Source organism: Falco rusticolus, chromosome 3 (assembly GCF_015220075.1).
Source record: "Falco rusticolus isolate bFalRus1 chromosome 3, bFalRus1.pri, whole genome shotgun sequence".
NCBI lineage: Eukaryota > Metazoa > Chordata > Aves > Falconiformes > Falconidae > Falco > Falco rusticolus.
Window position 1 is genome coordinate 41,061,332 of NC_051189.1, and position 288,358 is coordinate 41,349,689.

The window sequence follows — 288,358 nt, forward strand, 5'->3', positions numbered from 1 at the left end:
TCAGTTCAGCCCACAGAGTGAAGAGGACTGAGTTTCATCTAAGTTCACAGTAACAAAATTCTGGGTGAACTAAGAATAAATGAACATTTTTATTACAAAGTTCCCATTGACTATTGAAGAATCCAACAGTCAAATGCTTCTTCATGGCCATAAATTTGTTTGTAAAAGGCTATTGCATAGCTTCCAAAAGCCACAAAAAGTTGTTGGGAAGACTTGTTTTCCATCTTTTTTGCCAATCATCCATAGTCTGCAAGATTCTTAAAATTAAATTCAACTTCAAATACTCCTTGCTCAAAGATGTGTCCCTGAATTGCATGTGCACTGCAGAACTAAAGCCGTGCACCTGAAGACAAACCCCCTGTGTTGCTTAGGCAAAGGCAATTTCACCAGCTGATGTATGTCAGCAAATTGGGAGCTATTGTGAGCGCTTGAGCATGATGATGATGATGTGATTTCATATTTATCTTATAATTGTGCTCAGAAATCCACTTAGCTGAATTTAATGTTTTTCATATTTCCACTGAGGTTTGTACATGGGAGGTAGGGGTTGCAAAGCCTTGTGCACAAGCATGAGATTTAATCTAGGACATCACGTGTATATAGATGGAGCTTGGGTCCTGAATCAGGAGACCTGGCATGCACATCCTAAGTTCCCAGAATATGCAACGATGCTTCACTGAATAAAGACAAAACTTGTTGCATGCTTAATTGTAAATACTTTGCTGTAGTGGGACCTTACCCATCAACCTGTTCCAGTTGTCCAATTCAGGAAGTTCTCTGAAACATTGTGTTACCTGCTGCACAACATGTTTTACTCCTGTCTTTGCAATTCTCAGTAACTTTGTGTTCTTATCCGCACATCCATGGTGAGATTCAGCGCCAGATCACAGGCACTTACATTTAGGTACCTAGATGTAGGTAACAACATGGGAACTAGCTGTTAGAACTTTGTTACACTCAGTGGAAATGTAACATGCAGCTGACAGACTGCTCACTGCTGTGAGCTCTTCAAGTAGCCCGTAAACAGCAGCCTGCACAGAGTCACAGAATCATTTAGGTTGAAAAAGACCTTTGAGATCAAGTCCAACTGTTAACCCAGGACTGCCAAGTCCACCACTAAACCATGTTGCTAAGCACCACATCTACATATTTTTTTAAATAACCCCAGGGATGGTGATTCCACCACCTCCCTGGGCAGCCTGTTCCAGTGCTTGACCACCCTTTCAGTGAAGAAATTTTCCCTAATACCCAACCTAAACCTCATCTGGCATAACTTGAAGCCATTTCTTCTTGTCCTGTTGCTTGTAATCTGGGAGAAGAGACCTACCCCCACTTGCCTACCACTGCCTTTCCGGTAGTGTAGAAAGCAATAAAGTCCCCCCTGAGCCTCCTTTTCTCCAGGCTAAACACCCCCAGTTCCCCCAGCCGCCCCTCATAAGCCTTGTGCTCCAGCCCCTCCACCAGCTTCGCTGCCCGTCTCTGGACACGCTCCAGCCCCTCAATGTCCCTCCTGCAGTGAGGGGCCCAAACCTGAACACGGCATTCGAGGGGCGGCCTCACCAGTGCCCAGTGCAGGGGGACGGTCACTGCCCTGGTCCTGCTGGCCACACGGTTTCTGACACAAGCCAGGGGGCTGTTGGCCTTCCTGGCCACCTGGGCACACTGCTGGCTCACGTTCAGCCGGCTGCCGACCAGCACCCCCAGGTCCTTTTCCTCTGGGCAGCTTCCCAGCCGCTCTGCCCCAGCCTGTAGCGCTGCGTGGGGTTGGTGTGACCCAAGTGCAGGACCCGGCACTGAGCCTGGTTGAACCTCACACACTCGGCCTCGGCCCATCGGTCCAGCCTGTCCAGATCCCTCTGCAGAGCCTCCTGCCCTCAAGCAGATCAATTCTCCCACCCAGCCTGGTGTTGTCTGCAAACTGACTGAAGGTGCACTTGAACCCCTCGTCCTGATCATTGATAAAGAAATCGAACAGACCTGGCCCCAGTACTGAGCCCTGGGAACACCACTTGTGACCAGCCACCAGCTGGATGTAACTCCAGTCACCACCACTCTTCAGCCAGTTTTTAACCCAGTGTACAGTACACCCATCCAAGCCATGAGCAGCCAGCTTCTCCAGAAGAATGTTGTGGGAGATAGTGTCAAAAGCTTTACTAAAATCCAGGTAGACAACATCCACAGCCTTTCCCCCATCCACTAGGCAGGTCATCTTGCCCCAGAAGGAGATCAGGTCAGTCAGTCAGGACCTGCCTTTCATAAACCCATGCTGGCTGGGCCTGATCCCCTGGTTGTCCTGCATATGTTGCGTGATGGCACTCAGGATGATCTGCTCCATAACCTTCCCTGGCACCAAGGTCAGGCTAACAGGCCCGTAGTTTCCCAAATCCTCCTTCCTGCACTTGCTGTAGATAGGCATCACACTGGCTAACCTCCAGTCAAGTGGGACCTCCACAGTTTGCCAGGACTGCTGATAAATGATGGAAAGTGGCTTGGCAAGCTCCTCCACCAGCTCCCTCAGTTCCTTTGGGTGAATCCCATCCAGCCCCACAGACCTGTGTGTGTCTAAGTGGTGTAGCAGGTCACTAACCATTTCCTCCTAGACCATGGGGACTTCATTCTGCTTCTCGTCCCTGTCTTCCAGCTCAGGGGACTGAGAACCAAAAGGAAGGCTGAGACAAAGAAGGCTTTAAGTACTTCAGCCTTTTCCTCAGCCTTTGTGGCAATGTTCCTCACCGCATCCAATAAAAGATGCAGATTACCCTTGGCCCCAGGAGGAGGAGGAGAAGCTCCAGACTCTATTGAGTTTGCCTAATGGAGGAATCTAATGCCCTTTGGTGTCCTGCCTGATCTCCTGCTGAAGTTTGGAAAAGCATGCGTCTCCTCTGTAATTTGTGCCATATCTGCCTCTTTGTGCAGTGCTCCCAGGTGTCCTTCATGGCACTTGACATCTATAATTGGCAAATGAGTCAAGCATTTTATCATCAGTGACTACAGCAGGAACTACTACACTTAGATTATGTAGATACCTACATTTAGACACCAAAAATGTCTTACAGGATGGAAAGTATCAACATGTTTTAAGGTATTTTCATGTTATCTATGCAAAATCTATTTCAAAATATTTATATTCTTTAATACTAGAAGCAACAACAGAGTCTTGCCTGAGTTTTAACACAGCTGATTAAAAATCTGTGCTTCCTTACCACTGACTGAATTGGCAGCAGAGCACCAACCGTATGGTCTTCTTTTAGGGAAGAGTAAGGGCTCTGTATAGCTAAGAGGTATCTGAAATTCTTGTCTGCAGTGCTTTGAAGCTCTCCCTATAAATTCTTGATTGAAACTCTTGACTGCAGAGATTTTATTTTGCAGGCAAGACAGGAAAAATGACTGTAGAAAATCTTAAAAAAAAAGAAAAAGATTAAGAGCTTACTAATGCACTTGCTGTATCCAATGGAATACTTTATTTCATCATGATGCCTCTTTGATGATCTGACACAACCTCTGCTTGTGTAATGTAGTTTTGTTCTGAAAGCTAGATTCAAGTTAGCTTGTTTAGTTGAACAAGATGAGGAGAATACAGAGCTGTGCTGTGAGTCTGATAGGAACGACTCATCCTTCTGTGGTCAGCACATTCTGTCTTGTGATGCAGAGACCATGCACTATAGGACCTGGACATCCTCCTGCACACCTACTAGGTGACCTCTAGCATAGCAATGGGACAGACCTTTTTGGAAGACTGGATGAGGAAGGGGACAGGGATGGATAGGAGGAATGGAGAATGTAAGTGAGCAAGGCTGACACTAATAATTGTACTTTTTTATAATTTCATTTAGGATTTCTGATTATTTTCTTTAGGATTTCTGATCTATATTAGGAAAATATATAAGGTATGCAAATTTTGTTTTTTCTTCCCTACTAACTAAAAACCTAAGGACTTTAAAATCTCATATATGAAAAATGTATCAACCAAGAACCAACACTGAAGGGTATGGATATAGACATAACATGTTTAGATAATAAGTAATCAAACAAATCAAATAATAATAAAAAAAGGTAATCAAAAGTCTTAAGTCCTCTAGTTTTGTATAAAATCATGATGACACTAAGCAAAACTGTTGAGCTACTTTGTTGTACAGATGTTCTAAGTATTTTCACATTACAGTAACTAGCTTTTCACTATATTTATATAAAGAGCAAAAGATATCTAGAGGACTACCACCAACTTCCCTCTGTATTTGTTGAATATGGAGCCTAGTCCATCAACGCAAGGTGGATGGCCACATATTAGACAACTATAGTTAAGTGAGTTGGATCCCATTCATTGCTTTAAAAATCCCTTGGACTGATAAGGGAGAAATTAACAGACTTTCCACAACATGAAACTATCATTTATCAGCTATAAAATGGCAGTTTTCCTCTATGTACTTACATTTGCTGCATCTTCTACAGTTGCAAAAAGAGTAACTAGCAAATGAGAAAAATACCTGAGACTAATGTCCTGTGAATGATGTGAGCTTCAGCTGATTGACAGTCTACTAACAGATATGTTTCAAAAGAAAGAAAGAAAGAAAGAAAGAAAGAAAGAAAGAAAGAAAGAAAGAAGAAGGCAGACAAATTTAAGTAATGACCTGGTTCAACACTTGATTATATTCTATATTCTGCTTAAAAGTGGGCTATAAAGGTGTCCATTTAATAAGAGAACAGAATTCCTCGCTAGGCGGTATCTGCTCCAATCTTATCTAAATCAGTGAAGCTACATCACTGTAACCTCATTTTGGTGACAAAAGACAGTTTATGCCAGTAATATTGCAAAGATGATTATACTGAAACTGGCAACTTAACATGAACAGTGCTGAAGGCCTTAATATGGAAATCTTCTGTCTTTCAGCATCCACAGTTTTAATTTTGCATTTTGAGGTTTTAATATTCATTAAACTATTCCTTGCCTTATTCTGAGTCATTCTTCAATCTCCTTCCAGCATTCTGTTTCTGATTAATAATTATTAAGTAGTAACAGCAATCATGGGAAAATTACTATTTTGCCCTGGTAAATTTAGCAGTTCTAATAACTGTTAATATTTCCACAGTTTCATGTGAACTACAGAACACAAGCTGAAGCAATACTAACCTTTTAAAATTCCTAAAGAATATTGTGTTTCTTTTGCATTTTCATTATGACTGTGAGCTACTATGTTTTCTCAATAGTTTATTTTAATAAAGCTGATATTTCCTTATGTGTGGTGAACAATAAAGCTGATCTTTCTACTGCAGACACAACCTATGCTGTAGAAATAATTAAAGCTGTAATTGTCCAATATGCCAAAAAGAAGGGTAAACTGGATAATCCAAACATCTGCTTTTGTTCACAAATACAATGTAGAGATCCATAAACCCATCCAGGGTAAATGCAGACCACTTAGTATTTAAATTCGAGTTAACTACCTACAAAAAAGGATGTCTATTTTTTTATTAGAATGGTTGGGTTTCAAGGTTTTTAACAATGAGGCTCAGTACATATTTCAGGTGAAACCATGGAAACAGCAGGAGCCATTTTACTCAAAATAGAAATACCACAAATGACCTTGACATTTAAAAGCTGATGCTGCACATTTTCATTTAGATTGTGAACAATGGGCATATTATCACGTGCTCTGCTTCAAAATTGTTCTTGGTCTTCCAAGAAGGAGTATTTGAAAGCTGGGGACCTCTCTCATCTTCCCTTTTTATGGCTGAAAAGTAGGAAAGTAGGAAACATGCAAGAAGACATGACAAATTGTAAATGATGGCAGAGGAGCTTGAGAGAGTGGCAGTCAGAGGAATTCATTTGCACCTGAAGACTAGTTTGAATTCTGTCTGAAGACCCAACATGCAAAACTTCTTCCCTCAGGTATCTGAGTGTGAATGGCTTTTTGCTGTCTACATGAAGAGAGATAACTTTTCTGCCTTATATATTTGAACTACACTAAACATTTCAAAATACTGCTGAATTTAAGGATTTCATCTTTTCATGGACTGCTGGACAACATGATTTCTTAGTCTACAACCCCTGCATAAAAACCTAACTTCTACCATCTTTAAACAGTTTAAATTTCAAAGGTAATTTTGGCTTTTTGCTGTCAAGCTATCCTTCTGGGAGCCATACCTCTCTTCCTGTTCAAATCATATATGTGTTGCTGAAAACTGCTGACCCAAGGCTGGCAGGGGGGCAGGGGCATCAAACTTCTCAGCACAGGGTCGCTTTTAACAGGGCCCTACTGAAAAACACATCTCCCAAGGAGGGCTGTCTGCCACTGCTTGTCCCTCTCCATAGGACCTGCTGCCAGGGACAGGCACCTCGAGGGGTGGTTAGCACATACGCTTTGGCATCGGCACCCTGCGCCCTGGCCCTCGCCAGTGGGGAAGAGTGAGGCAGTGCCATGTTTGAGGGGGACTGATGGTTTGAGACCGTTGGGCTAAGTTCTTTGCTGGCACTAACTTCTTCAGAGGCACTAACTAGAAGTCATATTTGAGAAGACAGGACTGGCACTCCCAGTTCTCCAGCCTGTTCTCCTTTGAGAAGACTGGGCCATATATTTTTTTCTCCAGGTATTCAGGATCCCACAGATAGAGAGTCGAAGATGCTCCTAAGTAGGTTTCAGATGCATGTTGGTTCTTTATTTCTCGGAAGACAATAAATGGGTTGAAGATGGCAATAACCTCAAGAATAAGTGCCTGGCAATGGAAATTTTACCATTGACTTTTGTGGGGCCAAAGTTTTACTCTTTGACTTTGGACAGCATATCATCTCTTGAGTGTAGTTAACACTTAAAAAACCCAAGCCCTTGCTGCACTCAGCACTGCCCCCATCTATTAATTCACAGAACACAAACCAATGCATGTCAGTGGGAATTTCTGCTTATACGATGAGCAGTAAAAAGAGCTACACGAGGCACCGTATAAGGAGACAGCTGAAATGTCTACTGCAGCTGGGATCACCTTCTCCAGTGGTTCTACTGCAGTTTGGATGACCTTATCCACTGTTTTTATACAGCTCCATTGAATTCAGACCTTTCTTTCAGTCTTCAGTTCAACTCTTTCCCTTTATTTATTACTAGTATGAGTATAGTCTCTGTGCATGTGCCTGTGTGCACGCATGTGTGCACATAAGTAATAATAGTTTTTACTGCTCTTCTTCACTTTGTTGAGTAATATTTGTACTTCTAAACAAGATTTTTAATACTTAGAGAAGCCCACTAACAGTGCCCTTGAAGCTTTACTTACATTGTCTTGGCCTTATGCTGGGAGCAACTCTTCCTTTAGGTGATGGATAGGAAGCCCATTTTCTGACATTCCAGATCCAGCAATGTCATGGCATGAAAGACAAAATAATAGCTGCAGGGGCAACAATGACAGACTAAAAAACATCAGAGTGAAAATCTGATTTAGAAGCATCATTCTAGGCAGGATTTCCTTTTAACGCTTTTTAGGATTAATTTTACATCACTATTTTATATGTAAAAATAATTTATTTCCATTCACCACAGGTAATGTTGCATAATGAAGGTTAATGCACTGCAGCATTTCTTGTACAAACACAAGCTCTGTCCCTGTGGACCAGAAGGGTTTCTGAGGAGTAGTAAAGGCAGTAAGATGGGGCAAATAAAGGGGCAGTGTTTGCCCCTGCTGAAAACAGGAGCAGAAGTCCCAGCGATGTCCTACGTGACTTAAAGCCTACCGTGAGATCCTTGAGGTCACACTCTGCAGTGTGTCCTTGAGCACTGCACAACACCCAGGTCTTAACAGTCCCTACAAATGTCTAATAATAATGTAACAATTAATACAAAGAATTTTTTTAAATAAGAAAATAGAAGATTATCATCTGGGTGAAAGGAGGGCTATAGTGTCTGGCTTTGGCTGAGTGGACCAGTGCTCTGGGGCACACTTGAGTCAACAGCCTTTACTGCTCAATCCCTAACTTTTTTGCAAGTTGTTTTATTGGTCACAAATATAACAGACAAAATGAAATTTACTTAGTGTGCAGGCCAGGACCATGCTGCTAGCTGGGGTGAATGGAGGAAGGGAGCGGATAAAGCCTCCTCCCTCCACAGTGGAGTGGAAACTGCATTTGCAGAGGAAGGAACTGCAGTGCCTCAGCCCCTCTTGCAATTCCACTTTTGGCAATACTGCTCTCTATTCTAGCCAGTGTTTCTGATTAAAATGTCCCATCTTCCTGCTATGATTTAACCTGCTAACTAAAGGTAAAATGAGAATAGGCCTTCCCCCCAAATGTCACAACAATAAGTATCTTACAATTATCTGTGACCCTAAGCTGAAGAGCTGCACAGACAGGTGACTTAGCTTAGCTGATACAGAATATTATCATTTAAAGAAGCTCTTCAATAGTCACCTTCCTCTTCTTAACAGCAATGAGGCAGCTGGATCACATCTGGAGGCAGCAGTAGAGCATGCAACAAGAGACGGAGGGCAGCAAATTCATTGGAGAAAAAAAGGGGGGTAGCTTGCTTTTTCACCTTTGAGAAGGTATCCTCTCAGTCCAACATATCTCCACCTATCTCTGGTGACACTCAGGAAACACTAGAGGCTCCAAACCCACTGTGTGCAGGACCCATCAGGTCAATGGTCATTGCATCTCTCTCCTGCCTCTCACTTCAGCTCCAGTGCAGCAGGTTTCCCCAGCCCCTGCCCAAATGATGAATACTGGATTAGTCAGTGTTCATCCTCTGTGATCTCAGTCCTATGGGTAGAACAAACCCAATGGCATTTTCCCGAACCCAGGAGAATTGCTTTGTCCTATAACTCAGATGAGAATTTGGGCCACAGAGATTAGAGCTCAGGGCAATATCAGGGTAGTTTTCAGCACAGAATGGGAGGCTGAAATAGCTTAAATTTATCATTGGATTTCATACATAAGGCTCCATGCCTGCCATGCCTGAAAGCTTTCTTGGGTCAGCAGCTGCAGAGGCTACTGCTTGCTGAAATAAGCCTTTGGAGTGCCCACAGTAAAAAACATGTTTTCAAGGATAAAAGGTTAATAATGTTTCAGCATATGGTTCCTCTTAGAGCATTTCCTTTGGTTCTTTTTTCAGCCTTATAATAATAAATACATAACTTCAGGATAATTTTTTCCTGCATTCCTCTACAAGACCTGCCAGTTTTATTTGAATAGGTACCCTAAGGCTGTAAAATGTGCCTTTCTGGGCAAAATATTCTTCCTAAAACCCAACAAAACCCAACAAAAATCTCATATCTGGCCTAAATCTGCTTTAAACATTGGTGCGTGTTTACCAGCTGCTCTCCTGCCTACTTTTTTGTATCTCTGCTTTTTACACTGTATTGCTTCAGCCCAGATAATTGTAAATAGCTCACTACATTCCTTTCTGGTTTTCATATTCTAGGTAGAGAATTTGGTTTAAGTGCCGGAGATGTACAGTAGCCCCAAGGCTTTGAAATGGCTTTACCACTCCAGAGGTACAAAGTAGAAGTCTTACGGACTTATCTCAGAGCATAATTCACCTCATCTCAGCAATTTTCTCCCTTTTCAGATCTACTGAAACAGGAGTAAGCTAACCTGTACTGGCAATTGAAGAACGTTTTTAATATTCTCAGATTTATTGAACTGATTATATTAAACCACATTTTAGATGGCAATGTGTTTCACGAGAGTCTATTCTCATCACTCCTTCTTGTGTTATTCTTGTTTTGTGCTACCTTTCTCTATATTCATCAATGTTCATTTACTCTACTGATACTCACTAGTTAAACTTGCTTATGATTTTATTTAAAGGATCTGAATGACATGCACTTTCCCTGGACAAATGCTCTTTCCCTTTGTGTGAAGGCACATGGGTTGATTCTAGGTGGCACATTGCTGACCCCCATCTGAGATGACTGGCTGGGATGCCACTTTGGAGCACCAATTCAGACACTGGCATGGTCCAGAAAGATGCATTTAATGTGTCTACCTCTAGACACAGAGCAGATTTACTTAGAAGCTGGCTATGTAATTGGTTTTTTTCTTGCTCTCTGTTTAATGGTGCATTGTATATTTTGTGGGGTTTTGGTGTTTTGTACTAAACCCCCTACACTTTGCCATTAGTGAAATTTGTGATCGGGTCACACTGTGGCCCACAGTAGACTGAAAGTCTATCACATTATGGTAACTGGGATTGGGGGATGATGACCCAGGAGTTCCCAGACATTTTTATATTCCTGTGTACTGACTTTCGGAGAGGATATTTTTACTTGGTGGCATTCTTCCATGTTTCTTCTATTGTGGCGCTGGTATTTTGTGATTTGGCCAGTGTGTTTCCCCTGAGAGAAACTACTGATCAGGTGGGGGAAAAAAAAATGAGCAAATGTTCTATTTTAATACGGAATTTTGAATTTGGATATAGGCAAAGAATTTAAACCGATTCAAACTGTTATGTCAAAGTATTTTGAGTTTGTCACAACATTTAAAACTAGCACATTTAAAGGCATATAAGTGTAGAGGGGAGAATAATGTTTAAGGATGGTTAAGGTCATACTGCATATATTAATCAAATATAAATGCATTAGCTTATACATGAATACAGAACTCTTGCCAAAAGGCTGCTGAAAGGTGACATTGAAACAAAGCAGCAGATGCTGAGAAACGAGGTCTGTGAATGAGAGAGACGGAAATTTGGTTTAGTCTTTGTTCATAGCTTTGATCCTGGGTTCAAACGATGCTTCCCCAGTTTCAGAAGAATACTTGTATCATTTTAAAAGCAGGAAGTAGTAGAGGAACTGGGACTTTCAGGGAAAAAATGTGAACAGAAAGAATGAAATGGCACAGAAAGGCACAACACAAATCCTGTCCTCCTCTCCCATGTAGACTGTGTGAGTATACCATGTCTCCTTAATGCCCGATACCACTGTGGCAGTAGGAAAAAAACAGGCTTAAAACCAGAGTTATAGATCTTAGGAAACAATTATAGGCACTAAATGTGCCTTTGCATTCAAGGCATATACCGTATCTCATTTTATTGCTGCTAGGCTACCACAGTCCTCTATACATTTCTAACAAAGTATCCTGCTGTTTTAATAATCTGGTACATCTTACCTGTAAATAACTTGGGGAAAAAGGCATCTTTGATGATTAGCTGGTGGATGATCTGCTTTTAGATATTCCTTGCTCCAGGCTAGAGTGCAGTGCTTCCAGCACTGTGCTGCAGGATGAGCTGTGGCTTAGAGCTGCCCAGAGTCTTGGCACACTGCGGTGCTCGAGTGAGGGGCTCTAGTCCAGCTCCAGAGTGGTGACAAGGGCCTGCTCCTCAGCACAGGGATGGAGGAAGCCCTCACGGCTCTCCTCTTGACTTGAAAGACTGCCCATACGGAGGTCCTGTGCTGACTCTGAAAGCTTCCTGTATCCTCCCCCTTCCCTCCACCCCACTAGACAAATTCTTAGCACAGTCTGACATGTTGCAGGATTGGGAATTAGAGCCCCTACTCCTCGTATGTCACTTAACATTTATCAATATGACCTCCAGAGGTTAATGGTATGTAGCAGAAGAAAACATGCTTTAGTTTCTCCTTGTTTCTTCCATGCTTTCTCTTCTAGTTTTTTAAAACTTTTATTTTATTCTTTATACTCCTTATGTATAAAAAACCCTGGGACTTTTTACACCTAAATTTATTTTTTGAAATGAAGAGTTTTTCTGTGTGTACTTACACAGAAGACAGACATAAATAACCGAGAGTCAGTCCCATTTTTAAGATGCTGAACTAGCTTTTTCAGACAAACACACTTAAACACTGGGCTTTTGCTTGAGAAGGAAAGTCTAATTTTGAACACACTGTTAAGATTATCCCAAGTAGATTCACTATAACTTACCTCCTGAGACTTGGCATCTTCTAGAATAAAAGAGTAAGCCCTACAGAACCATCACTATGCCTAATATAGGTGTCAGGGGCTTTACCCTGCTACTAGGCACTCAAATTGTAGCCTATGTTTCTAGGCAGGGTGCCAGATTCAGCCCTGCAATGGACAAAGCATGTCAGAGCCTTCCCTGTGCTACCCTTTGCAGGTAGCCTTACCACCTGCTGCTTCTGACTGGCCCCCCTGGACTGATGCGAGCCCAGCTCACTCCGCTCCGTGCCCGATGATCACCGGACAGCCAACTGAACCTGTCGCTCCCACTGCCCTGGCCCCGCTGCAGATTGTGGGGCTGCTCCCTGGATGGGAGGGCATGGCACAGCGCAGACTATAATGTGGAAGAATGACCTCAGTGTGAAAAGGTAGCCCTTTCTTCTCTGACATCATTAATGCTGATAGCTGTTGCCCCTAAGTTCAACCATTGTTTCCGAGTCTATCTTTCTCTTTTCCTCCTTTCCCCTGTTGCTTTGCACCTCCCTGGCATTCATGGTTTATTTCATTCATGAAACTGTAACTAGCTCTTCTCTGGAGACCGACCAACATTAAGGTGGATTTATCTGAACAGTATCTGATTGTGGTTAACCTCATTTCTTGTACTAAATGAGCTCTTTAGTTTAGGATCTGCTGTTATAAGTGCTCTCTCTGACTCCCAAATAAAAAATAATGAGCTGCTCTCTCCCAGCAGTGAGTTGCCCCCGGGAGTTCATTAGGATGCTAACTTGGTGAGGGTCCCTGAGGAGTGAAGTTACTTGTCCTTTCGCTTTATGTTTCCCAGTGCTCACGCTCTGGGAAGACCTAAAGCCCATTAGCCTCCTAATGCACATCCTGTTTTGCTTACTGCTTTATTAATATGGGGCTGGGAATGAAGAGCAGATGTTGCCCAAAAATGGCAGCAGTGTGAGGGAAAAGGGGAAGGAGGACAAGTGTGTTGATTTATTGCATTTGTGGCATAGCATCAAGTGGAAAACCTGGCTGGAAATGTGGAACACTGAAGGAAAAGCAGAGCCATCAACTCACACCACACTTCAGCCAAGTTCTCTCTCCTCGTGGCCTGGAATAGACCAGGCTGAGGCACCTTGTTGGGTGTCAGCAGTAACCTGGACTAGTGAGGACATGTAAAGCCCCAAATCCATCACAACTGAAGTCTGACCTTAAAAAGATGGCACCTTTGTAGCTCTGTTACCTTCCTTTCTGAAACTGAAACAGCTCACAAGACCAAGCCAACATGAGTTAAGGTACTGTTCTTCCCCTCTGCTGATGGTTACCATCTCTCTGCCAGGAGGTTATGGCTCTCAAAGAATAGCAGCCAAGAGTGCTATGCAAGCACTCACCACCACAGAGTGGGCAGTCCAGGTGGGAAGGAGTTTGTCAGCTGGGAACTTGGGAACTGGTAAGATGAAGAGCCTGTCTTTCACTAAAACAAATAAATCAAAAGTAGAATGACAGCCCATGTCCTTAATCTAGCTAAATGGGAACTATGTTCTTTTGCAGTTGCAGCCATAAACAGACTGTTCTGCAACACCGATTGCTTTGTGCTTGAGGAATACCATATAAATTTACTACTGTAAAATTTAAAATAAGGAAGTTTGCATAATAAGTCTTACACGTTTATGTTTTATTGTGAACTTGGGTACCATTGTGACACCTTCTGTAATCAACTTGTGAAGAGAGTGATATTGATTTCCCATTCATCACTTAGCACTGGATTCTCATACCCACTGCAGACTAGAAATACTCTCTTTGCTCAGCTAACCTCTTATTTAAGTATTCAGAGCCAAAAGCAGGGAAGTCAGGCATTTTGGCAGCTGTAGTCAGCTGAAGTAACTTCCTAAAACAAACATCTTCACCGAGCCCTACAGCCAATTTTGTCTCTTGATAGGTTTGCCACTGTGAGAAGAGCTGGAATTGTACCCGTTTGCAGGCTGTACTGTTTGCAACTGCTGCGAAGGCTGGGAATGCTGTACCCTTATATATCCCCATGGGATTGAAGATTGGAGAATGCTTTTGTGATATTTACTGTTATTCTGCCATCTCATGAAAATTACTGTTGGGTTTATACAATAATGGCTAGGAATCCTGGTCACAGAACAAGATCCTAAAGCTGATGTATAAACCACAGAATCATAGAATCATTTAGGTTGGAAAAGACCTTTAAGATCATTGAGTCCAACCATTAACACTGTCAAGTCCACCACTAAACCATGTCCCTAAGCGCTACATCTACGCGTCTTTTAAATACCTCCAGGGATACAGCATGAATGAACCTGTACGAATGGTGGCCCTTCAGAGCTGGGCATGGAGTTCTGTGCCACTCAGGGGCAGACTCTTGGGACATCTCTCAGCTGCAAAAGAAATTGCCCTAGCAGTTAAAGACTCCGGTGGAATGATGGACCCCATTAACCCTTCCCCATCTTTGGTTCCAGTCTGAGTGTCCTTTAGTACTGCTGCTAATGACCCCGACCTTGGCCAGCATGGTGAGCTCACACTAGGTGTTGTGACCAGGAGGGACCTCTTGTGTGCCTTGTCTCCTTCCTTTCAGGCTCTGGATACTCTGGTACTTGGCCACCTGGGCACACTGCTGGCTCACGTTCAGCCAGCTGCCGACCAGCACCCCCAGGCCCTTTTCCTCTGGGCAGCTTCCCAGCCGCTCTGCCCCAGCCTGTAGCGCTGCGTGGGGTTGGTGTGACCCAAGTGCAGGACACGGCACTGGGGTGCCATACACATGACATGGTGTGTAAGGCTTACAAAATGCAGTTATTGGTTCACATACTAGTTCAACTGCAATGCAGTTACTGAAGTTTAATGGGTTACTGCCTGCCAACTGAATTACACATATTATCTCAGGGATGGCTCAGTGAAATGACCGAGATGAATTAAGAGCTTGCCCTTTCTGAAATGGGCTATCCTCTCTTCCTCTTCCCCCATGGACTGTCGCAGCACTCTCCAGACTTTCAAACTGCAACAAGGTCTTTTACCATCTCACACCAGCATACTCTTCACTCCAGTCCCTCTACTGCCTTCTCCTCACCTCATCCAGGGTGTGTGATCTCCTCCTGCTTCTTCCTCAGCTGCTCCCTCTTCATTGGCTTTCAACCACTTAACAGAACCAGCCACACCTGCCCCTTATCTACATGGACCAACCCGCAGCCCCTGAAGCCAGCCCGCAGCTGTATATTATCAATGATAATTAGCCCAGCTTCATTCTTCTACAATGGACCTCCCCTCTACCTTCCTCCCCGCCCCCCCCTTCTACAATGGACCTCCCCTCTCCCTTCTTCCCCCCCCCCCCCCCCCCCCCAATCTTGTGCTCCCATCTTTGAAGAAGTGATCCAACTCATAAACCCAGAAGAAAAAGTTTCTTTCCCTTGGATTGGTTTCCTGCTATCTCAGGGAGCAGAATGAGCTTACTGAGGGTTGAGCTTGAGTGCCAGAGCCAGCATGAAGGAAGCTGTGGCCATGAGGGGCTGACAGTGGAAGAGAAACAAGAAGAGAGAAGCTGCAGTAAAAAAAAGCTGTGGGATGATGAAATAGAAGAAGCCGTGTTAGGGACCCTATATAGAAAGAATCACTGATACGAGTTTTTTCAAGAATCCTTGAAAACCTATCTGAATCGAAGAGAATACTAAAGCTACAGGCCTAGACCAACCACTGAACTTGGGGGTACCTTACTGACAGGAGAAATGTGGTGAAAGCCTAGGAAAAAAAAAAGTATTCTTTTGGCTGTGTTGAATTTGAGCTGTTTGAGTGCTAAGCGAGTATAAAAAAGTATCAAGCATAAGCTTGGCAAAAATTCAAAATGGTGTCATATGAAACCACCTTATTGATCAAGATTATAAATAAGCAAACAAATGTGGTGAGCCAGTCTATCCTGCCAGAGAAGCACAGGCTATCCAGAAATGTATATTAGAATATTAATACTTTGTTGTATTCCTTAGTGTTATTTTATGGTAAAACTTGAGGCAAAAAAAGGAATACCTCATCAGTTCACCCTCTATCAAGCCACAACAAATTTAATAATTTGCAGGACTTCCTAGGTTGATCTTAGTACTAGAGCTGTAAAAACTGAGATTGAGAGGAAAACTAAGCAATGCAATCCAAGACACTACATAAACTGAGGGAAGGTATTAAGAGGAAACTCTATGAGATGTAAACTCCAAACTGCTTTTCCAGGTTTTGTGCATGTTTCCTACTTTTGGAGATGATTTACATTGGAGACAAGACCCTGGACAAAAGGAAGCATCAGGTGGCTGTTTTCTGTTTTCCTAAAATCCAATAAAATACCAATAGCCCCTTTGTTCTTCTCGCTTCTCAGCAGACGCTGTGATCGCGGTCTCGCTTCCGAGTATTTCCCTACCCTTTATTTTTTAACACAGCGCGATGCAACAACACGGAGTTCCCCAAACGCCGCCCGGGGCCGACATCCGAGCCCGCACCTCGCGGGGCGCCCCGCCGGCTCTGGGCCACGGCCGCGAAGCTGCGGCACCGGGCAGCCCCGCACCGCCTGCCCCGCCGCCGGGCTCGCCCTCCCGCAGGGGCTCCGCGCGCTGTTGCGCGGGGCGGTATCTCGGCTGACGGCGGGCCGCCGCTCTGCCGCCGCTCCAGGTCGCGGGGCCCCGGGTCCCTGCTCAGCGGCGAGGGCAGGTCGGGGGGGACGCGAGCGCCCGGCCCGGCCCGGCCCGCAGGCGGCAGCGGGCGCGCCTGCGCTCCGCCGCGCCGCCCGGGGAGGCGGAGGCGGCCGAGGGGGCCCTGGGGCTCGGTGACAGGCGGGGCGGGAGCGCCGGGCCCGGCTGGCTCCCCGGCTCGGCCGCCCCCCCGCGCCCGCCCGCACGGTGAGTAGCCCCGTCTTTCTTCTCCGCGGCGGCCGGGAGGAGGGAGCGCGGTGCGCCCCGCCGGCTCCCCCACCCCGCCCGCTGCCCACCCCCGCGGGTGGGGGAGAGCCGCCGCTGGGGTGCGGCTGCCCGGGCTGCCGCTACCCCGCCACCGCCCGCCCCGCCGCGCACCGAGAAGGCGGAGGGGAGACAAAAGCGGACAAAGGAGGCGAAACGCTGGTCTCGCTGCCGGGGTAGGCAGGGCCGGGCGTCACTCGTCGCTCGGCCGTCCCGCGTCTCCGCGGGCGCGGGGGGCACCCGGGCGAGCTGGGGCGGCCAGGGCGGCCCCGCGGTGCCGGCTCCCGGTGTGCCCGCCGCCTGGCATCGGCTTTTGTTACTCGCTCCTCCGCCCGCCGCGGCTCCCCGGGCCGGCGAGTTGTAGCGGGGTGTTTATTTCAGCGTGTTTATTTTTAGGCTGGAAAATAAAAGGCTCGGCACGGCGACCTTTGGCTGCCGCATCCGGCGCCAAATAGTAGGGTCGCGCTCTGGCCGGGGCCACGGACGCGCGTGTCCGCTCCTGCACTTGGGTAAATCCACGTGCTGTCCCCAAGGACGCGGTCCCCGGGGCGCTGCCGCGGCCCCCCCGCCGCGGGGCCGGCGAGCGCTGCCCGGACCTCAGGGCAGACGCCGGGGTCGGGCGGGCAGAAGCCGGGGCGGCGGGGAGGGGGGCGCTGGGGCCGGCGCCGCCGGGAGGGGGGCGCTGGGGCCGGCGCCGCTGACCTCCCGTGCTTGCTCTCTGCCCCCGCAGATCGGCAGCAACCCCCCGGAGCTCTGTCACCGGCGTCGGCGGCGCGGAGAGAGGAGGATGCGGGCGGCGGAGCGGCGGCGGCGGCGGGCGGCGCTCCCCCGCGGCGGGCGGGCTGGCCGCGGGGCCCCGGCGGGCGGCTGCTGAGCGCGGCGCCGCGGGCATGCGGCGGCGGGGAGCGGGAGCCGCCGGCAACGGGGGCGGCCCGGCGGGCGGGCGGCCCCTTGAGCGAGACAGAGGGAGGATGGAGTCACAAAGGACTTGGGCTGACACGTGCGGCGGGGCGGCCGGCGGCCGCGGCTAGGGCCACCCCCCTCCCCTCCCTCCTCCCCTCCCCGCTATGCTGCGCTCCCGCCGGGCCCCTCAGCGCGCTCGACGCACGGCGGCGATGGAGCCGGCCGGGCTCCTCTGAGGCCGCGGCCGGACCCAGCATGGCCTCTGCGCGGACCCCGGCGCCGCGGCGCCCCGGGGCGGAGCGGCCGGCGGCGGCGGGGGGCCGGGCGGAGGCGCCGCGCTGCCGCAGCCTGCCCGCGCTCGGCGGGGCGGCGCCGCGGGGCCGCGGGGCCGCGCTCGGCTCCCCCCTGGCGGCCGGGGGGGGCGGCGGCGGCGGCGCCCCGCCGAGCCCCGCTGCGGGACCGGCTCCCGGGGCCGCGCGGGGCGGAGGCGCCGCCGCCGGGGCTGCCCAGCCTGGTGAGGCCGCCGCCGGCGCCGGCGGGAGCTTCCCCTGGGGGCCGGAGCGCGGGCAGCCCGCGGCGCCCGGCCGGGGGGTGTCCCCGGTCCCGCCGCCGCCGCTGCTGGCGGGCCCCCCGGGCAGAGCGTGCCTGCGGGCCGTGCTGGCGGACTCGCGCTTCTTCCTGGTGTGCATGTGCTTCCTGACCTTCATCCAGTCCCTCATGGTCTCCGGCTACCTGAGCAGCGTCATCACCACCATCGAGCGGAGATACAGCCTCAAGAGCTCGGAGTCGGGGCTGCTGGTCAGCTGCTTCGACATCGGGAGCCTGGTGGTGGTGGTCTTCATCAGCTACTTCGGGGGGCGCGGACGGAGGCCGCTCTGGCTGGCTGTAGGGGGGTTTTTCATCGCCCTGGGGGCCGCACTCTTCTCCTTACCTCATTTCATCTCTCCGCCGTACCAGATCCAGGAATTGAACTCCTCCGTCAGTAACGAGGGCTTGTGCGTGACTGGCAATGGCACCGCCAAAGAGCAGTGGGACTCGCCGGCCTGTGTCAAGGACTCCGTCGGGAACGACCACTCTCTCTATGTAGCTTTATTCATTTGTGCCCAAATTCTTATTGGCATGGGCTCGACACCCATCTATACCTTGGGACCAACGTACTTAGATGACAATGTCAAGAAGGAAAACGCCTCGCTTTACCTAGGTAAGGCATCTGAGTACTGGGGTGCTTTGAAGGCTGAACCCCAGATCTCTCTGAGGGACCAGTTACAGGCACTTCTGCCCTGTTCCTTCTGAACGTCACCTGTGCTAAGCTTCCCTTCCAAAGTGAACTTTTGAAGTAAAATTGCCATGCTTTTCTATTTTAAAAGCTTTTGCGGAGTGGTGAAGAGCAGTGATGGGGGAGGTGGATGCAGGGTGGGTGAGAGCGGCCGTATTCACACCCTCCTGCACGGGGAATGGGACAGCAGGGAAGCCTGGCTTCTCTGACACCTTTCAGCACTTGGCATTAGCTGGTGACTTTTTCAGAAAGCAATGTTTGAGTTCCCCTTGCCCCTTCAGGCTTCTTTTTGCTAATACACAGGCAATGCATTTCTAAATTTTGGTCAACATGCCTTTAGCCTAGAGTCTCTGTCTATAATGATACTGCTTTATAAGCACTTTGAGAGATTTTGGCGTGCTTTGTTTTACTTTTCCAGCGTTCATTAATCTTTAACTAGCAATGAATTTTGGGTGGCATTGATAAATCATCCGGCAACTCAGAAGGAGTTAAAAAACCGTTGATAAAACAGTGAGTAAAACCTTCAGGGTTAAGAGCTCCGTTATGGGACCTCAAGGGACACAACAAAACAGGAGTCCGATCTGGCACCTGGCTTTTGGCAGGTACAGACAGGTCTTCCTGATGGTCATTATGGGAGAAAGGGAATGCTCAGGTAACTGGGTGCTAAACTTTTTTGAACGTGATATCGAACATCGTACATTCTTGATAGTTTGTGTAATGCGTAAGAAGACTGACTGTTCTCTGACTTTGTGTTAATATCTTACATGATTCTGTGAGAAATGAACCTTGCGTACTCCTTCAAATTCTTTTCAAATAAGGAGAGGCACTTACGGGTCCAAGAGAGTGCCAAGGGGTTTTGGATGCTCGGCATTACCATTTTCAGTTCAATTTATTTCGGTTTTATGATAACCATGGAGGTAATCATTCCATGTAAAATCGATGTGCGTGAAAGGAATACACTCAGGGTGTGGGTGTAATTACTTTATTAAGCAAAAGTAGTGAGCCGGATCAGTATTTTTATTTCTTTTCCCCTGTTCTTCAGCAATTTGACTGTTCCCTGAACTGTTTTAAAGCCAGGCACAGTCTGTGTGCAGTGTTTTTAGAAAGCCTGAGACGCTGCTGGTTTTTGGAAGGAGGGAGAGGTATTATCTGTGGTTTTTCTATTGTTTTCACAGTGTTGCTAATCTTCCTGATGAAATATTTGGCAAAGTTTTCCCTCTTTTCCTCCCCTCTGAGAAAGGCTAACTGGTATGGAAATTTAGATTAACCTGGAATCGGCTTTATGGGCAGTATGAAAAAGCAAAGCATCTTGTTACTGAGGTTAGTAATTGTAGTTTGGTGCAGCAGACAGCAGGCTGAAACTTTTGCAGACAGATGATTTCATACACATCTCAACAACACAGAAAGCAAGGAGATGGAAAGGCTGCAGGTGAGGAATGAAAGGTAAAAGAGATGAACAGTGCAAGAGGAGGAGGAAGCCTTCACCAAGGAGTCAGCAGCTGGAAATCCTTACTGTGCAGGAGAAACGATGCCTACCCCTGAAGCACTTCTAGTACAGGAAATTGTAATAAAGTGGCTTGGGTAACTTACATTGCGGCAAAGATCAGACTTAAAGTTAACAAAGGTAAAGGACACCAGCAGCTGTTGGAGGATTGTATGTGACCCTTCAGCACCTGCTGGGCACTGAAGGCAGCTTTGATCTATACTGGGAGTACCCTCGTAGAGCTGAAGTTCATATGTAGTGATTCAAAAGAGTAAAGAGGAGGTACTCAGCTACAGCGTACATGAAAAATTCATGCCTGCGATCTGATTGTGTCCACAGGGAGAAGAATTAAAATAAACACAAATCATGTTTAACAGCGAGTAAAATGTGCCGTCACCTCCTTCCAGTCCTTAAGCTACTCAGGGCTAGAAACAATGTTGTTTCCCATTGAAAATCTTGGTATTATCTTTTTTAAGTAGTGTAGAATTCTGAGGAAACTTTTAACTTGTTCAGGTTTGAATATTTACCTCTCTTTAGACTTAGGCCAATGACTCTTTGAGAGGCAGGAGTTAAATCTGAGTTCCATGGGGAAAAAAGGAAAAGAGAATTGTTTGGCATGTTGATGTGAGCCAACATGTTTTTCTGGAGCTTCTCAGTGGTTTGGAATGTTTCATGTCGTCGAGGAGAGGGATTTGTGGGTGATGCAGCCCAGCCAGGCGCAGGGATGGGATAGAGGTGGCCAGGGCATGGCTTTGTAGGCCAGCCACCACATATCTTGTGTTACACAATGCCTGTTTCTCAAGGCAGTCTGATTTTATTACTGGGGCAAGCCATGCAAATGATGTCAAGATGTAAAATGTGTGTATGCATGTAGGCATGAGCTAACAAAAAGTGTTGGAGTGGGCCATGGGAGTTGAAGTTTTGAAAAGAGAAGAAAGCCCGGTGAAACAGGCCTGTAACACAGATAAATATTTCTGAGCGAGGACAGTTAATTTAAAAAGAAAGTAGTCTCTAACATGAAGTGGAACATCACTAATGTGTTTATTCTTAGTCATGCTGGTATTGCATTGTATATTTTTTTTCTAAGAAAAGCAACATATATAAAGATGTGTTCAGATGAGAAACATTTGTTTACAAGCATGCACGTGATAGAAGTTCCTGCGAGCTGCAAAACTGCAGAGCTCTTCAACCCTGCAAGTGCGCCCACTAATAGTAGGTCAGTAAAGCCCCCCTGTGTATTACTAATCCTGATTCTGCAAAAACTCACCTTATGTGGCTGTGGAATCTATCTTATTTATTTTCCAAGTTAATCCAGCTCAGGGCTCGAGTGGCGATAGCATATCCTCTTAAGTGTAGGCATGCAAGCTCAGTGTGGACAGCTGTTTTAACATTCCTGGCTGGAAGTCCTACTCTCAAAAAACATATTTGATGCTTATACATAGTCTCTTGGCTGCCTACACTTAAGTCCATCTGTCAGGGTGGCACTATGCCAGGTTACAAGGTGATATGTCATTTTTAGTTGGACAAAGGTGCCAGGCAGGGATGTATATTTGGGCCGCCTGCATAGCAATGTGCGAGATCACTCTTCTGCGGGACATTTCTTCCTTGTGAAGGCGGTGCCACCTCCGGGTCCTCTGGCCCCATAAACGTGTCGGTACTTTGATGCCCTGATGCTAACGTTGAGAAAATGTATGACATCAGGCTTGGAAACAAGTTGTGATTATAACAGGTGCCTAGGAAATACAAGAACTGGCTCCCTTAATCACAGATAATCCAAAGTGGAAGTTACATACTTTCTGTAAAATCCGGGCAATCAGTGAGTTATCTTTGTCCCCCACTAAAGTCTTTCCCTTCTGTGCTCAGCTGTACTGTAGCGTGTCTGTCGTCAGCTACCTGATGTGTGCAGTTATGCTTTTAATTAACTAATTAATTTAATTGCAATTTAATTTGGAGTCAAATTGGACTTCACGAGTGTTGTTTGTGCTCGCCATGGTGTTTCTGCAACATGTGAAATTCTAGCACCGGAAACACAGTGTGTGTTTCCTAAACACTGATTTTTTTGTAGGCCACCAATAGTTTGTCTTGAATGTGAGTTTACCTTGTGCTTGTTCTATGGATTTTAAAAGCAGTTCCTTAAAATTAACTGTGGCACTTGGAAAGGGGAGTTTTATTAGTGGCATTACAGCACCTGAATAATTTTTCAATGTTTTGCTTCTTTTGCAAGTGGGTATTGTGATAATAAGGAATGTACTTTGAACTTTAACACATAGGAAGGCAATATTAGGTTTTACAGAAATACTGCATTAATGACAACATTTTAGCATTCAGGAGTGGCTTTCACCAGTACCCCAAAAATGACTGGTGGATTAATTAGTCATTGTGCTAAGAATGTTTTGTTTCAGCTCCAGAATGATATAGGCTGGTTAGGATATGAATCAGAAAAGCATCTAAGTCAGTTTAATTTCATGCAGACTCTCCATAGTTTTGGGAACAAACCGTAATTACAAAAGGCAAAGCTTTTGTGAGATAAGAGCTGGAAAATTGGATAAACCTGTGTTAATGGGGTTGGTGCAGATAATGGCTTGAGAGCCAGGGAAGTAAAATCCTTTCCTAACCTGGAAAAAGAATAAATATTTAGACTAGTTTCAAAAATGCTTTGGACTCTGGTTTTGTTTTCATGAGGATCATTTGTGGGTTGCTGTTTCTAGCATTAGGCAAACCATTTCACTGTGGCTACTGTACCACTGTGCCTGGAAATCACCTTTTTACCAGTGTTTTACAGCTGGATACTCTGTGTACCCCTCATGTCTTTTACAGACTTCCCCAAAGCCTGTATATATGTCAATCGTATTTATGGTATTTCTAGTTATATCTACACCTATATCCATGTCTCACCTGGAAGGAGAAGGCAGGAGAAGTAGCTTCATGTACTCCCATCAGAAACCAACCACCTCTGGGCACTGGGTCCTGGGGCAGAGTGCAGCTGCCAGGTGAGCTGGGCCTCTTTAACATGCTGTTGCCTGGATGTTGGCCTGGGAAGCACTGGATTTTTGTGCCACTTTGATTATTCGTTTTGATCTGGCCTCTGGAGGACAGGGGCTGGAGCCTGCCAAAGGTGTCAGGTCCTCTGTATGGATGCTGCAAGATCACTGAGGTTTTCCAAGGCAGGATCAACTTTCTAGCTGAACAGGAGGGACTGTCTAGAAGCAGTGAGACAGCTGACCAGCATTTTGTTTTATTCTCACCATTCAGCCTATGACCACTTGTGGTTTACATTGAATACGCTTTGTGCTACCCAATATCTGAAAAGGCTTTTTCAGGGTTGACTCAGCATTGATCCCTATAGTTTGTAAACCCTACAGACGGTACATTCAATTTTATAGCATGCCTGTGAGAAGGCAGGATTTTATGAATCAAAAACTGAAGCAAAAGGGCACGTTCACCAGTATTTTTTATTGCTTGCTGCATTTCCCTTGTCGAAAGAGCAGCGTGCTGAGCTTATTCGTCAAATACAGGATTTTAGTTTATTTATGTGAAATCCACATCTTGGTTTATCCATAGGCTAACACTAAGGCTTGGCCCATCAGCAGTCTTTTTTGTACAAACACATGCTTGCTTTGTATGCATACACAGCTGGGCAGGGCTGGCTGCAGGCTTGAGCTCGCTGTGCTCTTGGCTGGGCATAAGTAGCATCTCGGGATGCAGGTAAAGTGACTGCAGGTCTGTTTGTGCATATGGATTATACTGTTTCCCCGGAGAGAGAATTTAGCAGTCAGAGGGTTCAGTATTGTGCTTCTCTGGCATTTCTGTAACATCTTTTTTGTTAAAATGCTGATCAGGCAGCAGGCAGTTAGTAATAATTATTTAAAATAGCACTATGCAGTTTTACTGCTCTTTCCTATAGCTGTGGAAACAGAAAGATAAATTTTACTTCTCCACTTTAGTCTCCTGCTCCATAGGTGGACTGATCCTTTTTGTTTTTCATAGTATAATATCTTAGGCATTTAGAGACCGTGGGGTTCTGTGTCTGTGTAAGCAGTGTGTGCATACGATGAGTTCAATGGAAGGTGGGGGCAGCCTTTCCCCTGAAGTTTTCTGCCTGTGGGATTTAATGTCGTGAGTGATATACCTTCACTTGCCCTGCCACTGTCGCGTCCCTTAGTTATGCTTTTTGCGTCTCCCGTTGTGTCCTTGCCACGAGCTATATCATTGTTCACAAGCAGCTGTATTGACAAAGCACTGCTTGAAGTGACTGGCAAAATGTGCTTTGCCCTTCTTAGGAGCAAGAAGATGCTTATGCACATGATTGTCTCTTCTCTTTTATATGAAAGGAGAAAAGCTAGGTTGGATCCAGGGGTCTGAAACTCACTGAAGTCCCAGGCCCTGTTGTTTTCGTTGCTTAGCATTTGTCAAAATGCTTAGCATTTTGTTTCTGAGGCCAACAGTGCCCTTTTCACCTGCTCGAGCTTGGGAGTGGTGTTTTTTTGGAGAACAGCGCCTTTCTTCTCTGGTGAGCTCTGCTGCAGGGCTGGTTTGAGCAGACAAGTGTGAGAACCTGCCGTGGTCCCTGGAGAAGCTTGGAAACTTAGACATGAAAGTGGCCTTTAAGTAACAGCTTGTTTGTACCTTCTCCCAGGAACTGAAGGCTTGGGATCTAGTGTCTGATTACCCGGGGGCTGGAAACCTTAGCTGTCTGCTGGATACCCTGACTATTTTGTAAAGGGTCATCGTAACTACTCCTGTTGCAAGTGGATTAGAGATGCTTTGTGTTTCATGCATTTTTCCCTGAACTTTCATTCAGTGGCTGCCTCATCTGGGAGGAGTTAATTGCTGTGGAAGTGCTTATGCAGTCAAAAGAGAGGAGACCGGATTTCACTCTGCCATCACTCAGAGATACATAGGTTTCTGTCTTGGCTGTGCAGGGAACACGGGCAATTATATAAATGAGGCTCAACCTTCTGTTTCATCCTGAAGGCCAGCGACTAAAAATTATGATTTTAAAGTAGGTAAATGGATTTCATCCATGGGTTTTAAAAGAGCAGAAAAGTAACTCAATCATATTAGACTCTGTAGTCTCATGCTCTCTTTTTAATCCTATTTTAAGTCTTCTTCACCTCTGATAGCACGTTAAAAACCCTTGTTACTTGGGAAGCATGAACTCTGTTTTCTTCTTTTTTTCTCTCTTTTTTTTTTTTTTTTTTACATGTTTTTCCCATTTCTTTTGAAAACAGTTGAGAAGTTACCATGCAAAAATAGCACATACTTCAACTGGTCCCCTCTGGCAGTTGTTGCCTCTGTTGACTGTAGGTGTCAAAGTGTTAGCTCTCTCTCGTGCTGTTGATGGACAGTGTGGTGCCACATGGCTTCTGAGGGCAGGGCAAGCTGATTGCCTGCCTTCCTGTGAATTGCCACCAGAGCTGTCAAAATTTCAGCTCCAAGTCCAAGGGTGCCTCTGCACCCCCCCTCAGCAGCTATGGGGGATGCTGGCAAGTTGTCAGGGCTGCAGCCTGAAGGCACTGAAGTGGCACAGTCAGAAGAGGGAAATGTTTTTCCTGAGAACCTCTAGAAGTGAAGGTTCTGCACAAGGAGCAAACAGCTCTGTTGGCCTTCCGAGTCCTTGAGTCCATGCTTTTATTCAAGCACCTTGGTACTTTTGCCATGGCTCATTTGCACTGTTTGGGCACATAGGCTGGAGCTAGCAAAGTTATGGCAACAGACAACCCTGCAGTGTGTACGCAAGCTAATTTCACTTGAGCCAGCCAGATCTGTACCCCAACTCCTTCCAAGTGCCCAGAAAAAAATAGGACATTTCCTGTGATGGGAAAGAATATGTCAGCGTCCAGCAGCACAAAGTATGGGCTGTGTCCTGCTTTGCCTCTGAACAGTGGGGAGTTTGGGCATCTGTTGTGTTGTCACAAGGCCAGAAATTCAGACACACTGCATGGTGTTAATGGGAGAGCTAACAAACCTGGGTCTTTCCTCTTCCCTTCTCTTCTGGCACAGGGAATTTCTTATTACCTGAGAAATCGTGAAGTACGAACACAGAAACTCGAGTGCTATTTTATGCTGCCGTGAGACCCGATAGCTTAATCTGAAAGCGTTAATTCTCATGTAGGTAAACAGCTTACTTGACAGCAAAGACAAATTACACTGTGAAAAACATTGTACTCTGGTATGAATTACATTTTATGGTGAGTTTGGAGGAGATGCAGTTGGAAAAAACCATGTATATTTTTACTTGTAATTTGAACAAGCATATACAAAAATTATTCAAAGAAAATAAACATGAACTGGCTCATGTGAAGTATTTGCAAAGCAGTACTGCGTGTCCACTAATCATATCCTGTGCAGTTCCTCTTTGATTCTTTTCTCCATTTTCAATATAGGTTCCCTTTCGGCAGCTTGCTTTCATTTCATTAGCTTGCTGGGGTATTTTTTGAGTGCTCCCATTTTTTTCCTTGCATATATTCATGTTAACACTTCTTTTGCCTTGCACCATGCATAGCTTGACCTCAATCTGATGGTTATCCTCTGTGCCTTTTATCTTTGGTACTTACAGGATTGGAATGAAAGCCTCAAGAGTGCCTCAGCATTGATTTTCTTAAAATCCAGTGCTGCTCCAAAGCCAGCTACCAGCTCTTCAGTTGTTTGAATTTAGTAAGCTTTTGTAAATTAGCAACTACTTTCCATATTTGTCTGCCTGTACAGTTAGCTGCTTAGAAGTGATAAAAAGTAGATCTTGGATGGATTCTCCTGTGGTTGTATCCTTTCCTTTCTGGATTAATTGAGTTATCCTCTAGAGTCAGAGTTTCTCAAATAATCTGTGTATTAGCTGAGTGTATCTTCTGATATCTTCTGATTTGCTGTTTCATACTCAAGTTGTAGTTTACCCCCATTTGTCACAGCTTTGCTCACAGCGGTTGACTTCAGGCGTCATGTAGGCACTCAAAGGTGCCGGTGGTGTATTCCTGAAGCCAAGTGCTCTCAATCACACCTTGGTTCCTATTTCTTTTTTTCAGTCCCTGGTTAGATTAAAATCTGAGTTCCTGACCTGCCAGGAGTCATTTTAAGTAATATGTTTTTGTAGGGAAACCAAGGTAGATAGGGAAATAGTTGTGAGCATTTTGCTGTGGTAGCTCTTAATCTGTAATTACTCAAACAAAATGTGTCAAGCAAGCCTCATTTACTCCAAGAATATCTAAAGGAAATACTCTGTAAGATACTATCTGATGTTGCTGTGTGTTAAGTTTTCCTTGTACTTAAAGAGAAATTGCTGTATTCAGCTGAGATGTTGATTCAGTAGATTTTGCTATGTGTAAGACAGCTGAGAATGCTACCTTTAAAGGTCCCAAAGGGATCCGCTCATAGGCTTAGAGGTCCAAACCACATGAAATTCATGAGCAGAATACCCTGAGGATGCTGGTTAGGTGGGATTTTTCAGCTGAAGAAAAACGAGGAAAGGTGAAGGAGAAGGGGAGGTTTAGTGCCAGTGGCACAGGGCTGGCATTGCCTCTTTGGAGCCGTCCAGGGTGGTGGGGGGCAGAGGCAGAAGGGGCTCTGTGCCAGGGGACACCAGCTTGGGCCAGTTCCAGGTGGAGTCCATGGAAAGGGATGAAGATGCTGCTCTAAGTGTCTGTAGAGTCCAGGAAAGCCCCTGGCAAGGCTGGGGAGTTTTGGAGAGAACAGAGAAGCTTTGCTACTGCCCATGCTTTTCTTCCCCCCCGCTCACTGTTTCCTGCTTTTGCCCAATGCCTCTCCACGCCGTTCATCGTTCCCTGCCATTTCAATAGCTGGAGTTTAAAAAATGGTAACATAACACTTTGCCATTTCATGATTTTTAATCAGAATTTACGTTTCCATTTGTTACTTCATCCCACTGGGTGAAAAAGAGGTTTAACAGGGTGTAACCTTCTGGAGTGCAAATAGTTTCAGTAATACCCCTCCCGTTTAAAAAAGGTAAAAATTCGCAGGAGACCACTGCTTAATATTAGAGACCGTAATGACTATAAACTTGATGGAAAATTTATATCAACTTGACTTAATACAGCTGTCTAGTGACAGATGTAGTGAGGCTGTCCCTAGGGAAATTTTATAATTGTAGGGAAATGCAGAAGACATGAACTTTTGAGTTTGCAGCCTGGTAGTGCCGATGCACACAAGTTCAGGCATTTATCTGGTAAGTTATATAACTGGCCTGGAACAGGAATTTCAGAAAACTATGTTTGTTCTGCTAAAAGCATAACTGAGGGAAGGAAGTGGCATTTTGGGGCTGTCTGAAACAAGTAGGTGTTAGTTTGTTACCACACCTGCATTGTGTTATTGGAGGAATATTAGTCCTGTTACACAACAAATGTAAAAAGGCTCTGAACTCAGCACTATATCACTGTAATGTAATGCCATATTGTAAATAATTTTTTAAAAGCATAGCTGAGGACTGAATTGAAGCTTGAAGGAAGAGCTGTACTTTAAAGTTTCTAAGTAGCAATTGCACTCTTGATATGTGGAAACTGTATATTCATGGGCCTCAGTGACTGAATATTTTAATGGGACAGTGATTATAAAGGCAAAGATATAGCTGGTTGGTGTGAATTACTTTGGCTGCAGAAGCAAAGTAGGCAATACCATATGTTTATTCCTATGGCTTCTCCAGAAGCTCTGGGAGAAGGAAGATGAGCACTTCTGAATGAGTGCCCTCTGCATTTAGGAGTACCTCTGCGACTGAGCCTACGCGTAAGTACAGAAAAAGACCTTTCCTCATTAGCTTTTGCTCCTTGCCTTACTTGATCCTTGTTAGCAACTGATTTTTGCTTAGATGTGGACATTTCTTGTGCTTATTGATTTTATGGGTAACTGTACTCGCTTTGGACACTCAGAAGCAAGTAGGACACAGACAGCAAGTAGGGAGGCATTTTGCCTTGAAAGGCAAAACAGAAAGAGCGGGTAAGGCGACTGCACCTGTGCATTTGTGATAATTAAAAGAAAATCAGCCCTCTATGAGAAATGAGGTAAAACTGATTGACGAGTATTTGCCAGGCCAGCTAATGGGAAAGGAGTTGAAAAAAGCTTTTAAACCTGGTGACTCAGAAACCTTGGGTACATATATGCCTTCTCAGCCTACAATAAGGATAAGAGATTCAATTTATCAGAGAAAAATAGAGGAATATATGAACTAATGTAATTTTAGGAGTTTGTACACTGATGTTGTTAGAGCAGCTATTGCTCCTTCAGGTATGTAGTAGTATTTTAAGTATGTGGGTAAGTGAGCTATTTATGATCAGACAGTTCTATAATTAACTTCCTTTCATCCTTATTCCCCTCTTCATCCTACCCTGTATCCCCACACTCCAAATTTAGATCCCACAAAAAGAAGACCTTACCGTGGGTCTGATGCAGTGCAGTGCTTTCAAGAAAGCCCCATGTTTCAATTCTCAGAGTTGTACTCTGTATTTATACCTATGTTGAGTATTACAAAGGCTGAAGAAGGGGTCTGTCGTATGTGACGGTCTCAGGGTATGTAAGAAATGACATCTCATTGTTTGCCCAAGTTGGCGTACTGAAATCCTATACTAACTACTGGGTCAAGGCTGACCGCTTCCGTGTAGGAGAAGATATAACTGGTCCAGACAGTGAGAGGACTGCTGAATGGTCATGGTAAAGAAGCTTGATAGCCATGAGGTTTATATTAGCAGATAGGCATCCTACACTATGAGCCAGCTGCTTTTAGTTTGAATTGTGCCTGACAGTAAAAAATGGTGTAGTGTATTAGGAATGTCGTGAATTTCCCTTGTGTAGTTTAATAAGATGCTCAGATCAGTTATTTTGTGGTCTGAGCATTAAGATTTCTCCGAAACACAACTGCTGGGCTAAGCAACTCTTCTAATTTAATCCCAATTTGCATGGCCTGTCCAGAAATATTAGAAGAATAGTAGCATAGCGTTAGGAGAGACAGTAGCATAACCCTTGTGACTGTGTCAGAGAGTCCCTGGATGCTCTTGGGACTCCTGTCTGTTGTTTTTCTACTGAATCAGGATAAGGAGTGTGAAGAGTAGTGTAGTTATTTTGTATGCAGGTGAGTGAAAAATACAACATTCTGCCCTTAATTTAGGCTGTATTGCACTCCTGTTAAATTGAAAACAAAGGACTTCTTGACTTTTTTGCTTCCCCCCATCATTTTATTGAGTAACAAAATGGTCGACCTCAGGGAACTGACAGCTGGTGGTTTTCTGATGTGGGGGATTTGACTTGAAGAATATATGTGTGGGTGTGATGATATGAGGCAGCCTTTTCATACAACCCCTTGGTGATGTGCTGTATGCTCTTGTTATACATAGTGCCAAATAGACCGTAATCCTCTACGTGGGATTGTGAAGCAAGTAATAATAGAGGCACAAGTCAGTGCCATCAGTTCAGAGCTGTTTTTTTGATAAACATATTTGTCATTTGTATCTCCTAGATTCTTTAGTACTTCTTAATCTTTATATTAAGTCCTTCACTCCAGCTGCAAATGTTAATGTTTCACAATAGTAATGTCAGCTGCAGTCAAGACCTTTCTATTCATCTTTCTAATTGATGCACTTGCTTTAAAGAGGCCGCAGAGATTTTTAGTTGTATAATTCAACTCATATCCTAATATGAAAAATTCAGATGAACAAAAATTGTAAGATCACTTAGTCTGCATAAAATGTTTCAATTGTCTTATGAGGCACCCTGAAAAGATCTGAAGCAATCAGAGTTACTATCTGCAGGCTGTTCATCCCATTTAGAAAACATGAAGTTGGCTGCTGTGCAGCAGGGCAGGCATGATGAGCGTGCGCTGGAGGAGAGAAGCAATTAGCTCTACAGCAAGTGCAGTCAGAACTGAAAGGAAGGTCTGGAGGCGTTTAATTAATACTAATGCTTTTGTGTTTATGAGGACCAGAGTCATGGTAGGTTACTGCTGTCTTGGTCTTGTGGTTCTCAAGTCTGGCATCTAATGAACATTAGATTTAGAGAAGATTTCCAGAAAAGTTAATAAATCACAGCTAACTATGGGACATTCACATTTTCCCTGAAGATAATGGGGTACACTTGGTTTTGGATGGGAGCGGGATCCTATCTGTAAAGTTTTCATTTTTAAACAGATAACAAGTTCTCATGGGATTTTTGTACCAAATTTATTTAAGTAATCCGAAGTAATGAAAATGCATGTCGTTTGCTAAAACATTTTTCAAGTCACCAAACCAATTAGGAAAAAATAAAACAGAATTTCTTCTCCATTGTGAAAACAGTTTGGGCACAGGTATAATTTTTATTAATCTGAGTTTGATGACAAAAGTACTTTTGATAGAAGTTTATCCACCAGTGTATACTTATTTGCATAGCTTGAAATTTTGGCATGCATTTTTGCTCTTTAATTCTCAGTTCATACTATTCACTCCAACTGCCATTCATTCTTGGGTGCAAAATGCAAGTAATGTCCTATTTGGTTTGAAGACCACTCTGTGTAACTCTTCTTGCTCCTGTTTTCATCTAATACATTGTTCAAGACATATTTAGACAGCAGTAGGCTACAAAGGATTAATTTTTCCATTTTCTTCCACTGAGAATACCAGCTCCATGGCTTCAGGCTTAGCCGTTTTAACATTTTGTAAGTGTTTCCCCGACGGGTTTCAGCAGTGTTTGTTAATAAAAGGATGATCTCTGTGATGATTTACTCTTTGTGCAGGAGCACTAATATAATCCAGTTTGAGCTGTACTTGTAATCACGGACAATTTGGATAACTGCAAGGGGCCATACACAAACTTGTCAGCTTTAGAAATCGCCTGTGTTTAGGTAACCCTGTGTCACCTCTTCTGATGGTTATCTGTACAAACAGCTTTATTCTTCCATTTGGGGAGCACCATCACCACATTGCATTTAATATATTTTTGTATTGCACTGCTTGCATGTTACTACATATATTCAGATTTTGCAGGGATTGTGTGATTAAAGTATTCTTACTGCACTTTACTGTATGGTCCAAGAGTTACATGTCAAAGTAATTAGTCTGTAGTTTCTCCAAGGAGTAAATCAGAAGAGCTGGATTAGAATCACAACGTTTAATGATTTTTTTATGTCACAAGAAAAAAGCTGAACAGAAACATTTGGATTTTCCTATTTTGAATCGATTTTTAAGTATATAGCACTTCATTTCTTTAGTCATCTGGGACTCCCCAGCTGCATGTTGTTAATGCCGTGGTAATAGCTTACAGGTCTGGTAAATGAACATAAGGAGTTGAATTCTGCGTTATGGGCTTCTGAATACCCTTAATAGCACAGTTATGCTGTTAATATAATGCAAAAAAAATCAGTTAGCGAAACTTGAATTGGATCTGGAGGCCATTTTCCCTGAGGGCTGTTTTGTCAGCCAGTGTACCTGCTTTCGTGTCAGCGTGGCGTGCCGCCTGGGTGGGGGGCTTCTGCCACACCGCTCCCGGCCCTTCGCGGTGGCTGTGTGCTGCTGCCGCTTCCCTGGCGCTGGGATCAAGGATTTTGTGACTGCAGCGTGGGTCAGACCGCCTGCTGCTCTGACACAGGACTCCTCACCACCGCTGGCAGGGCCGTGTTCGTCCCCAGTCTGCTCTCTCCCGTAGCTTGCCCGCAGCTGCCGGCCCTGGTGGGAAGGCGGGAGGCAGCCGGGGAGCGGAGCGGGGGGCTTGCAGGACCACCCAGGGCAGCAGCCTGCAGACGCGCGGGTGAAACCGCACGTGGCGGCTGAGCCACAGGCTGCCGGGGGGCATTTCTCTGGTGGCCTGAAATGAGGCAGCTGCATCAAACACGAGTTTTTAGCAGCTCCTTGAAACTTCCACTCCTTTAGTCACAGACTTTCTTGAATGAGGGGTGTTTAGCTGAATAGCTCATGTCTTTTTAGTATTTTGGAAGAGATGATTTTTCTTTAATATATTTGGAATGATGACTTCCTCATTGCACATCTTTCAGTGGAATATTTTCTCTGCGGGTTTTTTCCCTCTATTTTTGCCAATGTTTAAAGCTCCTGCACTATAGGTAGAAGTACATTATCCATTGATATGCTTCTTATACACTTATAAATGCAATTTTTCAAGATAATGTTGTCACTAATAGTAACACATTACTCATTAATGTGGTGCTTGTGTAGAATAGCAACCAAATATAAAACCAATTTGGTTTTATGCAATATTGGGTATGGAAAAATAGATGATAAAATGCTAAATGAAAAAAAAAAGATAGGGATTCATCAGCCCCCATGAAAGACGTGCTTCCTTTCTTTTTGTACTTTTTCTTTTCATACTCCCATACTCCTTCTGCAGTAGGAGTTTCTCTCCCAGCATCTTGCATAGATGAGCAGATGTCTCCCCAGGATGCTGCCAAACTCACCTTCTTCTCCCTTACCTCAAACATTTCGTTTTTGTTTCTGAAAACCAGAAGAGATTAAATGCATGCTGAAGTGTCTGCACTGTAAACTGCTTTCAGATGCTGTGATGATGAATCTGATGTAAAAAAAAAAAAGCAAACACGTAGAGTAACCTTTGAGATTGTGCTGTCCTTTCACAGAGTAGCATATAGGGAGATGGATGTCAGAGCCTAATAAGGTATTTCTTTTGATTCCAAATTTATTATTGTCACAATGGAAGATAATAGAATTTTCATTTAAAAATTAATAAAATAGGAAGATAGAGAAAATACAGTAATGTATGACAGTTTTTAGAAATGGCAATAAGTGGAAGGAGGTGGGCCTGCAGAAGGTAAAAGTCCTGTAGCTGGTAAAGTTGGGTGAAGGCAGGACACCATCACACAGAAGTGCCAAAGGGAACCTCTGTAGAACCCCACCAGTGGGGAAAGGCTTGTTTTTCAGCCTGGCTTTTCTCTTTCCTCTCATAAACAAAGTTGATGGGTCTCTGCAGAGATCAGTATCTGCAGTGTCACAGGGCTAGCTGTAAGCATTTGTGTGAGTGCCTTTGGCTTGGTTATATTTTATTTGAAATGCAGGAGGGGGAACAGCTTCCATTCTTTAAAATTAAAACTTGATTGTCTGGCCTTCCTTTACATCTTTTCTAGCTACAGATATCTGAAGTTGTATGAGTGGAGTGATGAGAGCCTCAGCCTGAAGCACAGGAGAACCGTTCTATGGGTGATGGGCAGGAGGATCTCCAGGAAGGCTATGCAGTGGTGCCATACTGGTGGAGGACTTTGGAGAGAACATTAAGCAGATCAGTCAATAGTAATAACTACAATATTTTAGAATTGTTGCAAATGTTTGTTTCCTAGAACAAAATCTCTACAGAAATGAAAGCTTTCTGGTTTTTTTATTTTTTTTTTTAGTGGAATAAAGTATCAACAGTAAAGATGGTACATAAAATGTGTGACTCAGGTGAGCTTACTGAGTGACTAGGTGGTAAATAGTTGTTCCCCCAATCACAGTGCTCCTACCTTCTACCTAAGAGTCTTCAGGATATTCCTGAAACTGGGCAATAAGGGGAGAAAGAGGTTTTTTAATTTTGTTTCTTCCTGTGACAATTTGAAGACATTTCAATTACATCTGTGGATTTTTTTTTTCTTCTGTATCACATCAATGTAAAGGAGAACATAGTGTGATCTAAGCTTTTTACTTTTTGTTGTCTTTTTTAGGCCTATGCATAAAATTTATTTTTCAGTTCATCTCCTGAGCCAGTTCTTCTGTGGTTGAAACATTGCATATTTTCTGTGATGATATGAAAACTAAAAGTAAAAAAAAAAAAATAAGATGCTCTGTTAAAGAAAAGATTTTCTTTCTGAACACTTATCAAGGTACAGCTGAAATGAAGGGATGGATTCATAAAAGCAGCTAGGGACAGCAGCGTCTATCAGCTGAGGGCTAGATATCCTGAAGAGAAAAGCCTGGGGTGATACCTCTGAGTTGTTCCTCCTCTGGGAAAGGACATGCGTGCTGTTAAGAGTTTCTACACACTGTTTCACACGTGTGAAACTGAGAAGTAGTAACATTTTAGTTTGGTTATTCAGCTATATTTGCTAAGAACAACTGCCTGATTCTGCTGCCATATCTCTGCTGGTGGTGTCACTGCAGTGTTTTCATTTTTTCAGTTGGTAAGTTTTTCCCAACAGTTTTAGTGTTTGAAAAGCATAATGCTGTGTTACCATCATTTATCTGTTTTGAAAGAAACATTTGCCTGAGTTAGCAGATGGCAATTTAACTGTGCTTGATCCAGCAAGAGTCTTGGTTCTGTAAGTGTATCTCTAGCTCAGAAAATCTCTGCAAAGCACTTAGAAAGCAGTGAGCAAAGCAGTGGTAGCTGTGCTGTTTGGGAGCACAAATGGAGCAGCCGTAATGTGTTTGACAAGGCTTTACGCAGTTTTGGGGGGTTAGAATCAGCATCTAGACAAGGATGTGTCACTCCAGTATAATGTACGGTGACCTTGGGGATGCAATGGGTGAGCTACTTGGCTGAGGAGAGGAGGAAATTATGGGAAGGGATGGCTCAAAGCTGAATTTACTCTGCAATGTTTGATTCGTGTATTCTGTGTATGAGTGTTACTATGACATACTTTATAAAACAGCTGAAGAACAGCTGTATGAGGTTACAGTAGGTAAAGGTCTGTGTTTCTCAGAAGTTCTGCAAAGACCCTTTTTTAACATGTTGTTTTGTCTGACCACTCTGTGGCAAAAGTAGACTTGTAATCTTTGGATGTTTTTCAAAATGTATTATACATTTGCAATTTAGATTAGGAATAAGAATGTGTCAAATATAATTATCTGTGTAATAATATAAAAATATGGATCTAATTTATAGTAACATGTTATATTAACTTATAAATAATTTACATAACATTTTTAGTTCAAAGGAATGTGATAACCAGAGAGATTTTTGTTCTTAAGGCAAATGTTTTATTGCAGAAAGTGTTTTTATTTATGGAGTTTATTAGAAGCAAGTATGATTTAAACAATGATTGAAAAGGTAAGAGTTTTATTGCTAGGATTCTCACATTTGACTATTTTAACTTTCACATTACAACTTTAGTTTTACAACAGACAAAACTAAGGCTTACACTGCATCTTCAGTATATGTGTTTAATAAATATTTGTGAGTGCTGTATTAAAACTCAATCTATACTGTCATAGATTAATCTCAGGACAGTAGAGTTTGTTAAAATTACCAGTACAATGGATTACAATTGCAGTTAAATATAACAAGCAATACAGAAATGTATTGCATGCTTTATATTCATTCTTTGAAGGAGTACTAGATGTTTACATTTTTCGGTGATTAACGTTTTTACTCTTTGCCTATGAGCTGTGTGCTTCCACTCGCTCTGTTGGCAAGTCTTTCAGTATGAATCTGAAAATGTAGTTAAGGGTCCAGCAGTGTGTGAAGACTTCCCTCTTCTGTCACATGTTGTAAAAAACTCCCGTAAAGTGGAAAGATGTCAGATCAATTTTCATTAGATTCGGAAAAGCTCTGACAGCAGCAGAGACCACTGGTAACACTTGCAGTCATGGTTATTCCAAGCCACTCCAGTATCACTCTTTGAGGACCTCCCTGTCAATCTCTCTCTCTGTCTGTCAGAATAATTTAACAACTGAGGTTAAGATTTTCCAAGGAGCCTAAGGAGTCAAGGGATCTGTCTTTCAATGAATTTCAGTGGGACTTAGGGCTCAAGTTTAATTTTCTTTGCAAACATAAGCCTAAAGTTTCAACAAATAACTTGCTTGTGGTAAACTGATTGAAAGCTGTGATAGTTTGCAGATTGTGTACATAAGTGTAATCTTTCAACTGAATCTTCCTAATGTAAATAACCAAAACCATGTTCACTATGAGAAAGGATGCAAATGGACAAAGACACTAGAAAAAAAAAAAGTAACTGAATTTCTTGAGTAAGCAAAACCTAAAGAATGAAATGTATTTTATTTTCATGGGTACTTAATACCATATTTCCTAAGCCTGGCTGAACAATTTCTATGTGTTCAGACCTCAGTACCAGCTCCCATTTTTCTGGGGTTTTGTTGCTCTTCGGTGCTCTTGGAGTCAGCTTGGCAGAGAGGGATGCCCCAGGGTGGATCAGGAGAGCCTGGAGGTTCCCTGGCTGCTGCAGCCAGTACCAAAGCCTCTCATTCTGGGGCTATCCCTGGTAAATGCTCAACTGATACACCAGTGAAATATGTAAAGGGCGTGGGGCCAGCTCAGGTCCTTCCCTTACCCTGGGTAAGGACTTCGGAGATGTGTTGAGATAAGATGGCCAGGAAGGAAAGGTGAAGAGGTTTCTTGTCGCTTAGCATCCTTCTTTGCAAAGGGTGATGTCTGTTTCTGCAAGACCTAGTGTGTTAGAGACGAAAAGAGAATTTGTGGGATAATTTCATGCTTTATTGGCCAGAAAGGACTGTTACGCTTATTCACTCTGACATCTGTGTTGAATCAGATTTCATTACAGTGTTATCCCTGTGCAAAGCTCTATGTATATAAAACTGTTTAGCTTAAAATGAACCACTCACAGTTACAGAGAGATTGCCATATCCTTAGGAATACAATATAGTTAATTATCCTGTTAAAAAAGTTACTGCTATGAAAGTGCCTAAAGTTGGATGAAAGTCATTTGTACATAGCCTCTAGGCACCACATTTTTCTTGTCTGTCTGCTAAATGTGAGAGCATCTTTTACTATTGGAGAATAACAATATGCTTAATAATCTGATAATCTAAGTAGTTGAGAAACAAAGCTGTCCAGTCTAATTCTACTCACAGATGAGAGAAAGAAACAGAACAAACAGTCTTTATTTAAAAAAATTGCAGACTAAGTAAAAGGTTATTGGCCAATTTTCCCCAAAACATGTCAGCTGAATTAATTAGCCAGTTGGTGAAAGTAACTATAGGTGATTTTCAGTTTTTGTAGATCAGCCATATATGGTGTTTTGAAATATGTTGAAAGTATATTATCTCTGTAATGTAAATAATTTGCTCTTGGAAATGCTGACTCTTCAAGTTAGTAATACTTCTATATTTTATTAACGTATTAACATGTCTTAGAGTGACTGGGAATGAGCTACAAATGGAGCCCTAGATCACTGTGACAATTTATATCTTAAATAGGAAGACAAATGTAATTACGATATTACCCTTAAGGAGAACCTTTTGTAAGAGTAATCACTTTTTCAGTGCTAAAGTTGGTGCTTAAACTATGCCATTTGCTAGCACTGGTTCTGATGATTTTGGTCTAGCGATTTATGATTCAATTAAGTCTTGATTTTTGGGATATATTGGTTAAATCTTTTTTCATGTAGAAAAAATGATTTATTTTTGATAAGGTTGAAATACTTAACTTACAATGCATTATTTTGATCTTTATGTAGGAATACAAGTTAGCATGTAAAAAAATCTGTTATTTTTACTTTACATGTAGGCAAAACCAAATTAAACAAAACCAAACCATGTAAACCACATGACTTAATAATGTCAAACAAAAATATTTTCATAATTTTTGTGTGATTATTGAATTTGCAAGTCAGTATTTCACCTGTGAGGTGGATGTGCATTTCTTTGAGGACCCTAACTATAACTGTTAAGCAATCATACGTATTTATAGAATCAGTTTGTTGCTAACAAACTGTGTCTGTGGTGGTTTTCTGTCCAAAGCAAAAATATGAGTGAGTTTCCTTCCTTTTGGTTTCTTACAAAACTGTATTCCCCTCTTTTCTTCAGGTCCCTTGGAGATCTCAATTTCTTTTCCTCTAAATTTTCGTCTTTTCACATCAATTGATCTGTCAGGTTTAGCAGGGCCTTTCTAGGGATCAACAGCAGCAGCTCTGTCCTTCCGTGTCCTATTTCATGGGACTGTGTCAGGAGCACCAGGGTTGTATGGAAACAATTTGTTTCTCCATGGGGCACACATTAGCTCCTTAACCATGGAGAAGGAAGGAGGTGCTGGGCCATTTATTGCTGGTATTTCTCCAGAGGCTGGGATGTCTATTCAGGGTGTTAAATCCCAGGAACCCTTTAGTTCAGTGAATCCAAGTCAGGGCCTAGAGGCTTCCAGTGGTCCTGGTAGTTGGTGTGGCCACGAAGATGTACAGAAGTTTCTTCTGCTTTGCTGATACTAAGGCTATGTAATCCATGGTCAAGCATGTAATGGCCTGTGTTCCCTGCAAGACCTGTTATTTAGATAATATCGGTTTATGATGTGGCTATCTGGACCTTGCTATCAAAGATCTGGCTAAGTACCATTTCCTTTTAGGTGGCTTTACTTCTCCTGCTGTAATTCTATTAGAAGTTGTGATTAGAACCGTTAAGAACATTTTGCTGTTGCATCAAAACAAAAAGCTTTTTTCTTGTGGGCATTGGTGGACAAGACAAGGGAAGTGTGTCATTTTCATCATCTATCTGCTGTTGATAGGAGACTGTGCTTGAATGGTGAAGAAATTAATTTTGGTGCTGCAGCAAAGAACTCTGCTGTCTCCAAGCAGAACATGGAGTTGAATGAACTCTCATGTCTATCTTATGATCCCTCTATGGAGACACAGAAAAGGAGAGAGAAACCAAAGCTCATTTCCTCGCCCCCCCCCCCCCCCCCCCCAAACAAACATTTCAGCATAATTCCAATTTTGTGAATATGCCCAAACAATATTTGTTCCTGTGAGAATAAAGAGCAAATTTTGAAACTTTGGAGGTTTTCATAAAATGGTGATGTTGTCCTGTAGCCAAAATAAATAGCCTCTGCTATTTATAACTTACACATGGATAGAAATGTTTTTCAGATTCTTTGACCTGTAATAATATTTTCAGTGTGGTTTCAGATATGACTATATGGCTCTGCATTTCACTTTGCCAATTGTTATTTTTGTTAAGGCTATTGCAGCTTTCACCCTTTTTGAACATATTAAAATAACTTCCTTAGCAACACATTAAATGTTAATAAAACTAACAGGGTAATCAACAAACTACTGGAATAATGTACTTTTGCTTACAGGCAGATTTTCAGTCAGATATGAGTAATGAACTGTAATTCCTGTTGTTTTGGCTGAAAGATGAAAATGTAAGTGCAATTTACAAAGAAAACAAGAAGAAATGCTATTTGGTTTGCCCTTCTTTGCAACCTATTAGCGAGAGGTAGTCAAGGGAAAAATGATGACCAGCTTTTTCAATAATTAACCTGTGCCTCCTAGGCAGAAACCAATTTTTGAAAGGAAATTAATTCTGAGAGGATATGATTGAAATAATTTCCCCTTTACTTCTTTGTTCTGTTGACTTGCTGATGGGACAAAGGGAAAGTGAATATATATAGAAATTTGACTGTCAGCACCTTAACCTTCTCTTCCAGCTGAGATATTTAGTCTATCTCCATTTCTTCCTCACAGTTTCTCTCCTGGGCACATAGTGTCTGGTCTTGATTAATGATGAAGTATGCAAAAATGTGTGTCAAACCTGCCTCTGAAAATCATAGTCACGTGGACCATTACCTGGTTTGTGCACAGTAACCATCAAAGCCCAGATCCATAGATGTTAGGTGTCACAGCTTTATCCAAACTATCAAGCTGCAACAAGGTCTTTTACCATCTCACACCAGCATACTCTTCACTCCAGTCCCTCTGCTGCCTTCTCCTGGTCTCACCTCATCCAGGGTGTGTGTTCTCTCTCCTCTTGCTTCTTCCTTGGCTGCTCCCTCTTCATTGGCTCTCAACCTCTTAACAGAACCAGCCACACCTGCCCCTTATCTACATCGGCCAACCCGCAGCCCCTGAAGCCAGCCCACAGCTGTATATTATCAATGATAATTAGCCCAGCTTCATTTCTCTACAGTTAGGTATGTAATTTTGCTAAGAGATTGGTACTTATATCTGGTTGTTGCCATGGTGCATGTTGGCATCTTCTTAACATCTGGTCCTGTGCCTGATAAATCTCACCAGGCTGCTCCCTGCTTTTCCTCCGGGAGTGGGTGCATTCTCCCAACTTAAATAAATGAGAGGGCCTGAATGATGCGTTACTGTCTGCTTATATTGTTAGACTACCTGAACATGATATAAAACTAGGACAGATACAAATATTCTTCAGGCTAGGTTCTGCTGGTTTTGTAGCTATGGTCCTGGGCTTTCTCATTGCAATTTTAAATTCATGGGACTTAAAAATACTTTAGTCTTTTTCCTTCATTTGCTTATTCATGGTTTACCTGGTGAGGTCTGCTTGCAGGCCAAATTTCAGCTTTCACAGCTTAATACTTTTCAGCTATGGTAACCTAATAAAAGGGGAATGAGATGCAAATGAACAGCCCAGCCTCACTCTAGTTTAGTTAGAAGTAATACTAAAGAAATGGAAACTAGTTTTAAGAAGTTGAGATTAACTGAGTCTGTAAGCACATGCCTGGGGATAGTCGCTAATGAAAATTAAATGTGTATGCTTAGCCTCAACTGCCAAACCATTAAAAAAAACAAAGCCAAGCAATTAAAAGGGATAGATGAGTTATTCCCATTTGACGTGACTTAATGGAAAGAATGACTGTGAGTCAAGAGGCTGCTCCAGTATCTCTTGAAGACAGCCAACAGCTTCAATGTCCTGTTACTAAGAACATCACTGAGTAATAGGACAGAAGTGCCAAATCCTGCCTGCCTCTTGAGAGTAGCCCCGCTAACTTTTCCTGCTAATGCAAATGATAAATTCACTACTGTGGATTTAGCTTTCAGTGTCTGAATGAATGGGAAATAAGACAATCAAGTTATCTAACTAGCTATTTCTTGGATTTGGGCTGTTAAAGGTTTTTAGAATAATTTGGAGTAGTACTTTACTTAGTATTTAGGTTAGCAGTTATATAAAATAGATAATTTTCTGTATAGAAATGAACGTTACTTTTCTGACGTTTCATTGAAGGTAACTTTGGGATGCTGACAGACCAAGAACTCAGAGGGGACTGAGGAGTCACTCAGTAGGTATTTACATGAATGGTCAATGTCTCTGCCTAGTTCCTTAGTTTAAGGTATTCACAAAAGAAAACTTGTTTAAGAAACATGCTCTTTTGAAAAATCAGGGTTTGGGAACTCACAGCTTGTGATCTTCTTGGGACACGTTGTCTTATATTTATAATGCAACATACTAATAGAAACTTGAAAAACTTGAAGGTAAAATATGGAGGTCTGTTGAGAACTGATTTCCAGAAAATAACAGCCAAGAGCAAAGTTTTGCCTTCTAATGAATCTTTGGACATTCTCACTGTGTTCAGCACAAGTAGTGTGTGCATCTGTCTGAGAGCTAAATTTCAGTAGCAGCACATTTCCAAATCAAAATTCCCTACGTGTGGAAAAACACCTTGGAGGTTTAAGACATTTTGATTGCTCTCTTATTCATGCATTTAAGTAGTTGTTGACACTTCCATTTTTTTCAAAAAAACATCCCCATGGTTTAGGGGACCAGTGCCTCTTAGTCCATGGAAAGAATGTCAGAGCATCTTTGTTTTCAGTTTAGGCTCTGGTCATGCAAGTATAGGCAAGCTTATCTTCAGTCACGCAAACCATTCATATCAGTGGGGACTTTCCATATAGTCAGAGATAGCTGTATGTGCTTTTGGAATACCATCACCAGAAGATTCTTGCCTTAGAATTGGTTTAAGAAGTGATAAAGCTGATAAAGCCTGATTTGTTTAATAATCCGATCTAAGAATTTCGTCATGCACGGTGTCTAAATTCAGTTAACCACACTGATACAGAAACTGAATGCAGAGATTGCAGCTGTTTTCACTAAACTTTGTGTCTTTTTCATATTTACTCGCTAACCACAAGCCATGCTTGGTAATATTATCAGCAAATGTTTATTTATAGGTGAATCTAAAAAGAGGAAGGACAGATTTTGGAGGAAAAAAACAAGTAATACTTGTGTTTCCAAACATACCAGTTGTGTCTAAAGAATGGGACAGTCTCTAGTTGTTCCTTTTTGTTTCTGCTTCTACCATTCTCAGGTTTTAGGAATAAAGAAATAAAGACTCCATTTTAAGCACTGGAGTAGCTTTTCTTGCAGCAGTCTTTTCTTAAGCCGAATGTCTCTAAGGCTGAAATAACATAGTATAAGTGCAAGCCTTTCTTCTTTGATATTTTCAGTGTTTTCAGCATAGCCAATTTTATAGGCACAGCATAGCAAGTGACTTAGAGTAGCATTGCAGTGACAGTGTATATGAGAGGTACACTTTGGGATAGGCAGCCTGTTTTTGCTTGTTTTGTTTGGGTTTATTTTCCTGGGGTTTTTTTTGGTGATGTTAGAATTGGATCCTGTGGAAATGATCGTTAACGTTTTAGAATATGGCCACAAACGGAAAATACAAAGCATAAAGCAGCTTTGCTGTTTAAGCTGGGGAATGATATCTGTTTTGATGCAAATGATATGTAATATCATCTGTATTGGCAGATCATGTAATAAATCTGTAAGAGAAAAGTGAAAATGTAATGCTTTTCATCTCGCATTGAGAAGTCGCTGGACATACTTGTGTTTAATGTGACTTTCAGCATTTTTAAATGGAGTGGTAAGCTAGACCATTTTAGTTTGCATGGTAGGCATGTAAAATTATGCTTTAATTATGCTTCTCTAAAAATTTGTCTCTTAGATCTGTGGAATCTGCTTGTGAAAATATTGACAAATGTGTTCTATATAAAGATCAAGGGAGGCTACTGGAGTAGTTTTGCTGCTCTGTTTATTGTTTTGAGTCAAGCACTGGATCTGAGAGACTTTTTAAAGTCATGGTAACACTAATACATTTTGAAAGGAAGTGATTTAAAGATTTGAACTGTACATTATTATCTGAACTGCAATAATGCCTAAAGCATTGTTTTTTCCTGAGCAAATAACCACATTAAAGAAAAAACCCTAAAGCATGTATAGATAGGCTTGGTTGTGTGTGCATGAAGAAAAGAAGGAAGTGAACTGATTTCCTGACCTAAAAGCTTTTGAGAAGTCTGCTTGGCTTCTGCTTACAACTCCTCTCAGTTTTGTGTCCTCAGCCTCAACAGAATGGTTAAACCTTATTTTTTTGGGGGGTAGTTTCTCTGTGGGTGAATTTAGACAGTATGAGGTAAATACACCTTTATGAATGGGAGCAATGTTTCTTTGAAAGCTGCCTTATGCCTGTCCATTGCTACCCCATCACAGTGCTGGGGCATGAGAGGAACAGGGGAGAGCTGAGACATGTTCCCCACTGAAACCTCTGCCTGTCAGCTTTGTTCTGTGGGGAAATCAAAACCTGCTATATACCCTAGAGAAATACCCAGCTGCTTATTCTCCAGTGATAGCATAGCTCAGCTTCCCAAGGAAATGTTGTCATTAGGACTAGAGAGGATGCTAAGGTACCATAGTAGGGTTATATTTCTTTTGCTCGCAAAATCTCAGGTGGGAACCCTGTGGCTACATTTCCACCACCCACCACCCCCCCTGCCCCCGTAGTTCTCTAAACTTCCTCACACATAGAGACACAGTCAGGATCATATATGAAGTTCATCTTGCCATTTCTGTTAAAGCTCACTCCTCAGGTTGTAGGCAAGTAACCTATAAACACAGGACGTTTATTGCAAATTCACATGAATGTTTTCTTTTTTTGTTGTTTTCATTCTCCCTTGTGCTGTTCTTTCAGAATGAGTGTTGTTCAGCAGGTAGGACACTGAGTTATTGCTTTGGTGAAGTAAATTATTCTCCTGGACTTCCCACTCTAATCCATGACTGTGGGGGATTAATTTTATCTTTTGTAAATCTTTCCCAAACAATAACCTCATGTTAATGACAATAAAGTTTTTGGAGTAAAAATCTGAAACCTACAGACAGAAAACAATTATATTTCTATGTCACTAAAAAATGTCCTGCAAAATCTACTAAAATCACCATACTACTTTGACAGGAAAAAATATGCATATGTGCATATGTATATATGTATATATTTATATATACACAGATACACACACACACACCGCTCCAGAATGCATACGGTAGCTTTTGCAGGATTTTGCAAATTCTAAACTTCCATTGAAAATAGAATAAAGGTAAAATTCTGCTTGCCTGACACATGTATGAAATGAACAGTTGTACTATGGTGATGTGCTGCCAAGATCTGAACAATGGAGTCTTTCAGAAATGCTCCTCCTCAGCCAGTGATAGACTGTGTGTGGTGACATGTGTGTGCACACAGAGGAGATGAGAGGGACTGAGCAATACATGCCTTTGTTTTTACTTTTTAAACCAAAGTGGATTTTTCAGAACCCAGAAGCCAGACAGGCTGTTGTAGCCCACTAATGTTGTGTACTTTCTGTTCATCTAGGCACAATATGATGTTTGAGGCTTTAATTAGTGCTAGCATCACTAATATAAAAAGGCACAGTCGGAGGATTAATGTATGCATTTGAGGATGACATAGGGACATCCCACATGCAAAACATATTGCAGTTGTGATTTGATAGGATTAGAGGAGGAAAAGGACATTCAAAGTATTTTTATGACCTCTGTCTCTGTGTATTTTTATAGTGTGTGTAGATTAAAAAAAATTATTTGGCAATGAAGTTATTTCATGCATCTGACAGGGATTTTTGGACCCATAGAGGATTCAGTCATATTGTAGTCACAGAGACTTTGCTGCAGTAGGCTCTGTGTAAAACTTAGTTCTGTTGAAGAAGAATCTCCCATGAATGGAAGCAATAGACAATATTATCATTTTGTCAAATGTTGTCAAAATGGCAGCATTCATTGCAACCTGTCCCAGGATAAACTTTTCAGCGGAGAAGAATGACATTGGTTAATCTTACTTCACTTTGGTAAGTAAATTCCATGTGCAATTCAGTTACTGTTGCTTGGACTCCCTTTCTTTCTCCTATCCAACATCTTTGCCGTGATGGACATTTGTGGCTAAGCCTGGCTATCTATAGCCAGCTGCAGTTTCAGAACTGGACAGCCTTGCCAGTGTGATGTTGTGCCTGAGATAATGTGCCATACTGAGGACATACTCAGTGAGGCAGAGAAGCTCCTCAGGTACAAAACTTCAAAGGAATTAAAATAACCATGGCTGGATATCAGGGGGGCAAATGGGCACTTAACTAACTGCGTCCAAACCATTATATATTTACTTATGTACAGTCTATGTCAGAGGTAGGACTACAGTCTGAAAGACCGGGTTTGGGAGGGCTGGGAAAGGCTGTCCCTCATCACTGAAGAGAAGGTGCACCCAGAGGAAGAGGTCTGCTTGCTAATGCAGGCTCCTCCCCACAACACTGAGTTCTTCAAAGGAAAGGGAAACTAAAAAATTTGCAGTCTTTGGTCTCTGAAATTGTCTTGTTTAAATGTCATGTAGTTTTAGTAGACTAACCTTTGGTTTGAAGACTCAAGATCCTACATCACAGCAGCAGCAAGCTTTGACAATCTTCTGGGGAAAAACTTTTGCAAGGTGTGGTCTGAGTTGTTTGTGTTGAATGTCATGAGCAGTTCTCAGATGGCTCTAGTTCAGCTAGGAGTGGGTGACCTGTAGATGCTCTTTCCTAGAGAGACCCAGATTTCCAGAGAAGTGTACTCAGTGACTTGCCAGTGTTGAATATGCATGGCTAATGCAGTAAGCCTGAGTGGCAAAATGTTTCATTTCAGTGAAAACCAATCAGAAAAGAATCAGATGAATGTTGTAGCCCATATGTCTATATTAACAATATTTTCCTCATCTTATCTTCTGAAGATGGTTTATTGTTTGGGGTAGACCTGTAATTTGTAGAATGTACATGATCTCTATTTTATCATGGGAAAGGAGATATTACTGTTATTTTATAGTATGTTTTTTTATGACTTAAGAAATATTGAAGGCAACTTGAAAATCTAAGCACCAATCAAGGTTATGGCTAGGAGTTTAAAAGACAAATCCTGGATTTCCTAAAGTGCAATTTAAAAAAACATTTGGATTATCATGTGGCCTGCCTCTGCATCACAGTACTTCAGCATATCCCCTGACAAAAATGTTTGTTAGTTCTGTTGCTGAAACTTCTCAGCTGTTGCATCAGTGCAGCTCCCTAGATCAAGATCCTAGATCATGGCCCAAAGAGGGAAGACCAAAAAGAGCTAGCTGAAATGCCAAGCAGGGGGCTGAAAGGAAGGTGCTCCTGCATCATCTACATGTTTCAGAACCTTTATCATCCAGTCACCCAGAAGCTGGTAACCTTCTGACCTGAGCAGAAATAATTATGGAACAGTTTTCCATATAATTTTTTATTTGTAAAATGGGTTCAGTTTTGATGACCCCCTGGTTGAATCTGTTTCCAGTTTAGTTTCCTTTCCATATCATCCAGTCTTGGTGGCATGTTTGGGAATCAGGAACCTCTTGATTCCTGGACATTGGCATGCATAGTTGTCAGGGCTGTGACCAGAATTTCAAGGGTCCAGGACCCTGGAGCAACCTGCCAGGGTGACTCTTGGAGGTGGCTCTCTCTTCACTGCCACAGCCAGATTTTTTCAAGAACCTTATTTTGAAGTTTCAAAATCTTTTACTTGCCATGCTCTGTCTTCAGTCCTATTTGGAAGTCCAAATCGGTTTATTGCGCTTGGTGTCCGATTTGTGATAGTGGCCGTTCTAAGTGCTGAGGAGAATGCTGCAGAGCGTCTTAAAATGGCAATTGCAGAGCTTGTCTGCTTGCAGGTTTCCTCCAGCCCTGGACCAGGCATATAGGGGCTCTCTGTTTTCTGAAAAATCCAGGATGTTACGTGTTGTCTGCAGGTTATATTAAAAAAAAAATATTGAAGTCTGAAGAGCATACAGTAATTTTACAATATTTTTGAAAATGTCGACAGAATTCCCCCTCTAATGGAACACAGTACACACTGCTATTTTTATCTTTACTGTACATATTTCTGCTTACAAAGAAAACCCTTTGAACTTACCAGGTGTACAAAATACACTGTCTGGGTAGTGCTTCTAAGCCTAAGCAGTTGCTGCATTTTGCCTGTTTCAGTGGTGGAACTGAAGCTGAATGCATGCAGCGTAAGTATTTTTTCTGAATACTGAAATGAATGGATTAGGTCACTCTTTTACTCCCTTTGTGTTTCTGCTGTAAACTTTGTAGAGATCTGAGTTTGCTGTAGTTGTTTGAATCAATTTTCCAAGCAAATACTTGTAGAACAAACTTCATCATACTGGATGGAGGTTGGTTGTTGTGGTTCCCCCCCCCCCCCCCCCATCCTCAGAACATGGATTTTGCAAATAACAGTTACAGTGGGATTTATCTAACCACTTAGTGCTAAGGAGCAGAGTTACAATGTTTGATGGAGCATTTTAGTCATACAGAGAATTGTTTACAATCAGTCCAGAAAGGAACATGGCTGGAATAAATTTAAATAGTGAACACAGTTCTGGAAACCATTATGCAAAAAGACTTAGAGAAATCTAACTATTTGAAACTGCAGTTTCATAAAAACTGAAAGTGTGTTTAAGAAAAAGTAACTTAAGAGTGATAAATCTGTTTAATCAGTTTGTAGTCTGGAAGCAATTTTTCCACAAGCAGTTTACCTTTTTTGCTAGCTTCTGTGATTTTTTCCCTTGCAATATAGTTCTCAGGTAGCAGCCCCTTTTTACTCATGAGAATGTTCTTTTTCCTCTTTCTCTTAATTCGAAACATAAGATGAACATGTACAAGTTACTTTGGTTGAATTGGGCAGATTTAGTGATTTTTTTTTTTTGCTTATTTTGACTATGAGATATAGAATCATAGAATCACAGAATGGTCTTGGTTGGAAGGGTTGTCTAGTTCCAACCCCCCTGCCACGGGCAGGGACACCTTCCACCAGACCAGGTTGCTCAAAGCCCCATCCAGCCTGGCCTTGAACACCTCCAGGGATGGGGCATTCACAGCTTCTCTGGGTAACATGTTCCGGTGGCTCACCACACTCACAGTAATGAATTTCTTCTTAATATCTAATGTAAATCTTCCCTCTTTCAATTTAAAGCCATTAGCCCCAACACTTGTAAAATGTCCCTCTCCAGCTTTCTTATAAGCCCCCTTTAGGTACTGGAAGGCTGCTGTAATGTCTCCCTGGAGCCTTCATTTCTCCAGGCTGAAAACTCCAACTCTCTCAGCTTGGCTTCACAGGAGAGGTGCTCCAGCCCTCTGATTTTCTTCATGGCCCTCCTCTGGACTCTCTTTCAAAATAGAATTTAAATTTTAATATTAAAAGATCAAATGTTCTGAATAAGGCAGGAGTCTTGCAGGAAATATGGTATATGTGGTCTGCTGGTGTCAGTATGTACAACAGGGGCAAGTCCATGCAGTCTACACAGAAAAAAAACGTAATTCTGTCAATCTCTAAAATAGGAATATTATTTTCTTAACTTTGATTGTTTTTTCAAACTCTGTTTTAGTCTGATGGTAACTATGTTGGAATGTTGTTCTTTTTCTTTTGTTTCTTACACAGTTTTTATCCTTTGTTTTTTCTGTTTGCTTACCATTAACTGTTTTTTTTTCTATTTATGTATTAAACTTTGTTTTGATTGAAATGAAACATTACCAAATATGAAAAATACTGTCGAAGTCAAGTATGCTTTACATCCAAAATACCAAAGCAGTGTATGCTTTGGTCCATAATTTGACAGAAAATGTAGAGAAAGGCAGTAATTTTCTTATCAATATGTTACTTATGCAGAAGTTGCTGCCTTTGAAGGTTGCAAAAAGGGGCTCTGAAGGTTTTAGGTTACAAAACTCCCTGCTTTAAGAAGGGTCTTTTACTTTTGGGTTTTACATGTAAATAGCTAATGAAACATTTGTTTTATTGATGAATGACCCTGACCTTTTATTTCCTCAGCCATCATGTACGTAATGGGAGCACTCGGTCCTGCAGCTGGATACTTGCTAGGAGGACTTCTTATTGGTTTCTATGTTGATCCTAGGACAACCGTTTATATTGACCAGAGTGATCCCCGATTCATTGGAAACTGGTAAGGATCAAGCGTTTTTCAAAACTACGCTCTAAATTGCCAGTAGGGAGCTGAGACAGGTGGGGAAATCACACCCCTTGAGGGCTTCTTTAAGACTGTAGAAGGAGGCCCAGGAAGAGGAGGTTTCTGTTGATGACTGCACAGTAGCCTCTGTCAGAGAAGAAACAGAAGCGCACGGGCATATGGCATGGAAAACTCCCTACTTTGTGCTGCTGCAGGACTGTCTCCTCTGTCCACTGTGGGTGTGTTCAGCACAGGGATGGCAGGACAGGGTATTGGTATTGCAGGAGGCTATAAAGGATCACTGCTGCCCAGGGCCAAGCCCTTCTTCCTGGAAGGTGGATTAATCCCTTCTTTGGTTTTTCAGAGCAGGCAGCATCAAATGCTGAGCTCTACTGCCCAGATGAGAAACAGTAGACTTCATTTACCCTGGTCCAGGAGAAGGAGATAGGATGGGGTCAGAACGTGGCCTTTCCTGTCTTGTTTCTCAGGGTGATGTCTTGTGTTTAGGCAGCAGATGTTGTAAACAGTCACATTATTCTGTAGTAAATAGTAGGCTTCCAGCAGCACTGAAATGTAACAGCCAGAATTGCTAGCTGATGTCTTCGGGCAGCCTTTGAGATGTGGCCTCCGTGGAGATTTCTCTTTGAGGAAGCGGGTCTTGAGGAGGCTTTAACTGTTTTTCTCACATAATTCATAAATCTGCCAGAAAAAAATCAAATTAATTATCCCAGGAGGAGACCTCTACTCTGTCGGAGTAGCGTGCAGTGTCAGTTCTCATGCACTGGGTTAGTGTTTGTCACTGCACCATTGCAGTCAGACCCTACCTATTTCTGTTCATCCTGTGGTGATCTCTCCTGACAGTTTGATGTGAAAAATACTTTATTCGGAGCGTTCCTAAACCTTTGAAGATTTATTCCCACCTTATTTGTCTTACTTAGTCCAAAAGCATTGCTGCACAGGACTGTCTAGCTGAATTTTCAGCAAAAGAAAGGCAAACCTGAGTGCTCCATCAACATTTGACCCTGGGGTTAATGACTCTATGCTCTCATGTATATACTGACTTACCTCACAGGAAAGATTTGTCCTGTGAATGTGCTGCAATGTAAAAAAAGTGCTTTGACTATTCTTGAATAAAAAATTTGAAATCGAAGCAAAATATTATACGTTCTTTGTAAAACTCTTTATGTTTCATGTGTTTTTAAGGACATTTCAGAACTGGTAGTCAGCATCTGATCAGCACCTTTCAACAGAAATAGAGAACAGCCCATAAATACATTTGTTAATTGAAGTCAATGGGGTTATACAAATCTGAAGTAAGCTTTTGACTTTATAATGCAACCACTGATACGACTGCCTTATCATGTGGGCATACCTGTGTGAGATTTAACTTAAACAGCTCTGGTGGAGGTAAAATAACCAAAGCAGTGTGGACATACCAGTTTGCTGCTTCTCAGGCCGTTTACGCCAGGCTCTGCCACCACAGATGGCCACTAGTTGTTTAAAGCTAGCTTGGATATACGAGCAATGTTGTCATCGCCAAATGTGTAAGTTAAGATTGGGCAAAAAAATGCCTGTCCTTGCTCATGAATTACAAGTTTAACTACCCTTCCTCAAAAGAGAGGGTGGCAGGGATGAATGCCCAGTGACAGGGATAGATTCCCGGCATCTTGTGGGGACGGTGTAACCAGTGAGCTCCATGGCAAAAATGGTGAGAAGTCACCTATTATGACCATTTCTGTGGGCAGGCTTTGAGAACATCTACTGTGCCAGGCCTTGCAGGCAGTACAGGGAAAAGAGCCTAGTTTGTGCATTCAGAAGATTTTATGTCAAATTGCTAAATAGATTTTATATATCTTCAAGGGTTAATGTCACCTGAAATGAGTATCTTGGTGATTTCAACTTTGCACAGGGGTGCCAGCACAGGTGATGTAAAAATGACTATAAAGCAAGGGCAGGAAATCAGCTGTCATAGGATCTCAGCAGGCGAGTCATATTCTAGTCAGCATATTACTCTGTCATTTTTGGCTGTCTCCATTTCTTCTGTCTTAAATTTCTGAAGTATCCCCTGCTGTCAGATCTCTGGTAGTATGTTTCACAATCTGTGGTGGCCTGTCATAAAAGTTTGGTGCTGTTCATAGTATCTGCACCTCATTCTTTTTTCTCTTTCTGAAGCTTTGTGAATCCATTAAAATGAAGACTCCCATGGTGTGAAGACTGATCCTTTGTCCCTTGCTACTCACTGACTGCTCAGTTGCAGAGAACTCTGGAAGTATAGACTTTCATTCCACTGAAATCTATTTTCTGGGATCATGACATTTTCTCCTTGCAGGGAAGTGCTGCGTAGCCAAGTTTATTTTTATTTATGTAATTTAACAATTTGAAATGTAAGGGTAGTCTAGCACTTACTTCAGCTGACATGTTTTTTAAAAGTAGGGTACAGCTGAGATCAGTTAATGGGCAGTCATATCTGAGATTTCTCAGCCTTGTCTCTTTTGAAATGAATTAGTGTCTTTGATTCCCATCTTGCCTTTATTATAGCTGTAAGGTTTTTAATGCGATTTATCTCAGTGACCCTGTAAAAAAATTCCATTATTAAAGGAGGGAATGATTACAGACAAAATAGTGAGTACAACAACTGTGATACATGGTAATAAAAATGGCAGTAAAGATTACTTTTTACCTAAGCTGTTAGTTTCTAAGAATCATATTGCATATATGCTGGACAGGTAATTTGATTATCTCTTGTGAAACCTGATAAACAAAGTAAATGTTTTTTTCTGAGGGTTATTTCTGACCTGATTCTTCCTGGAGTTTCACAGAACTTGGGTTTGCGCTCCTGGGTTTTTCACACCTGGGTTTTTTGTAGGTACATTAGAGGCCAGCTGTCTGTGCCAGCCCATCAAATGTTTAAAACTGCTTTTTATTCAAACGTGGTAACTGTAGGGATATCTGTTAGAAATCATCCATCATGTTGTTGTCTCTAAGAACTGTTAACGTGCTATATAGCAATCTCATTAGTAGTGGAGTAGCCCTTGGCGGTCTGTCAGGTGCTTTGAATCAAATTTTCTTTTGCTGACATTTTACTGAGTGTTTGTCTAGTTCTGAATATGTTTAATGCTTGGATCTTCCTGTATAGTCTTTCATCGGCATTCCACACAAGAAGTTTAAAGGAATTCCTCCAGCACTGTCTGGTCCTTCCTTAGCTTTAATTGCTTTTATTTGAGGTTCTAGGGCTTGTGCAGCAGATGCCTTTGAGGTATTCTCCTGCATATTTTCTTTGACTTTAAAAGACAGAGAATCAAGGGCTTTTTAATTAATACAGATCCTGTTCTGACCTCTCTTTTCCCATTGTAGGTGTCCTTATTATTTTTGATACTTTATTTTGTCTGTTTTCCAATTCTTTGATATTTTTCCAGGAAGATGTGAAGTGTAGACAGTGCAGATAATTGCATCCAGTGCTGCATTTGTGACATCTCCAGCACTCGGTATGCTACCATGATGGTCCCTTTGGATTTGGATTTCATCTAGTGCTACATCTAGTGCTACATCACAAGCCTTGTCTCCTTTGCTGTTTTTCTGCTGAGTGGGTGGTTTCAGATTTCTGTGTATTATTGCCACAGATCATTTCTTTGATCAGTGCCTGTGCAGCTTCTGACTTTGAGACCCTGAAAGGGATGTTACTACATTTTTATAGTTTACTGATTTATTCCTTGTCTGATAGTGCTGACTAATCCTCCTAAAAGTATGCTTTCTAATCCATTTATGTTATCAGCTAAAATGAATGGAGGACTTTGTGTTTACATAATATCAAAACTAGTCAAAACTTTCAGTCACTTAGATTTGCCTCACAAAAGCTTCCCATACAATCTTTCTAACAAAAATGGTGTTACATGTGGCTGTTTGTTTGGTGTTTGCCCTTGCATAACCACTTACCACACAAACCATCACACATCCATATGGATTTGCCTTCATTTAAAAACACAGTTTGCAAAGTCTTTGAATTACAAATATGAGGCCAAATGGTTTTGTTTCTGGTGCAAGTAATCCTGTCTACTCAATGCTTTTAAATGTTTCAAGTTTGAGCGAATATATAATAAGTAGCTTCCTGTTATAGCTTCCTTTTTTAAGTGTAAAGGTTGTACGAAAAATGTAAAAATTGTTCTTGTATTGGATTTTGTCATGGTTTAACCCCAGGTGGTGGCTAAGCACTATGCAGCTGCTTGCTCACCCCTGAGACAGAATCAGAAGAGGAAAAGTGAGAAAACCTGTGGGTTGAGATAAAGACAGTTTAATCAAGCAAAAGCCAGATGTGCAAGCAAAGCAAAAGAAGGATTTCATTCACCACCTCCAACCGGCAGGCCGGTATTCAACCATCTCCTTGAAAGCTGGGCTCCATCACATGCCATGGCTACTTGGGAAGACAAACGCCATAACACGAAGCGTCCCCCCTTTTCCTTCTTCTTCCCCCAGCTCCATATGCTGAGCATGACACCACATGGTATGGGATACACCTTCGGTCAGTTGGGGACAGCTGTCCTGGCTGTGTCCCCTCCCAGCTTCTTGTGCCCCCCCAGCCTGCTCGCTGGTGGTGGGGGGTGAGGGGCAGAAAAGGCCTCGACGGTGTAAGCGCTGCTCAGCGACAGCTGAAACATCCCCGCGTGATCAACACTGCTTCCAGCACAAATCCAACACATAGCCCCGTAACAGCTACTGTGAAGAAAATTAACCCTATTCCAGCCAAAATCAGCACAGGTTTGCATGGCAAGGTTTTGGCAGTGGGGAGGCTACAGGGGTGGCTTCTCTCAGAAGCTGCTGGAAGCTTCCCCTATGTCTGATGGAGCCAGTGCCAGCCAGCTCCAAGACAAACCCGCCGCTGGCCCATCAGCAGTGGTGGTAGTGCCTCTGGGATAACTTATTTAAGTGGGGAAAGCTGCTGTGCAACAGCCACTGCAGCCAGAGAGGAGAGGGAGAACATGTGAGAGAAGTGACTCTGCAGGCACCCAGGTCAGTGCAGAAGGAGGCAGGAAGGGCTCCAGGGCCGGAGCAGAGGTTCCCCTGCAGCCCATGGTGAAGCCCATGGGGAGGCAGGCTGTCCTGCAGCACATGGAGGTCCATGGTGGAGCAGATCTCCACTTGCAGTCCGTGGAGGACCCCACACCACAGCAGGTGGATGCCCAGTGAAGGCTGTGACCCTGTGGGAAGCCCGTGCTGGAGCAGGGTCCTGGCAGGGCCTGTGGCCCCATGGAGAGAGGAGCCCAGGCTGGAGCAGGTCTGCTGGCCGGCCTTGTAACAGGACCCATGCTGGAGCAGTCTGTGCCTGAAGGACTACAACCCTGTGGAAGGGACCCACACTGGAGCAGTGTGTGAAGAACTGCAGCCCATGGGAAGGACTCATGTTGCATAAGTTTGTGGAGGACTGTCTCCTGTGGAAGGGACCCACGCTGGAGCAGGGGGGAGTGTGAGGAGCCTCCCCCTGAGGAGGGAGGAGCAGCAGAGACAGCGTGGGAGGGACTGACCGTAACCCCCATTCCCCGTCCCCCTGCGCTGCTGGTGGGGAGGAGGGGGAGAAATCGGGAGGGAAGTTGCGCCTGGGAAGAAGGGAGGGGTGGGGGGAAGGTGAGTTTAACATTTGGTTTTATTTTTCATTTTCTGATTTGATTGCTAACAAATTAAACTAATTTCCCCAAGTTCAGTCTGTTTTGCCCATGACAGTAATAGCTGAGGGATCTCCCTGTCCTTGTCTCGACCCAGGAGCCTTTTGTTGTATTTTCTGTCCCCTGTCCAGCCGAGGAGGGGAGCGACAGAGCGGCTTTGGGGGCACCTGGCATCCAGCCAGGGCCAACCCACCACAGTTCTGTAAATCATAATTTGAAAACAAAGAGCTTCAGTCTTTTGTTGCCATGGTTTGATATTGCAGTAGTGTGATTGACTTCACTGAAACTTCCAAACACTGGTGTAGATTAGTGTGGTGGTTGACCTTGGGTGGCTGCTGGGTGCCCACCAAGCTGCTCTCTCACTCCCCCTCCTCAGCAGGATGGGGAGAAAATATGATGAAAAGCTTGTTGGTCAAGATGAGGACAGGGAGAACACTCACTAATTACCATCATGGGTAAAACAGACTTGACTTAGGGCAATGAATTTAATTTATTGCCAAATAACAACAGAGTAGGGCAGTAAGTATTAAAACCAAAACTACAAACACTTTCTGCCCACCCCTCCCTTCTTCCAAGGCTCAATTTCACTCCCAACTCTTCTACCTTCTCCTTCTGAGTGGTGCAGGATGACGGGGAACGGGGGTTGCAGACAGTCCGTAACACTCTGCTTTTTCTTCCTCCTCACACTTTTCCTCTGCTTCAGCATGGGGTCCGTCCCATGTGAGACAGTCTTTCATTAACTGCTCGCTCCAGCACGGGTCCTTTCCACAGGGTGCAGTCCTTCAGGAACAGTCTGTGTGTGTCCCCCATGGGTCACAGGTCCTGCAGAAGAACTGCTGCTGTGTGGGCTCTTCTCCACAGGCTGCAGTTCCTGCGAGGACCCTGCTGCAGCATGGGTTCTCCCTGGGCTGCAGGTGGAGATCTCCTCCACTGTGGTCCTCCATGGGCTGCAGGGCAGCAACCTGCATTACCACGGCCTTACCCTGGCCCTGCAGGAGACTTTCTGCCCTGGTTCCTGGAGCAGCTCCTCCCTTTCCCTCTTCTGTCACTTTGGTGTCTGCAGGGCTGTTTTTCTCATGTTTTCTCACTCGCTTCACACAGCTGCTGTGCAGCGTTTTTTACCCTTTCTTAAATAAGTTACCACAGAGGTGTCACCAGCATTGCTGATGGGCTCAGCATTGGGCAGTGGTGGATCTGTTTTGGAGCTCGCTGGAGCTGGCTCTGTCTGACATGGGGGCAGCTCATGGTGTCTTCTCACAGAAGCACCCATGCAGCCCCCACCCCGCTACCAAAACCTTGCCACGTAAACACAGTACAAGTAGATTAGCATATAGTGAGAATTCTATTTTCAGTACCTGGGAAGAACTCTGTGGGTGAATTCTGAGGTTGTCCTTTGTGGAAGCATCTATGTGAGTTTATCCATATTTCCCCATAGTCTTTTGCAAGATGAACTTAAAAGGAGAACTTTATCTAGATACTCTATTATCAGCCTTCTGACTGCAGAGGTTAACTCTAGAGTACTTTTTAGTAAGGCCCCTTTGCCCATTTGTGTTGCTGTGGTAAAGTTCATTAAGCTTCTTGGCCTCAGGGAGGATAACTGTATGCCCGCAGCCTGATGGGCACTTTTCTGGCACCCAATACATCGCTCCTTCTCCGCATATATCCCAAGTCATTCTGTGTGGGCCAGGGGTCATTGCAGGGTTGTTTGTATCCCATTTTTATAAGACAGAGGGAGAGAAGAGGGAATTCTTTGTGAAGGGCTATTTCAGGTTGTGGTCACGGAACGGAGCTGCAGAATTTTAGGCGTAAACCCTGGTGTGAACTGCAACACATCAGTTGTTTACCAGCTGTTTGGCAGCTCTTCATTGGGAATGGAGAGAATTGGACAGTCAGGGCAGTGAGAGGTAGGTGCTGGAAAGCAGAACAGACTTAGCACTGATGTATACATCTGGACATTTTATTTTCTTATGCCATGGATAACTTTTTTCATGTTTTCCAGAGGAATACTGTATTATCTGAGAAAGACAAAGTAAAAGTACTTCTCAGCACTCAGTACTGAATAATTACCAAAAGTGAAAATTTGCAGGAACTCAGAGCTAATGCTATTTCATAATATGTGGTGGGTTCTGGATAAATACCTTTATCAGTAGGCATGCCAACAGAAACATTTTCTAATTAAGGATTTTAGTGCAGCAAAGGCTTTCCCCCACTCCAATCCTTTACTCTTAATGTCAGTGTTCCGTATTTTGCAAATATCTGTTTCCAGCCGGTACAGCCTTTAATAATCACTTTGGGTTTTTTATTTCATGTAATGCATTTTCTTCCATTTCTGTTCTTGTCTTCTGGCATTAGGTGGAGTGGATTTCTCCTTTGTGCCATTGCAATGCTCCTTGTGATATTTCCCATGTTTACCTTTCCGAAAAAGCTCCCTCCTCGACATAAAAAAAAGAAAAAGAAGATGAACTCTGATGATGTTTCAAGTGATGATGAAGTGATGAAAGAGAAAACAAATAGCAAAATACAAGCAGACAGTGCAGTTCCTGCCTCTATGGGATTTGGAAAGAATGTTAAAGGTGAAGTTTGTTTTTAATTTTTAAATGCTTTTAATTTTGTATACAGGGCGATCTAGGATTGTATGAGTGTAATTAAAGGCAGAGTTTTGACATCCTGTATTTTATATTATGTTTTGCTATGGAGATTTTAGTAGATGGTTGTCTTCTAAATTACAAAATTCAGTGATGAGTGTAAGACATCCATTTACTTAAATTATTGAGATGTTTAATGTGCACCTGTAAAAAACAGGTAGCCTATTTCCTGTAGTTATAGGACCTCTATTACCAGACATATTTGTGCACCTTACAGTTTGTAACTGTCACACTTGCTTTAAGCTGTCCTTCGTAGAATAAAGTGCTTTTCTAAAATGTAAATTAAACAAGTAAAAAGAATACTAGGATGTGAGTTCAATTACATTCATATATTTGGGTAAGGTAAATGAGAAAGGTTATTTGTTTCATACGCCTTCCTGGCTGTTTATGCTGCAAGCTATTTATTTTCAGAAGGTTAGGATGAATAAAACCTAAGCTAATTTTGAAACAAGAGGTCAAAAGATTGACATGTAATAGAGATTTTTATTTTATTCAAGAAGTAAACTATTAATGTGAAATCTAACAGTAAGTAGTAATCATTGGTAAAATTCCATGGGAAGGAGGGCAGTGTTGTTAAAGAAGCATATACATTGAAATTGACAACATAGGCTTAACAGTATTGTAATATTGAATGGCAATGGATGAGAATGAATGTGCCTTAATGCTGTTGTGTCGTTCATGGATTCCATGATACGAATGCTGGCTGTACTGTTTTGTGGTATCCTGATGAATGCAATGAGACTAGAAGAAACCATGAAATGTCATTGGTAACATCAGATGTGATATGTTTGTTGACATGAACATTAGAATTACTTTTTTATTGGCTATCAGTCCAGAATATAATGACTGGCAGATTTTTTAGTGACACATTTATGATCGCTCTTTATATTCAGTAGACAAGGCTTAATCAAAACCAGTGCACTGGTTTTAAACTAAAACCGATGTAATTTTAAGTCATGTTTGCCCATATACATATTGATTTGCTTTACTTTGTACTTACACCTCTAGTCTCAGGATACCTAAAGTTACTGTTAATTTTTATGGAAGTAAAGAAAAACCAGGAGACTGGAATTTGCTTGTGGTGGTTTTATTAGCTTACAAAACAGCATCTTAATCAAGACACAGAGCAAGCAAGGTAAACCTGCAGTATCAGATCTTTCAGAACTATGCTCTCTCTTTATTTGCAAAGTAACTAAAAAAGTGGTGAAGAAGCAAGAAAAGCATGTTGTCTGCTTCCTTCTTTGACGACTCTATTCCCTGTATTTGTGAGTCCTCATACATAATGTTTTCTCCTAAATCTATACAGCTAGCTGTGGGGTTTTTTGTCTTTCAAACCTACTGGCCTCTGATTAGCAGAAGTGGTTTGGGACGGCTTCTGTCAAATTTTTTTCACTAATTTACGAAGTGGGAAAGGGGAGTTCAGCCTTTGCTGGGCTCCTTTCTTACCACTGAAGGCAATGTCACAGCAGAGGGACTGCTTCATTCTGTAGGTGTGCCTGGAAAAGCTACAGGTATTCAGACAGACTCTGTGTCTGGATGAGTTTGCTAATGCTGGTTCTCTGTTTCTGTACATAATTTCACCTTCCAGGTCATGTTGTGTCACTATAGGCACAGCAGATACACGGAAAACAAGTATTCTGTTAGGAGAGTGTTTCTTAGTACTTTTTTTTCCACAGAAATGAAAACTTCTGTATATCTCCTTTTAGCATGTGTTTCTTTGATATGTATCTGCCTAAATGTGTACCAAACCTTCTACAAAATCCTATATTAATATATTATCAGAGCTACCGAAGTAGAGCTTTTCATATACAAAGCTTTTCATTTTCCATTTTCTTCAGAGTAGAAATTTTACCATGTGGAACAGGGAAAAGCAGCATTATATTCCACATATCAGAAAGATACCAAGTGAGTCAAGATAACACAGAGCAAAGTATTTTGCTATAAGCTGATAATAGCTTCCCCATTAGGTGTCATTTACCCTAGCAAAGAGGGCCTGCAGCTGGAATGCACTATCATTTAATTATTTTTCAAGTTAAGTGGGCTTTATGGAATGAGATCATGCCTCAAGCTTCTCAGTTGAGATAATTTTGCTTATAATGGGAAAGAAAAAAGGATTGCCTGTGTCTTAAGTCATTTAGCGTTGCTTGTTCTGAGAGGCAATGTACATTTTATACTTCCCACGGAATTTCAGGGCTTCATCATTTTATGGCATGATGGCCAGAAACTCCACTTAGGCAGTAGCCGGGAGACTGATGTTTTAGTAGGTCATGTCTTCTGTTCTGTACTAATAAATATCAGTGATGTTGTAGTCTGCCATGATAGAGGTCCCTGCCATTAAGTCTGTAAAATCCCTGCAGCTTTGCAAGGAAAGTCTCAGGAAAGAAACTGTTTTGATCTTTTGATACAATGTCATCTTACCTGGGAAGCCTAGCAAAATTATTCTTGTCCTGCTGTAACTTGTCCTAATTTCATGGAAGTTACTTCTCTAGATAAATGAAAAGGAATCAAAAAGGCATGACAGGGTGGGGGTCCGTTCTCCTGCAACGGCTGCCAGTATTGGCTGAAGAAATAAACCAAAACTGCCTCCATCTGCAAGTGGCCTCCAACTTCTTATTCTGGCCCACGGTAAAGCTGAGATCAGATAAAAATGCGGATACATCTTTGCTTTTTCTCATGTTTTGAGATGCAAGGGCTTGGAATTCAGTCTTTTCTTACTTTGCAAGCAAAAAATGTAAGAGGGAGAATGCTTCTGAGGCAGGTATCAAAAGATTAAAAAAACCCATTAAATAGGTCACAAGAGGAAGAAAATTGGATGTAGTTTATTGGGAGAAAAAGAGGTAGTGTAGATAACATGAGCTAGGGGAGATTTATAATGAAGAAGCCATGGTTCAATCCCATACACGCAGGTAAGTCATTAACCTGAGCAGACAAAACCACTGTTTTCATTTATTACATGGATACCCTTAGGGTTTTGTTCAATGGAAATTGTATCTGCAATCCCTTTTATTTACCACTACAATGAAACTTAAATGCAATTGAATAAAGGAGCAGTGTAAAGAAAGAAAATGCATATATTACCTAAAATGTGCAGATCTGAATGATGTTAATTAATTACAAGTATTTTGTGGTCTTTTTTTAAAAAAAAAGTTTTGAGTTCAGTCCCTATGTACAGCCCTTTGCTAAATGTGGAATATTCCTGTCTGCCTTTTCATGTCTACCAGCTGTTGTATGCCCTTCCCAGTCAGCCCCTGCTGGGGACCGAGACAGGATAATAACACTTGCTAGGGCATCAGCAAAGGTAAAAGAAACTCCTGAGGGGCTCGTGGCTGTAGGGTAAGCCAGCTGCAGTGCTTCCCCAAGGATGCGGACTGGCATTTCTGCAATACCCAAAGTTTAGTTGGCAGGGATTGGAAGAGGAAGAGGAGAAGACAGTGGGCTGTGTGGGTGGGAATTTGGTGAGCGCTGTAAATGTCAGAGAGTTCAGCAGACCATGGGCTGGAGATCCTGCTGTGCCACTGACCTTGACTGAGTCGCTCCCCCCTCGCCCTTTCTTAGGCCATCTTGAGGAGCTCAAAATAGAAAAGGTTGGCATGACCCCATGCAGCGATGAGCAGTGCTAGCTGGAGCCTCGAGGAGCAGCTCTAAACCACATTAACAAAAGTAATAATCAGATCAAAGTCGCTCTGAACCCTCCCTGCTCCTGATGGGGTATTAGGGGCTGTTCAGCAATCTGGCCGCCACCCAGGTACTTAAGGCATGACCTGAAAATGCTTGAGGAACAGAGTTGAATGAGGTTATTTAAATGGTATGTGAGTAGATAAGGCAATGAAATACATTGCAAATGATATTCTAGAATTTAGTGATAAGGTCCATGCAGGATATATTTGAAGTAGCTGTATGTGACTGAAAATGCTCATTTCCGTTCTGATAAACAAACCAGAAATTGTGTCTTGGATCTTGGCTCTGCTTTGTACTGTGTGAGAGCGGTAGCTGCCCCTGAGACCTGGGTGTGGAGACAGCTGCAGACTAGGGTAGTGCTGTCTAGGCTCACAGCACCGGCAGAAAGCAGATCCTTTAGCTAGTATCTCCATCACCCTTACAAGGGGCTTCACTGGTGGACTACAAGAGCACAGTGCTGTAGACTGGAATGGTTTATTCCCCTGGTTATATTATTTGCATCGCCTTGGATGAGATGCACATAAACAGGGAAAAAAGAAAATACATTGTGATGAAAAAGGAGGTGAAGTAAGAATTGAGTTTTTATTGCAATTCTCTTTACAGTGCTTTAAGAGTTTTTTTTACAGCAGTATTTATTGATACTTGCATTGCTTGCAGATTTTTCCCATGCTTTTCCCTTACCATGAATCAAGCAGTGGTCCAGCACACAAGTGAAAGAAAAATAATACTGACTGGAGCAAAAATACTGTCAAAGACCATGAAGGGAAGAAAATTGCCAGTAGAGTAGCAAACCAATCCAGCAAGGCAACTCTTAGTTGCCTATTAGGTTATTAAAAACAAACAAACCAACCAACCAACAAACAAACAAACAAACAAACAAAAAAAACAAAAAAAGAAAGATGAGGATGTTTAAGATTTGTACTACTACACAGAAGTGTAAACATGTTTGCAGCCATACTTAAAGATCATTTCAGTTTTAGGAATGTAATTGATAGAGGTTTTTGTGTTCAAATGACAAAATGAGGGAAACTGCAATTTCGTATAGGTTTGTTTCTGATGCATGCTTGCCAAAACAAGAGATGTCTTTTGAAGACCTTATAAAAATCAGAACCTGACAGGTTTAATAATGGCCTTGAAATCAAAGCCTAGTCCTGTGGTTAGTCACACAAAAATAATATGACATTGAAATGTTTTAAATGCATGATTGATTATGTAACACAAAGGATCCTTAAAGTTTTTTAGCATTCTTGCTTTTTGCTAGAATTAGTGTGGTTAAAAGATATGAGATACTTATAGTGCCTACTTATTATAGGTTTTTAAATTCAGAAGTGTAATACAGATTCTGTCACACAGGATTTGACTACAATCGTAGGAGGAAATCAGGGAAAACCTGTTTCTGAATATGTATTTTTATATTTTGTAAATTTCTTACTATATAGGAACTTTCCCTGTATGCCAAACCATTATTTTTTTAACATTGAGATAAACTTTGAATTATTTGAGCTGTATTTTAAACATGCAGCATATTTGCCAATAAATACCGATACTATTTTATCTTTGTACTTGCTACTGTAATGTAGTTTTTGAAGGTGTACATTTGCATTACAGTTTTCATATATTCATGTTGATATTATATTGTCTCATACTCGTGTTGTCTTGTTTCTTTCTGTTCTATTGCAAACAGTGCAGTATTTTAAAAAAAATCTTTAGGTGGTAAAAAACATTAAGATTTCAATATATGAGTGCTTCTTGATGTGATTTATTAATTACTTATTTCAACCAATTTTTTTATTTAACATTTGTTTCTTCATAGAGGCAGCAAGAGAGCATTTGATTACATTAAAATTATAAACTCTGTACTCATAATGAATTCAGTATAAATTCTAATGACTGGCATAAGCTAAGACTAGATCAAGTCAGACAACTTAGGTGCTAATTTGCAATTTGACAAGTTTTGACATGACAAGAGTCTAAATTTTGTTTGCTTTCATACAGATAACCTACTGGAGTCAATGGAGAAAATGAGGCAGATTTTTGACTTGACAACTTTTAACATCAATAAAAATCTCATTTAGGAGCTCCTACTCAACATATGCTATTTCTAATGGGTGCTCTTGTAATTGAATTCCATAGGCTTTGATTCAAGCAGCATTCAAGTTCTGTGTGAAGTGAAAAGCAACTGAAAAAACCCAAACCACAGTAGTTTAGATAAAATATTTGAATAGAAAATCTGATCTTGGTAGAAGCCCCAAGGAAAAAAAAAGTATTTAAACCTATGCTGTCTAATCTGAAAAAATTAAGTCTTGAATAGAGTTATCATCATCCTGAGGTGGTAATTTGACGTCATTACAGAACTGAATAAAAGTATTGAAGTTTTTCTTTTAAGTACAGTGCTGAATTTCATGGAGTTTTGATATTTGATTTGAGGATAATTGCAACATCTATGAATACTTTTTCAATTTAAGTTAATGATGTTATCTGATTTTTAATTGATTGTTTTATCCCTTCTGAGAGTATTAAATGAGTTGTATGTAAGGTATGTTGAAGTTCATTGGTATAATTGACATCATTTTTTCAGAATGCTTTGTCTGCATCTATGGTAAATACTTTTAAATCATGTAGAGAAATGTTTAATGAAAAATCTTTAGGCTCCCTTTTCAAATCATAGTATTATTATCCCAGCTTTCCAAGCGTGGTCCTTGAAGCAGTGAGTTACAGCGGGAGTATGTGATCTGTTTTCCTCCCATGGAGTGCAAAGTTCAGTACTGTCAGTTCAGCAGTGTAGTATGTGTTATCTCATAGAAAAATTCAAAAGAAGACATCAGAGTAATTCCAAAATTGCTACATTTTATTGCTGTTTTTCTTTCCTTCATAGTGTTGCTATGTAGACTCTCTGTCTTCAGATGGTTTTTTTAAAACAGACCTCAGTTGTGTTTGCGAAGAGTGGGACTGCAGCCCTGGGGCGATGCAGTGAGATAGGGTAGCAGCAGACACTGAAGACTGCAGTCCCCAGTATGCACTCTCCCTTCTGCTTAGCAAATGTAGCCAGCTGCGAGCAAGCCGTTATTGCCAGTCCATCTCAAAGAAAATCAATTTGTTTTGTTTCGGTTTGCTTTTGTTTCTCGCTCATTATTTATAACATCCGTTTGTCATTTTTGTCATTTTGTAGAGCTTCCAAGAGCAGCTGTCAGGATCTTAAGCAACATGACATTCCTTTTTGTGAGTTTGTCATACACAGCTGAGAGTGCCATTGTCACAGCTTTTATTACCTTCATTCCCAAGTTCATCGAGTCTCAGTTTGGCATCCCAGCTTCCAATGCCAGCATCTACACTGGTAAGGCATTGCCACATAGTATATAACCTTGCAAGAGTTGCTGTTCTTTGACTAATGAAATGAATCGATGTAGGAATGAACCAAACCCATGCTTGTTTGAGCAGCTGACTGGATCCATCTTTGTGCATTTGGTTAGATTTTCAGGCCATTTTTTTGTGTTTGCTATGTGTTTAGTGAAATGTAAACCCGTTATTATTGTTAAAGGGCTGGGTTTTTTTTTGCGTAAGCCCGGACAGACATTTTCTAATAAGTTAATGGTCTTCAAGGGGGGAAAAAAGCAACAAAAACAAGCTATAAAATTCATAGGCATTATTGCAATTTGCGTGCCTTAAAAGATCTTTTAAAGCTGTTCTTATTTGCTGTGAATTTTACTTCCTCTTTGATCTTTGAAAGATTCTAAACTTTTTTTCCCCCCCCTCAGTGGCAAGTTATTTATCTGTCCCATCCTCCAGGATGGTGGTTTTCTCCTTATTTATTAACACTGAATGCACAACAGTCTAGTCAGGAGAGCTCCCCAAATCCTTTCCCACCTGTCATTTCAGGTCTGAGCTGTCTCTGCAGGTGTGGCTCTTCGCTTGCTGCCACAGCGATGCCAACTCCTAACAGAGCTACAGACCACAGAATTTTAAGCTTTGTACTGCTCTGGGGGACAAAGAGATGGGAAACTCCCTAGGGGAAAGGGACAAAATGTTGTGCAGAACTGGGCTCATGTTATGCAGATCATCTCCCTTCTTTCCTTGCTGTGTCAAAGACACTTGTCTTTATAAGTGTCTTTAGGCCTCCTCCATAGTGCTTCCCATGTCGAATAGCTGCTAACTGCTAGGCAGGTTAGTTCTTTGCCCTCCCATACTTCCAGATATTGTGCCTGGAAGGAGTGATGGAGTGGAGAGTGAGTTGTGGGAACAAGGGTGAAGTATGGGGTGAAGCTGCCCAGGGGCATCAGTCAAGGAAAAGACAAAAAGTAGCAGAAGAAAGAGAAGGCACAAAGACCTCATGTGGGAATTATTCGTCACCTGCAGTGGCTGGAAGAAATGCAAGGAGTCTTTCTAGAGTTGAGACGGGAGACATCAGAGAAGCACCATGTGGTGACTTCTGTTGGAGAGCTTGCTGGGATGAGATTTTCTTCAGGGCATGAAATCTCTGTGTTCTCTGTATAAGGAGGAAATATTGATTGATGGGACCGTGATTCTATCTGAAGCGTAGGGTAGTTACACACGCATAGGAGTTTCACTGTAACGAGTCTTGATGGGATTGCTACTCTCTAACTTGCTTCGTTCTCAGGACAAACCAGAAACATTCTTGCCAGACAAAATGTCCAACAGCCAGTACATTAAAAGAGGAAAAAATCATGTGACTCTGTCCAGGGTGCGAAGCTACTGACAGCTGTTGTTCTCCCTGTTATAAATTACTTGATGAAGACTGTTACAATGAACCAGAAGAAGATGAAATAGCTCAGGCTGGATGTGCAACATGGACAAGTGAGCACTGCTTCCGCAACCCCAACTCCTAAATTTAGCATTAAAGTCAGAAGTTGTTATGAATTTTATGCATTCTTTTTGTAGGAAAAATGGGAAAGAGAAACTTAGGAGATTCTGTGTTTAATTGCTACTGGCTAACCTAGTGAAAGACATGTTCTGTTTACAAACTTCTGGTTAGCAAAAGGAGGACTTACATGTTGTTTATATTACTACATCTATACTTCATAAGTGCATTGTCAGCTGAGTACATGTGCTTGCTGAATCTCTTAATGTAACTGATGTGAAGTTTTTATTGGTCATTTTCTGTCTCAATTCATAAGCAGCAATTCTTTAATTAAGTGTCAATTTATTTCTGTTTTTAAACAAACCTGGCATTAATCATCAGCAAAAATGCCATGTGCCAAACTTCATGTCTTGAACTTGTACAGCTTGTGCTGCAGTCTTGTCTTGCTTGAAGTTTTGTTTTCCATGTGTAGAGCAGGTGGCATTTAGCCTCCTGGCTTTCTTAAGTCAAAAAGAAGAAAAAGAACTTTGACTTTAGGCTACAGGTAGATCTTAGACAAATCCAGATTAAAATTTCAGGTGCTTTGCTGGCAGATTTGCTTGTGACAAAGCGAGTTACAATTCAAATAATCTGTAATTGGAAGAACTGCACACTATGTATTATAAAGCACTATTCTGGTAACTTAGGCTAAAAGGCTTACAAATGCATTGGATCTACCTTTAGTTTTAGAAGAGATATCCCAGACAGAATTGGTTAGAAAATCTCCACGGTATTCCTCTTGGAAGTGTAGCCTATTTAGCAGATACTACAGTTTTCTGTTCCCAGACTATTAGTAGCTGTTAAGATCATCTTTTGCCACTGTGGAAAGCCTCAAGTGCCACAGCATCCTGACAACAGCAAAAAGGACAAAGCCTGAAAATTGTTCACTGAAAGCCGATATTGCCTTGGAGCACTATACCCAGGAGTGTATTTAGCACACACACAATCCCAGTAAGCCAAACTCGTTATAAAATGATGGAGAGTGGAGTGCAATAGCTTAGTATCAGATCTTAAGCTTTATTCCTCAAAATGCCTTTGAAAAAGAAGAATGTATGTTCTGATTAGGAATACATGCTTTGCCCTGGAAGCTTGTCTGGAGGTGCACTGTAGTAGCTGTGTGTCTTTGACAGTACATCACTTCTGATTTCATATCCCCTGCAGAAAGAGAGGGGCATAAGGATGAAGAGTTTGTACTTAGGGCAAAAGAACCTGTCAGGTTTCCTGACATGTAGAAGGGAATGAGTGCTTCTCTCTGTTGCCTTCACCACAAACAGTGAAATCTGCTCCTGCTCTTCCAGTTTCTCCCAGAGAGAGAATTTTTCCATCCCCAGTATGGAGGAATTGATCTTTATACTTCTGTGTAGGTTTTCCTCTACCTTTCCATCCTCCTGAATGAGAGCAAGCCTTGGCAGACAATTTGCTTATGTTCTTCTCATTTTTAATGTTCTGATTTTCACAGTGTGGCAAGGATGGATGAAAACAGCAGTGCAGTGTAACTCACTAATGGGAGAACCAAGTTGTTCAAATTTAATATTTATGTGGAATGCATCTTTCTTAGTAAAGACCTAATTTAAAGACCTTCTCACATGTCAATGAGAAGCAAAAGCCAGGGGAAGTGAAGAAGTGCAAGATGTTTGCTAACTTAACACCACCTCAGACCCCTACAAGTGAGGACAGCCCGGTGATGTGTTGCTGAACTGCTACCTTGTAACTGCAGCAGCAGAGCAACAGAAATTTTGTAGGGACATCTTTTGTGTCTTAAACTGACTCTTAATACTAATTCTAATATCTTAATTTCTTTAATCGTGTTTGGTCAGTTTACATTCCACATGGCTGTGCTGGGATAAATTGGATGAATCAGGGTGCTGATGTGGGACAGTGCTATTCAGCTTGAGTAAAGGATCCAGAAGGCAGAATTTGCAGCCAGGCTCATGCGTGCACTCCCAAGGTGGGCAGGCTTTTGGGGTCCTGCCTGAAGTTAACACTTGTGCTTCACTGGAATTAATCATGGGAGTAGCAATAGGAAGATGCATGTCCAAATCTGGATTTCTTCAAATTTTCAGTAGTTAAACTGGAGCAATACGTAGCCCTTCTTCCCATTCTAAAATAAATACAAAGCAATGTTTCTGTTTGTAAGTACAATAGTTCCGTTATAGTGTTTTGGCTGCTGGTAATATCATAAGGAGGCTTTTATTAGTTCTTTGACAACACTCCAAAGGTTTGAAAAGTCTGACTCAGTTTGCTAGCAGACAATGGAGATCTTAGTGCAGCATTTGCATTCATCTAATTAAGGGAATGAAACCAATATTTATGTTTTATACCATTTCTATAGGTCCTGTTCTAATGTTGCTCAAATTTCTTCCCGGCAGGTGTGATTATTGTCCCAAGTGCTGGTGTTGGTATTGTCCTAGGCGGCTACATTATAAAAAAACTGAAACTTGGTGCAAGAGAGTCTGCAAAGTTGGCTATGATCTGCAGTGGTGTATCTCTGCTGTGCTTTTCAACTCTCTTCATTGTGGGATGTGAAAGCATTAATCTAGGGGGAATAAATATACCTTACACAACTGGGTAAGTATCTTGGAATCATCTGTGGCAAACCTAACTTTTTCCAATAAGGCTGATAAAGAAATGTAAAAAAATGCTGATGGTTGATGTACTGAAGCAACCACATATTCAAATGAGAATTTGGTTAGCATAAACACACGCTGTTACTGTGTGGCCCTTCAGTTTTACCTCTAGTTTATATTGAAGCTTGTGTAATAACTCACCTTTTCAAGGGGTGGGGAAATGCATTAGAGTGGACTTTAGTGATTTTTACAGGAAAATAAGAATAGTATCCTCTGTAGATTGCTCAGAATTTGGTTGGTGTTCCAAAATGTTCTATTTTATGCTCATTAAATTTATGAAAATACTAAAGGGATTATAAAGATTATTTCTAAATAGGTTTATTTATTATGACCATAATAGTGTCTTAGGTGTGCAGCCTATTCGAGAGGAGTCACTTGGGCTTGTGCTGTTGACATCAGTGGTGGGCTCTGCCTCTGAACCCCTTACTACTTGTATGAATGCCCTCCAGCACTTGCTGGATCATCATCAAGACAGGAACTAGATCATAACCCTTAAAGACATATTAAGAATGAAGGAGGCTGTGATGAAAAAGAAGGTGTGGATGCAGGAAGGTGCTGGGAGTGAGTGTTTTAGGCTGTAACATTAAGAAATGCATGGAAGGGCATTTTGGAAAAATGAAGGATATTTGGAAGGAAGGCAGCGTGGTAAAATTCGTGAGACAGTGTTTCACTGGAAGGTAATTCCTCAGAAGCCTGATCATTAGCTTTTATTGTCTTTCTTATTTTGTGCATTAGCTTTTCCCCAAAATTGCCGCCTTCATGTAGCTTAAACACAAGAACAGAGTAAGCATTTGAAGAGCACAAACTAACCTGAAGCAATGGTTTTCCCTTTGCTTTTACATTTGAGACAAAATCTACCTTTTATTTACAGCAAGGTGGTGGATATCAGATCCATTTGAATGTCTTGCTTTTAAGGCTCTGGACTTTTAACATTTTGAAGTTTAGAACAGAGAGTTGAAGAAGCATGGAGCAGGAAAAGAGGTGATTAAAACTACAGTGGGGCAGTAAGCAAGCAAAGTGAAAAACAGGCAAAATGGGAAGCAAGAGAGGAAGAAATAGGCACTGTTTACACAGAGAATATTTTGCGTTGTGTGTAGCTGGGTGTTACTACATTGCTGTCAGACCCTAATCTCAGAGCAAGGAAAACCAGCAAGTGAAAGTCATGAGCTGATGGAAAGCTGTTTTACTCCTTTTTATTGTTAATACATAGCGTTAAAGCTGGTGCTGAGGGGCTGACTGTAGAGGGGAGCAGCATGGTGATATATCCTCATCTGAGCATAGTGGGCTGAAGGAGAGAATGGGGATGGGAAGGGTGTGGAATGCTTTGATTGTCCACCTTCTGTTGGTTTGTGACAGCCTGTGAACATAGATGAAGAAATGAAAATTATTAGGAATTAAAACATAAATTTCAGATAGCAATTCATTGAACTGTGTGTTCAGTTGTCAGAATGCCCCTGCTTGGCTAATGAGAAGGCTGTAGTTTTCTGTTTGTGAAAAAGTGCTATTTAATTTAAATCTATTTCTAAATTGAAGACAAGGCAAACTATTGCTATGTAACACATACCCTTCATACTGGAATTGTAAGAGTATCTAGTTTTTTTTCCAGTAAGTAATATTTGCAGACATTTGCAGTAAATACACAGCATGAATTGAAATAGGCATCTATTCACAGCTGTTCTGAAAATCTGCACTAGCATTACTTGTTTATCACCTTCATCTAATTGTTCTTATTGAGAAAACCAGTGAGAGATGGTAATAGCAAAATTCTTGAAGGTGTTCAGGTATATCAACTCTTTGAAATCAGTATAATCATCAGTATGCTTAGACTGTAATGTCATCAGAAACTGAGAATACCAGCATGTTATAAAGCATGATTCAGGAGTTTGCAGCCCCAACCCTGTAAGATTTTTTTAACATAGAGATCAAATCCAAAATTATTATCAAAATGATAATAAAGAGGCAGCACTACATATAAATTTATCTTGAATATCTGACATGATAAATAATCTCTTAATCCTCATGGTCAATCACTTGATAGCTTGAAATAATTTACTTGGTAAGCAACTCTTTAACTCAGACATCAAAGAATGTTATTGTTCCTGTAGCAAAAAAGCATGCTTTCATTTTGAGGTTTAATAAAACACATACTTCATTCTCTAGTTTTAATGCAGTGCAGCATATGGACATCAGAGCCATTTCAACAGGCTAGATCGGACAGGAGAAGCAGTACAGCTACTTGGTTCAGAGTACGTCTTGCACAATGCTCTACCTTAACATGCCTGTGCCAAGTCTGATGTTTGACCTACCTGTACTGGCAGCAGCCCAGAGATCTCAGCTGCATTGGGCAGTGTAGACACCCTGCAGGAGAATCTTCTCAGGACAAACATCTTCAGTTCTACTGTTCTTTACTTCTACATTTAAAAAGCAGTTTTTTCCTCTTCAATTAACTGAGCCTTAAACCAGTACAGAGAAGGATAAGCTGAGTTTTTGTTAACATAGAAGTATGTGTATACCAGTACTAAGCGAAGTAGGCAATGATATTTCACAATTCAGTATGTTTCATAACTCAGTATTTTTTTAGCTGTACCAGCTGCAAGGAAATGGATGGGACCTGAAGGCATGCACAGATTAGAATACATTTGTGAGGATTCTCTGCTGTTTTATGTTGGGCACAAGCAGTTTTGCTGTTGTTGTGTCAGCAGTTCTGTAATCAGGAAGGTCAAGGGCATCTCTGTATCACACATATCAGCATTTTAGAACCTGTTGTTCCATGACCCAGCCTTGTCTTTGAAGATGTATGTGATATTTGAACACAGTGTAAAGAGCCTTATGTCAGACCACACTATGGCATTGCATTATGGTATATGTGCACCATAACCAACATCCAAATGGGAAGTCCTGTGTCAGTGAATTGTCTCCTTGTGCAGACAGCTTTTGAGTATCTCCAAGGAGGGAAGCTCCACGGCCTCTCTGGGCAACCTGTGCCAATGCTCAGTCACCCTTGCAGTGAAAAAGTGTTTCCTGATGTTCAGAAGGAACCTCCTCTGTTTCAGTTTGTGCCCCTTGCCTCTGGTTCTGTCACTGGGCACAACTGGAAAGAGCCTGGCTCCATCCTCTTTGCACTTCCCTTCAGGTATTTGTATATATTACTAAGATCTACCTGAGCCTTCTCCAAGCTGGACAGTCCCAGCTCTGTCAGCCTTTCCTCAAAGGAGAGATGCTCCAGTCTGTTCAGCCCCTTACTGGCCCTTTGCTGGAGTCTGTGCAGTATGTCCATGTCTCTCTTTAACTGGGGAGCCCAGAAGTAGATGCTGCACTGCAGATGTGGCCTCACCAGTGCTGAATAAAGGGGAAATAGCAGAGATCAGCTGCTTCTGTTGTTTGCAGACCTGTCTCTTCCATGTTTTCTGTTATATTCATAGTGACAGATTCCTGGATTAATCAGTTCCATCTCTTGCATTTCTGGTATGTAATAAATCAAGACAGAACCTTTTTGGTCGTTTTCTGTTGGTTTTGGTGCAATTAAGGTTTAGTTAAAGCATGCAATTGACTTACTGAGGCACTTCACATAAAAAAAAAATAAATTCTGTTCTTCCTCCTGTACCACCAGTTTGGGTTTCTGTTATTCTTGTATCTTTTTCAGTCCAATCAGCCAGTTAGATCCCTTAACTTGAAATCAGTGACTAATTGGATCAGAACAATAATAACAAAGAAGGAATCCAGCTAACACAGTGAGAGGGACCCTTGTTTGACAGCTACACAAAAATTGCATCATAGCTGCAATTCCAGCTGCTTGCCAACAAGGAGACTGCAGATCTCTGCCATCCAGAATGTCCTTCAATTCCAAACCAAAAATACTGCTATCCAATTAAGATAATCCTTTTCATCATATAGCCTGATATTAAGATTATAGAAATTATGTGGAGAGAGGTTATCTCCCTTTTTATTTCTTTGGTCCTGTAGTTCACAACTGTGATCTAAATAAATATGAATAAAACCATGTGCAAGCCAATTCTTTGTTCAGACGTTACCAAAATACAGTCAGGCCCTGTTGTTGTTTTGTTTTTTTTAAAAACTGCATTTCATTTAGATTGTAGCCTCATGGGAATAGGGCCCACCTTTTTTTCCCCAATATGTGTGCACTGACTGCCAGCACAATGAGGTTTCAGTCCAAAGCTGGGTATCTGAAATAACAGGTCACAGCTCTAAAATCTCCAGGCAATAAATCTTGCCTTATACTTTCCCTTTTTTTACTTTCCCCCTCTACCGCAAGCCTCCTACGGAGTAGTACTTGGAGAGAAGAGCAGGATTTAGAAAAAAAGATGGTTAGGAGCTAGAGTCCATTTATAGTTAAGTCACATCTAATAAAGGTGTCCTCTTTATTAGATTACTAGCATCATGTCATGGAGACACAGAACAGTCTCCCCAAGAAGTGAACAAGTGCAGCTTGTCAGATGGGACTCTGTTTTTTTGCCCCAGCACTCATGCTTAGCAAACTTGTGGTTGAATCTTATTAATGGAAGGAGCAGTGTCATTGTTTGTGACTGAAAGAATAGTTCAGGAAACACTGTCGTTTGAGGCTGGTTTCTGTAGTGTGCTCTTGGATGATGGGTATCGTCGGCAGCTGAGTTGCAGCAGTGCTGCATGTGGACAGCATCTGCACCTGCTGAAACAAGCTGTGCAGCTGTTTCTCGGATATCCTGTGTGTCTGCAGCCATGGGGGCATTGAAACTGAGCTGCTTTCCCCACAGGCCAGCTCATGTGTAGGACTTAGCTTTGGTGCAGTTTCCATAGGAGCGTGTTCTTTCTGACCGATGCAGGTAAATCTACTGCATTGTGCAGTAATTCAGGGATCAGTGCTCTGTTTTCCTTTGTGGAGAGTAGGCAGCCTCCCAGTATCAGAAGGCAGGATTAGTAGAGTACTTTGGTTCAGCTTACTGATGGAAAAATACATACCTTCAAGCAAGAATGATCCCCTTCTGAGGGAAGTGTTCACAGAAATCTGTTGTAATATGTGCTATATGGTAGATCATTATGTGATGAAAATGGGGTTACACAGATATGCGTCAGTAGAGATTTCAGGTCCCCAGCATCTGAATTCCCTATCCTTTGTTAGTTTCCTGTCATTGAAAGAGGAGTGAACAATGAGTGAAGGTAATAAAGATGAAAACATGAATCTTACCAACTGCCTGATAATGAGCTTTGAAACAGTTAATAGATGATTTTGTGTATCACGTGTTCATGAAAGGATGAGAAAAACATCTCTTTGTGTACAAGGCATTTGCTGTAAAGAATAAAAAAAAAATCCCCCAAATAAACCTTACAGTGGTTTGCTGAGGTACAAAAGGTGATAAAAGCTGGAGAGACACAGCTTGCAGAAGTTATTAATTTAAGTATATTTACTTTGCATATGTGTAAACTTAAGTATTCTTCCGGGGCAAACAAAAAAATGCCACTGAGATTAAATTATCACAGTGGTCTCGGTTGAGTTTCCAGTTTCATGCTTCTCATTTCTTGCCTGCCTGATTTCATCCACCTTTATTTTTAAGCTGATTTCCTAACTTCTGTATGATGGCAATGCTCAGCAATGCAGCTGAGGCATGTTAGCTATGTAAGTGGAGCAAGGCGGCGGGGGGCTCTCCTGCCTGTGGAACAACATGACCCACCTGCTGCTGAGAAGGGTTTTAGGTGTTGGAGGGGTAAGAGGTTCAGAAGAATGTGTTTCACATGGTGGGAGAAGCTGAAGAGGGGAACCCAAGCTGTGCCTTTCCCAACAGCCTGGGTTGTCCCTGGACCTGTCCATGTGCAGGGTGATAGAGCCCTGCTGGCAGCTGGGACGTGGGCATGAGGGTCTCCCAGGCAGGTTGAGTCATCTCCCTCCTTAGCCCAGGTATTCAGGCATCTGGGACATCCAGCTCAGCAGGCTGCCTAGGAGTTTGTGGAACTCCAAAAATGCTGCCTGTTGGTGTGAAAAACTTCTGTCACTGTGCTGCTGAAATCAGTATTTTCCTGAGGAATGTTTTGGTGATTTGGTGTTTTCCAGCTGGAAGAGGTTCTGTTGGTAAGTTACTGGAAAAGTCTGTCTGTTGCTGTATGATGTATTGTGCATATTGCTTTCTGGAATCCAGTGTGATATAATAAGACAAGTTTCAGCTGATAGCTGAGAAGGTGACAGAACCAGTATCAGTACTGGATATTTAATTTCCTGCTCAAGCTGCAACTTGTTTCTAAAACTGTGCCTTGTTTGTTTATGGCACAAGAAAGAAAACACTCAGAAAGGCTTTGCTTAATATCCAACTAGACCATAAAAGTGTAAAGTGGCTCCAAGAGCTAAATTTGTGAACTTGATTTGTGTGATCAGTAGAAAGTCAATAAATATTTAAGAGGTACTTAGTAACATTTGATCAGCTGCAAAAGTGCCCAGCTGGAAAGACAAGCATAATCAGCAAAAGGAAATGGTGGTGTATAAATACTTTAAAAATGAGTCAAGTGGAAGCCACTAAGCAGCAGTCATACTGCTTAGGGTCACCGATGACAGGAGATGAGGTGACAGACGACACAGGTGAACAGTCACTGTGTGTAGAGTGGCTCCCCAGCTGAGTCTCTGATCTAGTCGGGTGTAGAAGATGGGAGCAGAAGAACATCCTTTGTGGTCCATGCGTAGCTGGGATGCAGCCTGATGCTAGTGTTACCTTCACAGTGGTCCTGCCCACACAATACGACGTGAAGACAAGGAAACAGCAGCACTCCTGGGGCTCTGCAGGCATAGCAGCTGTGAGCATGTGTACAGGATCTTGAGGGTGCAGCCGCAAAGCCAGTCAAGGTTCCTGTTCAGCTCCTGCCTGGCTGAGGAGGTGCAAAAAATTCCCTGGGTATCTATTGATCTGCTTACGCCAGAGAATTCTTGAGGTAGTTTTAAACAGCAGTGGCCCCTTTTGAGCAATTGAGAAATACCAAGAGCAGGGCAAACAAGGGCAGCACCGTTTATTCATATTATGCTGGGGGTGCCCAGTGCGGAGAGGTTGTGCATACCGACATAATTCCCAAGCAAGGTTTTTGCTTATGGTGTACGTGCAATATTCATGCCCCAACAGAGCTCAGTACTTAGCTCTGTCTGGTTTTGCAGATTCTGCAAGGGTCTAAGGGCATTTTCTCAGAAGGTTAGGTCTTCTGTGCTGGACTGCCCACAGGACCAAGGCAGAAATATGGATGGTGCCTGCAGCTCCACTTACCACTCAGGTGTGAGAGTCAAGGGCACAGTCTTGTCCTGGCGTGGGGTATTTTCATGTGTATATACTAGTCTAGGTAAAGGCCTTCAAACTTTGCTCCTGCAACCTCTTCTCTTTATCCTATTCAGCCTTGCAGGGATTGCTTCAGTATTCTTGGAGCTGGGTTTTCATATCTAATCAGTGGATCACTGGATAAACATGCAACAAAGGACACTTTTTGCTTCCATTTGCAAAAAAAACTGTCAGCTAGTTTGAAAGTATCGGGCAGGAAGAGCTGGGACAGCTTTGTGTCATGGAGCCAGGCAGATCCAGCCTCTTGGGAGAGAATCCAGAAGCGGTGCCCCTCTGCTGACTGAGGCCAGAGTGATTGAGCCATCAGCGGCAGCTCTTGCAGTTCGGGAAACACCGGTGAAAAGTGGCACATGGAGTATTGAAGTAATCTTTTAAACTAAGCTAATAACCCGCCAAAGGTTTCTGGTATCACGGCAATAAAAATCCACAAGAAAAGAATTATCCAAAACTGCCATTCTAAAGCACCACCTTTCTTCAGTGTTCAGCCACCAGGAGCTCTAGCTATCAAAAACTTGTGCATTGCAGTCCCTAATATTCGGGTCTGCACGGCCCTGTCTTCTGACCTAAATAAACTAGTTCTCTACTGTTGTGACCCCTGTCCAGAAGGTAGAGTGCATTGACAGAAAGACTTTGGGACATGTTTGGAACATATGAATTCTTCCCCAAACCCAGATTAAGCATATTTTGTACTCTTCAGTCTCAAAGATTAGAATAGCTACCTATTCTCAAGGACTACTGAAGTGAAATAAGCTGTTGTTTATGTTTTGGCCAGAGTTCTCCAAGTGACCAAGCATAGACTCTTGTGTGGTTTTAAGGAGCCAGATAGGTGCAGGTGTTTAAGCTGCTGTGTCTGAAAGATGGGAAGGAAGCATTTGAAATATGTCCAAATCCATGAGGGATGTAAGAGTAAGCAAGAGAGGAACTTCATAACCTGCTGAAAGGAGATTTCCCTTGGAAGAAATGGCTTCGATCCTGGTCTCTGCTCCAGGTTTTGCTTGTAGATATGGCAGTAAAGAGTGATTGGTGAGGAGGCGTGGACAGTATTGAGATCATGTTCAGCTTCAGCAGGAAGGGTGGAAAGAGACACCATTCTGGAGCTTGCTGATGAGAACACCATCAAGGAGATGTAGGCTTGTATGGCTTCAGGTTGAGGAGGACATGGAAGCCCAGTGTTCCCACCTTAGGCAACTTCAGAGTGGATGAAGAGGAGGTTCCTCCTCCACTTCAGAAGAGTTCTGTTCTAAATCCATGAAGTGTGGTTTGTTTGGAGAATGCTATCAGCACAGAGGGGCAGCTTTTTGCTCACTGAGCTGTCTCTAGCGGTATTTCTGTACAGTGTCAGGGCGCAGAGTGTGTCCCCCCGCACTTCTATGAGCATGGTCACCTGAGTTAGGGAGTTAGCTGGCTGAGTCCCAGGGTCAGCTCTGTCACTCCTGAGGGCTGCTGTGAAGAAAGCTGGAGGTGAGGGCCTGCCCCTCCTTTCCCTTGGACTTGCTGTATGATCACTGGACTGAGCTTGGCTGTGATTCTTGTCTCTAGACCCAATTCTGATCTGGTCTGCCATCACTCTCAGCTCCCATCTCCCTTCCCTGGCCAGAGTGCCAGTCAGAAAGCTGTTGGAGGGAGGTTCAGGGCACCTTCTGAATTTTTGAGATCTTCAGAAGTGCCACCAGTCTTGATTCCTTACAGAACCTGCCTTTCAGATTTTGAGACAGGGAAGGACTAAATCTTTGAGGCTTAGGTATTGCAAATTACAGCCCATAAATAAGTGGTTTGAAATTGACTATCATCTGAAAAACTTGTGCATTGCGATAGCGAATATGCAGTCCCTAATATTCAGGTACTTTGAGACACAAAATAACACTTGCAAAGCCTAGAGTGCAGCGATGACAAAGTAATATAAAAAAATGGGGGTTTTCCTAAGTACAGAAGAAGCTTCAGGTGAAAATGTTAATATCAGCTACTTTTCAGTTTTCAGTGGCTTGGAATTGCCTTATGCAGTGAAGAAGGAGCGTGGCTTCAGAATGCAGGAACTGTAATTTCTTTAGACAGAAAGGTATTTGGGAAGTAAGAGCTAGGGTCTCTAGCTTCAGCCAACCCTATTGCTTGGAAATAGATTGGTATGAATAAGGTCATTCAGGTAACTTTTCCATTGCCTTAATGTATTCATGTTGCTGGCAGTGGTTTCAAACCCAGATGAAATTCCAAATGAGATGCAGAAAATTGAACCCGCAGTAAACCACACCGCAGACTCTTGCTTTTCCACTTACTAAATTAATTTAGCAACCTGAAACAAGACAGAGAGCATGGCAAGTGTAGTAAAAATAGGTATAAACATAACATAGATAATTTAAAAGTTCATGCTTGTTACAATTTCGCTGCATAATGACAGCAGAAAATAACTTACATTTCCAGGTGTGTCTGCATATATATGCAAGCAGAACAGTTATTTTCTTTTTGGTACCTGAGCTAGCATGTTCAGTAATAGCATGGATAAAAAGTAATACTTTATGCCTATGCTTCAGGTACCTTCCAGCATAATGCCTTCAAGTAATATTAGATGTGATTAGATTAGTTAATATTGGATGTGGTTTATTTAATTGCAACTACAAGATTTCACTAGACCTTGCAAATATCTTCATGTGAGCCACAGGAACCCCTTAATTTTATTTTTTCAGGAACCTTCATGTGTTCAGAATTACAAGCAAAGTACTAGAAGTGGGAGCTGTCAAATAAAGCTACAAAGAACCAGGTTCAAAACAAACAACAGCTCTTGTAACAGGCCGCGGACTGTCAAAAAATCCTCTCTGTTGGATATTGTAGATGCTAAAAATTTACTGTCAGTGGGAGAAATGCAGGGGGAAAATGGGGTTTATTAACTAGAAAAACAACATCAGACTTAGAAAATATTTTGGGCTGAGGCTCATAAGAGGCTGGCAAGAATACTCTTCTGGGGGAAGTTTGCTGCCCTCTTCTTGCTGTTTCCTAGTTGTCTTCTTATGGCTACTGTTTGAGACAGCATACTGGTGAAGAGACAGGCGTGGGCTCAACAGCCATTTTCATGTGTCTGAATGTTTCACAGAAAATGTGACTGTGTTTCAATTAGTCTTTAGCCAGCCAAGGGAAAAAAAAGCAATGCTACAAACTCATCTGAGCAATCCCAGTGACTGAAAAGGCGAAAGTAGTATAGTAGCTCTTTATAAACTAGTCTGAGATTTTCAAGAAAATATGCCTATTGAAAGTAAATGCCTTTTCAAAACCAGTTATTTGTCAGAAAAATATGCTATGGTTATTAACTACTTCTCATTAATGAGAAGCTTCTAGATAACAGAGAGTGGACACCTTACAGCCTCTGATTATTTAGCTATGTACACTGGCTCCACTTATGCCAGTCTTTTTTAATCTGGGAACAAACTAGTATCCATTTTTCTTAAACTCTTCATTTTTAACCTCTCTTTGTTCCTCTATCATCAGAATTTGTATATACAGTTATGTAGGGTTTTTTACTATTCTTTTCTTTCAGTGAGGTTGCCTTTGTGCCTGCTAATGCTCGTACTCCTTTGTTTTGTACTCAAGCCCTTTGTACTCAACCCTACCAGGACTGTTAAAAGTACTTGTTACTTGGACTTTCCTTCAGCGCAGGGAGTAGCTGGGTGTCTCCTTCATGGTTTGTGCCCAAAACTGGCATTTTAAGTGACCTGAGAGTTGTTTTGGGCAGGGCTGAACGTGTTCGGTACAATAAGAGAGGAGCTGGTTATTTGGTGACTGTGTAACTTACTCAACTTGGAGTCAAAACTGTGCCAGTGACAGCCAGTGGTCAGTTGTAACCAGAGTGATTTCTTTCTGCTGGTAGCAAAAAGTACCATTTGCTCAGCGGGTGTATTTTTTCCCTGTCATCTTCTGATGAGAGTGTGTGACCTTAGAGATATGCAGCTGCGATTACTAAGGCCTTTGTAATTTCTGGATTGAGCTGAAATGGTACAACTGACGTGGAAAGCAGAGCCCAGTGGGATTATATGTTTATAAAACCTCAGTTCCAGCCGTGAATTGCACACTGGCACCTAGTGGTTTGTACTGGCTGCCCCTTGGCAGCTCAGGATATCAGATATTTGTTCTGTCTTAGGAGTCTGTCTTGCTTTGGGACTCCCAGCACCCAGGGCACTGTCATTTGGGGGGACCAAACTGCTTCTGAATAACCTGCTTTCTCCAGAGGGGCCCAGACATGTGCCACGCAGAGTGTGAGTTGGAGGAGACGGTGCATCAGGAGAGACCTGTAGCTGTCTCAGTGCAGTGCTTGATTCAGGCTTTGTTACATGAGCCACGAGCTAGATGGGTGCTGTGAGCTACTGCCCTGGTTGGGATCCCTTAACACGTTCATCCCATGGTGAAGGTGTGCACAGGCTGTCACGGTGCTTGCCAGTGAAGGGTTGATGCAGTTCCCAGCTGTGGCAGTTGAGATCGGTTTGACCACCTGTTTGGAGCGGCAGTGTGACAGTGAAGAGCCTGCTTTCTGGTGTGTGTGTCCGTCCTTCAGCTTTGAAGTTCCCTTTACTTTCCTTGTGAGCATACTGCCAAACCCTTCTGGGGAGGACCTAGAAAGTTGGGCTTTGGCAAGATCTTGGGGAATGGTTCAGGGAGCGAGCAGTGGTTCTTCTACAGGCAATTTAGTGAAAGCACAACACTCCTTCGGATCTAGAGAGGCTCCTGTAGATTTCACATATACATATAAATAATAAAAGCATTACATTTCTAACGTAGTTGTATGTAGGCAGAGATGCCTGTTAGTTCACATAATGCTTACATCTTGTCACTGAGCTTTTCTCTAGTAATCAACAGGTGCTGCAGCTTAGGACAGGCATATAAAATAGTGGTGTCTTAACTGTTAAAGGAAAAAAAAAACAAAATGGGAAAAAATGCAGCTATTACCTAGGCAAATAAGATACAAGTTTTAAACTTTGGTATTATTTTGTATTGTGTTTTTGGCTGATGGCAGGGGTGGCTTGGGTGTTCTTTTATATTGCTTAAATCAACGTACATAAGCTAGAGTTAATGCAGATTTTCTCTGATAATAAACTCTCAGTTCCAGAGTTAACGAGCGGGATGTTTTCTCCCTCTGAACAGCAGGATATCTATGCTTGCTCTACTAGCATGTTCTTTTTCTTTTCTTCAGTCCCACTCTTGCCATGGCCCACAGGAATCTGACTGGGAGCTGTAATGTTAACTGTGGATGTAAGATTCATGAGTACGAGCCTGTCTGTGGATCAGATGGAATAACATATTTTAATCCTTGCCTAGCTGGCTGCATCAATGGTGGAAACCATAGCACAGGGGTAAGTGCTTCACCCACCCACCCACATCCAACCTGCGAGTGCCCCCTGGGACTGATGCAGGTCGGAGACTGCTCTGTTTCTAGCACAAGTATGCCCCCTCTGATCTTCGGAGAAGTCGCTCTGCAGCTGACTCGTCCATGAGCGTTTCCGTGTTCTGCAAGGCTGGTAATGCCGCTGTTGCATGGTCCCTCCCCCCTTCCTTTCAGTTATGTACAAACCTGAGGCACAACTTCATTTGTACCAAGGTAATCCTCCAGCTGAGTGAGTGTGAAGTGCCACAGGGTAGGGAGGGCTGGTGGTTCCAGTACAGACTCTGAAGTCTCCGGTGTCAGTGGCCTGCATGTCTGCCGTTCCTGCAGGGCTCACAGAGGGGACCCTGAGTCAGAGTCATCTATTTCAGCTTGCTGCTAACATAGGCAGCCACGTCATACTGTCTTTCTGCAAGTTCAGCAGTGTTACTCTTAAAAGAAGCCTGGAGGGGGTTTTTTGGGCTCCCTCTCTGAATGGAAGGGAGAACTTAGCTCTTCAGGTAGTTGAAAGTGTTTTAAACTCCTGTTTAATTTTAGTTGTGGCCTGTTTAGAGCCACTGGTGTTTGTCTCAGCCTCACCATTTTGCATAAGTAGCAGCTGCGCTTGCACCAATGTATTGACAGGTCTTTTGTTTGCGTGGCTAGGTAAAGACTGCCCATGTATTCTGCTCTTGTGAAATAGTTTGGCCATTCTCACAGCCTTTCTCTAAACCTCTTCCAGGCTAAATGAAGTGATTGTTACTGAACTCAAGTAACCAAAACTTAAAGGATGTTAATAATCCACTTCCTTTCTTGGAAATATATTGCCTGTAACAGCGCAGTCTTCCAGTTATACTGGACTGGGGAAGAGCATTCTGCTGGTAAAATGACACCACGGAAATTTGGCAGTTTCCAGGACTGGGCACAAGCAAACAGATGAAAAGTAGAATCTGACCTAAATTTCAACAGAGCATTATGGTTGTGCTTGTTTCATACAAAACGCAAACTCTTAAGTTCTTCTGTTAAAGAACTATCCTTTAAAAAAGGATAATTAAGAAAGACAGGAAGTAACATAAGCATTCATTTTCTCAGAACTTGATTGTGCTTTCCTGAAAGCTTATTTGATGTATCAGTCTGCTGGTTTGCAGTCCTGAGCCAGCCTGTGAAGCAGGAAGGTGTTAGGTCCAGTGCTGTGCTTTCTCAAGTTGACTGGATAATGGTCTGAAAACGCAGGTCCATACGTAGATGCCACAGATTATTTCCTTTATAGTTTCTTCCTTTCTTTTTTTTTAAGGAGTATCTTGCTTGTTTTTAGTAGAAAATTGCTTTGGCCCAATTGGAAAAGCCAGTGATGAAAGTGTGTGGTTAACTTTCGGTGTCTATATAAATCTTAGTTGTGCTTTGCTGATTTGAGACATAGGTTTGATCTTTGCTACATTTCACCTGATATCAATTCAGCATATTAATTCATTACTAGGGAGGTACTTTGGGAGTATATGCTTTTCACTACAGATTTTGAAACATACTATCTCCTCTTATGATTTAAGAAAAGATCCTTCATAGCTTGAAGTTTTAAGTCTGTAGCTAGTGGTGAATAGAATAGGGCTGACGTTGGTAGGAAAATGTGTTACTTCATTAAATAATGCTTTATGTAGGGTTATTTAAAACAACAGATGTAAGCTTGTGCCACTGTATAACACGCAAAATATTGGTAATGTATAACATTTGGATTTAAGTTTATAACATACAGTGTTTTCAAAGTTAACCATTTAAAAATTGGAAGTAGGAGAAAGGATGCCAGTGTACATTTCATACCTGTTTTACATATATATTCCTATACTCTAGCACAGGGGTCCTCAAACTTTTTAACCCGGGGGCCGGCGCGCGGATGCAGTGGCAGGCAGTCATCTGCGGCTGCTTGGTTTCCTCCCCCAACCCCTGGTGGTGGGGGGGTGTGGGGGGGTCTGTAAATACCGGGGGCCGGATTGAGGACCCTGGGGGGCCGTATCTGGCCCGCGGGCCGTAGTTTGAGGACCCCTGCTCTAGCATTTCTGTTACATCTGTCTCATTTACTACGCAGACCTGGTTTCTCTGGTGATGAACCAAGACTGTGTAGTAAAGAGGACTATTTTTTGTAGGATACCTGTTTGACATTTGCATTTGGAAGCAATAAGGAGATTACAGTGAGGGGCTGCTGGAAGAGAGCAGATACTCATGGTATTAGAGAGCGGAGTGCTGCCTTGGGAAGCTGGATTGTCATTGCCTTCGTTCTCCAGTCGTGTTGGGCAAGTCACTTAAACAAAGCTTCTCCCAGATGGTCATTAATTTGGTATTCTTCATATTCTGGATGATGGACATAAGCAATAACCAGAAGTGCCATTTGTAGAAGCACTGGGTGCCTACTTCTGTATCTGAAGGCTCGAAAAGTTACATTTAGAATATATTAAGCTGTAGATAATGGAAAATACTGTGGAAAAAAAAGGATTCCAAATTATCCACCCACATTTCTGAAACTTTTGATCTGTTTCAGTTACTTAGATACAAAATTGAGATAACATCAGTGCCTCATCTCATAACTGGTTTAAAGATAAAATTTTCCTTTTAGAAAGAGTTAAGCTATAACGGTGAGTGTGATAGAAAAATCCATGTGAAATATGAGTCATTTTGTCTTTGTAGTGGAATATGTTTAGTGTGAGGAAAAAAATGCCTGGAGCCACATTTTGAAAATGGGAGGTAACATACTGGATAAATTGATGTATTAATAAGATGTTCGGTTAAATCCCATGGGAAAAAAATATGAGGCTACATCATAGCACGAACACATACAAACATACGTTAAAATTGACAAGCAACCATAATTTGGATATTTCCTGATGTCCAGGTGCTTAAATTTGCAACCTTAAGATGGTCTTCTAATGTAGCTTCCGTGCATGTGTGGTCCTAGGTTTTATGGATGCAAACACTGAGATGAAAAACTCCTTCCTGTAACATGACATGGGTCCTGACCTGTTTCTTCTTCAGCACTGGAGTATTTTGATCTGCTGCACACCCTTTTGCCATTAGATTAGTGGAAAACAATAGTAGAATAGGTGTGACAGGAGGCTATATCTGATCTAGCTCTTCCTCACCTTGCTCAAGTCACGGTCCCCTTTCCCTGTGAAATGCCACTTCTTTGTTAGTCTGTTCATCTTAATTTCAGCCTCTTTGTCAGTTCAGGAATCCCTCATGTCCTTCAGTCTCACTGTTTAAGTCTCTGCTTTTCTCTTATTCTTTGAATTTGCTCCTGTCCATATCCCGTCCTCACCCACACCTGCATCTAGCTGGAAGGTCCTGGGCTCCAAGCGTGAAGTGCAGCTTGTTGGTCTTTAGCCGAACCTGGGTAGACTTCGACTGAGATGGCAGAAGACGTGTCCTGAATATGAAAAGTCAACAGCCTGCTAAATTCCAGAATATGGCATTGTCGGTGCTACTTTAAGAGTGTTTCCTCACAGTTCTTTAAGTACAATAGAAACAAATCTTTTTCTTTTGAATTGTTTTGGCAGAATTTTCTGAAAATATTCCAAAACTTTTTTTAAACTCAGCCTAAATAAAGCAATGGAAAGGCAATCTTGTCTTGGAGAATCCTGGCCAGCTTTAAAAATGGTGTGGTAACTTGGCTTATACTTGGGGTAATCATGGAATCATAGAATGGTTTGGGTTGGAAGGGACCTTAAAGACCCTGTCGTTCCAACCCCCCTGCCATGGGCAGGGACACCTTCCACTAGACCAGATTGCTCAGAAGATTCCCAGCTGGGAAGTGCCATGGGACAGTTGTACCATGTCTCTGCACAATTTCTTTCTGGTGTGGGATTTTCATGTGGAAATTTCCTTTTTTCACTCTCCTCAGGTAAGAAATTACACAGAATGTGCCTGTGTCCAGAGTCGTCAGGTGATCACTCCGCCGACGGTGGGCCAGCGCAGTCAGCTCCGGCTGGTTATTGTCAAAACCTACCTGAATGAGAATGGCTATGCCGTTTCTGGGAAGTGTGATCGAACCTGCAACACGCTTATCCCCTTCCTGATATTTCTTTTCATTGTTACCCTTATAACAGCGTGTGCCCAGCCGTCAGCAATCATAGTGACACTCAGGTGAGAAGTCAGTTGTGGTTTTTCAGGTATTTTTGCTGTGCCTGCTATCACCGCTGCCTGCGTCAGAAAGGCTGGGGCAATGCAGCCAAACTCCTTCAAGCTTATGTATCCTTAAAATGTGAATAGAACAGGGCTGACATGGATAGTGTGGAACTTGCTTGTATTTAGAATATGTAACATGATAATCCACTTTAGGAAACACAAAGTGTCCAGCAAATTCCAGGTGCTACAAAGAGAGAACAAGTAAAAGCATCATGTAAGAAAATGATTATGCCTGAAAAAATTCTCAGCCTTCTTATTCAAATGAAAATGAAAAAAATGTTAGTATTTATTATTATCCTTTTCTCCTTCTTAAAGGTGTTAATTCCTGCCACATGCCTGTTATTGAATCTTCCCTTTTTTTCTTCACAAGAATTTTGAACTTGAACTGTAGTAGTGTTGTTGACACTGTGGTCATTTAAGGATAGAGAACACCACAGTCTTTGTAGGGAAAGGTACTGTCATTTATTTGCCCATTTAAAATGAAATCGTTCAGGTTTTTGGATTGGCTTTTCCCATCTCTGCCATCTGGTCTGATAAATATTCTCACTCTCTATAACATATTTATCCATTTAAAATACATCTTCTATAAGTGAGCTTCAGTCTGATTTTTAAAGAAAAGTGAGCTGATAAAATAGAATATGGTCTACTGCTAAACTAAGTTTGTATTTATATAATGTATGTTGCTGTTCTTAAAAGAGGAGGAGGAAGAATCAGAGGAAAATGAGATAATTACTAGGATTTCCAAAGCACACCTATGGGTATTGGTTCTACTGGTAACAGAAGGACAAAGAGAATGGTTTAACGATGTCAGTTTGGTTTGGAATCTGAAGCTGAATAGCTCTCAGAGTTCAAGAAGTAACTTTCTTTTGGACAAAGATGAGCTGGAAGCTAGAAAAATAGAATAGAATAGAATAGTTCACTTGGAAGGGACCTACAATGATTGTCTAGTCCAACTGCCTGACCACTTCAGGGCTGACCAAAAATGAAAGCCTGTTATTAAGGGCATTGTGCAAACACTGACAGATGTGTGGCACCAGCCAGCTCTCTAGGAAACCTGTTCCAGTGTTTGAGAAGCTCTTCAGAAGCACACCCAAAGTGATCTAGATGCAAATGGACATTCAGTCCCTGGGACCAGGTTAGAGCTGATCTGAAGTAAATCCCTCCAAAACCTGAAATGCTTGTGGTATAGATGTCAGGTTCTCAGCATGAGCTGTTTAGCTGTGTAAATCTGCTTCTCTTGAGTGGTGTTAATTGCTAACATAGACACACCTTTTGACCTGTTTTTGTCAGGTCAATCTCTCTTCAAATTGAGCTTTTTTAAACGAGTCCCAGGCCTTTTCTTTCTGTGAAGATTGTCCTCTTAACCAAGTGGGATTCTCTTCTGGTAGTGTTGGCTTTGTACCTTCACTCGGATGTTCTGAGACTACTATTGTTCTGCTGCTGCTCACAATTTTCCCCCTATAAAAATAATAATGACAAATCTTTGTAATAGGTCACAGAGCCTTAGAAAACACAAGACAGATCAGGAGTTGGCTTTGCTATCCTTAGGCTTGGCTGTGAGCAGAGCTCTGAAACCCTCTGGCAGGCATCTGTGTCTCATCTCCAGCAAGGACGAGCACACTCTTGCTGTCGTTTTTTTCAGCTCAGGTGGCTGAGGTTTACGCAGGAGCCTGCTGCTGACACGTGGAGGACTGTGCTGTGTCATGTGGTGGAATTTGTCTTCCAGTTTGCTTTTCAAAAAATCTACAAAATGAAGGCAAGGATCACTGTTAGTACTGTGAAGCCAAGCACTGGGGAGTGGGCACATCAGTATTCCAGTTGCTCATGCAGCCTTAGCTCCACTACTGTGTGCACGTCACCTTTATAATTCAGAAACTTCTGACCTTATTCATTCTGTCTCCAGGTTTTCCATGTGTTCAATAACAGTAATAAAAAAACCCCCAACATTGGCATTGCACTGCAATTACACAAAGGTAAACTACAGTCAATGATCATTAATATTGCAGTGAGCCCACAACAGTGAAGTGCGTAAGGGTCATCTCCAGCAGGATTTTGTCATGTTCAGTAAAAAAAAAGGATGGCCCACGCACATGAACAGTGACACCCGCTGTCCCAAACCACGTATTGTGCACAGTGCATCAGTCTGAGATGGGTGGCCCAAGCTGGTTCTTCGATGTCTTAATTTCTGAGTGAGTGCTTGACTTCAAAACCTTGATTTTACAGCCGCACCCCTTTGACTGCAGCCTTTTTGTGCATCTTAATCTTATATTTCAATGTCATTAGAAGCTGCCTATCTTAATTTCAGACCTTTTAGTTAAGATTTAAAGGATATTTTTTAAATCAGAAGAAAATTTGTGGTTTACTAAAATTGTATTTGGATTGTGGAATATCATTGCTTTGTATTTAGTCTTTTGAAAGCTTAAGCTTAACGTTTTCCTTTGAAACCAATGGAAGAAATCCTCTATTACCCGTATTGAAAAGGACTGGCATTTAAAGAGACTGTTAAGATGTTTCTACTGATATTTTTCCTAAAGTAGCTCCGAAGTGCTTATGTTATGCAGAGATCTGTTAAATTCAGAAGCTGAGTCCAGCTTTCAGCAACTTTTCTTTTTTTCTCCATAAATTCTGGTTTATCTGAAAAAGATTAAGAAAATAAAGCAAAACATTAGATGAAATAATAGGAAACTATCATGAGAAGCCATCATCATTTTGGCTGGATTCTCTAAATTTCCTTAATGAGTTTGGATCAAATTCTTCAGGCCTTACACAGGTAAAGAAAGGTTAAAAGGTGTGACTGAGATTTTGATTAAACAGGGACAGAAGGGGCTGGCTATGTTTTTTCCTAGCAATAAAAGTTAATGATACTAGAATCTAAATGGAAGAAATTTAGACAAAGATTTTTTGTAGCTCAGAAGAAAGCCAGGAGGTAGAGCCAGAGCGTACCACAATGATTGTCTGTTGTGACTGTTTCTTCAGAGGAGTTTTCTCTTTGCCTGCTAGGTCTGTGGAAGATGGGGAGCGGCCCTTTGCACTAGGAATGCAGTTTGTTTTATTACGAACTCTCGGTAAGTCTTACTGTTACTCAGCATTTCCATAAAGGCTCAGCATGTTCAGCTTAAATGTACCATGAAAGTACTACAATTCCATAAATCTGCAATTAATTGCCTGACTACTTGTATGAGGAACCTAAAACTAATATCTTCTGAAAACATTGTCTCTGAGAATGGATTTTTTTTTTGTTACTGACTTTCTATAACAACATTTTTGTCCCAGAAAGAGGTATTTGTACAGTTTCAAATTTAGTTTGAAAATTAATAGTTACTAAATATTATTTTATAAGGTTTTTTCTTTTTTAGAAAACAGATTTTTGTTGCTTTAAGCAGTAACAACAGCTTTTTGCATTTTTGAAATAGAAGCATTGTTACTTAATGTCTAATTTCAAATGTTTCAAAGCAAAAAGGGTACATGGTAAAAGTCTTTATTCCACAAAGCAGTTTCTTTCAAGCTCTTGAACTTCCAAAATCCTGCCTAAAAGAACACACCAGGTGTTCAGCTACTACGAAACATAGGAGTACAGCAAGCAAGGGCTATTCTAAGAGAGGAAGAGAAGCCACTATTGCTGCATCTGTAAATTTGCTTTGAGGAAGGATGTTTCTGACTTGTCTTAAAGGTATGATGTTACTGGAGAAAGCAGGAGCATTCAATGGGCTGGCTGCATTTTTAGCAGCCTTAGAAGTTAAACTCTGTTTCTGAGGAAGATCTATTCAAAAGAAAAGTTACAATTTTAGTGATCTCACTGCTTCCATCCATCTCCAGTAAGAGAAACATTGGAGCTTTTTCTCCGTAATCTAAACAGCAACCCTTGCCCTTTCCCAGCTCATGGGCAGTGAATGATCAGCAAGTAAGGCTCTGGAGATAATGTATTTTGTTTCTCTCCCATATTTTATTTCCTGAGAGCAACACTGAATTTTCTTTTGGGGGACGCATAGTTCTAGAAGAGCTGTCTGGGAATGGTAAATTGAAGTGATTACCTGTTGTAAGGTGCTGCTGCATTGTATTTGCTTGAATTCTTTCTCATTTGTGGTATGTTTTGTGTGGGGGATAAGTAGTGTTGGTGGGAAGATCGACTGACCAGTTTTCCATGTTTGACATTTCATGTGAGAACAGTGATATAGAAATCTCAAAAATTCTCAACCTACACTGTTTGGCTAAGGCATATAGTTTCTTTAGAAGTTTTCCACTATATGCTAACACATATTATTTCTGTTGCTATTTTTATTTCAGCTTACATTCCCACTCCAATTTATTTTGGAGCTGTTATTGACACCACGTGCATGCTTTGGCAACAGGATTGCGGCGTACAAGGATCTTGTTGGGAATACGATGTCACCTCGTTTCGTTTTGTCTACTTTGGGTTAGCAGCTGCTCTCAAGTTCGTGGGATTCTTCTTTATTTTCCTGGCCTGGTATTCCATTAAGTGTAAAGAAGAGCAACTGCAGAGACGGAGATGGAGGGCTTCGCCGGTGAACACTGTGAGTGAGATGGTTGGCCAAGCTGGACCCCAACAAAACTATGCACGGACTAGATCCTGCCCTACTTTCAGTTCCCGAGGAGACATCAGTGTGGCACAAGGAATGAACTGCATAGCACAGACATACCCTGGCCCTTTTTCAGAAGCAATAAATTCTTCAAATGAAAATGTGTTGGAAGAAGTCACTGCTGAGATATAGACCCCTGGCTTGGTAATGTAATATTTAGTTTTGTTGGTTGACCTAATTATGGCGCCTTGTAAAACACCTGTGCCTTCTATTTTTAATCTAAATGTAACATGTGATAAAACCAACAAAGCTTAATGCAAACAACCACAGTATGTTCCTGAGGGCTGGATACCTCAAACCAACCCAAATTCTTCTTTCTCCTCTCCCAACAATGAAGTTTTAAAAATTGTGTTTGTAATTATTTCAGATGTGTCCATTAAACGTCCATGCTCTGATCTAATATCAATGTAAGGGTGAGGTATTATGAACAGCAGAAGAGTGACAAAAACTCGTATCGTTGATGTCTAGATGTCACAAAAATGCTTAAATGTATTGTCAACTTCATATCTGCAAATCGTATTTTTAAGAGATGAGTAATTACTGTGAGTTCTGCTACAAAGCACAACCAAACTTGTTTAAACTATGCAACTTATTTGGATAATTGTTTGTGCAGCAAACAATTAAAATTTTAAAGGTTTAAAGTTTGCTTTTAAAGACATTACTTCAACTGAATTTGAAAGGGGCTATTTTCAGACTTAAGCATTAATTTAAAAAAAGAACATAAGGTTTAAAGTACTGTTAATAACATGTTAAGCCATACAAAAGTTATGCATCAGGTAACATTTGCAAATGTTGAGTTGTAATATCTTTATCCTGTCAAAATGTGCATTAATTTTCATTTGATGGGATATAGTCATTCCTCACAAAGTCTAGGAAAGTATAATGCTTGGAGTAAAAAACTTCAGTATTAATGTATAATAACATATAAGGTGTAGGAATCATACATACGTACCAGAGCAGATACGTTCATATTTCTGTAATGTTGTTTGGGTAGCTGTTACTAGCGCCAAATCTGTACTTTTCCTGAAGAAGAAAATGACCAGTTATAGCTTGATAGGAAGAGCTTGGCTGTCCTTCAGAAATGTGTGCCAGTCTACTTCAGCTTCAGTGAAAAAATCTCAAGGGAGAGCTAATGGCCTCCTTTTCTTTCTGAGTGGCCGCCTGGGACTTGGTGGGCCCATTGCAGCCAGCAGCGTGTGGGGCTGGGGCTGGGGCCATGCACTGCATGGTGCAGGAGTGAGCAGAGAGACCCTTCAAGTGGGCTGCAAGCAGCCCGCCCACCATGTGGCCTGCTACAAGGCTCTCCGCTCCACTCCTGGCACTGCTGGGATGCTGCGCTCCCTGCCGCTGAGGACAGCTGGGGAGGGCACGCTGGCTGCTCCCTCTCATTTCTGCTCCGCTTCTGCCCCTCCTGCGGCCCAGTGCTGGGCAGTATGGAGGGACATGCCTGGAGGTCCTGGTTGTATGAATTGTCTCACACGTGGCCACCTTTCCTTTTCTCAGCTTCTATGAAAGCTTCTATGAAGGCAAAGGGCAAGTTGTCTCTCCTTTGCCCTTCCAGGGAAAGAGCTAAGAATAGAAATTGCCTGCAAGCGTGGACCCACAGGACATGATGTGGCCTTTGCTTATTCCAAATTACCGTAGTGTGTTTTCTCCCCAGGAGATGCTGAGACTTTCTAATCAAATGTACTTGGCATTTCATTTCTTGCTCTGAAGGCTTTGTAGTGCCATGCTTATGATGTACTGATGTCTCAAAGGGCAGAGAATGATTTCAGGTGGACGCTAGGAAGTCAAAGCTGTATTTTTGCCCTGCAGGGAAAGTCTTAGAAGTTTAGGAAATTAAAAGCACTCTTAAAAGAGGACTCAGTGATAGTCAGGTTTGGATTTTGCCACGTAGAGAGCTTGCATGAAAATAAATAGGAAAGAGCAGAATGTCTACATATTTTTGAACAGAATTATTCCTGGTTTAGTTTTAATTTATAATTGTAAGTTGATCACACATATGGAACCAAGTCCTTGAAATTAAAGGCAGTACTCTCCTTAGCATCCATTGAGTTGCCCTGGGAAGAGTAGATTTCCCTCTCCTCCTTTGTCAGCTGCCTTTCTTTGTTTCCTGGCTCCTCTTGACCAGCACGTGGGACTACCCACGGGGCTGTTCCCTTGCTTGAAGTGGTGGCTGCTTGTTTCAGAATGTCTCAGTCCATTTTTGTGGCTTGTAACAATTCCTGCTGTCTGGCTGCAAACTCAGATGCTTCTAGTCCCAATTACAACATAGAGTAATATTGTTTTAATTACCTCCTGATATTCTGTACATATTAGTAGCTTTTTGGGGTCAAGCCTGAGAATATTTTTTTCTCTTATGCAGTCACCAGATACAACACGTCCTCAGTCAGCATCTGCCACGTAAGGTGTTAGCTTCTACACTTTTTATCCTGAGAAATGAATTTCCTTGGCTCAAAGGTATTTGGTATATTTTTTTTTTTTGCTATAGAAGATCAGAATAGATGGTAGAAAAGTTTCCTTTTGCTCCAGTCTCAAATGCCTCTTGCACCAGGGATTTCCTGCTATGGCAGAAATTAAGGCAAAGTAGCAGGACAAAATGTAATTGTAGCCTATCACCCATCCATTTTACTCACTAGCCCATTTAAATTGTCATGGGGTGAGAGGAAGAGTAACAATCTTTTCAAATACCTCAGAAACAGAGCATTTAGGGAATTGTAAAAGGCTGAAGATGAATCATCTATCCTGATCTATTCTATTTCATGCCTTGTGTGCTCCTGTTCCATGTGAGAAACAAGGGAGAACAGAGTAGGCTTGTAGGACTGTCAGGAGTTGACACTGATGGCAAAGAATGAGAGTGATAGAAGTGACACATCTGCAACTGCTGCTGCTTCTGAGCTGATTTCAAGGGAATTCAGAGCTTGTTAGAATGGAGACCACCCGGTTTTTAGGAAATCCTGACACTTCAGCTTCCAAAAATATTTGTTTTTTTGAAATCTTTGGGAAACTGGAATCTAGCAGGAAAGATGTTCACTTAGGAAATACTGAAAAAGCTTTGTTTACATACTTTCAATAGCCTTTTAATTTTCCTTTCAAATTTATATGCAAAGCAAAAAATAATTGATTACTTTTCAAACAATTTTGTTAGGATTTTCGGCTATAGATAATGTTGACAAGATGAATATATTTCTACAAAATCACTTAATTATATCAGCATCCTCTGAAAGAAAGAAAACCCAAACTCTGGCCAGTTTTTGATTGATTCCTAAAGGAGGTTTTATTGTGAGTAAGCTTTAACAGGCCAAACTAAGCCAATAAAGGTATGCAGGGGAAACACATCAACTTCCTGGAGAAGTCAATTTCAACACTGTCAACATTGAATGAAATATGGACTGAGACCTGCTGAACAAACACTGTTCTGAAGTTTTTATTGCTGAAGGAAGCAGACTTGCCAGAGAAATTGTGTGCATCCCTAGCAGTAGTCGTGATCGAACTCGCAAGAAGAAAAAAGGAACTTTTATCACCCAGTGAAGGTGGCCATACTGTCTTCCTGCTGTGAAATCCTCTGACCATAAAAGATAAAATTCCATTAACTAGTAATTTCTGTCACCTTCCCTCTCTACCCCAAAACACTAAAGTCCAGCGAGTACAAGAAAAGGTAAAGCAGGCATCCTGCTCGCCCACAGGCTACTATTGGTAGGAAACTCAAGTCATCTACCCGCAGCTGACAAGCCAGGGATAATACGGAGCATCAAAACCTGGCAATTAACTACAAGTCCACAAAGCGCCATCATGCCATTGCAAGGACAGACTAATTTCCTCTTACACCAGTTATTCCTGATTTAGAGTGAGGGTCATGAGGGGAGAAGTAGCTCAAACATACAGAATTGACTGAACAGGTCATTGTACCTGCTTAGCCTCCCACCCATCCTTGTTTCCTCAAAAAGGGGAACACTTCAGAAAGGGTGTAGCCATGGCCTTCGGTCCTTATGAGCGCAGCACCCTCAGGATGGTCTATAGATCTTTTGGGGGCTGGAATACATGGAGAGTGGGACTCTGTACCTCCACTTCTAGGCAAAAGCCCTGTGGTTTGGGTCCCCCTTCTTCCTCATGAGCATTCTGGATATAGTATGGTATAATTTGGAACTGGTGGCTTTTTATATACTTTCAGTACAGTGTGAACAGCTGCAAGAAACATGTTGAATATTATGGTGCCATTTATATTTAATTGGCATATATTTCATAATTTAATATTTCAGTTCTTTGACCAGCTGTTGTATCTTTAAAAGTGCATGCATTAACATGCAGTTCATCAGAACTTGCTGTTCTGTAAGTGAAGGAGAGACATACATCTACTCCTAGGTAATAGAAATCTAAGTCTGAAAGGCCCTAAATCAGTTACAAACACTTGACTGTTCTCAAAAAGATGTTTTCTGTTTTTTAAATATAGCTTATTAGTTCATAGCATTAACTATTCATTCATTATGGCTGTGATCCAGCAGAACACTTAAATATGTGGGTAAGTTTATATACTTAAATAATGCACTGAAAAATAATGCATGCATGTAAGTATTGGACTGAATCTCATCTGCATTCAAAAAGGAGTTCCTTTACCCAAAAAGTAATTTCCATGATGAGCTCTTTTCCCCATGGATTTGGTGATCACTGTAACCAGAATAGCACGAAGTAGCACTTGAGTACTCCCCTGTGGCATCCACATGTGGCTGCTTAATATATGTGACAATGGAGTACAGTGTTTATTTTCAAATAGAATCCAAAATCAAAATATTTTGTGGACATACTCAAAGATAAATTCTAGCTTTTCCTGCCATTCACTTATTTTATTAATTTCTGGCTGGGAAAAAAAAAAACCAAAACATTACATGGGGAGAGAGATTACATAAAGGCATCTTTCTGACCTTAAAGCCAATGAAATTGCTGAAGTAATGCTGTAGGTTCAGACTGTACCCTTTCACCGAATTTGGACCTAGAGGTTCAGGTGACAGATTTTCAGTATCGTGCACAAATGGAGCAGGGCACTGCCCGCTCTGTGTAACTCCAGACAGCATGACTGGGAGACAGGTCAGCACCTTCTGTACTGTTCTTGCGGGTTTTCCCCTCAAATGCCTGAATTATTGCTGCCTTACTACACTTTCTGCATGTGTAATACCACAGCTCTTTGTGCTGTTATATTGACATAAAACTGAATGATAGATAGGTCCAAAGTGTCTTACTGCTATTTTGGAGCCAGATTCTCAGCCTCATCGGTCTGATGATGAGGCTGAAGAACTGGGCCAGTACCTTGGGCTGGATGTTAACAAGCTGGCGCTTTAGCAAGCATGTGTGAACTAAGCGATATCAGGTGCTTGTTTAGCTTTTATAATCTGTTCACTGGTTACTACCACTGTTTTTGGAGGTCAAAGACAAAATATTTCCTAAACAAGTTTATCTTTTTCTGTTTTCTCAATAACGTGTCTTTTATACGGCATAGGAGATGCCATGCTTCATGCTGCAGTGTCTGGGTTCCCCCAGCTGAAGCCATCCAGCTGTGGTTGCTTTCCAGCGGCTTAAAACAACTGGTAGCAGAGATTTACCTGGACTGCAATCTGAATCAGCATTGCTTTGGGCAGAGTGTTTGCCCCTTGTAGGTTAAACTTGTATCAACACATTTCAGGTTCTTCACACATTGGACTTTTTATAGACATTTTTATCCTTTGGAGTGCTTAGAAGATGGAGAGTCGACATTGTGGAAAGGATTCTTTCTTTGGTATAGAATTAGGGTCTTCTGCTTGTCTTTTAATATCATGTTTTACAAATTAACAGTTCAAAAAGGTTACATGTAAACATTGTTGCAGAGCAGAGATACGGAGCCCTCAGTGTGGGGACTAGGTATGGCCAGGGTTCATATGATTTGTCTTCTTTACAGTGAATATCACGAATGCATGTTATTATGTGCCCGAAGGTTTGAAAGCCTACCTGATCCTCAGGAAGGAAATCTTCCCTATCCTTTCCACGGAATAGACTACATAAATTAAGGAGGACAGTTAACACTGTGCATATTCCATAGTCATATCCATTACATTAACTACAGTTAATAACTGTAGGTTTTAGCAACCTCCCTTCCAGTCTTTCAGATCAGCTGTTTTCTTTTGACAATACAGCCTTTTAAACACAGGCATAGCTCTGCAAGTTCCACGTAGCTCCAAACCTTTCTTGGTTTCAAGTGTTGTGAAATAGATGCTTTTTTATTCAGGTTCCATTCTACTCTTCTAATTATTACATTATCCGTTGTGTGCACTGTATTTTCTTGTTTTTTCTGTCTCAAACCAGTTGTCACAATGTTATCCTGTAACAATATATTGTTCATGGTATAGAATAGATGAAAAGCTGTGGAATTCATGAAGGGCTACAAAAAGCATCCAAAACTTTGGTCACCTCAAGGAAGAGTGAGACAGCTGGATAATCTTTGGACAAATGACTAAACAACACTGTGGTGCTAGTAGGTACTGAAGTATTTTATGATGTGTTCACTATGGCTTAAATGACATATTCAAGGCATGTCAATGATGCGACTGCACGTGTTTCTGTTCTTAAAGTCTGGACTGCTCCAGCAAAGACAGTGTTTATAATTCCTGGTGGGCCAATTCCTACCTAGCTCTTCTGTGGGAAAGTACGTTCAGGAGGCAGTATAGGATCTGGCCCAGCGCTAACAGCTAAGGTAAAAGCTATACAGACCACAGAAATCTCATGTGGGATGTATTCATCCTGCTGTAACGTGTTAGTTTATTTAGTGGCTTTGCTTAAGCAGAGGCTGAAAATAAATTCTATAGTAATGACAAGAAACACTGGGCTAAATTCTGGGACTCCGTAGCCAAGCAGCATTGGTAAAGCATTTGAAGTAAATTAAGGATTGAGATCTGAAATATTAATGTTCTTCCATGGAATACCAGGAAAAGAGGAGTAGAATAAGAGCAAATTCTACCTCTAGCAATGGAAAAAGGCCAAATCTGGTACACTTTAAAGTGAGCTACGGTTTAAAACAGAAGGGTTTGGTTTTAAAATCTTGAAGACAAAATTTTTCCCTTCCATTTTGAATTCTTAAAGGTAATTATTTTGTGTTACTGTGCCTGGGCTGCTCATGCAGTGGAGGCATCTATATCCTAAATAGCACTAAGAGGTACACCTCCAGCTTATAGGTCAGAAATGTTACCTCTGTAACAAACTCCGTATTTGAAACCGTGGAGGGAAATTTCAAAACAAAAAAAATAATATACTAAATCATTTGTAACTGAGTTTTGGTACAAAAAAACCCCCCAAATAATTTGGAGCTAATGAGATCCATGGTTGAGTGAAGGCCTTTCTCACAGAAGACCCATGTTTTTCCCCAGCTGAGCAAACAGGAGTTTTGCCCTTGGCTGCAGCGCATACCTCTACCAAATAATTTAGGCAGAACAGCAACAGTCCGGGTAGTATGTTAGGAGCATGGAGTGGGCACACTGCCTGTAATTGTTTAGTTTTTAAAAAACTCATTATTAAGCAAATGTGTAGAGTATTAAGGAAAGTTGTAGAGTATGTCTGACTGTATGAGTGTGTGGGTGCTGTGCTGTGGTAAAAAGAGACTAATTGGTTTATGCAGTTTGTTTTGCATACTTGAGGCTCCTGTGTGGGGTTTTTCAATTGATATTTATTTCTCAGCAGAGCTTAGAATAATTTTGAAGCTGTGTAACACATCATTTAATGAAATCTATTGTCAGCATCTGTTGTAAACATGTGTTTACAAAACAAACTCTTGAATACTTGATATTTGGAAATAAAAAATAGCATATTATGTGTGTTTTGTTTCTAACAAAAAAAGCAACACAAAAGTTACGTGGGTAGCTCTGCAGTCATTCTGGATCAGGTGGTGATGTATTTGGTCTTTTAATACAGGGTCAGACAAAACCAAATCTTTCCACCGAAGTCAGTGACCATGGAATCATGACTAAGTATTTATCGTGCAGAAATAAACTGTAAAATTCCACCTTTTCCTCTAGCGCTAAATTTGATCAACATTACTTATATGCTAAGAAATACAAATCTGTTTGAAATAGATGTTGACAGTGGGAAAAAATATATAGGGTACAAGTCTATGCGCATCTATGCTGCTTAGTAGAAGAGGGCCAGGGCATGAACCCAAGGACTGGACTCCTGATGTCCACACTGCTTAGTCCTTAGTTCACTCCTTGGCTCTGATTTGGACCACACCAACAAACTGCCTCTGTGTGGTTGTGGGGAAGGGCTATACCGCAGAGAGCTCCTGCATGTCAGAGGTGGCTGAACCAGGTTTGGTTCCCCCCGTTCCTGCAGCCATCCAGCACAGCAGGCTGCGTGTGTCAGGGACCCCCGTGTCCTCATGCAGCACCGCAGGGGCTGCAGCACACACCACGGTACCACACCACAAGAGCTCTAGTGGTTGCAACACAGGCCTTGTATTACCACAGATGTTTAAAAATGAAAACAAATGGAAATTGTATTTTGAGTCCACAGGAACATTAGCACAGAGCCAAGGGGAGACCCAGGGCTAAGTGTTGCATGACATGGATGGGGTCAGCCTGGTCAAGCAGTGTGGATGTGACCTTGTTCATATAATTTGGTTTTAGAGCAAGTCTTTTTGCTCTCTGGACTCACTTTAATTTAAAAGTATAGGTGTATCCATGGATGGAAATTCTGTCCTAAGGCAGCCTGGTTTTTCAAGATCAAAAGAACAGCAGGTTGAAGTTGAATGTATTAATGTATTTTTCTAGACAAGTTTCATTATTGAGCCTTTATACTCTAACTGTTTTGACCTGTAGTGCATGTTTCATGGCTGGATGAGCTGTGGCTTGTTTCTACAAAACTTCCTCGCTGCTTGATGTACTGTCAATACTATGAGCCCCCGCACCCCAGCAAGGACCAGACAAAACTTTGCTGCCATGGGGCAGCTGAATTTGCGCTGATTCAGGCCATGGCTTGCCTTTCTGAGGCATCTGAGTGCATTTGGTTCCAGACCACAGTCAGAAACTGTGGTGGTGTGCCCAGCACCTACCAGATTCAAGCCCCCAGCCAGCAGCGCAGCTTCAGCCCGGGATATGTGCAGCCAGGGAGGAGCTACGGTTTCACGGACGTGAGAAATCTGTGGGGTTCAAATCCTCTCTGACTTGCACGTTCAAAGTAAGACTTACCTGGTTTCATTTCCAGTACATATAACCACACAAAAAGGTGTCTTGCAGATCCCCTGAATGTCACCTGTGTTAAATCCAGGAATATGCTGCGGATGAAATTATCATCAGTAGATGTCTAGCATAACACGGGTATCATTGTTAATTGAAAACTGAATAAATGAGCTACTTTGACAAGGGTTGGAAGCGCAGCGGGGTGGTGCAGGGGTTGAGGAGAGGCTGCTGTGCAGCTCTGCACTGCTGACAGCTGCTGCCTGAGCGGGAGTGTAATTACCCCAGGCAGCTCTGAGGTGCCTCAGGCTGTGATAGTGTCCCTTCAGGTGGGACATAGGCTTTTGAAATGTCTCTGTGGCTTGTGCCCCACTTGCTGCAGTGAAAAATTGATTTTTCAGGATTGTTTTTGCTCAGACTGAAGAAGGAAGATTTATTACAGCATCACACCTAGCAGGCACCAGCCACCCAAGCGTGCTCAGGCCTCAAGGCTAGTCCTGAGCAGATTCTCCCTCGATACGGCTGTTGCAGCTCTTGGCTTCTCCGCCCTGTTTTACATGCAGATCCTCTCCCACTGCGCTTGTGTGACTTCCAATATAGATAGTTGCAGGCATCTAAAGGGGTTTTGGTGGGGAGAGTGGGGGTGGTCCACCTGCACTCTGAAAAAACCTTCACTCAACTGTCATACAAACCTAGGGGTGACTGAACTTAATGATGCTGTGATCCAAATGGGCTTTTTTTTATAGCTGTCTATGTGTACTAACACCTCAGGAACAACAGGATTCACCTACCCATAACAGCACTAAGTCATGTCTGACGTCCTGGAAGCAAAGCATTACCCATCTTTGCTTTGCTTGAGGGCTTTCGGTTGGTAGGAGGTCTCAGAAAGTGTCTCACACCATCCAAGGGTGTGAGGGCAGCACTGGCTGCCTTCTTTTAAATCCCAGAAGAAACATTTCACATAGCGTTGGCAGCTCCCAAGTTGTGCAAACCTTAAAGTTATTCTTGTCCAGCTCCAGGCCCTCTTCAGAAAGTAACAGACTATGTACTCCCTTCCAAAACAGACACACCTGCCACTGTTCTGCAGATCAGAAAAAGCCAAGAAGGTCCTCCTGGCAGCCCTCCCCTTGCCTGCTGTGAGGAGCGCTTGCCAATGAAGTCAGATTTAGGCATTTGTTTTCTTCCGGAGCCTACAACTGCCTAATGCCTGTAAGAGCTCCCCGACAGTCATGCCAGGTGCTTATGACTCAACTGCATCAGCTATAGGACAAGAAGTACTGCACAGAAAGAACTGGAAAATGTATTGGGGCAGCAACACACTGCTTAGGACACTTACTTGGGGATAGGACATATTTTGGTCTCTTTCATTTGGTCTGGTTTTATATTCGATGCATGTTTCTAGAGAGCAAGGGAAAGAACCCATTGGTCTCTACCTTTTGGCTACAGAATGAGTCTCTCTCATATTTTTTCCCTCCATGCTCCTCTATAAGACAGCTGTAAAAAAGGCTCCCACCTAGTTTAGAAGACAGGGCACTATGTAAGCTTCTGATAGAACAGTAGACTGGGCACTATCCTGGAAGAAGGAAGCCTGACCACTCTCAAGCTGAGGGAGATGTGATCTCTTCCATTTCCTGAGTGAGTATTTTTAAGCTCTCGCATAAGGAGGAAGGACAAGTGGGGTGAACGGGTGAACTACACTATTGCACCATTCCCTTCTCTAGCTTTACCCGAGCATTAAGAGAAAGTATCTTGCTTGGTTCTTTCAGAGAAGTGAACTTTCAAGGAATGGAGCATGTGGTTGGTGCTGGAAATTCCCTGCACAGAGATATGTGTGGTAGTTATATGGGACCTTGCTTCACTTGCCTGTGTCCTTAAAGTCCTCCCAGACTTGCTGGCTCAGCATGTTCCGCAGCCTGTTTTGAAATATGTCCTGTGTTTGCCAGTGTGCTTTCCAGGGGCAGGCATCTCTCTGGGGTCTGTCTAGCACGGCAAAGACTGTCTTTTGAACACTTAGGTTGATCTGCTTTCCTGATTCCCGCAAACATCACCTGTAACTTCATGTCTGCAGTAGCATCAATGTCCAAAGACTGTGTAGGAGAAAAAAGAGTTCAAGAAGCATAGCTCCCAAGGCTGATTTTAGCTATGAAGCTAATCTTATTCACAGGCCACCGAACAAACATAGAGCGCAAGTAAGAGAGAGTTTACCTTGAAACCAAATTCCCTTTTGTGATGACTCTTGTGCAAGGAGACGCTCCTCCTGACTAGAGAGCTGTGGTCCGCTCTTGAAAAGCCCTGTGCATCCAGCCTGCTGCAGGGAGGAGGTAAAGCAGCAAAGCAGGGGGTGACGCCGTGTAACATTGCTTTACTTCTGGGAACCACTGGTTGTGCAGCTCAGTGCATTGACTTCAAAGAAGAAAGGACTGGATGAATTGGGAATTAAAAAACAATAATCACAGCATGTCTTAAACAAAAAATATATATTATTCACATCTCCAGGAATAATTTATAACTAACAGAATGTAGTGTGTTATTTCATTACCCATTGCTTAAAATGTGGACGGATTCTTAAAACTGAAGCTGTTAACATATTTTTTAAATAAATCTTAATTAGGAGGAAAACTGGATCATCTGGACTTCTCTGAAGCAGGTAAAGTAAAACACTTTTTATTTCAAGAAATATTGCTTCTAGACTTTCCCGAAGCCAGAATTGTACTATAAAAGTATCACAGAAATATTATACAAGATTTAAAAACACAGTCTGCGTCCTAGTAACTTAAAACCTATGTACAAATAACATCATTCATGACCATAAATACGTTTTTCTATCAATCAGCCCATGACACATACATCAGATAAAGAGCTAGTAATTTTAACATATTTACAGAGTCCATCAAAAAGACTGCTTCTTAAAATTATTAAAATCCTACGAGAAGAATCTCTTTTAAAAAAAGTTTCAACTTAAAATACAATACAATGAATGTAAGTTTAACCTGCAGTGCTTGCAATAGCCAAAAAATACTCACTACACTAAATAACATGTAACAGATAGGAAACACACCCGTGAATTGGACACTATGGAATTACATCTATTTGAGGTAATTCTCTTTTGTTGGTGTTGTGCTAATTATTTAGAAATTGATAAAAAAGCAAGGGAAGATATTAAGTTCTGAGCAGTACAGGTTTTCAAAGTAATTTTTGTATCATACTTTATAAAATTTAATGTTTGGTAAATTTCAAGAAAAAATTTAGACTATAACAACAAAAATTATCTAAACTACTTTTTTTACCTCATGTGCCTTTTGTATCTAAAATAATGCAAATCTGCTATGTTTTTATCATTCCCTTTAATGCCTGTTCAGAACAAAAAGTCTCAAAATGGTAACAATGCTTTCAAGATATTGTTCAGGATAATAAAAATCAGATGCGGTGACAATAACACATAGGTATTGATGTAAACCTTTCTACCAGTATCAGGAAAAAAAAAAAAAGTCAAAAAACCTCATGGATTTTTAATACTGACAATATCAACATATAGGGAAACAATCCAATTTAAACAAATCCTTCTACAGTTAACAATCATTAGCCATACCTTTCTGAGAGTAAATTTAATTAAAATAACAAAAACATGCAATATTTTTGCTAAAATAATATTCAAAGAGTCTGTTTCCACAATCCATGCTGTTTATCTTTCCTGTCAATCTATTTATTGGTTTCACAATTACATGAGACAATGAGCAAACTAACAACTTGTAAGGTGTTAGATTCATAAACGGTATGGCATACAGATTTTAAAAGTGCATTTTACTTAAAAGCATGACATTATGAATTTCCAGTGGTTAAAATAATTTATGAAAAAGATACTATGCAGAAAGACTGGGTGGACTGAAACAGTCATTCATGGTGGGATCATTTGGAAACAGAAAGTAACTTGAACATCCTCTTCAAAGAAATATTTCTTAGCTTTTGGAGAATGTGTTATTGCATTTGAAAGTTGGAACACTGTTTCTTTTCATTTAAAACTGGAAATCTTGCTTCCCAGTGAGGAGAATTACTGTGTAACTATGTGTGTGTGAATAAAAAAAATAAAAGTACACAGACAAAAACTGAACTGGGCTCGATAGCTGCAAAATATATCTACAATAAACATGGAATGTCAGTTGTCATGATTACCTTTATTAGTTTGCTAATAAGAAAAAGGAGAACTTATTTAATGGTTTACAACTTGATCTAATTGAAGGAGAGTGGAGCTGAGGCACTGCCTTCTACATTTAGGATTTTGGAAGTTTCCCCTGCAAGACTCTGTTCTGTTCTTTTTGGGGAAGTTCGTGTTTTCTGGGTGCTGATAGATGAATCCCTAACGGATACGTTTACAGCCTGATGAACAAGAGGTTCATCGGACCTTATGGGAAGATATATTTGATCTTCAAATATATCTTCCACAGCATCACTGTCCTGATGAATGTCTTTTTGAGGAATGCTGATGGGTTGTAGCATGAAGCTATGCCGGGACTCCAACTCTATCAAACCATTTCCACTGAAATCCATATCAAAACGGTCAGATTCTTTATTCTCCATCCATTTTTCAGCTTGATGATTATTTCTCCAGTGTGCGTCATTCAGACTACTTTTCTCAGGAATATCGTTGTTTAATTCAAGTTTCCTCTCCTGATTTAAATTCACCGTGCTCAAAGTGAGGGCTGTAAAGTCCGTTGGCACAATAAGCTGTAGCTCTTCTGCAGGCAGGCCACTCGAATCTTCAGCAGATGTCATTTCCACCAAGGTAAACGGTGTGGATGATTCATCCCTGTCCCCATTGCTTCGAGCAGTGTTAGCCTTGTCTGTTTTGTTTTGCTGGTAGTAACTGTTCAGCAGTGCAAACATTCTATCTACATCCTTCAAGTAATTAGTCCAGTCAGCCAGACTAAGTCTATAGTTGTATCTGTATTCATATACACTCTCATCCACACTGTACAAGTCTTCCAGTCCTTGCCAGTTGATGTCGCCAGTGAAACTGGGCAGGTTAGCCCTCCCATCCATCCCATAACTGTCCTCTGTTGAAAGAAAGAATAAAGCCTAATGGTGAACACCAGCTTAAAAGTGCAAGCAAAGCTTGCGTGTGTGTTTCTACTTCAATTTGCTTGAAAGCACCACTATTCATAATGTATACAGCATAAAGTGTAAGACACTCCACATCTTCAGTCATCAGATTAATGCTCCTGGCCTCAGGTGTGTTCAGAGCTCCTGCTACACACACAGCAAGAAACCCCCTGTCTCCTGCTACATTCTTGGACTGAGTAAAAAAGAAAAAATCTGATCTAAAGGGCTTTGTGATGACATTCAGAGATAAGGCTTTCCTCTGATATTTCAAGGCTGGAAAGTTGTTTCAACGCACAAATAATACATTCACCTTCCCTGAATATGCAATAACTGCACAATGGTTAGGCACAAAAGACGGGAGTAACTCTGAAAGCCACTGGTGACCTGAACTTCAACAATGCCCACAGGAATTTGGTTCCTGGGTAGCCTGAGACATACGGTCTACAAACCAACCAGCCACATTTAATTTAATCGGTGATAGCCAAAGCTAGTTTCTTTACTTACTTTGTAAATGTACTTTTTAATTTACATGGAGCAATCAGGAGAAGTAAAAGCTGTAAAAACTTGATGTGAATTAATTTGTAGAACTGCAACACTCTGTAAAATAGTGCTAAAATATGCATACATATAGAATCTTCTAAAGGTTTTATTTTTTTTTTTTTAAAAAAAGCTTTTAAAGAAAATATCTAACAGCTTTATCAAATAGTAAATCTGAATAACAGGCATAGATCTGAACGTATAAGTAGCGATGGAGCTGCATTTTATATTGACCACAGCCAGAAAAAGCAAAGACATGAAGGAAACCCATTTCCAAAAGATTTTTAAGTCACTATAGCGACTGTAGTGACTCACATTATCAGCTGTAGTGTGAAGCCCATTTTATATTGACAACTAACGCTGAACACTAATATTTCATTTAATTCACTGCGCAGACTGTGGTCAGTCCAAAGATTTTATCAATAAAGTGGACTACAAGGAAAAACTAATCAGGTATTGCAAAAGCCTGTCAGGGATAAGTATAAAATTTGTCCTTATAAATGATGTAGGCAATATTTAGAAATTAATTCACTCAGATGACATGATTCTGTTTCTGAAAATTGTAGAGGCATGTAGGCTAGTAGCAATTACCTTGGAAGTTTGAGTGGCTATAGCCCAACAGCATGAACTGAGCACAAATATTTATCTGTATTGAGCCCTTTATCCTTACAGTGCGTTCTTGGCATCTCCATTAAGTTGTTTGCGTTTTAACTTGCCCTTTCTCATTTCTCGAGTGAAACAGAAGATACAGCTTGTATCTATCATAGCTTGTACTCTCTGCTCCTTTTCTAGCTTGGGATTTCACAGTGGAAAGAATTTCTCCAATATTTAGTCCATCATGTGGGAAGTCAAAAAAATGCCATTATGGTCAGAAAAAAACTCAAGATTTTCTTCTGATGAGGGACCTTATTCTGCTCTCACCAAAGGGAGAGCACTTTCCTTACTTGGAAACACCTGAATCTTTGCTCTTGATATTTTTTTGCTTATTACAACAGCTGTAAATACTTTAGAATGTAAAATTTAAATATCTTATTTTTTAAAGGAAGTTCTAGAAATACTTTTTTTATTGCAAACACTTGGCAAACTGCCTTTTACAGGAAGCAACACAAGCTTTTTGGATTTGGTAGGACAGCTATGACAGAGTGTCTTCTTTTTTTTCCTGAGGTAGACAAGAGAAATTAAATCATGGCATGGCCACATGAGAGCTATCTTCATAAGTCAAATTATGAATAATTTGTTTCCTGAAACAAAAAATAATTAAATACTGCAGAGGTTTCAAGAAAGAAGTCTTACTATTCCAGTGCTTAGAGGCATAAAGGGCTCTAGAAAACATCATAGGAAGGGATGTATTTTTGAGGAATTTAGTCACCAAACCCTCTAAGAGATGAACCACACTGCAAAAGCAACAATAATTAAAATTTGCTGCGTTACTGTTTGTATTGATAGTTTAATTTTTTTTTCTTTGCCAAATCAGAGTCTGTACAGGAAAACAAACTGCTGTAGCCGAAATTGGTTGGTATGTGACGGTGGAAACTGAAACAGGAGTGCCGCCATTTGACCAGTAACAGATTTGGGGGTGGACCAGGGCAGCAGGGGGCAAAGCAGGAGCCAGAAAGGTGCCTTTGGACCCACAGGAGCCTCTGCTGCCTGTCCCAGGTGGTGGGTCAAAGCATTGAGCTGAGCAAGCCAGGCTGGCATGGTGGGCAGCAGGGAAGTCTGGGGACCAGCACAGAGGAGCAGGGCTTCTCATCAGCTTCAGCAGCAGGGCAATGGGGCTGTGCTGCAGGGAAGTAATACCAGCAAGGAGTTTGCCATACTCCTAGAAAATGTCTCAAAGACTGAGTAAGAGCTGCATGGTCCTCCATGCTGTATCTATTTTTCCCCCTCTAAGTGTGGCACTGTTTCTGCAGTCTCAGAGTTTCACAGCTGGAAAGGCACTGGGAATTGCTCCACAATCTTCACATCAAGCAGAAGAAAATAACTTGTTTAAACACATGGGACAGAGATAACTTGTATTCATATATGTTAAACAAATAGGAAAGCAAAGTCTTAAGGTCCTAGAGCTGACTGTATGTTGGTTGACTGAGCAAGCGTGAAAAGCTTCCCACTGAAATTGAAGTATGCATGGGGGAAGGAGAGAAGAAAGAAAAAGTTTCCCCCTGTAAGAAATCTCATTACAAATAGGTGTGAAACAGGAAAGTGCACGAGTTGCAGTTGAGTAATAGCATGGCAGTGATATCCTCAATCAATATTTTGGAATTTCTCAGCTGTGTCATAGACCCAAAAGAGAGAAAAGTTGTTGCTAACTGCTCACAGCAAAACTTCTTTAGTTTGTTTTGGGTTTGGTTTTTCTTTTTTTTTGGTTTTTCGTGTGTGTGTGTTTTTTTTTTTTTTTAAATCATACCCTGGAGTCCCGTGATACCATCTGTGGCTGTGTTCTCTCAAAATTAATAAAAGATTTGGATATATCTCCACTGAGACTAAAGTAGGTACAATCAGTTTCTTGGTGGCTTTGAAAAACCTCAGACAAGCAGGAGAGGAGAGAGGAGTGTGCAATTCCCACATCTTGTTATCAACCATGTCTGCAGAGCCATGTTCTGTCCATCAAAGGACACAAGTGGTACCAGTTCTTCTGTGCTGAAGCTCTGTGTTTTAAGCAAACAGCAAACAGCACTATACTGGCTGTTTCCATACAGGCCAGTTGTCTCAGTATTGTACTTGCAGCACAGGTTGTGTTGTACTAATACAGGGCATTTTGAACTGAAAACAGATCTGAATAGAGAAACTATCTGAAGGAAGCCTAAGGGATAGTTCAGATGACTTAGAAACATAGGGTTTTTCCTTTCTTATTCTACTGGTTTCTCTGCAAGCATCAAGAAAAGGATCCTTTTAGAGATCATTTTAATGATTCCTGAAAAATGGGGTTTATTAATTTAACAAAATTCTTTGTTTTAGAAAAGAAAACAAATTTCCACCAAGGTGGGTTTGAACCATAATGTTGAACCCAGGCATCTGTGTATACTGAGAAACTGGGTGTCTGAAATGTAATGGTACAAAGCACTATCATTTGTATTATACTATACCTGCTATTTATCCCAGTAGCATAATGTTTATTGACTTGGTATGATCAGAAATTAAAATGTTTTTGTTACTAAAGAATGTAGCAAGATATAATTTAAAGATTAATCCTGTGTGTTGTACTATTTCATGCAATCCTACAATTCAAAAATGCCATTACTGTTAGACTATAGTTAAAATGAGGAATGCTTGCAAGGACATTTTCTAATGAAAGACTTAAAAGCACAACTACAGGGATTACTTTCTATTGTTGTAGTAGCCAGTTCCCACCAGGCTGTAATGAGCAATGAAAACAATTGGGATATAACAAAGCTTATAATTTTTCTAGATCACAAAACTACTTAAATGAGAAAATACAAAATTGGCTGCAAGAAAAAATTAGCTGCTTAAATTGGAGATCTATAGAACATTGAAAGACATTATCTTAACTGTTCCCTGGCTGCTGGGAGCTAATGACAAGCTTTTTTTCAGAGGACCCTATGAAAAAAGGTTTTATACAGACTTGCATAGTCCTTGGACCCAGTTTACTTCTTAGGTGAACAATGTATATCAGGGACTACTCCACCAAAGCACATGGAGATGAAAATGTATACAACGGATATGTTGTGAAAAGGTATCAAGTCTAAGTATGGCTTTTGACAGACTCATTTGTTTTTCACCCTGAGTACAAGTATTGCTCAATGAACAGCAAGTGCAGTACTGTTAAGATCTGAGGTTTTCCAGTCTCTTCAGGATTTTGCTTTATGCTTGACTGTTCCTCCACCAGGAGAAACTGGGCTCTGCATGATGAACATGTAGGTACAATAAGTAACTTGCAAACAAATAAATATACTTGCAGACAGCAGTCTTTCACATGTTCCAAGTGTTCAAGCATTAGGTATAAAAAATCTCACCTGGTGCCCTTCCTCAGTTCAGGTATTACAACTTTTTAAAGAAATTTTGTTTCATGCTATGTGATCTGTTCTGAGAGCTTTGGCCCTCCTAGCCCAAAGGAGTCTCATCTTTCTGCCACACTTATATTGAACTGTCTCCTGCTGGCTTCTGAGCACGTGGTGCTCATACTGAGCACTGCTTTTGCTTAAAGCAACATCTGCTAATATTTCCTGTAGACAGTGAGAAGATTTTACTTTGCTTCCTTAGGTTTGATTAGGCTTTTGGGATACATATACCTCAGAAAGCTTTTTAAGAACCTTTTGTTTATGTTTCAAGAGCAACTGTACAAACTTCCTAAATAAAACAATCAAAAAACCACAACCACCAACCCATCCAAAATCAAATCAATAACAGGAAAACAACCCCAAGGAGGTGGTTCTTCTTGTGTCATTTTTCCTACATAAACATCTAAGAAATACAGGCATGAAACACGAGTTGTATGAAGTCTTGCTATGACAATGAGCTACGTTAAATGCAGAATGGTAAATCTAAAAAACAATGGCCAAGTTCAGTGTAGAGTAGTTAGAAAATGCATGCAGCAAAAGCTATGCTGTGTGCAACATGGCAGGATACAGACATTAGTTGAAATGGACTGGAGTCATGCAATTATTTGGAAAGAAGCTGCTGAGGAGAACAAAAAAGTGTGGATACCTGTGTGGATCATAGCTTCCTCCATCTTTATTTCCTGATATAGGAAAATACAAGAGTAACTTTTGTTAGTGTTTAGAATTTGTAAAACCATTCACAATGTAGTTTTCCATGCACAGCATCTAATTCCTAAAAAGAAATGTACTGTGTTAAATAAAGACAGAGCTGCAGTCCAACAAAGATTTCCTGGAAGTTTTATATAAAGAACTGAAAAAGCACAGTTTTTAAAAAATAATAACCCCCCCCAAACAATTAGATATTGTCAAAAAGAGAAACATTTGTAGCTGAAGAAAGAGATACAAAGATGCAACACTGCAAATTATGTAGAATAGAATATTCCTGTGGAAAAAAAAAGTCACAACATTCAATCAACCAAAGTTAAGTGCAATGAATTCCAGAGTTATGCAGTATAAAAAGCAGCTATCTTTGTACTCAGAGACTTTTGTAAAGAAATATTGTTTTACTCAAAAATGGAGGAGACTACTGCTGATTAGAAGTTTGCAATGTTAAGTCTCATTTGTGGTGTAGAGCCTGAAGTTGTTCATATAAGCAGACAGCAGTTGGAGTAAGCACAGGATTTAATACCTCACTTGCTACTGGGAGGCAAAAAATAATGAAATAAACCCTGCAACAAAGAAAAGAGTTATGACTATGAAGATCTGCATATGCTTGTTATCAATTAGTTCAGATAATGTCATAAAATTTCTGCAGCATTTCTGTCAAATGTTGTTGTTTCCCATCAATATCTGTCTAGAATAACCTCTGCAAATGTGCAAAGAAGCTTCCTGGTCATGCAGTTGTGCAGGATGGTGTAAGTGGACCGTTCCAGAGTATTTAGAGCAGCACTTAGGAGAGTGACACTTCATGGATACAATTAGTACTTAAGCAGATGAAATAAAAAAAAACCAAAATGGAAATAAACACTTCTGTTTTTCTTGTACCTGTTTCAAGTCCCTTTGGCCTCGGATTGCACTGTTTATAACCTTGACAACTTCGCAGTTCCATTAGCTGTATGTGTAATTGATTCAAAATGCCTCTTTCCACTGTGTGTACTGTATTCGTCAGCTGAGAAAAAGAGGAATGGAGGGAAAAAATACTTGTTAACAGAAATAAAAAAACCCTAGAGGAGTCTGATGAACAACATTTTGTAACAGGGAAAGGGGTTTACCTGGTAGGGATCAGTGTTCATATCAAAATATTCCAAGAAGCCAGTTGCAAATTCACAAAAGAGAAAATTGTGGGTGTCATTAACTGTTCGTAAACACCAGTAAGTGTTGTTATTCGAGCTTGTGCAAGCACAGAAAGAGCCCACTGTAATTAAAGAAACAAGTTATTAGTTTTCAGTGAAAAAAAATATGCTTGTTTCTTCTACTAGTGAAACTTCATAGATATTCACGTACTTAAATTCTAGATCAATTTACAGAAAAATCTATTTGAAAAATATTAGATTCTCACCTACAGCAGAATAAATGTTGCTGAAGTACTTTTCACAATCTTATAGTTAATAAGAGCAGAATACAGTGAATCCTATAATTAATGAGACCTGATGAAGTTCAACAAGGCCAAGTGCAAGGTCCTGCATGTGGGTCGTTGGGTCAACCCCCAGTACCAATACAGGCTGGGTGGAGAATGGATTTAGAGCAGCCCTGAGGAGGACTTGGGGTGTTAGTGGACAAGAAGCTCAACATGGCCCAGCAATGTGCACTTGCAGCCCAGAAAGCCAACGGAATACTGGGCTGCATCAAAAGAAGTGTGGCTAGCAGGTTGAAGGAGGTAATTCTCCCCCTCTGCTCTGCTCTTGTGAGACCCCATCTGCAGTACTGCCTGCAGCTCTGGAGCCCACAACATAAAAAGAACATGGACCTGTTGGAAGAAGTGCAGAGGAGGGCTGGAACACCTCTCCTGTGGAGACAGGCTGAGAGAGTTGGGGTTGTTCAGGCTGGAGAAGAGAAGGCTCCAGGGAGACCTTATAGCAGCCTTCCAGTACCTACAGGGGGCTTATAAGAAAGTTGGGGACAGACCTGTAGTGATACGACAGAGGGTAATGGTTTCAAATCTGAAAGCGGGTAGATTTAGATTAGATTTTAGGAAGAAATTCATTACTGAGGGTGGTGAGACACTGGAACAGGTTGGCCAGAGAGGTTGTGGATCCCTGGAAGTGTTCAAGGCCAGGTTGGATGAGGCTTTGAGCAGCCTGGTTTAGTGAAGATTTCTCTGGCCATGGCAGGGGGGTTGGAATTAGGGGGTCTTTATGGTCCCTTCCAAACCAAATTATTCTATGATTCTCTGTTCTGTTCTAAGTTATATGCAGTTTATTGGGATTGAGCAGAATTCAGACAAAAAACCCCAACACAAATCCTGATCCTTAAGATTTGTACACAGGATACATTGGAATTGCTTATATGTGTAAGGATACTGTTTCTCCCAAAAGTAAGTAACTTTAATGTGGTAGAGCCTCATTTTAAGCAGCTCTCCCTTACTGGCCTGGGTTTTCCACTTCATTATTTTGAACTGCAATCCCTCATTTTGTTTATTTGATACACAAATAAGAGGAAAGTTGAATCATTTGGTCCAGCCTTTGTAAGGCAATTCCAAGCAGTATGACTGGATTACACCTTGTTTTCACTTTTGAACCTGGGGAAACCTAGAGCAGGATTCCACTCCAGACTGAAGACACCTGGATCCACATGGCGTAGTGATGGGAGCACCTGTAGAGCAGACCTGGGTATATTGTGTGTATAATCTTGTTCTGCCAGCAGCAAAGGCTGTAGGAAAGGTATCTATTTCTTAATTTTCAAACAAACTGTTAACGAAGTTTTACTGTAAAATAATGTCTCTTTAATTCCAATAATAAGATATTAATATTTCCTTAGAATTTTATTTAGATTTATTTAGTTTTGCTGTTAGAACTATGACCAGCTGTAAGACTACTGATGTTTTGAACAAACTTCATAAAAATAGTAATGGTATTATAACATATCAGATATTAAGTTATGGACTGCATTGAAGGGACATTTTTTTACCCCATGATTGTTACTGGAGCACGTAACTGTTACTCCACAGTTAAAAAGTAATAAGCCATTTTAATCATTGTCTTTAAAACAAACCCCATGCATATGTCTACATTAGGTACATCTTAAAATGTAAAAAGCATGTTAGCAGAAGTCCTAGTGCAATCCAAACATATCACTAGGAGACAACTTCTTTCTCCAAATGAAAAATTATTCTTAACAAATTTTCTGCTTGGGTCAAATTTGTTATAACAATCATAATTTGATCTTGAAGTTTTTGAAAGTAAAGTTTTCAATCACTTTTCTTCCTCTACCACCAAAGATGAGAAAGGTATTGTTTTGTTGATGCTAAGTGCCAAAAAATTTTGCAGTATGCCTCAACAGCATAGTTTATCTATATACCTTGAAGTTTAAAGAAACTTAAAATGTCTTCTAGCTCTAATATTTTGTTCATATACACCAGGTGAATGCTCCACCCTTGTGATTATTAAATTCTTTCAGAATATAAAAAAATGGGAATCATGGAAAGAATTCATAAGGGATAGTATCTGTATTTTTTTCATGATAAGGTGAATTATTTATGATGCACTTTGAAATCAAAATGATAAAAATAGAGTAGACCTTTTATGTGCTGAAGTTTGTCACAACATTAAAGGTCAAGTCCCAAAAAGGATTTGTGACAGTTGGAAGAATAAGGTTATTATTAATAATTGGAAACCCAATTAAAATTCCTATGAAATATTTGATCATCTTGATTTCCAAGAGATTACACAGATCTCAGTGGTTGGTTGTGAAAGTCTATGTTTTAGAGACCAACTCTCCTTTTTGTTTCTGCAGTATTTAGCATCAAGCATCTATTTAATTAATTAATAGCATCAAGTGCTAATTTCATATAAATAAGTAATGCAACAACTACAAGCATACTCAAGTGACATTCTTCATACTTCAGAATAAGGGCAGCAGCGGCATTACTAAGTGCCAGTTCTTAAAAAACCAAAATTCCTCATGAAGTGGAAACTGTAACACAGCAAAGGATAACCAAGATCATGTCCGCATGTGGACATAAGACTTACAGTTCCAGAACGGTGCTGTTTGCCAGTGGTTGTTATCGTGGGTAAAACACGTCAGCCCAGGAAGGCTACACTCGTCTCCTTTCTTCTGGCGCTTTTTCCCCTTCCTTTCTTTCTTCCTTCTTCGGTTCTCTTTGAACAGCTGCAGTTTGCCATCCACTTCCTGTGCTGCTTCTCTGTTCAGAGATAAAGTTGGGCACAGCTGACAGAAAACAGTCCCTGTTTGGTTAACAACCACACTAGCAGTTTTTACATCTTTCTGGCTTTTCTAAAGATGAGACGATGGGAATGTGCCCTTCTTCTAGCTTAGTTTCCACCCCACCTGTTATGACAAGGTGTTCTCTTCAGTTATCATGAGAAATTATGTACTGTTGTATTTAGGTTTAACTGGATCATTTTAACAATCATGAGGTCAATCAGAGTCTGAAATTATTATCCATAGACTTTCACAAGTCTGTCCAAAACTACTTAAGGATTTTTGTCAGAGCTTGTTATATGCAACCTTCTCTTTCCCTCATCTCCTCCTTTCCTCTCTCAGCAAAAAAACCCCGAAATTATATTTGTCCAGCCGTCAAAAGCCAGCTGAGGGAATAATAGGACAGTAACAATCTTACTTGAAGGGATGAAGATGGCTCTTGAGTTTCTCTTGGGCCTTTACCCCTTTCTCTTTGTTGTAATAGCTACAGGGAAAATTAATAGGAATTATCAAGTCATGAAACAATTTTCAACACAAAACCAAATCAGAAACATACCATCTTTGACATTTTCTTAGGGAACTATACAGAATGACTTATGATTTTCACTTCCTTTAAAGAAGTTATATTGTGTGAGTGATCCTATGCTAGATTATAGCAGAACTACAGCTGGATTCAAATGTGTTAGTAGAATACAAACGAATTTCATCCTGAAGTTTTAATGTTTTCTTCTTTTGATTCACAATAGCTTTTACTCTTAAATGGGATCTAACTAAAATGAGTACCTACATTGGTCATAAATATCAATAAAGCTTATGTTCTTTCTTTTCCATCTCAAAAAAGCTTGGAAAATGCTTAAACCTTAGGAATTGGTGTAGCCTTTGGTGTTGAATGTCATCTTTCTTACCTCTGTTTACTACAATCACATTCATCAGGTTTTCTTCTTTTTAGGTGTCCTCTAACTTCCCTCAAATTCTTAATTTTGTCTTGGAGAGCTTCGATCTGCAGACAGTATTTCCGATTCAGAATTACTTTTTGCAAATGTAGCAGTGCAAAGACTTCACTCAGATTTTAAAATGCCTCTTACCTCCTTATCAATGTAAGCCTTGTGGTCCTTCCAGGCTCTGGCGGATTGGTACAGCTCCCTCTCACAGTGAATAGTGTCATTTGGAAGAATAAAACATCTGTAGAATTGAGTTTAGCAAATAGGAACAAGAAGGTCAGTGGTTTCCTAGTTGCCTATCCATTTATTTTCTTTCTTCCAACATTCTTAATCAATTCTCTGTTATATTCTGTTAAGAAATAAGTAAACTCTATGATGTCTTAACTTGCTGACTTATAATACTAATAATTGCTCCGATCTGTTTCCTCTGCAAAATAATAATGAAAAAAAATATTAATCCATGACAGATGCTCTGTGTCTGCTAAGCAAAAATGCAATGGCAATGCCATCTTGGAGGTTCTTAATCCAATCAGAAATGAAATTGATACTGAAATAAAAATCTCTTCAGAATTTCAAGCCTCTTGTTAACCAAACATGTCATTGGTTATTTAACCACCAGCTGCTGAGTAATATATTCCTCTTGCCACATGAATGTGACCTATCTTCCAAGTATGCAAAATATTCAAGAACAGAACATATGGTCAATGGGCTGAAGATCAGTATAGTCAATAAAGATCAATAAAAATCAAAGCTAGAGCAAAGAGTTCCAACAAGTGGTTAAAAAAAAGCCAACAGAACATTCAAGTTAAAATGTGGTGCAATGACAAAAACATTCATACCAGTGTTTGAAAAAGCAACATGGAAGGCCAAGAAGGTGATAGAAAATCCAGCAGACTACAGGATGGGATTTCAAAGTCTCCATGCTGATAGATAGAAATTGTTTAATTATGGAAATATTCCAATTTTATAGACACAACCTTTCTTGGGTTCTCCTTTATCAGAACCCTTCTTTAAATTTTGAGAAGAATGGCAGAAAGGAACATGTAGATGCTTATCTCTTGCTATGTTACCCGTTCATGTTTTTTTCTTCACTCAAAGAATTCTGAAAGCAATACTGTTTTCAGTAAAAGTCAAAACATTTTATGGAGAAATAATAACTTTTCCAGAAAGCTATTTAAGGCTTTATTAATGTCATGGTTGGAAATCATCAATGTAAAAAAAAAAGGATAATTTTTACTTATTTGAAACTAACTTTCATGTTTTCCTCATTTATTTTTTTTTTTGTAAAAAAAAGAAGAAAAGAGAGACATGCTATTTATATTTTAAAAACAATAAAAAGGATAAACCAGAAGATTTTTGTTGCCTGCATCTGCCTGGCTTTTCAGATCAATCATATTAGCATTTTTAAACTAAAAAATATTTTAAGATTTTTGCTTTTTCATTCAGATTTAGTGTAGAGCTAAAACCTGAAATCTAAGCATCTTCCAGGATGGAAAAATGATTGCAGGTCTTTTTGCAGGTCTTTCCAGGGATAAACAGGTCTATACTGTCTTAGCTAATGTTAGTGGCTACAAACAACTAAAAATTAAGAAAGATGATGTAACCAATTTAATCTGTCCTCACGCAGAGTGTGATTTCAGTCATTTCAAATTTGGGCCTCTACGCTAAGCTGGTAGCCTAGACTTTATAAGAACAGCAGGAATGCCAACTTCACAGGGTGAATAATCCATCATAAAATGCATGTTTCGATATGGAGGATGAATCTCCCTCTGGAAATGCCTACTCCTACTCGAAAATAAACCCTAAACTAGATACCTCCCTTTAAAATACACACACTAAAGTTGAACTACTCCACCTACTAACAAATACAACTCAGGTTTATCTAAAATCTATCATAGTTTTACTTTCTTAAATACTGTTATTATGTGATCATAAAAAATGCAGAGACGGGGAGAATACAAATAGAAAACGAAGGAGATTTCCTTTTAAGGAAAAAACCACAGAAAAAGCAATCTTACTTGTGTGTCACTCTGACAGAGTTGGGTTGACCTATAGCATCAATGCCATCAGCGATCATTGCATCACCGTCAGCACCATCAGCTTCCTCTGCTTTTTCCTTGTTTTCAGCATTGTGACGCTTGGTGATACTTTTGGTCTTTAACACCTGTAGTTCTTCCTCTTCCAGATTTATGTCATATATTTCACCTTCAAACTCCACAGACAAGGACCGGGTTTGGCGAGTATGAACAAATCGAGGTTTATATTCTGAAGCAGAAGAAATTCTCCCTGTTGCGTATACATGTCTACATGACCCGTGCCATGAACGCAAAACATATTCCAAAGAGCAAGAATGCTGTTCAGTAAAAATGGCTTATTTTTTCTGTGGCTTTACAGAAACTTATTTAATGATTTTTTGATACGTTGGGACCCACACTTTCATGAGTAGCATGAACATTTGATTGCTTCAAGGTTTGCATTTCATGCCAGTCTGGCCTTATGCCATGGTTAGCATCTATATTTCCAAATAAAATCAGTATTTCAGAAATCAGATGTCTAAAAAGAGACACACAAAACAATCAGAGATAACAGGATTAGAAACCACTTCAGAAAATGAAACCATTCGGTACTGTGAAACAAGGTCACCACCTGTAAATTGGCATGTGATGCAAGTTGGAGTTATGCTTTAGAATAAATATGACTTTTTAAAAGGATAACATCTTTTAGCTTTTAAAGATAGGAATTAAAAGGGCAAGAATCAATCATGTATCAGTGTATAGATATCTGTATGTATCTATATCTCTATATATACTTCAATACACATATCAACCATGTTTATGTGTACGAGTTATAGACCAGAAAAAACTTGCTGTGTAGAGCTACAGTGCGATTTCTTGTGTCACTTTTGTCTGTTGAAAGCTCTGAGCTTAGTAAGGTTACAGCTCTTTTAGTTACTGTGTATATGGGTTGTATTAACTATGGCAATTAAGTCTTTGAGGGTTCTTTAGTTACGTACGAGAATAACTCCGTTTGGGCTCAGCCTGGAAGACCTTACAGTTTTTACTTCTTTTGCAATACGTACCTGTCCCAAATCAAGGTGATGCAACTCACAGTCAATACCTCACTGAAGTGGTTGTAGTTCCATTTGTTACATCTCTGCTGAGCACATCTTTGTCACCTAACAGTTAATACTAATTCACGCAGCAGAATAAAATGAGAACTGTAATAAAGGGCTGCCTTTGGCAGGTGGTGTTAGTTCTGCTGCAGTTTGTATGTCAGTGTCTTTGAAAGACTCACACTGAACTATTCCTGCAAGAATCTCTTAGAAGTGCAGACAGTGAGCCACATTCAACTCTTCATTCAAACCACTCTGTCCTAAACTGTTTCAGCAGTTGCTTGCTGTCAGGTGAAAAAAGGATTCCCAGTCAAATCAATGAAGACATCCATCTTCCCGAAGAGAAACCCCTTAGTTTCAAAGCATCTCTCTGATCTATAACCATATTACCTTTTTACAAAATAATGCAGAAAGATTCATAGGGTCAGATGGGACGGTTTCTGGTATTTTAACAGCCTCTGATGATACTACTTATTAATCAAGTGACTGAAAGAGTGGAATATATAAGCATCTTATCCAAGTGTCATCTAAAAATGGAGGCCTGAACTAGTTGTTGCCTTAATGATGTCTCATCATCGTGAGTCTTTCCCTGCTCTACTCAGAGGAGTGCTGTGGCAGATTTGGAGGAGGAGGGAAGAGGTGTAAGGATGTTGTAAAGGAGAAAAGCATAACAAACGGACTTATTCTGATGCCTCCTTCAGATGTGTCCTCCTTCACCCTTTCCCCAATTTCCCTCTCCAAGTGACTTCCCCCATTCAGCCCTTGCTGATGCCCTGGCAACACCTCTTTCCAAGGTACACAGCAGGGATCGCCCCTTGAAAGTATCACTTGGAGGAACATGTCTCCAGGTTGAGAATCGCCCCTGGCAGTCTGTGACGTAGTCTTTTCGGCAGAGGTCTCTCTGTACATGCTGCGAAGTTCCTTAGATCATACTAAACAAATGGAACAAATTATACCAAGGCAGCATTTTGCCTGAACAATGAGAAAACTCAAGACAGACGATATTGTGGTTGGACGTACAGAGAATACCAGGGATTCTTGTTCACATCCAGAGTGGGGGAGGTTTTAAATCGTGAAATATTTTGAATTATACTGACAGTATTTTCTTATTTCATATGCAGTTGTGCAGCGTCTTCTAACTTTTGCATTTCTCATATGACCTCACTATCCTCCTGTTTTAAAGACCCATCTTTATTTCATTCCCCAGTCTAGTATTCTAAACACAGAGAAGGAGAACGCAGCCTTGCTCTTGAACAAGTCTGAAATCCAGGCCCGCTTGTGCTGCTATAGCTACAGAACGTCATTTGCAGTGCGGGGCAGAGAGAAGAAAATGCTTGCTCCATTTAAATTCTCAGGTTTTTCCTTAAATAAATATTTTCCTTAAATAAAGAATGGCTTCTTAAAAAAAAATAGGCTTCTTTTATAGAAGTCATTAGCAGAAACAAATCCAGGTACTGCCGTCCTAAGACCCTCCCGTCCAGCCCCTTCAGCCCGCGCTCCACTAGAGGACACTGCAATCCCACTCGTGTCCCCGCGGGGACCCCGGCCCCGACCCGCCGGGAAGCGGCAGCCGGGCGGTGCCGCGGTGCGAGGCCCGGCACGGCGCGGCGGGGCCTGGGCTGCGCCCTGTGCCGGGAGGCGCCGGTGGGCTCCTGCGAGCGGCGCAAGGAAGCACTTGCGGTGCTCATCCCGGCGGGTAACGGCGCCGGTTCACGGCAGGCGCCACCGGGCTGTCATGTCTGAGCAGCGCGATAGGTGGCACCAGAGCATCACCGCCGCCACCGCCGCCGCCACCACTGCCACCCCCGCCACCGCCACCGCCGCCACCACTGCCACCGCCGCCACCACCACTGCCACCGCCGTCACCATCACTGCCATCGCCATCACTGCCACCGCCGCCACCACTGCCACTGCCACCCCCGCCACTGTCACCCCCACCACCGCCACCGCTGCCACCACTGCCACCGCTGCCACCATCACTGCCACCGTCACCACCGCTACTGCCACCGCCACCCCCGCAACTGCCACCGCCACCACCATCACTGCCACCGCCATCACCATCACTGCCACCGCCGCCACTGCTGCCACCACCACCACTGCCACTGCCACCCCCGCCACCGCTGCCACCACCACCACTGCCACTGCCGCCACCACTGCCACCGCCGCCACCACCACTGCCACCACCATCACCACCACTGCCACCGCCGCCACCACTGCCACCGCCGCCACTGCCACTGCCACCACTGCCACCACCACCGCCGCCGCCACCACTGCCACCGCCGCCACCACCACTGCCACCGCCATCACCACCACTGCCACCGCCGCCACCACCACTGCCACCGCCGTCACCATCACTGCCATCGCCATCACTGCCACCGCTGCCACCACTGCCACTGCCACCCCCGCCACTGTCACCCCCACCACCGCCACCGCTGCCACCACTGCCACCGCTGCCACCATCACTGCCACTGTCACCACCGCTACTGCCACCGCCACCCCCGCAACTGCCACCGCCACCACCATCACTGCCACCGCCATCACCATCACTGCCACCGCCGCCACTACTGCCACCACCACTGCCACTGCCACCCCCGCCACCGCCGCCACCACCACTGCCACCGCCACCACCACCACTGCCACTGCCGCCACCACTGCCACCGCCGCCACCACCACTGCCACCACCATCACCACCACTGCCACCGCCGCCACCACTGCCACCGCCGCCACTGCCACTGCCACCACTGCCACCACCACCGCCGCCGCCACCACTGCCACCGCCGCCACCACCACTGCCACCGCCATCACCACCACTGCCACCGCCGTCACCATCACTGCCACCGCCGCCACCACCAGCCTAAAGACTACTCCTCACTGTCAGCCGAAGGATAAATACTGTTGTTATTGTTATTACAGAGGCAGGTATGTAGAACCTGACTGTCAATTACCAATATTTTCATTAGACATGGGGCGAAAGCAAGAGCATGCCAGGGAGCCCGCGCTTGGCTAGCCATTTCCCCTGGTGAGCCTGCCCTTGGCTAGCCATTTCCCCTGCTCTTTGCCTTGGAGTCCAAGAGAGCAGATAACACTTACTTTGCGCATTAGGGTTTCTCAAGAACTGCCTTTGATTTTTCCTTTGGGTCCTGCTGTGTCGGTAATCAGTGTCTCCACAGTTGCAGTCTCTGTCTTTACTACTGTATCCCCGGGAGTGTATGCTGCGGGTCCTTTTTCTGATGGCAAGTATGTCACTGGATACCTTACACTTGTGAATTCGAAGTTTGCCAGAAGCATCCTCTGTGCACTGCCACTTCTGTGAGAGAGAGACATGAAAACCATTTCCCAGCAGTCTTCCAAACCCCTGCTACTTTCAGGTGGACTGTAAAACAAGACAGGCAAATTTCTTTAAAGATTAAGCAGTCCCTTAAATAACAAACTGAGAAGGGAAACAGTTTAGGGACTAAATTCACTCACATTCTTCTCAACATCCCTCCCATTCTAGGCAGATAAAAGCTTAAATGAAATCACTGCAAATCTGCATAAAAAAATACAACCCAGCCATCAATAAATCAAGAGTATCTAGACTAAACACATCCCTGAAAGGAGCAAGTAAAAAGTCTTACTGAGCCACAGAGTACAGCTGTCAAGGCTGTTTTCACCAACTCTTTTTTTTCTTCGTTCTGTGACTTTGAATTTCTAACATGATTCAGGGGGAAATAAAAATGAAGATGAAGAAAAACTGGCTCTGTTGTAGGGTTCTTTGGAAAAAGAAGGGAAAACTGTGCATGTGATTTATAGAAAAATACATAAACCACTAACAACACATAATTTATTTCCTTACCAGTGGCCAGAGTTAGGACCTGCGCCCTACTAAGACATGCCCCTGCAAACCATGCCACTCAGACCTGTAAACAGAGCTGGCTCTTTATCTTGTGCATGAGAAGGAAGGCTGAAAGCACATTACTGGCAGCCTGGTTCCCTACAGGCAGCAGCTGCAAGAGAGGGGAAGAACCTTAGGGACCGTAAACAAATAAATTAGCTTGGATAAACTCTTTTGGATACCTAAGTCTTGAGATTTGTATCAGACTTGGGAGAAAAAGGTGCAGTCTGGAAGGATTACCTGTAAAAGGCATTACACATGTGCTGAATATCAGAGGAAGTGCGGGAGAACGAGAGGAAAGTTTTTCCTAGGTTGTCTGCACAATATCTGTCTGATTTGGTTATCAACATCACTGAACAAGACGGAAGATTCCAGGTAATTTTTTCCAGTGGATCCCACTGTCTTCACATTTCAAATTAAAAAGCAACTGGGACTTCAATTTTCTTTCTACATTGAACTGTTTTAGAAAAGCTAAATACCATTTTTTTGAAAACACGGGCAGGTGCTGACAGATCAGAGTTCCTTTGCCTGTCCCAAAGCTTGCCATATACTCCACTTGTAACACCCTACACAAGCCTGTGAAGATTTCAGATCAGTTGTACCCTGAACAATAGAAAGAAATAGAAATAGCTATGTTTGTTTACAATTTTAATGCAACTATAAATGACTATTACCCAGTGAGTTTCGTTCACTTTTGTATCTTAAGGTGCAATGAGCAGAGTTTGCATACAAAGCAATTAAGTTTGGTTGGATAGTGTAGAGAACAAAACTCAGTAATGCTATTGATAACTGGAACATTTCAGTTGCAGTTTCAGCGAAGTTTCCCTATAATGTATCCTTTTTTGGTTCCTGTGACTAAATAGCACAGCTTCTTTCCCTTGCCTCATTAATAATAGCAAGACAGTTAGATGCTGGTCCTAATGGAGTTCCCAGCTTAAGTTTTGAAATGGACACTAATATCAGAGCACACACATTTCAGTAAGTCTCTTACGTTAACCAGCGGCTGCTCTGGACTGTTTTGGGGGTGCTGTCAAGCTGACTAAAGAATGAAGAAAGAAAACAAAGCCTCAGGTAGATTTGCTGACCTGATAGCTTGAGGAGTGAGCTGATGTGGCACTGAACGGCAGCACCGTGAGAGCATTCTCTGGCCTAACACATGGGCTGAGCTAAAAGATGGATCCTGTGCTCAGAGACCTTGCCTGTGGATTGGCATAACTCTGATCCCAGAACAGTAAGCCATGTGTGAAAGGCCAATAGACTTGCACAAGCCCAACGACTGCCTGAAAAATTACACTTGCAGAGACTTTCAGTGTAAACATACACCTACAAGTGACAAGGTGACTTTCTACAAGTAAAGGTGTCTGAGAGCTGTAACACTTTGCAGGATTTTATTCTGCAATAGCATGCGCACTCTTCCTACTGCAGCAAGAGAAGATTGCTACAGGATAAGAACTGACTGCACCACTATGTTTCCTGTGTTTATTGGGTACATGCTACATTTATAAACATATGGCACCAGTTTTTAATGGGTCTCAAAAGCACCATTTTAAAGTAAAGTAAGTATTCTCTTTGTCTAACATTAATTATAGCAAGAGGTTCCAGGAGTGGCTTCAATAGCCATTTAGATCTTTTTAAACAATATTATGACTAACATTGGAAAAAGACTCTGGGTCTACTACAACCCAGTAATAGTTCTCTGTTTAAAACAGGGATTAAATGTGATCCAGTTCCTCTTTCTTTTTGAACTCTACTTTAAAAAGTGTCGTTATAAAGATGCTTCACATTTCCAAGATGGAAATTTCAGACTAACTTTCCTGAATCCCTTCCCATGCCATCATAATCAGGCACTGAGCATACATTATGTAGTAAGTCATAATGGTCCTCCTTCTGCTCATCTTTAGATCTATAAAATGCACATAAAAGAAGATTCTGACTGATGCACTGCCCCTTCCCCTCCTCTGTTTTCTACTTTCCTGCTTGCTATGAATAAAAACCCTATTCTTTGAAGTCCAGAACTATTAGGTTTGGTTTCTGGGTCCCCATTTCTCCATCAATTAAAAAAAATATTGGCACGTACACAAATTACATGTGTCTTCATTAAATTTTAATTTGAATATGTTTTCTTATTTTCCCTATGTTTATTTTCCTTCCAACCGTGATGTTTCACAAGACACCTAAGCCGATCTAACAAATCACTGTTGACATAGGAATACAGGTTAGTCCTTGCTTCTGGCTGCATCCTGACTTAGGGACCCCTGCACCGATTTATTCTCTCCTCAGTAGGAGAAAAAAGGAATAACTCAGATTTAAAAAGACAAAACTAATAGTAGAGAAACAGCAGGACCTTGCCATTTGGCTGCAACAAGCTGTTGTATCATTTCAGTCATGTTATGAAACTTAATCTGTGTTAGCCTTTCTCTCTGTCATTGACTCATCTTTGTTTTCTTTCATTTCATCACCTACCCTCCAGCAACTATTTCCCTCTCACATCAGCTCCCCAGCTCCAGTTTTCCTTCTGCCTCAATTTAACTTCAGAGGGGAAGCAAACATGGAAAAGGATCCTTAATACCCCCACAGCAACAGAGTCCTGAAACCCCCCACCTCAAAGCCAGCGGGACTATCCTGCTGCAAGGGGCTTTGCTAGTTTCCAGCCACCCTGAACTGATCAGGGTCTGTTCTGCACGTGCGCCTGGGGCCCTGGCTGGCTCTGTGTGTGCTGGCTGCAGGCTCTTCCCAGAGCCCTCCCTGCCCCCAGCAGCAAATTGCAGAGGCAGCTTAGGAGAGAGAAAGGTAAAAGGACCGAGAGGTAAAAGGACTGAGCATCCTATGAGGAGCAGCTAAGGACTTTGGGTTTGCCTAGTTTGGGAAAAGGAGTAACCTCATTGCTCTCACTGAGGAGGGGAAGTGGAGAGGGAGGTGCTGGTCTCTTCTTCCTGGTATCCAGTGATAGGACATGTGGGAATGGTTCAAAGCTGCACCAGGGGATGTTTAGACCGGACATTACGAAGCATTTATTTATCGAGAGGGGCATCAAACACTAGAACAGGCTTCCAAGGGAGGCAGTTGGTGCCCCGAGCCTGTCAGTGTTTAAAAGGCATTTGGACAATGCCCTTAACAACAGGCTTTCATTTTTGGTCAGCTTTGAAGTGGTCAGGCAGCTGGACCCAATGATGACTGTAGGTCCTTTCCAACTATTCTATTCTATTCTATTCTATTCTATTCTATTCTATTCTATTCTATTCTATTCTATTCTATTCTATTCTATTCTATTCTATTCTATTCTATTCTATTCTATTCTATTCTATTCTATTCTATTCTATTCTATTCTATTCTATTCTGTTCTGTTCTGTTCTGTTCTGTTCTGTTCTGTTCTGTTCTGCTCTACTCCAATTCTATTCTATTCTATTCTATTCCATTCCATTCTCCTGTTCTACCCTACCCTACCCTACCTTGCCCTACCTTGCCATGTCCTGCCCTGCCCTGCCCTGCCCTGCCCTATCCTATCCTATCCTATCCTATCCCATCCCATCCCATCCCATCCCATCCCATCCTATCCTATCCTATCCTATCCTATCCCATCCTATCCTATCCCATCCTTAAGAAGCTCCAGCTGCTTTAATTTCTGCCAAACCTGAAGTTTAAAAACATAAGTACATGTGCCTGTTCCTTGGTGTGGAGGCAAGCACCAGACTGCAGCAGGACTGCAGCAGGAGCTTTTCCTTGAATGATCACTGGCATGATGCATTTTCTTCTGGCCATTGAAGTTTTCCCTTATAAAGTCATTTCAAAGGCAAAGGGGAGCAAATGAGCTGGTTAAAAAAGGGTATTGTTTGTACTTGGTGGCTTTGCTTTGCATCACTACTGGCACAGCTCCAGTTGCGACTTAGAGCTATGTGAGCAAGACAACAGCAAATGACTTCATAACTACCTGGGGTCTCAGTTTCCTGGTATTAATCAGTTTGTGCCACAGCCTTAAAATTAAGCAAGTCTATTTCATTACCAAATATAATTAAGGCATAAAAACATACATTCAGCATGAAAAAAACCCACAAAAATATCACATTGTGATGTGCTCTACTGTAAATATGTACTTAAGCAAGATGTCAAATTAACTTTGTTTAGTTAATAAACTGTGACAGCTTTGAGAGACTTTCTGCCCCCTTATACAGGGGAGAAATTAATTCAACAATTCATGAAAGCTGTCTTAACAGTAGGCAAGCTAAGGGTTTCTATGAAATGTAATTGCTCGGTATTTGCAGTAGACACTTCAGTGTTAAATATCTGGTCAGATTTTATCACAAATCTATGAAACCCTGAAAAACATGCAACCGGAAATATAACACAGCGACAATATTTTTACAGGTGCTTTTTCATTTTGGTAATGTATGACTGACTTTGAGTATTATTGCTCAGTCTAGGGAATGTTAAGATAAGGCTTGAAAAGGAAGACTTCATGAATTTAAACATGTCCTCAAGATCTCATTTCCCTTTTTCCTGTTTTGAAGTGTATGATCTAAATTTGAAAACAGTTTAGATGAAAATACCGTCATGGGCTGTATGTCTACATACACCATCATGGGTGTATGTCTATACCATTTTCCTCTATTAGCAGCAACCTGATCTGGGTGAGCGTGAGGGGACCTGGTGTGATAACACTGGTAAGGGAGTCTGGTTTAGGGCTGCGCTACTGGAATAATAACTGAGTCCCGGTTTTGCTTTCTCCATGACATTCAAAGAGGCCATGTCACACAGCATATTGAAAAGTGCCCTGTAATTACTTGGCTATGGTAAATAGGACAGAGCAGAAGCAGTTTATTTCTGCTGAACTGGACCTGAATACTGAGAAATGTTTATGAGCTAAGGCCACGTCTTCTATGCATTTCCACAGAGCAGTCATGAACCTTGGTCTTGACCAAGGCTCCTTAATGGTCCTGGAAATATCAATCTGTGTTGTTACATCTCAGCAGTATTTGAACATTGCACGCGAGTGCAGCTGTTTAACAGCAATGGTGTGCCAGGTTAGCTCAGAGAATTTGGAATTGCTGCATTTTTGTGGAACAAAAATCTCCTCCTCCTTTTTAGAACTGGCTTGACACTGCCTGTAAGGGCAGATCCCATTTTTTGCACTAACCCCTCATAACTGGACCACCTTCTATTGCATTATGTACGTCTTCAGAATCTACTGACATGAATACATTCAAAGCTGGTTATTTATCTACAGCCTTATCCCCTGAGAAAGTGTTCCTGAAAAGTGCAATGGTCAGTGATTGAAACAGAGAAGTGATTTGTCTTATAAGAACGAATGTAATACAGGGGGAAATGTATGACAGACTTTAGAAATACATTCAGTTAAATGCACAGAAATGGAAGGAAAAAAAGACTGAAGAAATTAATCACTGTATAATAGAAATAACTATATGAAAACTGCCAATTCTGAGTTACTTCTGTGTTTAAGAAATGGAAGAAAGAAAAAATAACCTAGGAAGTTCATAGACTACACAATTTTGTGTTCTTGACCTATAGACAAGATTGATTTTAAGTGTCACAGTTCTAGCAGATCTCTAGTTATAAAAAAAATGCATGGACTGCATTGTCAGCTCTAGAAGTGTAGGCACTTAGGTTAAGACATCAAATATTTCACCTCCACAGGATTCTCTACCAAATCTATTAGCTTGTCTGTAGTTAACATCAACAGACTCCTGTCATTATCCAATAAATGTCCACTCTCAGCTGCAAAGAAAAAGGAGCCAATGGAAAGTATAAACTTAGTCTTTCAGTTATAAATAGCAATACTGATAATAATCCGTTACTATTGGGTCATATACATTTGATTTACGTAGGACTTAGTTTATACTGTATTTCACTGGATACTTTAAAATGGATACTCCGCAAAAAAAGAATCTCAAAGTAGTGCTACAGAAAATGCTAAAAATGATTCTTGCATACTCTGTGTTTTCTGTCTAAACATTTTTAGTACATAAAATTGCTTTTTAAAGTGCTATTCCGCAAAAAAGTCTTTCTGTTAGAGAACACTGGTAAGATGGTGGTAAAAATGCTGGACACAGCTGTTCATTGAAAGAGATGAAACCAATGAAACCAGTGATCTTCCCAGACTGGACTATCTCTAGATTTCATCCAGAATCGAGCTGGTACTTCAGATTAAGAATTGCTTAAATTTGAAGAACTGTCAAATCTGGAAAGAGCTGCCCTTTGTTTAATAGGAAACTTAAATATTTAGGCTGAAATGTGAAATATTTAGGCTGAAATATGAAATACCATGCTTTGAGGGATTATTTTTAGAGATAAAGGAACTTATCTTCATATTTGGTTTTAACACATAAACAGAGTGGTAGTTTAACAAGGGATATCATAATTTCTGGCAATTCCTATGAATTCTTGAGCAACTAAGTTGCAGGCATATTTGTGTCAGCTATGAAGGATGACTCTGCAGCGTCTAAAGCGAGCAATAGCTGCAAGCGCTGTTCATGAAAGCACTGAAGTATGTACTTATTTATAAGCACATGACTGATCCCAAACACATATGCTTTCAGTTAAACCTGCGTATAGATGTTCTGCTGAATTATGACTAAGATAAGGTGGCATCAATGGGCAGATGGCAAAGAAGAGACAGCTTTGAACCAATGTTCTGGTAAAACAGGTTGACCACCAGTGCCTTTCAACTCCTGTAAGCATCAGGAGGTTGATATTTATTTTATGAGAACATAGATACTTGAGGCAAACCAGACTACACCTAGTAAGCCCCATTCTAATTTCCTTTACAATATTATCTGTAAGCTGCTTGATGGAAACTTCTTTTAGCATTACAAATAAAGCATTACAAATAATGCTTTTGACTGAATACTGATATGACAATGTGATAAATATAAATACGAACAATAAAATTACATTCTTACACTAGGTTTTTAAACAGCAAAGAATACATGAGAAATAAGATGTATGTACAGACTACATAACATACTCTTTGGATCAGAGCCAGAAGAATCTTGCACATTTACCTCAGAGCTGGTGCTTGGATTCAGCAATGTGTCTCCAGTGACTACCTGTAAAGTCTTAAATCACTGTAAAATACATTGAGACCTAATTTAACTAAAATCTCACTGTACAGCCTTCAGGCATATTCTCCGAATGGAACATTATTTCTTTAGGGCAGTTTTGGGATACACTTCCTCAGGGGGAAACACAATATTCTGCATCTGTAAAGCTGAGGTGCATGAAAAGGAGAGAACAAGGAAGGTTAGCACCTACGGCATTACGCCTGTCTAGCTCCGTTTGAGTTCATGGGCTTGCATGTCATAAAAACATGGGCAGCACGACACATTTTTCCATTCTGCCCACTGTCAGTGCTCATTGGAGCTGGCAGCAGACCATAGATCTTTACAATTTTCAGACCTTTGCTGTTCACAAACTGGCAGGTAGTGCCAAGCAGATGGTAGGAGATGTATGCCCATAAAATAAACAGACCTATGTCTGGGTTTGATTGCTGAGTCATCCAACATAAAAGAGCTGAAATTTTAAGTGCAAAGCTTCACAGTCCTCATTTTGGGAGGGTGGCTTTTCTTTACCCCCTAGTTTTAAAATAAAGTTACAGTTTGTGTGATTTTTGTAAGAGGCTAAAAATGCATGTTTAGCTGTGGATTTGATACTGCTTATAAATAATGGATAGAACAGTACACTGGAGACACCTGGCCTATCAGTCACAAAACCTCAAAAGGTAACTGCTATCTGGGAAAGAGTGTTAAGTCCCAGAAGTCAAAATTATGCCTCAGGAGAACTCCTATGACTCAGACTGGTGGAGAGAAAAAGAATAAATACTTATGAATTAAATCAACTCATTAATTACACGTATAGGTAAGAGAAGAGAGAAAGAAAAAGTATAAATGAAAACACATTTAACATGCTTTTATTTGATATTTCCTAAGTGTCCAGAAGAATTTCACGGGTGAGAAGATGGAGTGAGTTCAACAAAAATAACCTGCCAGAGGATTTAAGAGCAGCTTGCCTCTAAACCTCCTGAACTAACATATATTCTCATCTCAGGTTATTTCAGTGGAAATCTGAGAGGAGATTTGTGTCATGATAAGGTTATATTAATCCAGAGAAACATTTGTTCACATGCTATTATTTCTGCTCTATTGGAAAATAAACAAAGTTTTAGTTAAAAGTTCACACCAGTCGTTTCCCACTTTAAAACAACAGCAGGGGTAGCAATGTTGCAGATGAAAAGATATTTTTGTACTGTGTCTTTGTTACAGTAAAGCTGAGAGGGGAATATGTATCAATAAAATAAAAATCCTGCAAATCTTGTAAGTGCTAAAACCCATCAACAGTCACTACCAAACCAACTGGGCTCAATCAGGTGACCTCACTAAGTTACACCACATAAACTGGTGACAAATTTGGCATATAAACTATGAAGGAAACCTCCCATTCCCACCATAATTTCTTGAGCGCACTCTGTGATATGGAGGGACCACAAAGGAAACTTCTACCCCACTCCAAGGTCCAAAGCTGAGCAAAGAGCCCACCCCACTGCTGCTCCCTTTGCAGGGGGAAAGCCTGGCCTGTGTGTGATGGGACTGGCTGTGCCATGGGTGACCACAGATCAACAGCTGGGTCAGGGCAGGAGCTGAAATCTAGACTGTATCCAAATACAAAGTGGGCAGGTGATCCATAACTCACAAGAAGGACAAAATTAACAGAACTTCCCACACTAGGATGCTGAGGAGGAAGAAGAAAACATGAAATCCTGAAGTCCAGGTATTAAGCAAGCAAAAAATTAAGAGCATGTGCAATTGCTGGAAGGAACATCTGGAGGTCATTTAGTCCAGCCTCCCCCTCAAAGCAGGAACAACATTATTAGGTTTTGAAAGTATCCCTGGATAGACTTCCACATACTCGTTGGGATCCAGTGCTTAATCACACTTATGGCAACATCTTTTTCCACACATCTAGTCAGACTTCCCCTTGCTGCAGCTTGTCTGTTGCTGATAGCCATTTTGCTGTGCACCTCCAAGAAGTGCCTGGGTCTGTCTTCTCTCTAATTAGCCATTAATCCATTGAAGGAAGCAATTAGATTCTCCCTTTGTCTTCTGTTCTCCTGGCTAAACAAAACTGGCCCTCCGCAGTACTTCCTTACCATCTCTGGGGTCCTCCACTGGACTTGCTCCAGCTTACCAAAGCCCCTCTGAAGTCCCAACCTGACTGCAGCACTCCAGCTGCAACCCACTAGCACCAAGGAGAGGCGAGTACTCACTTCCCGTGACCTGTTAGCTGTGCTCTTGCTAATGCAGCGCAGCAGGCGCGGTCCTCTCCTCCGCAAGGGCTCACTGCCGACCCAAGTTAATGAATGCCTGAACGTAACTCAAAAGTGAACATAGCCATACAGTTGTGCACATTTCATTTCTGGTATGCTCTCAAGGAGGTGAGTGGACTTTTGGAAACTGTCCTACCCTAAAGGGGTTATAAAAAAACAGCAAGGGGAGGGTGCTCTACAATGAAAGTGAATCAACCTGTCAATGGTGCTAAAAAATTTCAAATAAAAGTAAAATGACAGTGAAAGTAGTTTAACTCGATTTTGCATATGCATTTTATAACTATTTTTTCTTAATGAAACTATTCTTTTTCTAACCCAAGGCCTTGCTGATTTACAGCTAAATCTAATCTATAATCTAAATTTCCTATCTCCTTTTCGCAAACAGCCATTCAGAACTTAAAAAAATATGGAATAATTATAGCAATTATACAGATGTTTAATACTTTCTTTTCTTCCCATTTCCTAAGTTTACCTACTTTCAGATAGACATTGGACAAGGAAAAAAATGAAATTTGGAAACTTTTAATTAAAAAAAAGTGTCTTTACCATGCCAGGTTCTTTTATCTTTTTTTTTTCTTTTTTATTATTTTGTTTTATTTAGAGGTGACTTGTTAAATAGAAAATAAGCTAAAGCAGTTATTTTCCTGAGTACCACATCCTTGGAGATTTTAGAGCTAGCAGGTCTCAGGATCACACCTCATTTTGATACAGTAAAAACAAATTTTCTTCTTTTCAACTTCCAGTTGTATTCTCCATTGCAAATGAACTAGATCTCGACTAAAGTAAATTAAATGAAGAACAAACTCTAAATGTACTAGACAGTACATTGGCTCATTAATTCCCCAAATGCTTATTCTTAGTTCCAGACAGACATTTAGCAGCAACTTCCCACAGACCAGTAATTTCATTATTTAAAAATCTGTCAGCAATCAGTCATTCTGTGAAGATGATTTTAATTTAAGTGATTTTAACTGCAACTGATCAGAGTAAGTGTAGGAAGTATTATAAAACATTGTAATTAAAATGAATATATTTTTCTATATATGCACCTAAGTAACTGAAATGAAATACACTAACCTCAAAAGACAGAATGAAGTTGACACCCACATAACAATATTTCCTCTTTCTCTTTTCAAAGAGGTACAAAATGACTCAGGGAAAACTTCTGGAGGAACCTCATATTAAACCATGATGCTTCATATTGCACATTGGAAACCATCTGGGCTAAAGTAAAATTATTTGACCTATTAACTGCTATTTTTCTTTAAGAATTTTTCTAGGTGGAAAAAATCCCGTGGACACTTATCTCACACTGCAATGCTTCACTGATGTTCCTGTTATTCCAGTGACACTCATTAAATTCATACCCTTCCTATTCTATATTGACTTCCTTGTGGGTACTTCATGTAGTCTGTCCCTGAGAGAGAAACTGCCCTTGCTTTTCAGGGCTGGCATGGGAGCAAATGGGGTGGGAGAGGTGGGTCTGCGTATCACGGTCTGAATGAGCCCAGAGGATGTGTTACCACCCCTCATAATGCTCTGTCTGACAGGAGGTTTTTGTAGGAATGTTTAACTTCAGTATCCCTGCAGGAAGCCTTCAGGATGTTAGAAGTATCAGAGACAACTTCGGTCTCTTTGTTTAAGAAAATAATTTATATACACCAATGGTTAGGTCTGAAAATGGGTCTTGGAAAGGCCAGTTCGGCCCTGTCCTTCATTCAGCCATGAGGGAAGACTATTAGGCTCTGTGGAGCCAGCATTATCTTCTTCATTTAAAGGACCTCAATGGGAGTTTGTAGGTGTGAGAGCTGCTACCAAACACCATTGCTCTTGTAAGCTCCTTGCTGGCTCGAGGCCTTCTTCCTTCGCATTTTGATCAAGCTGGATTCACCAATATGGGATGGAAGGACAAGTCTACCACAGTGGGCTGGGAACAGGACTGTGAGCACTGTTCCCTGCTGCTTCAGGTGTGATATCTGGTCAGGATGCTTAATCTTTTCTATTCACATGTGGAAAAGCAAAGCTATTCCAAACCTGGATTTTGGCATAAGAGGTAATAAATATAAGAAATAATTGCAAAGAAAATATTTTGGTATTTTAAACCTAAACATTTTAGCGTCTAACAGTCTAAATGACTCCATTGAGCTCCTTTAATTTTTGCAAAAATGTTCAGTTTTTCAAATTTAATCTCTGTTTACAATGGCAGTGTTTGAACTCCTGAAAACTTTGCCCTTGGGTGAGATTGCGATATTGTGTATATCCCTTCAAAGGTGGCCGCATTTAAGGAGCATGTGTGAGGTGAGAGCTGTGGCAAAGGACCTGACCGAGGATGTGCCAGCCAAAACATATTCCAGTCCAATCTGGGATTAACTGAGATTTACTGTAACACTATGCTATAATGAATGACAAGGGGAAAGGTAGGGATGGAGCATTTCTCTAAGTGAGCGAGCTCTCCCCAGCGCCCTCCAGTTTGCTGTGCAGAGCTCTACCTGCTCTGGGTGATGCACCATGGGTGGTTGCAGATGGAAGCAGAGCACAGTGAAGGCTTTATGCCCCTGTTCAAAACAGTTTACTGATATTTCAGTGCCAGGTCTACGGCTGGCTGCAGTGGTCTGAGCAAACATCTGAGGGAAAGGCGCAAGCGCCTGCCTGGGAGAAATCACCTCACACTTCTCCAGGGAGGTGTGTGTGGGATGCGGATGGAGGGGGAGGACAGCAGGGCAGGCACGAGCCGCTGCCTGGGCCCCCCAGCATTTGCCTGGTTGGAGGTGGTGTCAATAGGAAGGCACAGAGCTCCCTAACACATCTCCCCAGTAAATCCATTTTCATATGTTACCATAGGTGTAGCATTAATTCAGAATGGATTGGAGAGAAATTGCAGTCAGACTCATTTTTTCTTAATTAAGCTACCTTCCTGTATACACACTGCAGAGCTGCAGGTGTAAGCATACTAGTCAGGGGTGCAGTAACTTCTGGTTTTATGGGTAGACGATTAGACCTTTGTATTAGAGTTGGGTGTTGCACTGAAGTCATGAAGGCTATGAGAAGGGAAAGTAATGCTTGGGTACTGGTATTACTGTCTGAATCCTTATAGCGACCTTAAACAGCAAGTGTTTCTGAGCAAGGGGACCCTTCTATTAAAGCTGTTTCAATAAATAATAAAGCATGATGATCACCAAGTGTGCTATTCAGTGGTTCATTCCAGTAAATTAAATGATATGTAATCGTAGGACTAACCAGTTTGCTTCAGTAATTCTGAATTAGCCCAGTGAGTACAAGTTTTCACTGCTCAGAAAGGTTATTTCCCTTATTCATAATTATCCTTGAAACAGCTTGCATATTTAGCAACACACTGAATCTAAGAAACCGCAGTCCTCTCATGTTGTATTTGAGCACAGGATTTTTACCATTAGCCCTGTACTAAGACAGCATACTAAGGACCATCCCTCCAGTGCCTTAAATTGGGCCATTGCTTGGGGCAATTTGTGTCTGGTTTTCTTTGCTCTGAAGTTTTCAGAACAGCAGTCTTTTAGCTATCTTCCAAATGCCATATTCTTCAAATTCTTTTGACCCTTAGTGAAAAATATGTATTTCCCTGTGGCACCTAGAAGACTGCCATCGCTAGTGGCTTACCTGTCCTGGTTGTTCACAGGCTGTCTGGTATCTTGCTTGTTGGCATAATTCTTTTACTCTCTCATATTTCGGTAGTTGATTAGACTGCTGAGTGTTTTTGTTGGGTTCCTCCTTCTTGCGTAGAAATTTGCTTTAAAAAAAGTAAAGTTGAATATTTTAGATACATTCTTCAAAACTCTGGAAATGGTGAATTTAATTGGAAAAGCAAGGCTCCTTGAAGATTTAATGTCTACTCAGGGAAAATGTTCCCCACATTTCTGTTACTGACCTTCAGTGTAGGTCATGTAGTAAAAAAAAGACTCAGGTGATTTGCTGGAAATTATCCAAAGAGAAATAAGAGCTGCTTAAATATGTCTAACTGACATTGTTCAGCATCATTCATACATAAATGTAGGTTTTTCACAAAGCAAAACACGCTGAAGCAGTACTTGCTTGGCTGAAAAGCCCAGGTGAAGACATTATACAGGGCTTCCATACCCATTCCGGACTAGCTTGCCTATATCTTACATATTACAATGTGTCTTATATGCACTGTTTTGTACTACATCACACAAGATTTCCATAATCTGTAAAGCCATAAAATGCCATGAGGAAATTGCTGTAAAATTTTTACCCAGAGAAAATTTTCATAGCAGTAATTGGCAATGTGAGAGGGTGTAAAGAGGTGCCAGTGAAAAGAGGACCAGTTATAGTCATAAACCTAATTTACACATAAGTCTTTTCTCAGCTAGAACAAAAATGAAGAATGCTTCTGATACATGATGGCAAATACAAAATCAGTTGATAAGAGGATTCTGAATGGCTGGATTTGAAACAGATTTGGTAAGAAAATGAGTCAGATGATGACATAAATGGGCACAAGAACAATGCTGGAGAAAGAGGAGGTACAGGCTAGAAGAGTCACAAGAAAAGCATGCTTTCAAGTTTCTTGAGAGGCAGGGATTTGGGAGCACAGCAGCTTGCAAAGCCGGTGGTAGGAAACTAAGAAATAAGTCAGGCCTGTAAGTTTGCTTGCAAAATTTACTACTTTGCTGACCATAAAAAGGAAGAGGATGGAGCAGAAAGGAAAGCATATACAAGAGAATGTTCCCAGCAGGCAGGCTCCCCCAAAACTCTCACCCCTAATAATTACCCTCTTTCCACCAGAAATGTGTCGCGCCAAATTTTGATCTTCTTGTTTGTTCGAAACCTGAAAGCAAAATAGTAATATTTACTGCTGGCACCTATGTATAGCATTGCTAGTGTTAACAATATATTTTTGGAAAAACACCTCTCCACTTGTATATATCTGCAATTTCACAGATGTGCTGTTTAAGAGACGCTTCAAGTGTGAAAACTATGGTTGTTGCCATGACACAGCTCATTTTCACAGAACCTCTTTTTCCACTCATTTGTTGGTGTTTGTACCTTAGGTGTTTGCTTCTGAACTGGCTAAAAAATGTAATTGCTGGGACCCACCTGTTTCCTGGTCTCTCCAAGTCCAGAAGCTTTAGGACAGATTTGCCATCCATATCTGGAGGTGTGTCAAGTCCTGCGATATCCAGAATTGTTGGAGCAAGATCAATATTCAGAACTATCTGAGGGACTCTGCAAATCAACAGAAAAGGTCATAAGTGTCACGTGTTCGATATGTAAGTCTTCACATTCTCTTGGAAATAGGGTGGTAATTAATGCTTATCAGGGCTTTGAAGATGGAAAGCTCTACAGAAGTGCTAAGTTTAGAAAATCTCCTTTGAAGTCTACAACTTAGAATGACAGAGCAGTACTGCAAACTGTCATCACAAAGAAAAAGCTATGCACAATAAAACAAGGAGATGCAGTAGCCATGTTATTCTTACAGAGTTGACAATGATGGCGTAGCACCATCCATTCTGCTAAACCAGAAGGTGAGTAGTAAAGATGAGCACCTGCTTTTTAAAAGCAAAACCCAAAGCTTAACCCTACAGGACTATGCATTATACAATTTTCTCATCTGCATTATAACCAACTGATAATAAGCAAAATGAAGACATGCCTCTTTATAAAGACTCATTGCTCTGTAATAACAGGGCATCCTTTATGAAATGAAACTAGACAGAGTGATAACTGCATGCTCTTAGAAACATTTTACATTAGGTTCAACAGCTGTGCTAGAGACATAAGAGAACGTACACTGATCCCGGCTCTACACTTGGACCACGAATAAAGAAAGGAACTCGAATATCAAAGTCATATGGCATTGACTTCCCCTTGACCAGTCCGAACTGCCCGATATGGTAACCATGGTCAGCAGTGTAAATAATGTAGGTATTCTCCAGTTCTCCCATCTCTGCAAGCATTTGGTATAACTGCAACACAGCATAGGAAAACCTCTGAATTAAATGTAGCAAAACATGTTTTGTGCATAATCATGTATAACCAACGTTTTACTCCCTTAAATTCACAGAACCAAACATGACATCGATGAGGTTGTTGAAACAGACATTCTGGGGATGGACTTTTTTACAACTCATATTTAATGTGCTGCTAAAAAAATGAACTTACAAGTTCAATTTCACATTAGACAGCGGGTAAAATTAAACAGGTCCAGAAAATTAGAATAGCAGAATATGTTAATACTGGTGTAGCTACATTAGTGTGTTCAAAAGTCATTGTGTACTCAAACACAGCTTGGGAAAAAAGCTTTAAGGCAAATGGTACTCAGATTTGATTTACTGTGTTAGTCTACAACTTTCTCATTCCTTACAGATCTGGGCTTGGGAAAAGGCTGTAAATTTTTATTAAAGTTTAAGGAAGTCTCTCTGGGGGAAGATCTTTGGTCATGGTGCTTGATTTTGGAACAAAAAGTCATGCAAAGTACACCTAATAGTTCGTGTATCATGTTACCTATAATTAGCTGTACACTGCATTGCTTAACTTCTACAAACACTAGCAGACTGACACCTGAGTTGCTGTGATTTGCCAATTCCCAGATTTCAGCTGAAGGACAAACTGTGAAGGCAGTGTGAGAAATAAATAGATGTTGTCATGTGCGCACCTGTGTCTATCCATGTGAACCCGCAGGTGATGCATCTTCTGTTAATACCAGGCTTTATATCAGCCCCAGTGACTTTTCCCTTTTAAAAAAATTGTCGGTTTATTCACCCAGCAATGAAAAGAAGCAAGCAAGGAGCTTGGCACTATGTTGCAGAGAATCAGACTTAATTTCTACTGGGGATATGTGGAGTAATTCTTTGTAGCCCTAGGGCTTTCCCCAGGCTGTGGCTGGTAAAGATAAAGAAGGAATTAATTTCAATTTGTTACCAACTAATAAGATTGTATTCACAGTAGTATCTTGAACTCACTCTTTCCATAGAGTCATCAACTGACATCAGGGTCTGAAGTCTTTTGCGCTGCAAGACATTTGTAAACTCCATGTGGATAGGCAGCATGGGCCCTGTGTACTGCATGATCCAGTGCTTATCCATGTTTGGGGCGTAGTTATAGCTGGGAGTGCTGGGAGAAAAAGAAAGAATCTGAAAAGTTGTGCAGCATCACAGGCATCAGAGGAAGGTGGGAACTCCTCTAACACAGGAATAGCCAACAAACAGTTAAAGCACAAATTCAGTGTAGGATCTGGTATTTCCAATGTCAAATATCAACAAACATAATTTTAGTGGCTTACAAGCTTCACTGGTTCATATATCACTTCCTCAATATTTTTTAACCACTTACATTCTGAGCTTTCTTTCAGGGTCAAAGACCACTACCAGATCCATGTTAATATATGCTGAAATGTATTTCTCAAATGAATGTGTAACCATTACAACACCTGTATGGTGCATCCATAAAAATAAACAGAAAAAAGAAGCAAGTCAGAGATCAAAGATGACTACTTCCCCTTAGTATTAAGGTAAATTGCACTGATGCTTCCAGTGGGGAAATCATCTTTATATTAACACAAGTTAAATGAAACTCACAAGAAAGATATTTTCCTGTGGGATAAATAAATTTAGCAGTCAGTACTAAGAACAGCAGCATCAGTGTCAGCAGTTTTCAAGATGCCCCAAAGAGCAAAAGCACTGACTTTTTTTCCCTTCCCGATCACCAAAAGTGAATGCAGGCACTGCCAGGACCCTGAGAGCAATCCCCATGGGGCTGGTACAGGGTCAATTCTGGTAGGAGGTCACATTGTGGCCTTGAAGGAGACAGCTGAGAAAGTGCTGCAGCCAGTGCCGTTGACTCCAGACCGACGTTCAGCCTCCACCTCTTGCCCTTGGCCCTCACCTGAGCTATGTCCCTGTGACGCTCAGTGGAGTGATAAGGTGCAAATTCCACCAATACTAAAATAACATTTATTTATACACTAAATACTGTTGAGGTGTTATTTTTTCAATGTGAATGCAAAGAATAGACGTTACCAGCACAACATGGCAACAATATTGAACTAATACTGCTATTGATACTAGTACTAAGAAGTATGGCACAGAGTCTTAACAAAGCAAAGAATGATGCTTTCGGAGTTTGCACAAACATCAAAGGAAAGATTGTGAGAGGTGTTCTATCCACAACCAGTGAATTTTTGAAGGATATCATATAAGAAACAAGAATAAGTTCACAAATATATCACCTCTGAAGAAAACGTACTGCAAAAAATATGACAAGTAAATTTGCTGTACAGATAGGCGTGGTACAAAAGCTCTCCATCAAGCCTGTTTTTATACCTAGCATACATGACAACTAAGAAGTGAAGAGAAACCAGGCAAAATCCATGTCCAGTAATGGTTTCACCTATGTATGAGCAGTTTCCTTCTCTAACACAAAGCAGAATCTAGGCTTTGCTGCTCTGATGAAGTTCTTTGGGTTTTATTTTTCCCCTGTTTCTAACAAATTTCAGTACATGATATATGTATTTCATCATTACCTTTAAAAAAGAAATGTAAATAGAAAATGAAAAAATGCTGTTGTGTAATTGAATTAATTTGATTCCTGTGGTTCTGTTTTCAGTTTATAACAAAAACACAATTCAACATTGATTTACTGTTTATGTACTGATAATTTTAATATGTGCATTACCCAAAGGTACATTTTCCCCACAGAAATATTTATGTGTAGTTGTCCTTTTGCAAGAGGTAGCACTGAACAATATCAGAAAATTGTATACTGATAACTTAGTGTCACATCTTGACCAGCCCTTTATTTAACTTTCATTTTTCTTGGCATGGTGGCATGTCATGTATGACAGAATGGTGGACACCGTTGATTTTACTGAAGCTGTTGATTTTAGTATATCAGCTATCATACGTATAAGCTATAGCTATATATTCTAAGGATGAAAATCATCCAAATGGACAATGTAATAGACTGATAGTCAGCTGCAACAAATTAATGGAGACCACATTTTAACTGGAGACCATTTTTGAAAACAGAGGTAGAATTTGAGAAGTACATATGTCTCTAGTATATACAGCTAGTTTTGACTAACCTACTTAACCATTAACCTCAAGGGAAAACAGAAGGGAGACAGTGGTATCACAGGATTTGTGAACCTTTGATTTAGATTAGGAAGTATGGGAAGCTTAGCTCCCTACTAAACAAAGACAAACATAAACTAGAATTTCTTTTCTGTTAGAAATTCTTTTCTTTCAGGTTGAAAAGTCAAAATTTTTTACATATCCCATGGCTGAAGTCTGATTTTTAAAAAGAATGTTTATGCTACCATGGAACTGACGAAATTGAGCCCAGGAGCACAGCCCTTTAGGTTGTCGGCTGGTGAGCAGCCCTAGAAAATGGACCAACAGAGCCCTAGGTGCTGAAGAAGCAAGTCAAGAGTTTTGGTCGCCTATCAGGTATCAGATACATTGACAAAAAGGGGTACTTGCAGTGCAAAACATTCCTCTGTTTCTGTGAAGGTTTGTCATATGAGATGTTTTCCCATTAAAAAGCTCTGTTTTCATTAATCAGCATTTTCCAGCAAAACTCTGCTTTTTTCTTAGTGGATTCTTGAGTGCCCCTGCCACGGAGGGATGAGGTGGCTGTGAGCTGCGCTCAGCCGGCAGTGCTGTGACAGCCTGCCGCTGTGCCAGGAAGGAGAGCCAGCTGCTGAAGCAGACTCAGGTCTTATGTTCCCAGGCCACTGTGAGAAGCCTCCTCCACATAATGGATAGTCTTTAAAAGCAGCACTCAAGGTTTTAGCAGGGTGGTTAAAAGCTTTCACAGACACTTTCCAAATGCATTTTGAATTTTCTGGGTGAGACATGCAGTAGGCAGAGTGAGCAGAATTTTCCTCCCAGAAAACTCAAGGAACAGAACCTTCTGTGAAATGTCCAGTGCCAGTGGCTGAAGGAGAAATGTGAAACAGGGGTCAAAAGTTCAGGAGAAAAAGTACTATGGAAGAGACAGAAAGAAATTGAAAAACCCTATAGCTCGTCAGTGTTCCCTGCATATCCGTTTCTTGTGCCTTGCAGAAATCCACCAGAACGGCACTGCTTGCCAGGCACAAAATTTGACATTGCCCTCAGATCTGTCTACCTTTTTTTTGTGTAAAACAAACAGAAGTGAATTCTAGAGAAGAATATTGCTGATTCTGAATGTCTTTCCAAGTAGATAGACCTCTTCCCTGTCAGTGATAACCGTTTATGAGAGCATTTTTTTCTTGAAGCCGTTGGAGATATCACCTAAATAAATGTTCAGCTGTTACAAGCCCTTGAAAGTCATCACGGCACAGTCTGTCACCATTTCTATTATTCCATTTTTGGGAACAGCTCTGCTCTGTATTGACAAGTACTCCTCTAAAGTAAAACTTACATCTATATTTCTTTGATTCTTCTTAGAACTGGGACTATAAGGTTGAAGATACGTATTATGTCTTCTATTGTCTCTTCTTAGTCATGGAGGCTACCTTGTCTTGAGCACATTTCTTGATCCATGACCAGCAGACAGTGCCAGGTACCCCATGTTTTTCAGGTTTACTATGGCATCTAAGTCTGGCAAGGAGCTACTGCTCACCTGCCTGTCGGTCTTTGCTGGGCTGCCCCTAAACAGCTCAGATGCTGCCCCAGAGTGTAGTAAGGAGCAGACTGATTTCAAGGTAATTTTTGCTAGTTGATCAGCAAATAGTAAAGCACTTAAGCTTCTGAATGTGTGCCTGCAGGCTGACTGAGAGTTCATTTTACATGTTAGAAAAAAGTGTTCCTTTCATGTAGGTCTGTTCTAAAATGACCAGCAACATATCACTTGAATATTAAATTGGTGGAGAGGGTAAGGATCGAGACAGCAAATGATTATTCTAATAAAAAGGTGCAGCATTTGTCATTCTTGTAGGCTATACTAGCTTGGGCAAATCTAGATTGCTCAGTTGCTCACTTATGTTTGTCCAACAGATACTTTGCAGAACTTACTACACAGAGACTACTTGGTACTCCATGACAGGTCTGCTCTGGGCACTGGGCAGGACACTAGAAGATGTCAGGTTCATAAAACTTCAAATCGATATCCCAGTTTAACTAACAAAAAAGTCCCAGATATTTAACAATAACAAATGCTGAACCCTGTCAGGCACTTTCTCATAAACACTTTCTCAGAATGGGAATAATTCACCCTGAGATTTTGTAACCATTCACCTATGTGAATAAATTTGCAGGAAAACATTCAATTTTCTGTGCATATTTGCAAAACTCGAAAAAGTAAATTAGTATTAGCCTTTTCTAGCCATAGATTACAGTCTGCTCAGGAAAATAATGATTTGTCGTTTGGGTTCTGTTAGCATTTAATGTCTCTGTATCAATGTACATTGTTTTGTTCATGCTACATCATGGAAATTGCATTCACTGTCTATTCACCACTTGTTAAACTGCAACAGGAAAGCCCACAGTGGTCATAATAAAGTGTTCCATAGGTTATGCAAGGAGTAAATATAGATAAACACTAGTGCACTTTTCTCTTTAAAGAAAGATTCACCATGAAATCTATCATTTATTTATCTGTAATCATAATTTCAAATAGATACTTAAAGTTAATCTGAGAGGAAAGGAATTATATTAACATTTAGTTTTGTGGCCTAAATCCAAAAGGCCTCAATAACCTTCAGTTACATCAAAAATCAGAATTTCCTATCATACATTTTAATTACTCTTACTGACAACATATTTACTATATTTGTATATTTAAATTTGAACTTCAAAACAGAGAATGTATCTTATTTGGCTTCTAAGGTACCACAATAACTTCAAGTTAGACAAGAAATAAAAAACCCCACCAACCCAAAACAACAGATGCTTGTACTTGAGGACCTATTGAAATGAGGTCTTCAAATGGCAGATCATTCAGAAATTAATTACCCTGTCTTCTACTAGTAACTGAACTGCTTTTTGTGTGATATTCAATGAAACAAATGGAATACAGCCTTTCTGCAAATCATTATTATAAAAAGGTATTTTACAGGTTAAGAAAACAATGGGAGATTCAGCTTGGTTAATGCTGTTTACACAGTTGTGGTATCTGTGTGGAAAAGAAATAAAGCAGAGTACAGCATGTTTTTAGAGTTCCCAGAATTCAGTACAACTTCAAGTTAACATTTGTTTTCTAAAAAATTATCTACATGTATACATGTCCATTACAGATGGGTTAACGTGGAAAGAAACAAACAAGTTTACAAACATTTGTTCAATCGCTCATACTATTTGTGTTTGCCTCTATTTACCATCACTTAATTCCGTCCTGTTTCTATTCAACAGAAGAAAATTATGTTCACAAAAATACTGCCTAAAAATGTTGGGTTTGGATAATTCCATAGAGTTCTCAGGGGTTTTTATCCCAAAAGTGTTTGGCTAGTGTTCTGTTTGGATTGGGAGTCCTCCAGTTAGTGAAAATAATACAGTACTTACATGCCCCAGGAACATTTTCATTTCATAAAAATAAAAGTCAACAATATTTTAAAATAATACCTATGGTAAAACAAATTGTGAAAAATAAATAGTTTCTGTACAAAATTAACACCTAAATTATTATTTGAAATATAATTAGCAGACATTGCATAAGTGGTCATGTTCCTTCAGAAGAAGTGTAAATATACAAAGGAAGCAAATCCTTTGTTTCCAGGGAAAGTAGACATTCAGCCTTAGACACCATTCTTGGAAAGCAGGAAGCCTGCATTCTGGGCAAAAGCAAAAGTCAAAAAACCATGATCAGTGGTGTGATCAGTATTGATGTGAAGTTGGATTTCACCATTCTGGGTCTACTTTTATGCCTTTGAAAAGGGGAATCTTTTAAACCCAGGGATATTTATATATTTGGGTATGAAATTTTCATTCCTGAAGTGTAACACCACTGCTATATTTCAGGAAAAAAGAAAAAAACCAACCAAACAAAGCTGTTACCCATTAAATAAAACACCTTTTTATTTTTTTTATTTTAGAAAAAATTATTTGTTGCTACTGCAGAAGTTAATTGTGTAACTAGAATCTTACCGCATTTCTATATCACAGTATTTCTTCTAGTCTTGTTCAAAGTCACACTCACAATGTGTGTGATGATCTTGATTATTTATCTCCAAGTCAGGAGTCCAAGCAGGTCTCAGGCCAGCAGTGACAAGGCACACTGACATGTCAAGATTTATTACTGATGCAATGTATGATCCCACTCTAATGGGTAAGCGTCCACATTACAAGAAATACCATTGTAACTGGCAGATGTTTGAGACTCAGCCTTAGTGACTAGAAGGCACCCTGCATGCAGCCATCTCACACCCCAAATTCACGGTTAAGACTGCTCTGGGGATCCAGAGGTACAAGAGCATTGTTCTTCATGCTTCATTACTGCAAACACACTGCTACTGCCAGACCTGCTTGATCAGCACATTTCATACTATCTTTAAATGGAAATACAAAGCTCTGCCTTTCCATATCATCTAACTTTTCTCACATTGGCTTGGGAAGCTTTCTGATCTTCCTAGATACCGTTTCTAACTGCTACTCCTAAGATCTTTAGCTTGTCAATAGGATCGCTTCCAGGTAGCCATAAAATCTGGCTGTCAGTCCTGCTGCCAGCCCAAAGATCTTTAACTCAGCACAGCCAGCAGTGTCTCAGATTTTCATTTTTTACATACTTCAGTAAACCTGCCTCCCGCAGATTTTTGCTTCTAATGTTTGTTTATTTCACAGCTTATAAACAGCTTAGGTCTGATTCACAGTTCCCCTAAGGCTGGTTCACACTGGAAGGTAAAGGGAAGTTAAAGTGCCAGAGGCCCTGAGCATAGATGAGAATTCAGGCTTTCATTAGAGCATCCTTTGAGTCAGACCTTTCTTGCTCAGCTGTCTGATGGAACAAGATTGCCCTGTAATAGCTGCCAGGGATACCTAAAGAGCCATCTCTTGTGTCTAACTTCATATTTAGCAACAACATTTCTGAAGGTCTAGCACCCCTACTACCCAACAAAAATATATGTGCTGCTTTAATCTAGTACATTTTCTCCAGTCCCATTTTCTTCCACAGAAAAAAAACTTCTGGGCATAGCTAGAGCACATGCATTAGTATGATTTATTTTCAAAAAATATATCACTCATTATGGTGATAGCAGCCAGGATGAACTTTCAGAAACATTTTTAGGTGTCAGAAATAGGACATATTTTAAGGAGAGGAGAGGTGGGAGAGTGGGAGGGAAAAAGGATGCTTAAAAACAATAGAGTATCTGCTGCTTCCAGTATGATATAGCCTGTGTTTCATGTTAACAGGCACTAATGACAATTAACAGGGATCACTTAAAATTGATGATTAAACAGTGTACACATCATTACCTTTCTTCTCCTTGTAAGACTTTTCATGCCAGTGTATCAGGCTGCTTGTACTGAGGAGGACAGGACTGTAAGGTAATGATGGTATGTTTTCTTTTTGGTTTTGATGGATTTTTCATAAATCTTATGGGCTTTGCTGCTGCATTCATTTAACTTTCTTCTTTCCATATTGTTAAGTGGGAAAATGAGACCAACAGATACCCATATTTGAGGGCAGAACTCTCCCTGAACTGGAGTATTTCCTGCTTTAGCCACTCCTCTCTTTATATGTGCAAGTGGAAAAGTTCTTCTAAACAAACTTTTTGTTTGTGTTTTGTTAAAAATTTATAAAGGCAATATTTCAATCAAATGACAGGCACTTTACCAGCAAAGAAACATCATGTAATTTAATGGTCTGTTTCAGCTACTGTCTTTTTAAGCAAAACTTCCCCTCACATGTGGTTGTCAGGCTATCTTAATCCTTGGTTTGTAGGTATAACCTTCCATCTCAGTTTGTAAAGCCAGCAAGCAGCTTTTGACCTGGTTTCCCTTCTTTGTTGGAGGTAGGTGTTACAGCAACATGATATAGCAACTACATTTTTAAAAACAAAATCCAAGGTCAGATGGCTGCCACCCAAGGTCATAAAGAAAGAGATTCAAATGGTGTTTGACCACCAAGGAAGAAAACCTAAGGGTTAAACGTTCAAATTACACAAACCTTGGCAGGAGGGATTTTATTGTTCTTGCGCTGTTTTCACGGGGAGGACCAAATATTTCTGTGAGAACTGAACTTATATCTTTTAGAGTACATTGCTAATAATTTTGCTAGAGAAATCAGTTATTTGGAGGCTTCAGCCACCCAAATTGGCAGTTCATTTTCAATTTGTCTCATTTCTTAGTCTGCAGACTGAACTATAACACATACAGCCAGTCAGTGCAATAAGAAACACAAAACAATCCAGCAAGGATCTCTCGAGGTCACTAGAGAAAAAACTCTTCGCAAAAAGGTTGCCAAGAAATCAACAACACCAGAAGAAGTAGAGCTGAGTTTCATATTCTGGGCTATCTCACAAGTAGCCTAGCAGAGCAAGGTATCTAGATCTCAGGAGTCCAAGCAAATAAAAATTAATTTGCACACGTACTCAAATAGAACTAAGTCTGCAAACAGATAACTAGGATCTTTACTTGATCTTTGCAAGTAACATGCAATCCATCTAAGAGGAAGAGGCAGGTAAAATTTTGGAGACCAACACCATTGGTTCTAGCAGCACAAGCTAGAAAACAGGTAGGCTGTAAACTCCAAGCCGTAGAAAGTGTCAGGAGCATGATAAACCAATGCAAGTTGCTACAAGCTCTCTTTTATCCAAAGACGGTGAGCATGGAGCCTAAATTGAGCTGCTTTGACCTGGGGAGAGGCAGGGTGAGATACAACGATTCAGTGCTTTTCTTCCAGACATGGTCCCCACAGCTAAGCGGAAACAGTTTGAATCCTACCCTCCTGTATGATGGATAGTCCCCCAGCAGACAGGATGGCTTGCCTGAGGCCAGGCAATCTGTGCCACTAAATGGGAAGCAATCTGTTGAACAGAGAGAGAACAAATAGATAGAACTCTCTTGCTAGGATAAGGGGTGACTGAAAGAGGACATGGGAGGAGTCCATTAAATTAGATGTAGTCACTATTCATTATTCCTCACAGGATGGGGAGCAGGGGACACTGGTGGCATGGGCAAGCTCCAGGTTTGGAAGGAAAGAAAAAGCAGTCCTTTGTTTGTGACACATGGGGTGATGCTGTGGAACTTGTTATCACAACATGGTGGAGCTGCTATCACGGTTCAAAAAGAGATCAGACTGATGCAAAGAGAATGGGACACAATGACCTGGATGCTTCAACTAAACTGCTGATTTTTAGAAAGTGGAAAAACAGAGAAAAGGAATCTCTCTTGGTTATAGTCCCCCTGCCCCACCCACACCACCCCTCCACCCCCCAACGCACCCCCAAGCATTCCCTGCTGCTTTCTAAAAATTGATAATAATTCTTTAGGATGATTACTTGATTGAAGTGGATATTTACAAACCAAAATCTCAATCTCATCACTTCTGTGTACAGGTAGAAATTACCCTGAATACCTAAATAACTATGAAACTTTGTTGACTGGTTTGCATTACTTGCAAAATCTAGACTCAGGAATGTGGGATCATTGAGAACATAGGATAAGAAAAACGTAGGTAAGATGTAAGGTCAGGAAAAGTGGCATATCTAGAAAGTAGGAGCAAATAAGAGGATAAAACCCCACAAACTAACAAATATTTAACCATGTGCTATGAACAGCAGGTCTCTTTCTGGCTCCAACTAGTGGTCAGTTTATGCATGCAGTTTATGCAGTAACTGCTACTCCTTGCAATTTTAAAGTAGTTAATGTAACTACAAAAAAATATAATCCCTGTGTGTGAGCTGCAAAGTGTCCAAAATGCAATTTGTAGACAAAGAAGCTTTCCCACTGTGTGATGAAGCTGATTCCTCCTCATTTTCAGAAGCCAAATCAATGTACAATCCAGTTAAAATATTTTATTAAGGGTTTTTTTTCTGTGTGGAAAGAGGTGCAAAGACATTGTTTAAGCACAAATGGAAAGAGCAGTCTACATGCCCATGGTAGACAGAAGGACAATGGAAAGCTTCTGTAACATCTCACTATGGGGACAAGGATTCAGAATATTCAAGGTATAAAGCAAGACGTGGAATCCAGGACTACCCAAGATTTTTACCTGGAGCTGGTTTCAGTTCTAGAAACAAAATAAAGAGTTTGGGGTTTTTTTTTTTTGTTATAGTGTAATGAACAGAAAAGGTTAAGCATGTTACTTAAATATGCAGTCTAATAGGCTATTTTGGGAATCTGCCTGTATCCAGTCTATAAACAAACCTGGTGCCCTCAAAAGCTACAAAAGGGTGTTTTTGCTCCTAATGCGTTCAGTTAGAGCCCAGGATGTGCATATCTTCGAAGAAAATGAAGGAAGTAATATCCTTCCAACAGATCCTGACCTGTGTCTACATATTTTCAGGGTATTGTAAGAAGCTGCCCTTACAAAGCCAAATACTGACCTTTTAATCTCCCACAACTTCCCAGGAGGAAAAAAGCTTCTCTCTGCTTTAATAATGGTCAGAGCTGTCACTCTCTTCCCCGAGAGGAGCAAGCATGGCAAAAGAAACAAGCAAACATATACTGCTTACTATGAGTTTCTTATATTTGAATTCTCTGTTCCTGCAGTGTCGTTGTAAACAAATACCTCACAAGAAGCAGATATGAGTGGGTCTGGCAGCATGTGATTTTGACTTACATGTGCTGTGAAGCATTGGGGTAGAGCTCTGAGAATTGTGGTGCTGAATCCTCGGGGCCATGGGGCGCAGCGTGGCTGATGACCATCATTATAGGCCTATGGGGATATATCCTCTTAGACATTCTGAAGTAATTAATGCTCTCATTAGTGATTAGGTCTGTGAAGTAGTCCTGGAACATAAGATTAACACAAAGCAAAAGTTACAAAGTGCATGATTAATTAGATCACATACTATCATGTTATTATGCTATTTTCAAGTCCTCATTAAGGCTCAGATCAGGAAGTAAAAACATACCATCAAAGAGATGTATGATTCGAGGGAGCATAGGGGAGACTGAGCAGTAATTACTTTCTTAAGCAGGCAATGCCACATAAAATGAGACAGTATTTTGCAAATCAGATACAGCAGAAGGCATTAAGTAAATATGAATACCAGATTTTGTAATACAATGCTAAGTAACATTTAAAATGACAGACTATACTGACATATGTTTCTTGAATTTCACTGATAAAACATTTTCACAAAGTAATGGCTCCTAACAGCAAATCATTGATGTTGGTTTTCTGTTTACATAAACATTTCTTGCATGCTCTTTGTCCAGAGTATACTTTTGCATATGTACAAAGTGGAAGAAAGTTGCAACAGATTGCAAAAATCTTTATCAAAGAAGTTGCAAATGCGAATGGAGGGAGCAGTTGAATTCCTGCAGGCTCTATTAATTTAATTGTGCAACTTTAAGCAGTGCAGCTGCTGAGATTAAGGTTGTGACTCACTAATAAACTGGCTTAACCCACAGCCAAGGTGGCAAATGGAAGCCTACAAGGGGAAGGGAGGAAATGGAACTAAGAAAAAAAGATGAAAACTTAAATTAAACCACCTGCCACCTTGGAGTATTCACTGTTGGCCTGGAGGTCTAACACGAGCTTCATTGAGAAAGTGCTGAGACAATGTTTGTAATTTCAAGCACTTCCAGGCATGACTAATCTTATGTTGTGTATTCGAGGCCCCGAACAGCTGCAAAAGCAGAGCCTGAGGGACAAGGTCTGTGTCGCATGTCAGTGCTAGGACAAAGCAACCAGCTGTGACCTCCTCCTTGCCCACTCCCTGTCCGCCCTGCCACTTCCCCTCTCCTGTAGCACACTTGAAGAACACGTGGTAGCCCTGGTTGCTACAATCCTATCCCTGCAAGGATACAGAAGAGACAGCAAGTGACCTTTTGGTTTCCAAGCTGGGTAATGAGTGCAAGGCACCATGGTTGTGATAATTTCTGGGTTTGTGGCCTGTTGAAGTGAAATGCCTGTATGACTGCTCTCCCAGAGCATCCACTCCTCTCCTATTTCCCTATTTATTCTTCCTACATATGCAGGGTATGTAAGGAATGTATAACTAACCAATATTCTTTATTTTTTTTTTTTTTTACTCTATATAAATACATAATCAGTATCATGTAATTTCTGTGAGTGGGGAAATCAGAAACAGGCATCACGAGCTTCCAATAAAATCTCATTACATGGGTCAGAAACCACAGCTGCAACATCTGTATCATCTTCTGTGAGGTACAGCCTGAGGAAACTCTAGATTGCTTTCTGCAGGCTGGAAAGTCTGCGATCTGCACTCCTAAGTCTTTCTGAGAAACTTCATGGCAGTGGGCAGGTCACCTTGGCATACTTTCCAAAGTCTGTCAAGCTCACAAACAAGCTCTGAAATTTTCCAATGGCCATGTTCTCGCACTAAGCTACTATCATAGTCATACCCAGAGTCTGACACCACAGGTGCACAGCCTTTTTTTGGTGTGCATTGTATAAGGATAATAACATTAACTAAGGTTTCTTATGTGGGTAATAACTGACAACACTTAGCCAACTTTAAAGTTCAGTAGTGCAAGGGGCACAATTATTTTGGGGAAAAGACTTTATTTACAATTTGCTTCTGCCAACAAACTATCAATTTCTAGCAGAGAGAGGGAGGGAGGAAGGCATCACCAGGCTCCACTGAGGAGCCCTTGGAAGCTTTCTTCTGTTGCATGTTTAATATTCTCGTGTGGAAATCAATCTGCAATGCCCTGGAGAGAAAATGACATCTCAATTTTGTGGTTGTAGTTGGTTAATTAATTAATTATCTGAAAGTTATTTTTATATGGATTAATGATGCAGCATTTATGTATCTGGAAAATACCTTTGCATAATCAAATCCATGCTTCTCTTTGTTACCATTGCGAGAAATGGTGTAATTATAGAAGCGAGAGTTCTTCACTAATCCAACCCACTCTCTCCACCCTGGAGGGATGTAGCTGCCATTGTATTCATTGAGGTATTTCCCAAAAAAAGCTGTGAAGGTAAAAAAAAAAAAAAAAGAAAAGAACACACACACACATGAGGCTTTGCAATCCAAGTCTTTTAGTCTGAGTCAAAAGCATGTATGAATGAAGATAAAATGTGTTAGAATGAGTCAGTGTTGCTTTATCAGAAAAGTTCCTTTTATACCTTAGAGGGTTTTGAAATTAAAATAAGTTATTTCCAGAGTTTTTATGAGAGTTGAAAGCCTTTGTGACTTTAGGTTTTCTTCTTAAACTTTTGAAATCTAGTGCTCACGTGAAATTTTTTCACGTTTTTTTAAGAATTAGTATGTTTGTCTTGGTTTCCACTTGAAAATGTAATAAAGCTTCAGTGCCCAGAGGAAACATCTGAGAAACACCTTGTGGTTTTAAGCAAGTCCTGTGATGTTTTGGAGCCTGGCTTCCGATGTTTGAAAGTTTGGGCTTGGCAACCTGGCTGTGTTCGTTGGTTTTGTAAAAGGTCTGGGAAGTCCAGATCTCCATTCCACTGGGCCACATTTGGGTAGAGCAAGAGGGAATGCCTGTCCTGCTTTGCTGTGACAGTTTCTCTAAGGCAAAACTAATGAAGAAACAAAGACTTGGAGGTCAAACACCTGTACCCAGTCTGCCAAACTAAGTGTTATTTTTTTCCATTAGCTCCAGGTCACAAGTGAGAATCCATGCAGACTGAACCTTTCAGCCTTTGCCACTAGGCCCAGGAGGGTTTGCAGGTCTTCCTGCCAATTCCTCTGGAAAGAAGTAAAAAGAAAAACAATCTTATAATGCAGTGGGCTTCCAGCTATCTGGGAGTTGTGAATTGCTTATGCCAAAGTTATACGGACACCAAAATGCAGCCAACTGTTTTTGGGAGGGAGGATTAACACTGGCATGGTACCCTGGCAGATGCAGCTGTGTTGTTTCTAGGGACAGATGGGTATGGAAGCTCTTTAGTGGCTTGTGTATGTTCTTTAGCCTGGATGAAAAAAGTCAGTCAGGATGGCTCTGCCCTGCTTTACCACTGCCTGAGAAGTGCAGTGACAAAATACCTGACCAGGCCTGCAACATAGGTGTTTAGGGATTCATAAGCTCCAGCTCAGTCCCAGCAATTTACTGGGATGCCTGGGTAACTTCACTGTTTACATTTTTAATTTTATTGAGGTTTACAAGTCCCTGGATGGTACCCATGCTAGCAGTTTTGCTGCCTGTGTCCCCAGAAGTCAGCACAAAGGTACTCCCAGTGCTCACAAAGTAAGACACCTCTGAAAAGGAGGAAATGACCGAGACCTCTCCCTTTCCAGGGGTGGAGTTCCCCTGGGTGGTAGCTGCCCACTCACTGCACCTCTCACAGTGCACAGCCCCTGCCCTCGCTGCTGGCCCCGGCTCGGCCAGCCAGGCGTGCCCGCAGAGAGCTGCTGCCCAGTGTCACTGCCTCAGCTGGGCTCAGGACATACGTCAAAGCCCCATACTTGTTTCCTACTAGGAAATGAAGTCACTTTGGAAAACCTCACATTCAACCTAGACACATTCAGCCTAACCAAAAAAGTACTTTTGTGAAAGGGTTTAAATAATTCAGATCTGATTGATGTGGGCATGGTGAACTTCCTGGGAAAACTGGTGGAAAAATCTAAATGTTCATAATTAAGACTTGCCTGAGGCAACATAAATATGGTGCAATCAAAGCATATAACTGCCAAATGTCACTAACCAGAGATTACAGTCATATATATAATGTTACTTCCCTATACCACGTGGAATGTGACATATAAACAAGTCCCATGGACACTAGACCAGGCTTCCAGCTCATCTTCCCACAGCCACCAAGAAAGCAACCCAGACTCTCTCCTTTTTTCTCCTGAGGCCAACCAGAAGTCAAGAAGCTTGAGGTAAAGAGGGTGATCATGGGGAGGGAATATGTGCCCAGTACTGTTGCCTCCCGGAATGGAAACCATACCTCTCCTCTAAGGCAGCCAAACTGGGTTAAACTCTCAGGGAGTCAGATGTTCTGGAAAAGTGTAAGGGTAAAGGCTGAAATACTGTGGGAAGGGAAGCCAGGGGAAGAGAAGTCAGGGAGAGAGAGAACAGTGAAGAAAAGTATGCGAGAATGATGTGATCAAGAGAGAGGAAGCATTACCAAGCCAAGCAAAATCAAGGACAGTCTGTGGTTACAGGGGAGATCTGAGGTCAGCCTTGCTGAATGCCATCCCAGATCCACCAGCAGCTACTGCATGAACTTGGGGAACCTCCACGTGCTGCGCTCATCTGTAAAGGACTCTACTGCCAATCTGCCTCCCACAAAGAACAGAGGCTTTCAAGCTGTGAAATGGAAGTTATGGCAATTTATCATGTAGGATGGTTTGACAGCCCTGCCTATAATGATGACTGACTAATACAGAGACCTGAACTCTGTCGTTTACAGTCTTGCCAAACTTCAATCATTACTGATGATAGTTTCCATACTATCTGACTCAGGCTGCATTTTGTTTTATGGAACATTTTAGCCAAGCAGTTCAGCAATTTCCAAGAAAAAGGCTAGGGAAAAATAAATGGGTTTGCCCATTTAAAAATAATTGGCAAGCTTTTCTCTAAGAAGTTCTAGTGTCTGTAGGTTTTGATGTAGTGCCTTTTTAAATAACAGAGGTGGATATGAAAATCTGTCTCAAAATGGCCAAGCTCTGAAAAACTAGCAGACAGATGATCAGGAAACACTTAGTACAGCTTCTCAGTTTAATGCCACTGTAGGTTGTTTCTTTATGGACCTAAGAAAGTCCCCACAGTTTCAGGTTTGGTGCTAAAACAAAGAACAGTCAGCCACTTTCTCTCTTTCTTTTCTTGTTTGATATTCAGGCATTACCTGAGAGAAAGCCACCAGCATGAAATGCAGAGATGACATTGACCTGGGGCATAAGGACAAGAAAAGATAAACTGAATTTAGAAAAGGAAAGGGAGATTTGGGGCTGATGGGGGCCAATTCATCTTGGAATTTCCTTACTTTAGATTACTTAATTTTCTAACTTTAATAATGTTTTGTTATCTCCCCTTTGGCCTCCTGAACCCCTATTTTGGTGCATGTTATGAGACTTTGGATTGACAGCCTGAACCATTCACCTTTCTGTTGGCAATGATTTAGTATTTTATCATTAAAATAATCTCAGGGCTGTCAAGTTTTAAGCAGCTCCTTGAGTGACAGTTTGCAGAAATAGATGTTTCCCCCTGTTGTAGAATAAAGCAGTTCCCATGTCAAATACCCTGTATACTAGTAGAAGCAGTGGTAGCCGTGATAATGGATCACATTTGCCAAATCACTTTAACCAAGAGTGGTTTGCTGGTCAGAAGCTCAAGAGCGTATGAGTAGTTTAGACAGATGAAGGGAGAAGCCAGGCTTTTACCCTATCACAAGAGTACAGTCCCTACACCATGGGGTTTTCTGAGTACCCCTGAGTACAGGGTAGGGCAAGTGAGTCCAAGCTGGAGCCCAGAATCAGCAGTTAGTGTCTGGTTCTTCATGCTGGGAATGAAGACAAGGGCCAGAGTAAAATAAAAGCACAGTAGTGTCCATGGGGGCAAATAATCAGCAAGTAATCACAACAGGTTTCCTAGCTGTTTTTTGTTAACCAGAGGATTGTAAACAATTAAAGAGATATGGAATATGTCACAGAACTGCCCAGGAGCTGACACCATGATGTGCAAATATCCTTGCTGGATCTTCACGTGCTTGGCTTGTAGAGTCAACCCACATCCCTAACTTAGCTGTAGCCTAACACTTGCTGAATTGCCCAAGTCTGAGTACTCACTGGGAATGCTCAGCTTTAGAAGCCACTTGTACTCAGCACTTACAGGGTTTAGGAAGCCATTTCTGCTTGTAATTAATAAAACAGAGATTATGATTCAATGTGTAAAAGCCTCATTAAAAACTAATGCCATTTCAAGGGACATCTTTTCATTGTGGTGTGTAATGGCCCCCACAGGAATAACAGGAAAGATAAATGCTGATTTTTGCATTTTAATAAGGCAGGTTTTATCTGCATTCTGGCAGTTTTGCTAACTGTTCCCAGGACACACTGTTATTTTTTAATCACATGTAGAGGAGCATAGTGTATCAGAACAATTGTATTCTGTATGAGTATGTTCAATTAAGTTTATGCAAACAACACATGGCATGGTGAACAGTTACACAGACAACTGTGTGTCTCAGGAGTGGCTGCAGAATATATGTTTGGTACCTAACATGAATAGATGCCTTAATACAGGCTTTTGTTTTCCTTTTAGCAATTAGCTAATGATTCATGAACTGAACTAAGAGATCCAGCGGGTTGCAATGGGTGCAAGACAAGGAGAATTTGACCCAGGGGATCTCTGAAGTTTGAAGCCAGGATATATATATAGCTGAATGTGATACAAATTCTCATAATTTCCAGCACTTCTTTCCCCAGTATTTTCTACAAGCATTTATGACTAACATTTACAGTATTACTCAATAGAATTAGTCCCCTAACTCCTGTCAGCATTAGTGGATTAGCGTACAGGTGAACTGGGCTACATCTACTGGCAAGACATCTCTGCCCTTCCACAGATCAAAGGACATATATTATGTTCTACGCCCTTGTTATTTATTGAGGCTTATGGGAATGTTTCTGATTTAAAACAAACCCAAACCTTTAAAAAGGCATGTTGCAGTAAGGTTTAGTCACCGTGACCCAGACAAGAGCTTTAAGTAGACAGCCCACTTCCTTTAACAAAGTCAGGAAATGATTTACAGGAGTTGCGAAGCACTGTTTATATGACATTTCAGGGCTGACACACAGTCATTCTGTGCTTCTGGGGACAGAGCCCAACAAAACTGCTACTTCCGGATTATTCCAGTAAATTCCTCTTTGCTTTCTTCCCAAGCAACAGATTCAAACCTGAGAAGTTTGATTTTTCCTTTCTGTTAAAAAATTACGAAGGATTACTGTGTCACATCATTAAAGTGCAGAAAGCCAGTTCAGTATGCCAGCACTGCCTAGGAAATGAAATCAGCACTGTCCCAAAAACATGGTGAGGAAACTGAGGCACCAAAAAGTTACCCTTCAGCTAGACCTAAGTCATGGAGGAAGCCTGTGGCATTGCCAAGAATATTATTCAGATTTTGCAGTTCCCAGTCTTGTAACTTAACCACAGCAGAAAACCTCAGTTTTTCTATTTTTTCTCCAACTTTGTGGGTCTTTCCCAGTTGCTGCCAGGTTTACCATTGTAACCAAAAAGAGCATTAAAGATTTTATAACTCAGCAGTTGCAAAAGGCATTAGCCTATAACTTGATATAGCAATCGTTTGCCTGGGTGATGTCTTTAACAAAGCCTGTATTCTGGGCCAAGCTGGTAGCACTTTCCAGTATTGATGTTGTCTGACACTTCTCATTATAAGACCCTGTTTTCAGTTGCTTATAACTTCTTATATTTGGACTGAAATTTTCCAAACTGGATGTCTGCCTCAGGCTGAATTTTTTGAAACTTCTTAGCCCAAACAGTAGCCATCTTTGAGAACCACAGTAATGGAAAAGGAATTACATTTAACATCTGAAAAAAATTATGGGAGCTTTCATTTGATAGCACTTTCATGCTCTGCACTGAGACCATGAAATCTGTCAAAAACATGAATGGAGTCTCTCAAGGAGGTGTCTTTTATCATCCCAGTGAAAATTTGTGCAAAGTTTGCTCAGTTTTGAAAAAAAACCAAACCAACCTGAAGTTCACATACGCTGGAGATCTGGTCACCTTGGGACTTTATTCCCTGTCCATCTGTGAGTGGTGTCAGCAGGTGGAAGAAAGATGATTGAAATGCAGAGGGCAGGAGGTGACCAGATAAGGACAAGCAGTTTGGGGAACCGCAGGAGATCCAGAAAAGGAGCTGAGAGTTCGGGGAAAGCAGTGGGAGCTTGGGGGCCCGGGACTGGCAATGTCAACCAAGAAACTGAACAGTGAGTGCAGAAAGGAGAAAGAAGCAGACTGACAAGGCAAGGGGGAGGGGAGAAGCAGACTTGCTGATCAGGCTGGGAAAGGAGATCATTAACAGTAAGTGGTGGGAACAGGACATGTCTGTCAAGGACTGACTGGACCCAGGAGGGGAGGGAGGGTGGGAATGACCTGAGGACAGACAAGCAGGGGAATAAGGCTCAGAGCAGAGGCTGAGGTGAGGTCTTGCAGGGCCAGAAAACTGGGATGAGAAAACCAAGGAGCGGAGACTGTTCCACCTAACGGGGTAGGCTGAAGGGAGCCAGCAGTGCTTTTGGACAGTGGGGAGGACACAACGATGCCTGAAATGACTCCCGAGTCTCACTGGTACCTTTCTTGCAGCAGACATCTGAAAACTTGTAGCTGCCCCATCTCCTGACCCCCCAGCCCCGATATACATGGTAAAACTCCAATCTGTTTAGTTATTCAGTTAGAAAGCGATAGTTTTGGAGAGGGGATCCGAGACCACCATCCTTGCTGATGCAGATGCCAGTATCATGTGTCTTGATAGAAATGGTCTATCTTTTTAAACTGAGGAAATTTCACCCTCCAAAAACTGATATGTCATTATGTAGTTAAAGACTATAATTCATCCACGTGAACAAGAGATGAAATAGTTGCCCAGTGTTCTACCCAGATTTTCCTAAATGAAGCACTTGAATGCATAAACTTGCTAAAAATCTTTTAGTGTACAGTTTTCTGTGCAGTATTTAATAGCATAGAATTCTGTTTTAAGCCCAAGTAGGCAGACATGCTGTGGTTTTTGATGAGGTCCTGGACAGAAACCAAAAAAAGTTTCACTTCACACGATACTATAGAACTAGAAAATCCTGCATGTTATCCTTTTTGGCCTTTCCCTCTTTTACATTTCATTTCTGTGGACTATTTTAATCTACTCAGCATATTTCACTTTTATTTTTACATTTATACATTTCTTAGGTTGACTGAAAGTGCGATTTTATTCTGAAAAGTGAGGCATGCTTTGAATTATTTCAAGTATTTACAAGTTCAATTATGTTTGGTGCTCCCCAGCATCTTCTATACCAATTAAAAAAGAAAGTGAAAGCTTGAAGTTGTCTCTCTCAATTTTCACTTTAGAAATATTCTGAAAACCTCATTCCCTGCTCACTCATTCCCACCCCATATCATATTCTGCCACCCTCTCTGTTTTGAAAGGGTGCATGAGGGAGGATACAAATTAGGTCACTGAAATGCTGCAGATTAAAATTAGCCTGTGCTGGCAGTGAATTGTACTGTAAGGCTGCAAACAGGAAACACACTGGTTTTGCCTCCAGAGGAAACTTACTGTATGGCCACACCTTCAGGAGGCATAGCTTTTGCTACCTTTATGAGAGATCAACTTGTCCCTATGTGTCAGAAGGGAATAGTGCACAGTTTAAATTCTCCTTAGCTTTCAGTCTCCTGTCCTCTCAGAATTTTATTAGTACTTTGGTCACTACACTAAATGTACCCAGAAGTGACAGATGTCAACTGACACACATCAGCAGCTGACATGTACTGTTGAACATATCAACTAGATGTCAACCAAGTGACCATTTCTGTTCATCGCTAAACAGGAGTTAGTGACTGTCAAAACATGCCGGACAGTGACATCTTGATGCCCAGTCACTTCTTGAGTTTTGAGTTTTACAAACTCTAGCATTTACAAATCAATGTTCAAGTTGCTTAACTTTGCTATGTTACCATTTTTGTCCCATGGAATGCTGAGAATACCACCAGGACACTTGCATGCATGAATCCTGAATGTTATTTTGATCATTTGACACCTCTGAGCAAGAAATAAAATACTGGGAAATACATCTTCCCAAAGACAATTCTAAAAAATGTAAGGAACTAATTGCTTAATTTGGGCATCTCTGCTCTTTCAGGTGGGATTTCATAAGGGGAGAGCCTGGTCCTGAGTTTGGCATGTCAGCAGTTGCTGGGCCAGGGCAGATTGCTCTGCTCTCCTGCGTAGTTTACTGGCTGTGAAGGGCTAAGAGGAGTGAGGACAATTCTACAAAGTAACACTAGGTAGAGAGGGCTCTGAGTGCATAGACCTTAAGAAAGGATGAGGATTTTAAACTTACATTTCCCATCATATTTGTAAAGGGATGAAACTTCAGCTGGTAACAATGTAAAATCCTGCAGTATACAGAGTGTGACATGCTATTTAACAATAAAATGGTTGTTGTATTTATGTATCATGGATAATGGCTGTGTTGCTGTCATGGCTCTGCCTTCTAAAACACTAAGATAATGCTCGGCTACTGCTCGGTTACTAAGATGTAGCACAATCCTCCTTGCCTCCTGGAGGAAGCCAAGGTTGAGGTAGTACACTCGTGGAGTTTTCCTTTGTGTTTGTGTAGGTGCATGGCAGACTGAACTGGTAATACCAAAAGGCACATCTGAGAGGCCAAGGCTATGTGCTGTAGGGCTGGGGCAGAACAGTGGAAGGTAAAAAGAGTAAGAGACTTCAACAATATTGCAGGGAGGACTGAAAGAATTCAAATAACCAGCTAATACTTTGGAAAGTGCAAAGCAAAATCTCTAACTTTTGCATCTAATAACCTTACGAATAAAATTTCTGATTTTAAATATCTGAAGGGATGTCTACTGACATTAAAAACTGTAAGATGAAAGAAAACTTCTCAAGCTTTTCTCACAATTTCCAAAAAATTTGGAAGTGAATACAGGTGACCCTTTTTCCTCCCCAGTACAAGCAACTGGAACCTATGTAATTAAAACAAATGTCTCATCTCTCTGAAGCTCTCTAGATTTGCTTTATTTTCTTTTTCTACCTATTTACTGTGCCTTTCCTGCTATTTCCTGCAAGTACTAGTTTAATATTACCAATTCTGTGGACCTTCAACAGTCAGGAAACTGTGCATCTGACTTGTTGCATTAGCATACAGCTTGTGAGTAAGGGAAACCATAAACATTGAAATAGCCTTAATTGTTTTGGGATTTTTAAAAAATCATATTTATAAACAAAAGGTGATTTTGGTTTGGTAGTGTGTTTCTAAATATTGTCTGCCCTGCTAGCACCCAGTGCGTTTCCTGCCTATGATATAGCACTGACATATAATCTTTAAAAAAGGATGCTTCCATGAAATGCAACATATCTATTAGGGCACATCAGAGTAGAACAGTAGAAGAGTAAAATAGAAAAAGGAAAAAACCAACATTCTGTTCTTTGACAGGTTTTCCCGGTGGGCTCTAATTATGACTGCAGTTTGTTAGAACACATTTCAGACCTCTCTTTAAATGGCCTGCTGTGCTTGTGTGGAGTCCTCATGGCTTCAGCAAGACTCTCATAAGCAGTCTGCCCACATGTGATCAGTTGCAATATAGAGGTTTAGTTAAGGCTGTGACAGGTTTAGACAACAAATGCTTTATAGATGTTGGAAACTATTTGGAGTGAACACAAGTAAGGACATTACATAAATACTTTCCCACTCCTTTATTTCCACCAGCTTATATAATAATTTGACTATGCAAAAAGTGAGAGTTAAATCCTCAGAACCAGGTTGCAGGTATCGCACATTGTCTCATCTGGACTGGAGCTCTCCGGACCAGTGCCTTACCAGGACTGTCACCAAACTGTGAGTGGCCTTGGGTCACTCACTTCTCTTTCTCTTCCCCAGTTTCCCATTGAGGAGGATACTAATTTCCTCTCAAAACATGTAAATATGCACAGGGCAAATACCCATAATGGCTGCAATATCAGCGCAGAGTCACAACTAGCCTACGTGGCATATAGCCACTCTCTCTCCCCAGTTCCTTCTTTTTCCTTCCCAATTATTTTTGACTCCCAGGTATTCTTGAGTCATTACAACTTTATTAAACTTCTAGCTGTGAAGTGTAGATTATTAGTTGGTTAGTGGACTTTTGATGACTTTTTAATGAGGCAACACTGTCCTTGAAAAATGTAAGATCTGCTGTTAATTAAGCTGCTACTTCAGAAAATAATGGTGAGGTAATTAGAAGGTAGGTTTATCTTATAAGAGGTAAATGGATAAATTCTTTGGGACCACATCACTATAGGTTCAAACAACGTACCTTGGTCAGAATTAGGGTTTCATACAAGTATCTTCATTTGTTTCCATTTCCTTTTTCTCCTTCCTGCCCCTTGTTAAAACTCACCTACCCTGACAGTTTTAGGAGTGATGCTCTCTCTGCCTGCCTTTGGAAAGGGATTTTTTTTTCCTTTTCATCTTTTTTTTTTGGTAATCCTTTTTTCCTTTCCATTTAATAGGGCCAAGTCTGCATTTAGTGGACATCTCCACATGCCTTCTTAATACAAGGTAGTGCAGAAGATATATCCAAAGCAGAGTGTTTACCCCTCAAATGGCAGAGAAGGCTAGTGACAGAGCTACCCAGTTTATGCATAAGATATTCAGCTGAGCAAGTATTAGATTATAAATCAGTAAGATCCTAGATTTTTTTAAGAGCAGGAAAGGCAGGTCCCACATGGTGCAGCCGTAAGTCAAACAGAAAGCATTTCTGAGACAAATGCCATGAGATGAAGCTTATATTCTAGGGCAAATTCAGCACCTTTTCTAGAAGTGATTGCTAGTTCTCTCTCCCCTCTTCTTCTCCTCCAAAGTCTTGATGCTGACCTTTACTCAAGTTTAGCAGCGCTGTACTCAGATGGCAACTTCACTGAAACCAGCTTAATAGAGACTGAAGTACTATTCAGTCCATATGTCAGAGCTAGCACCAGGTCCAAAGAAGTTAAATATTTGACTGTTTATGCTTTTTACACAGGATGCAGAAGCTTTCCAGAACTACAGATACAAAGAGACAGAAGAAAAAAGAAAGAGCTGTCTGTGTGATGAAGAAAAGATGGCAAAAAGGCAGATAAATTTGAGGCATTGGATATAGCAGAATGAAGAGAATTAGGACAAGCAGACAGCATGGAGACATTTGCCTGCTATATGTTTTGAAAGCGATCCGTTCTTGTGCCTAAGTCACTGATAGAGACAAATTTCTTTGCTACCAATTACATTGTAAGGAACGCAGTTGGCACGGAGACCATTGCTTCATCGGTCCTGTAAAGAGAAGTCTTTGTAGTCAAACGACGCTTCTGGACAAACTGCACTCTGATGACCTTGTACAACTCCTGTACCTTGCAAAGGGGAGTCAGGCTGGAGCCTAATGTGACTATAGATTGAATCTTAGGGGATAGGTGATGCAGAAATGAATCAGGTTTTACATCAAGCTGAAGCACAGACGAGAGGAATAAGAAGAGTTCTTTGTAGACGGGAAAGGGATCTCCTGACTACGGAAAACCACCAGGAATTTACAAGAAAACTATCAAATCTTACTGGTACACAGTAGAACAATCATTCTTAAAAGCATGTTTCTACTCCTTTTCAGAAAATGTAAATGAAATATTGCCTCATGGCAAAGTTTAAATTATACCGTTCACCTTGTTTCACTCCCGTGACAGGCACTTCTCTCCTGTGAGGTCTTTGGCACCAGTCCCCAGCCTGGCCCTGACATCTTCTTCCATAACTGTTAGCAGCTGTCCTCAAGCAGGCCATAATACTGACCATAATCACAGCTGGAACTGCCAGTTCAGACCCACAATGCCACTAAAATGTACCTCTTTCACACTAGGTGTAACTACCCAACAGCTTATTTCCCACCTGGGACATCCAAATGTGAAAATATGCTGCTCCATTACAAGTGAGCTTCTTTACATGGCTTTTAGCTGTGGATCTGGACCCACAGGCAATACTATCCTTCCTCTCCATAACATTAAACCTCTGCTCTGTAATCCTAATTTGGGACAACAGTCACTTCATTTTAGGCAGCGATCGTCTGCCCATCGCTCATCTGCCATCTTCACTTTAAACAAAAAACTACTGTTGATTTTTCTCTTACCTGTTCTATACCCAGTGTTATTGAGATACACGGCGAAGGTACGTGGCTCATGAGTAGCCTGCCATGAGGGAGAAGAGCAGTTTTCATTGTTGGTGTAGATGTTGTGGTTGTGCACATACTTCCCAGTTAGCATGGAGGAACGCGATGGGCAGCACATTGGGGTGGTTACAAAAGCATTGATAAAAGAGGCTCCTCCATTCTCCATAATCCTTCTGGTTTTATTCATCACTTGCAAGGACCCTGCAATAAGAGGTACTGATCATCACCGTGCTGCAAAAAATAGAATATATTGGCTGCTATTATGTTATTGAAAGTATCAGTGATTAGCTTGCCTTTGGACATCAGTCTGTTCTACTCTTTAGCTTAAGTAATTTTAGGAGGAAATATGAAATTTTTATTATGTCACCAAAAATATTTTTCAGGATTATGGAAAGACCGAGTTCTTTTTTCTCAGGCTTCAAAACAAAGTTAAAATACAAGCTAATCTAGAAATACAGTGTTAAAACTTCAGAGCTGTATCAGATTTATAGGTCAATAGTTCTTCAAATGTAGCTGTAGGAAAACAGTATGTTACACAGACTGCATCATTAGTCAATGTACTAGTAAAATATGTAAAATGCTGAGATTACCAATTATTCTGTTACAATTCTTCCCATTTTATCAGATAACCAGAGAGATAAAGGGGTGGGTGGGGGTGGGGGGTGGGGGGAGAACAGAGAATGCAAAAGAGGGAATGAGAGATGGGAGGAGGAGGAGAGAGAGAGAATTCAGTAACAGTTTTTCTAGAGGAAAATTTCTGTGGACATTGGATCAGCATGACTGGCTCCAATACTAAAGCACTGTGCTCAAAATGAGCTTTTGGGGATAAATCTGTATGAAAAAAAAAAAAGGCAAAATTCAGCACCTTTCTCAAGAAATTGCATTGATCCAGTTTAAAGAAATTTCTGGGATCCTTCAAAACGTCTTCATGAACAACAAGGTGAGACAGGCAGGGCTTGCAGACTTCTGATTGCAGAAAGACTGAGCAGCTCCTGATAAGGTCTGTCAGTGTTTGCTGACAGCTGTCAAACTTAGCTCTTTCTGTTATACAGCAGAGCGGAGACTGAAGGGTGAGGGTGAACCATGGATATATCACTATGTGCCCAGGAAACAAGTCTGTGAACTGTAATACTTCCACAGTTCTGGTAGTAAAAAGTGGTTTCTGGATACTTTATTTTTTTTCTTTGGTTTCACAATTAATTTTGTACAGTTTGTAGTCAAGGTTTTAAATTTAAATCCATTGATTCCACTGGTAAGATAAAAGTTTATCTTAGTGGTTTTGTTTGGGTCACTTGAAAATTAAATTAAAAAAAAAGTTTTAAAACAATGGAAGACATGGCTGTAAAACCGCAAAACTGCCAAGGAGGCTCAGCTTTAGGTATAAGCAGTAAAATCTTACAAATTACCTTACCAGTTAAAGTTAAAGCATGCTCTTTTGGTTTTGGGCTAAGGAGTCAGCGCATCAAAATTATTTGGTTAAGAGAAGGAAAAGGTAGTTAGCTCTTCAGCATTTCCTTGTGCAGTGCCAATGTCTGTGTCTTTAAGGATACAGTCAATACCCTGCATGTAAGTCATCATCATCATTTTGAACTCTTCCCCTTTCACGGCTCTTCTTTTCTAAATGCAGAGGATCTGCATTTGTGCTTTCCTGACCTCAATACAGACAAACCCCATGTGTTTAGAGCTATAGAGAAGCAGGGGAGCAACGGAGAGGTCCCTGAACACAAAAGGTTCCATTTGTATGAGTAGGAACATTTCACTGAGTTGTTGAGCAAAAGTCAAATGAGAGATAAACCTCATTCTACGTGTCTTTATTTCAGACTCCAGGCTGGCTTTTTCTTTGTAGTTTTTGCTTTGCTTTGTTTTGGTTTTGCCATAGCTCTCCCAGTTTTGAAATGTCACAGTTTATTATTGAGAGCTCAGCTGTAAAGTGGTTTGAGGTCCTCAGATGGAAAGTTCAGGTACACTAATGCATGGTAACAGCAACAGAGCTGATGTGCACTTTCATGCCTCTATGCATTATAAATGAGTAGCTGTTAGAGCACTTCCTCATTCCTCTGCTTGATCAGCCCTCTGCTCTTGCAAACCTGCTGTTTATGAGTAAGTTTTTCCTCCAGGTATGCACTTACTGACACTGACAATAGATTTACGCCCTCTGGAAATTCTGGAATCGGCACTTCAAAGCAGGTGAGACTTCCTCATTTGGAAAACAAAACACAAGAAGGAGATAAAATTTGCTGATATAAGTTATAATCCTTTGCTGTCTGTAGCTGTCCTCACAGCTTGTGCTCTTTACCATCTGGCCCACAGTCTTCAGGGCACATGTACTCAGGCGCTGTCTGACAGCAGGACACTTGTGCTCTACGTGACCGATTGGGGAGCACCTGAGGGAAACCAGATAACTGGGAATGGCCACTTTGGACACAGAAGTTAGCAAGTTTTGTCAGGCAAGAAATTCAGTGTCACTTCTCAATCTGTTCTTATATATCAAGAAATATGTTTGGTAGCCAAGGTTTTGTAACAAGTCTTAAAGTTGCTGTGGATTTTTATCCAGGTATATCACAGGTGGGCATCTCTACAAAGGGATGGCTAGAGCCACCTTGTCTTTATACGGGTTGTGTGCAGGGCCGCTGGAAGGTGATGGACTTTCTCAGATCTCAGCACATGTCCCCATTTTTTCAGCTTATGATTTTTAGTGCTTTAGTTATAGTTAAGTTGGAAAGCAAACCAGGCAACTTATGCCTGATGTGATGTGTCCAGGTCATGCTGTGTTCTCTTCACCCAGCACTGTACTCGGTGAATGGGTTATATGGATTTTACTGTGTGGTGCAGAAAAAGGTAATTGTCTCAAATGGATTTTTCCCCTCCTTTTTTTTCTTTTTTTTTTTTTTTTAACCTTTTCCAATTCTCTGACATCTCAAAGGTTTCTGGGTTAGAAACACTGGAACAACCAACATATTCACTAGTTTTGATTCATTTCTGACATTATGCAAGATATTATTTACTGTGAGATTATAAGAGTGATTGGGGGGGTCATGGTTTGAGGTTCTGATGTGTGCAAGTGATAGAGAACCTGGAGGACAGGGGAAGAGACTAAAGAGTGAGCAGAAAGTTGTAAATACCTGTACTCATGCCTGAACAGAGTACAGACCTGACCCCAGTAGCTGGGGCCACTGTTGCATGTTGTGTCCAGAGGGGCAGTAGTTCTAGGCAGTTCTGGGAGCTGGTGCTTTGCCTTGAGCAGATGCCCATTTGCCTCAGTGTTGGACAGTTATTTCTCTACCCTCAGGATCTTGGTGGGGGAAAGAAAATGCACAGAGGAACAATTTAACCAGTCACTTCCTAGCTTCTGGGCCCCAGTATTTGCTGAGTTTCTTCATAAGCTGTGGGTCAGGCTGCTTCACACTACTTAAGTTGCTCTCCAACAGCTAAGTATCTGTAATATTCTTTCTCTGTGACATGTTCCTCCCAGCATTGGTAGGAACTGACTGGAGTTGTGGAGCAATTTGTGGGTTTTATCTGATAAGTTGAATGAGACAGCACCTCTGCTGAACTTCTTTGCATTCAGAATGCAGAACTCTGGGGACTGTTGCAGATCAATAGGAAGATGTGCATACTCCTACGCTTTGAGCACTAACTAAATGCAAGCTCCCTGCCTCTTGCAAATGTTACTTTGGATATCTCCTCTGTATATCATTTGCACTCAGGCAAATGAATTTGGTTCAATGCTTATACGTGCTCTGGAGAGAAATCCTTCCTGATGGAAGTCTATAATGTACTTTATATGCTTTTATGTTAAAGCATTCATTTGGAACAGCTTTTGGAATTATTTGTGCATGGAATACAAGAGCAAATAATCCATATTGAGACTTTCAGTCTTGTGATTTTTGGATACCAATGCCTAAGTTTTATTCCGTTTGTGGCCAAAAGTGTTACTTCCCATTAACCTTTTGGAAACCTGAGATTTTTCTCAGGAATCATTGAAGGGTAAGGGGATAATCCACACATGGAAAACAGTATGATTTTACTTTTCAAATAAGCAGAATGATTTATTAGCAGAAGTGTGAATAATATAGTACGGTAAGTCTTGTGGATGAATCCTGTTTCCTGTGAAATGATCTGTGAAAAGGGGAAACCTGTGTCTTCAATGCAGTGGGAATGCATACACATCCAGGCTATTGCTCAGCTGCCTGCTAATAGGAGCCAGAGTGCCCTGCACACATCCAGAACAGCTTTCAAAGTGGAGCTCCACAAAATGAACAAAGTGGCTTGCCACATCCTTCCTCCTCTTTCACCACTTGCAAATCCTATTGCAAGACTGAAGACAGCAAGTCAGTAACACTGTTCAGACACATGTGTCTGCTGACCTACCTTCCCTGGTGCCCTGGAGAAAGCAGGCTCTTTCAGACCACAAAAAGGAATACATGACTTGACCCTTTAAACAAAATTTTCAGAACAAGTCTACCACGAAGTCATGCATTCCTATTGTAATAGCTATATTTTAGGCCAAAAACAGAGCCAGGGACAGCCATTCATTATGCAGCATGGCTAAACAGAGCAGACATTTGAAAGAGTGAGAAATAAAAGAGATAATGTACTCTTATCTAAAGGCCTGGTGTTGGAGCTCTGCTGCATAAAAACACTAACTCTCAGTCATGAAATACAGTTTATTAATCATGTTCTCACAACCCTGAAGGACTGTGCAAATTATCATTGTGTCATGACCAATGCAAGAATGCTAGCAAGTAAAGAATTGCTTTTAGATCTAGACCACTTTTTGTCTACAACTTTCTGGCTGAAAGTATATGATTTTAGAACAAATGGACTATTTTGTTTTCTGGAATGAAGCATTTTGATTTTTCAGTGTTACCATGGCATTTTCTTTAGAAATTTACTATAATTTCATTAAAACCATGTCTTTCATTAAAAAAACCCTAAGAATGCAAGATTTAATTTCAAATTGATTTGCCAATTTTTTTAACCTTTTTGATCTTACCTCCCACCCCCAAAACTAAAATATTTGCTTGGGGGTAACCTGAAGTGATCCTCTTTCTCTCCTTGATTTTTCAGTTTGGGCAGCGAACCAAAAAATCAGTTATATGCATAACTACCATTAATATCTTTTTAACTTACTTAATGGAAAACATTCAAAGGCCTCCTGGAACATCATCCAAGTGTTTAAACTTTTTCAACCCTAAGAAAAATATGTGAAAATAACTTCCGGCTGGTATGTCCTGGTTGTGCTCAGATATTTAGTACACTTGTGAAAGCAAAACTGTCCTATTTTTATACAAATAGCATAGTTTTAAAGCAGATGGATTTAAAACAGTTTAATAATTCATAAAAATATTAAGCTTATGTCCTGAAACAAGACCAGTTTGCCTGTGTGCATAAACATGTCAGATGACATACATGCATGTGACAAATATGTGGAAAAAATAGATACTCATCTGTACAGCACTGAGGAATGGTTAACCTCAAAAGGTTTAATTTTTTCAATGCCACAGAAAGTCACAAAGTGAAAAAGGGCTTTTGATGCACATTTTTTACCTGTATATCCTTGCAGGTATTATTAAATCCTTTTATCCTGGTGATTAAAGCCCTCCATGGCATATATTGATAAACATATATTACCTAAAGTCTGTAACTAAATGTGATGAGTGCTGTTAAGTAATATATGCTAACTTATTTTCAAAACTTGTCCCACATTCTGATAGTGTTCCAGGACCAGTACCTTGTCTGAATTTAAAGTCCTTTCTGCTTGGCAGAAATTACTGAAAGACACAGGATGAAATGAAGTAGCAAATAACAATTATCTCTCACCTAGCTCCACATCTTGGTCATCGGTGAGTACAAGGATGATATTTGGTCTGATATTTTTTCGCTCCTGCTGCACACGTCCTCTGAACCTCGGGGACTTGACGGAGGAACAGTAACTTGTTAGCAATTCAGTACTAAGCACTGCCAAGATGAGTGCAAACCAAGAAGACTTCATAGTAGTTCCAGTATTTCAATGAAAAGACTAATCCAGAAGTGCCTGAGCTCTAGTTTTCAAGACCTGTAGGGAGGAAAAGAAATTCTGTTCAAGCAATAAATAAACTTCCAGTCACACAGTGAAAGGATGCAACTTAGGGAAGTTAAGTCTGACACATACCATTTAACATGATTATAAGCCATATTGTTGAATAAGAGCTTTATTCTGTCATTTTCTAAGAATAAACTCGGTCATTCTGCAACTATGCTTTCTCAAGAAATTTTTGCTTGAAGTCATGCCACTGCCTGCATTTTATATAGGCATGACTTCTGGTATACTCCTCATAGTGCTGCTTCTCCTACACCCCACGCTTCCTTTTATGCAGCTTGTTCCTTACATTCAGTACCTGCGCACAGCAAAAAATTGCTGGGATGCAGACGTGTTCAGAACATCTGTAGGAGGAGACCTGTAAGAAAGAGAAAGCAGAAGGCTTGTCAGTCAAAGACCTCAGTACTGTGGCTGTGCTTCAAAGTCTCCAGAACTGTTTGTTACAGCTTCTTTCTCTGTCCTGAAAGAAAAAAAGTAGAAAAAAATTGGATTCCCCCCACCTCCCCCACTTAATTTAACACCGTACCTACACAAAGTTTAGATGGCACTTTGGCTGCTAGAGATAAAGGACATATATCTCACAACACCAAATGCAGGTGCTTTTCCAACATTTATAGTTAGCCTGAGGTTCTAAGAATAAGAGTTAATTCCAGTGTATGGCACCTGGCAAGCGATAAAGCTATTTTAGGTTAACTCACCTGCATGAGCAACTAAACCCTTACAAAGCAGAGGGAGAGCACGGCTGTCATTTGCAATCTGTATTGGATCACTATGTGAAAAGTCATCTTCCCACTGACAAGAAAGCTCATATTAAGTGACAGTCCAGATGATCTTACCCAGCATTGTGAAAGAGCGTAACTGTCCCTCAATCAATCAACGACAGACCTGAGTGCCTCATCCATAATGCACAGGACCTCTGGCACAGCCTCGTCCTTGATACTGTGCTTCCAGACTCAGCTCAGCATGTTATCAGAACCCCCTCTCTGTGCCTGTCAGTCAAACAGCCTTGCTTTTGTAAGACCTGATGCAAGCACAGAGGCTTGGCTTTGCTGCAGCAGATTTAAACCTGCAACTGAAAATGACTGATTGGTCTGAGGAGGAACGGGTAGCCACTTACACTTTAACATTTTCAGCATTGTAGCTCTGCAAAACCGTCCTGTTACACAAAGGGAAGGGAGGGAATATCTGGGGGCAAAAAGGAAGTGGGTGGGAAAGAAACTGCAGAATCATGCCTGCTCCCTCCAGGGTATTGACCTGCCACATACATTCCTTCTGGTTTTGTTCTGAGACTATGGAAAAAGTACGATGATATTAGTCAATAAAAAACCCCCACAAAACCACCCAAGCCCAAGAACATTCAAGAGATCTGCCCAAGGGGAAGTCTGCATGGGAACTGGGGTGCACAGTATATAGCTAGAATGGAGCATAATTCATGAGGAGACCTGTGCACCCACACCTGAGACTTCATATTCAGACATGCAACATGACCTACAAACAGATTAATAAGCAGAAATAATTGAGAGAAACACAGAAGGCAAAAAAGGTCCTATCACTCACCTAGAAATGAATTAATAGGAAGGTGCTCTAAATTTCGGAGTAAGAAGCCAAAGAAGAAGGAAGGGATGGGGCTTGGTGCTGGGCTGCTAGAAAAGGGATCGTGTTCTTGTTTTCATATACACCTTTTATTTTAAGCTTCGCAAGCTAAACAGTTTCATGCTCCTCACTCTGGCAGGCTGTAATTACACCAGAAGAGTGTGAATGTCTTTAAAAGGAAAATCCAAGCATCTGTGGCAGAGAAATCTTGTCTTTCATTGTCTCTGCACCAACAAACAGTTCAGCCTCTGACTAACATGGGAGCACTGCAAAGCCAACATGGGGAATTGGCATTTAATGTTAAATGCCATTTCGGTGATTACACAACATTCAGATAAGTAGACTGGAAGTCTGTAATTAGTCTGGACTGACTTTTAAAAATAGTTCAATTTCCATGTATTTGTTCTAAGTCACATGAAAGCTGACAAAAGCCCTGAAGACCAGGGTGACTGGAGAAGTCAGCACTCTGACAGACACCAGACACCACATGCTGCTGGTGCAAAAGAAGAAATACAATTTCTCTAAATGTCTGATCTTTAAATAGCAAAACTTTGACTCACCTCAGAAAGCACAAAAGACTACATGAAGTGAGATTCAATGTTTAGTTTCTTACCTCAGTTGTACTGTACAGCAAACTTTTTCAGACAATGTTGACCCAGAAAGCGCAGTCATCCTGACTGTGCCGAGCAAACATTGGCACCAACGTGTTTGAATAATGCCCCATAGTATGAAACTGCAAGTTCCTGACAATTACACCTCAGTGCTAATAAAATTTACACTAATCCAAACGAACATTAACAAGTATTTTTCATTTCACCATCTTTGGGCTATATTAGTTACTTTTAAAAAAATCCTTTTGCAAGTAAGGGTCACCTTAGGCAAATCTTTTCTAGGAAAGAGCATGAAGCATTTCTTTGCCAATTCTATTTTTTTTCCTTTGATGGATAAAGGAAAATATCAGGACTGATCTACACATATAAAATTAATTATCCAAGTTTCATTGTATGGTTCTTGCACATAGGCACAGTAAGACCACCTTTTGTTGCTCATAACTAGTTCAGTTTTGCACAAGACAAATCTTTACTAAAAGGTGATCTTTGTTAACTTGTCCTTTTACAGCCTGTTTCCCAGTCCTAGAAGGAAATGAAGTAAACTGTCAAAATACAGGCTTGATAGGGAAGACAAGGCTGCAATGTTTGTGTTGGGTACTGGTACTCTACAAGTGCCTCTACAAACACTGTAATTGGTCTTGAGAGATAGACAAAAATATGAGAAATTCTGAAAGGAACCTTTTCAAATTCACATCAGAAAGTAAAATTTTTTGTGCAGTGTTCAGAAATCAAGATGGTACAATAAAATGCTTTTCTCTAGCCAAGTAAACAAGCAATGAACATAACTTCTATATATGCTATTTGGAAAATCAAAATTATATTTTTCCTATAGAACACATCTATGACAACTGAAATGTAGTCAGTAAATAAATGAAACCAGGGAAATACAAAGAAACCACTTTTCCTCACCTTTCAGGTGGTTTGGTTTTTTTGGTTTTGTTTTTTTTTTTTTTTTCAGAAGCACAGATTTATAGTTTATACTCACCTTTCATGGGATAAATCCTGAATACTTGGATCTTTAGTTGGTACTATGCTGCTAGTATTATAACAGGCAGTTCAAGGACTTGTTGGTGTGGAGAATTAATTACCCGTGAAACCTGAATTACTTTGGCAGGGCACTGCAAAGAATGGCTACAGTGCCACTTCATGTGATGTGGCATAAAAACTAGGAGGACTTTATTTCTAAGTCTCTTAAGAGATTATCTTTCAGTGACTAGGAAGAAAAAAAAAAAAGTATAACAGCATCTTTTGAAACTATGCCTAGATTTTATATTCATTTTGGCCAAGAAGTGTTTAAGATTTTTCAGCACATTGGCTGAAAGTGCTTAATTTGAAACACAACAAAAGACAGCCTGTTTTCAAAAAAGAGCATTTTCCCTTTGAAAATCCACTTTGTTTTCATGTCCACATTTTTACTAACTTCACTTAAAGTGTCGTTTTGTCTTTGGCTAATAAATATCTGTCCAGAATTTTGTCCACTTTGTTTGAGAAACAGGGCACAGAATATCCACAAGCATACTCCATTATAAGCTTTAAAGATATATGGTCTTCTTCATATTTAATATTCTACAAATGTGGCTTCCTTATATCTTTGCACAGGGAAATTGGCTTATATGAACAGATTTTTTTTCTTTTTTGTAAGAAATCAAATGTGGGGATAGTTAATAAGGATACTGGACACACATCTGTCCCTAATACCATGGACTATGTCCCACATCCATAATTCATGACCAAGTGGTAAGAAAGGGCAGGCAACTTTGTCTTCTCTGTACCACAGCGATGGTATTTTATTTTGGGCATGAACACTGAGGACATCACCTTATCCAAAGTCATAGGTTAAGGCCCACTGCTCTAGTGACCCTTACTTAGAAACAAAAATGGATCAACTCTGGTCAATAAAGGAAACAGCAGTAATAATACTAATACTATTAATAATGTGGACTGTGATTGTGGAGCTTAAGACCGAGAATTTTGGTTTCTGTCCCCCTGATACTAGCAATAAATGCACCCAGTGAATTGAGGATGTAAGGTACAACAGGGATCCTAAATCAAGAACTCCTAATGCACTAGCAATTTTGTGGTTAAGTGTTTTGTTCCTCATTACTATCCAGTATCCTACTAATTATTTCTCTGTACGTAGATTTTCCTGTCTCAAAAAAAATGACATAGTTGTATATAATTAAGATACAATCCATGAATTAATGTTTTGCTACTTAGGATATTTTTAAGATTTGCTGACAAGTGCTAGGAACTTGCACAAAAATATATCAAAAGCACAGAAAAGAAGCAGAAGGCCTTGTCATTGCAAGTGATAAGTTGCCTCATTTCCTTTATGCAAAGGATCATCTTGGACAATTTCTTACAGGTTTCTGTGATAAATAAATGGATAAAACCTTTCAAACAAACAAAACCTCAGATATCCATCACTACAAGAAAATGAGCTTTCCTTCCTCACCCCAAGCAAAGGAGCATTATCTTCCTATGTATTTTACTCATGACCTGCTGACCTAACAGTTTTGGCTTTAACGAACATTTTTTACAAGAATATGACCCCAGTGTTCTCTATTTCCTTAAAATCGGACTCTCTATAAAAGTAGAAAGGCAAAGGACAACAAGAAGAATCTCATAATTCATAAAAAGCAGAGTAGGGATTCTGCTATTGACCTTGTTTTGTAATTTCTAGTATGACCTTGGAGGATGAGCACATTGGTGAGCACCTGGTCAGCAACATTTCAAAAACCAAGTCAGCCTGTAGTGCCAGAAATCATTGTCATCATGTTAACTGGAGGTGGCTTCACCCACCCGTGCCCCTACAAAGATCAGATTCAGTAGTTTGCACATACCATTTTCAGTTCTTTGCTTTAAAGTGAAATGTGTCCACCCAGCAATGCTGGTGTACTCAAGAATGTTTTGCATACATGGAAACTCCAAGGTGAAAGGGAGTGAAAAGGGTTTTCTCAGCCACACGCATACATCTTCTGCAAATCTTTGATGTGTATGTCAAAGGGTGGATGGACCTCTTAAAGTCTCACATAGCCTATGCTATGAATCATAGCAGATGTGCGCTTAAAGACCCAACAAAATTAGTAACTTCATGAGATTAGTAATTGCATGAAAATTGTGCAGACAGAATGAAATTACATAATAAAAGGTCAGGGAGACGAGATATTCATCTGCACCAATGCAACCTAGTGGTTCAGAAGCCTTAAATCTCTCCTTAAATCATATTGCCTTGACAACCAGAGGGTTGTAACACCCTACAACAACAATAACAACTCTCAATTTCACTAATACAGTGAAGCACTTAAGTGGAAAAAGCTGTTGACAGATGACTGTTTTAAGTTTAGTAATGTTAATGCTCTTCTCACATCTTACACTTATATCTTGTATTTAAAAGGCAAACCCTGCAATCTCAGACTACAAGGCACGACCGCGTAAATCTGCGGGTCAGTTTCCTGTGGGAATATCGAGCCTGCAGCCATGGGAAACACATTTACAGTATAGCAAAAGTCAAGAAAAAGCAAGATCTACCATCTCTTCTTAAAGGTTAATCCCCTAATCTTAGTTGTAAAGTATAGGATTTACAGTGAACACAAAGAATGCAGTTTCTATCTGGGTCTAATCTAATCATTATCTATTGGATTTCCAGCACACTTTACTAATCAATCAGTTATCTGCTCCCCTTCCAAATGTAATCTGTGTATTATAATGTTGTATCATCAGTGCCTCAGGCTAGATTAATTTAAAGTAACTATAATTTAAAGTAATTGCAGGCAGGGAGAATCATAACCTTATATTACGTTTTTACATTGTAATTTTGCAAACAGTTACAGACAGGAAAGGAAAAAGCCTGCAGTGACTTGAAAGCATAATGCACACTTGCTAACCCACTTTTATAACTTGGTACAGGTTAAGGGATATTCTTAGTAGGTAAAAGTTTCCAACACTTCATATGTCAGAGTAGAACAACAAACTCCAATAACATTTTAAAAATACATAACTGTAGAAGAAATGATCTGTCTTTGAGAAAAGGAAAATGTGTCTTTGATTTTAAAGCTGTTAATATAGTTGAACAAAATATTAAATAAAATTTAAATTAATGTTTTTATGTTAAATGCAGATCTGTGAAAGTTTTGAAAGAAAATTCCCATGTATTTTCAGTAAGAAGAGTGCCTGCTGTTAAGTTACAAACTTCTAATAATATACAGTTACTTAAATTTATTTCTCACCATCTGATTTACTTTGTTTTAGAATTTCATATTTCAACACAGCCAAGAAGTGCACTTGTCATACAAAAGAGCCCGGTATAATTGAGCCAGATGACGTGCCCCACAAGTAAAATCAGCCATTCATGAAAGCTGGTCACCAGAGGCCATTTCAAACAATGCACATTTCAAAGTAATCTAAAGTAATCCCTTTTCTCTACTGATTTGGTTTCCAGGCAGTCTTAAGCACATGTGTGCCGCAAACAGGAGGCTTATTAAAACCTGATGTTATATTGAAAGTTATAATGCCATTGCCTTGTGATTGAATTCCATGTCTGTTAGTCTTCAAAGAGAGGGAAAAAAATCAATTAAATTTATGTGCTTATTAAACATGAGTGTCATGATATGTGCAGTTTATTAGCACTTGCTAAATAATTAAGACTGAGAAAGATAATTAGATGTGACCAGGCTCCAAACAGGCTTCTGATATTAGAAAGTGGCTTTCCAGCTACCAGGTAATATAACTGCTAAAAGACTCCAAGTATTTTTCAAATATAAAGAGTAACCTCTGTGTATGAAGGAATTTCATGTAATTTGAAAATTCCATTTTAAAATTACGTATCTTTGCTATATCCCCGCTCACTTCAGCAGTGTGGGGCATTATGAAAACATCCCGTACAATAACACACTGGCAATTCTGTGATACAGTAAGTAGTCGAGTTGGGAGATCATATCACAGAGGTGAACAACAGCAACACAGTTTGCACGTTTCTTTAAGTTCCTGTTTAAGCCCTCCAGCTTTAGAAACTGTGCAAGAGCATAGCTTTTCACATCTCCTTTAGATAGAGAGCTCTTTCAGCTTAAAAAGTTTCCTTCCTAAATTTGTTTACACCCCCTCAAAGGTTTGCAACTCCCTTTGAAAAAGGGATTTTTGATTTTTTATTTGGTAAACAGTTTATTTTTCTAAATAAATGGACATACCCAACTTGAATATGAACACAGCATCTTTAGCACAGAATATCTATGGATCTACTTATATAGGAGAAGACAGAGAATATGTCCATTTTCCCATGGTAATGTACACACTCCATGTATCACAGGGAGTAGTTAAGGTAGGTTGTGCCACCATGTGGGTGGGTGGTCTTGGGTAGAAGCTGAGCCTAATGCATGGCTGCTCTGGCCACCCTCCTTGCTGACTGCACAGGGGAAGCAGAAGGAGCTCATGGGGACCAGAGGAATCTATATAAGGACTAAGTGTGAGGAACTGGCAGTATGAATCTATGTAAGTGTATGTATGTAGAAAGCAGCACCTGTACTCCTAGGAGAGAATCTCAGATGTACTTTTAGCTGTAATGCAGAAGGATTGACTACTCAAAAACACCACAGGAATTTAGATAGGTGCCGTTCCCGGGCTAACCTAGAGAGTCAGGCAGTTCGTCTAAGTGCTTTTGAAAAATTTACTCTTAAAACACAGTGCAGAAAGTGAACTTGCTTGTAGCATCAGTACTTTGTGTGCTTATGCACATGTATATGCACTACAGACTGCATATGGTGTCTGTTGACTTTCTCTTCCAGGTCTGAACACTAAGCCTAATGATTTTTTTCTTTTATTTATTTATTTATTTTTTTGAGTAGTGTCATTGTATTCAAATGAGTTTTACTCTCAGTAAAGTCAAACTGAACTTAATAGAACTACTAAGATTGACTCAATGGATCACGTCCTGAGTACCATTTTTAAAGCAAGATCTTCCTTACTAGATTACCTCTTTTTGTCAAGCAATTTTTCCAGTCCTGGCACAGTATAAATTTTACCTTCACTGCTATACATGTAAAAGCTCCTTGACAGACCAAGAAATGGGTTTTCAAGTAAGTTCCTCTCTGGCAAACCTGTACTATAGAGTAACCAGCCTACTAATAATAGTAAACAGTCAGACCAAACAAACCAATCTGTTACAAAAAAACAGATGCTTCATAACCTTTTCTATAAAGATCAGTCAGCAAGGAATTTGCACTGACTTGAGGCACTGCCGAGAAGCACATCACCCCTGCTATCAATCTTACTTTTAATCGCCTTTGTAATCAGGAGACCCCTGCGCTCCCCAAGCTGCATTACCTGGCAGGTTACAAGGTACAGCCCCAACCCAGGAACATAGGGGACTTATGTCTGCTATCACAGTAATCCTCCCAGTCCCCTCACCTGCCGTCACCTCACTGTCCCACAGTGCCCACTCGAGCACATACCTGGGAGGGATTCCCAGAGTGACCTGCAACTGACACATCATGGAGAAACTCAGAAAGTCATCCCATGTGGCCATGTCCTACCAGGTGAAAAACACTTTGCACAGGAATGGCAGCAAGTAAGAGCAAAGAATACAACTGACGGATTTTACTGCCAAATCAGGCATCCAAGTCCTTACTTAGACCCCGATACATGTGTTCTGCTGTGCAAAATAAATGTCTGCTGGATTAGGACTGCTCAGCACTTTAAACCAAGCTCTTGCAGGCTCTTTGATACATCATCCCTGGTGAAAGGACGCTTTAAGGTATTTGCTGAATATTTTTAAAGAAAGCTAACCATCAGTGGTACATGGGGAACAGCCAAAATCTACAAAGCATCTGGATCCTGAATTACACTTGAAAATTAGTATTCCTATCAAACCCGCCTGAAATTAGAGTCACACTTGCCTGTTCAAGGACAGAATATACCATATACAGCTTATCTCTCTGAGGAATACCAGTTCTCTCAGCTTGAATTCTGGAAATCTGTTCTCAAAGAGCTGCTTGAAAATAATCTTCATTCTGAGATCTGAGAGGCTCAAGAATGACTTGTTGAAATTATTCTGTGAATAACTATCTCAGAAACATTTTGAAAGGGTAGCACGTAAAAATGTGCTTGCATTTTCCAGGTGAAAATGCCTGCGGAAAGACTTTCTTCATCTTTCAAGTGCATATGCAGGTACTTTCAATTTCACAGTCCTGGCTTCTGTAGATGAGAGAGCAGTTTTAAAGCATGGAAGATGAAGCTGAATACATTCAAGCAGACATGTTTTTATTTCCAGTGCACTTCTTGTTGAACAAAGTTCCTATTTAGCAATGAAAAGACATGATTTTATATCATCTTTAAAAATTACATATATGTCATATATTTATAGATAGTTAATTGTAAGCCTGCTCATGAACCAAGATTCTACCAAGATGCCTGAACAACACACAGAGAATTATTTTCACTAACACTGATGGAGCAGGCAGTCAGCCTTATGTCCCAGTGCCTGACTGAATTATGCACAGAGATGGAGGACAGGAATGGAAGCTGGTAATCGTTAGGTAGGAGCTTCTGAATAATACAGCATGGATCAGGAATGGGAAGGACCGGAGTCTACTGGAAATTACTCCTAGATAGTGAAGAGATAGAAGGACAGAGCTGTAGTGCTTTTCTTCATTTTGTGTGGGAAGAAATTTGGGAGGTATCCCAGTTTGCAGTGATTATTGTGGGAAAACCATCAATGCTTGCGTTACTGAACTTTTTTCCCCTAAATGTAGATGAGATGTCCTCCTATGAAAGGTGTCTCATAAACTGCATCAATGAACTAATTCAGGAATGTTTAGAGCAACTTACAGAGAATCCACTTCTTTATCCTTAGCAGGCTCAGCTGTGAGGTCAGACCAGGCTGCTTAGGGCTTTACCAAGTCAGGTTTGAAAACCCCCAAGGATGGACACTGCCCAAATGCTCTGGGGCCCTGTCTCACTGCTTGAATGTCCTGAGGGTGACTTTTGTTTTTCCTTATATCCAGTCTGAATCTTTTTTATTTCAACTTATGTCCATTGACTCTTGTCCTCCTCTCCTGCCATGCATGACTCAAGAATGAGGCTCTGTCTTCCCAGTGGCCTCTCTGTAGGCACTGGGGGGCTGCTGTTAGACCCTCTGAAGCCATCTCTGCTCCCATAGCCTCTTCACACAGGGCAAGGGCTCCAGCTCCCAACCACCTTGATGGCCATCTGCTGAACTCACTCCAGTTTATTGATGTCTTTCCCATATTGGGGACCTAGAACTGGAAATAGTATTTTAGATGCTGTCTAGCAAGTGTTGAGTTAAATACATTGTAAAATTTGTTTAAAGTGGTATTGCCATTAGGGAAAAGTGTGCTGAACTAGGTGAAACAAAAATTTCACAGAGCCTTTCCTTGCAAAGTGAATGTATCAATGATGACTTTCGAATAGCTGGATTGACTGAAAATGTAATTTTTCTATTTCTGGTTATTTCTGAACATTTTGTGTTATGCTCAGGATCAGAAATTAATAGTGCTATAAAAAGGCACCAGTTTTGTTATAGTTACAGGCTGACAAAAATCCAGAAGTCAGCAATAGACTAGTAGGCTGTTTTCAAAAGGACACTGACACCAAAGCAAGTCCTAGAATTCAGCATAGAGTAGTATCATGGACTAATACCCATGTGTCTCATTGCTCGCAACTCTGAGACTCTTCCTATTCACTTCCCATTCCACTTATTTCATCCCTGTGCGCTGTTTATAAGAAATCTCTGACTTGTGTCCTCACATTTAAAAGTCTTAAATGTTCAAGTCTGAATTTTGTTCCACAGCCACAGGAATTAGCCAAAATTTCAGGCCTTATCCAAGGTCCTTTGAACTGTGGAGAAATCCTCCAATGATTTCAGTGGTCATTGCTTCAACAGAAATAAAAGCTGTTTCAGACATCATTTTGGGTTTGTTTTGTTAATAAAGCAGAGTGATTAAAGCAGTCAGGACTTGGAAAAAAGTGCAACTTTATATATGAGAAAAGAGAGATTTGAAATCCCCTCTGTCCCAGGCCCCATGTAAATGTAAAGAGTGCAGCTGGAATGAAACAAATGATCTGACTGGTTTCTGATGAGCTGGGTGGTGTAAATGTTTCACACTAACCACACTGCACACTCATAATATAGGAGCTAATTCATCTGCCATGAATACATTCCTGTGTATGTTGTTCTTTAAAATAAACAAGCAAAAATGAGTAATTTATCAGGAGTTAAATGAATATTTTTCCAGAGGGACCTCTTCTGTCCCATATGGCTGATTTTAAAGTCTAAATGCAGGCAGCTTAAATTCTGCATCCTCTGTTTCACTATGTGAAACAGTTATTGCTTTAAAATATGGAATTTCAAATTTTTAGTGCTGTCAACAAGTTCCAATTGTTCCTGAAAGTATCATTCAGGCCGTTTATTAGTTTCTTAGAAGACTGCAAAACTCAAACAGGGCTGTAAACAGTGAATAATGATAATTTTCCAATGCCTCTTTTTACAATGGCATTGCATTTGCAAAATGTGTTTATTTCCAGATTTAATTTAAGAAATTTTGATGGAAGGTTTATAACCACAAGAAAGCAGTTTTATAGGAAAAATCGTTTGGAAAAAAAAGCTAATCATAACCAGCCCTTCATGTATTAAAATTTACAAATACTTCTTATTTCTTAATATCTTAAAATCTATCAAAAACCATACTGTTCTTGAAGACAGCAGTATGATCTATTAACTTCACAATGATTAATGTATTTCCCAGAGTTATTCTCCACTAGGAATGAAGTTATTAACTTGTGTTTGTTCCCACAGAATCTTCCCCACAGAAAGGGTTACTCATGTAGGCAGCTCTGATCATAAGCTCTTGGCAATAGGTACTCTGAGACAGAGGGTCACAGGTTTCTTAGACTAACACAGCCTCCAGATAGTTTCCCTCTAAAATTAGAGATGTTTTCCATGGCTTACAGTGAAGAGCAAACAATGTTTCTTAGACAGAATATTCAGAAAAAATCTACAAGGAGCTGGTGGCATAATCCCCCCTGTTGGCTGCCCAAACATTTTCCTTTATGGCAGAAGAATTCAACACTGAACATTAATATAGAAAAACTTCCAGACTGAAAATGCTCTGTTATTTGTGTGTAGTGTCCTGCTGCGTATCTGGAAACTGTAACTTGCACCTAAAGAAAAGCATGAGCACTGTTTGGAAAAACCACTTACTGTGGTGGTGGTGTTAAACAGAGAGGCAGTGCAAAAGGCTTCCAGCTACAGAAAGGAGGACAGCCTGAAAATACAACATTTTTCCTACCCCTGTTCTTTTATTCAATCTTATAATACGCTTCTATAAAATTCCTAGCTCTCCTTAGCATCTCCTTTAAAAGCAGAGTGGTTTCAAGGAGATGACATACCCTAAACCCCCTCCCCTGACCTGTGGGAAGGGATGACAGCACCTATATAGCACACAGCCTAATGCACCGCTTGCTCACCTGCTCGGGTTACCCCACCTTCTTGTTTTTCCATTTTACTGAAAGCTCCTAGAAACGTACCTTCTCCCTAGCTGGTAAAGTACATTTAAGTTACAGACATGTTAAAATCTGGACAAAAATATACCAAACATTTCAGGCTATAAAGACAGAGAAAAGATCTGAAATGAAAAATGCATTATGCTAAAGTATCATATGGCACTGGATTATGTTTCCATTATCTCCTACATTTAAAACTCTGTTGACCCTGGTCAGAGGCATTTATCTCAATGTTGCAACTATTTGTAAAACTCTTATATGTTTCTTTGCGTGATTTTTCTCTCCACAGGCCAGGCCCTTATTACAATATTGAGTTACATATTCAGCTTTTCACAGAATAGAGCTGGGAAAGAGATATGGTGAAACGTCTGATTTTTGGGATCATTTCCTACGTTCACTGACATAATTTTTATGTATCTGCAAATGAAATCCCCTTGTGTTTCAAGGAACATCTATAGCCATGTTTTCAGGGCCCAGCATGGGCCCTACATGCCATGGTCAGGAGCCGCCCGGCGGGGTCTGGCAGCCTGTCCTGGCCCAGCCCGCAGCACGGCAGGGGCACTGGGGCAGCCCCGGCCTCAGGCACGGGGCACCTCCCTGGGGACAGGCGGGACATGGGCCCACGGGTAGGCCCAGCTCAGCAGGGCCCATGGCCTAGCAGGGCCCGAGGGAGCCCAGGGGGCTGAAATGGGGTCCTGCGCCATGGGCAGGTGGCAGGGAGACCCAAGGGGCTGGCATGGGGTCCTGAGCCATAGGCAGGGAGGTGAAGGCCCCATGGGTAGGCAGGGCCAGCAGTGCCTCATGGCCATTGCACGCACAGAGAGCAACAGCATCATTTGTAAACGACTGAAAAATATCTATCCCACTGAATGAGAATCAAACCCCATCATCTATAACTGCAGAAAAGTTGCCCTAAAAGTTGCAATGGAGAAGTACATCTCACCAGGAAATGGTTATGGATAAATCCACAGAACTAGCTATTCTGTGGGGAAGGGTGTAAACAGCAACCATCAAACCAAAATTGTGATGCAGTAGAATGGAGCACGTCACAAATCAGCACCTTTCCCAGTATGATAAATAGTGGTCTATGCACTTTACCAGTATGATAAACAGTGGTCTATTTATTATAAACTATCCTGTTTAACTGTTTAACATCCAGTTCAGCAGCCTATACAAAATATATATCAATTGTTAACAGTCAAATGATTCAGGTTTTAGCTTACAGGTGAGGACACAGTGGGAAGGCAATTTTAGGAAGCAAATAACCATGACCAAATAGTAAAGAGCTTTTGCTAATACATTTTTTTTAGCATGAAATTGCTTAAAACCAAGGCAACTGGTTGACTAGTGTGAATCATATGCATCTCCTAGGCAGTGCAATGAAAGTCACAAGTTAGTGTCTCATACCTGCCTAAGGCTTATGGCTGAACAACTACTCCTTATACAATATGTTATGAAAATATCCTGTTGAATAGGACTCTTGGACAAATTTTTAATGTACCATTCTCTGTTTGTAAACTGTATGTTGGCTAGAACCCTTTCAGTATTTTTTCATGTTTTCTTACATCACGTCATTAAGTTCCTTGATTCACTGTGCAAAGAATTAGCTAATTGATTATCACTGGTGTCAATGAAATAGCATTGGAACTAAAACAGAGAAGGATCAGCTCAACTACACTTGAGTCCAGGCTAAGCTTTCTGCTTACTCCCAGACTTGAGGCTCAGATGGAAAACCTTAACTTTTCAACCTGAAAAAAATTTTCCATACAATTTCTTGTTGTGGAAAGAAAAACAAAAAACACTGGAAGGCTTTTGTTTTCATTGAAGTGTGAAATTAAAAAATCTTAACCTTTGAAAGCTAAATCATCATCCTCTGGCCACCTCTGCCTTCAATGAAAGACATAGAGCAGATCATACATCCCTACGATATTAAGTGACAACAGTCTTAAGTACAAAGCCTCCCTTAAAACCCAACAATATTACTACTGAGGATGTTAAGCCAGAAGGACTTTCCAAAATCAACACTATTCTGTAATTTATTATGGATGATGACATGTCAAGGTAGACTGAACCATGAGCTTAGATCCTTAATGATCATCTAGGTAAACCTCCTTGAAGCTGTATTCCTGACTTTTTTCCATTCATCAACCTTGAATTTGAGCTAAGACTGTCTTACACTGAATTAATCTCTTTACTTGTAAATTAATCATACACTATTCAGAAATTATTAAGAGAAATGATAAGCCGGCAATGTCATATTTAGGTCAATGTTCAAAGAAAAACCATGGTTTCACTTACTGTCCTATACTGCAGGATATAAAATGGACTGCATTTCTTCAGCAATGCATGGTGCGTGTTATCTTAGGAGCTAAGTAAAGGAACTCGAAAAGATTTACTGATATTTACTTTCTTACTAATACCGAATTTTCAGAGGGGTTCATGTTGCAGTTTTTATCTGTGTTATGGTTCTCTGTCATATATAAATATGTGACTGTCAGACATTCTACATATTTAAATGTTCCCCAATACCATGCCTTTTCTCTCTTTGAAGACAGAGGGCATTTAAATTGCATATTCTTTAGGGCATTCAGACTTCCATAATGACAATGCCAGTGGGGACTAAAATATGGCATATTATGTTGTGTTGTGGACTATCATGGCAGATGCATCATCTGTTAACTGGGCATGTCAACGATTGCAGCAAGTGCAGCACATCTTGAACAACTGTAAGTTAGCCCAGTTGTGTCAGCAGATGAACTTGCTGATCCCATGGTCAGGCTATTGTTATTATCACGATACTTTGTTCACAGGTCCCTAGACTATATGCTTTCACAGAAAAAAACATCCTCACAACATGCTTGTGCCTCAAGGAACAGAGCTTGTTGGCATTGGAACAGCAGTCACCATCTGTTGATGTTTTGGTTCATTACTGGCACACACACAGGGAAGATGTTCTCTTCTATCCACCTTTACTAGAATTGTTTTTGAATCTATCTAACAATATCAACTGAAATCTGAATCTAATTTTTGTTTAAGCACCTTTCCCCTGCCCTAGCAGCAGGAAAGGAGTTTAAAAGTACTGTCAGCGTAGAGGCAAGGTACCTTACCAGAAAGGAAGACTTATTGCAGATGGGAGAAACCAGGTATTACTATTCTTGTGATAGTCTTTGTTAAGTATAATTTTCCTAAGTCTTTTCTATACATGTACCACACAAACTTCAGTAAAAGGAACTTTTTATAGTCTAGTAATCAAAATTTTCACTACTTCCACAGCCAACTATTACTGCTGTTGTCAGCTGTGCTGACAAGGAAGTATCTCGCTCTCATTTTTGGGAATTATTCCGTATGTTGCAATTAACTGTCTTTCTAGGAAAGGATGTTGACAGCTGAAGATGGGATAGAGCCATTAATAAACATGTAGCCTTCGTTATTTACAGATGTTTCCTGAATTCCACAATTTTTCTCTGATGCTTAGTGATTATACATTCGGTGAATATTTCCTGCCTTTTTCCTTCCTTCAGGAAAATCACATAATGTAAGCACATCAAAGCTGTTGACTATAAGGAATTAGCAAGTGATCATCCTGTGGAGGGTCTCTCAGTCTATGAATACTACTAATAAGGCAGTAAGTATGAGCGTTTCCTCAATTGTAATTGCTTACTCTTCATCTCAGTGGGTTTTTCTTTACTTAATCATCAGCAAAATAACCCATGTAAATCATAAAATAGTCTAGTTGTTTGATCATTCCCTTTCTTTGTGTTAGCCCTTTGATATTTAACCTCTTATTTCAGTCAGCTTTACAAGGACATTTTCCAGAGAAACAGTATGTCTCATTTGATGCTATATTAATCATTTGAAGAGAACATGTATGTTGCTAGGTTGGCAGTGAGTGTATGCATATGAAAGTAAGCCCAGTCATGAGCCACAATGAGTTCCTTCTGCAACAGACCAAGAGCCCTTCATCTTTATTGACCTAGGGAACAGGTCAGATATGATGGCTGCTGTAACAAAGACATTTCTTGAACACAAAAATGCCTTTGCAGTCACATCAGCTAATCAGTCTGAAAATCTCAATTTTATTTGGCTTTAAAATACTTCAAGATAACAGCACAATACGATTGACGTTATAAGAAAGGCTAATACTTAATCTTTTCCAAGCCATGACAGACGTGCAAATTAACATCTGACTGGAGACTTTTGGCAAACTCTAAGTATCTTTTCACCTACTAACTGAAGCAAAAACTAACTTCAGAAGACAGTAACTTCACCAGGTAAATTAAACAATTGCATCTCTATTACAATAATAATTAAAAAAAAAGTCTTTGTGGTAGGCAGCAGGCTGTGTTGTCCCTGCTTTGCTCTGCAAACTTTTTTCTTTTCACCCAGCTTGTAAGAGAGGAAGTCAACTGCAAGCCAACTATAGCAAGTTTACCTGTTATTTTCTATGATCAAGCAGATGGTGGTGAACTGTGTGCAAGAGGATGATGAAAGGTAGTAACTTAGGATCCACCTGGATTCAGGTAAAGCACAGAAACTTTCACATGGTTCACACAAAAAAAAGGATAATACTTTCATTTTTTTCCTGTCCCGTGGCACCTTACCCAGCCTGACTTGAAGAATAAAACTTCTAAAGGCCACCAAAATGGAAAATTAATAGCCTTACACATATGTATGTGTTAAAATAATTTTTATATGACAATTTCAAAAGAAGAAAAACTTACTAGAATGAATACTCTTTTCAGCAACAGAATAAGCACTTACCCATAGAGATATACAGCACTGCAACTGCCCAGAGATTAAGGTATGTAAGTTATATGGCAAATATTATAGGGATCTTAGTTTCTATCCTGCTTCATGGGATGAAAAGGAGCATTTAACTGCTTGGCTCCTGCTGGTTTTGAATTAAAATTCAATGCTTCATTAATATTTATCTCTTTTTTTTCTAACCCTACTATACATGCTCTCTTTTGGAGTTTCAGGAAAACCAGCAATTATCACATCAAAGGTCATCAGTCCACCAGGGAAACTTCAATCCTTAACTGGTGGAGAATTGATGTAGCTTTTGCAAATATCTCAGATCAGGCGAGCAAGTGTTTTCCCTCCTCCATTCCCTCCTGTGACTCTTGTTGGTTTTATTTAATCAGCTCAGAAGACCTTCTTAGCTTTCCTGTGATGCCATACACTATCCTAGACATCAAAAAGATTTTTATACTGCTTTTATATCTATAGAGAGGGAATAAAAGAATAACAATGATATAACCATGCTGTACAATAGGTCCAGTCTGAAATAGTCTGAAGGACTCTGCTTAAATTTCCCCAAAGATATTGCTGTTAAGCTCCATTCTGAAGTTATTGGCAACACTCTCACTTACTTCAATAGTAGCATTAGCATTAAAGAAAGAAGGTGATCTGTGCAGATGAAAATGACAAGAGATGTTCAAGTTACTGAACAGCAGAAATCAGAAGCATTGAAAAATTAAGACACTCTACTGCCAATGGCAAGCAAGGTATGAGTCAAACCCCCAAGATAAATCAATAAACTGTTTTCAAAATACTGATATTTTAAAAAAAGAAATAAATATTATGTTTATGTTACTTATCTTTTGGCTTTATAACCTCTATGGTTGTGTATTTTGAAAGGTTTCTTTGCAATCCTATCCTAAAGGACATTTATGTTTCTCTACCAAATGAGAGATAAGTTTTCCTAGAATCATATGATGTCAGAAATGGGATGTCTGATGAAGCACAGCGAGCTGGCAATGCTAAAAATGTGTTTTCTTCAGTGCTGGGGAAGACAGAGTTCTGATGACATGCAACGGGAAGGGCACCACACTCATCTGTGTTTCCAGCTTAACTGGAGAAAGGATGACCAAACGTCAATAATTCTGAGTGTTACTTTTTTTGGCTTTTGTACCTTTGCACAATGAATTGATTTAGGCACCCAGGAATCTTGATGCTAATCAAAACATGACTTCAGTGTCATGTACCCTGCTAGCTTGGGCAGGTTACTTCTGCTAAAATAAAGTATCATTCAGTCCTTAAAAAAATCATTAAAATAAATCAACAAATTTAGCAGAACTGTCAGGGAATACTGCTCCACTTTGTCTAAAGTATAATTTCTTTCTGCCTGCTATTTCTGGCTCTGATCCTTTGCACAACTTCTGTCGCCAAGTCCCATTAAGTAAGAGTCTTTCCTACTTTATGTGTGAAGCTGTGCAGGGAATTTGCCTTCACAATATTGTAAAGCAATACTGAGTAATTTTGTCCAACTTAATGTTTTAATGTAATTAGTCTATTGATTTGATTTAATAATTTAATCCACACTCCCCAGTGCCTCTTTAAAGATAGAGAGTAGGATGGAACACTCCTCTGTAGTGCAACAAGACAGCTATATGTTTCTGAAGCATGGCTTTAATTCTGATAAAATTACAAGATTGTAATTCCATGTTTCTCTTCTTTACAATAAACTAATCTCACATCTAAAAGGGCGGGGACCCACATAAGAAGCCACAGAATCATACAAAGCTGAAATTTCAGCCCTTCCCAGCTCTGCAGCCCTCCTTACCAAGACATGAGCTGGTAAGTCCCTCCTGCATGAAAGACTTCCCTCACCATGCACTGCGTCATGTAACAGTTCTGAAGAGGATCCTGTTCTTGTACTAATCGTGACAGGGCAGAAGGAGAGAAGGAGACAGACAGAAGAGTTGTTTCTCCCAGGCAACAGAAAGACCTGCTGTCTTTCCTACTGTGTGGTGGCAATGTTGGGAACATTCGTATTGCTACTACAGCTTTGCACTATGTAATTTCTTTAAGTTCCTTGGACACCTGGCTAATGCAGGGCCTACTATACAGTTAATTTCCTTAAGGCAAACATAGTAATGTGGTTTTACAGTACTTTCACATTACTGCACCTACTCCTTGGGTGTTCAAGAGTTCAGTGTGGTTGGCCTAGCCAACAATTCATGGTAAACTCATGAATTAACTAGGAGCATTTTTGTATAGAAATAGACTTTGTTAAAAAGTGACTTGAAATGTTAAGCAACTGGTTTGTTCAAATAGCTAAAGTGACTGAATATTTGATCCTGACTTCAGAACATTAATATTCTCACAGCAAAATACAGCACACTGAGGAATTTTGCCTATGTCTATGGTATGAATGAACTGAATCATCCCCTGAAAAATAAAATTTTTTTCGATCTTCAACTCAGCATGTAAAATACAGGAACCAATACAGTATAGCAAATAGGTCACCATTAGAGCAGTGAAATTTTACTGTTTTGTTTTATGATTAGTACATTTGGCCACACAGATATCATCATCTTCTTAATTCCTAGTTATTGCTCTGGTTTTTGCCCTGGTAACTTTGATACAATTCAGGTAGGTTTGACAAGCACAGTAGAAAGCATTTGCAGAAGCAGCTGAAAGAGTTTCACTGAGGTGCACTGAAAGTCCTCTTATGTGAGCTGAAAGGAGCTCCCCATGCAAGGAAGCGTTGGCAGCAGACAAGGGACACATCACAAGTCTGCCTTGTGAAAGCTAAGTTTGCTGAAATGCACTTAAGTCAAATCCTTAAAGGTGAAAGTAACAGAGGAGACCACAAAGGCTTTAAGCTTTCCGTTATAAAAACAGTGACAGTGTTCTTCTTGGATAAAAACCCACTATTGACATCAAAACCTTTGTCCCATCAACACTCAGCTACAGTACTACATCATGTGTGGCTATGAGTTCTTAGAAACACACTAAGGCTCTGAAGCTGCTGCAGAACATTTGACTCTAGGAGAGTTACAGGACAGAAACGATGTGCTAACAAAAGCTGCTCTGGTTAGCTGTTTCTGGATGGTGTGTTAAGCACTAATTTTCATCTACAAATGGTTCTGAGTGTGGTACCCAACAGATCACTTCTTTTCCTGAATTACGGTTCTGCAATGGGGATGCCTTGAAGATAATTATTTTACCTGCTGGATGCAAGTTTATGAAACAGAGAATAGGCAGTATGCTTGTGGTACAGGGACTTCTGAAATCTGGGCTTTCTTTTTCCAACGCGCTGAGGAAATTCAGTTGAAGAACACAGTATCTGGGTTATACCACTGGAAGGGCAGAGGTTGTACAAAATACATCGGGGTCTGCATTTTAATGAATTTACATTACATCTACAGGCTAGCACAATCAAAGCGAAATAAAAAAAGAAATGCCCCCAAAGCTTCATGTGAGATAACAGTATTCTTACTTATCTCCCCCAGGCACTGCATATGGAAAGACTGCTGCTTGTCTAGATACAAGACCGTGACTAACTGATGATTAATTAGCTTAACTTATACTCTCATCAAATTCACTACTTCTATAAGTAATTTCTTAAATGACTTAGCTTATGTAGACAAACTCGGGCAATTACTGACATAGTACAAATAATTCAACAATTCTAGCAAAAAGGCTCAAATAAACACAAGCAAACTGAAGTCCTACCAAATGTCTCTAATGAAGTTTTTGCTGGGGTCACAGGCAACGGATTTTTCTGGCTCCATGGAGCTTTCAGAATCTGTTGCACATGGCATGTCTTTGGTCCTTGTTTTGATAAGAAAAGATTAAGGGACTTGCCCAGGCAATAGCAAGACAGAGTTGGAACTACCTGTATTTATGGAAGTTCCCAGTGCATTTAACAGACAATACAGACAGAATTTTTCCTCTCAGTTTAGGCACAGGCTTAATTTTGCCACTGTTTACATTAAATGTCTAGGAAGTTTGGGTCACAATATTGTCTACAGTTATTACCTAGAAATATTTGCTGTATGTGAATGTTACCATCTGGGTCAACAGAGCTATATGCTGTCAAATATCAATCACAAATGGATCAGGCTGGACTCCAGTGATAAACAGGACTATCCCAATAGAACCCTTATTCACCTTTCAAATTGTGAGGCTCAGTTAATTTATATTTTTAGAACTTTCTTGATGATAAGTTGCTATAGAAATTACAAATATTTGCAGCCCATAGAAAACTTCAGCAAAATTATGATGTATTTTTTTGTTGTTGTTACGTTTTCTCTAATTACATTTCAGTCTTGTCCATGGATTTTCGTTTTCCATTGTCTAACAGTTTGTCTGAGGTTTCTGGATTTCATTTTTACACAAGCTAACGCTGTTTCAGAACATTCACTACTTGAAACAAGGACTTTTGAAAAGAAAAATAAAAATGAAGAAATGAGTATATAATCATAAAGAAGCTGGGGGAATATCCAAAAGTTTATTGTCCAGAATTCTCTGCTTTTAGCAAGGCAAAATCAAGGGTGGCTAAGAACAACTACATTTGGAAGTGCCTCCATCAGGTATGGAAACAGCATGCTTCACTGCAGCAGCTTTCACAGCCATCATAAACCACTAAAATTTTAATAAATCTGAGGCTAGGCTTTCAAGATTACTATAGAACATATGTGTCTCACTGTCATATGATGAAAGCACATGTGTATGAATGTTATAAGTTTGGAGAAACTGAAAGAATCAGTGCTGGAGCACTATTTCATGCCATAGACTTTCAAGAGGTTCCCAGGCCATAGCACGAGTGTCAATCTAAGACTGATGCACTAGTCTCCTAATGTGAAGTACATTTTAGAGATGAATACACATCCTTAAAATCAATCTCTTATTGACAACTTAAAACCATCTATCCTACTCAACCTAAGTAACCACTAAACGCGCACCCCCCGCCCGCCCCCCCCAGTCTATAGATATTCAAGAGTGGATTTTGGAACTTGTGGACCTTTCTGACTGAACACAGGTTCATGCAACTCCTGCTGGCACTTCAGAAAGACATGTTAGTTAAATTTTAAGAAACCCCTGAACAAACTGTCTGAAATCTTGTGGCACTGTGCCTCTGCTAATAAACCGCAAACTCCTCTTCTAGAGAAATGGACTACGGTGCAGAAGCAATTGCTTCACTCCCCCCACTTCTTGTCACCTGATAGCCTCAGGGTTGCCACTAATGCCAGCTCCACTACAGGCTTGGCAGAGCAGCAGTGAGCCCAAATTAATAAAGCCCAGCTGGATACAGGTTGACACCATCAAGAGCCTCTGTGTTTCTCAGGGAACAGGCTTAACATGGAGCCAGATAAGATTCATATGGGCTTATTAACTCCAGCTCTGTGTAATGCAAAAGCAGCGGTACTGATTATGGTGTTGAGATGCTCCTGGAAGCAGTGTAGCCACATTCATGTGGCTCTGAGCTTCAGCTAATATTTGTGGCATGAATAATCTGCAGCACATGGATAATCAAGTACTGACTGTAATCCTGCTTCTGAATGGGTGCACAACCAACATATCTAGTGAGGCAGTGCTGATACAGAAGAATTTAAAAGCTCTGAGCCTAAAAGAAATCCAAACTCTTTATTTCTAGACTGTCAGCAACTTGTTTTGTATGGAAACCCAATACTGAATCTTATTATTTAAGGGAAGGAATTTTATTACTTATAGCCAGATTCACCTTCATGCACAGGGTGAAGCACAAAAATCTATGAATCACTTCAGGTCTGTTTTGACCACTTGGCAGTGCTTCTTAGGTCTTAGGCTGAGCCTCTCCTGAGGTATGAACATGCCCCTGAGGACTCCACCCTGCTTAGTGCTAAACAACTTCTGAAGGTGATGAGTGCTCTTACATTACAGCACTAATCATTATTTGGAATTTTTTGAACTCTACAGGACTACTTCTCTAACTTCTGGTTTTAATATTTTCATTGGAAATGAATATGTGTAATTGACTTATGTAATGCTCAATGGGACTTAGCAATGCTAAATGCTTACTGAGCACCCTGGGTATCTTTAACATGAGAAAGATACTCTAGAGTTACTTGCCTCATGAATACAGGCATGTATTCCTCATGAATATATCCCTTTTGTCATAGGTAAATGTATATAAAAGTTAGTCATAGACTAACTTTTAATCTAACTTTAATCACTCCTTAGGGTCACATAACAGCATAGGTTGCAATTTATTCATGTTAAATTCACAGCAGTTTTAACCCAGTCACTGTCTTTACCTCACACATACATCTGCATCTGCTTAAATAATTACACTGGGTGGGATTCACCTCCACATTGTAGACACCTAGATTTAATTCTCAAAATGTCGGTGTCACTACATGAGGTAGGTGTCTAAGCTTCCACAGCAGTTAAAGGGGAATCTAGTCTGTACAGTCAGAGGAACCTGGAAACTGGCTGTCCAGTTGCAGCTCTCCAGGCACCACTGGCTATATCGATTCCGATGATATTGCCTATAATGGGAGACCAGATATTTACACACTAACACCTACAGCTAGGTCTCTGAATCCCACCCAGTAGATTAGGTAATTGATGTCATTTCTGAGTTATTGCCTAACCCCTTTTTCTGAAAATATATTGAAAAGACTGAATTTGAAAGGGTTTCAGGATACAATCAACCTCCTGTACATACATTGACTAAAATCTCCCTGGAGATGCTCCTCTGAGTTGTACTTAAAGGTACAGCTACTGTACAACTATAAGAGGTAAAGAGAAAAAGGAAGAGGATAAAAAGTCACATTGGGAAGGGTTTCTTAAATTTTCATGATTTCCCAGCTTGTGTCTGGAGAGTCAACAATCACCACAACAAAACGAGGCTAGAGATTATATCTATGTCTTTATTTATATCTACCTACAGGCACACATACATATATGCATTATTTTCCTTTCCTATACAGGCATTTAAAACTCAGTACACTTATTTCCTCACAAGGGTAGAGAAAGCATATTAGTGTCCTATAATCTGTGGTTGGGAGGAAAAGCATAGGCTTGCCTGCAGAAGCATGAATTGTAATCCTGAATTTTAACAGTGTAAGCCAATAGAATACTGTTGCCTTTGGAAGAGTGGCATTGACGCAAGACTTCACTCACAACACTAAAAACACTCACTGCTTTTCCTTATGCTTTAGGGAAGCTGTGTCTGAGTACCCAGTGCTACTGTGGGGCAAAGTCTGGCACAATTTTACCCTCTAATGCTTTTTTACTTTCTCCTGAAGCCCAATATACCATCATACTCAACAGTGCCCTCTTCCCCTTCCTCTGCTCAGCTGTGCTAAGGAAGCTAAGGAAGCTGTCCAGATCCCAGATTTTGCTCTGAAGAGCTTGGAGGCAAACTACAGTGCGTTTTCAGTTAATATTTAGTCTCATCTTCCATCTGACATTTTTACATCTTCCACAGCTTTCTACAAAGATAAAAAGAGAACTGGGAAGATAATAAAAAGGGAAAAGGTTCAGGGAAGTTTTAAAGTTAGGGAAACTTTGATAAGGAAAAATGTAATTAGAGGGAAGAGAGAAGGAAGGCAGTGAAACAAATGGCACAGATGTGAGAAAGCCATGTCCATACACAAGTCTGTGCTGATTAAGCTAATCAGGTTCAGTTAAACCCCTGCATTGACACTTCTGGGAACTGTGACACGTATGAGAACAAATGAATAATCTCTAACAGTACTTGGGTCACTATAGCATGAACCAATGTGCTTTTCAGCCAGCATGCAACAAACCTCATCAGTGTCTTTTCAGAGAAATGTAGTAACTTAACTTCAGAAAAGCAATTAAAATAATCCGTACCTATCGTGCTGCACAGCTTAGGATACCTAAAGTTCCTTGGAGACCTAATACTAGGCTTCTGGGTCTGCTCAGTTGTCACCCTGTCTTTGTTGCACTAATTGCCTAAGATCCTGCCTTTTAGCTAACGCTGTTTGGGAGATGCAAAACAGGCATAAGTCTCTAAACGAGCCCAATTTCTGAGGCACACATTTGTCATGGAAAATTCACGGGATGTTGGGGATCTACAAGAAAACTGGAAGTTTGAGATTGAAGCCCTCCTTCTCATGGTGACACCTGGAGCTCCAGCTCCAGTTGCAGGAGAGTTCCTTCATCACCAAGCAATGGTGACAAAAGGTTCAGTCTGTCTCTCCTGGGAAAGCTGCTTCAAACAATACCCATATGCTGGGAAGGAGGAGGGGGAGCTTGGTTCTGCAGGTTAGATCACTTGGTGTGGGGATGGGCTGGCATTCTTGAGAACTTTCTGCTCTTTATCAAATTACAATGTTGGGATAATATATAAACAGTCTAGGAGGAAGTACTGAGACTGAGGACGTGACTTCAGGCTCCAAGTATCTGCTTCCCAGAGAAGCCTGATTGTAGCCCTGACCTGGGTTTTTGTGTTTCTGCAAGAGACAGATATCTAGGGTAGTATCTAGCCCTTTACCATCCCCTAGAAGACGTTTCCATTTTCTCTTGCTCAAATCCTAGTCAGAGAGAAGAAAATCTACCATACAGATTGTAGGTGTCTGATAATACTTAGCAAATTCTATTCCCAGAGCATCATAACCTTAGCTGCCTTTATTGCCTTTTCCTTCAGAGAATAAAACTTTTCTCCAAGCATTCTTCACCACTAAAATATACAGAAGCCACCATATGTGGTCTGTGACTGGTTTGGAAATGTCAGGCTTCCATCTGAGCAGCTTAATGCATTTTCTGATTACCTGTTAAAGATGATTCACAGCATTGTGTAGATCTGTAAATGTGCAAAAATGGTATCATTACATGACTGGCTTCATCACTCAACAACCCAGGAAGGAGCCAGGAAAGCAGCACTTCAGCTCTAGTCCTGAGTTTCAGCTATTTGATCAGACCTCTCTTTCCTTAGGACAGATGCTTGCAAAGTTTCACAGAGGCTGTTGTTTTTCATAACTGCAGTTGTAAGTCTGGTTTGACCTACCATACCTAAGTATATTTAAACAAAAAATGTGCTTACAACCCAATAAACATATAAGTGATTCTCTCTGGGTTTTTGGTTGGGTTTTTTTGTGATCAAGAAGAAATTTGCTACCTAGCTTCAACATTGTTTGCTGTTTAGCTAAAGGCATAAAAATTCCTTCAGGAGGTCTGAACTAAATGAAGCTATAGATTTCAGAGCTGGAGGTTTAGAAATTCTCTCTGCTGTATGCTCAAAGGCACAGAGCTCTCTTGGGCAGAGGCTACAGTTCGCCAAATTCATTGAATGAATGCTAAAAAGACCCTGATCTGCTTAAACACAGAAACAACTTGTCATTACTTGCACTGTCAATACCTGAAAACATGTGACCTTTGCTGCTGGCAAAGTAACATCTTATAGCCCAGAGGTACATTAAATGAGCTTAACGTAGAATCAGTTTGACACTAACATTAATCTAGGGCATGTGGACTTAGAAGAATCACAAATCTTCTTTTATAACTTGAAGTAGGTCAAACATCTCCCTTTACAGAAATAGCATTTGAGTTCACATAGCTAAAAAAAAATCCCATTATTTAAAATAAACATCTCTAAGACATATACAAAATATTTTAATTAAGTAGCTGCATTCTATCCTGCTTACTTTTTTTCCGCACTTTTAACAGCACATGTTATTCTACTCCTCACAAAACTCTTGTTTAGTTTGTTAGCACCAATAAAATCGCACTTCCCTGAAATGGCTGCATTTCAGTGATGAGTGAAAAGATCCCTCTTATTTTCTTCATATACTAAAGTGACAGTGCTACTTGAAAAGACATTTCTATTTTATTTATACTTATAGAAAAGACATAAGTGCACAAAAAAAAAATGTCAGTGAAACATATGAGTCAGAAATCTCTTCTATTATTATTTAAATAGAAGGTACACACATTTCAAGTTTGCATTTTAAAACTCTGATCCACGGAAGTATTTTGTTGCTATTCAATGTACTAATCAAGAATGCACATAAACTGTTGTCCTGCACTGAAAATTCAGCTTGCAAAGTGACACTTTCTTATTCAGCAATATTTGCTTAGTGAATAACAAACTTTAGAACTAATCCAACAGCAAAAAAAAAAAAAACCCCAAAAAAAGAAAAAAGTAAAAATCATTCTATTTTTCCCTGTTATCTCTTTTTGGCCGATACTGTTAAAAAGGTAAATAGTTTTTTATGTCACCTTGTATATTAAACTCAAGAGTTAATCACATTCCTGTCAGATACAGTGGGGCAAGTCCTCCAGAGGTGAATGGCTTGTTCAGAAGTTATAATGGTGATAAAGAGTAACTCTATATAGGGCATCTACAGTTTGTAGCCAGCAAGTCTTTGCTAAAGGAATATGTCTAATGTAGCCTATATACCTTTAGTCCTAGTGATTTATGATTGAAGCTATGTTTGTAAAGTTGCTTGCTAGACAGTAGAAACTGTATAACTAATACATTCGCTGCAACCATCGTGAAGACGACATGGGAACATCATGATAATGGCCTTACGACACATTAACAAAAATCACCACAAATTTTTCAGAAGTCTGAAAGCCTGAATAGGACAGCTGTACCCTTGAAACGTTCCTGGAATGAGGCAGGTCCACTCAACTCTCTTTCATCACTTCTTTTTCCAGCAAACACCTATAAGCATCCCTGTGCCATCTATTCCAGTTAATATCCTTTGAGTTAGGTATTTGTTGCTGCTGTATTTCAGCATCTTGCTTCACCTTCAGCTCTGTATGACATCTCTTTATTTTTAACCCAGCCTGTGCCATGTATGTGATACAATATTCAGACTGGGAGAAAAGTCTTATAGCAGAGACCCAGCAGAAAATTTCAGTGCACTCGAGAATCAGACCATGCATTCAGAAAGTGATACAAACAGCACTTGGTAGTAACTAGAAGGCAAATCATGGGAAAAAGATAATCACTACCCCCCCCCCCCAAAATATTCTCAAAATACTTATCACCTTTCATAAGCTTAAAAATGTATCATGATCCAGCTGAGTACCTTGAGGAGTAAAGGCTGTGCTTGTTCTGAGCATCACAGAATATAATCCTTCTAGAATATTAAGTATTATGTAAGCATACAGCCCTGCAGACACAGTTCACCGCTTCCACGTCATCACAGCCAGTAGCTGGGATATTAAAAAATTTATTTAAATCACAACCTAAATGCAAAGTCAAAGTTTCCATAGAAAAAACTGTGTTCTTTTGTTTTATGGTATTCTGACTTATTTAAATAATTATGCATAATTTTAAATATTCAGGAATACAGTGTGCATGATGGTTTAATTTGGCACTATTTACACTATGCAAAGTTGTGGGGAAGGCCTCCTACCTAAAAGAAGTAGTTAATGCCTGTTTAAGAACTTAAAAACACTGGTGAAGAATGTTTTCATTTCAGTTACAATCACTGTGTCATCGTATCTTTATTTGCTTTCAATTAGTTGCATGGTTGAGCATCATCACTCAGTCATGTCTCCAGCTATTCACAAATACAGAATTAATGCCTATAAAGACCTGCTTTGTTAATCAGTGGTTATATTTTATTGCCTTAGTCAACTTAATTTACATTTTACAAGATTTCAAAATCACATGGAGGCTCTGGACCTGATCACTGAAGGGTCTGAGAATGCCTCCAGTGGGAACCAGCGTGGCCTTGAGCCTCTAGGATCAGTTCCTAGAGACAAACATGCCCACTGTGCCATATACAGCTGATGAACCATGAAGCCTGGGATTTCCATATGGCATTATGAGCATTCCATTACTGCATTATCCAAGCACTCCATGATCTTAAATGTATCTATTTCTGCAGCTCTCCTGTGAGGTTGTGAAGCTATGTTTTCCCTGTGGCATTAACAGTAGCACTTTGTACAGGAAGTCTTGACTGGAGCAAGAAGTGAAACTTAATTCCTCCAAATACCAAGTTCATCAGCTAACTAGTGCACCAGCTTTCTCACTGCAGCATGGGACCAATGGAGCTGAGAATGGGATGATGACTTAGAGAATATCCCATGTACAGCTCATTTCTTGTCTGTACACACTCCTATAAATTAAGAACTGCAAAACCAGCTGGGAAAAACCACACATTTTTCTTCCACATGAGCAATAAAGTGTAAAACATGGTTGAACTCTTCCCCAGAAGTAATATCCTTACTTTCAAGATTTCTTTAGGTGAAAGACTGCATTTCACTAGTACATAATCTGGTTGCCTGTCAAGACGAAAACCCACCAGGCCTTCATGTGACATAGATAACAACACATTTTCTTGTTCCTTCTGGGAACAGGCTGAGGAGGCGGTAGGGAAAATGATCACAACTTGATGCAACAATGAGCAAAGAAATGTTGCCTTAGATCTGTAAATCTGCAAGGCAACACAAATGCTGGAAAGCTTTCCCATTAGTGTTTCTTGGCCCTGAGTCAGTAAGCTGCTTCATTGCTATGTCAATAGCACATATACATATATAAACACATGTCCGAGTGCTTTTCTCACTCCAAGTAGATTTAAGCAGTTGCAGATATGTCATTTTTTCTATATGACAAAAAAAGTACTCTGAAGAAATGTTAATCTTATCCATATACTCAACTCAAAAAGCATTTACAGTTTTAGTATTACTGTATCTCACCACTAATGTCACATTAGGCAGTTCTGTCTGTGTGGTTTTTCTTTAGCTGTTTTCTTCTATCATTCTGCTCTTAATAAATAAAGTCAAAAAAGCATTTTCTTTCCAGTATTGGTTTTTTCCATTCCTTGACTATACCATGCAACACAGTTCCCACGAAGTTCAACAAGGCCAAATGCAAGGTCCTGCACATGCGTCCATGAAATCCCAAGCACAAATATAGGCTGGGCAGAGAACGGATTGAAAGCAGCCCTGAGGAGAAGGGCTTGAGGTATTGGTGCACAAAAAGCTCAACATGGCCCAGCAACGTGCGCTTGCAGCCCACAGAGTCCTGGTTGCATCAAAAGAGGCATGACCAGCAGGTTGAGGGAGCTGATTCTCCCCCTCTGCTCTGCTCTCATGAGACCCCACCTGGAGTACTGCATCCAGCTCTGTAGCCTTTAACAGAAGAAGGAGATGAGATTCTTGGAGCAAGTCCAGAAATGCTGCAAGAAGGCTTTTACCATACATCAGATTCTACTGTCCATGCTTTATCTCTTTCCTCCAGAGGCCAGGCAAGACCACACCACTCCTCCTCCATCCATCCCCCTCTCCCACAATCCTCAGGGCTATTTGCTTAGCTGGAACGAGCTACAGCTGCACATCGTCCATGCCAATCAACCCACTGCCTTCGAGGCAAGGCCACAGCTGCATGTTATCAATGCTAATCAAGCCACTGCCTTCATTCCTCTACACAGAAAGAGTCCACAAAGATGATTAGAGGGCTGGATCACCTCTCTTATGAGGACAGGATGGGAGAGTTGGGGTTGTTCAGCCTGGAGAAGAGAAGGCTCTGGGGAGACCTTACAGCAGCCTTCTAGTACCTAAAGGGGGCCTACAAGAAAGCTGGAGAGGGACTGTTTACAAGGACATACACAGACAGACCAAGGGGGAATGGCTTTAAACTGAAAAAGGGTTGTTTTAGATTAGATATTAGGAAGAAATTCTTTACTGTGAGGGTTGTGAGATGCTGGAATGGGTTGCCCGGAGAAGCTGTGGGTGCCCCATCCCTGGAAGTGTTCAAGGCCAGGCTGGATGGGGCTTTGAGCAACCTGGTCTGCTGGAAGGTGTCCCTGCCCATGGCAGGGGGGTTGGGACTATATGATCTTTAAGGTCCCTTCCAACCCAGACCATTCTATGTTTCTATGATTCTGTGATCATTATAATCTTAATGATGCTATAGGTCTATTCCTATCAAAGACCTTTTCCTTCTTTGCTAGAAAAACAGTGAGATATGTCTGGATCAAGTTACTGATAATAGCAGTGTATGGCTGAAAAATATCTCCATTCTTCTTAAACTTTCATCTGAATGGAAGTATTTGGGAGGGTCATGGGGAAATAATGACCCACAAAATTCTTTTACAAAATCCACTTTAAAAATATTTCTTACATGAAGTATTAAAAGTATTTTTCTCAGACTGCATTTCCTATTTTGATGCCCTTGCACAGCATCAATTCTCCACTACAGCATGGTAATACAACTGATACTGGATAGGAAGAGAGTGATTTGACTTTTGCAGACAAGAAAACACCATCTAAATACGGGAAAAAAGTTCATAAATAATTCCAGAGACTGGCATTATGAAAGCTTGATCTTGAAATCTTAAGACTACATTTATACAAACGTTCCTGCCTTCCATTTGGTGCAGGTTGTGAAGGAAGCTTTTTGGATCTATTTTTGTCTTGCCTGTCTGTCTTTTCCTGAGCGTACTCTCAGCATACTGCCCACCAAACTGCTGACTGCCTGCTCCTCATTAAGGCATGCAGTATGGAGAAACATGCCAGTAAGAAAACCAATGAAGCAACCTAATCAGCAGCTGAGAACCCCTTCCACCGAGTAGCAGGAGGTAACAAGGGGGGTAAAACTTCATATTTCCTCTTTGGACCTCTGCAGGTGTGAACAAATTTAATAGGGATGAGCAGCTACAAAGGCAGAGAAGTCCTTGTTGCTTTGTGTAAGTGACATGGTAATTTATGGGTATACTAAAAGTGAATCCCAGAATATTTACTTTCACAGCTTCTACAGGGAAAACTCCAAGACCACAAACTTTCTGCTGTATTGACAGGCTGTAAAACACTCCCTCTGGATCTTAGTCAATGGTGTATGTAGAAAAACATAGAAAAGAATTATGTGTGAGAGGGTGACGGAAAAGAAAAACAAATGGAAAGGGCACTTGTTTGCCAGATCAGATCAGAAATGTACCCTGGGCAAGAAAGTCACAAAGTAGAGAGGAAATGAAGGGGAGTAATTCTGTCTTCTTGGAATATCCCATTTTATCAGTTATATCTATTTTAGTTAGAAGCTATTAACCCTAATGCATTTAGGGGGAAAATGCCTTACCTTTCAGCTAATAATCCCTTTCTACATAATCCTTTTTTCCAAACCAAGAAACTTGACAGCATGAGAAGAAAAAGGAGTTGAGAATGAAACAGTTTTGTTTTGAAAAGTGGAATATACTAACGAGATAGAACTAAGAACACTGATGGCAGAGATCACCTGGGAGGGATGCAGAAGCAATTAGTTTAGCACATGCTTCTTAGCCCGATAATCTTTGTGTGAATGCATGTCTGAACATATATGTGCATGCAACACAGAGATGTACCTCTGTGCTAGAGAATTTTTCCCATGGGACTTCCCTATTTTTGGTAGGTAGCTCCTTGTCACCTTTTAGCAGGAGGGAAAGAAAAAGCCCCTAGGAAAGGAGGTAAAAATGATTGATAGGATGCTGGCTAGAGAAAGACTGCCTGATTACAGATTCGGCATGACTTGGCTGCATGCTGTGTAGACAAATAATAACAATGAAATACCACAGCACAGAAAGAGGAACCCTACAAAATGATTGTAGTTCTGCTGTACGTCTTCTAGCAGGATCTGCTGATAGACAAGTTACTGTGCCCTCAGTGTGCATACAGTAAAATGAAGGCTGAGGTAATGACCTATTAAAAAACCTTACTTGCACTTGCTGTATGTCTCTGTCCCTCTGCTTCCCAGCTTCTCCTAAAAATCTAGTGCCCATTGGGATTTTTCTGAGATATTCTGAGAAACCCATCTGACCATCTACCCAAGTTTCTTGCTTGGAGATACCACCGGTCAGCCCAGTACTCGTGACCTATAGATCTCTCAGGCAGATTCACCCTCCTAAGCCCTGCAACATGGAGTGAAACGTTGTAATGCAAGCCTCTTCAGTTCTTGTTTCAAGATCATGCTCATTTCAAATGAAGTGAAGCTGGTTTTTTAAGCTCTTACATTTCCCAAAAATAAACTAGGATTGAAATGCCTGTTTGGAACTGGGACTGCGGTATGTGTGTGTGCAGTAAAGAAACTACATTTCTAAAAAACCTGACCTCAAGGGTTAAGTTGTATTTGACTTAATTAACTGAAGTTGGCTTTTGGAATGTCAGTGGATAATGTGCCAGGAAAGTCTTTGCACTGAAAGTGTCATTAATAGATTATATACATAAGAGACATGATTTTTAAGCTTCAGGTCAAAAAGCTGCCTTTTCATTTTTCTTGGAACTTTCCAACTATTTTATCCATGGTACAAATGATAACACTTTATTTCATAATAAATATTCTGAAGGCATTCCTAATACTGACAAATATGAATTACTTTTATGCATACTTCACAGTTGTAGTTTTGTTGTATGAGATACCATGACCCTAAATCTGTAGGGAAAAAGTCTGTTTATAAATTTTTCTTGCAAAATCTCTCTACAAAAGCAGATGATGTAGTCAATGAAGAGTGAACCTCTAAAGTTTCAGGTTAGATAAACAAAGTCCAAGCTTTAAAAAAAAAAGTATTAACCTTTGGATCTGCAAAAATCGCTTGGAAATCTTCCAGTATAAAGTCTTTCGTAAGATTATTTGTGCTTCCTGCCTTTAACATCACCAAAGTAGTCACTTGTCATTTCATTGTAGAACTGGAAGGTACTGCAAATAATAATCCAGTTCATTCTCTTCAACAAAAGCAAGACCACTTATCTACATCATATTATTTCATAACTTCCACTTCTGTGGAAATCTAAGGCATGCATTTTCTTAGCCCTGCCCTAGTCAACCTCTTTAAGAGCAACCTAGGAAAAATATAGATAAACCTATAGATAAACCTAGTAAAAATTTAGATAAAGTTGGGAGAGAACATTAAGATGGAGATAATAACTAGACTGATGGTATAGGACAGCTTGGATATCGTGGTATGCTATATGCAAACAAGCAATATGTGCTTTATATGGGAACAATACACAACCACACATACGGAGGGAAAATAAAGCAGATTGAATAATCTTATATTCATTCTAATTGTTACAAAACATTATCTGAAGATCTGGTAATTTAAATATTCTGTAATTAAAATAAACTGTGAGCTAACATGTCCAAATAGTAACTGGTTCCAAACTAAATTCCATACAAAGACTTGCACGTGAAATAAACTTGATGTATACCAGCTGTCTTTCATTGCTAGTAATGTCTTAATTTACCAAGTTTACCTCTGCCTTACATATACCTGCTATTAAATCACATGCATTTGCAAATTGTTTAACCAGAAATATTTTATGTAAATGAGGTGACAGAAAATAATACAGATGAGGGGAAAAATGAATCTCAGAGCATTTCAGTTTTCCTGCTCTGTGCTCTGTCACGTGGCTTTATATTTTTATTTGGTAAGTTGAGATGTATGATTTGATACTCAGTACCATAATTCCCACATCACAAGGTCACCACACAACTTGCTGTGACCTCCTAATTCCACCTAAAAGTCAGACAGGCCTTGAAAGCACATAACTAGCTCAGATCTTTTGGAATTGCTTTCGCAGAATTGCATAAGACAGCTTGCATAATGCTTTTCTTTACCATGACCAGCTGCATACAGTGACAGTAGCTTCCAGTTTTCATAGACGTGATGTTCACATAAACAAGGGAAAATTCCGAATCATTACTTTTTCCTTAATGTATATCTTTCCCTGCAGAAAAAGTATGCTTTCATCTTGACATAAGTCAAGCCTATAAAATATTCCTGTTCATAGGCTCAAGAAAGGCATACATTTTGTTTACAGGATATTATTCAACAACCACAAAACATGCAATTTCTGGATGTCTTCAAAATTAGAAAGTTAATAGTAGCAAACTTTGGATTGAGAAGCTATCTGTGTAATCATTTACTGACTCACTAAAATGTTAAGGGTCCTTGGGTTAGTCTTGAGCCTTTAAAGTCTGGCAGGATAGAACCTCCAGAAGATTTACTACAGCTTAATTATTGACCTGACATAATACTTAGGCTATGTAGCACATGCTGATGGCTTGTTTGGTTTAATTAATTACTGAATAAGCATTTTATTTTTGTACCTTTGAAGATTTCCTGCAGTTAATGTGCCTTGGTTAATTTTCATAGCATTGGACAGAAGTCTGTATGTCTTGCTCAGTGAATTGATTATAGGCAAAACCTGCAAAAAGGGGAAAACACATTAATACTTATAGCCGCTAGGAATCACACATTTTAGTTGTAACACAAGGTCTGTTCATACCGGATTTAGAATTTGTTTGCAAAACTAAACTTATTCATTCCTATTTACTTTGCTGAATCACTCTGCAGAACCAAATTTATCCATGTCTAACTACCTCGCTTACAAGTCAGCAAGCTGCCATAGTTCAAATAACTGAAATATCAGCAAACATGCATGAATTTTTGAAGACCCTGACTTATTTGGTTTTTTTTCATTATTAAAGTACCTATCAATGTGTACCTGCTTTTTCAGTGCCTTAATACATCCGAGAAAACTCATGGCAGATGTTCTTCTACAAAAGGGAAAAAAATTAAAAAATAATAGTTTCTACTATTGTGAAATAACTGTACAGAAATTATAAGCTATACTTTATTTACCCATCAAAATGAAATTAAAATGTTTTTCTTCTGTATTCCCAGTGGGAAAGCTCTATCAAATTTAGCAGGAATTTATATCTTCAATTTAAGCACAGTTTTATTGTTTGGCTAACAAAATATTTACATCTCCAGACTCAGTTTCTAATGGATAGTTCAAACATCTAGATGTCCATCACAAGGTTCTGTAACTTTTCAGGATATTTTCTGAGAATATTTGTAATATTTTAATAGAATTTTAATTTTTGGAGGTACATGTATTTGCTTTCATAATTGTTCATTCACTTATTTGTTCTTTTTTAAAATAAGGTAATACTGAAATCATGTATAAATTAACACGAACTAGTCCATTTTGTCTTTAGGCAACTGAAATGTAACTACCAATATGTACTATATTAATCTAAATTCCTCACTCCTCTTCTTCCTTTGGCAAGAACCAAAAGGTTCATATCTACTTTCACCTCTTCTGACCTGAGCTACTATTAAGATTTAAGATCTTGTAGATGATTCCAGTCAGGAGAAAGTTTCACCGACAGAAGAAGAGCTCTGTTTTGGTTTTTTTGATGAACACAGGAAATATTTTCTTGATATGAACTGTAATTTCACATTCCTTTAGCCTAAAATAGTCACAAGCTTCTGACAGAAGAGACGTCACCTTCACCTCCCATCCTGGTGGCACATCCCTCCAGTGAGTGCCCGCACACGTGCTCCTGCTGTTGAGGGGAGCCAGGTGAAAGAACTAATCTGACCAAGTGCTAATCCCACCAGCCAAAAACATACCCGCAAAATAGCAAACAGATTCGTTTTCATATGGGTCAGCTCTGTCATCTGGCTCCCTGTGTTGTCACAAAACTGCCAGTGCTGTCACAATAAAGGAGAACTGGGGGCCACCACTCCAGAAGTCAGCACGTATATTATGAAACCCTCACCTTAGACAGGGGACACTAGAACCACTGGACAGGGTTTTCCTGCCTAAGCCAGCCCGTCAGTCAAAAGGGCCTTTCTCTGGGCTTTAGTTTCCTCTGTTGTGAAGTCCCTTTCTCTTTCAGGCTGTCTGCTCCCCTTCTTTGGGATCTCTCTCCATCTGGAGCACCACCCTTCTCAGAAGGGCGAGCCAAAGCCTGGCTGCCTAACGATTACGCACTCTTGAACAGCTCCGGGGCTGACTTTGGTTTTGGAACAATCATGCTTTACTGTTTCTTACAGCTGTTTTATAGGGCAGTGACAAGTAACTCTATCTGTTTTGAGGATAATGAATGCAGTGAGATTCTTCATTTGAGAACTTCTGAAAGGTCAAACCCAACCTTATTAGGAAAACTCTGGTGACTTGCACAAACACCAGCGATGGGAACAATGAACACATATGGGGAGCATTATTTCATGCACAGCTGGGTACCTGGGACCAAAAAGAAAAAAAAAAAAAATCCCAGGAAAATGTGGGGCATTTAGACCTTCCAGGGAATGGAGTGCGAGGAGAAAAATACACCAAAAAAAAAAAAAAAAGAATGAACCCTCCCTTCACCAAACCCAAAATGGAGTGTAAATCAAGAAACCTGAAATACACACAAACGTACTGATACAAAATTAAATGTAACTTTTGCTTCTCCAGTGCAGAACAGGTCAGTACAGTGGCATATACAGTGCCTACCAGTGGATTCATTGTCTCAGTAATCAGAAAGGACTGTGAATTTTAAATCACAGGCTTTTAGGTGGCCAAGACTGTGAAGGTAGGAATAAGTTTAAATAAAAAGCTGCCAGTATTTGGGAACTTAACAAATCACCTCACAGTTATTATTATGCTATCAGTAAGTACTTGCATTATTATAGTCCTCTAAATCTTACCTTTTTCTTATGAAAGAAAGAAATATGGTCATTATTTTCCACTCCTCCTCAGTTTAGTCTTTTTTTCTTCTGCAATAAATAAACCAATAGGAAGTTATAATAATTTCTAGGCAATAAATTTAATAATATTTTTAAAGAAAAAAAACCAAACCCAAAACATATCCCTTGCATTTATCTATACGTTATTTCTAGGAATATATCCCAGCTCAGTAAGAAAGACATTGTATAGAGTAATGTTTTTTTTTTTTTAGTCGTCCCATAAGCCCCACTGGGACCATTACTTCTAATTTCAGCAGGAAAGGGTTACAGCAAAGTACATTGCTGCTGCAACTTTCTTAATTTATCAACAATTCTCTTCTTTAATTCTTTTTTTGAGAAGGTTATACTGATGGTGTACAGTATCTACAGAGGGCAGTAGCTCTCTAAAGCTGCTTCTGCAGGTGTAAAGCAGAAATCCAGCAAGACATTTACATTTCAGCCAGTAAATTCAGTTAAGCCTGCTTACTAATAAATCAAAAAACAAATCAATGTGCTGTTAAGTTTTCAAGTTGGTAGTGGCTGTGAAGACCAATAGGACTTCTGGGATTTCATCTTGAAAATTTAAGCCCAGAATCGAGATAGAAAATTCTTAATGTAGAAAAACCAAACACATAGGCATGAAATAATTGGAAATTATGTTATATATATATATATAAAATGATGTTATTATTGTATTATCTAGTATGCATTTTTGGCTCTCTGTCTTTGAGAGATTGGTCTCTCCAGCTTTCAATAATGTACTTTTTGTTGATCGGTTTCCAATTTTTCAGCAGTGCTGTAACAGCTAGGATAATCAGACTGAAGGGTTTCTTTGTCATTCTCACTAGCTACCATTGAACATTTTTGCTCACCATTAATGTCACATAAAGTTATGGGCAACTAACGAAGACGTGCCTTTTTCTCTGTATGCCCTCAGCACTCCTGGGCATGTATATTGCTTGGGCCAAGAGGCTAGGAATTAAAAAAAAACATTCTCAATCACACTCAACACAATTTATCCGCCCCAACATAAGCCCTCCTTTGACCACATCACAGAAGCCAGCAACGCCCTGCCGACCTTCTGAGTGCAATGACTCCTAAGTTACCAGCGCTAAGGGACGGTTGAGTGCACCAGGCCCTTCCCACAGGAGCTGGTTGAACGCACAGTAGTGTTACAGAAATTTTTTCTGCCAGCAAAAACTGTGATATACTGAAAGGCCAAGAAGTCACAATGGACATGATTTTTCCACTTATTGTATTAGCTGGACCAAGTCTCAAGCAGATGATGCAAGGAAAGATTTAGCCATCAGCCACAGTATGAGAGGATGTGAAGAAGAGAAAGTCATGCAAACACTGGAAGTTGATTAATCACATTATTGCCTCAATTTTTGAAATATAAATGAAGTCTATGTTTCATTACAGTTACTTGTGGTAGTTATGTGGAGGAATGGGCTGCGATGTACAAGGCCAGATTCTTAGTCTCAGTACCAGAAGTGAAAATCCCACTGAAAGGGTGGCTGCACGGAAGTACCAAAGGATGAATTCTGTCCCTTCAATTGCTATAAAAAAAAAAGTATTTATTTCCTATTATTGTTGTTGTTATGGGAAACAAATTGGGCAAAGAACTTTTGAAAAGAAAGTGTTTTCTAATGGCCAAGAATGTAATAACAAAAAAAATAAAAATTAAAGAAAACAAATTATCAAGATGAAAATAAACTAATGAAGAAAACGATAGTTAGAACAGAGGAAAGATGCTTAAAAACCAGTCTTCACATCATTCCTGTTCATAACCAACAAGCTGACAGCATGCGGACAGCAAAAGCTCTTTTTTTCCCTTTTTAAAATGTCTCCTTTTTTCATTGTGAGAGATCCATGATTTTTTAATCTTTTCTTTCTTGCTCACTACTGCACTTAGGATGTTAGTTTGAAGTACATGTGATAAGACGAAATCAAGAATCACTTAACAGCACCAGCTGAAGTGAAACATTGGCTTTAGGAACCTCTTTATTTACACATACAAAAGAGGAAAAATATTGGAAGATGAAGCAGAGTGAAGATGAAATAAGCCACTGGATGATATACTGAAGTATGATAGAGTCCAACAGCACTAGAATCAACAGAAGTCTTTCCATTTACTTTAGTGGGCACTGAACTACAGAGGAGAAAAATACACATGGAGATGGTAGCTACCATTGTAAAAGTTTCCCGATCCCTGTTTTCCACATTCAGTAGCATATGAAAATACGATACTTTCCAGTAGGTGCACAAATGAGTTCATTATGACTTAACATTAGGGACAATGCTATGTCATAACTTTATTCAATGGAAAAAAGGGCCCATTATTTTCTTTAAGTGATGCTGTGTTTAAAGAAATTGCTGGAACACTTTTATTTTTCTTCTTTCTTTCAGTTTTCCTCTTTAGGTTTCTGTGCACCATTTACTACCTAAATTCTGAATACAGCCTTAGTCAGGAACCTTGCCATAACCTGCGGTACAGATGGTGACTTAAAAGCACCCCACAATGAGAAAGGCTTACAGCATGCTGTAATGCAAGATTAGTATTTACTGTTCTGCCTTTGAACAGCAGGTGTTTAGATACTGCTGGATGGCATATTGTTTGGGAATTTTGTGGGAGTGTAGGTGTATTTGTGACAGTGAGAGAAATCCTTCCTGTATAACACAAATAACCAATAAAACATATGAGGGTTTACTATGTACAGGACTTTTTCCATACCTGGGACATACTGATAATAAAGAGTTTTCTGAATCATTCCAGAAGCAGTAATCCATGACTGTTACTACGTCCTGGGGTTGCAACGATCTTATTTAAGCTCACAAGAGAAACACAGTCACAAAGCCTCCAAGGAAGACCCAAGGGACTTCAGGGAGTGTTGTGTGATTGTGATTCACCGAACTCTGAGTCAGTCCTGAATTTATGTACTCAACTTCATGCCAGAAGGGAGGTCTTTCAGAAACCAGGAAAATAGTAGACCCACATCTTTCTATAGCCTCAGCTAGAGACATGTTCATTACTTCCTCAGACCAATGCTGTATAAAGAATGTCCTTACACAGCAGCTTCCCATTCCACTCAGAAACAACTTCCTTCCAGTGGAGAACTCGGTGATCTCTGTGTGCATAAAGTGCTTTTGCATTTCCAGGGTTTATATATTCTGTACACAAGCTACAAGTGCAACATGATTGCAGTTGTAATTCATTGAAAACAGAATGACCTGGAAAACATTTTGGTGGCTGACTTCACAAATGCTGATAAATGGACAAGAGAATCCAATTCCAGCTATTCAATACTTTTTTTGATGGACCATCTATAGGAATGATTGCAGAGCAGTCTGAGCAACCACAGTTTATGTAAGTGTTTGATTCTCCTCTGGCCTTGTATTTCTCATTGCCTTCAGTAGGCAATCTAAGAAGTATTTCTGAATAAGGATATATCCTAATGTTTCTCAGAACTGCAGCTCCATTATTGACACATAAGGGAGCTCCAGTACACACAGAGCTCTCCCACTGCCTGGCACTGTTATCAAGCCATCTAGCCTTGCTCATGATAGATTCAGAAGACAGAACAGTAAAAAGGCACCAAATGCCAGAAACTTATGAACATTACTAACTTCACCACTCATTCAGCAGTATTACCATAACAATGGAAACATCTGTTGTTTAAAAAACAATGGATCAGCCTATGCAGATCAGTACAACATCTAGTCCTATTTGCAAAACAGTAATGGTTAAAACTGATCTCATATGCTTCTAGATATTCACAACTCAGTGAGATTATCTCAATAGACTAATTTTTAACGGGCTTCTACCACTTACTGCTAAGATTCCTTGCTAAAAGAATTTCCACCATCCATATACTGGACATGCAAGGGGCAATTCAGCACCAGTCATAAAATGACCCCTGTCGCCCATTTCTGGGTGAAACTGCAGAAGAAACTTCTTGGTATCACCTTTTTGAAATGTGAAATACTGCTTTTAAAGGTCATGACCAAACCCCTTAAATTAAATAAGATTAATCTATATACATCTTTTTTCCTTAGAAAACAGACTCTGCTCATTTAATTTTTCATCATAGTTTTGGTGGATATGACTAAAAATTTACCATAGTATTTGATGTTTCATTTGGAAAAATGTGTTAGCCTGATTCAGAATCTATTTGGCTACGTTGTGAAAATACACTGGCTATAAGATTCAAGTCTGCTTCCAAACGCTTAGCTAGCTAGCTAGTGACAAAACTGGACACAACTCTTACACTTCAGAAGAACAAAAGGCAATTTCTACTTTCTAAATTAGAAGTAGAAAGCCAAACCGAAAATTTGACCATTAAGTGAAATAAAAATGCAATAAAGCCAAAGTAGCAGGCAATGCAAATACAATAAGTACTCTAAAATAATAGAAAATATTAAATTCAGCTCTGACACAGCAAGCCACTTTACATTAACTTGCAATTTTTTTATACTTTGATTTAACCAAAGGGTTTACAGCATTGGTGGATAAGGGAAGAGCAACTGATGTCACCTACCTGGACTTGTGCAAAATATTTGACACTGTCCTGCACAACACCCTTGTCTCTAAATTGGAGAGACATGGATTTGACAGAGGGGCCATTGGTGTATAAGGAATTAAGCTGGATGGTCACGCTCAAAGGGTTGTGGTCAATGGCTCAACATCCAAGTGGAGGCCGGTGATGAGTGGCACTCCTCATGGGTTAGTATTGGGACCAGTGCTGTTTAACAGCTTTGTTGACAACATGGACAGTGGGATCAAGTACACCCTTGGCAAGTTTGCCAATGACACCAAGCTGTGTGTTACGGTCAATGTGCTGGAGGGAAGGGATGCCATCCAGAGGGACCTTTATGGCTTGAAAGGTGGGTCCATGTGAATCTCATGAAGTTCAACAAGGCCAAGTGCAAGGTCCTGCACATGCGTCCAGGAAATCCCAAGCACAAATATAGGCTGGGCAGAGAACGGATTGAAAGCAACCCTGAGGAGAAGGGCTTGGGGTATTGGTGCACAAAAAGCTCAACATGGCCCAGCAACATGTGCTTGCAGCCCACAGAAAGCCCACAGAATCCTGGTTGCATCAAAAGAGGCATGACCAGCAGGCTGAGGGAGCTGATTCTCCCCCTCTGCTCTGCTCTCATGAGACCCCACCTGGAGTACTGCATCCAGCTCTGTGGCCTCCAACAGAAGGAGATGGAACTCTTGGAGCGAGTCCAGAAAGAGGCCAGAGCAAGGCCATAAAATGATCAGAGGGCTGGAACACCTCTCCTATGAAGACAGGCTGAGAGAGTTGGGGTTGTTCAGCCTGGAGAAGAGAAGGCTCTGGGGAGACCTTACAGCAGCCTTCTAGTACCTAAAGGGGGCCTACAAGAAAGCTGGAGAGGGACTGTTTACAAGGACATACACAGACAGACCAAGGGGGAATGGCTTTAAACTGAAAAAGGGTTGTTTTAGATTAGATATTAGGAAGAAATTCTTTACTGTGAGGGTTGTGAGATGCTGGAATGGGTTGCCCGGAGAAGGTGTGGATGCCCCATCCCTGGAAGCGTTCAAGGCCAGGCTGGATGGGGCTTTGAGCAACCTGGTCTGCTGGAAGGTGTCCCTGCCCATGGCAGGGGGGTTGGGACTATATGATCTTTAAGGTCCCTTCCAACCCAGACCATTCTATGTTTCTATGATTGGTTTGATTTGGTAAGTACACCAATACTGAATAGAAGTATAGGTTTAGCGGATATTCCAACTATAATTATTCCAATGGAATTAATCACTAAGGAAAGTAGAAGCAAATGACTGATCTTAGAAACACCAAAAAGTTGGCAGAATTGGCTTGAAAAAGACTGAACCTGACAGGCTTTTATTCCTCAAAACCAACTTCTATAGAAACTGTTATAACTCCCCAGGGTGTAAGGTATTGCTGTGTTTCTGCTGTGCAATTGTGGGAGAAAACAAATAATTTGCATTTAAAAGGATATCTATGTCAGTTTAGGTATTAGGGAGACTCTGGCAGCCACAAAATAGTCTTAAAATGTTAACTGATACTCAAAATACATGAAGGGGGAGGTGGAGCAGGAAATTTCTTAGATGTGACTTGATGCGAGTTAATGAGCCCCCAATTATGTGTGTGCTTTCCCAGATGATAAAATATCAGCATCTCCCTTTGCCTTACTGTTCTGGCAGATCTGTTTTTTCAGCAGCCAAATACAGCCTTTTGTTTAGCAAGAAATGCAAATGGCATACAACATTGCTTCAGACAGAAAAATAACTCAGGAGTTTAATAAAGCAGGCTTTTCCTATATTTCAGCACTTAAAATAACAAAGTCACTGTGACTTGAATCCTGACTACTCCTTATCGCCTTCTGAACATAAACAACAATGCCACTACAATCAATGAATCAAAAAGCAAGATGACTTTAATTTAAATATTTAAGGAACAATTTAGGAAAGTGAAACCTGTGAAGGCAAGGAAGGAGGGAGGAAAGACTACTGGTTGCAAACTTTGCCTCTCTGATTTGGAGAATGCAGAAGTTTACTTGAAAAAGTCAGAAAGAAAAAGAATTATAAGTAATAAATCTTTTGTATTATCTTGTTAATGTCATTGCTTCTCAATTTTTTTTATTACTCTTTTTTTTTTGAGAAATGTGGAACCGTTCCATAGCTACAACTGAGCTCTGCCTTCTGTCAAGTGTTGCAGCACCATTGAAGTTTCAACTCAGTTAAGCAGTTCTGTTGTGCTTTCAATTCCCCCACCTCCTTTTTTTCTTCCAGTGGATTGAAATGTGACCAAATAGCAGCATGACTGTGAATGGAAAAGATAATTCTCACACGATATTCTTCCCAGTGCTTTGGGGGAAACACACACATACAAGCACTTTGCTCATGTCTGATTCAAGATGTGAAAAAAAAAAAGAAAAAAAAGGCAAATCTGTGAGATTTTTTTCTGAAATTGGAAACACACATAAAAACTCTCTCCTATGTATTTGTTTTGTTTAGCCTAATTAAGACTTCTGCTTTAGGTTGCCACAATAGACACTAAACATTTGCAATATATTTATTGAGGTTAAAGGAATTATGGGATGAATTTGTATCTATTACACCATTATCCTTAAGAAACACTGCTTTAGTAATCAGTTGGAATATATTTTTATCAGTCAAAAAAGTGACTTGTCAGTCTAACCAGAGACATTTTGCATCCTCAGTACAGTATATAATTCAGAATGCTAGCAAATTTTGTTTCTCATTAAAAAACCTCTTTTGTTGAAATCTTATATTACCATAGTGGCATAGCTGGATTAAAGATGAAGGCAAAAGGACTCATGGATTGGCTGGGAGCTATAGTCTGCACCGCTTCTCTCATATTTGTGTAATTTTTTTATACTAATGGATGTCCTTATCAGGAACTGAAAAATGGGCAAATCCTGAGGTGAAATATGTCCAGAAGAGTGAAAACTATGTTAAATATTCTAATGCTAGAGGTACAGGGATTTACTTCTGTTGCTGTGCCTCCCACGCACACCCACACATACACACACAGAACAAATATTCACTTCCTTTATTAAAACATGATGGTGGAACTAGTTCTTACTAAGACAGTTTTTTTTTCCATGTTCTACTCACAAAATCTAAATTAGATTAGAATCAAGCTTCAACTACATTAAGTCTCTTCTTCCAAGGAGGTCTTTTTAAACACGTATCTTTTGAGTTTCTCCAGCAATATGAAGGGCTGTGAAATCTCTTAGTTATAAAACCTGGTTTAGAACTTAAAACTTGGGTTTACATTCTTTCATTCATCTTTTGTATTGTGAACTTCTTCTGAAGCATAAAAGATGGAAAACTGGTATCAGCAGTCCTTCCTTAATATCATGATGTACAGGATAGCACAATATCAAGACATGAGTAAACTCAAGGCCATGATGCATGATTTTGGAAATTCATACTCTGTTAAACTAAGTTCTTCCAGCTGTCCCACTTTCTATACCCCCATCTGTGGCCAAGGTAACTGCCCCTATAACAGAGATAGCAGAATGGGAGGGAATTATACCCCCATGCTTCCCAGTGCTTCTTGTTTATAGACCGATATAACTACCGAGTAAAAATGACTACTTCAATTTACATCAAGATGCAGAGTAGTTGAGGAGCCTTATTTGCAATAGGACCTCTAATCTCCAGTACATTAATGGAGCAACAGCTGGGAGGAGTGATTTTGAAATCTTTTTGAGGAATCAGAGATCTGTGTTCAGGCTCCAAGCTGCAAGTGAGGAGTTGAAGTCTTCATTTCAGACCCATTGCCCTGCAAAGAGTAGACCTAACTAGCTAGCAAGAAGGAAACGTCTGCCTTCTCAGAGCTTAGGTGTCTAAATTATATTGCTCAGGAATAGATGACTCATTCTCTTGAGGAGGTTCTATCAGGTACTCAACCATTACATGGTCAAAGCTCTTGTGGTTGAAAGAGCACTGCCAAAGAAATTGGAAACATCCTTCAGATGAGAGTGGTCACACGTATCTGCTCTACGGGAGTCCCTAAAAAATGATTCAGATATTTTGCCCCAAAACTATGACAGGAAAAATTAAAATTATGTTTCCTAGAATACACCAGAGATTGGTAGAAGTGATGTCTTCCTAATTAAATGCTTGGCATTGAATGAATTGAATATTGAGTGCCATTCACAAAGTTCTTAAGCTTAGACAGCAGGGAGCTTTTAAAAGGGCAGGTAAGAGCAAACTTAGGTAGAAATCAGACAGACTGACTGGGAAACAAAATTACCCAGAATAATCATAAACTAGGGTGGCTTTGGACTTTGTATGTTTTAAGTTCATAAATTTCAGCTCTGTTGGTTAACTCTTTTATCTGGCAACAGATAGAATTTTAAGATAACTTTATAAGGACAATACATGCATCAATAAAATATGCATGTTGTATTAAAATTAGGTTGGTTTAATTAGCAGTTCTAAAGTTATAGAGACATAAAAGAACCACCACTACTGAGATCTGACAGTGAAGTTATGGGAGGAACTGCAAACAACATGCAGATGAAGAAAGGCAGCATTGCTAGTGCTGCTAAAGAGCAGCAAGGAACTCAGAGGAAACAATATAAATGATGATAAGAGATGAAAAATTTTGGAGGCTGGTTTCAGAGCTCCAGACTGTAGAATGCAGTTGTTTGAAATGGACCTATTTCAAGACTGACAAAGTTCACTTAAAGTCCTCTCAAACTTCTGAAAAAGGCAATAAAACCCCTAACTGAAAATAAAGCCTAAACTCTAAATAAAAGTATTGCATGTTTTTAGCCTATATATTTTAAGTAGTAGTCTTCAACACTCTGTTAAGGTGGGCTGCACAGAAACTCATTGCATTTGAAAGAGACTCTTTAAAGGAGATCTTAAAGGTGTCTATTGTGACAGACCTGGCCAAAAACAGGAAGAGGACCATCCCATGTGAATATATTTTGGAGAAATATTTGTCCTGCAGCTCCCTGTGACTGGAAGGGCTATTTAAAGGTGAGTTAGAGAAGAACTGTATGCATCGGGAACAAACTACAAGCTGGAATGGAAGGTTGTTTTAATACACTGCTTTTTATAAATATCCAGTTTACCCAGAGACACTGAGAACTCAGGATAAACATCAAGAATAAAAATCTGAAGTAAAATAATGAAAACAAGACCTTGAGGGCAAGTGTCTTAAGCAAAATAAGCACCTGTCATCAAGTTTGAGGATGATACCAGACTGGGGGGAGTAGTGGATCTCCTCAAGACAGGACTGTTATTCAGAGGAACCTAGGTGGGCTGCCGCAATGGGCCAGCAGGAACCTTATGGAATACAGCAAGGACAGATGCAAAGGCCTGCATCTGGGAAAGAAGAGCCCCTTGCAATGATACAGGCTGGGGATGGACTGGCTGGGGAGCAGGTCTGCTGAGGGTCTTGTTAGACAGCAAGCTAAACCTGAGCCTGCAGTATGCTCAGGGAGCACAGAAGGCCATCATCATCTTAGGCTATATTAACAGCTACATATCAAGTAGATTGAGAGGAGAGGTCATTTCCCTTTGCTCAGAGCTCATTAGATGGCACCTGGAGTATTATGGCCAATTTTGGGGGCCCCAGTACAAGAACAGCAATGATAAACTGGAACAAGTTCAGTGACGGGCCATCAAGGTAACTGAGGGATAGAGCACTTGCCCTGCAGTGAGAAGAACCTGGGGTTGTTCCTCCTGGAGATGAGCTGGCTTCAGGGGGACCTCACAACAGCTATCCAGTACCTGTAATGAGGTTTTAAAGGAGGTAGAGCCAGGCTCTGTCAGGAGACAGCAGTGCATGGCAGGTGTGCAAGAGATAATGGGCATAAACTGAAACAAAAGAGAGTCAAACTGGGTATAAATAAAAGCATTCTTCTTCCCTGTGATGAAGTCAAGTAGGAGAACAAGTTGCCCAAGACGTTGCACACTCTCCATCTTATGGGATTTTCAAGACCCAACTGGATAAAGCTCTGAGCAACTGGGTCAGATCTCATAGCTGAGTCTGAGTTTGAGCAGGCCTAAGACCTCCTAAGGTCCCTCCCAACCTAAATTTTCCGGCGATCATTCTGTAAGTCTATGAAATGTTTATTATGTTTGAGAGTAGCCTAGTTGAGAGTGTCTTCTCTTCACAGGACAGGGTGACTTTCCTTATTCTTGGCAGAGGGATAAATAATTTACTTAAACATCCCCATTCAGATTATTTTCAGAAGAACACAGTGCTAATCATATTATAGTGTTTTGTGGGGGCAAGAAGTGGCTTGATTAAATAGAGGACTAAACCAAAATGAAATGTGAGGTTAAAGAATGGCTGGTTCTCTCCCATCACTACACAGTCAGCTCTCACACTGTCTCTGTACCTTGTGGTGTCTCTCATAACAAAGCTGTGAGCACAATTTGCTGTAGCGTAACAAATGGAGACATCCCAAACTGCAAAATTCTGCAATGGTTACTACTGAGACTGAGCGCAAGAGAGAGGTTCAAACCTAGCCCTTATCCTCTCAAGGGTGTGACAACTGAAGAACACAACAGCCTTTCCATTAAAATCAGCAGTGTCCCGAACACATAGAGCCTGCTCTCTCTGAAACTCTTTTACAGGGAGACTGCCAAAGTATTTTGCAGCAAGCACACCAAGGACCAAGAACAGACCCCCCACTAGCCAAGAGCATTCACTCTCACTCTGCATATGTACGGTAGGCACAAAAGATGCCCAGATAGAGATGGAAAACATGGCAACCTTTCTAGGTTTTTGCAGAAGCAATGCACTCAGTATTTATAGATTGCAAATGTAGCAATTCTTTACATTTGGTTTTAATGCCAATAAAGATGCTTGGGAGGAGTTCATTAACCAAACTGAGATTTGTTCCTGAGATTTGTTAATCTCCAGCAAGACAACTGGTGAAATCATCACTGGCAAAATGAAGCTGGAAACATGAAAGAGGACGGCTTCACACTTCATCATCATTGCCACAAGCTATTAATTTCCCTCTGAAAATGCAGTTTAACAATTTTGATTCAGGAAAGATGAATGCCCATAGCAGGGAAAGTAAACATGAACTATGGAAAGTCTTTCTGGTTAAGCTGGAAAGGCTGCAGCCAAGATATTTCCCACTTAACCTTCATCAAGAAAAAGGTCAAAAAAGGCCAATGTGTTCAAGCAGGGCACAGGACAGAAAAGAACAAAACTTCCTATGAAAAAGATTAAGTTCACATTCTTTTGGCTTTCATTAAAACTATTCCACATCACTCCACACTTTCATTTAAAGAAGTTTCCTGACAGGATTGAACACAAGATCTTAAAGTAGAAAAAACATAAAAGTATACATGGAAAACAGTTCATGTACTATATAAAAAATGGGGAAAAATATGAAGGACACATAAGAAACAGCAGAAGAAATACCTTTAGTCTTTGAAAATTATATAATATGTGGTGCCCAAGGTAATCTTCCATCCTGTGTACTTTAAGCTGAACAGTTCCCAGGGCATACGTGGCTTTACCAAAGTAGAATATTTTTGTTATACATGAGGCTTCTAAGGAAGAAAAGATTTTCTTCCAGCACTACAAAAAAGTAAGATGGAAATTAAGGTCTCTAGGTATGTCATTTCCAAGCTGCTGAGAAAACAGATTAGCTTCTTTTTGACACTACCACCTCCCCATATCCATTATAGCATCTATAGTTACTGGACAATAGAATATGATACATGGTAAATACCCTAGAAATGTTGGATGGTGCGATACTGTGCTCAGGATTTCTCCTGGAAGAAAAGTATACCTTTAAGCAGACTGATATGTGGTTGGATCAATAGATACATGCAAGAAGCACACTGAAATGCCACTGAGAGAGGGAGAGAATGTATTTCATTCCATTTGGTCCACTCACCAAATCTGATCTACATTCCTTCAGGAGATCTATCAACCATGACTCATACTCCTTCTCTGTCTGTTTCAGAAGTTGCCTGCTCACTCAGACTGATTTGCAATTCCTGTATCTATGTTGTCAGCATGGCAGTTTATTGCCCACCTGAATTTTCATCCTCCATTGTTCAGTAACATTGTTCCTATTAAGTGTAGATGTCAATGATTCCCGACAAAGCAGGGCAAAGAGCTTCTTCAAACAATGAGAGTGGCCCACAAAGAGCTTTGAAGATAAGGACTGAGACATGGGCTCCTCATGTCATAATAGATGTGACTCAGCAAGGTGTCTGGAAGAGAGGGGTGAGGCATTCCTGGAGACCTGCTCTGCCCTCTGTTAGGCTGTCATCCAAACTAACAGCAACACTTTTTCTAAAGATTAGTTTTCTGACAGTAAGGCATGACTTCAAAAAAACCCAGACCCATAAATATATGTATTACTGAGATCAATTCCAAACTGAAAAGCCCAGCATATTCTTCTACTGCAGTCAGGGAAAAGTGGCAGTTTTGGCAGCTATAGGTGATTGGAGACTAGAAAAACACTGTACAGTTCAAACAGCTACCACATTCAACACACTGGTGCTCCACGTCTGTGTCTCTTTTCCCAGTGCCATGGTAGCACTAGTGTCACAGTTCAGGCTTCAGCGTAGGGCTGTAATAGTGCAGCAAATGTAGAATGTCTCAGTCACTGCTGCTCGTTATCTGAACTGTCTCTGGCTGAAGGGCAAATATTCTTGTGACAAATTAAAATTTGCTCTGCACTGGACTTTGCACTGGAGCTCCTGAGGTGTGTGAGTGTACTCCATTAGTAATCTCCAGCAGAGGAGTGAAGAAGACAGGTCACAGCAGTAGCATCACTCATCCCAACTGGAGCTGCTGATGCTCATATTAATGACCTCAGTAAATAGTGCACAGTAGGCAGAAAACGGCTTTATTCAAAGCAACCTTGAACCAACATGCAAAGGGAAAATCTATAGAAAGTCAGCAGTGTGGTAGGTATACTCCTGAGTATAATCACAGAACTCACTCAACACAGGGACGTGTTCAAGCTCCTTGGCACACATGATTTTTTCCAATAACCCTGTGGATTTCTGACAACAATCAAGGACTCTTACACAGCACAAAAAAGGAGAAATACACAAAGTACACATGATATTCTCACACTACTCGTGCTGTCCAGCTGCCAGAAAGAACAGTGAATTCTCCAGGCTTACATACAAGGTAGACAGGGTTCCTCAAAATGGACAGTGTCAAGATAGGTTGCACAATATCACTTGTCCAAGACAGCATGGACATCAGTTCTAGCTAGCCACATCCTTCTTTTACCTGGCTTTTGCAGACCACGCTGGCAGCTATTCTCTACTCCAAAGGATTCACAGGATTAAATGGACTTGAGTTTTATGTTAGAAGTATCCATGGTACCCAAGACCAAAACAAGTACCTGTAACAGAGACCTGTTTCTTGAGTATGGTTATATTGCATCTCAAGCCCTCCGCAAGGTGCTGAGGTGCAAAAAAGGTGCAAAATTTGCAGAGAGGGAAAGTTTGCAGAGCAATTTAGTGAAAGGGAAAACTGGATGTGAGCTGAATAGGATGGAAACGACCTAATTGTGGCTGCCTGTCTTCCTATGTTGAACTATTTGTTATGTTTTTGAGGAGCCTGGTGATCCCTGACTACGCATACCTTAAAGACTCTTAATTTTACTCTTCCTCACTTCAGAAGATCCATGCTTTAGAGAAATTCTCCATAACACACAGAAGGAAATAAAAAAACTAACTCGGCGTCCTTTTGCACTTAGGAGTTGAGTTGCAGAGCAGTACAGCACAGGAAGCCTTCCTCTGTGAGCCTGTATACCAGCAATGGACTAAAGTTTACAGTGAGATAAGAAATGCCAACCCTCTACTGATATAGAGATAAAAGAAACTATTGGAATGCCTGGCAGATAAACTTGTGTTAACTTCAGAACATTTTTATCGGTCTAACTATGGTAATGATCTCCCTAAATCCCACACAATGGTGGCCAAGCAGATAGTGTTACAGTCTCAGTTCATAAATTGACTCTAGATGTAAAATAGATAACAACAAGGTAAATTCACATGAGCTTTGCTAGGGACACATACAGGTATTACAGCTATTTTCTTCAACAAAAGAGTGGGGAATGACACCGAGGGAAACCATGCTAAAAATTACTACAAAGATTGGCTGAATGTGTACTTTTTTATTGCTGCCAAGTTACCAAAACGCAAACATTGTTCTAAAATCTACTCTTGTCAGCATTTTTGCAGTCCTTGAAAAAAGTGGTAGCTAAAAGGTATCATGTGCTGATTATTTACAGTATGTTTAGTTTACCATTGCACTACTGTTCTCTAATTTCTGACTGGCATGCACTAAGGCAGTCAAGTCAGTGGGAGGATAATCCTCAAAAGATTTAGCATAGCTAAATCCAGAAACATGGGCAATGAATCTTTTACAATTCTGTCTTTCTTCCATGCTTTGTCCAACATCACCGCCTTGTAAGATCATCCATTACTCCTCACTACAACTTTAGTGCTTGTAGGCATCAACGACATCGCTGATCCCCCTAAGCTTTATCTGCCCCACAGCTTCTGAGGCATTCTTTCAAGTAACAACAGCGGGTGATTTTAAGATTTTTTCCTATAACTTATATAATTTATGAAGAGAAAGTTATGCATTTTTCTTGTTGGCATAACCCAGCACTGAAATGGATGACACGTTGGAGGAGTACAGTGTTCCATTTCTACAGTCAGTACCACAATTACATTTAATCTAAAACGAGCATCCTAGTCTCTTCAAGTGAATCACAGTTCCTGCTGTTCAAATGAAAGACCTGCTTCATACTTTCTTCTGTGAAAAGTATAGGAACACCTTCAAGAGCTGCAAAGGAATTAACATTATGGCTGTTCAAATACAGACAGTGTTTATCTATGGCATTGCTCATCTGTGGGCCAACCAAGAAACCAACCCAAGCTGATATCAAGTCCCTCCAGCTGAAGCTCCTTAGCAATCCTTGTAAAGCAAGTGGCTAAACTCCATCCCTACATGTGCAACTAAAAGAGGCAAGTGCCTTTAAAGGTTTCCAAGAGGAAATACTGCCTGCCTAACCGCAATGCCTGGAGGCCTTCAGAGGGACTCTCCACTGATCAGAGAGAGAACATGCCTTTAGGTAGCTTCTGTCTAAGTATTTAAGACCCAGGGGCACCCCAACTGCCTTGGCTATCCAGACTGGATCCCACCCTCAGGATCTCATTCACCTTTTTAAAGCAGCAGCTCAGCAGACACTTGTGTTTCTTTCCTGTTTTCTCTCTATGCTTCTTTATTAGCTTCTTTCCAAATCCTGTTTGTTGACTGGGAAAGTCAGAAACAGTAAGTGGGCCTTTGCTATATTCTGAGCGACACCACAGTAGTCCTCTCCATAAAAACAGACAGGTTTCTGTTAAAAGTGCTCATTTAGCCTTCTGCTCATGGTGACACTGGCACAGTCACACATGTCTGTTATCACACCTTCTCCTGTAGACACCCACGGTGCCCCGGTTCGCAGGGTGAGGTATCATCAGCTAGCTGAGTGATCTTACAGCTCACGCTCCTCTGAAAGGTCACATTTCTCCCCCTCAGCCCAAGCCACCAGCTCCACATGCTTCCCTTGCACCACGTGGACCCTGTCCACTTGCTGAGCTGAACCAGCTCACTAGCAGTCAGCCAAGGCAGCTTCCCACTGCTCTGGGGAGCTCATCCAGCAGGCCGGGGGGTGAGCCAAGAGCCAAACCTGGCACGAGGGAGGAGATGGGAACACATAGCTGGAGGCAGAGGATGGGAGGATCAAGGATGGATTTCTCCAGGGCAGCAAGCTACTCCACTGGCTGAGAGGAGTCAAGCAGCCCCACCCTCTGTTGCAATAAAAGCTCTTTAACTAAACGGGAGTTATCAGACAAATGATCAGAAATTTCAGGGGGAGCTGATTACGGTAAACCTCAGGAAAAAAAACGCTGGTTGTTTTTTTTTTTTTTTTAATTGCCAGGTGTGACATACACAAACCCACCTTATTCACAAAGTCTGCATGCATTTACTTAGTGAGATCTGGGGTTTCTGCTAGTTTTCTTCATGTTTCTGGAGCTGCATGCAAGTCAGCTTCCTCAGCAACCAGGAGGATTAGGTTTAAAAAAACAGAAAGGAGAGATCTGAACTTCTCACGTTATATCTTGACTCTAACACTTGGAGCTTTACAAAGGAGGCTGAATATCATGAGACTACTGATAAAAGTAAGGAGAGTTGGCAGTTCTGTAGACATTTATGGGCTTGGTAACACATTTTTCTGGTTTTAAGTGAAAACAGACAAAATAGTGCACATGCTAGAATAATGAACATCTTGGCACATTCCAATTACAATACTGGAACAGACCACTGTTCTGTTTTTATCATAGAATCATAGAATTTATGGATGCTTTTGAGAAAAACAATCCCTATGTTCAGCTCCCTGTTACATTTATTCTCCAGAACTCTGGTGCCAAAAGCTTCCCCATCTTCTCTGCAGGCTTTCCAAATAGAGTTTGCCTCCTGTGAAGCACCACATAAATACAGCTGTTGCAGAGCAGCTCCTCTCCTTGCTAAGATGGGTTAGAGTCACATCATAGAGAAATGGCAACATGCAGTGCCATAATTACACTCAGATGGCATCAGGAAAGATTTTTTTTTTAAAATAACATAAAATTAATTATTTTCATTTTTTTGCTTCCATTTAGAAATTGCATGATATATTCTGTGAATAATCTAGCATTGATCTACAAAACAGACTGGATTGCCATAGCACAGTACCAAATCTAGAAATCTTCCAGAATATAACGGCGATATCATCACACTATGCTGTGATAAAATTGGTGAACAGGAATAATTATTGTTTGGAGTTCCAGAAATATTATCAACTTTGCAGGGAGCTATAAAAACTACAGTGGAGAATTATAGTCAATTGTAAGTCGATTTTTGCTATAAGATAAATCGAAACAAAATTTTAACAAAGTCATTATAAAATCTTGGGTGAAAAGGGCAACTATTAGAAAAATGTTTCACTGTAACCAAATCACCAGTGATGGTTCAGGCTAGGAAGGCTCAGAGCTCCAGGATTAACAGAGCACATACACAGTAACAAAGCCTTACCAAAACTTTTAAGCAGATTCTGAAAGTGGGAATTGAAGTTCTGGGAAATCACTGATACCAAATCTGCTGTGTGCAATGCATGAACTAGAAGATGAAACAAGTATTTGATTTCTCAGAAAATAAAAGTGTTAGGACACCCAAAATTAAAAAGAAATTACTCTCACCAGTTAACAATAACTTTTGAGCATGAACAAGCAATACTAAAGTAAAGACGTTGCAGGGGCTCTCAAAAGGAGTCTCCTGACCTAACTGAAATACGCTAAAATATTTCAGCTATAAAGTGTCTGGTTTGGTAATTCATATATTACTGTGTTGCATGCTGAGGTGATGCTGGTGAAGACCTTGAGTCTTTCCACTTCAAAGTGTCCTCTACAATCATATGACAGTGTTGAACCTGCCCTGCTTGGTAAGAAAACAGTAGACTAACTGCACTGTGATCATATGTAAATGGTGAATTAGTGTTGGAGCAAGAAAAGTGAAGGATGAAAAGAAGGGGGTTGGAGGTGTGGTGGAATATTATGTTGCTGGTCCAGCTGGGAAGGCAAAGTGATGATTTAGAACTTGTTAAACAGAGAAGCAGGCTGACTTGCTGCTTGTACTGGGGCACAGCAAAGGGGATTGTATCACCTCACACTCCCTTCTGCTGCTTTCCACATGTGTAACTGCATGTTTTTTCCACAACGTGTAACAAGGTCTACAGGTAACTGCAGTGCAGGGACAGTCATAACCCAACGGATTATTCACTATGTACATACAGCCTCCCTAGTCCATCTGTAGCCCCCTTACAGAAGCTCTACCTGTGATGGAGGTATTAGGAAAATCTAGTATGAGAAAGACAGCTACTGGGTGACATGTATGCCATGTAGCTCTCTTGTGAGCTGTGCTGTTCTGTGCCTTCTAATTTAATACCCTCAAATTCTCTGAAGACAGCGGTTAAAATTTAAACAGGCTTTCTGAAAACACACTCTTGATCCCATTATCAGTGTCGTGGATGGGATTACAATGGGGGTGGTAATGGTGGAAATGTTTTCGGAGAGATCTAGTATCAACAGCAGGAGTGGCCATTAATTGGATTCTTTCTGTGTCACCGCAGAGTTGTCACGGGACCTCCGTTCTCTGTTGAACACTGCAGCTCTCAAGGCACTCAGAAAGGAGCTTTCTCAATTGTTATCGCATCAGTCTGCCTTCCCACTCAAAGACAAATCCCCCAAAAGCCCTTTTTAAAGCTAAGGAAATCATGGAACCCATGACTCCCATGACATCTGTGACAAGTGTCCAGCCTCGCCTGGATAAGAATGAGTCCTGCCATCACACAAGGCTCAAACTCCTGATCCTGCATGAACAAACATGTAACATCGAGTGCACTATGTAGGTTAAACAAAGCTAGATAATAAACTGCAAACTGTCAAAATAGTCTGCAATGAAGTGATCTAGTCAGAACAGAATTTGCAAATATTTCAAACTATTTTTTTCCATAGCTGCCTAGCTTCCACTGAGAGTGGGTTTTATAATAGCTTCCACATTTGGAAACACTGTCCCCAGCATCACAACATTTTTAGTAAACTGTTTTTATCAGTTCCTGACTGGAATGAGAGCTGTAACAATAATTTTCACACTGATACTTGCCATCTCTAGGATACTTCTGGATTCCTACATGCATTTTTTTCCCTAATGACCTCTCATTTAGTCTACTTTTTGATGATGTATTTACATGCCATTTGGAAATTCACCAAGGTTTTTTTTTTTTTTTTTCAATGTGAAATTACACCAATCATAATTATTTTTTTTTCCTCTGAAATGGAGACAAAAATCAATGGAAGGCCAAGGAGACATGCCAAGCAGCAGAAATTGAAGCTGCGTATTATAATGGAACAAGCTCACCCACCTCGATTATAAAGTGCTAAGAAGAGGAAGCCTCTGACAAGCAATAAACTGACACATAATTAAGACAATTCAGGGCAGAACACATTCTGGCTGGAAAACATTTTCCTGGGCTCTACCTCACTGCTCAGAACAGCATGGAAAAAAACCCATGGTGACACTTTGAAAATGACTTTATGAAGTATCCCACCAAGTCTTCACTAGCTGGGAGAAAAAGAAACCCACCAGCTTTTGTGCAGTGCAGATTCCCTCACATCACAAACACAGTTGATAGTACAGACATGCCTGGTATGTTTAGCATTCCATATAAAGCAAAGATGAATTAGCCGCAACAAAAATGTGTTACAGCTTTCATGAGGCAGTTTATGGATCTTTTTGTATCTCTGGAATTTTTAACCTTGAGTGTATCGTGGATCTACTGAAGTTGTACTTGTCTCAGATCTTTTCCTCAGATTATTTTAATCTCACTGTGAGGAACATCTTTGTGAATCCTGAACACTTTTACAGCTGCTAGGATGCTAATGGGAACTTCATGTGTGTACCCAGTACAAGTGCTCTCAGGGAAAAAAAAGGCAGTGTCAAAGGAAGGTATGTAGAAGTCACCATAAATATGTCTTTGAATGTTTACCATCTGGTATAGTAGATTACATTTTGACAAGAAGCTGGACTGCCCCGTGGGCATTGTCTTTTAAACAGCCCCATCATTATAAAGGAAGGAAAAACATGATTTGCTGTTTCTAGTTTCTCAGCAAGATTTTCTGGCGGTGCTAGAGAAACTAGGTTTTTCCCCTAGAAAAATAGTAACAAGCTGGGCATGTGTAGCTAGCTATGCACTTTCTTGAAAAATACATTTTCTCATAGATCATCTGATCTGTGATCTGACAATACCCACAGAGAGGGACGCGTTTCAGTTAGGCTGTGACAGCAGCAGGCTGTGCAGCTCACAGCACTGCACCTTCGCTTTGCTGGAAGGCTAAATCTCTGTGCACTGAAGCTGGCTTATTGGGCTTCTCACAGGACGCACTGGGAAGAGTGAAGAGGAGAAATCCAATATACAGGGCTTCAACACAGAGTCGTAATGAGGTTTCCTTTGGTTTTGTTTTTCATTTTTAAGCTTGTAAAATTTTCCATCACTTTTTACAGTGAGAAAGAGTAGACTGAGAGAAAAATAAAAACTGGTCAAATTTATTCACATACGTCCTGGTCTGGTTATGCAGTCATATTGGGGATTTAGCTAATTCTCTGTTTCAAATTGCTGCGGGTCACTTCCGAGGACACATTCTTACTGAAAAGTGTGTTTGAAAATACAAGCTGAGAACAACCTGTGAAGAAGGGGCCAAATAGTCAGCCCCCCCCCCGCCTCCAAAAAAAACCCCCCAAAACCCAAACAAACCACAAAAAAACCAAACCCCCTCAAAAAACCCCAAAACCACAAAAAGTTGGTTTCAGGCAAAAATATATATGGAACCTGAAACATGGGTTTATGGGCATCGTTACACAGTTGAATGCCAAAATCACAAAGCACCAGCTATAAATCCCGTTGTTCAGCCTACTAAACAGATCTTGTTTCAGAACACATTATATACAGTATTATTTATAGAATATCTCACCTGTAAATGGTGAGGACAGTGTTAGATTTCTTTCACAAGTAGGAGGCCAATAATTCGTAAGCACCACAGGTATGTGAGAGTTAGTATGAAGATCTGTTATAGTGTGAAAGAAAGAAATGATTTTGTTACTCTGCACAGGAAGACAGTATATATATACAGTAAATCTTTTATTAAAAAACAAACAAACAAACAAAAAAAAAAAGGAAAACAGCCCATCCTCTAGTTTCTCCATCGAGATCATTTAGAGCAAAACAATGAGAACGTCTTAATTCTCTGATAAGATAACATACCATAATTAGTGACAACGTTTCTGACTTCTTAGTTTTCTGGGCTTCCCACACTCCAGACATCAGTGAACTTAATAAAGGAATTAAATGAAAATGATAGCAGAGCACTTCCATAACTAATCTCTAATTACATTTCTGCCCCTTTTCCTTCCTAAACATAAATTTTTGCTTACTTTTAATTAACACTTCAGATCGCTAGTTTAGAATCTATAAATACAGTGAGACTTTAATGATCCATTATAGTGATGCTACTTAGTTTTCAATGACTTGTAAAACTTTCACAAACAGATCTGCAAATGAATTACATCCATCTGCTCTGCTGCAGCTGCAAGAGCAGCATTACGTTGCACCCTGCCTTTCCTTACTTTCCTGGGTTTCTCTTAACTTTAAGCCCATGTGTAAGCCAAACCGCGTCGACACCGATCATCAGAAGCCCAGCCAGGTCTCCATAAAGGAGCCCTCCAACTTTACAGCCCTCCCCGAGGCGCGTTCGGAGCACTCTGCTGTGCTCCCAGCTGAGCCCCAGGCAGCCGGCGCGCAGCTCCAGCATCCCGCTCGCAGCCGAGGACACACTCCGCCGCGGTGCCTGCCCCCGCCCGGCCATGCCGTTTCCACGGCTCTGCTGGGACCGGGGAGGGGGGGGGGGGGCGATCTGCACGCGCGGGGGCAGCCGCCAGCAGCATCTGGGCTGCCGCTGCCGCTCCCGGGGCGCCGGGCTCCGCACTGCACGTGCGCGCCGCAGCGGCCAGCGGTGCCCGCCGGGGGGGAGCGGCGGCGCCCGCAGCGCCCCGGCTCAGCGCTCCGGATGGGATGGGATGGGATGGGATGGGATGGGATGGGATGGGATGGGATGGGATGGCCTCGTCCGCACCTTCCCAAGCGTGACCTCAGCCGCCTGAGGGGTGTGAGCACTGTGAGGGCAGCCGGGCATCAGGCTGGGCTCGCTGTTATCTGTCAGCCGTACAATAGCAGCATTGATAAGGCAGCAGCAACTGGCTTTGACAAGTGTGCTGTGCTAGCATTCCTCTAAAAACCGTGAAGGAAAAAGGAAAGGGGAAAAAAAAAAAAAAAAAAAAAAGAAAAAAGAGAGAGAGAGGGAGGCATGAGGTGCCTTTACTTTACCTGGAAAAAAGTGTGGGGTTCTATTTTTCCCTCTGAGCTGCTGGCAACGATTCTTCCCTCTTCTCCCCCAAAGCTAGGTGGTTCTTCTTTTGCTTGCAGCTCACACTTGGGGAAGACCACACAGCTCCAGCAAGGCTGCCTCTCTTCCCTAATCCCCACTCGAGTGTGATGACACACACTAACCCCAACCATCTGTTGAAACACGTCCTCAAGCACTCAGCACAGTGGTGTGTCAAGGCGGGCTGCCCAATCCAATCGCTGGGGCTGGGTGGCTCTTAAGGAGCTGGAGGCAGAGACAAGGGCAGAAACTATAGGGCTGAGAACTGTTTAGCAAAGTAACCTGAGATTTGGAGAAAGGGCTGCTATTGAAAAAAAGAGCAGAAGGGGGAGGTACTAGCGGGAAGGTAGAGGGAGTGGATTAGTCTGGTGGCCAGTTGTGTTACTTCTCACAACTCCTTGTATTCCCAAGGGACCGCTGGGACCCCCGCCCGGTGGGATGCACAGAAGCACGAGAGCAACACTAAAATCTTTTTATGGCGGGTCTATTGAGGGCAATCTCCTCCGAGAGACGCTTTTCTAAAAGAGATCAAGTGCTAACGCGGGAGGCGTTCGCACTGCGACGTGACATTTGCGCCCCGAAACGCCAGCTCCTCGCCGCGCCGCGGCCCACGGGGGAGCGGCGGAGGGAGGCCGAGGGAACACGGGGGGCGAGGCGGGGAGAAGAGGGCAGGTCCGGAGGGCAAAGCGCTCTGCTTCGGCCACAGGCGATCTGCCGGTCCTGCCCGCGGGCCCCCGCACCGGCTGCGAGCGCCCCGCCCGCCCCGGCCGCCCACCGCCCCGGCTCCGGGCGCAGCGCCGCGTCCCCCCGGGAAACGGTGCCACCAACCTGTTGCTTCCCCCCTTCCCCGTCGCCGCCGCGCCCCCTCGGACTTGCCTGCGGGAGGCGGCCCGGGGCGGTGGTGGCTGCCCTGCCCCCCGGGAGCGCCACCCCCGCCGGGCCGGGGGCTCCGGGCAGCGCCACCCCGGTCTGGCCTGCCTCGAGTCCGTGCCTCAGTTTCCCTCGGCCACAAAGCAAGCGTCAGCACACCTTCCTCCCTCCCGGGGACGCTGCCAGCAAAAACACACTAACTGACCGAAGATGTCCGGGAAGGTAGATAAGGGACGCAGAAAAGCTGCTAAGTGCCAAAGAAACAGCTCTTTCCTTTCCCCTCCCTGTAACAGGATAGCTGGAAGAGAGACTCAAAATCTCAAGGGTTTTTACCTCATTACCAAGTGCCTGACTTGACACTTGCATTAAATCTACATTTCACATTATGACAGATGTTGCGTTTTCTTTGAACTGAAAGGGAGGAACGTCGTTTTGGCATTAGAAGTTACTCTGGAAGCGTTAACATCCAACTTGAAGGAAGGTTCGCAATCGTGAAAAGACACACTCTACCCCGCTGTATGAGAGCCATATGAGAGTCCTGAAATGTTGATTTGCCTTACTTGTTCTTGAATACCTTACACAAAGCTATTTCTGAATCACTAGTGGCAAAGTGAATGCTTGATAAAAAGTGAGATTAAAGAGATAAAGATTTGCCCGGTTAGCTGTTATCAGAGCTGACCTGGAGAAGAGAGAGAAGAAGAAACTGCAGTCACAATTGCATTTGCTCAAATTCTTCCTAAAAGTGATCATATGGTGTCTGTTTTAGCCTATTAAACTGAAACTGCTTTCACAGATGTTGGGTATTCACTTCAGTGTTACTCCCTAATCTGCTAATTCCAGATAAATAAACAACCAAACAATATTTTCGACAATAATACATGCTGAAGTATGGATGCAACTGCTGTCCCTGGGGTATGGTAAGATGCTTAACGTTGCCAATTATGTCTTCAGGGCAAGGGTTTGGTTTGATTTTGTTTTATTCTAGCAGACTGTGGTCTGTAAACAGGATGGATAACCTTACACACCGAAAGCCCTGGAGGCATTATTAAACTCGTCTGCATTTTCTTCAGTTGTACTTCTTACCAATATTGTATTAGTAACTGCATTAAAAATGTGTAGTGGTAAGAGATGCGGAATATCAAAAAAGCCCCCCCAAATTGTGCTGTGTCACCCCGTGTACTGAGTCATTGTTTAAAATGCAGCTCAGCTCACCACTGCTCTGTTTGATATTGGTCAGATGAGATGCAAACTCAACCAGGTTCAACCTCTAGATACTTCTAACCAACATGAATGATGGTTATGTGCAGTGCAATTACTTCATGTTGTGCTGTGTGTATGCTTATATAATGCTGTGTATTATATCTCTGCATAAATATACATAAACAAGATACCAAGCATTCATACGATGTGCAGGCCCGGTTCTGCTATTTTTATGCCTGTGTGAGTCAGGGATGCCTCTGCTGATGCCTGTCAAGTCAAAATAGTGTAAAATTGACACAGTTAATTGCGTGTTTTGTACACAGAGACACATGCACACCCACACATCTTCAAAGACTCTTCAACAACTTGAAATACAAATTTTCATCTCCAAAACCAACGTTAGCAATAGCCCTCAAACATTGCACATGATCACGTTTTCAGATAAATGCTACTGCTGATGTTGCGGGATAATTGTACTGCTACTCTTATGACTACAGCCAGATTTAGTTTGCTGTGACAGTTTATAACAGACTTCTCCGCTGCTTCTTTTCTACCCAGACTGCCATCTGCAAAGAGTTTAGGTTTTAAAAGCTGGAATGAGAGCTGCACTGGAAGAGCTGTACCTGAAATACTGTTAAAATAATGCATCATAAAACAGGTTTTCAAGTTGACTATCAAACCCATGAACTTCCTGCTATGGTCAGACTGACCCCACTCAAATAAGACTTGTAACAACATGACTAATGCTTTATGTAAGTAACTCAAGACAATCCTAATACACAAGGTTAATTACAGGTAATTGTGATATCAAGAAATAGTTACTCCTGTTTTGTTCCCACAGCTAATGTCCCTTACTTATTAGTGCCAATTAGTTTCCATGGTAGCCAGCAGTGTCTTCAAGCCGGGCACTGAGATTCGCTCAGCGTTGCCTGGACTAAACTCACCATCCTTCCTCCAGCACAGATGGCCTTGGCAGTTCTGTGTGTCTGTGTGGACATGCACATGCACTTCTACTCAAGAACCTCATGTAATTCTCAACTCTGGCATTTTCAGCTCTCAAAAGTAATTAAAGGGGATTTTTCACGGTTCCTGCAGCAACCTGAGTGTGTCTCTGCTGCCAATATGAATAGAATCTGTTTTTTTATTTCCTAGAGCTTATATAGGAACAGGAGAGGTTCTAGAACATGACTATAAATCCACAAACAAGTCCATGGTCAAATTCTACCCTAAAATGTACACATGCAGAGGCTCATGTTGAACTTGGGTGACATATTGATGAGATATAATTAAAAAAGCCTCTAAAATCCTGACTGGCAAAAAAGAGGTAAGTAAGGAATGACCACAAAATTTTTCTCTCTAAAGATCCCAGCAAAGAGCAGGTTCAAGGAAGCACCTTGAATTCTTGAATCAAGAAAGATATGCTTATTCATAGGGACCCACAGTGAAGACCTGGAACTCCTTGCTGTAAGATGCAGTGGGGGACAAAAAATTACATGTATTCAGGTGTTTGGGCAAGTTCATGGGAAAAAAACCACCCAGCTATTCCCAGCAATTAAATACGAATACAGAACTTCTCGTACAGGGAATCCCTGAACTGCCTAGAGAGGATCTTGGACAAGTATCAATCTGTGCTTGTCCTATTCTTTCACTTTACCCCAAGCACCTACTATTTTCCACTATTGGAGGGTGCCAAGCCTAGTATATCCATGACTTAGTGTGGTACAGCTGTTCTTTCTTTCTTAAAGAATTTAGCCATTGGTAGTTTTGGGGCCTCATCATGGGTAGTATATGAGAGATTAATTCCTTTTAAGAACTTCAGCCAAGAGTTTTAAAGGTTGGCTCATAAATCTGTATTCAGGAACCTAAGTAAAAATGGTTTGATCAAAAGTATTGAGTATACAGCAGCTGCTAGCAAAGTCAGCAGTTAATTTTCTTTTTCTCCATATGTAGGCATTCCAAAGTCAGACAAGGGCTCATGTAAAATTTGGGTGCTAAATCCCAAACTGTAATTTGTGCAAAACTCTGCTCAGCTGTTTCCTAACCTGGAGTCACCTAAATTCCACAGACACATGGGGTCTTTTAAAAGCATTCACCTGGCACCTCTGTACATTCCCCTATGCTGAAAGCCCATGCCCAAGGCCAAACAAGATTCAGGAGTCAGGTATTCATTCACTTCAGTCCTCTGCACTGCTTTACTTGGCTCTCAGAGTGCACTGCCAAACTTGGAGAGCTTTGAGTGGCATAGTTAAAGATCAACTATTTCTTTTAAAACCTGACCAGAGGAAGAAGAAATTGATAACTTGCAGGACATGCAACCAAATACCCACTGGGGTAGCTTTCTCCTCACTGCGCCTGTTCAGACCCGTTCATTTGAACATAATATTCTGTGTAACATAACAATGATTATTCCGTGTAAAATTACGCTAAGGTTAATGTGCGAAAAACACTGAAAGATTTGGTGAGTTACATACAGTGCAAGTACAGCAAAATGCAGGATTCTGTATCTTGGCAGTATGGATGCTAGTTCAGGTGTCCCACAATGATTTCCATATTTTCTGGGATAATGTATATGGGCATATACATGTACTCAGTATGAATTCATACATATGCTAGGTACAAAAGGACTGCTTTAGAAATGCATTAAGGGTGCAGTTCCAGACCCACGATTACCTGCTTGTGCATAGTGGTTGTGGGATGGAGGAGTTTAGCCTTCGTCAGTTTTTAAAGGAAGCTCTCCTGCTGTCCTCCATCTTCTCTGCAACAGAATCGGATGCTATGGAAGTTTTATCCAACTACGATTAGTCTGAGGTCTGCAATGCTAAAAATAGTTCCCCTGAGGGGTAACCAGAACAGAGGACAGAGTGCAGGTGAGACAGACAAAAGTGCATAATTGACTCCATTCATCACAGAGCTTTACAATTTGTCAGATTCTTGTCATCACTATCACTTGCCCCCAGAAGAAGATTAATGGTTGCAATGATCATCAGTCCCAAATTTGTGTTGCTTCGCTTACATGCCCTCCAAAATACTGATCCTTCTCAGTTACTATTTCTTCTAAGGTGGCTCCCTTATTAGTGGTGGCATAGTAGGTCTGTAACAAGCAGGGCCACTGCAATAATGAAAAAAAAAAGACATTTTTCTTACCCCAGCAGGAGTGCTGGTTACATTTGTCCTCGCTAAACTTTTTTTAAATATCCCAAAATAAAAAAGAAGACAAAACCCCCAACATATGAAAACCCCACATATTTGTCATGTCATGCTTAGGGAAAAAGAAAAAAAAAAAAGCCAGCAAAAGTTTTTCCATGCTAGAGCCTAATATGACAATTTAATGCACTGAGACGCTGTGGTTCTTCCCTTCTCAGCTGCCAATTGGCCAAGAGTTCCAACTCCAGCACAGTAAACAAGTGATCAGTGAGTCTGGGAAGAGCTCAGCACACCAGACTGTTGGAAAACAGGGGCAAATAAAGGCAGGAAAATCAACAGACTTAACCAGTCAGCACAAGGTAGGTGATCCCATGCTCAGCAATAGGGAAAACGCTAAGGGGAGAGTATACGTAGAGTCTATAGGGCTTTAAAGTGTGAGAACTCAGCAAGCAATGTGCTCTCAGAACTTGTGCTGACATCACATTTTTGGGCAGAGTTCAATTTCATTACTGAAAAAAACTGAGGTAAACCATCCAATACTCAACAAAAATTGAAAAAATGCCAAAAATTTAGAAACCAGAATGTCTCATAGCTTTTAATGTTAATTATTAGTATGACCAACGACCATCTTTAAGTCCCTCCTTCTTACATGATTATTCTCATCTTTGCCCTTAGTCAAAACTTTCAGCCTGAAAAAATTGCAACGACAAAAAAAAAAAATGACTCCTAGGTTAAACTCACTAAAATAAATAAAACGGTCATTTAGAAGGTTCAAACTTACCATTCCCCACTTTGAGTACACCTTTAACATTGCACATAGTCAAGGTACCAATTGCCTAAAAAAACAGCTATGTTCACGATGTTCTGGACAGAGCATGGGAAAATACATAGTTTAACATATAGTTTCATTTTTTTCCTAGAGAGCCAAGGAAGCAACAGTCGCTGTAGCCCTTTTATTTTTATAACAACAAATCCCATAACGCTTTAGAAAAATATTTCATTTAACCCTTTTGTGATATCATCTCAGACAGAATGATGAGAATATTTGGGAGCAGAAAGACCAGACACATTGCAGGACCAGCTATACCTCTGTATAGCAATTTTTATATGGTAGCAGGGACCGTTCAGTCTCATTTCTTCTGTTCTCACTAAGAAAACAGGCCAATATGCTTAGATTGCCTCATATATAATTAACTTCAGAGGTGCACCTGCTAAGACAATTAACCTCAAGGAAATTGGCACCTAACATAAGCACCTACAAGTTAACAGGTTGGCTAATGTACCTGTAATAGCTGGTAGACTCGCTCAAGGCTCTCTTGACCATAAATCTCGGCACAGTCCTAACACCTAAGGTAAGCATATACTGAAGTCATGATACAGTCCTAAGTCACCAAAAGAAAGATAAGGCAGTATTCGCTGTGCAGGAGAGTGCATTTGCTGAAGCCAAAGTTTTCCTAGCATTGTCCTGGGTGCTACTAGTACCTTCTCCTACACATGGGAATGACTTAAACGTCGATATCCATCCCTAAAAAAGTATGTGTAGACATGTGTAGTTAATACTATATGTATATATCTATATGATATGTAGAATTAAATATGTATGTGTATATAAAATTTATGTATAGTATTATATACATATAATTCTACATATAAATTCTTGTTGCTGGGCCTAAATTAAGGATATCATAGATTGAAAACCAGCATAAACCAGTATGCTTGTAAGCATGACCCTTAGATAACAATTCAAATGTAACTAGCTACTTTAAGAGGAAAAAAAATGTTCATATACTTATGCCGCTGATCTAAACAACTTTTTGTTCCCTTTCTAGGTCCCAAAAGCCCAGAACATTTTCACTTTACTGCCAGGACCTCTAGTTCACTTCCTGGAAACATCTATGGATCACTTCTTGTGTTGGTAAAAAAAATTAATTGTAGAGAAAACTAAAAAAGTGATGACAGAGTAAAAACTGAAATGTGATATTGAAACAAATATAGAGAGAAGTGTTAGCATGAGGTGGAGAGTTGCTGTAAGACACAGTGATTACTTTACAGGTCAGAACAATTCTCTGGATATATAAAAAGTCCCAAGAACAGGTGCAGGTCTTGTGTCAATATTGATGAAGGTCTTCAGTGATAAAGAGAGATGTCATTTCTTCCCAAGCAAAGCTAATTTAGGCAGGCATGAGTGAAGCCATCTGAGGTGCCTACTGAGCAGCAGATTGTTCCGCTTATTGACAGGATGTAATTGTATTGTCCCAAGGATGAGGAAAGGATAGTCAAAATTCTGTATTGCAGTAGTGGCAGAATGATTTGGGGGAGAAAAGATGGAAAAAGTCATGGTACTTTGGAGGACAAGAAGGTATTAGCCAAATTTCAGGAAAGCAGAAGAGGCTGAGGGCATTCAAGCTGGGCAGTGAGGAATTCAAGGGCCTTCAAAGAAAGGGAAAGGTTTTGGAGGGGTTAGGGAAAGATTTTAGGGGAATAGTTGCAGGAAAGGGGTGCTGACAGGGCTTGATGCATTTCAGGGAGGTTTTCCCAAGAGTCTGAAAAAAGGCACTGGGTTGCAGAGCCTGCTGGCTGTGGCATTGCTGAAAGGCTGTGGGTGAGAAAAGAGATTTCTGCCCCTCCGCCCCTCTCTGCACTTTCTCTTCTTCAACTTTTCTGGCAAAGGAGGATCTTGTTCCTCATCCTCATGGCTTCCGCCACAGCTCTCCCCCACCGCCCTTTAGCACAGCAGTCACGCTCCCTGTCTTTACTTAGGCAGTCCCTTGGCACTTCCCAGGTTGTGACCACTACAGAGGAAGGGACACAGCAGAGAGGAACGGGGCAGGACTGAAAGTGACTGAATAGAAGTCTGGCTGGAAAAGCCGCTGCTCCTGATGCCACCGTTAGCCTGAGCAGCGCTTCAGCCCTTCCTTCCCACTCCCTCTCCCTCTGCTTTCCTTTCTCTGTCCAAACAAAACCTACTACAGCAGCAAAGAGAAACTCCCAACAGATAGTCCCATCTGCTGTCCTTAGGCTGACACTTACCCGAAACCTCCTCTGATGGCAAATATAATTACTATTTACTCTCAGTGGTAATTTAGGGCACTGAATCTCTTCCAAACTTGTGTCAGTGAAGCTGAATTTTAAAAGGACCAGAGCAGGAAGTTGTAATATTTGCCTGGCTGGTTTATTTTGTTTTTATTTGAATTCCACATTTGGTTTAAGGGAGGGAAAAATATTTTTCCTCTTCCTTCATTCTGTTATCAATCAGTGGGAAGGTGGAACCTGCTTAGTTAGGCTAGCATTAAAGGCAGAGCCATTCTTACTTCTGTACGGTCCTAGGGAATTTGAAATATTTTTTCATAGTTAGCTCATTCTCCTCCCAAGGCCGTACACATGGTTCTAAAAAAAGGACAGAAATGTCGTTTTGCAATTAGTTTCAAAACTTGTTTTCATTCCACACTTTATTAAATCCAAGGCCTTTCTAACATTTTCTTGAAACTGAATGCTATCAGAGAGTCACTTTTACTCTGAAAAATCAGAATTCACGATAGAATTGCAGTAAGGCTGTGGTCTGACATGCAGTCCAACATCTGGTGCCACAGAGGTAGCTAGGAGCTGCACTCCAACTGCAGATGATGGAGCTTCAGAGGGCAGGTTCTCACATCCAGCAAAAACCACTGGAAGCAACAATCCACCCTTTTTCCTTGCTCTGCTCCTCCTGGTTCTTGTTCCTGCTGATTCCTTTACATAAACATTAGCTGACCACTGTATTTTTTTTTAATGGCTGAATTTCAGTCAGGTTTAATCAGACCATAAAGCTACGAAAATGCTACTGCTGACACAAGAAAAGGCACAGAAATGTACAGCCAAGGGAGAGCAGGAAGAAAATAGATCTCCTTTCAGAGACAGTCTCATCTTAAATGGACTTAAGATGATCTTAAAATAAAATTTTGGAACTCACACAATCTCCAGTGAGTCAGACTGGAGAAACTTTACAACCGTCATCTCCTGAAGGGTGGCGCTAGGGACACAGTGCTCTACTAATGAGCAATTGTCCTAGTACAGGAGGTGAGACCTATCCCTCAGATGCTGAATTACCTCTAGGCAGTCATCAGAAAACAAGCATCTTTTTTAGGCACTAGCCCAGGTGCTATTCAAATCAGTCTGATCAACAATAAAGAAGTTTTCAGTGGAGTTTGAGTTTGGTTTCCTCATAGTGATAGACTGAAGTTAGTGTCTCTGCCATATTTGTTTGAGACTCATGACGAGGGCTGACCTTTCCTGTCAGGAAGACAGCCTGACATGGGAACTCCATAAATAGCCTTGGCTCATGCTGGAGATGTATTCTGCCAAAGAGTGCCCTTTTGAAGTCATCTTCTTTGGGTCTCAAGAAGGCCAAGATGATATTTTCCAGATAAATGAATATAGAGGTTTTTAAACTTGCTGTTAGGTGTTCTCAAACCTGACTATACCCGCTATGTGCTATCATGACTTAGTTTCACACATGGTAAAATGGTTTACCTGAACTTTCTGAGAAGAAAAAGAAAATGTTTCACATATGTGTAGAAATATATACGCATATACACACCATCTTTTATTGCATTTAAGATTTTCCCTTTTAGTTGAGAGTCTCTGAGCAAAAGAAAAAAGCTTTTGAGCTGTAGTCTTTCCAGAAGCAGCTGACAGCCTGAACTAAGCTTTGTGCTTTTACAGTCTGGCCCTGTAGTGGGACCAAGCAGGCAGATCATTTCACTGAAATGAATTACACATACCCTTCTACAAAATACCCTTTCAGGCAAATGAACCCACAGCTAAGTTTTAAGACAGCAGTACCTGAATCATGCATAGTAACGTGATAGCTGATCGATAGCTGTGTCACAGCACTAACAATAAAGACATGCTAACAAACCATGCATTAGAGCTAATTGCAGATCTTGATCCCTGCCTGTCTTATGCCAATATAAAAGCCCAACAAGTGAAAGGAGTGGTTTGTTGACTATTTTAGAAGTAGTTTGAGATAAAGATCTGATCTGCTCTCTTGCGATCTTTCTTTCACTTAAGAAAATCAAGAAAGAGCTACTTGATCACCGAATAACAGTAATTGTTGGTATATCATTGGCCATTTTTAACAATAAACCTTTCCACTTGTGGTGGGTTGCTTATTAAATTAAAAATTGGTCATTTTTATTGGGACAGCATAGTTTCCTGCAGATTTTTTCCTATTGGAGTGTTATTCCTGAAATTAGCACAACCTAGGGCAGCTTGTGTTAACTCTTTCTTATGCTAAACAGCCCTTGTTAGTTTAACAGAACAAAAGCTTTGATTGTAAGTGCAAATATGTGTGAGAATCTAGAGTCAAAGCACATTGGTGGCTTTTTTCTGAATGACTTGCTTTGGTGCAAGTTTCCAAATAAAGATTTAATTGCACCCACTTGCATCAATTACAATATCAAAGCGCAGAAGTTATAAAAACAGAAGGTGCATACACAATGGCTATTTCACAGTCTGTTTTGAAAACAGATTAAACACAGTTATAATGATAATTTCTTCAAAAGAATTTAGAGATTATCAGAAAGAGAACAGACTGTGGATTTTAATTGAAAACTCAGTCCGAATTCATTGTATCCCTCCACCCCAGCCTGGTCTCCTTCACAGCATTCACCAGAATGGCTAATGAGTGGTTTTCACAGGGGGAGATTTGAAACCAGGAGATAAATATGGTTGCAGTACCCAGTTCTTAATATTTCAGTGCCTGTGGTACCTTTGAGTGATCTCATTTCCTGCACTGAAGCTTTGACGTAATAACACTTAGCACCTGTACGTATAACTTAGCAATTCATTCTAACAACCCAGACACAGGCCCCTCAGACTTGAAAATAACTATCTGTACATTTCCCAGGAAAAATCTGACTGCCATACACTTGAATGCCCTTTGTGACTTTGAAATTTCAATATTTCACTCAAGAGCATTAAAAAATATAAAAAGAACAGAGCATCTTTTTATATTTTGAATGTTAATAATCACAAAGACCTTTGGTTTAGACTGCAGAAATCCCCTCGAAAGTGTTCTGATACAGACTGTACAATACAATACGTATTAAAAACAAGTGATATCAATAGTACTTTTGAGAAACCTAGTCTTAAATTTGACCATCACCTAGGCAAATTAAAAATGTTTAACTAATACAGCTCAATAGTTATTAGATCAAGGTATGAACATGTAAGTTCCACTACATTTTGAATTGTGAGAAGTCAGGAATATATTGAAAAATGTGGAGAAAGTTGATATAAAGACTGACAGAAAGAATGCCTTTATGAACATAATGTTCTGGTTAGGTCATTTCATCTTTTTTAAACAAAGATTGTATTTTCTGACGTTCTTTATTTCAACAAGCAGAATGACATTTCAGACTTCCCAGGCAAGGTCCTTCATATACCAGGTTTTCCGAAGACTGTTTCTTTGGAATTTAATTCTGATCAATTTGCCAAAGCAGCAGTCACTGATGAGAGCGCTTCCTATCCCAAATTAAGCCTCAGGTCTTGTCCACAGGGTGAGATCTGGAACACTTCGACCCCTCCTAAACACACACATGTGGTCTCCCAATTGTCCCCAGCACTGGGTCAGGGCACACCACTGCTTTGCTGTCATAGTCCCTTCAGCTGCTTAGAAACTATCTGATGGCTTAGGACCCTGCTCCCAGGGCACCTCAGTTTTCTGAATGCAGAAGACATTCCCTTGTATAAATATAGCACTTGCATCGAGTCTGCCTATGCAAAGATTCTGTCCCAATGTTTTAGGAGAGTGAAAAAATCTCATGGAAAAATAGCTGCCTCCTAAATTTACTTGGCTTTTTACTCTCCTAAATCTTAAAGCTGGATTCTAACAATGGTTTAAATGATTGCAAATTTCTCTGAGGAGATTAAGCATTTTAATCATACTGACATGAAAAATACACAGTGATACATCCATTGCATAATCAGAAATAAAAATTAAAATCTTTTTAAAACATTAGCTAATTTAGAGTATCAAGTACACTAGTTAAGGACATTGAAGGATTAGCAATTGCAGCCAAAGATAGCCAGGTGGCCAATTCAAGCATATTACAAAATCTTTCTAAAAAGTAGAAAACCACTGTCGTTTTACATCAGATTGTATTGCCAGGCAGTTCTGTCACTGTCTGTTTTTATGCTGCAAGCAGTCTCAGAAACAAGTGTAGCAATCACCTACATCTCACACAAGTTCAAGTGCTGGCCTGACAGGAACTGTGATGGGCATCGTCTCCGTGGTCCCTGTGGAGCTGCTTTGCATCCTCTGCCGTGCACCATGCGACCCACCGCCTTCAATGGCACATGTTACTTTGGCACAGAGAGGCAGAGAAACCTCTTGTGTGCACAGGGCTGGAACGGCAACATATTTTGTTCATGATAGACATCCCCGGTGACTAGCAGCAGCTTGGTTTTCAGGCAAAAAAATACATCCCCCTATAAAATCCTAATTCACCTACTGTCACAAAGGGGAAGCACTGGCGGTGCCCTAGGTGACAAGGGCTATGGTGACACCCAGCAATTTCTCCCAACTTTGGTGCATTGCAGGGAAGCTAAATGGGTCTCGGATGCAGGGTGGTGTGAGGAATGGTGTGCCTGTCACACCGCTGTCCCCTTCTCAGGGTCAAGGAGTGTGGGCCAGCAAGCACCTTATGTCTAGCGTTACCACTAAGATCACGACTTCTAATCATTGCCAAATGTACTCTCCCAAAGCATCTCACTGTTGTTTTCCTTGGTTTAGATGCATATGTTTTAGCCTTGAAGTAATCATCAGGCACCGGGAGAAGGATACCTTGGTTTAGAGAGGAGGTGATTGAGTTAACTCAGAATCCGTTGAACAAAAGAGCAGAAATCCCATGAAATTGACTATTTGTTTTAATTACCTGGTATTCTGGGTCCAAGATGCTTCAAAGTCAAGTGACTATAATGAGCCTTTAAAATCTATATTTGGATAGACAAATAGCACTGAGCATTGCTGTTGCCTCTACCTTGTAAGGGATGAGCAAATGGCTTCCAGGAGACGTGCAGCTGCTGAATCAGGCAAGCGAGTCAGTGGCTCTGGTGAGTCACCAGTGTAAATGAAAGGCAGGGGCGAGAACTAGCTCTGGGAAAGACCCTGTCATAGAAGACTCAGACAGTTTATGCCTGCACATATCAGAAAAAGCAGTGAAAATGGTGTTTCTTCTCCCGTCCCCCCCTCAAGCAATGCTTGATTTCTTCTTTAAAAAATAGAACTAATGACACTTGAAGGAAAAGTGTCTGCATTAATAAAGGCTAATGGCAAAAGAGGGAGAATGTTTTTGGGCTGCAGCAGAATAGAAATTAAATGAGCACAGAGACATTTTGCTAACCAAACAGTGCAGCTAACTTCGGGGGCAAAAGAGTGAGGTGCTACACTTAAAAATGCATTGTAGAGGTTTTCTGATTTTACACATCTAGGGACAAGCCCAGCAGGATGATGCTGGTGTGTGGCCAGGAGATTTACTCTGAATTCACGTCAGCACCACACAGTAGAATTAGCATCTCAGTCTCTGAGTAACAGCTCCCTTTTGGTCAAAGTATTTTAGAGACAGGTTGCTAGGAACTGAATCCAGTGGAAACAACAGTTCCTAAACCAGGACTCACACTCTGGGAAAGATGTGGGGGGAGCAGCGGGGATGGGATGTACAAGAGACACTGTCAGGGCTGCAAGCTGAGATGAGCAGCTGTAATCCTGGATGCTGGATGAGTTTGGGAGGAAAGGAGGAAAGAAGGATCACGAATTATAGACTTAATTTGGGAGAGGGGCACGGGAAAAATAGTTTGGGAAATGCTGCAGCAGAAGCCTTTTTTTTTCCCCCTCCCAAATCCCCTCTTTTCCATTGTTGCTTCCTTGAACAAAAGCAGCCCATGCAAAGACAAAGGCTTAAACCTAAAAGGCCTGACATATATTTCCTCATCTCAGTATCAAATATCTCCTGCAATATTTGCAATTCTTATACCATAAATAGAAATGCTTGAACATAGAGCTCATTTCCTGGTTTCTCAGAAAATGACATCCTCTTCCTACTTGCCAATTTCCCGCATATCTCTGTGCTTAGCGCTGGTGGCCTGCCTTTCCCCACCATTGTAGTGGTTGTTCTCTTTTCCAGCAGCCACAGTCTCGCATTCAGTAACCTTTGCCCTTCCATTCGATCGGAGCCAAAATGCCACCTTTAGAAAACTAACGTACCAGAGAAAATGGAAATATGAAGCTGGGCAACCCAACATGCTGTTGTCTTACTTTGTTTGTCACTGAGGTTTATTTTCTGGAATTCACCTGTGGATTTTAAATTCAGGAGATTTTCTAAAAGAACCGCAGCATCTGAAGACTCGGGATCTCCTTACGAGCACAGCCCCCTTTAAACTGAACTTCTACCAACATGGTAAATTTGAGGCAGAACAAATATTTACTGAAAAAGAATAGTACTTTACCTGCAGGCTTCTTTGAAGTCTCCTTGTCATTACTAGTAATTTCATTGAATTATCTTGCCATCCCCCAAATCAGCTTTCTGCTGACACAAGAGAGCTTCACCTTCTTTTTGATCCTACAAGTGAAGCCATGTGGAAATGATTGGGAGTGACGTCACAAGGTCAGCATTATGATTTAAATTTGGGATCAAGCAGGAGGAGGGGAAAAAAATTACACGCATCCATGATTACTGTGTTTGGGTAATTCAGATGCAGGCTTAAAAAAATAAGGTCTTGTTTCAGTGAATATGAAAAGTACCATGAGATCTTTTAATAGGAACTATTACTTGCCCTCATATATATATATATATCTCCCAAACCTTGGCTTCTTCCCAGGTCTTTCATTGTTTGTGTGCCTTTGTGATCGCTGTTGTTGGTACTAGAGGTAACTGTGTTTCGGGGATGCTGTATGTATGTAAGTTTTAGACTTTTCAAAAGAAGAAGCAAGTGTTTCCATAAGCTCCAAGTTCCTTCCAGACTCTTAAGTTGAGCAACCAGAGCATGAAACACTCAAACCCACTGACCTTAAAACACTCACCTACAATTATATAGCAAAATTCAGGTAAGTGCCTGGAAGGTGACCTTTTTAGAAAGGACATTTACAAACAGAAAAAATTGAACCAGTAAATCAAGGGTCAGAAAAAACAGCTGCAAGGGAGAAACTTAAGGATCTATATCTGCTTAGTTCATTACAACAGAAGACTAAGAAGGGACTGGCCAATTCTGCACCAGGAGGAAAGGTCCTCAGTTCACTAACAGGATCATGAGCAGTGCTGGAGGCTGATGCTGGAGACAAAATGGCAAGGTGCTACACACATGTCTTCCGAGCTGAAGTAGTGTACACTGAAACTCACTACCAAGTCTACCACTATCTCCTCATCTCCTCATGTCATGAAGAACATGAGTGACCCCTTTTAGGAGACTTGCTTTGGCTACTCTTGGATTCTGCTTTATTCTGTGCTTTCTATTGCATTCAGATCAGAGGAAGTTGGGAAGAATGTGATACACAGAATTGTTAGTTCACTTTGAATTGTATAAATCTAGAAAGGCCTTAGGAATTTCTTTTCTTTCCTTTTTTTTTTTTTTTTTTTTTTTTTTTTAAACCAGCAGTCATTGGAATGTGAAGAAGAGTTTTCCTATAACAGTTTTATGGCACTGTGAGCAGTGAGGGTTGACGAAAGAACACAGAGGGCCTGTGACGGGGTGTGAGAGGACATCCAGAAGCATTGTAGCAGGCACAAAAGTCACCTGGGATCTACACAGAGAATTCTATTCTTTGAGTTTTCAAGCAAGATAGTAGATACATATATTTTCTTAAATAGAAGTAGATATCTTTTGCCACCAATTAATAATGTTCTTCTCTAAACTCTGATGCATCAGTAAGCTCATACTAAAAGTATGTTAATATTTCTCTGTGAATACCTAGATTCATATAGTCTCTGACTTGCAGTATTGATTAAATCCCCCTTGTACCACACACACACACAACACCAGCAAATAAATGAATGAGACAAGAGCTTTCAGCCCCGAGCCTCATTTCAGTGTTAAAGCTTTTCCTTGCTTCTCTAGGGATATTCATGCTAATGACTTAATAAGGCATGGACAGCCATTTCCATGCCGGAAAACATGTGCTCAGACTCAGGAAATGGTTCATGAAGTGGGATAGGAGTCGTATATTTTCTCAGAGGGAAAAAGTGGAGTAGTTCTCTATTGTGCAGCACAACCCTCAGTCCACAGTTAACTTTAACAAAAGCACCATGACCAGTTCAAGCAAACAAAACCCCCACACCATTAGCCAAAAAGACAAACATATCACAAAATAATATGACTTTGGAAGTATTTGTTGTACTAAAGCGGATATTGTTGCAACTGTGGAAAAGCTTCCTCAGAGCTTTCTGCTGTAGAGCAGAAGATGTTGCCAACTTCAAAGCTGATTTTTAGTTAAGATCCTGCTTAATCCATCTGACTGCAAGTGTTCACTGTCTTCCCCAAGTAGTCCTTTAACTTGAGCATTGAAGAAGACCATAAACAGAGACATGGTCTTTATGAAAGCAGTGCTTCCAAACTGAGTCATTCGGGAAGAGTTATACAATAAGTACAAATTCCCCAAAATAAGAACATGTATTATAGATGATATATGTAAAATAACATATATTTGCATTAGTTCACATTCTAATAAATAGAAAAGATCACATGCAAATTGATTTTCAGAAAAAAATCATAATTTACACAAGGAAGATGAGTTTTCTGTATCTGTTAATTGAATTGATTCTCTTGTATAAATTGCTCTCCATGGTGTAAAATGGCAAAGAGCCATTGCTTACCATGGAAGTGTGTATCTGTCCTCCTATTGTAAGCATCACTTTCATATTATGGATTTAAATATGATTTGCTGAGTGAAACACACATGAAACCCAGAGTTACTCTCTAAGCAAAGACCTGCAGAGGAATCTATCTAGGAGTTACTGATCTGAAGGAGAGACGAAACTGCCTCCTTCACCCAGGAATTTCCAGGGCCAAGGTAGAGAACTGGCAGCACAGGCAGCTGCCTTGGGCAGCAGCCTGCAGGGAGAAACTACAGTGGGTCCACACTTCATCTGTCCAGCTCACAGTCCCACGTAGGAGGGAAAGCTCGCTTTCATCATAGCCTTGGACTAATATGTTGAATCACTTTCACCATGTGCTTGGCGTAATATACTGGATTAGGACTAATTCCCCATTCATTATTCCAACAACCTTAGATCTAAACAGCAAAAGTGGGAAGAGGCTATTTCCAGTAGAGATGGAGAGTAGGTAGGTGCAGGCAGTCATAGGGTAGCATCCTAGCAGCTGCAGCTATCCTCCCAGCTGAAGGCATTACAAATTCTAGCTATATCCAACTTCCCTGAAAGACATTCATGATGGTGGAGCACAGCTGGGGAAAACAGGACACCTATCTCCCTTTTACAGGCACCTCTTGGTACCCTTAGTTAGAGGGACCTGTCAGCCTTCAAGGCCAAAACCTGGCCAGAGGATGAGGTCCCTTATTGTTCTTTGCTAAGTGAATGGAGACACTTGCCTTGCTGGAGCAGCAGTAACCTTGCAGAGAGCACCACTGTATGCTTGGGGCAGAGCGGCTGGGAAGCTGCCCAGAGGAAAAGGACCTGGGGGTGCTGGTCGGCAGCCGGCTGAACGTGAGCCAGCAGTGTGCCCAGGTGGCCAGGAAGGCCAACAGCCCCCTGGCTTGTGTCAGAAACCGTGTGGCCAGCAGGACCAGGGCAGTGACCGTCCCCCTGCACTGGGCACTGGTGAGGCCGCCCCTCGAATGCCGTGTGCAGGTTTGGGCCCCTCACTGCAGGAGGGACACTGAGGGGCTGGAGCGTGTCCAGAGACGGGCAGCGAAGCTGGTGGAGGGGCTGGAGCACAAGGCTTATGAGGGGTGGCTGGGGGAACTGGGGGTGTTTAGCCTGGAGAAAAGGAGGCTGGGGGGGGGACCTTGTCGCTGTCTACAACTATCTGAAAGGGGGTTGCAGCGAGGTGGGTGTCTGTCTCTTCTCCCAGATAACAAGCAATAGGACAAGAGGAAATGGTTGTGCCAGGGGAAGTTTAGATTAGATATTAGGAAAAATTTCTTCACTGAAAGGGTGGTCAAGCATTGGAACAGGCTGCTCAGGGACGTGGTGGAATCACCATCCTTGCAAGTGTTTAAAAACCATGTAGACATGGCACTTAGTGACATTGTTTAGTGATAGACTTGGCAGCCCTGGGTTAACTTGGACTTGATGATCTCAAAGGTCTTTTCCAACCTAAATGATTCTATGATTTCCATACAGCTTCTGCACAATGTGAAGCTTTCTGGAAGTCTAAGTCCAGGGCCATCTTTGCATTGCTTCTAAATCACTACAGTGGCACCCAAGATTCCTGCCTTGCCACCAATATTATTCCACATCTACAATAGCTTTCTTTAACTTCCCAGACCATATGGCTTTGATGGACCCACTGAGTCATAAATCCCACAAGTCCCCGGGCTCTAGTCCCTGAACCTAACTGCTGTAGCAATTTAATTTGAGCCATATACTTTCTGGGACAGCAATTCCATACTTCTTTCAAGCAATCCAGTGAAAAGGAACTCTCTGAACTTAGAAACTAACTTCAGTGAGGATTTTGCCTGCGTATGTACAGCAGAACCGAGCTATTAACTGCTGATAGACTGGCTCTTTGAAATATGTTTTGTACTTTGATGTTTTTTTAAGAAGGAAGTTAAAAGAAGTTAAAAGAACATTCAGATTCAATGATCAAGTGTTCAAAGCACTTCTAAGTTCTCAAATTAAGGTGTCGTTTAATAAGGCATGGGTTACATGCAAGTTTACAGCTATAGTTGGGGATATACAAGAGAATCCTGAAGTTTCTCAGGTTGTTGTCATTCTGGCTGAAGCCATTGGCCCGAGATTTTATGATGTTTCAACTGTTTTGGTAACATCTACCTTGTTTTTTGCCCATTTTTTGAAAAAAAGGAAAACTGGAAACCCAACAACACCTTGATGTTCCCCAGCAGAAGTCTGCAGCAGATTTGGGTTCCCAGCTTCATGAATAAAATGAAGTAGGATATCGTGCCCTTTGTAGACCAGCTACTAAGGGATAGAGAAGAGAAATATACTCTGATGGTTATTTAATTCCTAGTCAGGGGTGGAATGTTCATAGCTATTGCCTTTTTAAAATCACTCTTCTATTTCTAAGCTCTCCCACTGTCCTTTGACTCCTATAAATCTCATTCATCTACTCACCTGTTTATTCTTGCCTCTTTCAAAATCTGCAGCTTTCAACATTAACTAGGCTGTTTCTTCCTCCTTCTGTTTTATGGCAAACAATATGTTAAATTCATACACAATCTTTTTTCCAGTCTAGTAAATATCAAGTAATGTCAGGGGAGACCTGTACCTCTCTTGCAGCTCTGGGAAGGTATATGATCAACTCAGCTGACATATCAGAGCTGTATGAGGATGGAGCATGTTCAGTGCACTGGAATTTTTTGCAACTCCGCAATTTTCAAATACATATACTCCAGCCAGTTGTAGATAGATTTTCAAAAGGATGTCAAAGAATAATACATTTTTATTCTCTGTTGCCAAGTTTTTAGTCTCTTATTGGGAATATTCTATTTTGTATAAATAATTAAACATCCAAGCGAGAGCAAGACTGGTTTTATAGCCCCAATGGTTATGACATTTCTCTAGTCTATTGTTCATATCCCTGTTTCAAATTGGACAGCACAGCAATTTTTAATCTGGCGTTCTAGATTTCAGGTAAATGGTGTAACCAGCAGGCTTTTCTCACATTTCCATGAAAACAATTCCAGGGGATCATTTGTTTGTTCTAATGTCAACCAAGCAGCTTTTCATATCATGGTCACACGTAGCCTTGAAGAATGTGCCTTCCATGCATACAACTGGTACAGGCTAATATTAGTAGGAATAGATTGAAATAATTCTTATAATGTTACTAGAAGAAGCAATTTTTACTCCTTAAATCTCTGATGATCAAAATTGAAATCCTTGTTTCACAAACATTGGTGTATCTGGGCCTTTAATCTGCTCCTGTTAAAGCAGGTTTTTTTTCCTTTTTCCACTGACATACACATCAAGCTCCAAGTTCATTATAGGAGATCAGTATGCTATATCATAAGACAACAAAACACTATGCTACAGCCATCTTTGTTTGTTCCATGATAAACAGGAGGAGGTTATTAACCAAGACTTTGTAATTCAAAGGAAATTCTCAGCCTAAAACACAACTAATCTCCCAATGCTCTGCTGATGACATACAGAATAACAGAGGATGACCAGCCTCTCTTCTCTTTTGGACACATACAGATGCCATCTGGGATGCTCTGATAGTTGCCCCATTTCCCCCTCTGCATGTAGCCTCCTGTGTAAGCGGGAAACCAAGAGCAATGATCACCTGAGAAATGACTGTACTATGTGTGGTGTCACCATCAGTGTGCACTTTGGGGACAGGCTGACTGAGCTTTTAAAACCTCTGGGTTTGTCAGATGACAGCAAGCATGGAAAGAAGCAGGCATTTAAAAGGGGAGCCTTCTAGTCTTGCTTAATTTATTTGAAGTGAAATTTTCTAAATGTTGGGGAAGGAAGAGAGGATGTGAAGGGAGAGGGAAAAAAAGAATGTTATACCTCCCCTATCCGTTTTACCATTTGTTTCATAAAAAGATGTTAAAGCACAAGTCACTTGATTTTACAATTTTTGTACTACACATTCTTTGGGGAAAACACTGTGAGACCTACAAGCTTTTGCGGATAATTTGGCGTAATCTGTAGAAAAGTTGGTGTGTTTATGCTGTGTTTTGTAACTGGCCACTAATTCCCTAAATTAGTTTGTAGTTAACTCTCTCTTTGTGTGTGTAATGGGCTGCTGAGGCAAATATTTTACTGACTTCAATTTGTGATAAGTATGCCAGTCAAATGCTGTGGTGATGTGCATTAAATGAGTTGCAAGCAATGATTGAGTTATGCCGTCTTCCCAATGGAGCACTAATAAAAAACTTTATACCTTACAAACCATCATAACTCTGTATATGCCACATGAAATAAGGTATTAAAATGTTTTAGAGAGCTTTAAAAATTTTATTGGTACTTTTTTGGTATTGCTCCACCTCTAAAGCTGGACTTCCTTAATTAGTAAGGACCTAGGTTCAGGGGAAAAAAAATAAAATGTCTGGGAAATACTGGACCCTTTAAATTTTAAGTACTCCAGCTATAGTAGGGTTTGCTGTCATACAGTTAATGAAGTATGCTTAGACAAAATGGTCATCCATCCTAGGCAGAACATTCATACAGATTAGCCAGTACATTCATTTGGGGTTTCTGATTTAATTTCAAAGTGAGTTAAGTTCTTGGTTTGGAGGAATTATTTTATTCTTCCCAGGATCTTGCTGCTCATTAAAAGATCACTGCACACAGAAGAGTCATTAGCTATTCTATACGTCATAACAGTATCCACTCAAAGCGTTCCTAGCTGCAGACGGAGGGGTCAGCAACGCTTTTGTCAGAAAAGATTTCTCACGAAAGGAAGCAGTTGGACATTCCAACTAATTTAAAACTCACAGAGAAGCACATGAATCCTATGTCCCAGAAAAATCCGGCAGTCATATTTTTTGCAAATGCTGGCTTTCCCTCCTCTGGTAGTTTGTCTGATGGACATGTGCTTGAACAGAGCACTGGAGCCCTGCACACTTCCGAATGAGGCCTGGAGCCATAGATGTCTGTGATGAACTGCAGTTTAACTCTTTCTTGCAGCTGAGTTTTTCTGCCTTGGCAAGTACCCAGCTTGCAATGTATATATTTCTTAAGTTGTACCACAGACTTAGTTATACCTGCCCTGATATGCAAAATTCATGACCCTGGAGACCTCGATAACACAGCTTCTGCTCTATGGGTCCATGAGTGGAGTGAGGAGAGGGCAAACAGCCGTGCCAGCCCCTGCTGAGGCGGGCAGCTGACTGGGGTGAAGTTTCGAATAATGGGGAAAGCACAGCTGGGCCACCTCCCAGTGCAGCACCCTAACCCCACTGGAGCACTGTTGCAGAAGCTTCTCTTGGCTCTGACCCCAAAGAGCTGTGTCTCAGCTGTGGGCTTTTTCATGTGTTGATGATACAACTTACATTACAGTCCCACAGTGGTGCTTTACCACTATGTGTTTAAATAAACATATCTTGCCTTTTTCTTCACTAAATCAGCTAGCTACCATGGTCTCAGTAACAGCTACTCAGTTTCCTCCTTCCTTCTGCCTCTAGGTTATTTTCTTTGGCTAAACCAAATGGGTAAATTCAGGGGAATGGGAAAAGGCACAGGGTACCCTTTCTGCTTGCCTCTCCAGAGAGCAGCAGGTGACTTCCCACGGCTGCCTCTGCACCTGCTCCTCACCCGTTTTTAGGGCTGAGATGTTACAGAGACTCTGAAGTGTCACCCAGGTCTGCCAAGTGTGCCATCTGAGCGGCATCCAGGCAAATGCTGAGGATGATTTCTGGCTTAGGATATGACTGTAGTGCAAACTACCCTGAAGAAAAGGTACTAGGACAGTGGGAGAAGGACTTTAAAAAGGCTTCTCGGAGGCTACATCTGCATTACAGCTGGAGGTTCGACGGCAGAATACCAAATCAAGTTTAAAGTCGTGGGTGAGGGGGGGATGGTACTTTCTGCAGCAATGAGACACACAAGGACTTGGCCTATTTGGCTGCTGCCAGCAGTACTCCACTGCTATCAGGACCTGAGATTAACTCTAGCCCTACTATATGTATGCACCTCTGATTGCAACGTGGCCAGTAAGTAAACGGCAGCACCTGAGAGTGGTTTAGTACTTGTTTACTTCTTTCTGAGTATCTCTGTAGCAAAAGGGAACCAGCAAATTTTCTGTGGAGATTGTGGTGGAAGCTAGTGAGATTTTCCACCCACTAGATCTATGGAGAAGGATCTTTAGCCTAATTTACCTGAAACTGTCCAAGTTAACCTTAAGATCTTACACTATTTTACTTCTGCATGTAAGTGTTGCTAATAGCTAAAAATCAGGGCCTGGCAAGAACCACCACACAAATATTTTGTGCATAACTGATGGCATAAGAGCATAAGCAAAGCACTTTTAACAGCAACTGAAATACTAATATGCATTTTTAAGATTTGGTGACTAGGCCATAAGGATGTCAGTATAATCCCTCTATCCGGGACTTTGCACTTCAGTTGCTGCTTATCTGATACACATTCGTGGAACATAAATATGAACTGAAACATCTGTATCACACTTGTGGAGTGTCAGCTGGACACTTACACTTTCCTGTATGCAGTTCCTAAGTTTTCCCCTGTGGCCTCTTCCAGGGACCATCTTTTAAGTCAGAAGGTGAAAAGGAGAATGCTGTAGCTTCAAAAAGAGGTAGAAACGGCTGCCTTAGTCCATAGCATAGCAAGAAGAAGCGTATCATACAATTGTTTAAAAACAGAAATATCCCTCACTAAAATAAACACCCACATCCTGTCTGCAGGATGAACCAAAATTTCCTTTTTCTTTGTCCCAGATCCAAATTACTCAACTTTTTGAAAAAAAGAGCTGTTGTAGATTTTCTGAGAGGCTCTTTTATCAGGTCGATGAAGCTGGGCAGAGCACAGCGTGGTGGTACTTCTCCACCTGCAGCACACATCCCCACTGTTGGCTTCACGTGCTATACTGCCATCACCTCCTGCTTGCTCTCCTTTGCCCAGCTCCTTGCACTGTCTGGCCTTCTGCCTCCTTCCTTCTTCATCTCTTGCCTTCCTCCCACACTTGCCTTGTGGCAGAGTCCATTAGCTGAGAGATTTAACTTGCCAAAACCAGCAAAGAATTGCCCACACTTTTGCTGCCTTTCCTGTCAGCTTGGGGAGTCGAGCTTGCTCATGGTGGGTGGTGCCAAAATGAAGTTGCTGGAGAACAAGGCAGAGAGCGGGCAAAGAAGATTTGTGAAGGGGAAGCAGGACCTTACCCCTTGGTAGTGGTGAGAAATTTTGCACCTAACTCTATGCCTTCAGGTCTGTCTCCATTAGAGGCAGCAACCACAATGAAGTCATGTCCCCACTGGATTTTATATGTAAAATAAAGGTATGCCTTATGCTTCAATTCATTAACCAAGACAAGATCTCAGTTTCAACAAGTTGCTGCTAACTAAAGCTACCATCTGAGTGCCCAGGAAGCAAAAAAAATTTCCTTTTTTCAGTGTTAGCTCTAGACTTTTTAGCTATTTCACAGTGGGTCTACAGAGTATTAATAACATGTAGACAAAAAATAGATTTTTAAGTGCACACCTGAGGGCAAATATGTCAACCTTCCCCTCTAAGTTTCCTCAACATGCCAAGCCTTTCTAGCTGCTTTTCTGTTAGTTGCCAGTATCACAGGCAGCTAACAGAATCATAGGCATCTCGTGGCATGTGATGAACTTACCGTTACATCCCATTTTTAACTCTGGAAATTTGAAATGACTCCCATCATTGCTGAATATCATTTGGGAAGCCAGTGAACAGTTAACTTAAGTCATTAACCAAGTCTGTGGTAAAGCAGGAAATCTATGCCTGTGTCATCTAAAATCCTAATTATACATTTAATTGTGCAAGAGCAGACGGCAAAAGTGTAGATACCAGATTACAAGGCATATGCTCATAAATTCCAAACCTAACCTAAGCCATAGTTACCTCTACTCTTGAAAAATATAAAACAAGAATGATTATCTTTTTTGTTATTTTCTTTGCAAGCTATGAGGTACTTTGGGAAATAAAGTAGTGAACAAATTGAAATAATTTTATTCCACTTAAAATGCACCATATAGTGCCATAGATACTTACTAGGAGAAAATCCCAAATGGAGAAAAATTAATTTAGAAATCTTTTCTAACGGGACTTGTTGGAGGAGTATAAAAAGATTGCCACTTAACAACTCTCAGTTGTAAAAATATGATGGGTTAAAGTTTGATAGTCAGCTGCTCAGCAACTTCAGTGCTTTTTGGGTAGCCCAGCAGCCCATAAATAGGATGCATAAATGCTTAGGCACCCCAGTATCTCCAAGAATCCCACGAATATGTCTAAAGCACCCATTTCACGCAAGATTACCTTTCCTACATTAGACAAATTTACTTTCTACAGCTCAGAGTTCTGTTTTCTGAGGCCATTGGATATTTGGAGATCCTGTCGACATCTCCGGCGCCTCAGCACTGCCTGTCACCACATCTTATTCCCATTGTGGACCTTTCAGAATGGCTCTGACCTTCTGTTGAGTTATGCAGAAGAACCACAGGCTAAGTGGGTAGTACTGACAGATATGCACTGATGTGGATCTCGCTGGCAAAGTTAAGAACTATTTTTGGCTTTTCATTTTTAATATCCACAAATCAGCAAGAAGTGAACTGGAAAGTGAATAGCCTTCTCCAGTAACATTAAGAAGTTATACTCCTTAAAATGTTTTCTTTTTTGGAGATGTCAGTACATACAATTGGATGACTTAGCTTATAATACACCATATGTTACCTCAAAATTGAGAGCATTGGTAAAACCGTTGTGCATTAAAACTAAGTGCTTTCTTGCTTTCTTTTGGCATCTGTCCTACAATAAAGTACCTTACCTTAAAATAATCTTCCTTTTACTCATGGGTCCCACCACATTGGCTGGGAGGATGGAGTCACTCAGTGGGAGAGAAAGCCGTATCAAAGCCTATGGCTAGTTTAAGCATATTTGTATATTTGCATATTTAGACAGAGAAAGGAATGGAAAGCATTCCCCCGCCCCCCCTCTTTTCGATGGCTGTCATTTTGAGCATGGGTAGAGGTAGGATGAGGTTAAAAGTTCAGGAAAGAGAGAAAACACAGAACAACATCCTATGCACTCGCTCTAACTGCAACAAGGGGCTTAAAACCCTTCCCACGTATTGCCATATACAGTACTCACCGCAAGTAGTCCCCTATACTGTCTGGCTGTGATTACAGTTCATTTCTCAGCCAGGAGCGGGGTAGGACAGTCCCGAGCCCCGGCAGGCGACTGTGCTTTCAGCACGCTTTGCTGGATGGATGAGACCTGGCATTCCCAATTAGGGCACTCACACAATGCAGCAGCCAGGCTGGGGCATTGCCATGCAGCCCAGCTCCTCGGCGCAGGCTCCCTCCAAGAGCCCCACTCCGCCGGCACGGCAGCTCCAAGGTAAGGATCATGCTCCCTGCCCTGTATTTGGGTGCAATAACCACAAGAAAATTTCTACTTGTTTTCTGTATACACTCTCCTCCTCACAGGGAAGTGCAGATTGGGATTTCTGTACAGCACCATATTGAAAGGATGGGGAAGGGGTGCTGGTTTCTCCTAGGCTTCTGAGCTGCATCAGGAGGGAGCGCTTCCAACTGAAAGGAGCAAGTAACAACCCATCGGCCAACAGCGAGCAGGCCACCCTAGGGTGGCAGGGGGATGCCTGCCTGCAGAGCCAGCAGGTATTTGAGACTGCTTGTAGTGGAAAAGGGATCTGCTTTTACTTTGTCTGGGGTGGACTCATCTCTTATTCTGATATAGCCAGAGTAGATTTAATAATGCTTATCAAATGTGATGAATGATTCACACAGAAAATTCTGTTTGTGTCTGAATGACATTGAAACACAGGATTAGACACTTAGCTTGCCCCAGACTTACTAGTCTTGAATTTCTGAGGTTAGAAATAAAACAATTAGCATACATTAGCAACAAGGGAGGCCAGGACATAGACTCCGTGTTTTCCTGAGTTTCAACATTCCCACTTCCAATGGCACAAGCAACAACCCCAGAGACCCCTGCCTTTCATTTCTGCTTAATCTATATGGGAGGGAATAATTTTTGATTCCAGTTGCTGATGGGGATTTGTATAACATCTTAATTCACTGGCTGAATATCATCCTTACCTTAAAATTTTGCACGATAGTATGTAGCTACTGCCACTCAAAGCCTTCTTGCAGCTATTAAGAAAACTGTTCTGGGCTCATGAACGTCACCAGCTTTGTGGATAACTGTGAGGGGCCTCATTTTCTAGAGAAATATGTTAAAAATAATTTGATCACTCTCATCTCCAGCTCCCCACCTGCAACCTGCCACATTTTAGTGGGCACTTTATCTGTTACACTGCTCCCCGACTTCTTTACCACAGTAGGGAATCTGATGGCTTTTTTTCCCCAGTCAGTATTATTGAGGGTTTTGTTCATTGATAAGAGGAGATTTGCTGTACTGAAATCACAACAGAAAGCTTCTAATAGGTGCTGTGATAATTGTTCCTTCTAGCAAAGATTTAATTCATATGATAATCTGTCATCATCTGGCATGTCATCCTAAGTGATTTTTAATGCTATATTGATCTCAGCTTCCATAATTGGCCTCTTCAAATAGTTCACTTTCTTCTTCTCAGAAAGAGAAATTGCAGGTTTTGTTTCTTTTAGCCTCTTTTACTAACTGGTACATGCTGCCATGGAATTTAATTCTCTATAACTTCTTTTTTTTTTTTTTTAACAGACTACATTTCTGGAGCCTAAATAAAATATAGTCAACTTGCATTTGATCTTGAAATCTTTCTGTAAGCTGAGATTGCTTACTTGAGAAAAGAAATAATAACTAAAGAAATTGAATGGCGGTAATTTGCCTATCTTTAAAAAGCAATGATTTGATTACTTCACACAAAGGATGTCACTCCTCATAATATCTCATCCGGAAAAAAAAAAAAGAGATGAAGAATTGTCAAAAAAAAAAAAAAAGAGCAAGAAGGAAAAAGAAAAAGAGGTGGTTGCAGACTGTTGTGAATATCTTTCTGAACAGTTGTATTCTAACCTATATAAATCGGCAGCCACAGATGCAGTAGCTAAGCTAACAAAGGCGCATGGTGCTCTGTGACCCTCATCATCCCAGTGCATCTGAAAACAGAACTCAGAGCTATAAGGTTACTGTGAATGTGGAAAATGGCAGGCAGTCAGCCCTTTCGCCACACTTAGCAAAATCGTAAGAATAAATGAAAAGTGAAAACATGTAACCAGTTCTTTGCACAGGGGTGGGGGAGAGGAGAGAATTTTGGGTCGTCTAACAGCTAATGTAAACTACAGGGTAGATTCCTTCCAGAGCTAAGCTTGTGATTACATTAATCATACACGCTAGAGCTAATGCTATACATTACACTTCCAGGATTTCAATAGCGGGTTAGAGCTATAAAAGAGGGAAACAGTCCCCAATATTGGACACACCACTAACAGAAATAAAGAAGGGGAAAATAATTGCTGAAACAGCTAGTCAGCTGAATACCAAGGAAATAGTGAGTGAGCAATTATCAGTTTGTAATCGATGTGACCATTACCCTCTTCTATAGCCTCTTTTTGAGCATGTCTTTTGCACCTGGCACTTCAGCGAAACAGTAGCTGAAAGAGGACTCTGTAACATGTCCATAATAGACTGCTCCCCTACCTTCAGGAGCAAGTGGCCATTTCAATGGCTGCAGATGTTAATGTAAGAATGGACACTGCTAGGTACCATTCTCTAGTGACGCTGGAGTCCTTGTAGTCAACAGCTTGAGCTCTTTAATTCATGATACAGTCTTTATGCTAAAAGGTCTCAAGGAAACACTGATAGCTTCTGCCTCAGATGTTCTCAGCAGACTGTGTAAACAATGTGTTGGCTTAGAAGGTCACATAGATGTCCTATATTTACTTACAGTAAAGGCCTTCATTGTATTTTCTGATGTTGTCTGCCTAAATTGATATGCATGTCAGCTGTGTAGCTTGCTGAATTCTGGGCACAGAAAAAAACCCAGCTATGTTATAACTGGTTCTCATTAAACTGCTAAATGGAATACTAAAAGGTAGCTTAAAATCAAGTGCGTTTAATAAAGCTGTATTTGAATTGGCACACATACGGGTCCCATGTGTTTTTCAGTTTGCTAGTGTTGCAAATTTATCATCTGTATTACCTATGCTTAAATGTTACTTCGCTCCAATAAAAACAGGCATCATTTACAATTTCTATCAAACATTGCTAAGTAAGTCCATGACCAGATTCGTTAGCTAACTGTTAAAGGCAACATAACACACCCATTTAATTTACTCTATCTTGGAAAGTGATTTATGCCTTTAGATTAGATATGGGTTTGGAGGATTAAAAAAAAACAACACGGGGCACAAAGAGGGGATTTTTTTGTAGGAGATACATTTATAGTTTGAACAGAACTGTAGAGACAACTCATTCACCGCAGTTCGCTTTCCTTGTTAAACCTGCAGAAGTCCTGGAAACTAAATCACAAGGAGGAGTTTAATCAGTGCAATTATATCAAAATTCCATGTTGAAGAAAGCTGTGTGATGAGATCTGTTATGAGAAAGAGTGTCTTCCTGTTTCTTTGCCAAAATTTCTTTGCAAGGAGAGAGCACGGAGACCTCTGTGGCAGGCTGCTCCGGAGGGCTCCCTGCCCAGCCCAGGACGGGGGCTGACACCCTTCCAGGTCTGACTGCTTCTGACTCTTCAGATCTGCTGTTATGACTCAGGCAAGGGCAAGTCCCGACTCCGACACAGATCCCAAAACAGATCGGTATCCCAGCAAGACTGTGTAATACGCATTCATAGTCAGACTGCCAAAACTAAGCTTGGCTATAGGAATTTGGTGTCCTTGCAACTCCGGAGACATTGCATTCCTCAGATATGATAGATTTGCTGAAATAGGAATAGTAGGTTTACAGATTTGCCTGAAACCACCTTTCACATACACAGTCATAGAAGCCACTGCTCCAATCTGGGGCCTCACCATACCTCCATAGTGCTTTGTTTGGTTGCTTACATGGAAACACAACAGTAGGAAACTATTTTATGTAATTTAGCAGTGAGAAAGAGAGCAAAGGAGCCAGCATCGTGTGATCGGCCAGCTCGCTGGGCCACCATCAGGTAGTGGCTAGAATAAAATTTGGTCAGCTCTGCTTTACAGCAGCACCAACCTGCAACAGGTCTTTACCTTTCCTTTTTCAGATTATGAAGCTGAAATAACTTATTAGAAAATAAGAATCTGAATTTTAATCAATAATCATGCCCATGGTAAGATAAATTTATACTTGCAAAGGCTTCAACAGATGTTTTTCATTGTAATGGCTGAGATCCAGATTCTTTTTACATTCTTATTTTCCTTCCTTAAACTGAAATAAGACCAGAGGTCACTCCAAATTCTTCTTGGTGTGCGTGTGTGTGTGTGTGTGTGTGTGTGTGTGTAGAAAGTGGACACATGTAGAAAAAAAAAGATCCCTCTAAACAGGAAAAATAAATCAGAAATACCACAAACCAGGATAAACTCAGATTTTCTGAGTGATGCAGACATTTGGAAATAAAAGCCATCTGAAACAGTAATTTAAAAAACATTACAGCTTCTTTTGAAGTGAGATTTCTCAATGAGGAAAGCAATTTCTTTGGCTCAAGGAAGGTGCCGTGGCACCATGAAGCTCATGCAACTTTCCCAAATATTTCAGAAACCCATATAAACTCATCCAAACCAAAAAGGAAAACACAAAACAAGATATTTGACTCACAAACTAGCCACTAAAATGTCAGCTGGTTACGGATTGCTCCACCTGCCAAGGCTGAAATCTAGGACAACGATCCCAGAGGGGTCAAAATCCTATAATCCCTCCTCAGACCACAGTCCTATTAACTCTAAAACTTCCCTGAAAAAGAGACAAAATACCTATATTATACAATAAGACTAGAGTTATATGTTTTTTATGAAAACAGCATGCTTGTGGAAGGTGCCAGGCTGCTAGTCCCGGAACATAGAAGGCAGCTACAGCTGAGGCAGAAGTAGGACTTGCTTGTTCATCAACCTGCTGTGACCTGGGGCCAGGACAAAGAGTTCAGTCTCCCTGCCTGCTTAAATCCTTGGCCCAGGAAGCTTTCGTAGCCAGCAAGGGTGCTAATTAGAGCCAACTGTGGTGTTGACACACGTGTACTGGGAACCAGGAAGGGACCAACCTCATTTTCACAACAGCATCACGCAGAAAGAAGTTTTGGTTGGTTTGATTTAATGACTTGATTAGAATTTGAGCTGCTAATTTACAAGGGATAGGTGTTGTACCTGCTGCCAGTCCTCTGAACCAGCCAGCTTTGTACAGGATCAAATTCATGTAACAGTTCAGACTCAGCAGTGGCACAAATAAGGGTATAAATTTCATGCCAAGTGTAAATGACTAATAAGGTAGTTACAAAGTAGTATGCCTGTACACTGATTTGGCATTCCACGTGTGTGCAGAAGCAATTTGGTATGCTATGGGGACCAGATTCAGCCCTGGCATAAATCAATGGGACTCACATCTATTGAACACAAGAACTGAAATAGGACTCAAAAGCATTTTAGACGGTGTAGGAATTAGTGATGGGAGGGATATGTGAAGAGTGTATGGATGGCAAACAGCACAGAAGGGGAAAAGAGCAGGAAAGAAACAAGGAGAGAAGAGCGTAGAAGGTGAACAGGACCTTCTCTGTTCTTTTTACTGTTCCTTTTCTTCAACTGGAACTTGATTTTTTTTTTTTTTTTTCCCTGCATCCACACTGTGCGATAAATTGGGGAGCAGCTTGGAAACACTTAAAAGCCTTTTAATGACCAGTTACACCTGATGAGTAACAATCATTCAGGTCAGTTCTGAATGAGGTCCAGAGACCTCTGCGGAATTTCCATCTGCTCGCCGCAAACAGCTACAGGGGAATTTGGCCGCCACATATTCTTGGATCCATAGCGTTATAGTTGAGGTGAACTGAGCCCAATGTATACAGTTTTCTAGACCTAGTTTCCCGCAGCAAATAGACCCTGAGTGATAAAACTACAGTAACACAAACACTCAGACACATGGAATGACGGGTACTGCAAATCTGGATGAAAACAGCGCACTACTAAGATGTAAGACTGGTAGCTGAAAGCAGGCATGATTTTACCAGGTGGCTACGGCAGTTCAGTTGTGACTTATTTTATCAGGCACACTTGCATCACAAAAAGTGAAGGAAAGCTGCATGTCTCTGCCACTCCCCTGTATAAACTGAAGCATTCCTTGCAGTGTTTATTATTGCGCTGTGCAAGCCTAGAGGAGACCAGCAAACAACGGTATTTGGTATTGCCTAACAGGTTCCAGATTATCCAAATAGTTTGCAAGTGGGCATGAGGGAGCAATGCAGAAGTTCTGCAAATTGTCACCATACATTTCAGACATTTATAAGCTCTCAGGTGTTGATCACAGCAGTTTATTTATATACTATGTGCACAGTGCTAAGGTCCTCAGCACTAACAGGGAACAGAAAGCAGCTTTTTGTTATTTTTTTGTTAGATTTTTTTCAGACTGAGCACTTGCTACCACTTTTAGGCAGCAGGTTTTGATATTTTAGTACAAACTTACTGATGTCACTTTTGAACAAAATTTCACTATGCAAAGTTCTACAGACATTATAGGCATGGGCATTTGTCTCATCATTAGTTATAAATGCACCTGGATTATCAAAATACTCTCTGTTACATTTTCTGAGGCTTCCCAGAGCAGGAAACAATAAAATTCAGAATAAGGTATGGGTATGTGAAATCTCTGCTGTCAGCAAGCTGTATGACTTCACCACATCTTTTTAGCGCACATCACCTGCATTTTGTTACCAAGTCCAGTAGAATATACTTAACTGTATTCAAATCACATTTAAATTAAGTGGCACAGTTTCTGAAAATGTTTCTTTGCAACATACTGAAAGGATGTTTATAACTGATATGGTAAGTGTAAATTTATTACAATTATTCACCTATTTGATCAACATCCACACACATATTGTCACTCCTTGCTGGAAGTTTCATCCACATATACTTTGAGGGACACATTTAAAACCACAAAATGGTGTCACATTTTGCCCCACTGCAAAAACTCATTTACTCTGCACTACTGTAGCAAACTGTAGAATAAATAAAAAGTGCTCTTGGATTCTTAAAAATGGTCAGGCATGGGCTTCCAAGGGCTATCGGAAACATAAGCACACATCACAGAACATCACGATTACCCACCAAAATATTGATCGCTGAGAATTACGAATACTTCCCTGGCAACAGGTAAAAATTAATAACAGAGAGTGAAATGATGATAAATGCTTTCCCATTGGTATATAGACCTTTAAGAATTTTTTTCAGCTCCTTCCCTGAGAACAGAGAGGATGGAAACTCAAGATGAAGAAGCTCGTCTCTCTTGTGGACTACACTTACCAGAACCAGGCTGATGAGGTTGCCTTTGATTAAACTCAGAACATTTCCAAGCCAGCTTCAAATAACATTCAGTGTATCCAGCTCCTGGCTAGACTCCATCAGAGGGCAAAGGCTGGGTTAAATGGTAGGTTACCTAACCACCTGCTTGAGTTAGACTGATCTAGGTTAAAACGTGCACTACAGTAATCACAAGCTTTTAGTTCATTAGAGTCTAGGGCAAGGCTTATGCATGAGCACACAGCAAAGCACATGCATTGTCAGAGCTGGGCTAGGAAGTGTTGCAGGGCTGCCTTGACTCTCAGAAGGCTCCATACATTCTTGACCTTTCTGCCATATAAGCAACCTAAGCAGTCACACTGATTCGCACAGTCACAGGTAATTGGGATGAGAGAAAGATCCCACAGGATGCCTGACTGCCTCAGTTCTGCACAACACAAGTTCTTCTGTGCAAAAGTGGACATGACCCCCCTGCCAGTCTCACAGGTTATATTAAAGTTTAGTCATAATGGATAGAACAGGGGATAAGAAAAAATTGATTGGCATACAGTTATGTGAATCGTGGCACCCATGCACTTCACTCAAGATTGAAGCTCAGCAACTGTATAAATGAGGTGTTTGAAAAGAATTTGGTGACTAACCTTGAATCTATTGTCCTTAAGCAAGCAGAGATTTACTTATCATTTGTATGGAGAACGTCATAAAATGGTGAGAATGCAATATTCTAAAGCCCATGTGCAGCATCTTAATAAAACAGTCTGCCGATCATGCAGCAAAATTCAAGCACCCTCTTTAGATCAGACTGGATAGACCAAGGGTAACAGTTGGTTCATTTTCCTTCACCAAACAGATTTATTGGGTACAGCTGTCTGGGTGCAGCTTCCTGGGTCATCAGCTTAGTCACCTGCTCCCAGGTCATGAAATTCCTTCATGTGCACACCATCCCTAAAATCAGAAATAACTTCTCCTCCACCTCTTCCTCCCTACCCTGCTCTGACTGAAAGCTTGTTCCAAAGGCCAGCTGCTCAGTTTTACGCTGGATCTGCCTATACCGAGCAGAGAGCAGTGAAGAAGTGTACGTGACAGAGCTAGCCTGGCTTTAGAGCACATAATGTCATGCCACTGGTGATTGGGACCCACCAGGTAAGACAGCCAACACATTTCAGAGTGTGAAATAACTGTGAAAATGGTGAGATCCTTTTCTTGCTACCATCTCACACAGTATCTTTGTGAAGGTCACAGGAGAGATGAGATGCAGTATCCAGTTTCACATTACTGCAGTGGGGCAGTTTGTCAAAGTTTCCCAGGAATCCCTGAGTTTTCAAAATTTCCCAGTTTTCAAATTTTCAAAGTTTCCCAGAAGCAATCAGGAGCACGTTCCAGAGAAAATCTTATTTGGCAAGCTGGCATCAAGCTGAGGAACAGATGGTATGATCCTTTAGGAAAATAGAGATAGATGGGCTGAGGTGAGTTAGACCATTTGGATCTATTATCTGATGAGAAATGAAGCCCTGAGCTGGCATCGCCTTTCCTGAGGTGGCAGAGGCAGCAGCAGATGTGAAGATGAGTAGGTGAGGCAACGAGATCAGAAGGCACCTGGTGCTGAGATGTACATCTCCTTTACAGTAAGCTTGTATGATGCTGGCCAGTTGTCCAGCTGAAATTATCACCTTCTCAAGGTTTAGTTATCAAAGCAAGAAGCTAGGTAAGACTGGGTGATGCTGGCAGAGGAGGGAAAAGTCTTCTGTTAGAGTACCTTTCCAGGGATTACCCACTAACAGGGTTTTGTTAATCTGTTTTGGATTCTTGCCTGTAGCCACAGCAACTGAGAAATCACTGCTTTCTCCTGTAACCAGGCAGAATGCTGTTCACTCTTTCTTAACAGAGGTCTGGCAACAGCCTTTATGATTTGATCATTTCAGTTCCTGTTGTCGAGCAATCCAGCCTCCCTGAAAAAGCTCCAGTGAATAAGGGAGTAACAGCCTAGCTGAGGTGTTCCCAACTCTTCTGTCTTCACCCTCTGAAGTGCCTGTTCAAGAGGTCTTCAAAGACCTCTGCAGAACTGGTCCTTAGCACCTGCTGTAGGTGTTTCTTATACAGAGGGGCTCTTCACGTGGTTCCTGTCTCTTCATCCTGGAGAGGCAGAGCGGTAGGTGCAGGTACGGTATCAGATGTTGGAGGCTGCGTGACAGCTGTGCTCCTTCAGAGCTAAACAGCTGTGCAGGGCATTGCACCAGCAAAGCTCCTGCCAGTCCATGAACCCACAACGTGCATCAGGGCTTGTGGCTGCTGTTTTGTCAGAAGCACCTTGCTTTTGCATTCATATGGATGTTGCTGTGCCCATGAGAAGGCTGGCAAGGGGGACACACACACTGGATCAGGCCCTGTCCCCCTTGCTTTAGGAGCTTTCCCTTTCTGCCTGCCCCGATGGGTAAAAGTGGAAGGAAAATGCAGGGACAGAGGCAGGTTTCTCCCAAACAGTCTCACTCCTCTCCCAGCTTCTACAGAGAGCTAAAACAATTAAAAAAAAAAAAAAAAAAGAAAAAAAAAGAAAAGGGGGGGGCAGTGCAGGGAGAAAAAGAGGGAGAAAAAAAACCCAAGGAGAAAAAAAGCCGTTGTCTTCTCACCACAGCAGGAATCACACTGTGAACAGCCACTGAGTGACAGAGCAAGAGTAGGAGGTTGAGCTTTGCTGCTTTTATTCCTCAGTGCATGTGGCTCACAACAAAGGCCATATGCCCTGATCCTAGACATCTTCAGTCTTTTAAGCAGTCTTCAGCATGCAAGTAGCTCTATTAAGCAGTATTAATTATTACAGCATATGGCTGTAAAGAAAAAAATGAGAAATATCTTATTGATCCTTTAATTAAAATACCTATGCAGCTAACCTCTTAGTGTTTGTAGACAGCAAGAAAAGATAAATTAATAGTCTTTTTTTGGTGGGTGAGTTATTTGCAAGGCATTCCTGATTTCTGCACAAGCACTCATTCTTCATAGAGCTTGGGAGAAAAGAAAAGTTTAGAATAATACCTGTGAAACTGTGAGGTTGTCCGAATTGTTCATTTTGACCATTCACTACCAATAACACGCAATTTGCCCCACGAAATATTTTTTGCTATCTCAATGGGTAGGATAGTTTTATACAAGAAAAACAGCTGAAGAAGGCTAGGACAGGTTTGTGAATGCCACCAAGTGAACTGCTATTCAGCAAAAGACTTGAGACAGATTCTGCTCCTATTACTCTCCTATTTCTAAGGGACTATTCAATGTGAGATTGATCAAGTTGTCAGTTACAAATGACATCAAACAAAAACCTGCGTGGCTTATTGATGAGTTTATTTGCAATGCTGTGTTTTCTTTTCTTTGCTCTTGCTGAAAACCAAAGCATATTGAATTTGCTTGACATAATGAAGCTAATTCGTTATCTGCCATATTCTTGTACTGAACAATTTTATATACATTTACAAATAAAGCTCTAAAGTATAGTTCATTTCTCATTTTTGCCTCCTCAGAAATGGCAGAAGTCTGCATACTTCCTAGAATTCAGTTATATTGCTGAGCAACAGAAATGACTGATGGGATCTTTTCCATTAAAAAAACAGAGAAGAGAGTGGTTCAAGAAACAAACCCTTGATGTAAAAAAGTAATTTTATTCCATAAATACATTTTGGCACAGATAGCCCAGTTGATCAACAAAAGCAGTTCTTTAAAATACTAATCTTATTAGTAAAAATAAAGGAAACTCTACTACTTGCTGTCCTTGCTCTTTATGAGAACTGCTCACATTTAATACAGGAAGAGAGAGACCTGAATATTTCAGTAGAAGCAAGTGATAAACAAGCAAGCCCTATTTTGAAATGTGCCTCAAATTTTGGAAAGAAAATACAGCTGAGCCCTCTTCAGTCTAGTTTGTTAACTAACCTCATCAGGTTGAAATCCAGCCCTTTCCTATAAGCACCAGGCTTTTGTAGTGTTTTCTCGACCCACAGTCAGCCACCCAGCTCACTAAGTGCTTGCATATGCATAAACAGAACAAGGCATCCTTCCCCTGTCTGCCCCCTGAAAGCCTCAAACGCTGAAGTAAAGGGGGACCTTTTAAGCAGGGTTTTAATTAGCACCCATTGTTCCTCAGCTGGCAGGACAGGCAGAAAGGTCCAGTGGTTTGAAAACTGCCATCACAGTGGGAATCTAACTTTGCAATTGAATCAATCTGCAAACTCCACAGGACTTACACACTGAAAATGAAAAAAAAGAGGGAGTAGACCAGGGCATTAATTATAGTGCTGTACTCATACTGCTACGTTTAAGGGTCTGTGAGCATTTCTCTCGTATATTTTTAAGAGGAAAATAGAATCATATAAATCCACTAGAGAATGAGACCTGGTCATACAAGTCTAAACACAAAAGTGAAATTCAGCATTAAGTCTGCCACTTGATCTTTAACTTGTAGCATCTGTACTACAGATGGTTATTTCTGAAGATGTCTGAAATGGCTAACTGGGAAAAAGGGATTTTAGGAGGAAGATATTCTTCGGCTTCAGTAGGCTTGGTATATAATAAGCAGGGGCTTAGGTTTAACAGAAATTCCTCCGCCTTCAGTAGAGAGGTGCATGTGTGATGACGCATGACGTGATGCAGCTGTTCCAAAAAAAACCTAGGCTGCAATGGCTGACTTGACTACCCCAGATAAGAACTTGCACTGGAGGCTATCTTTTCAAATTTGAACAGGTAACACCTGACTGACTGCACCAGCCCAGGCAAGGCTCACTCCCCATCATTTGGGCTATCCTTGTGGCAGGCAAGCAATCCATCTCATCACACCAACTACTTATTTCTGCAGAGGGATTCTCCCTGCCTTTTCAGGGGCTAAAGAGAAGTTTATCTTTGACTCTTACTTTAAAAAAGATGGAAAATAAGCAAGACCAGTGAAGGCAAACTATACTCAAACTCATTTATCAGTACTATCTATTTTATAGATGTACAGAGAATGCTAAGACTTTTTTTCTAAACAGAATGTAGAAAAGATGACATGAAATAACATACCACCTTCTTATACTTATGATTTTGAAAGATTCATTCTGCACATTTGTTTTATCTTTTTGCTGTGTTTTAGGAACTATAGGTCCTCTATCTCATATGAGAGGATGCACCATAAACAGTACATACATAAACAGTAGAAGAATTTTAAATACTAAAGCAAAAAATAGTGAGGCATAAAAAAATGTTCTTCAAAAATCTATTTTATGTTAATTTAATTACTCAGTTCTATGAAGAATTCTATCTACTCTCAGTGCCAAAAAATACAGTAAGGCTTTATTATCAGCACAGGTTTCCTAACTGATGGCAGCTGAGATTCCCTGACATCATGACAGGAGAGCAGTGAAAAGGCCCACTCTGAGGAACAGATATATTTATGGACCCGTTTCAGCCGTCTAGAATCTGATCTGAATCAAAACATGGATGTAGCCAGGAGCAATTTGGGAGCTACATGCAATGCAAACCTCCTGCTGATTTGAAGAACGCTCTTTTAATTGCATGTTGATTATATCTTAAAGTCCATGAAAGCTGGCAAGGCAAGCTTTCAGAAGCTAAGTATGAAAAGCAAAATCGGTGAAGTACAAGCAAATATAAAAAGTAAAATTACCTTTTTTCTCCGTTCCTCTCTTCTTGTTCAACACACAGGATGGGCAGAGTTCAAATAATGAGCAGCTACACAATATTTGTGCCTGCAGGCCTTATTTACTATACACAATTCATATCCTGCTCTGAAGGCAGAGTTATTAAATTCCCCATGAACCTTTTCATGGCCCTACTCACAATGTTGTATCTAAGGGCTTTGTGAACAAAATGAATTTATTTTTACAGCATGTTTCTGAGGACAGGGACACATTGGAAGAGGCAAGCATTATAATCATTTCATAGAGGGGGAACTTAAGGTCAAAAGGGCAAAAGTATTTTAGGCATGTAATCTAAAGAACCGGGACCTGGTATTTTTGAAGGTACTTCACATTAAGAAGAGCTTCATCTACTTGAAGCATGAATAACTTTGTTTACTCCAGCTCCAAGAGTGAGTATTTTTATTCTCTACAAATTTACCAAAAAGGCATGCAAAAAATATGTGACCATCTAAAAAATCTGGCTTCATTGAATGGCCACAAATCACAGAGCACCCCAAAATTTAGCAACAAGGTTCATTTTCCCTTTCTTGACATTCCTACCTGATTTACCTTTAGCAAACAAAGGAGTCCCACAAACAGGGGTGTCTTTGTTAGCTAGCTTTGATTATTTCTCAGAAAAGGTCTAGCTTTTCTATAGAGTGGGGATGATGGCCTGTGGGATAACAGCAGAGTCAAGATCATCTGGATGCCTTCACACTGAAGCATCTACCTTAGTGTTGAGAACCAAGTTCCTGTGTAGTTAAGGGAGAGAGGTAAGTGCCCCCAAAGAGCAATTCTGAACACCTCAGTGGGGTAGATGGCTCGTGTCAGTCAGTGTGACTACTCCTGGACACCCCTATGAGCCCACTGAATTGGAGGAGGTGGGGTTGTGTAGGCAAGGTGCCAGGGTATGGTACCTTAGAGAAAGTCTGGCAGGCAAACTACTTTCTGGCATTTTTCATTTGCAACATTATATTCTCCCAAGCTGGTATTTAAAAAAGAAAATACCTTGGGAATTTACTCACAAAACTCTTGATTGAAAATAGAAATTTTCCCTTCTGTTCTCATATCAAAACCTGTGCTGGACATTCCCAGAGCTTGAAGGCTTAGTGCTGTCACAGTAACTTCTGATACTTGTGTGTATGGAAAACTGCTTGCTGCTATGGGATCTGCAGAAGCTGGAGCATATCCAGCATGGGCAGCTGTGCTGCAGGGTGTGAGAGCTGTGTCCTGTGTGCAGACAAGTGAGACTCAGAAGCACTGTGACCTTTTCTTATCCTCTAGAGAAAGATGTGCTGGGGCATGCATAGACCTCTGTCTATTCCCCGCCATCTCTATCCTGCATCCCAGTTGGGCCCAGTTACCTTAGGTCCAAATCCCCTTCCCATCCCAATTCCTCTTGCAGTATTATTTTCCAACCAATCTCTCTCCCTCGTTTATTTCTGTTGCCATCTTTCTCTAGTTTTCCTGTTGCTGCTCAGCTATACAAGCCTTGTTTCTTTTTCATTCAAATACAACACCTTCTTTTTGCATGTTGCCAGGACCTGGCAGGAAAACCTGAAGGACGTGGTTAAATGGGTCTGATAGCCTGAAATGCCCCAAACAGTCTATTTCAATTACATATCCAACTCAAATGTAAAAATATTATTTGGAAACAGAGTTGCCAAAAGCTTACAAAGTTTCAACGGAGAGTGTTCAAACTAAAACTGGAAAAGGCTTAAAAACTGGCCAGATTTGGGAAACAGAATAGCGGAGCCCTTTTCTGGCACAAGGCTAGTCTGAGTCACTCCCACCTTGTGTCAGAAATAAGCATTCTTTTGTGTTTTGCAGGATGGGATCATTTTACAGGGACAACCAAAGGGCATTTAGCTCAGAATACCCTATATGTGAAGTCTAATTGTTTTAGCAAGGTAGAAAACTTCTAGCTGAAGAACTTCCCATCTCTAACGTTTGATGGCTGGGACATTGCTGTAGAAAATGGGACATAGATGTCAAAATCCTCTGAAGGATCAGAAAACTGATTCCAGCTTTCCAGTTCTGGAAGAAAGACCTAAATGGTAGGCTCTCTGGAAAAAAAAAAATGAAGTTAGCAACCTTTAACTTTCCTAAAATTCCTCTTCACTGGCTTAAATTTTCTTGGAGCTTTCTCCAATTAGATGCTAATGGGTGAAAAAAAAAGGTAAAAAAAAAAAAAGGTATTTTTGTGTTACCTTCAGTCCAAGGCCCAGAGGTTTTTCCTTCCTTTTTCCCCTCTTCCCAGGCAATTTGAATTTTGGGGGTCCCTGTGATTGCTCACAGGAGGTGACATCTGGCTGCAAACCTGGGTCATTGGGTCATAAGGGACACAAGAGACCTGAATAGCAGTTCCAGTGAACTTCATTTGGAATATGGATTCTAACTCAATACTTGAGAACCTCAAAAACAGAAGGGTGGAGAAAATGTTATAAAAAGCAAATATTTCAGGCACACAAAAAAAAGAAGTTTAAAAACTATTTTCCACAGAAAACCAGTATCGGTGGAATGTTTGAGCAATCCTAATACTACTCTAGTAAAATACGCCTTTACATTGACTTTGATGTTTCATGCCTTAAACACAAATGCACCTCTTTTCTTTCTATGATATTTCTAATTAAAAAGAATTTTCCTACCACATTGTCCAAAGGTAAAGGAAATCACATAATACTCCTACCTTTCCTTTGGGAGAAAAAATGCTAAGGAGTTTTTCATCTTCAGCTCTCTTTTACTACAGATGGTAACACGTGATTTTACAAGTCAAGGTCACATTTAGCTAGTTGTCATGGTGAATGAAAACACATGGGAAATCCGGCATGTAGCATTTAGTTTGGCTTTCTGGGAGAGGTAACATACAAGAAATTCTGTCATGAAGAGGCTGTGTTTAGCCAACCTCTGGTACCTTTAACAGTCATCTTTTTGGCACTCACATTTAAACAGAGTAACGAACCTTTTCCTCTCCACAGCTGTAAATCAATACCACCAACGTGTCCCTTAAGAAAATCATTAACAAATTGTATAAATTCCTGGCCAGTCAACAGAAGGGTTTCCATTTCAATTGTCCATGGAAAGAAAAGAAACTCTTTTTGTAACATATTCAGAGTAAGTCCTGGTTGTGCATTGCAACCATTTTCAAGATACGTTATTTCAAAAGACATAACTGGCTGGGTGCTAATTTTTTTCTGGGGAAAATAGTAATCATATATGTATCTATGAGCTCTCAATGAGCTACTTTCTTCAAAGCAGGAAGTGAAAGAAGCTGAAAAAAATATGGAAAATGCAATTCCAAAACAATGTTCTTTTCAAGTATATTGAAAGGGTACATAAGAAAAGCTTTATTAGCAAAGTAGCTGAACTGTTCAGGTTCCCCTAGAGAAACTCTTCTGGTAACTGTCTGCTCTAGGTACAGATTAAAAAGCTGGCCTGGAAAGCACAGGAGTAACAGTGTGAGGAAAGGGCAATGGTAGCCACCAGATGAGGAAAGATCAATATATGGTGGCTGGTTGAGCTTTCTCTAGAGGCTAAAACCCATTTGAAGACATCTTACATTGGAAAGTAAGACAGTTTGAATTTTCACTAATGAAGTGGAGAAAAAGAACAAGTAGCTGAAAAAAAGACAGGCAATGTGTGATTTTTATAAGGCTGTGCTGCAGTTCACAGCAAAATCCTTTTAAAATAGGAAATTTTGGGTGAAAATGATGTAATCTTCCACTTCCTGTCACTAGTGGCAGCTCCTAATACCTCCCCTGAATCCAGCTTGGAATCATACCAGGCATTTGGATATGCTTTGACCTGGATAAGAATATCACCAGCAATTCCCTCTGTCCTAGCCCATCCCTGTGGCAACAATTACATACATTCCCACCAAAATCTGGGCTCAGCAGTTCAAAGCTTTCCATTGAAAACCTGTCTGTATTTATTGAAAAATCGAGCAATGATGTTGCCTCCATCGCTTACCCTTTTTGTAAATGGAAAGTGGTCCTAGGAAAGAAAGGTTAGCATTTCTTTGCTGTTAGAGAATGGGAGAAAAATAGAACCAAAAATAAACAAAATCCCTACCCATAAAACTAACACTTGAATAGTTACTTCAGGTAACGTGTCCATTTTGCCCAGCCTCTCTGAGTCAGAAGGGTTCCCCCTCACTCCCATATCCTCCTCCCAAATCCTTCCATTTTCCCCTCTGTCCCAAGGAAGGAGTGCATTCCAGCTCTGTCAGGAGGACGGCTCCTTCCAACCCCCTTTTGCATTTTGGTTTGTCCCCTGCTGTTTGAAAAACAGTAATTTAAGGGATAATCTGGCATGATATCTATGTAGGAGCGTGGTAGGGATATAAGGACTCTGATTACTGTGAGTACTTCTTAAAAAAATAAAACGCAATATTCCTTGATAGAGAGAAAAAACAGCGAATGAAGAGAGAAAGTGGCATGGAAAAGCAATCACCAAGCTGTAGTTTATGATGAGGCTGATTCAGAAAATACTGCTTTCTAATGCAGGCTCACAAATACGTATCTAGCCCAGTATTTTTATATTGGAGTGATGAATCCCATGGTTTTTTTCTGGTTGCAAGGAGTACCATGGTTGACCCATGATAACATTTAGTGACCCCAGAGCTCCCTAAGCAGACAAAAAAAAAAAAAAAAAAAGATTGAGAACAAGCATTTCTAAGAGTAGTGACAAATTCCTTATTAATGTGTTCAGACAACCTCACCGTGCAGCAGTGACTTTGGTGCTCAGCTTTCTGACAGCTCGTGCCAGAGCCATTTTGTAATGTTAAAAGGCTAAGTGGTCAGGAGGAGGGAGAAGGGATCCAAGCAGGCCATTATAATTCATAATAGCATTGTAATACTTTCTATCATTTGCTGTTCATAAATCACATAGGAAGAAAATTTGTCACATTGGCCTATGTTATATGATCACTCAGAGAGAAACTCTTATCAGATGTGTAAGCACAGCAGATAGCCCAGTGGCTGCTGCTAGAACCAACTACATACACTTCTGGGTAAACTGCACATGTCAACAGTCAGCATCAGGATGCCTCTGGAACCTTTGTTTTGTGCCTAATACATGTAACACTGCATAGCTACCTAGTTTTTTCAGTATTACAGAAAGTGTAGGTAAAAAATCTTGTACACAAAGACAAAAAGAATTAATTTCTTCTAAACTGTAAAACTCCAGTCTCTCTCCATATTTTTATTATGCTGAAATAATGACAGAGCAGAGACAGAGAAATCATCACAGCTCTGCCCATGTGGTGGTCAGGCAAGGGCCCGAATTCTCCAAGGACAATGTGCTTCAGACGTTTTAAGTGTGACAAGAGGATGTAGCCCTGATATTAACTGTACCTCCAAAGTGACTACTTCTTCTAGAAGTTGCAAGAGGAGATGGTTAAACCTCATTAGCTAAATCCCAATTCTACTTTGGATGCTAATAAAGGATGTGTTATAGCTGTCAGACAGTAATTCTTCCTCCTTGGAATCAATACAGCATAAATTGCTCAACACTGGGGCTCTGGGCTGAGGGCAGTCTTTATAAGTGAAGTGTGAGGTTAGTACACAACTTTCCATCTTTCATCCCAGCAATACTATTTCTATATTGTACTTTTAACTATAGGTCAGGGAAGGTATCTCAAAAACCATCAAGAGAAAAAAGTAAGAGAACTTTATTGAAAATGGAGCTGAAGAGTTTGTGGAGGAGACAAGAACTTGAGGATAACGTGAGCAATGAATCAGAGAGCATGGGATAAGGAACTCATCTCATGGAGGAACAAGAGGGTTGGGGAAAAGGATGCAGAAGCAGCAGCAGTTGTATTTGGTTTAAATATACATGTGTAAAGAAATCAAAGTATGTAATCTTGTTCCTCAAATTGAAATCTCAAACCCTTATTGATAAAAAATCTTTGAGAATGTTTCTGGTCATGTTAGCATGAAGCCTAAATTCAGTTATCGTTTCAATTAATAATTTGCAAATACAAAGTGCTGCAGATTTGCACATTAGCAATGTTAGCATATATTAATGAAGACAGAGCACATGTGCAAAGTGATCTCAACTGCTGGATAAGACTGTTTCAAAAAACAAAATTGCAATGAGTTTTGGCTATTGCAGACTTATAAACCTAGGGCATACTTTAAAATGGCATTCTGAAATTTATTTGGAGTAGTGTATTGAAAAGCAACCTTTCTGAAATTATTTAGGGTCAAAGTAGGCAAGCAATAGAACATAAGCTTCTACTATGATGCTTATGAGGCAGAGGGCTAATATAATCCATGGATGTATAAATGTAGGAGAAATGAGCGGTGACTTCATTGTTCTCTATAGCAAAGATAAATTCATTAGAAGGGTAGATATATTGGAAAAATTGGACCTCTTATAAGCAGAGTCACAGACTTATGCAAAACAATAGAAAATACCCTACTAAGAGAGTCTTAAATACTTCAACAGATTTAGTCCATTAAAAAGAAAATTGAGAGTCACTTGAGTACAGTGCATAAGTACATTTATGAGATGAAAACAGGGGGCCCTTTAACAATGAAGAAGGTCTTATACAGGTTGAATGTTGAAGCTGGACATATTTATATAAGAAATTATACACTGGGTTTTCATACAAAATGGATGATCAACCTCTAAAATGAGAAGTTTTAGAAACTTTTGTTGTTTGAAATCCTACTGACAAAACTGGATGTTTTTCTGAGGGGTATGACTTTGCTATGTGTGTGTGACAGACTAAGCCTAGAACAAAGATAACAGACATGCCATTTTCACAGATAAAATGAAATACAGTTCACTTAGCCAAAGCTGAAAAACTGGGGAAAGCAGCACTTCAATTTCAGTTGTTCTCTCTATTTTTAAAACTTAAGGAAGGTAGATTTGACCCAAAGCTATAAAGCTTCTGTCAAGCTGAATTGCATCTTTTGTTTCATGTACTGTTTTACCAACATGTTTTGTCTAGCTCTTTTCAGCTCAGAGGTAATACTGTGAGATTTAATAGCTTTGATTTACAGGGCTGATGAGACAATCAAGTGATCTTGCCAGAATTTAAAGTCTATAAATCTATCAATTTCTTCTTATTAACAAAAGAACTTTGCATGCTGATGTTTATCTACTGCAGTTTAATAACTTCTTCTTGTCCTAACAATAATCAATGAATATGTTCTCATATATTTCACTTCATTAAAAAAAATACTATCTTTATCTGCTTATCTGAACTGCTGAAAAAACACATGCATTCATGCATAAACTATTCAATGAATTTGAAAATAAAGCTTTATGTTTAATTTAGCATCCCATAGTCTGCTCCTGATGTTTCTCTGTCTTCGCCATAAATGACATGAATTGTGACACTGGGTAGTGTGCACTAGTCTTCCAACAACACTGCATCCTTTGATGCAAAAATTGACAAAAGCATCATCAGAGTTGTGGGTACCCTGGCAGCAAATACTGATGATTCTCATGAGAAATTTTCTTAGGAACCTGAAAAGCAACAGGAAGAATTTGAAAGTTGGGGGAGGCAATGCTAAGCACTTGGCAAAGTTCTCTTTTTATGCTTAAATTCTGCTCTTCAAGATACCCCTCTGCAAGACAATACAGGCATCAGACGTGGCTGTCTGTCACTGGAAAACCGGGCTGCCTAATCTGTATAGGCAAAAGACAGAGCGGAGTCGCAGAGTTTCTATGGAGATGGGAACTGGTGAGGAAGTACATTTTCTCCTGATTCACCCAGCCTTCCTGATCTTACAAGGGGCCGTTATAGCCATTTATCTCTCTCTGAAGAAATGACAATGTCTTTGTGAGCAATTGCAAAAGCAAGGTTAAGTTTGGCCTCAGATGAGGGTGTCCGGTATATTTTCACCAGGTCTAGCATTTCAAAGTATAATTCACAACAGATTTTGGTCCTTAGACCTGGCAGTATATGCCAAATATAAGACAAACTACTAGGCTGGAAAGAATAGGAAACATTTCCTAAGTAACAGTAATCTCATTAACACTAACCATGCTATCAAACAATTGTACACTGCTCAAACTCTCTGCAGAGCAAGCCTGTCAAACAGCACTGGATCTCTGACAAGCATGTGTAGATGCCAAAACTGTCTGAGTTACTAACTAGGACATGCAAGCAGGCAAATTAGAGGTGTTTTAAATTATCATCTGTGCATCTGAGAGATGTCTGGAAAATTTGAGGTAGATTTCTCCACTTTCAGAATACACAGGGTTATTCAAACTCTGTTTATCTCCCTGCCTCCTCTGCCTCTTCAAGGGAATTTTTTTTAGGAGGGGAAATTTGTAACTGGAAAAGGAAATTGCTTGCAGGAAGAGAGAGCTACAAAGTTGTTTTATTCTTTTTAAAGCCACTTGTCCGGCTGCTGTTACTTTGCATGGATTCAAGCCTGCTCCCTTATCTACACATGAATCTTCTGAGAGGTTAAAGGACTGGGGAGAAGAGTTAAAACATACCTTGATGGAGTCATCAAAGAGAAATATATGCCTGGCTTCAATTTACCTCAGTTCAGGGACATGAGGTATGTGGTGGGTGACACTCATTTTCAAGGTCTTGTAGAGAAATATGTTTCCCGATTTGTATTCTTATGTGAAAGAAAAGTTTTTCCTTTCAAATCTGTAAAGACCAGATGTTTTTACAGGCTTTGCAGCATGAGCTGAAGAGGTCAAAGGGAGCCCTTTGCCTTCCTCCCCCCGTGCTCTGCCTCGGCCACGGTGGTGCAGCAGAGGACACGTAAGGCTGACCCGTCACCTGTCCCCCCGCGGTGAGCACCACTGCTGCCTGCCCACCTGCAGGCTCCTTTATCAGCATGCCCAGCTTTGCAAGCATGTTTTGACACACATTTGAATCTAAGCTTGATTTATTTAATAAAATAGGCTTTCTAGGAGAATATGTGAAAGTCCCGGGGGAAGGATGGAGGCGAGGGGAGGAAGCCCACCGAATGGCAAATGCTGGTCCACTGCTCTGCAGGCTCTCACCAGAGCTCAGGGAAGGCAAAGGGCCATCACAATAATAAAAAAATCTCAAAACCTAGAAGGAGCGAGGGGTAGGAATTTCCCTAAAGCCATTTAAATCTTGAGGACAGGAATACATATGTGTATGTATGTACGTATCTCACAATGACAGATAACCTGATCACAGTAGTTTTTTCCGAGCTTATTCTTAACTTGCAGATCCCCTTTGGTTTTAACCTTGGCAGTTTTGTTTATCTTCTGATAGAAGCAGGGCTGTAAAATAATGGAGCATTCAGCTCACACCAGTAGAAACTAATACTTCATTATTATTTTCAGTAAAACAGACCCTTTTGTTAATATAGGGAAACCCTTATGTACAGAGGCATTTCAAAAACCAGAAGAGGAACAAAGAATGTGACGAGTGATCTTACTACTAGTTCACAGGTTCAGAAGATATTATTTGCAGTATAATATTCTGTGTGTTTTGTAACATAAATAATAAATAACTCATTATTTATTTATTAGAAGATTTTTGGTTCTACTTACTTCAGATTTTTAGAATTACTCAGAAAGATTTTGAAGCTTTTGTGAATTAGATTGCTACCTTTCTCTTCTTTTTAGTAAATCAGCATTATTTCAGCTGTGGTAGGCACACAGGGATTTGGTTGCCAGATCCATTCTGACTTCCTCCCCTTTCCTCACAAGCCAATTCCTCAGTTGGCTTGCCAGGACAATTCAGGAGCCATGTTCTTCTTGTGTGATGTGTATCACCTCAGCATTTTGTGGTTATACACATTTTACATGCTAAAAGATGCCAAATGAAAATACTAAGCCAACACTAGAAGTTTGTTCTTGTGAAACAGGGACAGCAGGCCTAAACTCACTGAAAGTTATACAAAAATCAGGTCAGCAGGAAAAAAAAAAAAAAGGTTTGCAGGAAAATGTGGCCCCTGGTAGATACAGACTGCAGTATTTTAATTTTTCCAACACGATTATTCAGAGCAAGATCACAACACCTTTAAAGAACAGCACAAAGGGTTTTCTTGAAAGAAAACAAAATGTCACTGTGGTCTTCAAACACTGCTTTTGCAACCCACAGACCTCACCTGTGTGGCACCTCTAGTTTGCTACAATACGCCGGGGAGAAGGTTGAGGGATGAGCATGGTCCATTTCCAGACCTGCTCTCCACTCCTTCTGGAGAGCTGCGGCTGTGGGGCAGCATGGCCCCCAGTCAGAGGCAGGAAGATATGGAAGAAGGTAAGGGAGGAGAAGCCTAGAACAGGGCAGAAGACGGGGTTTGCAGATGACAGAGCTGTATGATGGTGCCTAGTAACCTTGATATCAGATGAAACCATATGCATTTAGAATCACCTTATTATTATAGGGTTCAGTATACAGATGCATACACATCACTGCCTTCTAGTTTTCACATGAAATACCGGGAAAAAAAAAAAAAAAAAGACTAATGTTGGATCATGACACAGCAGCCAAAACACATGTCGCTAATCCAAACTCATATTCAGACTGAAGGAGCTGGAGGGTGCAACAATAACCATCACTGCCAATAATTTCTTCGTGGTGTGACACTAGATAAGCCAAAGCAATAACAATTATTCTAATCTACATGCAGGAACCATCAATGGAAAAAAAACCTAAACCAGTCCATACTCTAGTCTGATTAAAGATGTATGACATGTGAAAACATACTGTAAATAAGCCAGAGTCTGCTATGCATGCCTGAGTGCAGTAAATTTGACATCTTAACTATACGTGCAAGTATTTGTAATGAGAGCTACATGTCATCAAGTTCTGTGTTTCTGCTAAAGCATCAGTTTTAGAAGACTGAGCAGCTTATCCTTTTGTGATGAGCAAACTCTTCAGGCAGCTGCTGGCCTTTACACCTTCCTTGTCGCCACCAGACTAGAGGAGGGTTTGTAAGAACCAGCAAAGACCAGCAAGAAGAGGAGATGAAAGGAACAACTACAGCTCTGGGTGCAGCAGAGCCTGGCTCCTGAGGCTCAGCGAAGTATTTCTGCTACCTGTGCGCAAGAGGAGTGTCTCTGGGTCCTCTTCCAGGAAGGTATCAGGAGAAGCCCAAAGAGGAGAAGCCAGAAAGTTGCAGCCAAACACGGGAAGAAGTAGAAGCAGCCCAAGCAAGGAATATGCAATGTACAGCAACTTTCTGCAGTTATGCCCAGGCTATCTATTTCTCTTCTGATTGAATCTTTCTTCCCTCTCTCATTTCTCAGCCAGATCTTTTAGCAGCTTCCCCATCTATCTCACTTTTCTTATTTCTCCTTGCTTTTCTGTGCCCTCACCCTCCCTCACCTTTCCATTTGTTTATTCTCCTTACAGTCTTTCACTCCTCCTTCACTTCCCCTCAAAAAATGAGTTTTGCTGTCACTTTTCTGTCCCCTTCACTTTGCCCATTAAACCTCTTCACTGACAGCTCTTTTGTTTATGTAGTTAGCAAGCTCTTCAGGAGAAAATCACTGGATCTTCTGAGACCGCATTGCCATGAAAACTAACACCAGATCTGTGAGCAGTAAAGGTTTGACCCAGAAGAGGTCATGCAGTCACGCTTCGGGAGCACCTGTTCCAGGGTTTATGCTGACTCTGTGCCAGTGCTCATAAAACAGGCTGCTGTTGGTTTGGTGCAATGTTGGATGGCTAGGGGAAGATGTTACCAAAGATGGCATAGAGCCAACCAGTATAAAGCTAAATTACCAACATTTAAAAAACCAGTTGAATTTGCAGAATTATTTCAAACAGCGTCAGCGTTTTGGCTCATGTGGCTTTGGTGCTTTTGATCAAGTACTGGGAGCCCTGGAGCAGGATTTATTGTGTTCTTGAATGACAGCCCAAAGTTGCAGAGCACCTAGCAAGATGAAGCTTACTTTAGCTTGCTCCTTAGGCACTTTTGGAAGACACACTATTTTTTTATTAATAGTAATAATACTAGTAATTACTCTGTGCATTAAGCCAACAGCCATTCAGGTGGTGTCTAAGCTATTGAAAATAACCTGGAAACCTAATCAACTAAAACCATTCTCTATGCTTCCTGGAGGGGAATGCTTCTACCTCCAGCATGGTGCTAGAGAAGGTGGAGAAGCCTCTGTGCCTAAGCTGCTTTTAGCTACCAAGCACTCTTGAGGAGAGCAAGGCCACTCTCACATGGAAATCACCCATGCCACATATTTGTCCCAACATGCTTGGAAACTGTCAGGAAAATGAAGGTTAGAAGATCGCTCCCTGTCTGGAACTGCTTCACTACCCACCAGTCTGTTGATCAAAATTTCACCATCATTTCTCTGCCTATAAAATGCTCTAAACATTGCATAACAGAAATGAACTGCGAGCCCTGCAAGATCAAGCTTCCGAGTAGGTGGCAGAGCATCCTGTGGTTTCGGCCTGTTGGGATTTGGAATTTGTTGTCTGAACACTCAGCTGACCACGTAGCTTACTGCTTTCAGCACGCCTTGTTTCCTTTAGACTCCCATACCTCTGCTCAGTCACCCAAGAGAGCTGTACCCCCATGTGCCCTGAAGCGTCTGCAAATGCACCTGTGACACGTGGTCCTTGCAATCTACAGCTGGCCCGTGATACTCAAGTGTTACCTAAGAGACCCTAACAGAGAGACAAAGTCTCCTTTTTCCATTCAGACAATATTTCTACATGAAGGGAAAAAAGAAAAAGGAGAAAAAGACTGTACATGGGGTAGCCTTAAATCTGTGAGTCTAATCTGCTGCTGTGTCAAAAAAACCACATAGTGTTGAAGGCACATGGGCTTACCTGTGCTCAGCACATACAAATCAGACCTTTCCTATGCCACAGAAGCGTCTGTGCTTAACCACAGACCCCAGAATCCGTGGCAGTTCAAGCACAGCCAGTTTTTATACATCTGAGTTCTTAGACGACAGAGATTTGGCTGTGCTGTGAGTAAAATTTAGTCCCTTCTCATCTTAACTTTGCTGAGGGATAACCTCCTCCTCAGAGGGTGAAACAGCTAACTTGAGACAATGAGCTGTGGCATAGCTCAAAGCCACAACAAATTTTTACTAACCATGGAGCCTTTTCTAGCAGATACCTGTATCTGGACTGTGGTGCAGAGTACAATGGGATTTAATAAGTGCCATTAAAACTGGCAGACAGCCCTGCTCCTGGAGAGGGGCCATATATTTAAGAACTATGCAAAATATTATGCAGTATGCATGTGACCAAATTCTTTGTAGAGGAAAATCCCTGGGACTGTGTTAAATTAAATAGGATTACGGCTTTCGCTGATCTGTATCCAGTGTGACCATACAAGGGTATTAGTTTGATAATATTTAAGGACTTAGCTCTACAGCAGCAGCAGCAATCAGCTGTCTAAGCTCAGCGACTGTGTTGTCAGTGAAAATGTTAACTATTAAAGAGATTGTTATTTACATTGCCCAAATTAAACATGTGACACTCAGCAGCTGGCAAATTAAGCACAAGAAAGTTATGCATAGGTCAAGGCATTTTCTCGTTTTGGAGTAAGTAGGGGGAGCGAATCGTGGGATGTGCCTCCTGCAAGCAGCGCTGCTGAGCCCTGTTCTTCTGAACCCATGGGTAATGCTCCCATCAGCTTCAGCGAGAGTGGAGGCAAACGGGTGTGATGCTATCAAAAACCTCACCCTTGCGCCTGAAGCCTTTTCTCAGAGTGGCACAAATGGATTGTTAGACACTTTAGCAATATAGCATGGTACCTAAGCTGGGAACATTCCTTGTCAACCCGACATTTCTTTACCAGGAGTCACTCAGGTAGTGGCATTATTGCTACGGCTGTCTCCAGTCACTGAAATCAGAGTGACTGTGGCATATGCTGGCAAACACTGACATTTTAATGGCTCTCTGCAAAAAAGCAAACAGCTCTCTTCAAGCCTGTTTCTGCACAGAAACACACACATGTGCATAAATATAAATATGCTCAACTGGAAAACATTAGGAGCCTTCCTAAATGTAAAGTCTAGTAATGCAATATGAAGAATATTCAAAGTAGAAAAAGGATCTAAGCCACAGCCAAGTTTAAAAGTCACAGAAATTATCCTAATGATTTCAGTGAAACCAAGATTTTCATGACTGTATTGAAAGTGATATTATTTCAGTAAATGGATGACATAATCAGACTATTTTTATATAAATTTTAAACCATATTTTATTGTGCTAAAGCCTAACATATATATATATATATCTCCTATAAAAAGCCTAACAGGACATCTTCAGTTATCTTGTATGCATAGATTTTTTACCAAAAATAAAATAAAACTGATAATCAGCTTGCTCGAAGAGGACTCTTATGCCAAGAATGGATTATATGAAAAAGACACCTTTAGCATTCTGTTCTTAAGATATTCCAATCTGTATATTTTTAGTAGGAGGGGAAAACATTTCTAATACTTCCTTCATGTGTTCTACAGTCAGCACAGCTAAAATAAAACAATAGGTTTACCATCTTCTCACATGTCTAACACTGGAAGAAGACTCTACTTGAAGGCCACATTTCTAAAAGAGATGTCTATATAAATCCTATTGAGGATAACTGTGCTGTGCAAGTGTGGCAGAGCATAACAATGTGGAAATAAAGTATGATTATAGTGTGGGCTGCAGAATGATCACTCATAAGAATACAGAACACGAGATGTAGTGGGTTGATTCTCAGCTCCCAGACAAGGCTTGCAGGGCTGCCAGGACAAAATATCCTTTGTGTTCAAATGAAACAGCCATGCACCAGAGGTCAGTCAGGAACACAAGCGTAGGAGAAGCCTGGCGCAGCTTTCCAGTCCCCAAGATTGGGTCTGTTCTTTGCATAGCACCATGAAGACAGACCTAATCTGCCCCCATCATACTAAAATCCTCACACACGAGCAGCTGGCTATGTAAGACAGAAAAACATGACGCCCAAAGCAGCCTTACTCGGGCGCTGCAGGCAACTTCTTGAATATGAAGAGTCCCTGCAATGGAGGGTGATTTTTGATCACCTTGCTGTCATATCACCTCACTTCTACCTGCCATACAGTTAGAAGATCTTTCATGTGCAAATATAGCTATGATCCACCCAGTTGCTCTCCATATGCTTCATAAGTTTACAGTGAACTTTGATTAAAATCAAATTTCTTCATTTTGTTATTTAACCTACTGTTAATATTAACTTATGTCCTTGACTGAGTTCATTGGTTTTCTATGTGATTGAGTGACTCGGATTAAATATCTAGGAAATTTCTTAGGGTACCCCAGCTGATTTTTTTCTGGCTTAGTCAACCACCTAGCATTTTAAACAGAAGGGGTTAAAGAAATACAAATGTGAGTTGGAGTCTTACCAAATTTCCTTAGACAGTTTCTTGCAGAATTGTCAGGAACACTGTTTATGCCTCCTTAAGCTTTCGGTGTGCTTTCCAGATGGATGTTGTGGGATCCCAGCTTTGTAAGCAAAACCATCCAACTGAAATACATGTGTGCCTGGACAGGTTCTTCATCGTACCCTGGAGCAACCTGAACTTATGGCAATTCCCAAGGATTTGTACAGCTATGCTAATGCTAGGGCTCTTCTCCAGAAGACACATAAGTTGTGTCTGCTCTTGTCTTATTTTTTATATTAAAACTCAGGGAAAGTTCTAGCTTAGACAGCATAATTTTAAGTTAGAAATACTTTATTATCACATCTACAGCAATATCAAATAGTCAAATGATAAACTACATTTCATTTAAAATAAGAATCAATGAGCTATTTGGAAACCCATTAAAGTTCACATAACTATATTTTTTAAACATGAACAGATGTTTTCTAAAGGCCTTATCCTGACGTGCACTACAAAAGATCTGTCTTCTAAGTAAATTACTACTCTATTGCAATGGCACAAAAGTAATATTAGTGAGGGCTGTTCCCAGAGCTGTGTGCTGTAGGTGTGAGGGCTATGGGCAGGAGCATCTCTCCTGGTGAGGAAGAATTCCTAGATACCTCAAAATCTTCATGTAGTCCTTGAATTGCTGCAATGGTGCCAAGGGTGACAGTGGGTCTCAGGGCAAACAAATACCACTGAGACATAAAATATTTTCTCAAGTGTCAATATTTATTAAATGTACTGAATTCAAGATGAGAATCTGGATAACACAAATTACTGTTGGGTACTGATGTATATTCTCTAGCAATTACTTTGCCTGGGTAAACACAGCTTCCATTTTACTAAGACAAGAGAAAATCCTCTGCCTCTATTCCTGAGAACCTAAACAGAAAAAAACCAGCCTATTTACATTAAAATATTATCTGTCAGCTCATTTGCAGTTCTGTCAGTTACCCGAACAGGAATATAGCAGAGGTTATGACTGTATGCCTCTTTGTAATTGTTTTTATACATCAAGCATGTTGCCAAGGAACACCTGTGTGTTTTAGCTTAATTTTTTATCTTCAGGAGGTTTTCTGTAATACAAAAAACCCCCAAAACCAAAACCCAAACAAACAAAAGCTTTAAATGTATCTATGATCTCCCATCCCATGTGTCAAAGCAAATCCTACGACATGGTGGTAGATCATAACTAATTTCGTACATGAAAAAAATCAGCATACAGTTGTACGCAGAAATGTATATTGTTAAACTGTAAGAACAGTCCCTGCAGTGCTTTTAGCCTGGGCCAGCTTGAATTCCCTAGCAGTTATTGGGCAGAGTCTGGAAACTGGCACAGATGCAGCAACAGGCAGTTTGCAGGTGGTCACTGCTCAGAAAATAATGTACTTGGGTAGATGTGAGATGCTCCATGCCAGCCTCTTCAATGCCAGAGAGCACTCGCTGGCACTTTTAAATTTACCAGCATAGCTACACGCCATGTGTTCCCTTTTCTCTTTCTCGAGATGATAGGCAGCAGAAAGTTAAAAACAACTATGCATGCCAATGTATCGACTTATACTGAGTTTTCAGGTGCAAGGGAAAAAGTAGGCTGGTAATCATATTGTTGTAGATGTAGTTTAAAGGCTAAATTAATCCTTGTTCCAAAATCACTGACCTTTATTTTTATGTTAGATCAATAATAATAAAATATTGGCAAGTAATACAAATTAAGTTTCTCACAACCTTTAAGCAATGCTTTGTCATCCAAGAAGTTAGGTTAAAATTGAAGACGTTTGAGAAGAATGAGTCCTTTTAAGATGGATATCTATGTCAGGATCCAGCTCCCAGAGTATAATATAGTTGTTTACTTCATTTGTAAAAATGTTACCATAAACCTTCCTGGTGAAAATTAATTCTCAAGACATTAAAAAAATCAATTACCAAGCATAGAGCTTTCTTTGTAATGATGTTACATACTGAAAATTCAATTTGGCTCATGGCATTGTGGTGAGGGCTTCTTCTAGATTTATGTGTGTACCATTTAAAGGTTTTGCAGGTAATCATCTGCTCAGCCTCACTGCAAACAATGGTACAGAACAGAATCTGTCTCTTTAAGCACCATTTGGTTGTGAAAAAGAAAATGGAACCCACTTCACTTTTCAATCACTATATTCCTTCCCCAGTGCTACATCTATCATTCATGTTACCAGCTGTAGTTCCACAGAACAGTAAAAACCTCTCTATTAGAAAGCCATTTATAGATCACCATTTTTCTGATTTTTACTACATCTTTCTGTATAGGTTTCTTATTCTAGCTGTGAATTCCCAGCTATCTGAAGATAGTTTTACACCCAAGTTGAATGTCACATGTTACTTAAAGAATTTGTTAAATATTCAAAAGACCAAAATGGACTAGCCGTGATTTCCAGGCACAATATTTATCAGGCAAAATTACATAAAGAAACTACAGAATGAAACGTTATTTAAAACTCATTCATTTGCAATGTGACTTTGGCCTTTTGGAGGTGCACATGGAAAGCAATTCTTCATAGGAATTCCATCACAGCATAAACTGAAAGGATTTCAAAGGCTGTGTCAATTGCAAGTCATTGTAAGTAATTTTTACGTATACGATGAAGCATGATTTCACTGAGCTATCTCCGCTCGTAGGACCTCTCTAAACTACAGTGTACTGGTTTTTGTGCCAATGAAACTAAACAAAGTACTCCCTGTTCCAGTGGGAACATGATTCAAGCAGCCGTCTGGACCTAAGGACACATATGTACCGGGAAAATGTGAAAAATTATCAGAGATCACAGCAAACAGCAGAACTTGTGAAATAATACATTCTTCTTAGACAATGTTTACAAACAATACATTGTTGATCTGCATACTTCAGCAGTGACCTAACATTTACAGAACAGAGATATAAATACTAACTCATCTCTGTGCCACAAAGTACATCTTTTACCTATTGGTCTTACTGAGATGAACCCTTGATTCATCTATGCTCTCAAAAGACTACAGATTTAGAAAGATGTGGGATAATAATGACATGTGATTAAACACAGAAGTAAAAGGCAGAAGTTCTAGATACACAACTTAGGATTTTTGGAGTTTAGGGGAGAAAAACCCTGATAGATTAAACTAAAACCAAAATCCCTGCCTGAAACCCAAACAAATTGTTAGAAACACAAAATAATCATACTAAATCTCTGTACTGCAAGACTGTAA

At 40.9% G+C, this 288,358-nt stretch overlaps 2 protein-coding genes and 1 long non-coding RNA gene across 3 annotated transcripts; 2 read left to right on the top strand and 1 right to left on the bottom strand.

Annotated features, from left to right (window-relative positions):
* Positions 1-16,273: 16,273 nt before the first annotated feature.
* SLCO5A1 (solute carrier organic anion transporter family member 5A1) lies at positions 16,274-96,095 on the top strand. The gene is made up of 11 exons (XM_037379121.1): positions 16,274-16,442; positions 16,734-16,958; positions 17,513-18,886; positions 50,207-50,339; positions 58,349-58,569; positions 65,489-65,653; positions 69,544-69,742; positions 82,273-82,432; positions 86,327-86,568; positions 89,611-89,675; positions 90,895-96,095. Exons 1-11 carry the CDS (start codon positions 16,274-16,276, stop codon positions 91,338-91,340), a joined length of 3,399 nt encoding a protein of 1,132 aa, XP_037235018.1. The 3' UTR covers positions 91,341-96,095.
* A 6,949-nt stretch (positions 96,096-103,044) lies between these two features.
* Positions 103,045-230,931, bottom strand: SULF1 (sulfatase 1). Its single transcript, XM_037381926.1, has 24 exons — positions 230,632-230,931; positions 229,223-229,315; positions 208,108-208,176; positions 205,734-205,831; positions 170,536-170,595; positions 169,979-170,213; positions 164,117-164,356; positions 152,098-152,249; positions 149,922-150,091; positions 139,184-139,334; positions 138,012-138,187; positions 137,319-137,447; positions 136,993-137,049; positions 135,861-135,990; positions 122,110-122,326; positions 117,926-118,172; positions 116,052-116,148; positions 115,872-115,966; positions 115,385-115,450; positions 114,774-114,946; positions 111,858-112,000; positions 111,631-111,754; positions 110,693-110,726; positions 103,045-105,447 (listed from the first exon to the last, which is right to left on the bottom strand). The coding sequence occupies exons 6-24, from the start codon at positions 170,148-170,150 to the stop codon at positions 105,417-105,419; spliced, it is 2,604 nt and encodes an 867-aa protein (XP_037237823.1). The 5' UTR covers positions 170,151-170,213; positions 170,536-170,595; positions 205,734-205,831; positions 208,108-208,176; positions 229,223-229,315; positions 230,632-230,931; the 3' UTR covers positions 103,045-105,416.
* Positions 230,932-256,936: 26,005 nt separating this feature from the next.
* On the top strand, positions 256,937-259,770 carry LOC119145173. Its single transcript, XR_005103337.1, has 3 exons — positions 256,937-257,121; positions 257,211-257,402; positions 258,445-259,770. It is a non-coding gene; the product is annotated as an uncharacterized LOC119145173 (long non-coding RNA).
* The last annotated feature ends 28,588 nt before the right edge of the window (positions 259,771-288,358 follow it).

Coding starts and splice junctions, on each gene's coding strand:
- SLCO5A1 (XM_037379121.1), top strand. CDS start 16,274: ATGCAACAACACGGAGTTCCCCAAACGCCGCCCGGGGCCGACATCCGA. Junction 18,887..50,206: donor AAACGCCTCGCTTTACCTAG/GTAAGGCATCTG, acceptor TTATTTCCTCAG/CCATCATGTACGTAATGGGA. Junction 65,654..69,543: donor CAATGCCAGCATCTACACTG/GTAAGGCATTGC, acceptor TCTTCCCGGCAG/GTGTGATTATTGTCCCAAGT.
- SULF1 (XM_037381926.1), bottom strand. CDS start 170,150: ATGAAGTCTTCTTGGTTTGCACTCATCTTGGCAGTGCTTAGTACTGAA. Junction 150,092..152,097: donor ATGGATTTGATTATGCAAAG/GTATTTTCCAGA, acceptor CTTATGTTCCAG/GACTACTTCACAGACCTAAT. Junction 115,451..115,871: donor TGTGATTGTAGTAAACAGAG/GTAAGAAAGATG, acceptor TTTTCCCTGTAG/CTATTACAACAAAGAGAAAG.